Raw genomic sequence first — 245181 nt, 5'->3', positions numbered from 1 at the left:
CTACTGTCGTACTAGCATGGTGTACAGCATTGTACTGGCATTCAATGCAGACAAAAACTCTCGCATGCATTTTACTTTCCTGAATCTTCACCCCTCACAAAATTTGCAAAAGTTTCATGCTCACGAGAATTTCTGGTGTTATAATACTTACACACCACATCAGTATCATTTTGATGTGTCGGTCCCATTAGGGTTAAATTGGTTTTATACGCATTGCAGTGTGCAGATGTAGGAACTTGTTTTCTGCAAAATGTGTGTACCAGTCATTTTCAAAGCAGTGTTGCCATGTGCAGTTATAGGGACTTATTTTCTACAAGATGTGTGTTTACGAGTCATTTTGGGAGCAGTGTAGTTGGCATTATTCCATTGCTCTATTTTGACATTGTCATTTGTGGGGTGGGGGGGGGGGGGTGGCTAAAGGCAGCGGGCTTCATTTTGATGTGGAAGGCAAGCTGACATTCAGTGGTGTGGCAGTGATTGTCCAATTTGCATTTCATTGAAGTTATTCTGTCTAATTCTGACTGCACTAACTACTGGCACAGAGACTGTACCACCGATTGTTGCATCAAAAAAGATATTTTGCAAGCAAAAAACAAAAACAAAGAATACCTTATTGCTATACTAAGTCAGGAGAAAATCAGAATGGAGAAAGGGTACTCTGTGATAGAGTGTAAGTCATAAGTTAGTTTTTTGTTTGTTTTTGTTTTGTTTGTCTGTTTGGGTTTTTTTTTTGTATAGATTTTTTCTTCCAAAAGCATCCTGTTATTTATTCTCATTTGGGATGGACCCAGTGAATGTCTTCAGATTTGGATATACATTGTTAGCATGGTTGTTCTATGTTGGAATTACCTCACAGGAGCTTATCCATAGATCAAATCACTACTAGTCAACACAAGGGGGCTCCATCATGAGTTGGGATGTTTCTCGGCCTTGCCCCATGCTCAGGCCCTGTCGCTTATGCTATTACTGAAAAATCAAAATCAAAACAAGCCTTTAACTGGATGTTGAGAGCATCAAAAGCTCTACAATGTGGCCCAAGGGGAAATTTTTATTTTGCTTCTGACCTTTGACCTTTTAGAAGTGGCAAATTGTGGTTTTCATGGCTTGCGAGAGAGATTTGTAAATGCGTTTGTTTACCTTAATATTTGCTTACTAACTTGCCTTTTGTGAATATGTCGCGGTGGATCTGTTGTAGAATATTGCCGTCAGCTATGTCCCAAAGTCAGAGACACACACTTACTAAATACAGTCAAAATACAGGGAAATGGCTCAATGCTTACACCTCTAAAATGGACTCTGAAGGAAATTTCATTACATTTCATCTTTCTTTTTTTTTTCAAGTAAATGTAGCATGCCGCACATATCTGTAAGATCGAAAACAGACTTTGCAAGCAAAATATGTAAGAATTAACATTTCTGTGCACGACACACTGATTTTTTGTTAATCAGTTGATAATCTTGCTGCACATTGCATGACCTAGGCCTCTGTATCTGAAGTCAATTCTCAAGTTTCAATTTTTGGAAATTGAAAGAGGCTTTGTCTTAATATTAAAGGTCTTTTTTCTTTCCATCGGAGGATTCAGTGTAGCAGATATTCTAAACAATTTGAAATGATGAATTTCCAAGAGATTTCTTGAAGTAACAAGCATTTGGTATTATTTTTAGTATTTTTTTTTTACACTTCACATATTTTTTAGACTTATATAAAGGTGACTTTATATTGCTATAAAGCATTTTTGTTTCCTTTTTGTTAAGATTTAGAAATGTTAAGTATATGTAACAGATAATAAGGTATTTTTTATTTATTCTTATACAGGTACTGCTGGAACAGGATTGTTCAGTTTATCAGCTTATTTATATTTTTTACAACAACCAAACTAAAAAAAGTCACAGCAGAAGCAGCTATTTCTTGGTGTTCATCACCAAGAATCAAAGAGGAGATATCTTGTATGCAGTACTGTAAAAATGGAAATTTTCAAGAGTTGTTGTTATTATTTTTATTTTTATTTTTTGCACTCGGTTGGGTAAGATGAATTTTGCATATTTTTTATTTTCCAGAATCAATGATATTAAGTAATGTGACACATAACAGGCAAAAAAAAAAAAAAAAAATGTTCGTTCATGCTGTTTTCAGGTCACATAGAATGTATGAAAATTTCCATTTTTACAGTAACTTGATACACAGTAAACGACATACAGGGGAAAATGTTGGGTGGAAGGGAAAGGATGGGGGATTAAAAAAGGATAATATGTATCTGCATCCATTGGATGAAGTAGCCAACATCAGAAGTCGAGGCTTCTTTAAAGTCTTAGCTCCTCTTCGGTTTCATGCGAATAATCTTAGTTGACAAATTCTAATGGCATCGGTCAAGATATGTTGCTTTTTGAAACAACAAACACCCAAGCTTTCATATTCCTGCAGTGAGTTTATGTTGATGTTTTCATATCAATTTGAAATTGAGAAATGCACTCACACAATTCTCGAAAGCCACTGAAGCTTCCTGTAGCTAGCAACTGTCGGGGTATTGCTAGGATACAAACTATAGTCCGCCTCATCGAAGTCGACCTTGCATGAGTCAAAAACATGGCTAAGTCAAAGAAAAACTTTACTCTGAGTGGATGTAAGTCAAAATTCATACAAGTGAAAAGATTTTCTCTCGTCCATTTGGGTTCAACTTGGGCGAGTATAACTGTAATTGCTTTTTTTTGTGTGTGCGTATGTGTTCTTTTTTTCCTCTTTTGACAAAGTATATATTTGTATTAAAAAAAAAAAAAGCGCTTAAATGCTGTATTAAGATGCTTGAACAAAGAAGCATTTTTTTCCCCTACATAATTTGCATGCAGCTTCAAGCAAAACTGGTCCCACCATAGCTAGAAAGTGGCAGAAGTTTGGTTGTAAGTCCAACCGAACATTCAGGTTTTGCTGCCAGTTTGGCAATGACAGCCATCATGAAGCAAACTCCTTCCTATCAAAGAGTTGAAATAGTGATGATTTGAAGGAAAAACAAATATATTCCTAAGGTAATGATAGAGTATTTGGTTTTCCTTTTATATCACAGCTGAAGCTTCAATGTTTTAAGGATCGGGGCACCATTTCATGAAAATTGTCAGTGTCTGATTATTAGCATAGTAACAGTGACCAGAGCTTCTTGGCCAGTCAAAACCAAGGATTTTACTGAAATTGTCGCAGGCTGACAACTTGTCAGGGCTGACAACTTTCGTAAAACGGTGGCCCAGCTGATGCAGAGGATGTTGCGACATAAATTTCCGAGATTTTAATTTACAAATGAAAGCACACATTGTCATGCTGTTCACTCTGCCCCATTTGGATGTAGTGGGAGCATCGTGGGCTCTTGGTTGGAATTAAAAGGCACAGTAAATTTTGGAAGCAACCAATTTGCACCAACTTGACAATTTTGGCGACATTTTGAGTTGTCATACTATACAATGGGACTATCGAGTGAATACAATTCTCCTGCAAGTACATTCAACCTTGTGGATTGTTTAGACTGGGTTTAAATGACAGGAATATTGAAATGTGTTTGGCTAGAATCTCATCAGTGTTTTAGAATGAAGAGAGTGAAAAGAATGTGTTTCAGAGTGATGTGTCTGTACAGTTGTGTACATGTACAGAGTTATTGTGTTCACACAGGAGTTTTTGAGAGCATTGTACATTTTGTGTATTTCTGCGTGCAAGAAAGTATCATATACATCACTATAATCTTGATTGTACATTTCTGTACGGCATTAAGAAGACATAGAATGAGTTTTCTCCGGACAGACTGGTTTACTAATGTATTCAAATTGTATGTATACATCTTTTCCCTCAACAACCAGCAAGCTTGCCTAGACTTGCTCAACAGAGCAGTAACTAAGGCATACAAATCTATGTACTGCAATACATCTAGTATGTATTGGTGGATGAAATGGTTGTTACTAGGCCCTTAGGAGGAAAAAAAAATCCATATGTATTTGAAGACATTAGTAAACCCATCTGTTTTGTTTCATTGGCATTTTTGTGTTTGTTTTTGATTTGCACATGTCGGTACCTCTCTATGCAAGAACCATAAATCTATCTTAACTCCCAAAGTTTTGTTCACCAAAAAAACAGGTATCACCATGGTGGTCCTCCTCCAATTCTCAGGTCTTTATCGCAGCATTCTTTCCACCTTGGAAGTCCTTACACTTTCTATGAGACGACAGGAGGAAAGATCCAGGAGGAAAGGGTGGGGAGGGGGGAAGTCTTGCCTCAGAAGCAGTTTAATCAAGATTTTGCTTCTTCTTCCAGAGTAAAGAATGTAATATCCTGTCTGTTGGGTTCTGACGTAACGGCTCACACATTGTGAATTTCTTTGAGTGTGTATGTGTGTGTGTGTGTGTGAGTGAGAGACTGTGTGTGTTGATGCCTTATGGCATTGTGTAGCAACATGGCCACGTGTATAGTCCAATGTTTTTTTTTTTACCTCCTTCCAGTCACACTGACAAGATTCCACTTTTGCACGTAAATCAGAGTTTCGAAACTCCTTACTTTTTAGTGCGTTTGTCATTCTTTTCTCTCTCCGTAGCCGCGGTTAATGGGAGGTGTGTAGGGACCCGCAAACTGTACAGCTCGTGTGACACCCCCTGGATTTCTCGATGGCTTTGCGTGGAGTTTGACATTTCTGTTTGGGATACAATGTGTAGCGTCCTCCCAAGACTTGCTAGTGTCTGTGTGGGATGCTTTTTTAACCTGTTTGAAGGACAATGTCGTGATTCAGGACCATCCACTAAGTGGCATTGAATACCTGGCTGACTTTTAGTTGCTGTTTGGTGAGGATTTTTTCAGGAAAAAAAAAAAAGTTCACAAAACAATTTTTGACCTCGAAGACAAGGCTGTCATAGAAATTGCGAAAATTTGCAGTAGCATCAGTCTGGGGAAAACTTTGGACAAGTCCTGATCAGGATAAAAAGGCCTTACACAGACGGAACTTTATGGAATAAGGCGATTATTTCCTTGGTGTAATTGTACAGGAAGAAGGACAGAACATGGACCTGAAATTTGCTAGAGCTTTATTATCAGAGTGTGCATTGGATGTTGGGAGATAGGGAAAAAGAAGGTGAACATGTGGTGTTGATTTTTTTTTTTTTTTCAAGATGTGTTTTTGTATAGCTAGGAGGAGAGACGTGATATTTCTACATCAGAAATAAATATACATTCTGGGTGTAGATTCAACTGAATGTATTGTTTTGTGTTTACTTTGTGGTGTAAAGGCTTGTTAGAAACATACCATTAGAGAGGGGAAGAGTGATGCGTGGCAGGGGGGCATTTCATGAAGCGTTTTGTCTTATGATTTTACTGACAAACTTGTAAGCTACTGAAATCCTTGCATCTGATTGGCTGAGAGCAATTTCGTGAGAAAAATTATATCCGTCAACATGCTTCATGAAACGCCTCCCTGATCTGAGATTGTGTGCCATGCATTTCCAGCTTACCTCGGACTTAATTCAATTGTTAACCACGACAACAGCTATGTTTTTTAAAAAAGAATATACATGTTTATACAGTATCTGGCTGTTTAGGCCTGAATAGTTGTACTAATCAGTAAAGTGTACATATCCATGTGTGATCTAGAGGTCAGAGGTGACTTGGTTGTGCAAGGGCTGGTATAGGAGAATTTGTACAGTAGAACCTCGTAATAAAGGGGTCGGAAATGAGTGACAAAGCCCTCTTATAACAAGGTTATTTTCCGCAGGTCCAAACTCTCCACATTTCTTTGTTTTTTCAACACGATACACGGTGGAAAAACCAGATGTAACAAAGTAATAACCAGGGGCGGATCCAGGAATTCCATAAAGAGGGGGCGCGTTTACAAAATTAAAGGGGGGGGCGCACGCACCCCTCCCCCATTTTTTTCTTTTTATTTCTTTTGTTTTAACAAAAGATAAAGGGGGGGGGGGGCGTGCGCCGGTTGCGGTCCTCCCTGGATCCACCACTGATAACTGTCGTGGTTTTTAGGTCCTCATGATATGAGGTTCCTGTGTATGTGGTTGTGATGTGTGCAGTAGATATACATAGAGAAGAATGAATGGATGATTGCATGTTGTAAGATTAGTGTGCATGCAACATGCCCTTCACAATTCACTGTGTAGATGGATGATGTGATGATTGTATGAAGAAACTAGCATTTGGGGATTTTCAAAAATCTCCTTGTTATCTAGCTTCGATCGAAAAAAAAAAACAAGAAAAGGGGGAAAGGCTTGCTTTTAGGATGCTGTCTCTCAGACAGTAATGTATTCACTGAAAGAGATATGGTATGAATATGCATATAGAGTGGACTCCCGTTAAAACGAAGTTCTCGGGGCTGGCACTTCTCTTTCGTTATATATGTATTGTATCAAAATTTTGTTACAACCAAACAAATAAACAATAAAACACATAGAGTGGATAATGTTGCAGCCTGAATATTTACTTCATCTTGAAACGGGTTCTTTTATAACGGGAGTTAAAACGAAGTCCTTGGGACTGGCACTTCTCTTTCGTTATATCAAAATTTTGTTCAACCGAACAAATAAACAATAAAATACATAGAGTGGATTATGTTGCAGCCTGAATATTTACTTCATCGTAAACAGGTTCTAATGGGAGTGCACCGTACCATACAATAGATTGTGAATGAACATGTTTAGTATAATTTCGAAGTATACTTTCAAAGGTAGGCTAACAAGGAACTTGAAATGACAAATACGAGTTGGTGGAAACTAAAATTTACAAAACATTTTCCATTTATTTTGCAAGCCATGTAAAGCACAAGTTTAATACAATATATCTGTTCACCGAGGAAATTTTCTTGGTGGTGGAAAAAAAAAGCTCTCAAAAATCTGCTCAGTTATCATCCAACACTGTTACAGAGACAATACGGATTATGATATTGCCCATTGGTTAAAATCAATTACATGGCATGCTGAAAAGTGATAGTCAAATGCATGTACATACATAGTAGCCATGAATATATATATATATATTTTTTTTTTTTGGGGGGGGGGGGCCAACAAAAGTGTAACTTCTTGATCTGGCTCTCCTTCACTCTTATTCCTGTGCTGGCTTCCCATCCATACAAGAAATTTTGTGCAGGAACTTTTTATGAGAACTTGCATTATGGTACGTCCCAACAGAGGGCATTTGCCAGGCATTAATGGCCCATACTAATGAACGCATCTACAAGATACATTTCCACTATTGTGTTGTGCAAAGGGTGGATGGCACAGTGAAGGAAACGGTCATTTCTGAGGCAGGCACAGTATCAACATTAAAGCAAAGCTACAGCTCTCTGCAGCTGTGAACACAGTCGGCCAGTATAGATGTGGAACTATAATGGTCACAGCTGGACTGCACGATGGTTGAAAACAGCGGCCCGCCATTTGCATTCCACAATTGTACATGCAAAATTTAGCTAGGCTTATTTTAGAGACCAACTGTCTGAAAGACAAACTGTCCATTGTCAATGTCAATCGTCAACAATTGTCAACACTCGCACAATGGATTCCTAATTTTCTTTGTTGAAAGTTGTCCAATTGAGGCAGCTACAGTACACATAGATCTGTTTCCCTCGAGAGCATTGTACTGGTACATACATGTAAATGAAACCACCTAAAAGGCCACCTGCCCATGAAGACGGCTTTTTGATTCACACAGGCAGCCATTATCGAGGTTTGACTATTGCCAGTTGAGTATCCTCATGCACGTTTTCAAGCAGTTACATACACTGATCAATGGGCTTCTCAAATTATACCTGTAGCGAAGCATTCTCGTTTTCCACTGTGACATCAGCCAAGGTATTAAAAAAAAAAAGAAAAATGGCCACAGTTCCAGAATATGTTATTGATAAGTACACAGAACCAGGCATAATAATAGGCCTAATTCAGTGAAGCTTCCCTCATATGTAAGCACATGACACAGGGAAACCTCATGAACTCATGTGCAATGATGTAAACCCCCTGTTTGCCACGTTATTCTGAAACACCAACGTAGTCATGCCTTGTGAAATATTCTGTTTTTAAAATCTACGTAACTTTTAATGTTGTGTACAAAGCTGTAGAAATAATGCCAAGCTTTGCCTTAAAGGGACAGTACAGTACTGGTTGAGACGAGGATTCAGCTTGTAACGTTTTGCGAGATATTTAGAAACCACTCTATGAAATGTTAAAGAGCACACAATTCTACGGGGAATTAAAAGTTTATTTGATGAAAACTAGTCTCGAGATATCTAAAAACAATGAAAAACAAAGAGATCCTATTAAAAGTCGTGGCCTGTCAATTTTATTAGGATTGCTTTTTTGGATATCTCAGCCATTTCAAGGCCAATTTTCATCAAATAAACGTTGAATCCTTCTTGAAATTACATGCTCTTTCATATTTCATAAGAGGTTTCTCATTATCTCACTGAAAACTGTTATAAACCTGAATCCTCACCTCAACTAGTACTGTGCAGTCCCTTTAATGTAAGTTGTATGACAAATTTGCAATTCTTTTTCTTTCAAACGACCAGCAGCTACATCACTGTAGAGGCATGACTTTTGCGCACAAAACAGGGACAGAAACTACAATTTACTTGCAAATCCAGTCAGAAACACTGCTTGGGAGTCAATCACCACATAAAATGTAAGCTACATGTGACAGGAAGGTAATCTCGAGAAACGCTTGCATTAAATATTTTGGCATTTGGCGATTTATTGATTGGTTTGGGCAGGTTTCTGCTTTCAGCAGAATATGTGAACTTGGCACACCGTCGTCTGACTCGGGTGTGCGAACATGGCACATTACGAGTTACAATGGGGTCAGCAAGACTGCCAAATTTACCTCAATTTTACCCGTACATTGTAAATGCACTAAAAAAGAGACCAGCTTAAAACAGTACATAGAAAAATCAGGACTGCCCAGTTCACCTCCTCGTGAGTGAGCTCATTGTAGCAGAGTTTCAGGTTGCAGCAAAAGAAACGGCAAAGTCAGACGGCATAGGAGGAACTAGAACAGTTTGAAAGTCTTCATTCAGCAGTGACATGAATACATAATGTGCTGCAATAGCATACTTTGTATCACCAATATAGTCCCATCTTAGGCGGAAGTATATCTCCAAACTTACCACTAGTGATCTTAATCTGTTTCATTTCTTGGATATTTTCTACCATTGTTCTGAAAAGAACAAAAAAAGACAGTTGCTTGAATTCAGATCAATTTGAATGCAACAAAGTCATCAGAATTCTGATCATGGCAAGTTTTTGTCTTGATTTACTAGATAGTCAGGGCATTAACTCACAAGACATCACTGCTTTCTGACATATTTTGATTTGATAACCTATATTCCAGTTTCACTATGATTACTGGTAGTCATGTACTTACTACAAGAAAAAAAAAGGACTGTGTTGAATTTCAGTCAGTCATAGTACTCATGAGTAGGCCTACACATCTTAAAACTTAACGATTCACTTCATTTTCAGTGTATATCAACACTCAGATTATCATGACATCAATAAATCCTGTACCAAGTTGCATTTGATATGTGAAGGTACAGTAACCTCTGTGTAATATGTAGAGATTTCGGCATGACTAGAACAGGTACTGGTACTGCTCTACGGACACTAAGTTATGAATAATTCCCAATGAACATTATACATATATCTATTTCAGTGAAGTGGGTACACTCCCACCTTGCACATGTGGATCATCTCCTGATAACACTTCTTCATATCTCTGATATTTTTTCACAGAAAGAAGAGACAAAACAGGCATGATTACGAATGGTTCCCACAAGATGGATGCCACCTGATACAAGTCCTACCAGCAGAGTATTTACAAAGTTCAATGCCATACATGCGTATTTCATACACCAGCGACAAAAAACAAATAGCAAAACAAAATTAAAAGACCTACGTAACCATGAAGCTTTCTACATTAATCTTTGCATCTCTTGATATATTCTGACCAAACAGAGCACATCCAACATAAAGCTTCTCAGTTTCATTCACCTGAATTTTTCTCCTCTTTGATGCAATCCATCCCTTTCCATCATGGCCTTTTGCCCATGTGTACACTTACAGTCAGCGATGAAAGTCCTTGCATCGATATAAGTTACAGTGGACAACAAACATCTATGTCCTCTTTAAGTTAACATCCATCTCATCTGTGTTTTCCTTTGGTTACATCATCTTCATCATCATCATGTCAACATTATCATCATTATCATCATCATCATCATCATCATATCATCATCGTCATTATCATCACCATCACGTTATCATCATCATCATCAGTATCATCATCGTCATTATTATCATCATCAACATCATCATCATCATATCATCATCGTCATTATCATCACCATCGCATTATCATCATCATCATCAGTATCATCATCGTCATTATTATCATCATCAACATCATCATCATCAACATCATATCACCATCATCATCGTAAATAGAGATGATAGTTGGGAGGAGCATCACCACTTCAAGCAGCCTGGCAAAAATGGCCTCTCTACGCCCCTTGTAATTACCCTACCCCTACTCCCCCCCCCCCCCCCCCCCCCATTGGCACCACATGTGCCTCAGGAAATGACAAAGACAAATCGGCATCATACATATGTAATCAAAGTATCGATTACATACTCTTAATTCAACTTCCAAAGTGACAAAGGTTAATATAAGACAAGGATTAAGTAGCTCTAATGGAATAGCTCAATTGACCTCCATGGAGTTGACAAATGGCTCATCAGAAATCAGGGACATTCCCAAGATTTCCCACAAATTACTCCTTCACCAATAACCAGTCTCTCTTTTTCTTGCTAATTCAAGATCCCTTGATATTGGGAAACGTGATCCCTCATGCAAGTCATGCACAAGTACAGTTGTATAGTGTTCATCAGCCACAATGCTTTCATCAAATATTGCTCCATTCCACACTACCTTTACATTTTGCACACACGTGTTGCATCTCTGATTATTTCTTCAAGAGTCAGTTCTGCCTCTGTGAAATTCGGTTTGACATAGGAGAGCACAGCTACCAAGTGTTTCGTATCACGGTAATGAAATTGACAACAAAAATCAAGCAGCTGCATTAACACACATACGGGTAACCCTGAATAATAACTTTCCACATTTACCCATAGCAGCAAGAAGCTTTGCACATTTAATGTTTCGTTTACAACGTGTTCCCAGCAGCCTCGGCAGCTATGTTTCAGGCCACCGTGGACAAAACGGGATGGACGTGAAAGAACGCGGTGGGACGGGATATAGGCAAACATGACAGGCCGTGATTGCCGTGGATGCCGTGTCAGATCTTTAAACTGTCAAAAAATTTGCCACGTCAGTGCCAGTGCTAATGAGGAATCTCGTATGCCCTGATAAAACGAAATGAACGCAACAAAACAGGATGCCACACAATAGGCCGGAACAAAACATGGAGGCAGTCCGTAGCGGGACGCGACGGAAAATATCGATACAATGTAGTCTAGCCTGACCAGACGCCGTGAGAAAAGCATTTGATAGCTTTATGTTCATCAGGGCGAGGACTGGAATGAAGAAGACTAAAATTATGCGAAGGGGGAAAAACAGAATGTCTCGTCTACAGAGGGCGCACTACGTTTCAGGAAACGTGGCTACCGGAAACATGGTGTAAACGCAGCGTAACGCTGCACTGTTACATAACACTTCCCAGATTCATTGACAGCTACCTTTGGTTATGGCAATCATGAATATGCCAAGCCAAAGGAAAAAAAAAAAAAAAAACTTTCCTGAATCTGGGCAAAGATGTCCTTCCAATAAAATATTAATTTAAGTGAAGCTCTGATCTTTCTAAATCATGTTTTTTATTCAACTTGGGGGTGGGGGGAGGGGTTAAGATAAACACTGGTCATTAAGTCTTTTGCAAATTTTCAAACTTCCAAGGAATTCTGATGGATCACAGTATGTCGCCACATGTCATATCTCATTAACTTTCATTTTTTTTACTCGCACTAAGTACCTCTCATATTTCAGATGAAGCACTTCTACACTGCTAATCAACTAGTACATGATTACATAAAATGCAACCTATATGTGGACCTCAATTTTTTGAGCATCCATGGGGGTAGCTACTTCTTTTTTTTTTTTTTTAAATAATGTTTTTGATAACTGATACACCTAACCATTTTTTTCTGGCAATTCTCTACTAGCAACATAGGAGTGTGATTGGCCTGCACTGGCTGCAGTACTAAAGCCACCCCTCACTAGCTAGGTGTATATATATATATATATATAATTTATTCATTAAAAAGGAAAAACAGCTATTGAATGGTTTTATACATGTACCACACCTTTGGGAGGCACAATCTTAATTCTTTTGCTCTGAACACAGCATCCACTGCTGGCACATATATATGCAAGAATGAAATTGTGTGGGAATCTGATTGGTGTTTCAATAGCAGAAAAAAAGAGATAAATCTGGAAGCCACTGTTACACAAAAAGCATGAAGGTACTGCACAGTTTAAGGAAGGCAAAGTAAAAGACATGCTACATATCACCAGATAAAATAAGATAAAAATTTTGTCTGTCAGATGTAAACCTACACACATTTTTCCACTTGCCGCTACATAGTTGCATTAAGATGCAAAGTCTAGATCAACCCTTAAGTAACATTGATTCTTCTTTCTCATCAGCTTCTATTTTCTTGCTCGCTAAACAAGTAAAAATATAAGTATCTACAGTGTCTTGCACTGGCAGTGAACATGATACATGACAACGATGATGACATCAAAATGTTACAATACTTATAAATGTATCACTTCTGTTTTGTCTTCTCGTAATTCTATCAAGAAATGGAGATTTCCTCGATTATTTTCTCCCTAGGTTTGCAGTTTCATAAGGGGGGCATAAGGGGGGGGGGGGGGGGCTACTAGCTGCTAGCATGACAGATTCAGTTGGGGGTAACATCAACACTTCTCACCAGGACCACAGGGACCATACATGATGAAGCACAAAAGATCCTGGTACTAACAAGAGAAGATGCATCATTCACAAGTAGTTATCATTGTGGTCACAACAAATGCCTTCCTTGGGCTCTTTAAGCGTCAAAGTCACAGTAATGAACCTTTAATGCTCCTCTCTCTCTAGCTCTCTCTCTCTCCTTTTTCCTTTAAAGCCAGGGGGCATTGTTTTGGGTATAGGATGAGCCCCAGTACAAAGAGGGAAAAATACAGAAAAGAAGGACCATTCCTCAACAAGCTTGCAATGTCTCCACTTCCTTACATAACCATTAGAAAGTACTTTTACCGAGTACCAGCTATCTTGATAGTTACATACTGCCATTTGTGGCAAATGTACTTGATCACAAGTAATTGTATGCTACGATGACAAACTTACTATGGCCAAAGAATAAAAAAATAAGTGTCAATTTAAAAAGAGGGGGTGGGAGAAGTCAAGTCATGGGGGAGACAAGCTTGGAATGCGGTCATTCATTATGACACAACGCGAAGCAGGGATCGGCGCCGACTCGGTGGATAGATGCAAGAAGGCGTGGCATGGGGTGGGGGGATGGCGTCTGTTCATCTTGGGTTGGGAATGGGGACAGGAAGAGAGCTGAAATGTTGTGTAGCATTGTGAGCACACTGGAGGCTGATGTTGTACACAGGATGGGTCGGCCTCTGTAGACAGATGTGAGTAAAGATGGCAAACAATGACAACATTCACACAAAGATTTCTGCGCCAGGACAATAGGACGAGAGAAAAAAACTGTCGCAAATTGTAAACATCATCATCACCACCATCACCATCACCATCACTATCATCATCATCATCACCATAACTATCACCAACACCATTAGTATCATCATCACCATCATTAGTATCATCATCACCACCCTCATCATCATTACCATTGTCATGAACCAAGTTACTGTAAAACGAGGAATGTTCGAGTGCATTTTAATTTCGCGGATTTTGCGAGAGCCAAGATTCACGAAATTAAAATGCACGCAAAAGATCTTGTTTACACTATATGCATTGAATGTTAGAGGCAACTCACAAAAATTACATGCCGTGAAAAAGGCCGTTGGCTCCAATTTGCGAAAATTTCATGCCGTGAAAATATCATGTTTTACAGTGGTCATGGGCTGCCAACATTTTCAGGGTAGGTGCATAAGGATCTAGCTCTACCAAGCATGAACTACCCCACAATAGTAGTACAAAAGACACTACAGCATTTGACAGCTCCTTCAACAAAATGAACAACAAAACAACAAGAAGTATGCCAAGTCAAACTTTCTAAGGCTCAGACAAATTATCTTCAGTATGCAACTAGAAATTGATTGACATGGCTCAAGTTGTAGATCAAATGCCCGCAGTTTGGTGACAGAAACAAACTCATTTTTTTCTTTAATGTCCTTTCTCATGCATCACTGGTCAATATCTGGTTTGTATCATTGTCCCTCGTTTGATGCATTGTTAAATGACTTGCGGACTCTTGTATCTGTTTATAAACATGCTTCCTTTTATAAAAATAAATACATTAAGATAACCAAAATGATGATTGAGCACCCCGCAAAGCACCTACTGATGATGTGGGAATAATTATGACTAGTTATCACAGAGAGAATTTTAAAGATAGTAAAATGGGTACCACATTCATTAGGCAGCAAGGATTTTGGGACGCACTCATGAAGTGGCCTATTCATACTTTGGTACTGTAATTCCCGTATCCTCGGAAAGATGTCATGCTGGACATTACCTCAACAATTAATTTTTAACAGGCATCTGAAAGTTTGACCACTTCATTTTCTGCATCCATTCTATATGCTTACCAATTCATTCTTTGGATCCCCTAGGATCTCTTCTTCCCTGAGTTGACCTGCTAGAAAATGCTGAGCTATGGAAAGACCACTTAGACAGTAACAGGTGTGGTAGAAGTCCCTTGCCCTGGAAAGTGAGAATATGGTAGAAGACATGAATAGTGCCAAAATGTTCAAACTCCACCTTCGACAATGTTAAAACAGAAAATCTGTTTAAAGGTGTCGCTGACTGCTTCAGTCAAACAACAAAATGGACTTGAGTTTATGGTATGCAGTAATGAAATTCATGAAAGGCTTAATAAGCAAGGGAAAACTGTCATTAAACAGTAGTCAACCATGCCTAAGTCGACCTCGCATAAGTCAAATAATCGCCAAAGTTGAAGGTCTTTTCAAGTCCTCTTCTCTTTATATTCTATTGGTTTTAATCCCTCATAAGTTAATTTGTCTCCAAGTTGAAGCCATTTCTTCAGTCCAAATAAGTTGACTTAGCCAAGGTTGACTGTACTGTGATATGCAGTTGCATAGGTCGTATTTCTGTTACCTCCTTCATAATCTTTTGAAAAGTACAATGGTCAAATGTCACAGACAAACTTAAAGACCCCCTGACATCAATTCCGGTCCTGCGTCCATGTTGAATTCTGTTGATGTGGTTAGGTCTTCATATCACAAATCCTGGAATTTTGTGGAAAAAAAAAAATATGCATCAAATGTTTTTGATCACTTCTTTTTCCCACACTCACTATGCCCCAACCCCTCAAAAATCTTTCTTGGCTTTTGTGATGTCATCAAGACTAAGAGCTTACTGAAATAAGCATATAAATACTTTACGGTATACACCTTGCCATAACCAGGTGCACTGGCTCACATCAGCCAGGCAAGTTTCATACAATACAATTTCAGGCCTTTTCACGTCATACTCTCGATCCTGGAATACTTTCCACATAGCACTGACCTGCACAATGGAAAGGTTCTGAGGTGCACTTGTTAAAATGTGTTTTAGTCAAGGCAAAGAGCATAATATTGGGCATTGTGATGCTTATTTCAGGTGGCTTTATCACTGATGACATCACAATACACAAGAAAGTTGTTATTTCAGGGGTGGAGCTTAGTGGGTGCATATTAAAAAAAAGAGAGAGAATTAAATGAATCAAAAATCTGCAAAATATTTCGATTTAAAAAAAATATACAATTTGTGATTCGTAGACCTATTGACACCAGCAGAATATAACAGCTGTCAGAGGACCTTTACGCTCATGAAACGGTGCTGTCAATACAAGCCAGCAGCAAAGGGAGTATGTTTAAAGTGATTACAGAGGACACATGAAGCATGTATACTTACTTTCCTGGTTTATCTATAAGTCCACCATGATGGCTCTGGCAACACAGTAGTACATACTCCTGTAAAGCTTCTACAAAGGTGATAAAATCAAAGAAAGAAATTACAGAAGATTACAGAGAAGACACTATACCTCAAAAGCAGAAGATACTGTAAAGGTTACATTTAGGGAGTAGGGAAGTCAAAATCAACTAGAAATGTCGCTTTGGCGACTGGTATGCCTCCGCCATAATGCATGATTTTCCCAATAGGTCTAGATAGTACATGTGGACAATGTGTGATTACATTTTCACAAAATTGGCAAAATATTGAAATGACAAGTTTGTCACAAATGTGTTGAATGTTCACCTTCCTTGACCTAGGTTTAATTGGATGGATAGGAGAGCATGTATCTAGGGATTTAAGGACTTTAACTTGACTTTGACCCATTCATACATTTAGGCATTGAGTAATTTTCAAGGTACAGGTGTGGAGAAAAAGTGAAATTTCTGAATTGAATAGTAAATTGTTACCATTTTCATCTGGCCCTTGACCCTAAAATTCATAAGATAATCAGTTTCAGGTAGAACATGCATAATATGTACTAAGTTTCAAGATAACTTGAGCCACTTCGAGATATGGAGGAAAAAGTTAGTTCAGCACTTTCACTTGATCTTTGACCTTTTGACCTTTGAGGCAAATAAAGAAGAAAAAAAAAAACTTTCCAGAGAATTTCTATTAGGTTACACATGCATACACCAAGTGTAAAAAAATAATAACCCTGCTGGCATTGCATAAATATGAGGGAAATAGTAAAATTTTGAAGTGTTGCACTTGACCTTTGACCCCTGACCTTTGACCCCATGAACCCTACATTCTCTAGATAATCACTTCCAGTCAGTACATGTATATACTATGTTCCATGAAGATACCTTGAACAATTTTCCATGGCACGGAGAAAAAAAAAGGAAGTTTTGATATTTTTACTTGACCTTTTGACCTTTGACCTTTGACCTCATGACCCAAACTTTCACCAGAGAATCTTAATTGGGTAATACATGTATACACTAAGTTTCAAGAAAATATCTTCAGGCATTCAATAGATATGGCAAAAATAGTGAAATTTCATGTATTTGACCCTGACCTTTTGACCTTTGACCTCATGACACAAACTTTCACCAGAGAATCTTAATTTGGTAATACATGTATACACTAAGTTTCGAGAAAATATCTTCAGGCATTCAATAGATATGGTGGAAATAGTGAAATTTTATGTATTTGACCTTGACCTTTTGACCTTTGACCTTGAGCATGTGCACCCAAAAGTTGATAGGCACAACTTCACCCCCTAATACACATACATGCCAAGTTTCATTAGGATACCTCAACAGGTTTTGATAGTTACCGTGTCCACAAAATTCATTACGGACGGACGGAAGGACGGACGGAAGGACGGACGGACGGACGGACGGAAGGACGGACAGAAGGACGGATGGACGGACGGACGGACAACCCGAAAACATAATGCCTCCGGCACCACTTCGTGGCGGAGGCATAAAAACCCTTACCTGTGAAACATTGAGCTAAAAACTGTGTAGGGAAGTTCTTTAATTCATATCTGCCTTGAACATCAGATTAAACCCGAGATCTATTCATCCCTAAATGAATAGTCTTGTTTAAGCCATCATAAATAATAATAATATGGTTCTTTCATCCTATCATATCATATTCTTTCCACTGTTCTTCATTCAATTAATCACTACCAGTATAAACATCCTCATAGAGCTTTAATTGTCTTGATTATGCTATCATGAACTGATGGATCTTTGGTCCATCATGTCATACTGCATTCATTCATTCATTCATTCATTCATTCTGTCCTTCAATCAATCAATCAATCAATACCAGTGTGAAGACCCTCATACAGCTTTGAATAACTGTCTGCCTAATGTATCACAAACAGATGGTTCTTTGGTCCATCACATTATATTGTATTCATTCATTCATTCATTCAATCAAACAATAAATCAATACCAGTACTATCGATATCAGCTGTAATTTCATGAATTTCTGGAGAGACTCCCTCCGGACTTTCGCCTTGAAGCATGATTTTACAAAGAAGAAATTCTGAGTGCTTGAAATTTCACATCTGATTTCACTGCTTTATGAAGGGACAAAAGCATATTCGTCAGGCTCTTGCAAGCCAGCAAAATTGGCGATGGCTTGAACATAAATTTGGTCCGCTGTAAACTGAATGTTAATGTTTTCCCATGTACGTTTCCTTTCTGTGTCAAAACTTCAGACATCCATTGTTGGCACTGCTAAGTTCATAAATTATACATAAACTAGAAATGTCGCTACGGCGACTGGTGTATGCCTCCGCCATAATACATGGTTCTCCTAATAGGTCTATAGTACAATGTCTTGACAATGTGTGATGACAGTTTCACACAATTGGCAAAATATTAAAATGACAGGTTTGCCACAAATGTGCTGAATGTTCACTTTCCTAGAACTAGGTTCAATTGGATGAATGATTAAAACGTCAGAGTGCAGTTTTCACTTGACTTTTGACCCTTTTACAAGTTTATGCATTGAGTAATTTTCAAGGTATTGAGAAAAAGTATAATTTCAGTATCAAATGGTAAAATAGTATTATCGAAACCTGGCCTTTGACCTTTGACCCCACAGTTCCAAAGAGAATCACTGTTAGGTAGAACATGCATAAATATGTAAGTTTCATGACGATACCTTGAGTTATTTTTGAGATATGGAGGAAAAAGTGCAATTTAGCACTTTCACTTGACCTTTGACCTTTTGACCTTTGACCTTTTGGCAAGAAACTTCCCACAGAATATATATTGGGTTATACATGCATACATCAAGTTTTAAAAAAATCCTTCAGGCATTGCATAAATATAAGGAAAATAGTTATATTTTGAAGAGTTGACCTTGACCTTTGACCCCTGACCTTTGACCCATGAACCCCAACTTCCCTAGATAACCACTGCCCATCGGTACAAGCATATATACTAAGTTCCATGAAGATACCTTGAACCATTTGCGAGATATGGAGAAAAACATGAAATTTCAATTTTTTTTTCACAAAATAACCTGTGACCTTTGACCTTTGACCCTGTGACCCTAAAATCCACACAAAGTATCATCCCCCCAAGGATATACCCTCATACCAAGTTTGATGCAAAACCACCACACGGTTCTTGAGATATTGACAAAAACAAAACGGGACGTACGGACGGACGGACGACCCGAAAACATAATGCCTCCGGCCACTTCGTTGGCGGAGGCATAAAAAAGAAACAACATTAATAGCTTAAACTTGGTAGCCATGGAGACAGTGACTCACTCTGGTCAAACATCCAGGCCTCCATGCTGAGAGCTCTCTCATCCTGCTTGCTGAGGATGGAGTGGACGAGGGGGAAGGCGCCGGCCTGCCAGAAGGAGTAGCATCCATCCACCAGCTTGTTGGTCCGCCCCTGGAAGCCCCCCTCGAATCGCATCTGCCGCTGGGACAGCCACCGCTGAGAGCAACAGGGAATCAACATACAAACACGTGAAGTAAACACTGAAAATAAAAATGATTGTATGTGTTATGTATTTTGCTTTTTTGCTATTTCCTTCAAGGTGATAGAGTAGAAGTGAAATGTCTGAATAGTCTGGATGTGTAATCAGTCCTGCTAGCGAAAGTGCCCATTTCCTATATTCTTGTGACAGCAAATAAATGCATGGGATTCTTTTTTACTATATGATGTGTTTTTTTCCTCTTTATAAACTGCATGAGAGACATAGATCCTCCTCAAGCTGCCATCCATGAAAGATTCATCCACACAATTGTCACTACATAATCATTCACAGGTAGCATCCCATCCATAATCTTTAAATATGATTTACGGTGCAGTTTCAGACTATCCTCAGCACTTTCATCTGTGTTTCCTCAAAATTTTCATCCATGACATCACTGTATTTACTATCACAGTCATCATTCTATCAATAAGGGTCTTTAGATTTGCGACGCAGACATTTAGACAACGATTGCACTGGCCGTTCTCCTCTCTCCCCGCGTTGTGTTGCAAAGTCGCTTTAGATTATGCAAAGACGCAACCTATAAAAAGTAAAATGGTGCTACCATATGATCAATGCATCAAGTAGCTCTCTGCATCATGAATTTGAGTGGATGCAAAAATGGCTAAGAACCGACCGTGGAAATTCAGACAACACGAGATTGATTTGAATAAGCAATTTTACACAGAACAGTTTCTTTTTCCTCTGAACAGCCACATCACAAAAATCTAAAGCTCCCTATTACTAGAATCATTGACACCACCATCTGCAGCCATCATCATCTGTATCAAGACTGAAGAAAGTAATAGAAAAGTTGATCTCTTTTGATCAGACAGGTTACATCAAACGGCGTTCGGCTATGCACAATTTACGTTTAGTTCAAGACGTTATTGAATATTGTGATTACTGTGATTTACCTGGTATTTTATTATTCATCGATTTTCAAAAGGCCTTTGATTGTGTTCGTCACGAATTTGTTTTTCATCTATTGCATAAAATGAATTTTAAAGAATATTTCATTGGTTGGATTAAAGCATTGTATTTTGACGTTAAAGGGAGCGTTATAAATAGTGGATGGGTATCAGAGAAATTTGAAATAAAACGGGGAATAAGGCAGGGCTGCCCACTTTCCGCTTTATTATTTATACTTGTAGCTGAAGTAATGGCCTTGAGAATTAAGCAGAACAGTTATATACAGGGTATCACTGTTATTTCCGGCAACACAGCTCAACAAAAAGAATTTAAAATCTCACAACTGGCTGATGATACTGTTATTTTTGTTAATTCGATAGAGTCTGCTAATATAGCACTCGGGGAAGTTAAACGTTTTGGGCAAATTGCTGGACCAGTTTTGAATGTTATGAAAACAAAAGCAATAACAATGAAATTTCAGGAAAATAGTGTAAATGATTTGAATTGGACTAGTGATCCTGTGAAATATTTGGGTGTATTTTTAACAAAGAACAGAAAGGAATCTGAACAATTGAATTGGTTTTCAAAATTAGAAAAGGTCAAAGCTATTTTAAAGCTCTGGAGAATGAGAAATTTAACATTGTATGGTAAAGTGGTAATTGTCAAATCATTGATCATTTCACAATTTGTGTATGTAGCTTTAGTACTACCATTTCCAGAGAAGTTCATTATGGAATTGAATAAATTGATTTATAATTTCCTTTGGAATTCTAGGAGAGAAAAGGTGAAGCGATCTATTTTATTAAATCCGATTGAAAAAGGCGGTTTGAATATGTTTGATTTACATGCTCGATTTCAGTCGTTGTATTTGTCGTGGTTCGCAAATTATCAAAATTGTCATCCAGACTCGTCATGGAAGTTTATGTTCAAATTTTGGGTCGAGAAAATAGGTCCAAGTCCTCTGATAATGAAAACGAACTGTTCATGTAAAGATATGTTAGCACTATGCAAGAAGCATAAACTACCTCGTTTCTACACTCATTGCTTACTTTCGTGGTGTGACTTAAGATATATTGATTTTCTTCATGTGAGCAACATACTAGATGAAGTACTGTGGTATAACAGTAATATATGCTTTAATGGAAAAACTTTGTTTTTTGAAGAATGGTACAAGAAAGGTATCTTGACACTTAATGATGTAGTTGAAAATGGATGTTTTAAATCTCGCGAGTCAATTTGTTGTGCTCTCAATTGTGATAATTTATTAGTGGACTTTAAGTATTCAAAACTTAAAAAGGCAATTCCAAAGATATGGGTGGAACGTATATTAGAAGTAGATCAATGTGAAAACGCGCACAAAGATTACGATATTGATCTATATGCAATAAAGGACAATGAATATATCAGATTATCTAGAACAACGTCGAAACAATTTCATAGTTTTTTATGTGAGAGTAAGAAAAGTGATCTAACTATACTGTTATATTGGAAAGACAGATTTGATTTGAGTGCTGATTTTGATTGGAATTCTGTTTTGAAACAAACATTTCGGAAACTAAGGAACAACAAAGTTAAGCAATGCTACTTCAAGACATTACATCGTATTCTACCTTATAGATATAATCTTTTCAAATGGAAAATTGTAAGTGATAATTTATGTATATTTTGCTCTGAAACAGAAACCTTTAGTCATGTTCTTTTGGAGTGTCCTAAAGTGTCTATGTTTTGGAAAAAGATTACTGATTTTATTCAGTTCGCTTTTAGAGAAACAATCTTATTAAACGAGAAATTATTGATTATTGGAGTGGAATCAAAGAGTCCAAATGTAACGAATATAAATAAGATATTGATATACGCGCAGTATGCAATTTATAAACAATACATGATGCATTTATTTCAAGGGCATTTATACAATAGTTTGACAATATGGATTAGTTTTAGAAATGAAATATTGTTGGATAATGTTTCTGAGATTGTAACAAACATGATGAAATCATTTACTTGATAACCAATGAAGAATCTGTACTTTTTGAGTATGTGCTCATTCATTGTTTAAAAAAAAAAGAAAAAGAAATCGTTTGATGAAAGCTTTGGAAATGAATGAATAAAGTACCTCTGTAGAGGTTAAAAAAAAAAAAAAAATCTGTATCAAGGAATATTTGTCCCTACTCACCATCAGTCATTATCATCCTCATTATCATCTGTAATCACCATCAACACTATCATCATCATGCAATCACAAATACTATCAAAGTGTTTATTGGCATCATTTTCATCAGATGAATCATGACTGTCATCACTAATTATTGTTAATACCATTATCAAATCACAGACATTATAATCAGCATCAGCAATCATGAAGCCATTACCATTGCCATCAAATTAATCATCAACATCGCAGTACCCAAATCATCACATAATACACATCACCTTGAAAATCATCAAATCACAGACCGCACCATTAGCACCAGCAATCACTAAGCCATGACTGTTGCCATCAAATTAATCAACAGCCATCAAAATCATCACTACTCATCGTGACCATCATAAAATCAAAGACACCCTGATCAGCACAAGCAATCATCATCATCATCATCATCATCATTAAAGCATAATCACCACCACTATCATCAACATCACCATCATCTTCTTCTTTGTCGCCATCATCATTACCATCAAAATCCTGCAAAATCACCAACAAGACCCAACACCACCACGCAATCTCTCCCATCTTCCTCCTCTGCTCACCAGTAGTGCCTGTACATCACATAGCCTTTCGTGTCCTAGTAGAACCAGGGCAGCCACACTGCAAAACGTGTATCCCCCGTGAGCCTCCATCCCTGGCTGCCCAGCAAAGCCTCCTTCGTATGTCTGGCAGCTGAGAGTCAAGAAAGAGATCTTCCTGCTTACTTCTCTTCTCGTTCCATGCATTAAAACCTCTGTTCACTTTCTGGTGGCAGTCTTAGCACCATAATCTTTGAATAGCCATTTTGTTCATCGGAATTGACATCCAAATGTTCAACAGTCCTGTAGGCCAGATGACTGATAGATTCAAATCTATCTGAAAACATTTTCCCCTAAAGGCATAATATAGAACTCCTTCATTTATCTATTCTGACTATAAAAACTTTGACCAATGAGATCCAGTTTGCATGCATTAGTTATGGCAGTGAAAACCTTGGGATGAGTTTTAAGGTTTTCAGGTCAAATCTCTGACGTACAACAATGCATAAAGCCTGAATGTACAATCATTTACAGCACAATGACCACTTGCAAATGATTATCCATATCACGAGACTTGTTGGATGACTGCTGAGAAGTACATGTACAGTGAAGTTGGAGACAACTTTTCCTTGAAAGTATTGCTGCAAACATTTTGATATACATTTTTAGTGGGTCTCAAGGTTGACAGGTCTATGCAATAGCTCTCTTGAGACCAATCATATCACAGTCATCATACATATTGTATTTCCTGAAAACCAGTGTGCTGAGAGTAGCTACAGTGTACATGGAAGTGACTGTGTGGAGCACAGCACTATGAGAGTGTTTTTTTTTTTTCTTTCCTCAGTTTAAAATATCATGTTTTAGTGATTTGTGTTCTTTCTGCACTCTCATGCACACTGTCATTATAATTTAGAAATAATGCCCTATGGACATCTAGGAGGGAGATATCTCATCTTCATAGTATTCTTGTCTTGTCATAACTGAGCTTTTCCGATAAGTTACTGAACACTTTCAGATATTTCTTTTTTTAAATTCAAAACCAAGGCTAATGAACACTTTCAGATTTTTCTTTTTTTAAATTCAAAACCAAGGCTACTGAACACTTTCAGATTTTTCTTTTTTTAAATTCAAAACCAAGGCTACTGAACACTTTCAGATTTTTCTTTTTTTAAATTCAAAACCAAGGCTACTGAACACTTTCAGATTTTTCTTTTTTTAAATTCAAAACCAAGGCTACTGAACACTTTCAGATTTTTTTTTTTTTTAAATTCAAAACCAAGGATGGAAGAAGAAAACTGGACTGAAAAATTTCATCACCTACCCGACGATCCACTCTGCAGTCCCGTCAAACATGTCTGGTGTGGCAACGTTTGTCAGAATGGCTGAAACTGCTGCACAGTATGCACCTCTGTAGGAAGTCATATGGGATGACAGATAAACATTACCTCTTCTAAGAATAATTTTCCCTTTAAAGAATGTACCTCTGTAGGAATAAAATGACAGATGATACTACCTCATCTACAAACATTTTCTCCCTTTCAAAAATGCATCTTTGTGGGAAGTATTATAGGATAAAAGATAACATTACCTGCTCCATGAGGTTTCTCCCCTTCAACAAAGAGCAGCAAAAAAAAAAGTCGAAAGAAAAAAAAACATAAACAAGGCATCTGCTTATTTAACTTAGTAATTCCAGCTATTTTCATCAATGCAACAAAATCTAACATTCAATGTGTACCTATACAAATGTGGTTTTGTAACTACAATGTATGTATCATCGCAACTTCACATCACAAAATATGATTTGCTCTTTCCGTAATTTGCATTTATTTTGATACCCACAAAACCTCAAATGTCCCTTTAAACTTATGAAAACTAATTCATGGAATGTGACAGTCAATTCATCACGCTGGATTCCGGTTTTCAAGAATAACATCGCTTTATAGAGCTCTAGATATTATCATTGTGTAAAGCTGCATTATCAATATTTTCTACACGCTATAAAGTTTGATTACGGGTAGGGCAATTGTGTATGACTATGACTGCAGAAGCAAATAATTCAGAATATGTAAAGAAAATGGGGGGGGGTCACCGTCCATCCTGACGAGTAAAATCAGATTTAAAATTGGCAGTTTTTCTCATATTTGCACTGTATATCGCCACTGACGCGGGTGCGGAATTTCAACTTTGACGGGCCCGTATGGAGTCATATTGACTCTGATTGACTTGAAACTTGGTAGAATTATTCCTTGACATTTTAGACATCCGATCCATGTAAAAAAAAAAACAGGAAATTTCTATGGCGTATGAGCTGCGCGGGCATTCTTCCGCGCACCCTTACGTGTCCGTCGATTTTTAATAACATGCTCCAAATGATCTGTAACGTGTGCAAAACAATTTTGAGCTCGATTGGAGCACGTTTAAATTTCAACGCGCACGTACACGCTCCTTTACTATGAACATGATGAAATTTTATGAGATGAATGAATAGAGCTTGGCTTGAGGTATATGATATGTAAATTTCATTGAGAAATTCCATTGATTGTGAAGGTGATTTGAGATAATGACGTCATACTGACGTCATGGTCGACTGATCACAATGATACAATAGATCTGTCGTCCTTAGGACATGATACTTATATGGTATAAGTTTGAAATTGATAGTCAAAGGACTTTTTGAGTTAAACTCTGCACAAGATTTGAAGAGAAAGAAATAAAGAAGAAGAAGATTAAAGAAAGAAAGAATCAGTACAGATACAGAAGGTGATCCGAGAGGATACTCGGATCACCTACTGAGAATATTTATTGGAACATTGTTGATAAGATGATGAGTGATACTGTTCTGGTCAAAATGTACATGTCATTTGTACCAAAAAGATAAAGGTCTTGAAGAAATGAAATCACATCCTTAGGACATGATACATATATGGTATAAGTTTGAAATTGATAGTCGAAGGACTTTTTGAGTTAATCCCTGCACAAGATGCGAGCGATTTTACAAGGTCAGCAGCCATGGGTACTCCGTTACCTATACAACTTCTACTCTGCATACTACCATTCATTGCGAATCCCAATTATGCCGCACTACTAGAGTTTTGCGCTTTTCAACGAATGGGCACACTCTCTCTCATCTTTCTGTTATCCCTACTATTATCATCATGGCAAATTAGCAACAGGTACTAAATAGAAATAAGAGACAGATTTGTCCACTTCTCCAAGGAGGGCATAGATCTCGTCCTAAGCCGCAAAGCAGACAAGATTTTGCCGGATCAGAGCAACTGGGCAAGCCATAGAAAATTTCTGAGTTCAAGCAGCCGACCATGTCAACTTGCTTGCCAGCTGAAAAGCCCTGCTAAGGAGTCACAGTTCAGGGGACTGTAATGGACTGTTCATCTGAATCTCAGTTTACCATTGTTGGGGGGAGGAGAAGAAAAACTGATGAAGAAGCTTTTTGATAGACACACTCTCATGTTAACTACTGTAAAACTGATTAAGGAGTGAAAAATGAAGGGGTAAACCAGCAAATATTCAGTCATTATATCATTTCCTCCACAACAACCTCCTCTATAGAACCCAACTGTTTACTGGTACAATATGGCAAGATGTTGACAGCGCCATGCAAAGAACATTTTACAACTGCTGCAAGATTAAACTGCATAAAATTTGACAGTCTCCCACCTCTTATCGTCCATCCATTAAGCACCATGAAATGTTACAAATAATTTCCGTTGGGCGAGTGCATGCTTCTGGAAGTTTACCTAACCAATGACCGCTATTGGCCACAATACCTAAAGTCTGTGCTCATTCAAGTTCATTGAAACATGCGAAGAGCGTGTGAATGGATATGAAAAAATATTTACAACAACATTGATGCTAGGCAACGTGAGCCGTGAAGCCATTCAATCTGTAAACAACGCCCCATAGATCCTTTTCTGTCTTGGGGTAAAGATACATACAACTGACCCCCCTCCCCCCCACCAAAATTGTGCTTCCCCTCCACCAAGCCCCACCCTACTCCTTCCCACCCCATCCTAATTTTATCACATCATCCTTCAAACCAGACGGGAGAAGCGGAGCAGAACCTGCAAACACTAGGCTTTGTTGTTTTTGTCATTTGTATTCCCCCTTGTCTCCCGATCGTGGGTGCTTTTCAAACTCACTTCCCCGTGGGGAGAAACTTTATATCCATTGTGCCGTTCTATATAAATTCTCAAGCGGGAACTGCCAGTATGGCCAGTTGTGTTTGCACTGGGGCACTGATCCTTGCCGGATTCCCTCTGGCACTAAAGCTCTTCTCTGCACAAAAGACATCAGTGCCAAATCACCTGTCAGAATATAGTACTTCCCTCCTCAGCTCTGCAAAGCAAGAACTATTAACATGTTGAGGATGGACTGATTTTGCTAAAACCATGCATTTCCCATAGACACTTGCCCTAGTAAACTTCGGGACTTGTCCTAAATGGGTTAAGCCATCAAAGAAACAAAAATGACGACAATTGACCTTTTCTACTCTGGCATTGATACTTTAAAAGGATACTTCGAACAATTACCACTCAAAATAATTGCAACTGCTATAAAGCAAATAATAAAACACCCTGACCTGATTCAAGAACCTGACCACTTATTCACTTATCAAGGAGCTGCCCTAAATTATCTCTTCTTTTGTCAGTGCGAACACAGGTGCAAAGAGGCAAACCATTATCAGCCAATGATGGGCATGACAGAGCACCTGTGTGAACACCTCCCATAGTTACCGTAAGTCCCTCGGTGAGCAGGGCATAGACTCGGTTCCAGGCATGGGTGATTAGGGGAGCTATGAATGGGACGGCATTCGTACTGCGGGAGGTCTCGGCCGATCCGTGGGGGAGCACGCTGCTCCATTCACGAGGAGTTCCTCACACAATCAATGATTGTTGTGCAAAACAATCTGGACATACTCCACGCCTGACATGAGATTCAGCATAAATCAACGAGAGAAGAGTTCGACTGCATCATCATCACAAATTCCCATGACTTCCACACATCAGAGCACCAAAGCTACGGGCAAGCCGGCCAGTAAAGTGGCATGTACCATCTGCAGTGGAAATTTGTATCTGTTTGCTTCCGATACTCCTAAGCCAAACAGAAATCATCATCAGTATTCCACCTCTCTTTGGTCGCAGAGTTGCAAACCACCAGTGAGAGGTGCACATAACCTTTCTGCATCAACCCCAAGTTCTAGTGGTGTAGCTTTGGTGAGCTTGTAAGAGACAAAGTTTTGGAATGCTACAGTATCTGATGATGACTGATGCACAGCTAACTTCACTCTGTAGGAAATTGTGAAACGACATGTAGCCCAAAGACTCCCAATCTGTAGAGCTGTGAGAGATAAATCACACAGGTGAGTACCTTTTCCTGATCTCTGAACATTTCCACAGTCTTGGTAAAAATCCCGACAAACAACCTATTAACATTATGAGTGATTATTGCAAAAGGTATTAACAGTGCACTTTCAAGATTAAGACATATGGTGTAACACTGTAAAAGTGGACATTTTTGCGCAACTAATTTTTCGCGCTCGGCCGGTTAAGAAGAGTTTTTCGTTCTTAATTCTGCGGAATCAAGACATCAACAACTGGAACATATGACAAGCAAAAAAAAAATATTCGTGTAGGTTTAATTTCGCACTAGCTTCTGGTGGCGCGAAATGCGCAAAAAATTTCAACACCGTGAAAATTTCCACTTTTACAGTATTATCAAAAGATAACTCTCCTGAAAGTGAATATACAGTATTGTACACATGTATGCCATGTATTTGGCGAGGCTTATTTTTCACCAATCGGGACTTCCTAACAATTTTGTGAGTGGTTAAATTCGCAAAAAAAAAATAAATAATAATAATTTTTAAAAACCTGCCAAATATATGGTGTCGATACTATTTTGATTAAGTTTCTTTCTCATGTAAGCAATGAAATGGGACAAAGAAATCAAATAATAATTTGAGTAAAATTGAATCAATTAGCAACAAAGTAATGGACAACATTACATGCTACGATGATTAGAAACAAGGGAAGCCACGGCCATATGACAGTGATATTTGTTGTGTTGTACTGGATGCGTCACTAAGGATTCTGTGTTCACTTGATAGCCAACTGATCTATAGTTTTGTTGATTTTGCCACTTCAAATCAACAAAGATAGAGGAAGCAAATTTCCTTCATAAATCCCTCCCTAAAAAGAAGAAGAAAAGATCAAAAACAATTCATCAATTCCTATACACACAAAGCAATAATTAACTGCCAGGTGTAGACACGAGAGATTACATTCTCAAAGTGTGATATCTTTACAAACCCATGGGAGGTCACATTATATTATTCAATTTTGATAAATCAACTGGTCAAAGCTTCTCAAGTGCTTTGTCTAATTCTTCTCTGAAATTTCTAATTGATATCTTTTGCTTTTGCATTTATGCCTCTATTCAAGACAACATCCTGCAAGAAGTAACATCTCGTAGCATAATATACTACATCTGAAGTGATTAACCCAATCACATCAAAGGAAAATGAATAAATTCTGATAGTCTCTATTTGAAGTGATTTTATTGGATGTAAATCAAATGACAAAGAGCTATTAAGGTGAGCAATGCTCTTCATATTGACAAAATTCCAAATGTATGCATTCTTTTCTAACAGATTCCACTATGGATACCGCTGCCTGACATTTTGACTGTGACATCCTTCGAGAATGTAAGGGTGCAAAGGAAATTGCGCCCCATGTAACTGCCCATAATACCTTGTGCTGCATTGAGAGGCCTACAAATTTTGTACATGACAGCCAGCAATGAAGGCTTGCAGCTCCCTTCCTCCACTCAATGATAAGGATGGCGCCCTCACGGTCAAGGCCTCCGAGATTAAGAAAATGGCTCATCAATGCTGGAACCACGGAGGAGGAAAGAGGACACATCAGCACTCCCGGGTCCCAGCCTGGGGACTGTCCAGCCAGAGCCAAGCGAGGACCCAATCCCTCCCCATACTGCCCTCTCAGCGATCAACCATTGCTGTCGGCAACCGACACTCAAAAACACACTCACAAAATGGTGAACACTCATTTTTGGGGTGTGGCCCAACGATGACGAGACAGCAGAGGAGGAAGTCAGCCAAGAGAGTGAGACCATTGTTTGTCTGGGATCACATGACTACCAAAGCTCTTCCAAAGCAGCATCCATCAAAGGACTCTCCTACAATTCAGAATCTGCACATGCTAAACAATCAGCCCTTGAGGTTAGGACAAGTGGAGGACACAAATCCAATGAAAGGGACTCAAACTTCACAAAAAGGTAACTTTTCATTTGCTCTGCCTAGCTTAATCTTGATACAATAATGAAGCATCTGCTGAAGCAAAGTCAACATTTCAAGTATGATACATAATTTTGAAATATGAGGTATGAAAGAAATTGTATTTACCCGTGGCATTATTTTTGAAGAAATATACACATGCATTGCTAAAATACTAAAATGATTGAGTATATAAAGTACAATGCTATTCATGAAGGTCCTGAACTAACTTTTTTTTTTGTCAGCACTACCCAATCTTTACAACTCAGTGAAGAAAGACAATAACAGTGAAATGTTCTGTATAAGGATGTTCATGCTCGACAAAATTCAAAATTAGGATTGCCCTTTTAAGAGTCCAAAGCATGATCCATTCACTATAAAGTGGGGTTTTCAATATGCTTCAAATGTAAACAAAGCATTTGTGGGCTTCCTGATGAAAACAAAATGCAAACACTTATACACCATGACATCAACTTCTAGCTATCAATCCACAACTGTGGTCATTTTGATATCCTTTGTGAAGAAATTTAGGACAATTGTGACTAATATACGCAGAAGTCTTTCAATTTTGACATCCTTGATCAAGAATTCAGGGGAACCATGACTGACTCTCATGCATCTCTTCCACAGGGCGAAAGAGACTGAGGCGTAGAGAGAGGGCAAACAGTTTGCTGGGTATGCTGGACAAGCCTCTCATGTTGGACGAACTCTGCAAAACTCCACTGCCACTTATCCTCAAGAACAAGGCCCCTAGAAGTGATCTGCCCGCCAACTTCATTCTTCCACCGATAAGTAGAGGTTTGGATGAGCCAACCCTTCCTCAAGTCCGAACTTCTCCAGCCGGCAAAACGAGCACATCTTTGGCAGGCATAGCCAGGACATCAAAGCAGAAATCAAAGGCGAAAAGACTGCAAAGAAGGAAGAGTCAGCAAGGTCGCAAGGTGGGAGTCAAAAAAGACAAAAACGTCTCCAAACATCTCCAGAAAAGATCTGATGGCGCTGAGGAGGACATCACCAGCAGCATCCAAGATGACGACAGTGAAGATGATAGCAGTGACGCAGACACGGAGGAGGAGGCAGAGCTCAGTACCGATATCTCAGCCAATCAGACTGACGATGACGATGAATCATCAATTGGAATTAGAGATAATATGTCGGTTGCAATGAAGTCTTCTCATTCAACTGGCAGAGGTTCTACAAATTCTCATAGCACTAAAAGCTCCCCTGATATCAAATTTTTCGGAGAGAACAGTGATGATGATGAGGATTTCCATGGTAATGATGGTGATGATGAGAATGATGACCTTGATGATGATAATGACGATGACGAGGATAATGACATTGCTGATGTCCATATCGAAAGTGAGGGTGCTGACAGCATTTCAGGGGAAGACGATGGAGATAATGAAAGTAACAGTGATGATGATGATGCTGATGACAATGATGGTGATGGTGATAGTGATGACGATGATGATGAAATGTTTGTGAGAATTAGTGACTATGGAGAAGAGGATGAAGATGGTAATGATGAAGTTAGTGATGGGGATGATGAAGATTATAATAATCAAAGTGAAGATGATGATAAGAGTACCACTCATGACAATGGCATTGGCAAGGATGATGATGAAGATGATGATGATGATGAAATGTTTGTACGGATAAGTGATTATGGAGAAGACAGTGCCGACGGCCATGAAAGTGATGACGGGGTAAATGAAGTAAACCCAGCACAGGCAAATCTTGGGGTCACAAATGATGAAAAAAATCAAACAAGAACTGCAGAAAGAGAAAGCATGGATGAAGGAAAGGGGCAAAGTGGAAATGATGATGATAATGACAATGCTGATGACAAGACAGAAAACTCCAGCGATGATGATGATGATAATGACAATGCTGATGACAAGACAGAAAAATCCAGCGATGATGATGATGATAATGATAATGATCAAGATGGAGGAGACAACGGCATGGAATGTGACAGTGATGCTGAGGATTGAGACACCAAAGGCACCACCAGCCGTGAAAGTGGTGAAAACAGAACAAATTGTACTACAACATGACTGACTAACATCAAAATCGATCTCTTCAATGCCTGTTAGCTTGTTCCTTTCGAACTTGAAGTACTTGATATTACAATATATTGAAAACATTTATGATCTGCACATAATGATCACTCATGTACTTGATGACAGAAGATTTATCATGGAAAGGAAATTGTTAGAATAAAATCTATACAAATGAGACAATATTTGTACAAAGGAATGAACTGTCTTCACAGATACATGTAGGTAAGGACAGGTAAGACTGCCAATCTTTCAGATCTAAAAACAGAGGCAGAAAAAGCTTTACACAATCAACATCATGATACAATGATTGTTTGTAAGTGGCAATATGAAGTTGCATTGTACGCTCACTGAAATGTAAATGGCCAAACTTATCATATGGTATGTTATCTGATTTGACAGAAGTTTGCACTGATATCTTACTTCACTTCCTTTCCTTTCAGCATGCTACTGTTTGATGGAGAGCCAAATATTGATTGGAAATCGAATATCAGCTTTATCACTAATCACAATCAAATGTTTGCCACTACAGTACCACACAGCTAGTCTGTCTATAATGTGTAACACACTTGTAGATTATACATTGTCACTAACTGGCTGCAATCCTGTCAGCTTTAAAGTAAGGATGAATATGCAAATACTCGTCAGGGCCAACATTCAATTGTACTTTGTGGGTACCATGAGAAGAATGTGGGTATTTTGCTGTTGTTTCTTTCATGGTGAAACTTTGCTCATCCCATATGATTATTTGAAAGAAAAAAAAACAACCAAATGTCAGATATCATGTTAAGAAGTCTTGATGAGGACATGGCTGCAAACCCCATATCTACTTGGAAAAGGTGAACTTCATAAATTATTCCTTCCATGTAAAGGAAAACTTACTGTCCAATTTCATTCTTCCACATTTATGATGGTCACTCTTTCTTTGCACACACAGGTTTCTGTGGCATATTGCCAATGATATTGTCCACACAATCCACATCATGGCAGGAAGTTTTAGGCAACCACTGTATAAAAATTTAGCACTTTTTTCCAACACAATTTCTTTGTCATCAAAACTGCCATTGGACTGTAATGATGTAATCCGCTGTGCCATGCGGAGATAAAATTTCCATTCTGTCCCAAAGTAGCAAATGCATTTATCATAATTACCAATTGTGAAGCACATGCACATAATTTCAAGCAGGTTTCACTCTATGATTCAAAATTCTTTGTTGAGAAAAATCACTGTATTTGAGATAATAATGGTCAATATTTAAAGTACTTTTTCCACAAGGTACAAATCACTTTTAACATGGGATCTAAATCTTAGAGCACATCTTGTGTTTCAGAGTCAAGCCCAAGGTAGGAAAATGCATGGTGTATTTTGCTCATAAAATGTGACTTGACAACAGATTATATCACATTTATAAGGCCTTGTCAGCCAAGGTAAATGATTTATAAATACTCAAATGTTTCCTTCCATTCTAAAATTTCATTCATGAGAGAATCACACATTCAATAACACTTGTATGAAATGTTTTCTAAATGTCTATGAGATACACTTCAACACCTTTGAACACTCCTTCATATGAAGATGCTTTTCAATAGAGTGGGGAAAATCCATCCCAATTTCTTTCTCCAAGAGTCCCAACTTTGTGACCAAAGGCCACAAATGATCAAGCCTTTTCCATGATTGGACACATTTTTGAGAAAGGCATTCAGATAAACACAAAAGAAGTTAAAAGCAGGTCAAATGTGAAATATGCAGTTTATCATGAATGAATCTGTTCAAAGTATGTCAAAGTCTGGCCAAGAAAAAAAAAGAAGAAAAAAATCAAGGTGTCTCAATATAATATAAGGAAATGAACTTTCTTACAGAAAAAGGACAGACGAAATGATGACCAAAAATAAAACATATTGCCATTTTTTTATTTTTTTTTTGGTGACAGACAATCAATTTGATTTCAATTAGTAAATAAAAGTCTTTCATACATGTACACCTTTAAAGGGATTGTGCAGTTATGGTTGAGACCTAATTTCAGGTTTCTAACATTTTTGGTGAGATAGTGAGAAACCTCTTATAAAATGTGAAAGAGCATGTACTTCTATGAGGAATTCAATGTTTATTTGATGAAAATTGGTTTTGAAATGGCTGAGATATCAAAAAAGAGCGATTCTAATAAAGTGTGGGACCCACACTTTATTACGATCGCTTTGTTTTACTTTGTTTTTTGATGTTTCAGTCATTCCAAACCCGATTTTCGTCAAATAAACTTTGAATTCCTCTTAAAATGGTATGTTCTGTACTACATCATAAGTGTTTTCTTGGTATCTCGCAAAAAGTTAAAAACCCAATTTTCATCTCCACCAAAACTGTACTATCCCTTTAACCAAATATTACAGATGAAACCCAATGAATGTGCTTACACATCATACAGTGGGGGACGCACCGGGCGCGCGCCCCCTCTTTATTTTTTTTTAAACAAAAGAAATAAAAAGAAAAAAATGGGGGAGGGCGCGTGCGCCCCCCTTTAATTTTGTAAAGGCGTCTCCCCTTTTACAGAATTCCTGGATCCGCCCCTCATATGATACGACTGAAATATTGTAAATTTTACAAGCATAGAGACAATAAACTACAAAAATCAAATTCTATTGTGTCATTTTGTCTTTGTGTAAAACCGCATTTACAATATTGCTCGATGAAGAAGTTCAGCATAGCAATTCCATTCCATCTTTAAAAATGTACCAATACTCATCTGTGAGAATCATATGTTCAGTATATGGTTTGTTGTATGTGAGACAAAAATCATTATATGCCATCCTGTCAGCTTCATACGCACCTTTCTCTACTTTGATACTATAAATACCAAATCTTGTAGCTATATTGCAAAGCTAGCATAAAGGGTAATTACAGTCTGCTCTGCTTGAGTGTACTGCAGTCACAATGTCCCCTCTGCAGAGTGAAGAGGACACTCAAAACTTTAAGGGACTATGCAACTGATTCAAAATACCCTGATCATCACTTATGTGGCGAAAAGAATAACTAATAAACATGTGCTGTACCTTTTATAATAATTTTCTTAATAACTTTCTTCAGATTACCGGTACTTGGATATGCCCACATAAAAACCTTCCAAACCAAGATTCTGCCTGTGACATCATCCGTCAATCACTGGCAGAGAACAATGTACTACTATGATTAACGAAAAAAAACATTGGAATGCACTTTTCCCTACACTGTGCATAACTTGCATGTTTCCGGGCAAAGTTTTTTGTTAATCATATTAGTAACACGGAAATACGCAATTTATGCTCAGTCTAGGGAGATTTTTTTTTTTTTTTTAAAATGGAGGAAAGGGAAATAGCATTGACAGCTTCACCATAACTCATGCCAGTATGAACTGCAGCTTTCATGACTTCTTACCTTACATCAACTTCCCCAGATGTGTGCATGAGAAAAGCGCCCTCTGGTGTTCTCATCCTCAGCAGGTAGGACTGTAATTTTGGTCTATTGAAGCAGACATGTAATAACAAGGCAAGGTGAATTCACATGCTTAAAGGGATCTTATAGTTTTGGTTGAGACCTATCTTCAGGTTTCCAACATTTTTGGGTGAGATAATGAGAAACCTCTTATGAAATGTGAAAGAGCATGTAATTCCAAGAGGAATTCAACGTTTGATGAAAAATGGTTTTGAAATGGCCGAGATATCCAAAACAGAGCGATCCTAATAAAAAGGTGGGACCGACCTTTTCATGTGATCTCTCTGTTTTACTTCGTTTTTTGATGTCTCAGCCATTCCAAAACCAATTTTCATCGAATAAACTTTGAATTCCTCTTAGAATGGTATGCTCTGTACTATTTCATAAGAGGTTTCTTGGTATCTCCCAAAAAGTTTTAAAAGCCCAATCCTCATCTCTACCAATACTATACCATCCATTTAAACATCAATTGCTTGCTATGTATAAAAACAGCAATGGGAAAATACATCAGTACTTTTTCATATGCCTTGGAAAATGGTAGTCTCAGTTCAAGCATAGCTACAGCATCCTGTCTGTATTCACACTGAGCACAGATCTCCACCAAGCAAATCATTTCCAACCATATACATTAGATGACAATGGCCTTATTTTCCAATGATAGAGAAGAGCCTATCTCATCGAGCTAATAATAGGGAGCTTTAGATTTGCAGCACGGACGTTTGAGACGACGCTTGCGTTGGAACTTCTCCTCTCTCCCTGCGTCGTTCTGAAAAGTAGCTTTAGATTACGCTGAGACGCAACTTATAAAAAATAAAATGGCGCCCCCATATGATCAGTGCAAGAAGTGGCTCTCTACATCGTGAATCGAGCAGACGTAAAAATAGCCCAGAACACGTAGTGAAAAACTCAGACGATGTAAGCTATAGATCGACTTGACGCGTATTATTGCGCATGCTCAGAACATGTTTTTTTCCTCTGAATGTCCCCGGCGCAAAAATCTAAAGCTCCCTATTGAGTGGGTGGTGAGAAAAATCTCTTTATTCCTGGTCTGCCTCAGCTTCCTGCTGTGCCTTGAGCATGTGCTCAGTGCATGTACGCATACCTCAAATACGTGTAGCTTGAACTCTCTCGTTTGTTGGCCATAGAGTCCCTAATTTTTTTTTTTTTTATTACTATCATGGATATAGACAGTTACCCAGACCACTACCAATTCAATCATCTGTTCCTTGTGTTATTGACAACTTTTTCTGTAAGTTTCATCTAAATCCGTTCACAACTTTTTCTGTAAGTTTCATCTAAATCCGTTCACAACTTTTTGAGTTATTTTGCAAACAGACAAACAAACAAATCAATGCAGACAAAAAAATAACCTCCTTGGTGGAGGTTCTTTAAAACAAGCAAACAAGTTGTATGTGTACATATACCCCAAATGTAAATATGCCCAAACGCCCTATTGGAAAGTAACTTATTCAAGCCATCTATTATGCACTAAATGTATATATAAATGAAAACCTCCACAAGTCTTTTCATGTCATCACTTATGCCATCTATTACATTACACAGCATAGGTATGAAAACCATAAAGCACTTGGAAAAAACAAACAAACATCACTTATTCAAGCTATCTGTAATACACAATATATAGATATTAAACAGAATCATTACACAGCCTGGAAAGACATCATTTGAATTTGAGGGCAAGAACTATTGTCAGACAATTTGATCGGAGTGACTCAGGCTTTGGCATCTTGTGAAGTTTTACTTGGTTTGTAGTCTAAAATATACTAGTATGAGGGTTCTTTTGAACTTATTGGCAAAAAAAAATTAAAAAAAATCTCTGAATGTCTTGCCTTAGAAATTGCCTAGTGTTTACTTAAACATCATCAGCATTCTGAAAAGCACTCCTTTGTGCAGAATTGACAAAGTAAACCACAACACACCAGCTCAACATGGCATCAATAAAAAGAATAAGAGTATGATGGGATTTTTATGAGGAATGTGGGGGAGGGGGAGGGGAAACACAGTGTTTTGTCAGGCTGACTGCCAATCACTGACACCCACCTGTCGATAATGTTGAAGGCCTCCTCCGTCCCTAGAGTACTCAGGGCCAGCACTGCAGCGTATGTCGGAGCCAGGTGGGCAATCTGTCCTGGCCCGCCTGCAGCATAAAGATCATAGCAACAATTTAAAAGATCTCGACAAGTACCAGCCATACTCGGCAGTATGAAAAACTAGAGAAGCACTCTGAGGGCGCAGATCTCTGCCAAGCAGCTATTTCCACCACTCATCTTGTTCTTCTATAGAGATCAGGGCTTTCCACCCATATGTACATGCATGTCGTAAATTGCCCGATTTTCCAACATAGAAGCTTTCTGTTACATCATCAATGCAAACCTTTAAAAATGGGCAGCTTGAACTCCCAAGTTCATTGACCCTACCTGCCAAACTATCGAAAATCCTTTATACAATCCATAAAATTCAAAGGATCGTTACCAGAATTTAATCGTGTGTCATTCTCAACATTCCCTGTAAGTTTCATCCACATTCATTCATTATTTTTTTTTATTTAGCACACAAACAAATCAAACGCTGATAAAAACATAACTTCCTCCCTTGGTGGAGGTAACAAATATGTTGGCATGTGATACTTCTTGGGCACTTCAAATTGGTGGTGTATGTCATTAACTTTCAATTCAGTTCCACAATGTTGCTGTCATCAGCAGACACTCACCATTGCTTTCTCATCAACCTTTCCCGGTTGCACGGTGTCAACAGGCTGGCACACGCTGCAGCTTTCATTGCTAGCAGCTCAAGATCATGACGCTGTGTTTCATTTGACAGAATCCCTTGTTCAGACAAATACCTCATGCTCTTCAACCGGGGGACAGTCTAACGTTAGAAAGTTGTCTTAGAGTCAACTACGGGTTGGTTGGCCAAAGTTGTGATGAAAAAAAAAATGATGGTTGCCAGCATTGAAAGAAACTGTTTTGCGCAAAGGGCAGAGTGACAATCACAGTGCAATATACATGTACTCGAGATTCAAAATCAATACTGTATACACTGTTATTTTCACATACAGATATTTTCGCGAATGAGGTCACGGACATTTTCGCGAACTGACACAGAGGTCTTCATAAGTGCACTGTTACCTTAGCACATGGTGATATTTTTGCGTGCCGTCAAATTCGCAATCCAACTGTGATTTTTGAAATTTGCGAAAATAACAGCTTATACAGTGCCTGAAATACATGGGTCCTAAATTTGACTAGAGCAGATAGCAAGAATTCTTTTTGATTTTATGGCCTGACACAAGCAAGGTTCTGATACTTTCAGCATACACAAACTGTTTTTGCATTTACCTGCAAATCCTCCATCTGGACACTGACACTGGCCAAGAAACTGCGCTACACTGGGAAATTCAAAAGAAACAAAAAGATCCAGTATGAATCAGAATGTACTTCACAAATGATGATGCATATCAGGCATTTTATTTACTGTATAACAAGAGAAGTCAAATGTACAGAGCATAACCTTAATTTTCATTGATTTGCTCCTGATGCAATGCAATATGAGGAGCAATTCTTTCTACCTGGCAGTACTCATTCTCTGTGTTCCCTTAGGATTGCCATGGTTTCCACTTCAGGAAGCAAGAACTATTGCCTAAGTGAGGGGAAAATGTCAGCACCCTTCTCTAATCGAATCCCATCCCAATCCTCCACCCATGCATATTGATGTTTTATGCTGGATAGCACTGTCCGGGAAAGACGACCTGCTCGTTGGTCGCCAGTGAGACAATTAAAATCTATCTTTACTGAGTGCCATGAGGGCCTTTGTTAAAGCACCTGGAGTTGAAATATTAGAGTACAGGCACAGATATAATAATATATTTGCCCTCACCACCTTCTTCAGTGAAGGGAACGTCAGTGATTTTGACCCAGCAAATCTGTGCCACTCTTGTACCCATCAAACTGCTTTTAAAGAATACTCTCGTATTCACATATTTTCATGCAAAATGCGATTCCACATCAAAGTATAATTTATTTTCGGGGCTTTAATGTGTAAAATATGCGAGATGAGTCCAATTGCTGTAACAACTCATATTCTTATCAAACATACTGAGAGACTGGTGACAACTCTTCATTGCACTCAGAGTGCGAGCAAGCTCATCGAATTACACGTGACGTAAATTGTGTAGTTTCAGCATTTCACAAAAGCTAAATAAATCAAACTTATACCAACAAATGGCTGGGCAGCTCACAGCAGTTGCCAAACCACTTGATTTTCCCACATTCCCTCTTTCCAAATAACATCCATCGAATGAAGCAGCAGAACTCACTTGGACGACTGCTCAGCAGTGAGTTTTTCCCCTAGGAGCTCAAGACTGTGGAGTATCCAGTAGCACAGCCATGGCCTGCTGGCATCCAAGACCTCATAAGAGTCCGAAAGGTGGCAGAGTCCTTTGTTGAGGTACGCTAGATGTTTGAATCGCTCAAGCACCGGTCTGCACAGTACGATCAAAGAATGAGAATGAAACATTTATAAAATGTTAAAAATTAAAATTGTTTGTTTACATCATTCTGTATGTATCAAAAATCTTAGAAAGAACGAAAAGATTTGAAAACTCTCTCCATCATTTCTTTGCATAAGTCACAGAATGATAGTCTTATTCAAAGTAACAAAGTATCAACTACTTTTCATCACCTCAGTGAAAACCAAGAAAAACCAAACTAACATTTGCTTCACCCCCTCCCACCCCCACCCCCATTCTGGAACAATAGAGATACAATACATCATACAATAAAACAAGCAAAAACCATAACCTACCCATTACAAATCACAGCAATTCATAAGCACAAAGTGGGGTTTCATGGTTGGCTGTGGGATTTTCTGAGATTAGACAGTGAACTATGAAATCAACATTGCACCAGGAAATCAGAATGGTCAGTACTCACCCCTTGTTTTCAGTTGCCAGGCTTTTCACCTTTGCCCGAAACATTGCAAACTTGGCATCCACAAGCTTTTCAACATCTTCCTGAAATGAAAGAGACCATAAAAAACAAAACAAAATCAAAAACAAAACATTTCTAACTTATTGTGTAAACGTTTATATTTTGTTCTTTATATCATGGTTTATAATTCAAGAAATTATCCTCTGGTAAGAGATATCATGCTCTTTTGTTGTGTATCAGTTGATTTATCTTTATTCTGGGCTTCTCAAGAAGGAGCATGTATACAGTGCATTCCCATTATAATGAACAAGGTTATAACAACATTCCGGTTACACTGAAATAATAATCCAGGTCCCAAAATTATTGGCTCTACGTTTTTTGTTTTTGTTTTTTTTTTACTACTGTTTATTTGTTCGGCTATAACAAAATGTTGATATAACGAAAGAAATCTGCCGGTCCTGAGGACTTTGTAACGGTAGTCCACTGTACTCAAGAGCTTGTATTCAAAACAAAAAAGTTATCACAATGACATACAAATGTATCATGCTGATGTATAAATTTCTTTATTCAAAAACATGGGCTCATGCTAAGGAACCATGCACGTACTACAACTGCATAAGTTTTGTAAAGCTCACTGGGATTATGGAGAAGACATTACACTTTCGTGTTCAGCCTGTCACAAAAGTATCATTCAGTGAAGCATGTTTTATGTGGGACGTAAGCCTGCTACAACACGTAACTTTTTGTGTGTCGTCAAATCATCCCTTGTTTGTATCTTTATACAAAATCTTACTATGAAGAGGCCTGGCATGGTAAGGATTCCTCATGTAACTCTGTTAAATATTCTAAAATTCATTTCCTTTGTCAGTTTTGAGGATTGCAACAGTGACCAAAATGTCGGGATGGGTCCGGTTTGCGGCACCCCTATGGGATTTACACACATAGCGCTATTTTACATGTCAAAATGGGTGGAAATTGATGAAATACATGCGATCTTGAAAAACTATGAAATCGTGTAATATCGAGATAATGAATCCAAATAAAGTGTTCTAACAAGCTGAAAACTAGTTGGACCATCAAAAAATATTTGTTTTTTGCAAAATTTTAATGTTTGAAGAAATCAGGGGTCTTTTTTGTGTGGGGTGCTACAAACTGGACCCCCCTGCCACAAACCAGGTCCTCTTGGTGGTTGCAAATTTTCTGCATGAAATTGGTTATTATGACTAACGTTAGGGTAATTGTCCACTATACAAAATTGTGATGCAGTGTCAAGAGGCCTTTGGTACCTCTTCCAATTAAAAAAAAAATAATAATAATAAAATAAAATAAAAAAAAATATTTGATTTCTGTTGCTCGTTTTACCAGAATACTACTAAATACCCTTGAAAAGGCCTTAACCTGCCGCAAACTGGGTCCACTATTCTAACACTGATTGAATATTGCATTCTCATTTCAAATAAGAATGTTGCCCTTTGTCTATGACAGTGACTGTCATACTGGCTGGCGTGATTCTAACCGTTATGTAAAAACTTTATTTCATATTTGCATGTAGACCAACAGTTCAATATTCTAATTCGAATTCTGTCTTCTTGATTCAGGGTTGAGGTAACGTCCGTATGTATGGCTGTGCTGAAGTTAGAAGCCTAAAATAATTCAGCCCCCTAAAAGTAAAAAAAAAAAAAAAACAAAACAAAACAAACAAACCCTGCTGGATTGCCCACCTGGCACTGGTACCATACCTTGCACTACAGAGGTCCCAGTATACGGGACTGCAGAATCTTTATTCATAGCAATGGCTCTGCACTCGACAAAAAAAAAATATCCAGTCCACCAAGTGCAGTCAGAAACGTTACATTTTGGGTTACAAACCTGCTGCTCCGATGAGGTGGTGGCGATCCCATCGTCTAGGAATCGTTGGCCGTCAAGCCATTCCTCTTTTTCGATGCATCTGGTCGTGGCCATCCTGCTGCTGAGTGTTGGTGTCTGCTAGCTAGGCCTACCACTTTACCACGATCTCCTCGGCGCGCTAGATAGATTTCCAACTCTCGCGATCGTATCGCTAGCTGGCGAAAGCTGTGTACGTAGGGATCTTCGGAGGCATGCACAGGCGATCTCATAGGCACAGTCAGAGTGCAGGGCAGCGCAGTATGAACAGGCGTCAAGAAAATTCGAGTAGCTAGCCCCGCTGCCTCGTTTGCTCTTCCGGCGACTCAAGACCCGCAGCATCCGACCATAGCTGGGTTAACTCTTTCTGGTTTCTCAAGCCCCCTATAGCCTAAGAATCCATGGAGTACGGAAATTAACTCACTCAGCACCACAATTTCAGAAATGGCATTACTTGACAACATTTAGTGATGGTGATGACAAAATAATGGGGAGGGGGAGGGAGCCAGGGCTGCATAATTCTGGCATCCAAAGTGTGTATATAGCTGTCGAGTTTACAAAGCTTGTTTGTTTTCAATTTGCACCTCATGATGACCCTTTCCTACTCTTGGTTTCAAGCCCACGTGTGAATTCTGTAAGGGGGATTAGCTCATACAGAAATCTCATCCATATAACCTCTGTACCAGAGAATAAACAGTAATGGACAAAACTCTTGGATTAAGCCCTACTTTGTTTTCAGAGTTGAAAGTTTTTCCAAGCTGTGAATACTCTGTTGCTCTAGGATGTATTTCTCAACATACATAATAATGGGACAAACTCATTATTTTAGTATGTGGTATCTAATAGGGCCTATACTATTACAATATCATAGTTAAGTTATGCTCCCCCACCAAAAAAGAACAAAAAAGAACTGAAAACAAATTGTTTAAAAAGTATATATGCCAAGTATACTTCAAACTTTCAGATGAAAGTTCTTCAGCTTCCCATTACATGGAGAAATGCATGGGTGTAAAAATCTAAGAACATATCTTGCACTTGATCAAATTAATACTTATAACAGGCCCAATACATAACACCACAAGAACCTACCCTTACGTATAATGTACTAGAATGGTATCCAATAGTATATCTGGCAATGAAAGTGAAATATATGCTGTATAATTAATATACTTTTATTACCTGACCTTCAAGCTACTTTCTGGACATGAAGATGTGAAATCCTCATTTGATGTGGAAGAAAGAGAAATGTAAATATAGTAATTTAATCGCTCAATTTGAAACTGTATTTTACTCTCCATATTTCATACATCAACAGCTCATGCTTCATCAGAAGTATTATGGTAGGACTACATATCATATCCAAATGAAAAATTGGGTTCAGAGTTCTGTTGTAATCTGAAAGTGAGCTTTTAAATCAGTCATGAAGAGTGTTAAAATCAATGCTGCTTCATATTCTGATTGGTTGGCAGCAATAATTTTGCATAATCATATAAGTTTTCGATCTAAGCATACATATTTGGCACAAGTTACACTACATTCTAAAAAAAAAGAAATGGTAAATCAGCATTTCAAATGTTGTCTCTCCTCCATCCTTTTGTTAAATGTTAAAACACTCAAAGTAATGTTGAATTTAAAAAAAAAAACTCTATGATATTCACCATTTCAGCAATGGTAAATCCAACATTTTGGGGGTTGAATTTAAATTGAACAAAATGTTGGAGTGACATTTAAAACACCGATTTCATTTTCAAGAGTGTATAGTTCAATCAATACATCTAATCCTCAATTTTGGTCATCCATACAATATGGGAGGCTTTCGGGGTCATTCTCTTATTCACTATAAAAGGAATATAACTTTCTATTTTGCTATATAATCCTGCCTTCTTGCTCTCTCTCAAATATAAATATATTATATATATATATTATGTATATATATATATATATATATATATATATATATATATATATATATATATATATATATATATATATATATATATATAATAAATAGGTACATAATTATATGAGAGGGAAAAATAAACAGATACATATGTACGTATATTGGTCATATACTTTATGAGGTACTTACCCAGAGAACAAGTTGGAGATGCAGCACTAAAAGGAAGTATGTAATATAGAGAATATGAATATGACCCAAAATCTTTACCCTCCTCAGGCAGTCTCCATGGTTACTCATTCAAGGGATGCAGGGTTTGGATGGCTGTGATGTAGTCGACAGGAAGAGACAAATTTCAAGATTTTTTTTTTTCTCTCTCTCACTCTTGAACTTGCCTCGCTCAATTGCATCTCTGGCCAATCTGTCAGTACAGCTTCCTGAATACCTGGCCATGTTAGCCCCACTTTTTCCTCACTCTCCCTCTCTCTCTCTCCACACACACACACACAGACAGACACACAGACACACACACATGCACGCACACACATGCATACTTACACAAAGTGATTTGTAAAGAACAGTATTCTTTTCTCCTACTGTAGTATATACCCAAGAAGTTTTCTCCCACGGTACTTTATATCCCACAACAGGACAGAATACAGGCGATCACTGTACTCTTTTGTTCTCTTCATGGAGACAATCTGATTTTATTACCAACATTATGACCTTTGGAGACATGTCGTTGACAAGGGTACATGAATGACAGAAATAGCAAGACTGTGCTGAAGAAGACTTCTTTTCAGTATATCAGCCATCTTTCCACTTTGGGAAGCCCTTTTTATCTTGATCATTCATCCTTGCAGTCATTGTAAATCTTTTCTCCTTTTTTGTAATCAGGTGCGGCGACAGATATTCAGGCAGATACAAATTGCATATACCAGTACTTATTCCTCTTTTTACTCATGATATATTTGTGCTAAAGCCTTTGCAGTTTAAAAATACTCTCCTGTACGGAACTCCTAACCTGAAGCAGGGATGAGGCTGAAAGGACATGACGCAAAGAAAGAGTAAGTAAAGACAGTGGGCCCATTCACACAGCCACTAATAATCATGATTATCGCAATTTAATTGCGATATAAAAACTTTTTTAATGCATGCTAACACAATAATCATGATAAGTGAGTGCATCAGTAAAGTGTGACATTTCCAAAATAGTCAATTTTTTTTCCAGAACAGTCACAATAATTTGCAGTGCAAAGTGTGCATGAAAGGTGTGTGAAATTGTACCAGTTTTTTATATGCCACGATGCAAGGCACACGTGGGACGGTCAGGTCAAAGTCAAGCCAAACTCCCAAATTCACATATGCAGAGTTTGGTCTTGCTCAACCAGTGTGATTTGGGTCAGAATTTTTCTTTGCAATCCACTGCAATTTTGATGATGATGATTTTTTTTTCCTGCCCATGTATGTGTGAACCACTGAGCACACACACACACACACAAAAGAAATGATTTGAATCATGCTTTTTCATTGTGTGTGAATGGGCCTATTGGGTATGTCCTACGCACGTCAAGGTCCATCAGCCATAAGCAATATGGAGGTGCACATAAACATGACACAAGCTGGACATAACAAGCAGTTTCCTAGGCTATTAATGGTAAAAACTGCCGCATCTGATACACCATAAATAAATTATTGTTCTGAGTGAATCAATACCTTGCTGTCAAAAGATGCAAACACTGAAGCTATACAAGCAGGTGCAAAAGATCCTTCAATGAAGCAGGCAGTTGCGAATATCAATAATAAGCATTGGGATTTTTTATCAATACACAATTTCTGATGCTCATTTCCTTTTGCTAACAATCTTGGCAAGGTTTCAATATCTTTTCCTTTTTTTTTTTGTATTGGTATAAATTTTGCTTCAGCAATTAAAATGTAAGTACCCTTACTGAATATATGAATACAAACCTCAACTGTTTGTTTTTCTCATCACGACAGTCTCTTTGCAGTATGACACTCTTGCATACAATAAACAAGTGATGCTAAGTAAAAAAAAAGAAAAAGATGTTATGAGGTGCACATAGAAACAGAGGACATTAGCATCAAAACAGTACCACAACCGTGAACATCAAAGGTATTACTCATAATACGAGTACTTAATTCGCTGTCAATAACAGCTCAGCCAAGCCTATTTCACCTGTGTTAAACCAACAAACAAATTTCAATACACAGGCCTGGACTATGGCCCCTTTTCTTTCCTTCTTCTGCAAATTAAAAAAAACAGTATCTCTGAATTGTCTAAAAGTACACGGATACAAAACTATGACAGTGAGGTACACATAATATTACGTAAACACAGTATCACATTGCAACCGGGTGAACTGTCCAAGCTGATGCTCTTTTTGCACCATTTTAAGTTTACACTTGGTCTGGGCTTGGTAGACTACGTTCTGTAAGGACCTGGCTTTTAGTGTGGAGATTTATGCAATAGGAAGGCTGGCCTGACTCTAATATACATGCAATTCGAGAATCCCCGTAGCGAATTGTGAACAGCGTTATCACTAATCTCTATGTAAGTACACATACAGTAGAAGACTCTTGACTGGGGTCAAACATTACCGATGAGCATACACTTCGATGCACATATTCGCTGACTGCATTTCTATTCCAGCACAATGTGCTGGTTGTGGTTTTCAAATGTGCCCCACGAGGGCAGCAAATGAAAATCAATTTGATCACACCAACCATCTCTCCCGACGCTACCGGGTCTTTAGGTACTCCGATGGACACCTGTCCATTGAGGCATGGGTTCAGGCTGTACCAAAATGTGAGGAGGATGAGGAGGAGGAGGAGGTTGAGCCTTGGTTCTGTCCAGCTCTGTGTTCACTGCAGCATGAAAACATCCACATTTAGTCTATATACACTCCACTTAGGGCCAGGGCTCTTTGGGGTATTCAGATTTAAACTCACTTGAGAGCACATAGCACGAATACCACTCTGCTAATCACACAGATTTCATGTCTGCTGCACATAACGACCACAGATGTCGTACTTGTGACAAAATAAGGGCAGTATTTTGGAAACACATGAGGTCAAAATTTAATCAACATTTTATCTGAAATATAGGAGCGTAGGAAATAACCTCTCTTAATTAACACAGATTAGTACATGACTCATAATATTTTCATATGTGTCACTGCTTACAGTTTGGTCGTAGTATACTTTGTTTTGCAATCATGCTCAGCAAAAAGCTCATGACAGCAGTCCCTGTGCTCGTGTAAAGCACAGGTCCTTTAAAAGTTTTTTCAAAACAGATACGTTGCATTTAAAATCACTTCAAAATTGAAGTGAAACTTATATTAAAACATATCAAGCCATTTGCATATTCAAAGCCCAGACCAAATGGAAGAATGAAAAGGGTACTCATGGCACCTGCCTCTGTGCTTCATCCAAGTGCAGTGCAGAAAAACAATAAAACATCATAAAAACATCATCTCAAAGAATGAATCACATTGAATACACAATCTACACTGTGCTTTGCAGCAAACTGCAGAATATTGCATCTACCTCTAAACATAAAATATACAAGGTTAAATATACAAGCATCAATAACATATTCAAATCATGTCATACACTTTACACATTTTTAACCTGCTCAAAGGTAATATCCATCTTTCAGGCATTATCACGGGGATCTCTGGATTTAAACTGAAGTTCACAGGGCCTTGGGCCGACAGCTCATTTGGTGCCTCATCTACAGCATTTACTTCAAAGTCAAAAGAAACATGAAGTACACTGTACATAAAAATGAAGATCATTCATTTTAGGAAAATATATGAAGCAAATAAAGAAATACAACATAAAATTGTTTTAAATGAAGGGTTTGTTTGCAAAAACCGATAAGTCCATTTTTGAAGATTTTGAAGTACGATCTCTGTCATAAAGTACAAAATAATACCTTTTAAATGATATATTGGTCACTACATAAAAAGGTATATTTTTTAAGTTATGGTCAAAAGAAGCAAAAATTTTCTTTTTATTCTCTTTATTTTTCTTGACCTTTAATCGCAAATATCTCCATTTGGCAAATATGGACTTATCGGTTTTTGCAAACAAACTCTTCAAATACTGGTACAAAGAAATGGAAAGGAAGCTCTCCATTGCTTCATAAGCATCATTCAGGCAAGAGGGGCTGGTGGTTTCCACTCTTAATCACAAAGTTCATACACGTGTATTAAGAATTTTATGATTGAATACATTAAAAAATCTTACAGAATCGTAATTGATGAGCCATACCGCTCAATCATTTTATGTAAAATGTAGATGTAATGATTTTTTTTTTCCTACTTGTGATATCCATGTGATGTATTACAAAGTACATTTTGGTTGTTGGCAAAATCAAAGCACTATTACATTTCTTCATATCTTTGGTTTTGCCTTGTTTGATCAATATGATGTTCATCCAGATGGTTGTCTTGGGAAGTGAAAGAGGTACTCCTCCATTCCTATATAATTTGATATTTGACACAAATGGCTCAAGTCCCAAAGCAATTATGGAGACACACTGACCATGGGAATTGAAATGGACCTTTGACTCCCTGGACTTTCATCCAATTTCCCCTCCACAAGAGTCTATGAATTGCCAATTACACTTGGCATTTAAAAAAAAACAACCTAAGGCTGCTGTTAGCACTGACAGCAGCGAGCAAAAAAAAAAAATAAAATAAAATAAAAAATAAAGAAAAGAGCCTCAAACAAGCAGGTTAGCAGTGGCAGGGTATACTTGAGATCTGCTCATATGTAATTATTATTCATGGATCAGATGACATTTCTGGTACTTGATATCAAGAAGAACAAGCAAGGTGACAAACAAGAATGGGCGAGTTAACAAATCACAGATAGAAATCAACATATGTAATGCAGGGATCGACACAACTTCGGCTACTAAAATCTTAAAGTCTGAAAATTTGGTGGCCCATGGAAAGGAATGTAGTGGCCTGAAATAAGCAGAAACACGACAATCCATTTCAAATCTTAAAGGGACATTCCGGACGATTTTCATAATTTCACATCATGTAGTACATAAATCAACAACTCCATGTTTAGATTCATGGAATTTGTTGTGGTCCTTGAGCAGAGAAGCCAATAAATTGAAAATCTTAAACAAATTACACTGAACAGTGTTGATGACATCAGAGCCTCATATATTTCAGAAATGTAGCAGTGCAATTCCATTACAAGACCACTTGCTCAAGAAGTTCACCTGTGAAGAATCTATGCATGCCTTCTTGTTTTGTTCTGCTTCCGTGAGCCCCGACTCATGCATTCTTATGGTGAGGCTGCCATGTCATCATCCTTGTTCATTGGACTTTGTCATAAATTTTGAAAACATTCTCATTCCTCATCCCAATCACTATAATTTCTGAAACTCTGTACTCAGTTTAGCTGATTTATAGTTGTTCAAATGTAAAAGTCTGAAAATCACCCAGAGGTCCCCTTTAAATGCCCAATTGGGCCACCAAAATAGAGCCTTTTTTGAAATTTGGTGGCCCGACAATAATGTTTAGTGGCCCTAATATTGAGCCCTACAGAATGCCTTCTGCACTATTCGTGATGAATAGATCACAAACATAAAAGGAAAAAAACCCAACTTAAACAGCTTTGGACAGCATTGCGGCAAGAAAATAAATTTCAGTTCATAGGGAATTCAATTAAATCTCTGAGACACTTTTTACACCAACATTATAAGCTCATCTTCCCATTCACATTGCATGCTATTAGGTTTCATGGGAAAGGGATTTCTTGTCATCTAAACTCTCCAATTGAACACTCAGCTTGAAAACATCATGTTTTCAGTAATCATTATAAACATATAATAACACAACAACAAATATTAACAATTATGTTTGCTTTCATATGATGTGGATTCAAGTGATCATGGTGGCAAATATGAGGAAGGCAGATTGCTAAATACCATTCTTTGGCTGGATGTTAGTACTGTTTAATACTGAACGTACAGTGAGTCATCCTTATTTCATATACGGTACAGTGCATTCCCATTGAAATTCTCGGGACCGGCAGTTTTCTTTCGTTATAACGAAATTTCGTCATAACTGAACAAATACAATATATAATGAAAACAAGGAAACCACACATACATCATATTCTGTTTGCTGAATACTCATCATACCCTGAAAAGCTATGTGAAATGGGATGGTACCTTTTTAATTTCGTATGAATATTACATTTAAAAGAGAGCATAAAGTTGTTTGTATTGTCAAACAATAAGTCATATGAAAATGACGGTTTAGGATTCGGTTACAGTTCGCTATTCCAAAGGTTCGTTTCTTACTAAAGTTCGTTACTGTGAAGGCTCCTTATTCCGAAGGTTTGTTCATTTGAAGCTTCACTCTTCCGAAGATTCGTTATTCTGAAAGTTCATAATTTAGATATAAATATATTGTTCATTTTCCGAAGGTTCTTTGATCGGAAAATGAAATGAGGTTTGTCATTCCGAAGGTTTGTAAATGAAAAAATGAGGAAGGTTCACTATTCCGAAGGTTCATTGTTCCAAAGGTTTGTTAATCAAAAAGAAAAAAAAAAAATGAGAAAGGTTCGTTATTTCGAAGCTTCGCTTACCTCAAAACGATTATAAAGTTTGCATTTCCTAAGTTTTGTAAGTGGATGTCCACCTTTTTCACTTTTGGATTAACTAAACTTTTTTTTTTAATGTTCCAATTAATGAACATTCAGAATTCCTATCATTTCTGGACTAACGAACCGTCGTAATAAGAACCATATTTCATTGTCGGATTAACAAACCTTTGGAATAACACCAAAATGTTCGTAATAACAAACCCTATTTTCATCTCTGAACTAACGGACATTTAGGTGTATAAGAATCTGTGTGTTTTGTAATAAAGAACCTTCAGAACAATAAAACGAACCTTGTTTAATTTCAGATTATTGTATTACAATAACGCAAGTTCACCTCGGAAACTGTGCGGGACACATGGAGCGAACACACGGTGATGTGAAGCATTCGCCCATGCATAGACGCTATAAATGCTTGTTCTGCTACGTATTTTCGGAAGCGATCCGCATTTCATTATAACGGAGCACATTTCTTTTGTTTTCTTTGTCAGTGGCACTCGAAAAAGACTTCATTATAACAAAAACAGTAGTCAGGTACTGGTACTTTTGCTGCTTCTTAACATGAGTAGAGCTATGTCCAAAGCTTCCTGGAATCTCTTGTGTGCTTAATAAATAGTGAATATCAACAAATATATCACATTATTTACAGAAATACTGATATCAATGTAAAACAAGAACCAGTACAGAACCCAGGGCCTTGCATTTTCCCTTCTTTCAGAAAATAACTTCACAATGGAAGTAATAAAGCAGCCAGCATATCACAATAAAAATACCTGCATACTGATCTCAAAGAGGGCTGAGGGTATAGGTGTAGAAAAATGCATAGACTATTATTTAAGTGATTTGGACACGACTTTTTCATTTGTACTTCTAACACAGACTGCCAAAGTGGTTTGAAGAATATCAACATTCAGAGTTTCGGTGATTACTTCAATGCTTTTCAAACAGAAGATTCCTTTTGTTTATTTGTTTGTGTGTTTTTTGTTTGTTCCTTATCTTTCTGTCTGCATTTTTGTTTTCTGTTAAATTACCACCACCATCTAAAAAAAGAAAAGAAATGTGATCTACATTACCTCCCAGTGACAAGCAATTATCAAAGACTTGGGTAAAGACTACTCTGATGTTCTACCGCCATCTTTGGTCGAGGTTCGGTGAATGAAAAATTCACAACTGTCAAAGCTTTTAATGACACGTACAACAAATGATGTGGTATTTGGTATCTTGTTGAACCAAATAAAACTGTCATTTTGTTGTATCATTTATGTTCTTTTGTGCTTTACCCTAGGTTACCAAAAAAATAAAAATAAAATGGACGGACAAAGTTTTTCAGCGCTTTACGCGAGTGGTCTTTGCTGTGTTAGTGATCTTCACACAGCGATAATAAATGAATGCTGATACATTACATAAATCCCATAATTTGATAATTTTTCTCTCTCTCTCTCTGATTGCGTTAACAAATACCTTGGTAAATATGAAGCTAACATCCTGCCACTTTACTGGTGGCATAGGCAGTGCATGCATGTACAGTACAGCAGCAGCACCACCGCCCCTACCACGGCACTATGCATTATCAGTTCACACATGAAAATACGTAACCGAGGGCCGAGTTTGTTGCTTAAAGTAATCTTTTTCTGAATCACTGTCCGAAATCATAATGATATTTTTGCAAAAAACAATACAAATTTTATGATTTTAATGATGAAGAAAATCATTGTTTTAATTACAGTTAACATGTCACACAAGGGATGAATTGGCATTGGGATCATTATGGCTGACAGCTCAAATTTGGCCTCTGTGATAGAGTGGTGTGTAGGTATACAGCTTCCAAACACAAGATGGCGCTATACAATGTCACAGCTCAGGGTTTTGTCACTCCCTGGGTGTCCCTAATCAAATGCTCAAGATTTTATGCCAATAATAGAAGAGAATCAAGAACAAAACTGCTTGATGCTTGTGATGACTGTATGTTCATCATTACTCCAATTTGTAACATAAAGTGAAGGTGATAGCTAGGCAGGAACACATTCTTCACTTCACCAGAGGTGGGAGGGCATACACAGGGTCCCCGCTCAAACTGAATTCAGGGGCCTTCCCATTCCCTGCCCCCCCAATACGCTTCTTGTCCCGCAAGGAGCTGCGAGGCGAAGGGGGCATCCTCCCCCGAGCTGCATCTCTTTCCGGCTTGCCGGGCGTAGCGGTGCTCAGATTGCTATTCGGCAGCTGGGTTCTCTTTGCACTGATCTTTGCGTTGTGTGCGTTCTGTGTGAGGTACTCACTCTGTGCAATGGCTGCAGTCCTCTTCCCAATTCCCAACTCTCTGCCTTTTGCTTTCCCCTCGATCTTCCGCTCTCGCGGCACGGCTACACTCTGATCCTGCTGGTCCTGGCGATGACAATGATCCGGACGATGATAGTGATGACGATGACGATGACACTTTTCGTCCTTCCGCTGGGGGTCGTGTCTCAGCCACTCCCCACCTGGTTGGAGCCCCGCCCCGACTTGGGTTTGCTGATGCTGCTCCACCCTCAGGAGGTAATTGCTGCCACCCTGGGAGCTGTCCCTCTGCACAGCCAGGGAGACCAACTCCCGCTGCCCGTCCCAGTGCTGCTGGCGCCAAGTCTGACGCTTCTGGTCTATGAGGGGCTGCTCAATCTCCTCCCCCTTCGTCCTGTCCCTCAGAGAGGATCGGCTCGCGTGCCTGCGTTCCTCACGCGGGCCCGAGGAGGAGCCACTACTTCTGTGAGAATGCTGACGGTGCTTATTGCTGTGCTGTGTGCCCACTGACCTGGTCTGTGATGGCTCTGATGTATTATCCTTCTGAAAGAGATATATTTACCAATATAAAAAAAAAGAAGAAAAGACATGTGACATTACAGTTTAAAGACATATTACACAGATGGTCATTTAAGATGTATTGTTGGGCATGGAAAGACATGACACAGAGAGATTCATGCTCCTTTGAGAAGGTCAGAACACAAACTTCATGGACCAGAAACCTGTGGTACTGTACTCAAAGCTCATAACAAAGCCTATCAACCAGGATTTCAAAGATTGTTACATCATAAACTTCCAGCTGCGCAATGCGCCTCGCCTTAGCAGAAACTAGAGCACGCACTTTAGTGTGGGCATGTAAACCTCAAATACGTGCAGCCTGAACTCCCAGGTTCATTGACCCTTCCTGTCAAAATATTAAAAATCCTTCATAAATTCCATAAAAATCCCCAGATCACTACCAAAATTTAATCATCTGTTACTTGTGTCATTCTCAACCTTTCCTGTAAGTTTCATCCAAATCCATTAACTACTCTTTGAGTTATTTTGCACACAGACAAACAAACGGCAATGAAAACATAACCTTCTCCCTTGGCGGAGGTAATAATACTCCCACATCTATTGCACACTTTCAATATGACCAGGTATCATCTTTACATAGGTATGTGGTATTCATTTCAAGCTGGATTAAATAATACTATATACTCAACTTCTTTTACAAATCCACAACTGTTCATATCACTGAGGTCTCAATCATCTTAAAGTGCACTAGTACTGTGACCAAATCATAAACTGTCCTTCATATTTGCATCATGTGTCTCTCATTTTTCAAGACACACTTTTTCATGAGAAAGAGCATTTTTAAATAGTATCAAATCACATATGCCGTACTTCTGTGTTTGCACATTTGCACATGTGTGCACACTATGCAAATGTGTGCATGTGTATGTGTTGGCGCTACTTTAAAAACATGATTCCTTCTCATACTCTACCCTAAGAGAGCGCCTGATGTCATCTTGAGTGCATAGGGCCCCACGGGATGTCACTTTTGAGTCTCCCTGGGGTTGACTGGTCTGCAGTTTGCTCCTCTCTGGGGTAGGAGGCATGGGAGGGGGGAGGGGTAGAGGAGGAGATGGAAGCAAATATTGTAAGACTGGAAACTTTTTGCTCATATAATTTTTTTCACCCCGAGCTGATTTCAATGAAATTTACTTCTACATAAATTTGCAGCCAAGAGTATCTTTGTACATAATCTTGAATCTCAAAATATCTTTTATTTCAACACAGTTTATCTCAGTACAAAATCCATGAAATTTCCACAGTACAATATGTTCCATGTTTACAGTACAGCAAGATAGGAAAGACTTTACAAATGTATTGCAGGGTTCTTCATTTCATCTATCGTGCAAACTATGATGAGACTACAATAGTGTTTTTGAACAAACAGGAAAATCAACTTGACAAATTTCTTGCTTTATTTTGAAACATTTTTATACCAGTACCCAGAGGATCATCATTTCCATATCAACACTCTTTTAATTAAAATTCTATTGAAAACTGATCAAAATTGTCAAATTAAACGAGAAAAAAAAAGAATCCTGCATACAAATTCTTCTGATAATGTTTTTCATTCAAATAGTGATTCAATACAGACACATAATTATTAGCCCTTGCATATGTGCAACACAATGAACTGCAGGTCCAAATGAAATTCAAGAAATGAGAATTCAAATTATATGAGGTCTTTCTAAACATCCTTCTCATTCTTTCCAGCAGTTTTGAGACCTAAAGGAGCCTCACATAACAGTATTTCACTTATCATTCTTCCATATTGCCCTTTGCAGAACAAAAATTTTGCAGAATTGTTGAAACACACTAATAAATCCCCAACAAGTGGATATCCAGCGTTACCTGTGATCCTGGAGGTGGACACGCCCTGACATTTTGTCGGTGCGTAGTGTACGTGGGACGGAGCGCTCTGCGGGCACACCTGCCCCATTGGTGATGGGTGACGTCACATACTGCCTGTTACCGTGGCGACCTCATCAATCCTAGAGGGAGTGCTAGGGAATACCTGGTTAGCCTGGCGATGACAGACGAAGTGATCACTTGTCTGAATCAGGGGCAGAGAAGAAGGGGATCAAATTATATTCTATTTATCCCCGCAGGGGAAAAAACACCCACACACAGACATTGCATGAAAAATGAGAGACCCAGGATCATACCTTAATGTAAGGACCAAGTTGTTGCTATTCATCATCAAACAAAGGTTCAAGTTACATTTTCCACAAATCTTTTGAGTTTTCATATACTTTTTCATGTTTCATTTAATGTGTATGAGTCTGTATCTCAACTTTGGTGTCATATGAGGACATTATTCTTATCTAATTTTCTTTGTTGCCAAATGTGACATGTCAATGGCCACTTGACCTTCGAGGAAGAGCACTTCTAGCTGCCACATTGCAAAAGTAATCACTGCTTTGTAGACATTTGGCTCACAAATTGTCTCATAATTATCGAGAATGAGCATAAATGTTTACCTTAAAGTAATTCAATAAAGGAGGTGTTTTTTTGTGATTTTTGGATTTATGGCAGGGTACAGAAAATGATACTGGCATTCAGCGATTCAGACCCATTTTGACGAGGTCAAAGGGCACACTTCATCTCAAATCAAATATCATGGGGAGAATTCATCCCAAGCAAAAGCTGACACCTGAGCCAGGACTAAGTATTCAATGGCTCCTTTGACGGTTGTTGCAGCTCCAATAAATCACACATCTTTTGACTGCTCACAAAAAAGCCGGCAGTGATGAATTACACCCTCACAGGAAGAAAAATACTTGACAACAGAGATTGAAAAAGAGATGTGTCAAAGGTCAAATTCAACAAGTGTCTCATTCCAAGCTCAGTGCACCCTGCCTCCACAGGTATTCATTGCAGGAGAAAAATACATGCAGTCATATCACACACTTTGCGAGTTCTTCACAGCTTTTAAGAACTCACAAGTAAGCAAATTCAAATGTGAGCTGTCTACACATTCACAGGCGCGGTGGAGCACCCCAATTTGCATCTCATTATCGCCCCGTTCTATTTGAATTTCCAACGGGCATCCACGGCTGCCCGAAACTGTGTGCATGAAAAAGTCACATCTTTACCTATTCCTTGTGCCGCTATGAGTGCCGCTAGTAAACTCAAACTTCCCACACTATCTAAGTTTTTAAAAACCTTCCTTTTGATGAAAAATTATGAAATTTGCTGCACTAGAACTTGAGATATTAAAGTGTTTTGAAAATCACCTCTCACAAAACATGCTCTCTGTTTTTTTTCCGACTGGACTATGGCCGGGCTCCAATGTGTCCGAAATTGGCAACATAAGTTCATCAGGCCTCAATCCATATATGGTGGAAGTTTTCACTTGGTTCCACCTGTACTTTTTGAGAAATCAACTTGTTTCTACAGGGTTTGGAATAGAAAATTGTGGTCAGCGAAACAATTGAAAATGACGTCATTTTTTTTCCCGTAATATTGGGCATGCGTGGTACGTGAGATTCAGGATTTCGTGCTCATTGTTGGTTTGCATGTGACGCAGTCAGTTTTGCTGAGTGTCACACGGCGGTGACTGCTGAGCTGCTGCCGCGCACGCTGCATGCAGCAATGCGTTGTGTGTGCTGTGACATGCAACACTATCCAGTGACACGATTATATATACATGGGACCGACCTGTACGCTTTGCGTTCGTGTCATTTTTGACATCACCTTCTGTTTTTTCCGACACAACCATGGCCGGGAATATTACGGTATGAAATTTAAAATGCAAGCAGATAAATGAATTTCGGTGTACTTTGTTTGAATGGCGCTTTGGTTCCACAATCACACTTCGTGAATTTTAGGATGATTTTTGAGGCATATTTTTGGTAAATTTGCTCGCCAGGTTTTCGCTAAAATTTCACATTTTATCATTGTCAAATCCTTTAATATGTTATATGTGCATATTCGGACATGTTTTCAAATTCAAACTAACTCAATTTTAATTCGAAAATAGGTTTCCTTAAATTGTTATTAGCTTTAGAAGTTGTTTACTTTTTCTCAAATACGCGAGTACATGTTGTTTACTTTATGCAAATGAGGCTCGGCTGCCGATGGATTTCTGCGAGATAATTGGGGTGCTCCACCGCGCCTGTTCATACCTAAAAGATTTGAATCATTTTGTGACAAATGGTTTGGTAATGAACAAAACAATTTTCTCCCCCTTGATAATGACCAAAAAAAAAAAAAATAAATAAATAAATACAGTCAAACCTGTCTACAGCGGCCACCCAAGGGAGACGGAAAAAGTGGCCGTTACAGACAGGTGGCCGCTATAGACAGGATATACAATTTACTTTGTGTGCACTGCGTACATGTACATGTATCATCACTGTATCCTTAACAATATGTACATGTATGTGTGTACGTATGCACACACCGTGTGTTTCATGCATTTAACCATAGGTGTAATATGTAATTGTTGCAAAGAAGTATGTGTATTGTCGTGAAGAAAGCTTAACACTGGTGCATTATTATGACTGAATGAGGGATGAATGCAGCTGTGGCGATCAGTGAACGTTGCCCGCACGGCTACAAAGCAGAAAAACACGCTAAATTATCAACTCGGCTACGGCTCCATTGCGTTTTTGGCCGCTATAGACAGGTTAAAATCTACCGCAGGAAACAAAATTTGTGCCCGTTGTCCGCATTAGACAGGTGGCCGCTATACACAGGGTCTTTAACAGTGCTTTTCTCTCAGGGGTATTTTTCAGTGGCCGCTATAGACAGGTGGTCGCTATAGACAGGTGGCCGCTAAGGCAGGTTTGACTGTACACAAGTTTTTCCCTCCCACTATTACCAGATCAATTTAGCAACTGACCACTCTCCAAAAATGACAATTCTTGCTGAATTATGAAATCACATCACAAACACATGTATTCAACAAAATATCTTCAAACTTCTGTTGCATCTCAGCTAGCTGCTCAATTACACATAATTCAAGCTCAAATTTCAGTACATATTAGAGCTTCATCAGAATATTGAGACAGCAGTCACATTATCCTGGTACAGAACCCAATTATATTACGAGTATGAGGTACTTGTAAAAAAAAAATCTGAAACTTATTTTTTTTTAAAGTCTGAAGTGCATTAAACAGTGAACATTTCAATGACTTGAACTGGAAAATAAAAGTCTGAAAAGTGGGTTTTGGGCAGAGTAAAGAAGTCTGAAATCAGATTAAGCTCTGAATTCTCGCATTCCTGTATTGTCCATAGGCAATGTCATAGAAGAAGAAAATTTACTCTATTAAGTGATATAGACAACAACAACAAAAAAAATCATTTTAAACAATTACAAAAACAATGACTCACTGAAATTGCAATACAATGCATTGCATCAAACATGTAATTAAAAAGAAAAAACTGGCTAGATTCGTCCACTGAGTTTGTAACCACTGTCAGCTCCATACACAGATTTTACATGATGGGAAAGTGTGCTTTAAAGTTTATTTACCGACCATGGACTCAGTTGAGTGGTCTGAGAACAGAAAGCTTTGCTTGGCAACACAGCATGACGCATTACCACGGGCCACAGATCATCTCTAGCTCATTTTGTGATGCCTTTACAATCAGCAGTGAGGCAGGAATATGCCACTATACCTCTGATTTCAGACTCTGCCTCATAAGCTGAATAGAACTAAAACAACAACACAAAAATATTGTACGACAAGAAGCTGCATTCAGTTTAAAAAAAAATCATTCTCTTTCATTTTTCTCTCCCCTTTTTTGGTTGTGTGGAAATAAAGGTACCATGGCACTATTAAAATCTGAGTATTTCTATAGGAATTTACGAACACGACTAGCAAATTTTGCTATACACACAAATTATAACAGGCTCTACCAAATAGCTGTTAAGTGCGTAGTAAACTGTAAAGCATGGTTAATAAAGCTGACTTAATAACCTCATCGCAGACGAGACCCTCATTACAGTCGGGGACAGTCAAAGAGCGCAGTCTGGCTAATGCATGAGGCTTCATGTGTGATGTATGTCCAATCGCCATTAACTTCACGGGACATTAAGGGGCTGATTTAACTGCATTTCCTGACTACAAGTACCAAATTTCCATGTTGCATACGAAGCACGACTCAGAAATGTATGGGGCAGACCAGCCCCCAGTCGGGGACCCCTTTTCCAATTGGAGCTGCTTCCAAGGCCTCCCCTGATTATGTATGTACATCCCCGCACCCCAATTACAGGATGAAAGCTTGCCGAGTAGGGGTACAGCATCTGACCAATTCATTAGCATCCTGCCTCCAGGATTCTAGCGAGATGAAGATGCATGCATCCCAAAAGCTTGCCTGTCTGCGGCGCATAAACAGTGTCTCTGCACTCTTACACTATGTGGTCCTGATAACTTCTACTGAGAATCTTTTTCCTCTTCCTTCTCCCATTCCCCCCCCCCCCCACACACCCTCATTTCCACTGTAATTTGTTGGAAGGCAGAAAGCACATAGAAAATTCACAGTAAGTGTAGAATGTCATGCTGAATACTGAGTCCGTGTAATGTGTGTCCTTTTGTAATCTACACTGTATGTGCTTTTTTTTTTTTGGCCAAAATGTCTTTATATACCATAGGTAGCTTTTGTTTTGTTTTTTATATAAAAAATGCATATCACATGGTTCTAATGACTGTTAGAATTCTGTCTATCAATCTAAAGTGAATCTCCTTGTTGAATAGATAAATAAGAGAGAGAGAGAGAGAGTAAAATCCTACAGAACAGTGAACGTTACATTAAAAATAACACACACACACACACACACACACACACACACACACACACAAAAGGTATAATTATACATTCCTCAAGTCTGGCATGTTTCCAGCAAACAGTAATGCTGAGGCGAAGATGCCATAATTGCCTCCCAACTCTCTCAATAGTTTTGAACACAAAACCTCACAACATCCCCATTCCACATAAATTCAAGTCTGAGACATTAGTACTTGTACATCACTTGCAAAACATTTCCCACAGATCTGATGATTTAATGATAACTTCGAAGTGGGAGATAGCTAAGATTGTTACAACTGAGGAAAAGAAAATGTTACATTTTATTTCACTTGCTGAAACAGGAGACTCAATGTGATGCAATCATCACATGAAGGCTACTTTGCATTCATTATGCAATTATGACTGATATTGCTACCGGTATATTGTAAAAATTACATCAACTTCAACAATTCATAACCTTCTCATTTATCATTCACTTTAATGATGAAAATGTAAACAGACACTGTTGCTTTGATCTCGTTTATCTTTCAAGTCAGCTTGGTTGAGAAAAATAATTCGCCGAAAAAAACCCATGTGAATCCTGCCACCAACATCAGGCTGGATGATTGCCTGCATGCACCACCGCCCACTGGCCAGCTTGCATATTCCCTGTGACATGGCTTGCCAGGATTAAACAGGGATTAAATAAGAGGCTTGAGGATTCTGGTGATTGACTGGACTGCAGTACAATGGGTACTTCATGGTTTTCATCCCAGAGGTGCTATTGTTCAAAACACTTTCACCTTTAACACAGGAGAGCAAAAAAGACACCCTTTACACCTTTTTTTATGCCAGCCACAGGGGTAAAAATTGTCTATCCTTTGCTGGCAGGCGCTTTCAGACAAAGTGACTATGTCAATACATGCTTTGCTGTGAAGTAGAAATGGCAACTTTAATTGACATCGAAATCAGCTTCCTTTTGTACCAAGTATTGAGTATGGTTCTCACTAACTCTCTCTCCCCCTATCTATCTGTTGTTCCTATCTTCACCTTCCTCTAAAGGTTCTCTGAGAAGACCAGTAAGTATCCATTTATAGTCAGCCTTTGTAGATAAAGACTGCATTGCTTTTAAAGGCCTAACTGTCCTCTTAAGTGATAGAGGAATAGAGAGTTGGTCTGTTTTGGTCAAAACCAAGCAATCTAAGCACAGGTCCTAATGCAGTGACTTTGAATCAAGACTTCAAGTGGGATAGATAATAAAGTGATACATGTGCTACAGCAGGCTGTCACATGGACAATATGGTTCTTTGTATGAGTAACCCTTACAGTATCTCTTTTTGTTCATCAGTTTTCCTCTCTTTTATTTCTGACTGTGGAGGACGTACAATAAATTACGCACCACCAGAAAATCATGAGTCAATACAAGCTCATAGACATATATGACCAACTGAAGCATTATGAATACATAGAGTTTATGCAACATGTGTATGCACACTACTCTGTACCCAAGAGAAAACTGTATTGCCACTTGACAAAACTGGCTAAACTCTGTCAAACTTTCACAATCAACTTCTGTCTTCTCCCTTCCAAACATACAGTACAAAACTATGTAGTGTAAGTAATCTAGTTCCATGGCATTTGCTCGACTGCAACATTTGCTTCCATGAAATATCTCCATGCTGAGCTAAACATAAATTCTACCCACACACATAACCTTAATCCTCACATCAAACCAAACCTAAAACCTGATCTAAACCCAAACCCTAATCCTAAGTCCTTAAGAAAAGAAGACCAGAGTAATTGTCGCAGGAGCAAATGTCGTGTCACCAACTGTATATATGTATGCCATATATTTCGCAAGTCTAATTTTTCGCGAATCGGGACTTCCCAATGTTTTCACAAGTGGTTAAATTCACGATTGTGAGGTACAGTACTAAACTGAGAAATGAGCACACATCATGTACATATGTCAGGGTATGAACTAATATTTTCTTGTGCTTTTAAATTCACCAACAGAAACCCAACTCGCGAAATTCACAAAAATAAAATCTTCACAAAATATTCAGCATGAAATACACAGTAATCTATTATCTATATCTCAGAGTGGCAAAACACACCCTTAGATGGGGAAGTTTCCCACAAATCCTTCCACAAATGGGGGAGTAAAGAAAGGTAGGTGAAACAACCAGTTTAATTTTGAGGTATAAATGTTTCAAGTTTTAAAGGGGATGGCAAGTAACTGATCAGTGGGAATCAGTGGGAATGCTGGAGGATGATTGTTCCAATCCTTGTGGGATTCATTTAAGAGTACATTATATATCTATTGTTGTGTGAAAATTATTTGCTTCAGAATGGTCTCATATTCAAGTAACGTGCAGTTTAATGTTTCCAGGTTAGCGTGCCTGGTCAGTGACGGGGCATTAATCTACACATTACTTGAATATGAGACGGTTCTGAAGCAAATAATTTTCACACAACAGTAGATATATAATGTACTCTTAAATGAATCCCACAAGGATTGGAACAATCATCCCTCAGCATTCCCACTGATCGGTTACTAGCCATCCCCTTTAATCAATTTCATGTGACTGAGTCTCAGGATGAGAACTCTAGGTGACAAATTGGGACCCACCATAGGAGTACAATATTAGGAAAATAACAAAGCGTTTCACAAAACAACATACTTATTTGTTATTGAAAGAAGAAATGAACTACCTCTTCCAGACAGCATGGACAATAATATTTGCATTAAATGTCAGTAATAAGTCAAGTGAATGTATACTTCCCATAGAAATGTAACACATTATAGCCCTAGGGGGTCTTATTTACCCAGGGTAGCCTCTTCAATGTTGCCACTGCTCTACCAGAAGGCCCTGCCATTATTATTACCCTAGCGTTGCCAGGTACAGTACCCATTTATACACCTGGGTCAAGAGGGACATGGTGGGTAAAAACATCTTGTCCAAGGACATAAGCACTGGGAGGGATTCGAACTCGGGTCCTCCGATCGGGAGTCGGGAGTCTTATCCACTATGCCACAGCGCCCCCAATTACAATTACAGTCAAAGAGATCATTGGGGTACCACAAAACATCTCAGATTCATTTTCCTTCATCCCTCTCTTTTCTCACCCCCTCTCGATGCCTCTCCCACTCTCAGGCCTACGTCCAATGTTAGATCAGGCTCAAAGGAACAATATGGTCAAACCAAAACATCACGAGAACGTTAAAAGTGAGAATCCACAAAGCTCTCATCAGACCAATTTTAGATTTCATGTTCTGAACGGTGGACTGTGACGTGATGATGTCATTTGCAGAAACTGGCATGCTCCAAGTTCCCCAGCATGTCCAATGCCAAAATCGAGAACGCGTCCTCGAAGGTTTCACGGCCACCTCAATTCCAGGATGGGGGTGATGCCCTTGTCTTTGAATTGTGCAATATTGTTTTCATACCCATACCTTTTCTAAGTTTACACATTTTCACGGGCAGAGTAAACATTTGTGAAATTGTTTTTCTGCTATTATTGCTTCATTCATTACCAAAGTTCTGCAACAAAACTCTTACCTAGAGAGGGCAGTACAGTGAATGAACAAAAATTCTGTACATTCTTTACTCTTTTCTGGACTGTCCAGTTTTTCTGCTTAGCTTCCTTTCTGAGTTCTGCCCGGTAAGAAATTTCTATGAGTACTGTTTTATTCTTCTTCTTCTTTTTTTTTTTTGACATTTCTAATATCTGGCACAAAAGCAACAAGGTCAATAACTAGCAGTTTACAGAAATTCATAGATTTCAAACCTGAATTCAGAATTCTGATTTTGTTCGTCACAATGCAAATCACAAGATCACATGTTGCTAGCAGTTCCACACATATTTCCTGAACATTTGCTCAGTCATCCACAAATCAATGATAAAGAGCTTTAGATTTTCGCATTGTCAACGTTCGGAGGAAAAAAAAAAACAATGTTCTGCGCATGCGCAAAATCACTTTGAATATCAACATTGATCTTGCGTCTTCTGAGTTTTCAGTCAGTTCTGGGTCATTTTAGTATCAACTCAAATTCGAGAAGCGGAGAGATACTTGATGGAATAATGGGTGCCATTTTACAGGCGGCGTCCTCACATAATCTAAAGCTCCTTTGCAACACAATGCAGGGAGAGAGAAGAACAGCCGAAGTGTGTTGTTAAAGCGAAACACAAAGAAATGAGATGGTAGGTTGTACAAACTATTTAAGCAAGGCCACTTTAACTCTGTGAAAGCTCCCTTCAAAGTATCAATTCAACTCTACCAAGTCTAAATTTCTTGCACAATGTTGATTTAACTTTATATGTTTAACTCCATTTGGTGCTTCATGGCCTATGCGCAGTTCCATACTCCCCCTCAGGCCTCTGGGCATGGGCATCCTCCCAAGCCCGAGGGTTGGAGCTGGTTTTTCAGTTTGTTGTGGCATTCAAGACCAAGCAAAGACAGGAAACCTTCAGCCACCAAATAATAAATTAATGGAATTCTCTGCCAGAGAATGTGGTCAATACCCCCTCAGTAATCACTTTCAAGACCAGGCTGGACCGAGTATAGGTAAACCAATGTTTCAGTTCCAGGTACACATGTTAACTTAGTAATGCTGCACGCTGAGAGCACAGAAGTGAGCCAGACCAACAGCCAGAAAATAACCCCCCGCCCCCCCCCCCCCCCAAAAAAAAAAAAAAAAAATTGACAGAAATTAAAAAGATGAGAGCAAGAGCAAGAACTAATCATTAGATGTGGAAGCCTTAAACTCAACCGCTGTGACAACACTTGACAGCATTCTTTCAGAGCCTCGGGTACATTATACAGGCAAAGCCACCAAAGGTAAAAAATGAGTAGGGTTGGGGGTACCACGTATCGTCACCCTAAGGATCTGTAGCTTGTTTATTCTAAAAATATAACACAAATCCGCCTAATTCTTACCTCAAATATGCCATAAATACTGCAGTTTTGAATGTCGTGACCGTCTCGTTGATTATGAATCTCCGTTTTAAAATAGCGCAATTTTAGTGCGTGCGTTTCGTTTTCTTCGCGCAGCTAAAAAGGGAACCTTGCAATCGGCACCCCTCCTCTCCATAGGTATACACATGAATTTCACTGCATAGGTAATACATGTGAATTTCACAGGCCATAGGTAATACACGTGAATTTCACAGCCATGCGTCGTTACTGAGCGGATGTGTAATTTTTAGCTTGGTTTGTTTGAGTTTGATTTTCGTTTCTTCGTTTTTATTGTCTTTATAGCTAATGACACCTAATCCCGCGCGTACCTTTTCGTTCTATACGCAAACAGCCATGATAATACGCACCACGCAGGGTGCCGATGGGAAGGTGCCCTGTCGATAGGTGGTGCCCCAACCATACAAAAGTCAAAACTGCATTCTCAGTGCCTCTCCATTTCTGCCCTTACCTACTGGCATGGCTGGCTGTAGTTGTAAAGGGGCGACATCCAACAAGTTAAGGTTTTCCTAGGCCCTTCTCACAACATTCAATGCAAAGACCATAACACCACATCAGCCCGACCAGACGCCATGCTTTGCACGGCGTCCCCATGCGCCGTATGGCCGTCATGACACTTGTGTACAGCAATAGGGCTGTGTATAGTTAACGCCATATCATCTGATACTCTGCCATCATCCATGTACTCTTGTCTTAGTTAGGTTCTTCACTAGACTTTCTACAGCTTATTATTTAGTGAAGCCTATTTAAACTGACACTATCCTGATTATCCCAGCCCCAGGATCATGAGGATTGACATCAATCATCATGATTCATTAATGTAGAAATGCACCCCGCCACTATTTCAATGTTCTTCCGAGGTATAGAAGTATGCACGGTAGCACAAACAACTATTTCTTGCCAAAAATTAAGCTAGTCGAGCTGTGGTGAGTATTTAGAGAGTATTAGTAATTTACATTTTAGTATTACAATTTTAGTTGAGTCTAACGTTCGGAGTAGTAGTCGGGCATCACTCATGCTGTTGCACGTTGCTCCACGCATTCCACGCCGCAGGCGCAGGGGACCGAGTGCTGCGCGCAGGGGACCGAGTGCTGCATGCAGTGCTGAGCCGCAGTGCAGGCGCAGACAGCAAGAGTGATGTCCCACTAGCCATGCTAGCGCAATCGAGTCAGGAGTCTAAAATTTCTGGGGGCGGGGGGAAGAAGTTTATACTAGTTTCAAATTCCCCTAAAAGGATCAGAAACAAGCAAGTAGAATCTTACCGTTCACGAGTCGAAAGAAGAATAGAAACTTATTTAAACGTGCTCGTGTCTCTTGCCAGCACCAGTACTAACGTGTGTTGTGGGAGCTCTCTTCATGATAGAGACACCTATAGGGATATGCGTACGGTACATAATGACCGTGAACATTAGCCAACATTACAGTATCGTTGACGTTGCAACAGTTACACTCCACTTTTGTGTAGCAGCAGGTGCGTGATGCTGTTGTGTTGATGTGTGGGTGCAGAAGCACACCCACCTCTTATACGGCTATCCCTAGGGGAGGGGGAGAAAACCCTGCCAGATTCCAAGAACTCCTACTGGTGCCAATATCATGGCAATAATGAATTGCTGTAGATGAAGTTCAGGGCCGAAGTTCAATATCCTATCTCAACCTAACAACTTTTTTTTTTTTTGGAGGAGATTGTAGTACGCTAGTAATATATGCATCGATCAACTCTGATAAGCATCCATCTCAGTCATATACGCCCCTTGCTGTAGTTGCCGAGATTCAGGATTCTGATCAAGTACTCAGTTCAGTTATTATTGGGACATAAAACAATTACAATAAATTACTCAAGTTCATGCACTTTTGATACAAAACATTACTGAATTACTATGCCAATTACAATGGTGATACTGGGTCTAGGGCAATTACCCCCTGGGCAATTACCCCGGACCCTTCCTCTGGCCCTAATCCTAATCCTAATCCTGAACCTAATCCTAACCCTACCCCAAACTCCTAACCCTAATCTTTCTCTAACCTTACCACTAACAAGTATTTAGCCGGGGGGGGGGGGGGGGGGGGGGGGGGGGGGTAATTGCCCTCTGGGGGTAATTGCCCGGATACGGGTGATACTGTACTTGTATATGACAATGACATGATGACATGACAATGAAATATTCCAGAGTTGTAATGATCGAGAAGAAAGATATATAGTGGGCTAGGTAGTAGGTACTATATTACAGGCATGTCAAAACTTCCTCTCTTCAAGAAAACACTCAACTGTGGCTGAAAACCACATGTGGATTCACCACTGTCAACTTGTTTGTTTGTTTGTTTTTTTTTACTCTTTGTAATGATGTGTCTGATTATCGGCCCTTCGTTCATTCATTTCTGATTCTATCTCTATTTGTTTTTTCATCTGCCAGAATTTTTCAGTCTTAAGCAAACTTTTCTGATCTTAGTTTGATTGCCATATCATGTTCCTATATTCTGTGTCATATGAAATATGAAGTTTTGTATGTTTCGTATATATGTTTGAACAATTCTATTGATATAAACCCAGTGTTTTGCGTAATAATAATATATTTTTGATGAATGTAATATTGATTGTTGTTTTATTTTGTAAGTGTAAATGGTAGTTTCATTGTTATGATGAGAAATATGTGTGATTATGATAATGATAATTTGAATATTGTTGCAGGGAATAAGAAGAGGTTGAAAGAGGGGAAGTGAAGAGGAGGATGGTAAAGTTTGTAAGGAGAGGAAAAAGAAGATGAAGAAGAAGATGATGAGAAGATGAGAAAAGTTGATTTTTTAGTACGTTTATTTGTATAAGCAATAATGATTAGTTATGAAAATGAGAATAGCGGTGTTAAAATTGTTATTGTAATATTTGTTTTTGTTTTGTTAATGGTAAAGGTAAAAGGTAAAACTTAATTGTTCAATAGCTAATGTTTTTTAATGTATTTTGTATATATTTTAATGTATTCATGCTGATTCATGTAAAATGTCGCAATTTAGCCTGCGGGCTGCAAATGGATGTTATCCAATCAATACCCTTCAATTAAAAAAATAAATACCCTTCAATTATTTACAAGTGTTATGCCCAATGAATAGACAGATCATAATTATGACATCTGGGATTATTATCAGCGTATAGTAAAAACATACCATTGATACTCGTGGAACTTTCATAGCTTTCAAATTGTCAGATGTTTAGTGTTCTGTTCATTTCATGGTCCTCTACCAAGTAAAATCAATTTGAACTTTTGATGACATTTCCCTTTACATTTTGCTCGACATGAATGATTTAAAGGCATAGGGGTCCAGAGACCATGGGTGGTATTCTGAAATCCTTCCTAGGAAGAAATTTCTCCCTAAGTCAGGATTTTTTCCTAAGTTATGGTATTCTGAAAATCTTCCTAAGTTTCTTCCTAAGTCTGTTCCTAAGTTTTTTCCTAAACTTAGGAAGAAACTTAGGGAGGGGGTGGGAGTATGCAAATTTCTGACTTAGGAAGAAGTTGTATTCTAGAATGCACTTAGGAAAGAAATTTAGGAAGATATTTAGGAAAGCTCCCCCCCTGTCCTAAGTACATTAAGAATAGCAAACTGCAGACATCGTGATAGGTGCGCTTGTGATTCACTGCGCGCACATGTACTTTGATGCGCGAAATGAGCGTGAGAAAAGGGACATGCCGCGCACACGTGTATGTGACCCTACGTCATAGTAATATGCAATTGTCATTGGTTGGTTCCTTATGTTATGGCATTCCGTATTGGCTTAAGAAAGGATGTGGGCGGGGATAAGGATGGCCTAATTTGCATTAAGAAGTGCCTACGAAGAAATTTCAGAATACCAATTCTGTCTTTCCTAGGCACTTCCTATGTTTCTGACTTAGGAAGAAACTTTGGAAGAAACTTAGGAAGATTTTCAGAATACCACCCCATGTGTAAGAGTTATCCATCAATAACAGTGAAATCCCTCTCCAACATACTCGTACGAGACAGTCCACTCACACGAACACACACATATGATCATCAGGACTCGACTCTTAAACCCATTGAGGACTGACTGATTTTGCTATAACACGAATTTCCCATAGACACCTGCCTGAGTATACTCGGGACTCGTCCTCAACAGGTTATGGTTTTTTTGTTTTTTGTTTTTTTTCTGGTGGCCCATTTGGGCCAGTCAAATGATTGAATTTGAAATGTTGGTGGCCCAAAAGAGAAACGTAGTGGCACTAAATAATTATAAGGAAACATAACAATCTATTTTGAATCTTAGTTGCCTGATCGGACCACCAAAAGATATGCTTTTTAAGTTTGGTGGCCCAACACCAATACATTGTACTGGCTTCAGGCCACCGCCAATAGTCAAGGCCTGATGATTGTCCTCACCTTTTGTCTATTTTTTCTTTGGGGGGTGGGGGTGGGGGACATACACGTATCAGTAACTACAAAGGTACTCTGTTAATTTGGTAAAGAAATACACTGTAGTACAATGGACTGAACATGGAATTCTCATTAAAATCAAATTCAGTCTTCAAAAATGTTTTATTCCATGGCAACCTAATGGTTTTGCTACTCCTTGAAAAAAAAATGCAGTTATATTTTTCTACAATGATGAATTATTTATTCATTCATATATTATTCAAGTGTCAGATCAAGGATCAATCTTTAGTGGCATGAGTTTATGAACACTGAGAAATAAGGCAATCCAAAAATGAAATGCTTGCAATGGATATTTCAGTATAAAATTTGTGATTTCTCAGTAATGGTTTCATTTCTATTCCACAATAGTCACTTTCAATGAATGGGAGTCAAATACACGTAAAGCAATACAGCTACAAGGAACGAGTGACGCTTGCTTACAGACTGAAACAGACAAAATAAAATAAGATATGAACGAATAGGTTAGGTGAGATTTTGATAACACATTGAGAATATACAGCATGTAAAACCATGGTATACATTATACATGTCTACTAGTATTTTGAAGACTGTTCACTGGTACATGTATATCTTTACTCTGTTATGTATTTGGCTCATGTTGCATTACTCTACATCCTGCAAACATAATAATTAATTCACAAACAAAGACATCAGAAACAGAATACACAATCGTACATTATAATACATAATGATGACACAATATTCAAATCATTCCTGTTCATTCTTTCTGCCATTTATTCAAAATTTAACAAAACAATATCCATGCAGTTAATGTATCTGTTAAATCAGAAATCATTGTTCAAGACACCTGATGAGAGACTACATGCCCATAAATATTCTGATGCACAATTTATAATATACAAAACAACAACACACATGGAACATTCCAGTTCTAAACTGCTTATCTTCAGGCAGGCATTGAAATGAACATCAAATGACCATGCAACCCAGAATGCTACAATTCTGATGATTCTTTTTTCAATCAGCAAAACAAGAACTTAAAAATATCCCTCAAAATTTCCAAAACGCAAAGCAGCAGTAAACCCAACTAAAGTAATATAATTTAAAAGACACTTCATTCCTACCTCATTTACTTCTTATCGTTACCAATACATGAGCAAAGGCAAACAGACAATCAGGCTGACTACCTGCTATTGAGGGCAGACAAAGGTCAGAGATCAAAGTTTGATTTTTGTAGCCACAGCAAGTCAGCATGGTCAAAGCCCTTACTTAATCAAGGGCAGCAGAAAAGGGGGCTAGAATCCCCCGCTGCATTTGTGGCTCTTCAATAAAAGAAAAAAAAATGGAAATAAAAACATGTAGAAATCCATGACTTTCTGATTCATGACTTTCTGAATGTTTCGCCAAGCACTACCAATCTACATTCCCCCTCCCCCACACACATTAAAAACGTTCCAAGGCCCTTGTTAATGCATACACACAACATAGAGACACATCTCAAATTTCCTGTCATCTGCTCTACAAGTAAAGACATCCCTATATATCATCCAAAATGGCAGAGAAATCAATGCTAATATTTCTTCTTGCAAACTGAGATTTCTGACTCGAGAAGAAACACAAACAATATTGAGTGATTTGCATAATGACACTTCTGATCATCACAAATGCTTTATAGGCATTATTTACCATTTGCAGATGAAACAAAACTTCAGCTTTAGTGCTTCAAAATACTTCTTGAAGGTGAATTTGGGATAGAAACAAAGCAACAAAAACAACAAAACCACAAAAAAGGTTGTCGGTTCCAATTCTCGAAAAATGTACTGTAGAATAACACAAATATTTGTCCTTAAAATTTCATTCATCGTACACGTATATGGAAGAAATGGGGACTGAAGATGGGTGTCAACTAGGAATACACAAGGTTAGATGTTAAGGTAGACCAAAGTTATCATGTTATCTTGGCAACAAGTTGTTTTACCTGTACTACACGAGAGGAGTGTTTCCAAAACTAGATACATTCTGTAGAAGTGAAAAATGTTTGCTCGGTGAATAATTTTTCACGCTCTACCAGGTAAGATGACCTTAAAGGCATAATTTACCATTTGCAGATGAAACAAAATTCCAGCATTAGTGCTTCAAAATAATCATAAAATGTGGGTTAGGGAAAAAAACAACCAATGTAAAAATATGAGTCAGTATAATCAATGGTAAGTATTGTTAAATATACAAAATGTGAACAATAGTTATAATAAAAATGTTTCCAGACTAAGCCATCTACAGTTATGGTTTATTAATAAAAATAGTCATATGTCCTTATATTTTAGGCTTTATTGCAAAATTTTAATATGGTAGGACGTTTTGTGATAAAATTGACCTACACATACATGTATGCATCATATGTGATATTTCGAACATTTTTAAATCACTGCTTCCAACAGTATCCAGGACCTTTATAGGGTGTGTACAGTTCTCGCTGAGGTGAGGATTTATCTTTTAACATTTTGCGAGATATTCAGAAATCCCTCAATGAGATGTCAAAGAGCATGCAATTCTAAGGGGTATCAAAAGTTTATTTGATAAAAATCAGTTTTGAAATGGCTGAGATATCCAAAAACGAGGTGAAACAAAGAGATCCTAATAAAAGGCGTGGCCTGTCGCCTTTTATTATCACTATTTGGATATCTCAGCCATTTGAAAACCAATTTTCATCAAATAAATGTTGAATCCTTCTTAGAATTACATGCTCTTTCATATTTCGCAAGAGGTTTCTCATTATCTCACTTAGGAATGTTCAAAACTTGAATCCCAACCTCAACCGTACTGTACAGTCCCTTTAACATTTTTAATATCACAGAATGAAAATATAGAATAGTATTACAATGTACAATGTACATTCAATGGGCAATTTCAACTATTCACAAGCTCTAAATGAAATGTGCAAAAATTTCCACTTTTACGGTACGTGTCTCATTTTGCAATAAACCATTATCACCATCCTTCTATACATGTGTATGTCCCCGATCCTATCTGTGGAACAGATCAGTTCACTACCAGCCCTGCAGCTACTTTCTACTACCCTACACTTGTCATATCAGTTTTCAGTGTATACAAACAACCTGTTACAATGTATGAACAGTATACATAAATCATAGCTTAAATATCATACTCTACACCAATAATTTGTCTAGCAATCACAGGAAAGCAAAATGAAAAGGCACAAAAATCATATGAAGTTGGGACTATTTCTAATATACAAACATACAATGATGATGAATGTGAGGTGCGACACAATATACACTTACGATGCTGTGTTTATACAGCAAACATCCAAGGCACACCTTCAACTGAATTATATTTACATACACGCAGATCTCTGATATACGATTTTTAAGCTTTCAACGATGACCCCCCTCCATGCCACAGTGGTACCAAATTGAATCAAGTCATGCCACAATTTCACATTTATGTGCCATAAAGTCTGCATACATCAGAATATGGAAAATATCAGTAACATCCATGACAATATTGGTAAGGGGCGGTTCATCTGTATCCAAATCATCTTCAGAAATCATCCTTCAAAACTTTACAGTTCATATTACAGAAAAACCCCATCATAAGCAGACAGTTAAGATCGCAATAATTTTCTCATTCTAAAGAAATCTTGTTAAAACAGAAAAAAAAAATTAAATACAGAAACCATGAGTTTCACCAGTAAAATCCTCTCATATTTACGAAATTTTGTATCCATGAGTTTTTATAACAGGTTTGAACTGTACAACTAATATTCACAATGACAGACTCATTAAATGTGTTGCCCTTCAATTTCAAAATGATGAAAAAAAGAAAAAGAAAATAATCCAATCTATATACAACTAAAATATAACAGCAATAAGACAGCCAGATCTAAAATGTACAGTTGAATGGGTTAAAGCTAGAGGATATTAAAATTGCTTTTCCAATATCAGAAATGATGACTGATGTGTTTGGCTGCACAGCACAGTAAGATGTACATAAGACATGCCAACTGTTTACAACATACATCCTCCTCTCCCTACTAGAATACTGTAAAACCAGATATTTTCATGCACATGAAATTTTCACGAATTTTGGTAGGAGCCAAAATTGGTGAAAAGTAAAATGCATGTGAAGGTTTTGTCTACTGTAAAAGTGGATATTTTCGCGCGACTAATTTTTCGCGCTTGGCCGGGTCAGAAGAGTTTCGCGTGTTTTTAATTCCGCGGAATCAAGACGTCACGCACAGGAACATATGGCAAGCAAAAATATTTGCGGGCTTTTATTTTTGTGCTAGTTTCTGGTTGCGTGAAATGCGCGAAAATTTCAACACCACGAAAATTTCCACTTTTTCAGTATACAATGCATTGAGTGCCACTGGCAATTCACAAAAGTTTCATGCTGCGAGGAAGACTGTCGGCTCCAAATTCACGGAAGTTTCATGCTGTGAATATTTCTGGTTTTACAATAAATCTCCAGTTTTCAAGCAGAGACATGTCAGACATGTTTGTGATAGTTTGGGACATATGATTGCAGCGATCACAAACATGCTCTAAAAGGGATCTTATCCTATGGGTGACTGCTGAATTCACATCAATCAGCCTTCATGGAATGATCTCATTGGTATCAAGTGAGAGTGGCAAATGTATGGATATATGGGGGGACTCTTGTTGGATGAAGTGAGATGACATGATCTACAGTACACAGTTAGCCTTCAAAGCAAGACCGTTTGCAGGAGTCAGTTATTATTATTATTTTTTTTTTTACTGTTACAACAATGTTTAAAAACAAAGAAACAAACAAAAACCCAGCTCAATCATGCTTTGAATTCAGCTGCATATGTACAAATGTATATCAATTCCCAAACTATGAAGGTGAATTTCTTTTGGGATTTCTGGCTTTTTTCACTTCATGGAAGAGTACCAGTATGGCTGATGTAATCCAAGCTATTTCAGATACTTGTAACCAGTGCAGTCATATCAGTAACTTAAGAGATGGCAAGTAGTACAAATAAAATGTTGGTGCGCTTAGTTACCAATCTCATATCTCATCTAATGAACATGATCAATCGTAATCTCTCATAACCTATATTACCTCTTAAACACAATGGGGTTGGATTATGAATATAAATTAGTATGCAATCACATTCAAGAAATAGAATGTTAAATCTCTCATATCTAAACCTGCTATGGAAATTTTTAATTAAATCAAAAAAGTATCCCCCAGTAATCTGCAAAATACATATACAAAATTTCCCCTGCGAAGACTTATACAAAATACACCATCTTCTCATAACCTCTGGTTTCATCTAGTGCACAGCTTTAGCTTGAGCACTCCAGTTGATGCATTTTCATATCATCCTTGCATTATGTTTCAATTTTTTAGATACAGTACAACTGAAAATGTTTTTTTTAATAAAAACAAAGATATAGAGACCAGAAATATGACATAATGGCATGAAAATGAATGAAACTACATATGCATCACAAGGCTAATCATATGAGAATACACACAGCATGCTTGCAGTTAAAAGCATGATTCAATGTTAACATCACCAAAGTGTATATCTCCACAAAATACAAATTGTGTTCATGATAAAATCATAGAAACCATTAAAACAAGATTGATGAACATCAACATAATATATGGTAACATGCTCATATATATATATACAATTTCTGGCTGTACAATTTTCCTCCTTGTAGAAGAGGGAGCATCTCGCATCTTACAAGAACAAGTGCTGCCATTATCTGTATATTTCCTATACTCTATAATCCACTTAAGTGCAACAAACATATAACTCCGTTTTAATTTCTACAGCTGTTTTCGACACCAGCCTTCATGCCCAGCCTGCCTGGAGAGACTTAATCAAACAGTCCCTCTGGTATTTTGCTTCTCTCTTGGTGACACAAACACCACATGGATGGACAAAGGAGAGCTCTGCTGAAGTTCCAGGTTATGATGAAACCATACTTCCCAATCTGGATGATATTGTGGTGGACGATGTCAGACTGCTGCAGTCTCTCACTGATACTGATTTCCTACTCGTCAACAGCCACCAATTTCTGCCCAAGAAATTCAGTGCTAAATGCCCAATCAACTTCAGTGTTATGTTGGGCAAGTGGCATTTCTGAAAGGGAAAAAAAAATGCACTCTTCCCTTACAGACACACACACACACACACACACACAACAAAAAACACACACACACACACACAAACACACACACACACCAAAAAAAAAAAAAAAAGCGAGAAAAATTCTCCAGATTTTGGACTACACTCTGCTCCACCTGAGCCAGTGCAAGAACCAGCAGAGGACACTGACAAGCAATAGCAGTATTTCTATCCTTTTCTGAGGTTCCATTTTGAGCCAAATCAGCCCTACATGTCTGGTTTGGAGCCCAGTTCTCTTCAATAGAGGAGGAACTGTAGATGACTCTCGGTACAGGAGTGCTGGTGATGTAATGGAAGCTGCTACCTTGGCCGTGGGGGACTTCCATTCCAGATGTCTGATGTGCTAACAGTTCTCTATTCTGATTACTGAACCTCATGACTTGTATAAGTTTCCTCCCTTGCCAACCTTTCAACTCATCAGCTTTGCTTTCAAATTGTGCAGGAAAACCCTAATGCCTCTGGCTTACTATCAAGTGCCAGTTGAAGTTCTTGCTGATGGTTAGGAAGCGATGATTCACCAATCTCAGCTGCAGTGAGATGGCTCTTCAATGGTGTTTGCTTTCCTACTGGATCTAGTCTGTACGTTTGTGTCTTTGCTATTGCTACCAGGGCACCAGTTTTTCTTCTCATGGGTGGGTGTCTCTTTGGCTCAGTGTACAGTGTCTTGTTAGACTTGATGTAAGCTTCTACCTCTGCCAGGGGAAACTCTGTTTGTGATGCTCGATGCGATTGAACTTTCTTTTCCACTTCATGAGCTGTACTTGTGGCCTCCTGACATGTTTCCATCTTGTTTTGATCTTGTTTACTTTCAAGGACATCTACTTTGATATCTCCAAACTGGTAAGTTTGTGTGCTGATATGTCTTCTGAAGCTATCTTCTGAAACACATGTGCCATTCAGTACATAATCAGGCTCAGTGTATAAAATCTTGTTTGATTTGACATAAGCTTCAACTTCCTTCAGTGCACCCAGTGTTTGAGTTGAGCGATCTTCTCTTGCCCTATTCTCCTGCATCTTCCCCTTCGGTGGTTCATGAACCTCTCTGTATGTTTGGGTCTTTGCTATTGCTACCAGGGCACCAGTTTTTCTTCTCATGGGTGGGCGTCTCTTTGGCTCAGTGTACAGTGTCCTGTGAGACTTGATGTAAGCTTCTACCTCTGCCAGGGGAAACTCTGTTTGTGATGATTGCTGCACTTGAATTTTCTTTTCCACTTCACTAGCTGTACTTGTGGCCTCCTGGCTTGACCCGATCTTGTTTTGATCTTGTTTACTTTCAAGGGCATTTACTTTGACATCTCCAAACAAGTAAGTTTGTGTGCTGATATGTCTTCTGAAGCTATCTTCTGAAACACAGATGCCTTTTAGTACATAATCAGGCTCAGTGTATAAAATCTTGTTTGATTTGACATAAGCTTCAACTTCCTTCAGTGCACCCAGTGTTTGAGTTGAGCGATCTTCTCTTGCCCTATTCTCCTGCATCTTTCCCTTCGGTGGTTCATGAACCTCTCTGTATGTTTGGGTCTTTGCTATTGCTACCAGGGCACCAGTTTTTCTTCTCATGGGTGGGCGTCTTTTTGGCTCAGTGTACAGTGTCTTGTGAGACTTGATGTAAGCTTCTACCTCTGCCAGGGGAAACTCTGTTTGTGATGCTTGATGCAATTGAACTTTCTTTTCCACTTCATGAGCTGTACTTGTGGCCTCCTGACATGTTTCCATCTTGTTTTGATCTTGTTTACTTTCAAGGACATCTACTTTGATATCTCCAAACAGGTAAGTTTGTGTGCTGATATGTCGTCTGAAGCTATCTTCTGTGACACAGATGCCATTTAGTACATAATCAGGCTCAGTGTATAAAATCTTGTTTGATTCGACATAAGCTTCAACTTCCTTCAGTGCACCCAGTGTTTGAGTTGAGCGATCTTCTCTTGCCCTATTCTCCTGCATCTTCCCCTTCGGTGGTTCATGAATCTCTCTGTATGTTTGGGTCTTTGCTATTGCTACCAGGGCACCAGTTTTTCTTCTCATGGGTGGGCGTCTCTTTGGCTCAGTGTACAGTGTCCTGTGAGACTTGATGTAAGCTTCTACCTCTGCCAGGGGAAACTCTGTTTGTGATGATTGCTGCACTTGAATTTTCTTTTCCACTTCACTAGCTGTACTTGCGGTCTCCTGACCAATCTTGTTTTGATTTTGTTTGCTTTCAAGGGCATTTACTTTGACATCTTCAAACAGGTAAGTTTGTGTGCTGATATGTCTTCTGAAGCTATCTCCTGAGACATAGATGCCATTCAGTACATTACTAGGCTCAGAATATAACATCTTGTTAGATTGGACATAAGCTTGGACTTCTTTCAAAGCACCCACTGTTTGAGTTGAGCGATGTTTTCTTCCCCTGCTCTCCCACATCTTCCTTTTTGACAGGTGTTCATGCAGTTCATGCCGAGGCGGAGAGAAGTTTCGAGCTTGGGTCTGAAAATGCGCTCTGTTGCCACTGCTGCTTGATTGGGCAGTTGCAGATTTGACGCTCGGTTCGCAGTAATTTTCTTCCTTGGAGTTCACATGGGCGTGAACTTCCACAAAGGCTGAGTTTGTCTGTGAAGAGCTGCAGAATTCTCCAGTGCGGCAATCCAACTTGCCAGGTGATGAAAACGGACCAGCCATCTGATTGTGGTTTTTCATCCCCATCTGTACCCTTTTGGCCGGCCGCGACGGGCTAATATTGTAAGTCTGTGTTTTCATGCACCATTGAACTGCATTAGTGTCTTGAGATGGTTTCATGATCAATATTTCAGTGGGTGCTTCTGTCTGGGAACTGGTAATCTGCAAGTCAGCATATGCACCTGACGCTGTTGTTGATAGGGGTTTGAAACTCAAACCAAGGTCATCATCAGAAGGACAGCTAGAGCAGGTTTCGAGCCTTCTACAAACTTTTGTCTTCCTTTTGTACCAGCTTTCTCTGGATATTCCATTTCCAACCCAATCCAGCTGTCTCAAATTTGACACATCTGCATCCTCGCTCATGATTTGCTGTTGCGATTCTCTCAACCGGTGTAAAACTTCTTCTCCCGACAGACCTAGTGCTGCGATCTTTTGTTTAGCTGGTGGTGACGTCCAAGGCCTTCTCTCATGCGAGACAGTGCTTGCCCTTTTGCGTTTCCTTGCTGACCGAGCTGGCTGTACATGCTCCGAACATGACTTTATCCTGTGCTTCATGGCTGTGACTGACTGAGAATTTGGCTGAGCTGAATCCCACTTCATCTTACTGCAGTTCCTGGTAATCCTGTCATCGGAAGAACACAACATCTCCAAGTCACTCTTTGCCTCCTTCCATGTGAGGTCACGCCTCCAAGACATGAGAGCATTGAGCTTAGAAGTGTATCTCCTGCGTTCACAAGAAGATGGCATACCTTCCCTATTTTCTGCCTCTGTACAATTCACACTTTCTCCTTCCGCAGCAAGTTCATTCACTGAAGCAAGAACATTCTGGCCACTCATCCCTGATATGAAGCTCTCTTGCTTTACCCCATATATTTTTCTAGTACTTCTGGTCAATCTACTCTCAGACTGACACAACATTGCAATTTCGGTCTTGGTCTCTTTCCAGATGTCTTCTCTCTCCCAAGAACGCAGTGATGTCAACTCCCTACCAGGTTTTTCATGATTTACCAATTTACTGCCAGGTGTTTGTTGGAGGTGAACTACTCTTGATTTGTCCTCCCCATCAGAAGACTTGCTGGTGGGTGAGCCATCCCCTCTCTGGGTTGCCATTGCAGAAATAATATCATTCCCTTCTGATATCAGTAGCTCCTCTGTGTCAGCTTGATTTCCAGCTTCGGTTTGCAGCATACTTGAATATGTCTCCCCAAAGTTTGGAAATGATATTTCAGCATCGCAGTCAGTCCTATCAGATGTTTTATTCCCACTAACACAGTGATGACTCTCACTTGCAGAAAGTGATTCAGCTTCCCTCGGCCCATCTGACTTGCCACATGTTTGGCTGGCTTCAACCTCTTGAACTTTTGGAACATGCTTCGGCCATTCTCCTGGCTGTGCAGTTTCATGTGCAGTGAGTGCATTATCTGCATCCACAACCTCGGGAATGTCTGAACATTTGACATCTGAAATGCTTGTCACAGTCTGCTCCTCCTGTGACTCTGCAAAATAATGTTCACTTGGAATGATGGTACATGTGGCATGAATTTTTGATTCAGAGCAGCATGTTTTTTCTTGATTTAGTACAACTCCTTTCCTGCTGTCTCTTTCAGGTTTATCCAACAGTTCAAGGTTAGATTCTACTTCATTACTGCGATAAACCATATGTTTAGGATCCACAGTTCCTAGTCGATATGATGCTCGATTCAGTTTTCGTTTATGAGACAAATGCCTTGACGAGCTCACACGTTCAGCATTTCGCCCACCATCCTTCTGAGACGCACTTCTCATTGTTCTCCCGCATCTGTGAAGAAGGACACTGAGATCTTCCTTGGCTTCCTTCCAGGTACCAACATCTTTCACAGAGCGGATGCGGGACCAGAGTCGGTGGTGTTTTGAGCTTTTTAGTACTGGGGCAGGTATTCTGTCTGCATCTTCCAAAGGTTTCCCCAACACACTCGTGGCAGCCTGGGCACAGGAAGGTTGCCAGCTTTCATGCTGAAACACATCTTGAGAAGAAAGGGCTGTATGATTACCACCATCTGACTTTGCCCCACTGATGACATGACCTGCAACTTCATTTCTCAGTGTTGGTGAACCTTCCTGCCATGTACTATGAGTTGTTCTTTCCCCTGCATGAGGCAGGAAGGCAAGGTCTGCTCTTTGCTTTCTCTGGGGCTTTTCATCTTCATTAGAAATTATGTCACTCAGTGTCTGCTCCTCTTCTTCTTGAATTTGTTTTGGAACTTTCTCCAAGGACATAGTGATTGGAATTGAGGTACACTGTGCTGGCACTACACTTTCTTGTACACTTTTGTGCATAGTACTTGCAGGGTCAGAGTGTAATAAGCTAGCACTTTCCTTTTCCTTCTCCTGCAAAGCATCACTCTGTGGCTGACCAAGACTTTGATCACTCTTCTGCACATTCCTCATAACTGTGCCATCAATTTGACATGCATGTTCAAGGTCACGGTTGGCTTCTTTACAAATGTTGTCTTCTGTAGTGGATGCCGTGGCATTCAAGTCTACAACTTCATTTGGCACATTGACAGATGAGTTTGTCTGCAAGCAAGGGGCTGAGTGCATTGCCTGTTTGGAATAAATGGCTTCTGATACAAACAGGCCATTTGGCCCTTGATGGTTTTTGCCATCATATCCTGAACATGAGTTGTGGCCATGTGCAGTTGATACACCTGTAGATGTCCACTGCTGGCAGTCGGTGCAGCGACTCACAGTAGATGGTGGCGCTTCAGCACTGCCTCTCTTCCTTGATGATGCACCCTCTGGGATTCCAGCAGTTTTGGTTTTGTGACGAACATACAGAGATCTTGACCACTTGTCGTTCAGAGATGTGTGTAGAGGAGATACTTTTTGGGAAGGAAATTGAGCCACTCTATCTCTGGCTTTCCATTTTGCTGCTGAGTCTTCACCTTTCACCTTTGTCAGAGCACTCCTAGTTGCTCTGCCATCAAATTTGAACAGATGAAGGAGATCCTCTTTGGCCTCCTTCCAGCTTTTGTCATCTTTCCACTCGGTGATTTCTGAGATCTCTTGCTTTCCTGAACGCGGCTGCTTTTTCGAGACAACTGACAATATTTGCGCCTTCACATCATTTGCCATTTCTTCTATATCTTTGGAAATTGGAGTGATGGTGGGCAACTCTGCTAGATCAAGACCACAGCCTGAAGTTCTGTCTCTGTCTTCAGACTCCTCGGTGACTCCTTGCAATCGTTTCCCCATGGAAAACCCGCATGAAGAGGAAAGTTTTGTGTATGACTTGCCAGAGGACATCTTTGAACGAACCTTTTGGTGCATTTTACTGCCACAATTCATGCTCTTGGAAGGTGTGCTGGCTGTTTTGGTTAGGGTAAAGGACGATTCGCCAGCTTTTACAGCTGCATCCCTCACTCCAGAAACACCTCTTGCCGGAAATTCAGATGGTCTGGGTTTCGATGGGGAATCACACGTATCTAGATCCAACTTCCTAGCTTTCTTACTCTTCCCTTTGTGCCCCCTGCTACAACTAGATGCTGGCGTCAGGGATGGCATACTCACATCATAGCAGAAATTCTTTGGTGGTGTCTCAAGAGCCACATAGCACTCCAACTTTGGCAGCAGTTCCCTGTACTTACTCGTAAAGGCTTCTCTGGAACTGCCCGGCCGTGATTCATCTGCTCCATATGTCGGAGAGAGCGACACCTTGGGAAACTTCATTGGCCGCTTCGGTGTGGACTTTGGAGAGCTTCTCGATGATGACTGGTTGGTTGTTATAGGAGACAGAGTAGGGCAAACAGATGTGCTGAGACGTTTCTTCTTGAGGGGACGTGGTGTTGTAGGAGGTGGCCGAGGACGCTTGCCCTGGAGTCGAATGGCTGACCTGGCTCTTGCTCCCCCACCCACTGAAGGTGTTTTCTGCTGTGTATCTGAAGTTCTGCCACTCTTCTTGTTAGCTCTTTCCTGCGCAGACTGGTTTTGCTGCATGAAGCCTGTACAAAAACCAGCAAAAATAACACTATTTTGACATTCACATGTCTACCATAAACATTTGCGAGTTGTATCATGATATTGTACACAACTTTTGTGGGAAGTGGCAAGCAGTATGTTATTACATACTGTTGGCAATTTGCATAGACATGACTGAAATAGTTCCATCCATTTTAGCATTGTGAACCTATAACAATCTTATTATCTCTGCTCTAAATAGACCATGAATGGATCATCATCAGAAGCCAATCATTCCATCATATGAAAAGGTTTCACATCAACATTGACATACACATAAGTCTTTGTTGACTCTATTCACTTTATAGCAAAGTGGCCAACACTTATCAACAACTCACCACTAATGCTGCAGGTGTGCACCACAATACAAAGCCCTGATATTACCTTCAAATGATATACATGTTCACTGGAGTGAAATGAATACACTGACAGATTTCTGAAGGATTTTCAGGTGTTACAAGTACATTCATTTCCAAACTCACAAAGACTCAGAAATCAGTAACCATGACTACACTCCAGTCACCTGAAAGAAAGGTGACTCTTAATGTGAATTTGGGTATGATACCCCAAAACAGAAATGCTCGTTTACTGATGTAATCATTTCTTTATTGATGCACACACAGATACAGTGTACACAAGACACACATATTGTGGTGGTCTCTATTCTAAACACACACACACACACACACACACACCTTGCTCTTAAAATTGTGACTACTGACCTTTGGTGAATAGAGATGTGCAGTCCTTGCATGCCCAGTCATCGAGGGCAGTTACTAGACCTCCGCATGCCAAATGACAGCCAGCTGACCCACACAGGTCACAGAGAACAATCTCCCACTTCCTGTAACGTTCAAGAAGCACAGTAAATTTACTACTCATACTAGATACTAGATGAAAGCACTTTGCTGTATCATAAGTAAGTTTCTGGACATATTGAACTCATTTGCAAATACCCCATTTTCAGCATGTCACTCAGAACGTTTCCCACATATTTATGACATCTTGCAATCAGTGTTGCTGTGTCACTACAACCAGTTTAAGTTTCCTTGTGGACAACCGCAAGGTTTTTAACTATCCAAGATGAATGTTGGCAGCAACATGGGGATGGACAAGTCCGAGAAGAGACGAGGGTTCTTCTTACCCCGACTGGGTGCTGTGCTCTCTTCCTTTTGGGCACCTGCACTTGTCCACGTCACACCGGTTGTGTCTCTCATACAGCTCCCTGTAGGCGTCCAGTCCATACTCCCACTCTGCATCCCTGCACACATCAAAGCACAAAAACAAAATCAGCTTCTCCACACAACATGGGCAGCAGGGATGGTGTGCTGCGGGGGTTACAAGCCAGTACCCAGTGTTTGTGATCCATCTACATGGGCACTACTTGTGAGCAAACTTGAATACAGTTTGCTTTTTGCCTTAATGCCTGAATTGCATACGTACAGAAAATAAGCAAGTTTGAGCATTCGACAATGAAACCTGGGATCATCATGAAAGCCTTGTCTGACAGTTTATAGGAAGATTAGATGATTAATCAAAAGCTGCCACAACAGCAATCCTTTAAGTTTGGCAGGGCAGAACACCTCGCATTATAAAAAAGCATGCTCATCTTCAAATCATATAAATTCTGTTGTCTTTGAAACTTGCTTTTTCCTCTTGCATGGGTGTGCGATTTTCTGAGCCTGGTTTTGCATTGTTGATAAATGCAACCTTTCCAATCATTACACATTAAAAGATCTTGATTCTAATGGCTAAAACTTTAACTTACTCATATATTAAGTGTCTGATAGTGTGTGCAAAGTAGTATGTATTATGAACAGATCATGGATAAATATATGCACTTTAACATTATTACTTTTCTGGTATGTGTATGCCAAATTTCCTCATCTCCTCCTGAAATTCATTCTCGTTGTTGCAAATGGCACAGCGAAAGAAGTAGCCAGCACTCAGTGCTTGTTTCTGGAAAAAAAAGAGGTAGAAATGAGATGTCACAAGACAATTTAACACCAATGATTTAGCATAAATTCACAATTATTTTCAATGATATCTGACACAAATTTCAACAATATAGACTCCAGGGAAAACATAAATGACATAATACAACATTTCATAAAACACAATCACAATCAAATAGAGCCTTATATCCCCATGGTAGATAAGAAAAGGGAATGGACAGATAGTTTGAAAGTTAGTACAATACTAAAACCAGCTACTGTATATGCCAAATATTTCACATGGTTATTATTTTTACAAGTTTTTTGTGAGTCAGGTAGTATTTGTGAGTTTAAAACATGAAAATATCAACTTTGATCCTGATGTGAATGTGACATGCACGCATCATATTTCTCTACTCAGTCCTGTACTCCATGATTGCAATTTCAACCACTTGCGAAATTGCTAGAAAGTCCCAATTCAAAAATCTTATACTCGTATGGCATATACACTAACTCATATGACATTATATGTGTGGGCAGAAACAACCAGTACACCAAAGTTACACAGGGGTGTAAGGTCATATATGTGACCGTGCACCTCAAAACGAACATAAAGTCACACACACTGATTTTGTGTGAGGACTGAAAATAAGTGAAATGGGTCAACCTAGCTGAACTTGACTTTTTCATATTTTTTGAAAGAGCGGGTCTTCTTTTACATTATGCTAAAATTTGGTATCATAAAACGGGCAGGAAAGTGTGTTTTTTCAGCAGTTTATCTCGAACATTTTTGGTAGAATAGTGTGATTAGGTGTGTCTTTAGAATCCCTTTTTCATTTCTGAAAAACCTTGCCACACTCTTCACTTTCAACTCTAATAACTTTTGAAAGGATAGTGCTACTGCTTTGAAAGTTGGCATTAATTATGGACAGATTGTGTTAATGAGGCATGCTTAATTTCAGTTTAATCTAATAATCCCTTCATTGTTGTTACTCTGGTGGTTTACTTCCTGTTTTTTTGTCCCATTCATCGCACAGCCAGCACGGTTTGGTAAAGATTAAGCGCTTGAATAGACACTGTACTTCAGAGCCTCTTTTCTCAGTTCACACTTTTCCTGAGTTTGTGCTTTCTTTCCAATATTTAGATAGGTTAGGAGAGTCCATTTGATTTGAATTATACATCATTTCAAAGGTTAAAGTCTGCTCTTTCAGAATATGGTCTTAACTAAAAATTCATGTCTGGCGACTTTTAGTTTGTTTTGAGGTGCAGGGTCACATATACTCATTTCATACTTCATCAGAAAGAAATGTACTGACCAAATTTTATGATAGCAATTCGTTAGATCAATATGTGAATCATAGGGTACTTTCTTGGATCACTCTTGTGTCTGCAAATCAATACTGTTAGCCGTTCGTTTGCTTGTCATATTTAAGATTGTATACATTGATCATGTTTCAGTTACACTAAACTAGAACTCACAGCCTTTTTGACTGAAAAATAGGGTCGAGGACATGGCTCAAAAGTAAAAAAGAGCAGCTCCCATAGAAGTGAGTAGCAACATCATCAAGAAAAATAGGAAATTCCTAGTACTGAAACAACAGCTGGGACTGGTCAAAATTCAGCTTCTTTCCTCCAAAGTCAGAATGGTTGAGAGGTCTGCCAACTGTGCAAAATGAATGTGGCATATTGGCTTATAAAAGAATAAATACAAACATAAATCCACCCATAGTCTCACAAACGTTACATGCTGTCAAACATATCCAGAGCTCCTCACCTGCACACAATCTCGATGGAGCCATGTGCCCTTGCAGCAGGGAGTCTTCAGCACTTTGGTGCCCGGATGGGTCTCCACCGCCTCCATGCAGATGGGGCAGGTGCCCCGACTTGGAGAGCAGGAGGAAGGTAGGACCTTCTGAACCGGCCGATGCTTGACACAGTAGGACCTGGTGGTAAAGGGAGAATATCGCAGAGTCAGGAAGCTGAGCAATCAGCACACAAACATTTGTGATTTCTTCCAGCTCTTATATGAAGCTGCTTCCAGACTTTGATACCTTAAATGAAATTTGCTTGGTGATGGTTCCTGTATCCATGGCCCAGACTGTCACACTACAATCACACGAATGTGATTCTTGCAATGAAGATCAGCAAACAAAGATTACAGAGCAATGCAACTATGGTTGGAGAGCAATGATGAAATCACACTTTAAATTCAACAGAATCATTAAAAAAAAAAAAAAAGAAATGACAATCATACATATCGCACCTACGACAGGACATCATATAATAGCTACACAACCATTTTGATTTCATTGCAAGTACTTAGTCATTTCAGTTTGATAATATCAAGGAAAGGTAGAAATTACGCGGTGCGTAATATATGTCCCAGCCGAAAGTAGCATTTTGTAGCAAAATGTACAATATAGGTCAAAAATCAAGGTCAAAAGTCAAAGAAGTCAAAGGTCAAAATTCTGTGTAGGAGTTTTGAAGCCCTCACCTAGTGCCATCACATAAAGCAAACGGAATCGAAATCGGGTTAGAAATGGCGAAGGAGTAGCATTTTGTAGCCAATGTACAATATAAGTCAAAAATGAAGGTCAAAGGTCAAAGAAGTCACAGGTCAAAATTCTGTGCAGAAGCTTTGAAGCCCTCACCTAGTGCCATCACATTAAGCAAACGGAATCAAAATCGGGTTAGAAATGGCGAAGGAGTAGCATTTTGTAGCAAAATGTACAATACAGGTCAGAAATCAAGGTCAAAGGTCAAAGAAGTCAAAGGTCAAAATTCTGTGTAGAAGTTTTGAAGCCCTCACCTAGTGCCATCACATAAAGCAAACGGAATCGAAATCGGGTTAGAAATGGCGAAGGAGTAGCATTTTGTAGCCAATGTACAATATAGGTCAAAAATCAAGGTCAAAGGTCAAAGAAGTCAAAGGTCAAAATTCTGTGGAGAAGTTTTGAAGCCCTCACCTAGTGTCATCACATAAAGCAAACGGAATCGAAATCGGGTTAGAAATGGCGAAGGAGTAGCATTTTGTAGCAAAATGCACAAAATTGGCTCATAAATGACAGAGAAGTAGCAAATTGAACATTTTGATCACACACGGACGCACACACGGACGGACAGACAGACGCACGGACGCACGGACGCACAGACACACACACGTACGGAGCCCGTTTCATAGTCCCCTGCTCGAACTCGTTCGGCGGGGACAAAAAAAGAACAAGGAAAATACAGACAAATCAGTGAGCAAAGTTCTTTGACAGATTGTTGATAAATATTCTTGTTGCTACAATGTAGGTTTTGTTTTTTGAGGTTGTTGTTGTTGTTGGTTTTTTGGTGTGTGTGTGTGTGTGTGTGTGTGTGAATTCACTGTCTACTGCTCTTATAAATGCTTCCCAGCTCGCACATTTTCTACACAGAACTTAATTACAGTCTTTCTTAAATCCATGAGCAATTAGTGAAATTTATACACACACTTACAAACCAGCATTTTTTAGAACTGAATGTATATAATGGTACATGATCAGGATCTACTTCTTTCTCTTCTTTTTTTTTTTTTTTTTACAGCAACTAGCACTTACATTATTCTAGGGCATCAAGCTGCAGAAGGATATCTAGTCTGAAACAAGACTGCTGGAAATGTAACTTACACAAAACTGTCGTAGAAGAGGAATATGGCGTCCTCGTCCATCCCACAGGCAAAGTGGTAGACCTGTTGACATGCCTTCACAGAGCATCCCACCGAGGCTCCTTTTTTCTTGCAATACTTACATCTCTAGACAATTGATCAAAGATGATTGGAAAGGAGAAAAAGTATGAGAATCAATGTGCAGGTTACAGGTCCAAAGCATTCCTAATGAATGACCAAATTATCAATAAGACAGAAAGAGAATACTGTAAAATAAAAACAAGGAGTATTTGTAGATATATCTGAAGGTTACTTTTACATTTTGTAGGACAAGTAGTAAATGGATATCTCAGTAATTAATAATTGTGGTAAAGTGCATTTTGGAGGGTTAGCGCCAGGAAAACTCTTGGAGCTTAAAGGCTGTACCCATGAAGGTGCTTACACATTGAAAACACATTGAAGACATGGATTCACACATATGTGCTAGTAATGGTCAATATCATCTCTAATAATTGACACTTCAGTGACGGCAGCATTGCTTAAAAATACAGTAGCATCAGCATCAGTAAATATTTTGTTTCCTTAGTTTTAATCACAAGTCTCCACGCTTGCTTTCTCTCATGCAAGATATTCAGATGATATATAATTTTTAAATGTGATACATCATCTGTTATTTGTTACCTTGCTTCCTTTAAAAAGAAAAAAGCAAATTACTCACCAGTCTCTGAGCTCGCTTTCTCTCACTCAAGATATCCTTGATGAGGAATCCCTCCAAACCTTCCTTGGAATCACCCTGCTGGCTGAGTCCACAAGCAAACAGCTATGGGCAAGCAAAGTTCACATGAAATGCAGAGTTCACTTTATTCTCGACAATCAAATATCAATTGAATTCATGTGCATACATGTATACGTTTTAGCAAAGTCATGTTATCAGGTGCAGTTGGCAGGAAAGGTACCATGCTTTCAAATGTACTTCTATTCCTTTCACTACAATCCAGAACATTAAAGGTGCATGGTCCCGGTGTTTTAGTCAAATGTGTACGGCGGGCGCACGGCGCAAGTTTCTTATAGAAACCTACGCTATTGACTTCTCTTTGGCGCTTACGCTTTGGCCCAATTTCCCCCGAGTCCGAAGAAGTCTGATTCACTGTAGTCAGTGGTTCGATCACAGTTCGGCTCATGATTCGGCTGAGGGGGATGACAGCTTTAGCAAACTTCTTTTGTGATGTCATAATAACAAGCACATATGCACGCACCCTGGCATTACTACATACTGCGCGATGCGCAAAGAAGACAACAAAGGCAACGTTACTTAGCAACACCTACGCACTTTACTCTTGATGACAGCTCAACTTCGGTAATCTTCGTTATCAATGCTAACGGTGATCGGCAGTATCATCAACAGCGCCATCTACACTACCGGGACTATGCCCCTTTGATATTACAACAGCACTAACATTACATCCGAGGCAAGACATATTTTCCTCAATACATCCCCTTTAGTGGCAAGTATTAAGTCATAAGAAATACACAATTCAACACATATCTGTCAGTAGAAGAATGCAGGATACTATAAAAGAGAACATGCCCTTGTGTGATGTCATTTCCAAAACAGTTACCAGTCATGGAGACAATGCCTGTTTTATATCATTTTCATGAAACTTCAGAATTAAGAAAATCAACATTTTATGCATAATCTGCTACCATAGATGAAAAGCACACGAAACATGTGCAAAGACACACACACACAAATCAAATAATATTAGTTACCCCTGCTTGTTCACAAAATGCGGGCAAATATCTATGGTTTGGTGCCATATTCAATGAGGCCAGAGGTCGTATGGAACATGGCACCAGACCGTAGATATTTCCCGTATTTCGTAAGAACAGGGGGGTAATGATTTTATCTTTTTAAGTGTAGATCTACATGAATTCTGCAGTGTAATCTCATTGGTAAAGTTACACAGGCAATGTGGGATTTCACTAACCTTCTTCTTGCTGATTTCCTCTCGTGAATGATGTTGAAATCGCCGGCTGTCAGCCATGTTGACTTACGTCTTGCAAGCTGATTATGCGCGCATACGTACATGCGTTGCTAGCTGTGTAATATCATGACGTCATATCACGGAACACGGAAAATATTTAGTGGCGGATTTAGCGCATGCGCACAATATGACCTTATTCACGGAATACGGGAAATATTCAGTGGTTGGTCTGAGTAACACAGGTAATACAGGATTTTATCAATTATGTGATTGACCAATGAGATTACAGAATTCACGATCACTAAAAGATAAACAAACATACACTATATCTGACCATCACTCCACCAAAAGGCTGACTAGTTTGGATAATGTCATTTGTCAGGCTACACAAATGAAACACTTACCATGCAGTAGTAGTGGGCATGAATATCACTCTCTTCATGATGAAGTAGTCGTCCAAAGCGCTCTTCGTTGATCTCTCGACTGTCACAGAAAACGCAGCATCCTGGAAATTGAAAGGATATGAAAAAACATTTTACAACTAATACAAAATACACAAACACACACAAACACACAAGTACTGAGAGAGACATACAGACAGATAGACTGTTAATATCTGCATTTGTAATACAAAAGTCTGCACTGGTTCTTTTTCCTTCAACAAGATAAAAACTCTAAGGGAAGTACATTTTTGCAACTGGTATCCTGCATACTCTTTACAAGAAAAGTACATATTCCAGTCTGGATGCCTTTAAAAAAAAAAAAAAAAAAAAAAAAAAAAATGTGCATTAAATCAAACAAAGACCATACACCAAGCAAAACTTACTGTATACATTGTTTTATTTCACAAGACGACTGATCTATAATTCACAAAATCAGGGTCCTGCAAAAATATTTCCGCTCATAATGCAATTTTTTGTAACTGTCTATAAGGTAGGAAAACATTAACTTTTCTCTTGAAAAGTGTAAACACTACAAATTCTGTTCATGTGGTTCATGATCACATATATTCAACCTATTTGGCTACTGCAAAATTGTTTTGCAATTCCCATTTTTGTAAAATACCATTCACAAAATATATGGTACATGTACTATTGTATATAGAGTAGTCCTTTCTACACACATACTTGTAGACATTACATCATAGGAAATTGAACATGGGTTATCATTATTCATACTGTCACTTTTCTTTGTCAAGATCATAAGGTATGACAGAGCAAAAAATGAAAGAGGAAGAATAAATCCATATGTGTCTATAAAGCTTTGCCTTGTGGTTCATATCGCCACTGTATACAGACCTCCTACCTTTCCGACTGAAAAATACAAATGATTTGACTCAAAAACAGGAAAGAAAGAGCAGTTCCCATAGGAGTGGTAGTAAAATTATCCAGAAAAAAAAAAAAGGAAAGTCCTGTTGAAACAATAACCTGGGAATAGTTAAAATTCATATTCTTTCCTCCAAATTCAGTATGAGTGGGAGGTCTGAAGTATGGCAAAGAGGTAGTCATACCTAAATTCATATTCTTTCCTCCAAATTCAATATGAGTGGGAGGTCTGCAGTATGGCAAAGAGGTAGTCGTACCTTTCTCAAGACCTGCATTTTTAAATGCTTCCTCCATGGTCCTCTTCTCACTACAGTTCATGACATGCTCACTCATTCAGTCTCATCCTACAGACATAGGTCACCTGCATGAGGAAATAAAATGAAATAGACTGTTTGATTTTTTTTTTTTAGTTCACGGTACAGTACAATGTACAACTACAACATTTAATTGATGCCTGCTTGACAATCAATGTGCTTGTGCCACATTGACAGAACCAGATCATACATTATCATAGAGCAGATTGAAGTAAAATCCAGTCATACACAATCAATACATCATGTATTACCATCAATTTGATGATGATAGGTAAATCTATGGCAATCCTGGGGCTTAGGGACGCACATTTTATGTTTAAATATGACTGTATTCTAACATGTTTCAGCTATATTTCAGTCTTGGATACATCATGGCATAGTGTGGGACAAAATGTGGGTGCTGGTGCAGTTTTGCACCAAGTGCCCGAGTTCCAGTTTTATGGCATAAAATTCAATCTGTTGCTTAGATCAATATGTGAAAACCTTTTTCCGTCTCCCTCTGGGCTTGTTGTCGCTTAAAAACCTCAAAATGATGAATTTTCATGTTAATATCAACATTACACGTTCTCACGGCAGCATGCAATACAGTCGATCACTGGATCTGAATGCAGTGATCCCATAGCGATCACAGAAAAATCACAAGAAGAATGTTGTACAAGTAGTAGAAAAAGTACAGCGTTGAACTACCAGACTGATACTGATGATACGTCCACTCCGACTTCTAAGTTATGAAGCAAGACTATTAAAAGCATGAGGGAGAAAGGTTTGTGGTAACACCATGTTGATGTGTATACTACTAGTCCTTATCCGGATCGTTATTTGGCAGAAAAAGAGCCTAGAGAGAGAGGATAATTGAGGAGGGAAGCAACACATGGAGGGTAAAATGGAAGAGTGGGGGACAGTAATGGGCTGGAAGTTGAAGTTGCACTAGTGGAGATGGTAGAAAAGGGAACAGAGAGAGTGGTTCAAAGTAGTGACTAGTTTCAAGGAAGAATAGAGTGAGAATCAAGTAAGATGTTCAGACATCATTGGGAGGAGAAAGATGAAATAGATCGAAGGGAGGGGGAAGAGGGAGGAGTTGAAGGTTGGAAAATCATGGAGATAGAGAGAAGTGAAGATTCATGAAACCAAAGAAAAGAACCAAGTCGGTGAACAATGTGGACTATGGAATGTGGAACCTAACGGAGAAATGATGATTACTTCCGAGGGAAAGGTAAGTCGAGTAGAGATGAGACTATTAACATAGATTGAGAGAAGGGAGAAAAAGGGGAGGGGGCGAAAAAGAAAATCAAAAAGAAAAAAAGAGAGAGAGGAAAACTGACCGCAGTTAAATTCTAAATAGGTTCTTGTGGGAGTAAGAGAAAAAGGAGAGAATATAAAGTGAAAGTGTAGTCCTGAGGAGAGAAGGCAAGAGAAAATAACCTGTAATGAAAACTGTAAATTAATAAGGTGTTCCTGAAAAGGACTATCAGGTTGTAGTGCCTATAGTATATGGAAGCAAGAAATATAAAAGAAGAAGAAAAGAGTAGAAACAGACAATAGTGTAGGAGAGAGGAAAGAGAAGTGAAAATGATGAGTAAAAAGTGTTAGTGAAGAAAGAGCAAGATATCCAGTTATAAGACTAAAGCACTTGAAAATTGCCTTCACTTGTATACACATGGCATATTATTATAGACAACTTCTAGTTGATATGATACGGATTTTTAAGATTGTACATCTAAATGGGATTGACCATAAAGTCTGCCGAGTTTTTTTGAGTTCTCATCTGGAGGAAGGACACATGGTCACAAATTCAAGATATTGAAGAAACATGTAACAATCCATGTTAAAATCTAACGTTACAGTTAGTAAAGTGAGACAGTGCTTCTTCTCTCACAGAGACTCAAGCGTAAAATTAATGAGTTTGTAGTTGACAGCCCATCAGCAGTGATCAGTAAACACCCTAACAAGTTAAACAGTTTCAAGTCTAATTTAGAGAGGTTTTTGGTGTCAAAATAATAACCCCAAAAATATTTTTTTGGCTATGGCTATGCGATACATTTTGTGCACAGCGCCTATTTAGCTAGAGGAGTAGAGCCTATGCCATTACCAATGTCAAGAGTTATTTTAATTTCGATTTCCATGTTACTTATGACAACACCGCCAGAGAGCCCAGAGACAAATCAGTTTTGTTAACTTTCACATGACTTTACGCCCACTTCCAGTGACAAAAAGGTATTTAAGTAACACATCAGGCATATTATTACTGTGTATGCACTTGCTGGCAACCATATCACCAGACCGGACACCAGCATCACTATCAATTCAGTATCTTGAAACTGACATGATCACTGTCAATAGACAATACTAACGACTGAAAGAGTGAGACATAGATCTAGTACTCTGTCTCAGCTCAGTAGGCGAGGCCGAGGCGAGGCGAGGAGCTCAGGCCGGGCGGGCCGGGTAGTACGCAAAGGCAATCCTACAAACCAACAATCAGCTGGGCCTGGGCTGGGTAGTGCAAGTGTGTGTCGTGTGCATTGCATTGTGATTTGAAGAGCAGGGTAGGCGCTGCATTCTACACTGCATTATATGAGACTGAGCCCGAGCTGCCGAGCCGAGTTTCTTTTCAGTGTGACAAACTGACGTTGTAGCTAATAACTGCCCCTTTGAGAACTTCAAGGAGGTGCCTGCTACGTCGAATCATATCTTTAGAAAGTAGGGAAGACGTTATTTGAGTCTTATCACATCATTATCTGCAAATTTCTTACCGTTTAAGTCAAAATCCACGTCCATGCCATCCAAAACAAACTTGCCGCACATTCTAAATTTTGACCTTTGACCGGAGGACGGTTGCGCGCTCTGCTGATGACGTCATCGTAAAAGGTTTCCCTTATCCTTGTTATCAGATTCTGTGGCGGTCTCGATGTAATTCCAGTACGAGTTGGATCAAAATATGAGATGAAAATAAACGAATCGCCAAGTTGTATCGGTGACTTCTTTTTGGGAGTATCTCATGGGCAGTGTATCAACTCATGAGAAGTTTGCATCATTGCCATCTTCTCAAAGCTATTTTATTCATTTCTTCAAAATAGTCATTTCACTCTAACGAATTCCACTTTCGTGTCTGTTCCGTCCTTGCTTTCGTTCTTATCCTTGTCACAGTCCTTTCTGGCTTTCTGTTTATTTCGCCTGACGTCATAATATAAGATTTCCATACATGGAGTCTTTACGGATATTGAGATGCCCTTATTTCCCAGACTAATTCACAAAATCTACAAGCTAAGTTTCTCTTGTGAATTCTTCTTTTCCACCTCTTTTTCCAGAAAATAAATTGTATTTGCTTACTTGTTTATTTATCTAAAAACAAAGTTGCTGTTATCACATATCAATGTTTTGTTGAAAGCTTATGTGATTCAAAGTTCCTTGAAATATTATGTACTCATGTAAGTGTTATGTATATTGCTTTATATTACTTTATATGGAAATAAAATGATTTAAATTTGAATTTGAACGAAAATGATAAGAATCGTGTAAAGTACACGTACGCTTGTTGTAGGGTTTACTAGTAAATTATTTTTTTGTTAATCTGTTTAATACTACATACGTGGAGAAGAAGTACTGGAAAGAGAGAGCCATATTGCAGTTCTCTAGTTCCTCCCAAGCTGCTTATAAGAATTAAAGTATTAAAGTTAGAGTAAACGTTGCATCCTTCAGATCACAGAGGTGAGACGAAATTCCAATGTACATTGCTTTCTGACTTAATATAGTACGGAATCTTATATACCTTTAAACCATTCTACAATCTTACAGAAGGTAATTTCGTTTATGCATCTCCGGTAAGTGCGAACAATATCGTAATCTGAGCTAACATACGTTCTAATCATAAATCATAAATAGTGCAATGTTTATACACGACTTGCTGTGAAATTTGATATCCTTTATTGCATGAAACAATATAAATTGAAATTTATTAAGACTTGTATCGCTTAAAGGGAGAAAGCCATTTAGACGATCGAGGTGATGATGTCAGTCATATCACGACTTTAACTCGGTGGACTGAGAAATAGCGTGCAGACGACAATTTCTTTATATCAATATGTTACCATCTATATGTCAACGAAATCTCCTTTACAAAATCTAGAGTACTCGAAAGTAATTCGTAGGTAGTCACATACTAAAAACTATTACATTCATATTATATTCTGTTGAAATTCGTTATTTTATTGATTTTGGATAAAACATGGAAATGTGGCGAAGATCTGCTGGGGCCCGTTGCATAAAAGTTACAATTTATTATGGTAACTTTGCCATCCAGTGGCAACTTCCATAGAATTCTTTATTTTGATTGACTGTTAAGTATTGTTACCCTGGTAGTTACCATTGGATGGCAAAGTTACCATAATTGTAACTTTTATGCAACGGGCCCCAGGTTGTTAAGTAAAATATGGGACTTGAGGCAGTAACGCCATTGTCTCATCAAATATTTTATACGCGACAGCCACGACTACCGCAATTTCTTTCAAAATAATAAAAAAAAAAGACATTGTGAAATTATTTTGCAAATGATTTTCCCCATCTCTTTGTTTGATCTTTGGCCTAAATATCGAAGTCAATATCAAGAGTAAATATGATTTTATATACGCTGATGTCATGGATTATGTTTCAAATGCAAAGCATTTTCTAATGGAGCTAACAATTTGTCTATATTATTGCAACGGTTCCCGCCCAGGCCCGCAGACTTCATTTTCAGTCATTTGATTTGATTTCATTTTATTTACGGTGATTGAACTTGCTCAGCAGTGACTGTCATTCTGCAAGTCCTTGCATGTGATATAACAGAGAAACATAGCGCAATATAGATTCAGTGTAACTTATGATTTAAAAAATCACATAAAAGTGAGAAAAAAAAATCTTTAATATGCATACAAAACTTGAAGAAAATACAGACATTGACAAGAGACTGACATAAAACAAAACAATAGTTGTATCTTGTATATATACTCATTAATAACATAATATGAAACTTTGTGAAAAAAAATTATCCTCCATATTGATTATATCAGAGTACATATTACTATTAAACTACAACTGTCGCTGTTCTAAATGAAACCTGAAATTATTAAAAACTCATATAGATATTTTCTCGAATTGCATTCCACCTTTCACTCCCCGTGTATTGTATTCTGCGTTTAAAGTAGGTTAAAAAACTTACATGACTCAAGATGTAATGTTAGCATGTTACATCTGACGAAATAAATCGTATGTTTAAATGGAAACAGCTGACAGAGAATTGGTTATAAAGATGAAGAAAAAGATATTGAATTTCTCATGTTCTTTTCCTTTTGTTAAAAGGTCTTTCGAGTACGTAATCTGCTGAGGACGTCTTTGTTGTTGTAGAGAACCCCAAATAGTTTCCCCTTAAAATTGAAACTACTGTATAGTTATGATTTACTCTAATGGCTGTTTGTATATAGTTGCTCTCATGTTTTACTTGATTGTTATGTTCATATTTCTATGATGTCTTGCTGACTTCAGGCAGAAGTTTTACCCTCGACTATAAGGATTTAGAACTTCATGCACTATCGAAAGACTCGAAACTGACTTTATTACTATATACTTCTAGATATCAGACAGAGCATACAAACAAAGTTTGGCTTTTGGGTGGCCAGTTTGCACTGAAAAGTCCTCGATTACCAGTTATTGTGTCTTCGACCATGAGTTTAACAATGAGCATGCACGTGTAATTTGAGTACCTGAAAATCCCTTGATCGAGCGAGGCAGTGTAACAATAAAGAGTTATACAAAGCTGTCATTCTTAATTAAGGTGTATGATGGCCGAAGCTGCGTGCCCAGCTGCAAAAGAGTGTGATCATTGAAAAATAAGCCACTAAGCATGGTGATCAGGCATTAAGTGGTTCTTTTGTTTATGTTATAACCTGTAGACGCGTGAGAGCAATTAACGCGATGTATAGTGCCTGCATATTGGCATTGAGAATGGTCTTGACTTTGAATACACTGGTTAGGTTTGAATAGAATAGCTCCTAACTATAGTCGGGAATGTATACTTGTCATGCGTAAGGGATGCGGGAATGTACACTTTCTATTTGGTATAGGGAATGTTATACTCTGCGATTCTTTGTGATATAATATGTTTCATGAAATATATGCCTACCATTATTTTGACTGTTGTAATATTCATTTATATATATTGTTTGGAAATGACATCTAATAAAAAGGAATGAATTGAACTTGTCATGAGTGGATAGTGTGTTATGTGGCATGACGTCATAATCATGTCTTTGATAATAACGTTTAACATAGCGGATCTCAAGGTCAAGTCACCAGTCGTCAGATATGAATTGTTTATCCAACGATGTACTTCTTGCAGGAACTTTAGATATAATATAAACAACAAATGGTAAAATATACATGTACACCTTGTCATGCGTGATGGTTATAGATATCGTCGCAAGGCGTTAATATGTCACATGTTTTCAATATGTTTAACATTGCGGACCTCAAGGCGATAGCATATCGTATAGCATAGCTTAGCATATGACCTGTTTATTCAACGATGTGCGGCCCTACTTCTGACAGGAACTTATTCGTTCAGACAAAACAATACATGATAAAGTGACATGTTGGTGAAGAATGAGACACGTTCGTTAGAATGTATTTCATTCTCTCATAATCTATAATCCTCGTGTTTGCAATATACTGTCGCTTGCATCCTGGAAATGCAAAAATGAAAATGGCAGTATTGTCAATCAATAAATCTTATTTTCCCATTTTTGTATGAGGTGAAAAACTTCGTCTACAAGAGCTGGCGGTTCACAGGGGTCGCACAGCAGGAAAATTATAAAACATAAATTCCACAATGTGTTCATTCTGTTTCATACAAAAAAAAAAATGATAATGATAATGGCACGTCAAATTGAATGAAAAGAATAAAAGTGAAGGATGTTATTATGCAGGAGATTGATGTCCGTTGTTCCAGGACTTTAGATATTCGCGTCATAAAATGCCTACATCATCATAAAAACAAGCAGTTTCGAAGCTGTTCAGATCACTTCATAATAAAGCACACGCGACATATAGTCAACAAATGCATTTTAACCTATAACTGTCGGAGAGCGATGCTACTCGTCGAAGTTCTTCACTGAATAATGTAATCAAGCAAAGCTGTGATACATGTGGAAGTTTCACAAAGTCGGATATTACGGATTGTATGAAAAGCAAAATACGAGTTTTTATGAAACTCTTTAAAGCGGTTGTGGACACAGTGTGTGTTTGTTAGTTAGTTCGTTCGTTTGTATTTTGTTGATTTCTTTCTCTTTTTTTTTTTTTTTTTTTGGGGGGGGGGTATAATTATAGCCAAAGTATAGCAGCTATCACCGTCACCTTCAAAGGTCATTATTGCTATCACATTACAATAATGATAATTACAATCGTACAATCATTATTAGTTGAAAATAATGACTTATGTTGTTGTTGTTTTTTGTTTGTTTGTTTGTTTGTTTGTTTGTTTGTTTGTTTTTGGTTGGACATTCTTCAACAAACTGTAAATAAGCTACTAATCAGCTAGTTTGATGATTTCAGGAAGTTTGTACAAAGTATGTACACAAGTCATGAACGACAATCATATGAATAATATTTCGTGTCAGCATGTTTATTGTGAAAATATATAACAACGCATCACGTAAGAAGTTTTAACGTCATTGAGTTATGTTGCAATGAAGGATACTTCATACTTGAACAGTGCATGTTATAGTAAACTTATTCACACCATTGTAATAAGAAAAAAAAGATGGAAGACACAAACTTTTCAACTGCTGTTTTGATATGCCTGCGTTAAAGATACGCATCTCATCAGCTGATGGTAGCCGTCAATCATGATTATGATATGCCATACGATATCACACAACCACGCTATATATCATTACAACTATAGTCTTGAGCTGAATTCTGATATCATTAATTCTGTCCTTTTTTTTTCAGAAAGATCACACTTCAGTCTACAGAGAGAAATATCACCAATGTGACACATCGACTAAAACTGATCAAAGGGACTTCTCGTTACTTTCTTCCTATAGAACCTGTGACAATCTATTAAAAAAAAGGTCATTCAATAGTCAGTTGCAGTTTCAGCTTGCTATAGTTTGTGATATGCTGGAGGGTTGAGGCATATCACAACTCCCTGGTTGAAGCATCGAACTGTTGCTCCGCGTGGTTGAAGCATGGACCCTATACCAGGTCCTAATACCATGGTTGAGGTATAAATGGTCATTGTTCATGAGTTATGTAACTTGGCGTCTATCATCGTACGCACGCGAACTCACGGATAAACTATAGCTTCATTTCCAACTATAATGTCGCCTATTGTTGTTAATTTAAGGCTGAATTCACCAGTGCTTATAATTATGGGCGTCAGGTTCCATTCAGCTCGCCTTTGTCAACGCGCGATGGCTAATTACGGATCATTATGGGCGTGGAGTAAATGGGGTTGCGCAAGACATTGTCCATCTGTTGTTCCATTGTCTCAATTCCTCATTTACCCACGCAAGCTGTGAAGATTGCAAAGCGTCGATACCAAAGCTCAGAAATGCAATTCTAGTACGTGTATATACTGTATCTGATCGTCGTCAATCCCATGTTCTTGAACGCTTTTAGAGGAGACGTTTTGACGAAAAGCATGCTATATGTATTTTGAACAATTTGAACGAAGCGGGATGAACGAATGCAATATATATCGATGGAAATAAAGGTTATATGAGAGAAAAAAAAATGTATAATTGGTAACTAGAACATAATTATACTTCAGACAATGACATTTATGTCCTGTATTGGATGGCAATGTTAGATAGCGATCGTTATTGATTGTGACGTCACTTCTGCCAACTTATTTCATTCTTTATTTATTATCATTTTGACTACGTCGAACATCTTTTGGGATTTACTTGCTCAGAATATTTCCAGGACTGTGACATTCTAAGACCTCTGCCAAGACATAAAATTATATTAAAAACAAACAAACAAACAAACTTCCATGAAAAGTAAGACTATTTCTTTTTGCGAAATATGTCGCGTATGAAGAGAGGTTAGGGATTTCAAGAAATATATGGGGACAATTCACAAAGTCAACGGTCGAAGATTTCATACCTTCACTTGAAAATATCACTGTCTTGATTTCTACCGAGCTCAATTCATTCAGTATACAATCTTACAGTACATTTTCTTCTTGATAAGAAATTAAACACACATGCACACACACACACACATATATGTTTGCCAAAAGAAAACGTTTTTAATTCTTCAGAATGTCCTTCTATTATAGAGCCAGTGATCAAACTTTCGTGAATTGGGACGAAAAGTGGTTTTCTAACAGAATAGAATTAGTATGACTTGGGCATGTATTTGATTGCAATTTATGCACTTTTTGTTATCATGTCAGTGTACATTCGTTCACTCGGTCGGAGTGATAAGTTCAATAATATTCCTATTTACAAATATTAAGTTTAGAGGATATCAAAAAAGAAAGCATTGCATAGTTGTCATCTCTGTTACAAATGCCACCGCGGACCGAAAGTTTTGTCTTACACGCCGTGATGCAGTAAAATGCTGGTCATTAAGCATGATAGAATTCTTTTCATCCATTATTTAATTCTTCGTCTCAATTTTCATCTCAATTCCTAAGATTCTACTTCTTGTCATTCTTCTTTTATTTCTGTCTTTGTATAATGTCGTCGCTTGACAGAGAAAGGGATACTATTAACGCTATCAGTATCTCGTTCATATTTACACATTTACTCGTTACACATTATCATGCATGCACGATTATAATCTTGCATATCAAACCGATGTGACTGGCGCTTAACCGATGGGGACTGAAATTCGAGCATTCACGAAAATAATGATTACGTATATAAGACACATCTTGTCTCCATATCCATATAGGCCTAAATAAGTGCATTCAGAGCAGATCAGCTCTATCGCTGCAGCTTATAGACAAAAACAAAATAAAACAAAACAAAACAAACAATCGCGTAAAGGCAAACTCTATACTCAATACTCAATATTGTTGATATACTTCATGGGAAACACTCCTTCAGTGCAATAGAACAGTAAATCTTTGGAATTGATTAAAAGAAATGACAAAATCATAATGTCATACTTGTAATATCAGTCGTGTAATTTAATCATGCATGTCAGATCTTCATTTCTTTTTTTTTTTTTTTTTTTTTGCTTCATTGGTGGGTGCACGAATATGTTATGAAATAACTTTCTTACCCATGCAGCGCTTGACGGCAGGCAACAAATGACTTTATAGCTGTATATGTCACTTTTTGTGTTCTGATGAACACAACCTTGTGATAGTTGTAATGCAGTATTAAGTGCATAATAATAGGCCCTATTTGTAAATCATGTCCTATTTCGGAAACGAATGGTGGCTTGGTCACAATTATGGTATGCATTTTAGTATAGTTTGTTTTTCTTTTATCTCTTAATCATTTAGGCATATTTATCCCGCTTCCCTTATTTAGTACCATAATCACCTGGTCTAAACTTCTATCCGATCTCCGTTTCTCTTTCAGAAACACTGACTATCCGGGGTTTACAACCAAACAAGTTTGCTGTATTGTAAGTCCCATCATATATACTTCTCTTTGCACAACCTCATTTCGATTTTTTTTTCAACCAGTTATCATTTTAAATTGTTTATCATGTATGCATTTTTTTTATTGTTGACAAGGTATATAAAGAACTTGTAGTGTTATTTTTTTATGTGATATTGATAGACGGGAAGTATGAAATAAATTGAAACTGAATTGATTAATCATCATTGATTATGTTCATATATTCATCAGGAAATGCAACACCGTCTATTGATGTGAAATCATTAGTAAAGCTCCAACCAGAAAAAGAATAAGAAAGATGATACTTGAATTAATATATTAGAAAAGGGGAATTCTAAAATGAATATTTGTGTACATGCAAACATCATCAACAACAACAACAAACTTGGGAAGTCATTATATCATCACGTCATGTGCAAGTCTAACCATGGAGCTAGTTTGCAACTCCATGGTCTTTAACTGTGATAAAATGCAACTGTGCTTAAAATCAGACAGGAAAAGCGATTACCGTATAAGTTGCATCGAAATCCGAGAAATCGTGCAAATTATCGACGACCCATGTTACCATAACAACCATCACCTTCACGTCATTTGAGTGGATGGCTTTAGCTTATAGCACTGTTCAGTGAAAACATTGATATTATTACAGTGTATCATCATTTTTTTTTTTTTTTTTTGATGTACATCAGCACTTGCATTAATGTGGTAATGATAATTTACGCAGAGTGGTCTATATTTCAACTCCATTTTCTGTCCGTTTAATATACTTCGTTTAAAATGCGAAGCATTGGAAAGTCAAGGTGATACTATATACCACGGAGGTACTGATCGAGCCTCACCAAGCACCTCCTTAACGATACGCCAACGAGAATAATAGGAACAAAAGGAAAGTAGAGAGAGATGAACTGACAATAATCCCCCTTACGTAGGATAAAAACATGTTCGTTTGGCGACGCACACGCAAATTGGCATCTATTCACACGGGCGCACTCACCCGCGCATTCCGACGGTTGAGCCTACGTGTATTGTGTGATGTGTGCGCGATTATAGAGAGCGCGGACTTGCACCTGCGACAGACACCATTTTGCCCCTCTCACGGGGTTGGCCGAGCCCCCCTCGCTATTGTTTTATTCACCCCCAATCAACAGTTATCGCGTATCCGGGTTCTTCCTGATTGGTTCAGGGATTAGAGAAAGTTGGAATTGGAGTGAAACTGGACTCTATATAAAGCGAAATGACCTGAGAACCTGCTTATATGCCCTGAACAGCCTGCAACGATCAGCTACATATACTACACACAAGCCAGCAGCGAATCTACTCGACAACGGCAACGTTCTGTATTTCTCATCTTTTCGCAACCGTGAACATTACTCTTAACTTCCTGTGGGTTACCATCCTCTGAATACAACAAGTCTCCCTAATTCTCTGCAATTGCCACAAGTTTTGCATTTAGATTATCCTGGTGAGTCACAATTTTTCTTCTGATATGATCTCGTCAAAATGGAAACATAGTAGTATATTGCGCGGTATATGGTATATTATATGCGTGCGGACATACTCGGAAGTACATGTACATGTATACATACTGTAGTACTGTACTACAGCTCCGGCACCGTACGCAATTTTCATGGCGGGCATCTGAGCACGCGCGGCGGCACGCTGTCCTGCTGTCCGTCCTGCCTGTTTTTATACGTGATCGTCGTTCATTCTTATCTCATGATTTACTTGTACATAGAACGACTTCGCTTGAAGAATAATATACTACAAATATGTATGCCTAATGGCCATTGTAACGAAGAAAATGATATATTGAACCAGTGTTCTCATTGCTTCTTTTGCAACAAATTTTTATCTCCGCAGACACACACCATGGCACCTGTCAACGCCTTCAGCAACTCTTCATCGGCTGCCGCCTCGACGAAGGACCCAATGCAGCTGCCAGACGAGGCCCGAGTCTCCGTTCTCACCACCGCTGGAGAGTCCCTCTTCATGTGCAGCAGTAAGGAGGGACATGTCTGCTATCACGCCTGTCGGGGTCACGGCCGTTACCCACTGTGGAGCGACGACCAGTTCATGGAGGACGACGATGTTGTGGAGGAGGAGGACGACGACGATGATGGGGTGGTGAAGCGGAAACGACCTCGCAAGGAGACTTCGGATGATGAGTTTGATATCGACGAGGATGAGGAGTGGCTGTCTCAGTATGAGGATGAGCAGGAGTTCTGGGAGCAGATCCAGGAGTCAGCGCGACGGGAGCGGCAGAGAAGGATGTCGAATCCCCCGATCCACTACGCGGCGGACGAGCTGATCTTCATGGATGAGAGGCAGGAGGACCGGTTCAGGGACGTTTCGGCGAATTCAGTGCTTGCTGAGGACGACGGCCCGATCGTCGGTGTGATCTCGACGAAGCCACCACCCGAGTACGTGTGGCACCTGCTGGCCGAAGGCGATGCCTGGATGCGCGGATCTCTCCCCGAGCGAATCTCCGACCAGCCCGAGAATGGTTTCCACAGATATCGCTACCACGCGTGGGATCGCATCCCGAGCGAGGACATTCCCGACAGTTCTGACGAGGAGGACGACGGATTCGACTGGGAGGCGGCCCGTGCCGCCGGCGAGTCATGGAGTGATCTCGCTGATCGGCAGGAGGAGGAGCAGCAGAGTCAAGTCTCGTGGTAAAGGAGAGGAAAATACGCACATGAACAATGGACAGTCGTGACATTTCGAACTGAAAATTGACTTTATTACTCGTCTGCTATTACCAATGCTTGTAATCGTGATGAACTCGAGTGGAACTTGGTATCCAGGATTGAAACTTCCAACAAAGGACTTCGTATTTTCAATATAATTTTGAATTTAATTCCTCGATTTCAGCATCATCCCTTTGAGTTTCTTTTGCTTAAAAGCATTCACCGTTTTTCAATTACTGACGAAAAATCATGTCCCGAATTGAAAAAAAAAAATGGCATTACAATTGATAAGTTGCTTTGAGTAACGTTAATTTCACAAGAGTTAGTGATAATGCAACTTGGGTACTTGCTTTAAAGCAGTAAACCCTTTCACAATGACATTTTTCACGCTCCAAATTATGATTATCAAATTTGTCCTTTACAAAGAACCGGAATGAATGCCGCAATCAATATTCTTATTACGCCAAGATGCGATTTTTAATTTACTTGTATTTTTATTCAATTCAATTTTTAAATCAAATGCCTTGTGTAATGATTGAATTGATACTTACATAAATGTTTTATGTACAGTATTTCCACTTTATGTAACATAAACAATGAAAGCTGTAACCAATGGAATTTGAAATTGAACTTATGTGACGATGATCAATATTCATTAGACTATTTTTATTTACAATCGATATCTGCTTGCCTGTTCGTCTTATTGAAGTTATTTCTCTCATGACCAGCATGGTGCAACATGTGTGTGTTTGTGTGTTTGTTTGTTTGTGTGTGTGTGTGTGTGTGTGTACAGAGCGATAGAGAGTTGTCGCGTGATACTCAACTGGGCTTATTAAGTGTGCTCTGCCTACATAGTTTTTATCATCACCATTATTCCCCTCGCGCATGATGTAATCTTGCTCTCGGCAAGACCTTTGCAACTTCACACTACACAACAAGACAAGTAACAATGACAAAACGAAATTGATGGAAATACAAACCAATGTACAAGTAGAAAATATAAGAAAGAGTACTCGCATTAATTTACCAAAATGACCAAGAAGAGGTACTTAATAATTTAACAAGCAGTTAGTATGGCTCTCCTATTGCCAATCAAACCACACGTTATGTCGACATAGTAACGTAGTTACGATATCCTTGGGAAAAAAAAAAAAAAAAAAAAAAAAAAAAACCTTGTAAACATCGTGGCCCAGCCAGGGACATGCCGTAAGATAGATTCCAAAATATAAAATCATGAAGCTAAGATTTGCCAACTCAAAGGCCCACTCAGAGTTATTGGCGGGGTTGGGGTGACTTGACCAAGACATGATAAGTTTAAAAGACATTACTGATTAGTCATACCTGAATATAAGAACGACCCAAGTCCAAATTTGGCTATCGCCTTTGGAAACCATTTACGAAGTCATGCAAATACAGATAATCATTCAAGTGACTGTTTTATATTCAAATTTGTATAAATAACATCCCAATAACTGAAAACACTAAAAGCAGAAGGAAGTTATTCATTCATTTCTATTTTCCCAAAATTTTCTCTAATGGACTTGGGTTGTTCTTATATTCAGGTATTTAATTGGATTTTCTTTTTTTTTCACAAAGAGTAGGAAGAGCTATAATGAAACATATTTCAACCAATAAGAATTTACTTGCCTTCAAACACAGATCAATCCCCCGTGCACTTGGTTGCCCTACGCACTTGGTCGTCCCTACGGGGTTATCATTTATTATGCAGTTATGCATCATAATATGAATTTTTTTTTTTCAAAAAGAGCTAAGCGCCAATTTTAAACATTTCAAAGTAAGTTCATAATCAGAGCAAAACAAAACCTCTCCAGTAATACCTCACTTGCAATATAACAAGGAATATTTTAGAAGTTATGTTTGAAAATACCCCGTATTTTTTTTTAGCAGCATTAATCACAAATAATCTTGATTTAACAAGAATTGAGTTAGCTTGTTTTGCGATTGAACTTATAATAGTTCATATTACGTATGAATGTGTGTGTGTGCTATAATCATGTGCGTTTGGAGGAGTGTTACAAGTCTCCAACTGTATTTTCTGTGAAAGTACTGAGTAATGTCGCCCTCTTTTGGTGATGTTCTTATCACCCGACCGTATGATTTACCTCCCTGTTACGACGCAAACTGCATGGAGGAGTAAAGGCAGAAATTCCCCTCACACACTGGTCAGGTCAAATAATTTATTTTTCATTGTTCACTCATCTTCCATTCTACAAATGACGTTCGTAACACAGCTATACACACACACACACACACACACACACACACACACACACACACACACACATACACACACACACACACACACACACATATATATATATATATATATATATATATATATATATATATATATATATACTAGTATTATATATATATATATATATTTTTTTTTTTTTTTTATAAAGATAGTAACAAAAATTTGAAAATCCCGAGGGCACTTTAGTAACACCAGTCTAGAGAATGTCGTAATTTGGAAATTGAAATAATGTATGGAGAAACCTACAGAAAAGCATGTTATGCTAGTGGGGGCAAGTCCCCAGAAAAGAAGAGCACATAGAGCATGGCACAGACACAAATATTCAACTCACGTGATCACACTTTAAAAAAAAAAAATGCGTACACACACCAACACTGTCCCAATATGAGAGAAATAAAAGAGATAGAAGAGAACCGACAAGACAATCATGAAGAAAGCATTAAATGGAAAGTATATGTGCATGCCTGCAGCTGCCATGCGAGAATAAAGAACATGATCAATAAACAAAGAATTTAAAAAGAGACCAAATGCACGTATTTAACAACAGTGCTAAGCAGTAGGCCTATAAATCAATGTTGCTGTATAATAATTTTGAATTATGTTTATCAAAAATGATGCTGTCGCCATGCAGGGAATAATGTTAGATCATAATGAAGCTTAATTTTAGATGCATGAAATCTAAGAGTTTTTCACAATATAGAGTTAGATATTCAATGGATTCCAATATTCAGTTTGCGCCCGATGGTATTAATGAAAATGATTTTAAAGTGAAAGAGGCGGCATTACGATCCTAGGCTAAGGTCATATTTTTTTCTTACACCGAGTTGAAAACACATGACTTGTTCATTACAGATGTATATACAGAAAAACATCGTTCATAATATTATCATAAACAACATCTCACGAAAATGTCTGTGACCTCCCCATTTGCGAAAATATCTGTAGTGTACGGGAAAATAGCAGCTTATACTGAGTAAAAAAAGACCTTAGCCAGAAAAGAAAACCAACTGCAATAGCACTACCGAAGATATACCTGCATTACGCACTTATACCACTGAGTATAATATTGGGGATACGGGATATATACCGTATATCTTTTCTTGTCCAAGGGTCGTATTGATGAGGCGTCCGAAAATTTGGCGTTCTGTGTTACCATTGGTCGAAACTATTTCCCCCTTCATTCAGCACCATTGGATTCCGCGCTCGCGCACCGCACCTTCTCTTCTCGACACAACCTGTGTATATTCAATAGGTGCTCTCATGCCATCCTGCTGAATGCTCGCAGTGATTGGACCACGGAGAGGGTAGCGTTCTGTACACCTGTGCTTTCGTTACGGACTACGTACGGACGCGACTGAGGATATAACCGGATCGACGCTCCCCTGGCCCTGCATGCAACGCTAGGCAGCTAGACCGAGGCATCACCGCAAACCAAAGAGTATACTGTATACTCTTTGCAGCAAACAAATTTACTTTTTTGTCGTACTAGTACTCGTTCTCGAACCAGTGCAGTTGCAGTGGCAGTAAGTGTGCATTAGCAGCAGACGACCATCACACGAAACTTTACTCGCTCGGTGGTCCTGAAAGGTAGAAGACGCTAAAATGAAGTTATTTATCGCGATCTTTGCCTTTGTGGTCACCGTGGTGAACTGCCTGCCGAGGGAAAAATTCTTCGACTTTGGAACAGACGCTGGTGACAAGAAACTGCTCCGAGGCAACAGGCAGCCAGTTTCTCTTACGTTCGCTGAGCCGTTCACCTTTCTTGGCGAGGAGCATAATTCCCTTTACGTAAGTTTTGTAACTAACCATTTAACTAGTTAGTTTTTCATACATTTTTTACGCGACTCTACCACTTGTTTTAGCTTCTTTTTTTTCGACTAGGAAAAAAAAAACTGAGCTCAATGTAAATTAGAATTGTCTGGTATATAGAATTGTAACTTTGTGAAGGAGCGCCCCGGGGTTATCTCGATCAGCTGTGATGTTGTTCGTAATCATTCATGATGTTATCAATTAACGCCTTTACTTTTTTTCTTATTGCTTAGGTAACTTATCTGTCCTTCATCATGGCATGATTTAGTATTGCAACGGTCATTTCTGATGCTTGCCTTTGGTAACAGATTGAGCCTCTAGAGATAGATCAAACATTGTGTAGAGTTGAGTAGAAAGTTCTTGTTGTATTAAATCATTGATAAAGTTTCAAGATTCCACCAGGGAGGTGCACCTCCCTGATTCCACCATACCAAGAAAGCTAAGGAGGGTAGCCACACTATCTGTAACTGTAGGTCTTGTTTCTGTTTTCAAGCCAGTCATCTGACTGACCTTGAGCTTGCAGAACACAAACATCCACATTCACACTAAAAATGTCGAAAGAGTTCTTTAGATCTATGCAAAATCCACCTTTGGTGAGTAGGCCATTGCATAACTGAAAGAGCATTTGAAGAATTTTGTCCTGTATATGAACTCTTCTAGAGTCTGTGCCCAGGTACTTGATTTTTTTTTTTTGAAAAGTAATGAAGACAAAATATGTGATTACGAAGTGCATCATGTAATATCAGGATGATTTTGCATGGTAGGCCTGTAAGATAACATTGGAAAAGTACTAGTTGTACTGAAGTTCAAAGTTACACTATACCAACCTGTACGTCCCTACATGCTACAGGCTGTATAGGCCTGCTCTGCCCTGTGCTCTATTGGGGGAGGGTTCAAGGGTTAGAAGAAATGAGATGTGTCAATTTATTCAATCTTTAAATCCACATGGATTAGGTGCTGCAGAATCATCTTCTTCGTGCAATATGTACTACACGGAAAGGCGCTGTGAAAAGGCTGTAGTGCACAAAACAACTGGCTTGTGTGTAATACTTATGAAACAGGTGTAGAGTATGAGTAACTTGGTAAGATATTTTGCTACAGATATTGATAGCCTTAAGCTCATGCCATGAAGAAAACTGTTAAAGAGCCAATATTGTGAATTTGTGATTATTATCTTTTTAAATGTGCATTTCCTAGACTTGCTTCTGAGAGATACAATGAAAAAAGGCAAATACTATTCTCGGTGCATGCTTTCTGGAGGAGCTGGGTTACATTACTCAGTTTGTACCAATGAGATAAAAATATTGAAGATTTTTAAAAAGCTCTATCATGAGAAGAAAATGATTTTATGGAATGCTCATCTTTCGTCATCAGTTACTATTTTCTGTTAATCAAAGATAAAAATTGAAAATGCAAATAAGGCCAACACTACAGTGAGAAAAGTATTGCAATGTTAACTCAATGTACACTTAAAGGGATCGTATAATTTTGGTTGACACCTAATTTCAGGTTTCTAACATTTTTTGGTGAGATAATGAGAAACCTCTTATGAAATATGAAAGAGCACATAATTCTATGAGGAATTCAATGTTTATTTGATGAAAACTGGTTTTGAAATGGCTGAGATATCCAAAAAATAGCGATTGTAATAAAGTGTGGGACCCACACTTTATTAAGATCGCTTTGTTTTACTTTTTTTTTTGGATATTTCAGTCATTCCAAATCTGATTTTCATCAAATAAACTTTTAATTCCTCTTAAAATGGTATGCTCTATACTATATCATAAGTGTTTTCTTGGTATCTCGCAAAAATTAAAAGCCCAATTCTCATCTCCACCAATACTGTACCATCCCTTTAACTTTGCCTGTCTGGAATTGCCTTGTCTTCCTCTATGGATTAAAATGGTTGCTTTATGTGTGCATTCTCTCTTTAGCATTTCAATGTGAGTAGCACTTCGGAGACTTTCCTGCTATTTTTGTAATGCAGCCAGAAATTGTTCAGTAATGAGGAGACATGTACATGTGTACATCATAAAAACTACAGGACAAACGATAAAATCTATAATTAGTCTTCACCTAAACATTGTGCTATAAAACAAGAGCCTTTTGAGTCAATCCCATTTGTCTTCAATGTGCACAGTGCATACCAATACATTCCCAAGTGAGCAGTGATGTATCCTACATTGGTACATATGAATAGTGCAGCAGGTGCAGAATGACCTGCGTACTTTCCTTGTTTTCTGCAATGACTATCATGTCAGTATGAAGAGTTTTTCACCAAACTTTTTGACATTTTAAAGGATGTTGTCAGGGCTGTTCTTTAGATTAGTGGCCGATGAGGTATACATTGTAAATCTATAAAATAAGTTTCTTCCGGTTACTGGAAAAAAGTGACCTGGGGATTATCTATATGATGAGCTATGATTTTGTAATGAGACTCTCAGTGGTAGGGTATTCAGCAGACTCTCTATGAACTCCTGCCTGTATGATGCACATTAGTCATGGGAGGCCCATATAATAGTGAGCAAGGCCTAGTACTTCTCCTTCGACCTCATCACTCTGAATTACATGAAAATAATTATAAATGATATAAGCAGAGCTTTTTGAATACTTTTGCTTGTTAGTTCCTACATCATTCCCTTTTAACACTTTAATATCAACCAGAAACTGATGCTCATGAGTCTTTGCAGAGACTCTTTAAATCTCAAAAATTGATACTTTTTAAAATTAATTTCTTATACACTGTAGTTTTATCTCAGTCCTTCTTCAACCTGCTCTAGGCTAGAAGTTCTGAATAGGCTGTAACATGACTTGCCTGAACAATAAATATTCAGACTTTATGCCTCTTATTGTATGCAGTGTAATGTAAACTGTAATTGCATGACAAAACCAGATGAATCCCATTAAGTGCTTTAAAATGCTACAACCTCATAGTCGGCATAACTTGCTGAATTCAGCACGCTTGAACTACTACCTACAAGTACAATAGATACAAGTGTACATTTTGTACCTGTTCAAGACTACAGTATTTGCAACGGTGCCAACACTGTCTGTTGTAGGTTATAATATGATTGGTAGATATATCAGTGATCATAACGTTTCCATTAACACTAATATTGATTTGGTGCAAATAAACATACAGCTTATTTTAGTTTAGACCAGAAACGAGATACAATGTGTAGCTTCACTTTATTGTAAAGAAAAATTTCAGGGCCTGTGGGATGTGCTTCTGAAGATACAGGTAGAGCCTACCTAGTGAACAGGTTATGAGCCTCACAATGTATGAAATTGTTTGAAAGTTTAAAAAAAAGTGTTTGTTCATATTGGAATCCTTCATGGTGTAAGGCAAATTTACCAGAACATTATGTATTTGTATGGGAAGAGTACATTGGGGAAGAAAAAAAATAGTACATTGTATTGTCACATAAACAAGGGAAGTTCCATGACACATATTGTTAATCATGAAGTGTGATCATCGCAAATGCGTCCGTCACGCTCAGATTGAAAGTTGGGTTGATGGGAGGAAGTTAGGAATTAAGGTAGGCTAACAGGTGTAACAATGTGTCAGGTTGTGGGGCAGAAGACTACACAGGTCAGTAAACCTGTCGCCAAATGCCTGATCTCTTCGCAGTCTATGGCGTGTCCTTCATAGAACTTGGTAAATCACATTTCATCCTTTTAGAGCCACACTCACTGTGTTTGCTATTTTGCTACCTCGGTACAACAGATTATTATGGGTCATTTGTATTTCTCTACCACTGTAATCCTACTTTGAATCAGTACAAGTGCATCCCATGTACAACTGTACTTACATGTACATATTACCGGTGTTAGTGAAAAAAGGACAACAACAAACTGACTTTATTCCTCTGAACTTTTGACCTTGGAGAGCATCTTCGTGTTATAGAAGTACGTCTAACTACAGTTTCTTCAGATTTGAGATCAGTCACGGTTCAAGTGACTGTTCTTTCATGGTTCACTTCACACATGTGTGACCGAGTTTAAACCACAGGAAGTGCATTGTCTGGCCTCGCACATTTAGTTGTACTGTGTAGATGTAGAGCTATTTTGGATGGATCAGGATTATGATGTGGATGAATGTGGATAATAGAGACTGTGCATTGGTCTAGAAGAGTGAGAGATAAGGGCTTTTGTGAAGTTATTGGTTTTACCTGAGGGGGGAAGAATAGGCAGACACTTATGGAACGCCATTAAGGAAACAATACAAAATTCATTTCACTCCAGCCAATATTCATTTCACTTAACAAATACATTTCACTCACCAATATTTATTTCACTTTTTACAAAAATACATTTCACTTTTAGATAAAAATTCATTTCACTTTTCACAAAAATATGTTTCACTTTTAAACAATAACACATTTCACTTTTGAATAAAAATTCATTTCACTTTTCACAAAAATGCATTTCACTTTTAAATAAAAATACATTTCACTTTTTACAAAAATACATTTCACTTTTAAATAAAAATTCATTTCACTCTTCACAAAATGTATTTCACTTTTTAACCAAATTCATTTGACTTTTCACAAAATTTCATTTCACTTTTCAAAAAAAAAAAATAAATCATTTCTTCTTTCCGTAAAAAAAAAAAAAAAAATCATTCCACTTTGGCGTACCATATCACTCTGACGAAACCATTTCACTGCACTAAAACCATTTCACTCTGATAAAACCATTTCACTCCAATCAAAAAAATACGTTCCTCTCTTTTCCCGGCCAAAAGGTGGCGCCAGTCTGAGAGGAGACGCTGCTATGGCACTTTGTTAGCACCAAAGAGCGTACAACCCTAAAGGGCCGTTCACGCGGTTTTGCGGCAGCGGCAGCGGCAGCGGCAGCGGCAGCGGCGGAGGTTTGCCGCTAAACTCTGCCGCAGCTAGCAGCATGCTGTGCACACTGGAGCGGTTTGCCGCGCGTAATCTGCAAATTAGATTGTTGCCCTTGGGCACCTGCAGTTTACTAGTAATCAGTTACATAATTATCATGCACATGTATACCGTGAATACATTCCCCATGGATCTGAGAATTTACAAAATCACTTTTCCAAAACGAAACAAACAATAAAGGAAATCAAGGGTGCGTAACATGCAAGAAGATTATTGGACAATCAGTACTGGAATCTCAGCTTTTCAACTTTTTGCTTTAAAAAAAAAGAACACTTTCAACACAGACTGTTCAATGAAACTGCAAAATATTCCTTGTGTTACTGATATTGGTATGCACGCAGAAATTATTGCATCGGACCACTGCCATATATACTGAGAAGGCGGTACATGAAATGTGTACATCCAACACCTCAATATCTCAAATATGATCTGCGAATGTCACATTATCCTTGTTCTTGTTTTATTTTTATTTTTTTGGTTTTTTTTTTTTTTTTTTACAAAATTAGTCTGCATCCAAAGTAATGATATCTTATCTTGTTTCATGTTAATGAGAAAATGACTAGTATTTTTTTTTTTTCTGGTGTCGGTAAAGTAGTCAACTGTATGAAAGATGAGCTCTTAAAAAAATAGAAAAACCAGCAACATACTTCTTTACTTGTTATTCCAATCTTTTACCATAGAATAGTATACCGGTATTATGATATAGATATTTTTTTTTAGATCATCATGATTGTGTCATTCATTTTCACGTGCATGTTTGTGTAATGATTTTTGTACTTCATAACTCACTTTTCCTACTGCGCCTTGAGCACGTTAGTCATGTGGAATTGGCACATTAAATGTATACTGTATTATTATTATCATTATTACCGATGAACTCTATATGGATGAAATGTTAATGTTTGATTTAATTTCTGTCACAGTTCATGCTCTTTTTGGAAGTGTAGTTACAAAGGTGAGGGGATGTTTTAGAGAATATGCCTACCATTCACTCTCCTACTCAAACCTACTAGATCTACGTATGTAGAGTATAATGTAATCCACAAACGGCCCATAATAAACTCACCCACATACTGTACTCCCAGCTATGGAAAAACAAGAGTAGCATTTTCACTCTCCACAACATGTGTTTTATATTATGCATGGGGAAGTAATGGCAGTTTTGCATCCTCTTAGAAAAAAACAAACAAAAGCAAAAACTACACAAACAAAAACAAAAACTACACACACACACACACACAATGTCAGTTTGGATTTCAAATTCATACATCTGCATTACACCATCAAATCTACGCTTTCAGAAATCTGGATAGCATTTTAGGGCAAGTCCAAGATATCGCGCACCTTACGTATGGGACATTCAGAGATTTCAAACCTCTGAAAAGTAATGAAGGAGCACTTGGATTTTATTGTTTATCATCAGGAGGACTGGTATCCTTGAGAAGAATATTGTGTTTAAGTTTGGTGTCATTTGACCTTGGGTTGATTATTTTATTAAGAAAAATATGCCAACTTACGTATGGGACCAGAGAAAAACTGGATTTTTCAAAATAAAGTTTGAACTGAAAATTCTCTGAAAGTACCTTACTGATCAAGTTCTGTTTGGAAGTGAAGAAAGGTACAATACTGAAGTATCTTTCAGCAAAGTTTCACTGCAAAAGAATAAAGCATATTTTCATGAAGTTGGTTTAATTAACGAAAGTACACCTTACGTATGGGACATGGCTCAACTTACGTATGGGACATTTGTCTTTAGTGCACAAATGCATTCATGGGAATGACTTTAAATTTCCCCATAGTGTCATATTCAGTTCCACAAATCATGCTACAACATGTAACAAATGAAATAGACTTCTAAGTGGGTACTTTCCCGGTTCAGGTACCCAGCAAAAGCTAAAATAAAACAAATAAAAGTAATTACCAATTTACAATTAAATGTCTTAGTTTGGATTCCGTCATGCATTAACACTGTCCTCATGATGTCTACACATGCAGATATAGTATACTGACACTCTATTTCTAGCCCATTTGTAATTACTCTAGTCAATATTTTTTCATCAAATGAAAAAAAAAATGAGCAAATTCTAGCTTGTGACCTTGATATAGCATACATGTACATGTACAATAACTAATTTGTAGTCTTGATAATTTCAACTTTAGAATCAAATGTCATGTACAATGTATTTGCAGATACAGTTTGAAGTGGGTACTTTCAGTAGCTCTAGGCTTACCTTGCAAGTTGTCTAAGTTTTTATAAAGCTTTATAATTGTTTGAAATGCAGCACAAAACACAACAACAAGAGTACTTCATTTTGCTCTGTAATCATGTTTTGCCATGTGAATTTTAGCTGAACTGCAATATCAATCAAATTTTAATGAAAGTTTTAGATTTTAAGGAGATAGAAGAATGTATGTACCAATGCTGTTTCTGTTTTTTTTTTTTTTTTCAAATTGCTTGGCTTCGTGTCTATGAAACCAAAGACGACAAAATTTGTGCTACTTTGTACATACATACATGCTTGTGTAGTGATACAGGAAAGATTATCATTTGCACATTCAAATCTAGATTTGAAACACTTAAGTAACTCACTGATCTGCAAATTACAATTTTGAATAAATTCTAATAACCTCATTTGATCATACACTACCAGATTGCAGTGTATGTTGATAATTGTGTAGATGTGGGGTACAAAGTAAGTATGAGTTGATGAAGGTGTCTCAGAGCACATCTGTCTCTTCAAACACAAAATAGAAAAGAAAATTGAATTTCCTATTTGTTTGTGTAATTTGTGTTTTTAGCACTCCAACCACAGAACCAGTATTGATATTGTGGTTTATAGCAAATGTAAACTATAGTCTTCATTTTACAGGATTTTCAGAAATCATGTTCATGACCTTGATAAGTCATGACATATTCTGAGGGTGAACAGTTGAAATATTAACAATCATATCAAAATAAAAAGTACAAGTGTACTCTCATAGGGTTTTTCCTTTGCTATCAACTCAAGTAATGACAAAGTTACCTGCTCACACCTTAAGTGATTTTTCTTTTCAGTAAGACCTATAATGTTGTCATTGATGCGCGCCATAAGCACAATTGTTTTGATTTCGCTTTTGAGGCTGTACAACCTGTGGTACATGCTGAACAGTGTACTGCACCTAAAATGACACTCAGAGAATCCCATTCTTGGACAAAGTCATTTTGTAGAGAGGTAAAGTTGAAAATGATAACTGAATTAAGAAAATGTCCAATATCAAAATGTTAACGGGGAATGTTAATTCAAGACCAGCTGCACAGCCTGTAATGAAAATAAGAAATTACAAGTATAAATGAATATTCTTTATTTTCCTTTCTTAATCATAGAATGACTCAATAATGCTGTTCTTACACTCTCCCTGAGGTCATCTGAGTAGGAGAGGCAGATATATAGACATATTCTTCAGAGTAGGTGCAAAGATAACCATTAACCAAACAAATGTAAGGACATATAGCATCCATGTCAAAAGGCGGTTTTCCCATTCACTTTGCATGTAATGTCCCATACGTAAGGCATTTGTCCCATACGTAAGCAAACTTTAATTAGTTATAAGATGAAGGACTAATTAAATTTCCTCATTTAGTTTTGCTAATCTGGAGTTGAAATGAATAAATTAGAACTTCCTAAAGTATGATTGGTCAATGTTACAAATCTTCAGAAAAAACTTAAAAAAACATACTCAAATCCTTACGTATGGGACACTATGTTCTGGGAAAGTGCATAATTTGCATAATTAATGTGCTGACCTTGTCTTACCAATTGCAGATTATACTAACTCATACAGGGGTCATGTCCATAAAGGAACTAGGTCAAGGACAAATTCAACTGATTTTAGATGAATATTTATAATTTGTCCCATACGTAAGGTTTGTTTTTGATTTATGCAAATCAAGGCCATATTTCTTGCATAAATTTGCATAATTCAATATTTTCTTTGCTGGAAACATATGATTTAACTCTTTGGCTACAAGATGATATCAATAACTTTTTGATAAAATCAAGATGAATTTTGAGCATCTGAGGGGACATTATCTTGGACTTGCCCTTTAACAGACAGTCGATTTCCAAGTGAACCACACAACTGTTGGGTAAAGTGATTACCAAAAGCCAACTGAGGTCGGTTTTATATTAAGCAAGTTTTGTGGAATTGCACTAAATCTTTTCTTCGAAATTTAACCACCGAATGAAAACATTAGTTAACAGGAATTTTAATCAACTTATGTCAGTAAATGACAAACATCACTCGAAATACACATCAAACAATGTACATACACTAATACAAACCACACATGTCAAATTTAGCACTTGAGACACTAATTCAGGACAATTGTTCCAACATACAATCTCATTTGATGTGATCTAATTTGGCAGTCTGTTGCACAAAGTACAGTGGTATACTGTTAACATTTGCGAAGGGAAGTAATATAGCACATTCACATGTAAAATGAAAATTCACAAGATCTGACACTGTATGAGCAACTTTGTAAATCTGAATGGATAGACACGAGTTGTCAAAACAATACAGTAATGGTAGTATGGTACTGGATCTATGAATGATTGAAGTACATGTATGATAATTAACACCAATGTAATTTGTATCTTGGACCAATTTTCTATAAGCATATTATTCTCATCTCCTACATCTGAAAAAAAGAAGGATTGATTCAGTGCAAATTCATAGCAGAAATGCATACTTTACAACATGAAACAAATCAGTTGTTTACATTTCACTTTCAAACCTCATAAGGACCAATCTCTCTAAGTAATTAGAAACAAAAAGTACTTGTATTACATGTACATGGGTCTAGGGCAATTACCCCCTGGGCAATTACCCCGGACCCTTCCCCTGGTTCTAATCCTAATCCTGAACCTAATCCTAATCCTAACCCTAACCCAAACTCCTAACCCTTGACCTAATCCTAACCCTAATCTTTACTCTTACCTTACCACTAACCAGTATTTAGCCAGGGGGTAATTGCCCTCTGGGGCAATTGCTCGGATACGCGTGTACATACATGTAGGACAGGAAAAATATAGGAGAGAATAGGATTGAGAGAAAAGAGCAGTACAGAGTTCATCAAATGAAGTGAGCAAGAAAGAGCGGACACATAGGGGTGGATGAGGCTTGAGATTTACAATGATATGGACATGTATTGAAGTTACAAACACAAACACAAGAAAATCAGGATAAGCAAAGGAATATACAACAAAAATGGGCACCTAGGTTCTTACATGGTTCAATTTAGCTAGTCAGATAACAAAATCAAGTAGCAAACAGAATAGCAACATATTACGCATATAATGCAATGACCCGTTATGAGTTATCTGACATCAAATACTAATTTAATGCAAGGAAAGTACAAACTTAGTGTTCAAAATTATACATGTAATGAAAATAATATTCGATGCCATGTCAACTTTATAGATTTGGGTTTCTAAGATAAACTTGAAGCTTTCAAAAATCTGTAGTAACATGCTTCAGGTACACTTTAAAGTGCTTGTTCTACTGCTAATTATTTTACTCATTGCAATGCAGCATAATACAATATTGCATCCATACTCCAAAATCAAATACACACATGTGACAGGTACTATGTAGGTGCATAGTGAAAAGGTGGAATTTCATCACATTTTTGAATATGTAGTATGCTGGCTACTGGCCTACCTGGGAGCAATGCACAGAATTCTTGTGTTGTGGGCCTGTACATGTATATGCTATCACATTTCTCCTGAGTCGAGTTCTAACTGCGAAGTGATACACAATAGCCTGCCTTGTATGATAATCATGAAGAACTTGATCACTTCTTACGAGCATAGATGAAATTGCTTGGGGTACATCTTCACTACTGAAGTGATACATGAAGGATGCCAGTTGAAGACAATTATATCTTGTGTTTTCAAATTACCATTCACATTATAAAGATTGAAAGTAGTTTGATCCACAATATTTTGGTTAAATTTTTCTATAGATTTTTTTTTTCATTACCATGGAAACACATTAATTACATACCACATTACCTGTAATAGTGGCCACATATGCCAAGTTCTAGGTCAACTCCTAAAAAAGCAAGAGAGTTGTTGTAACTTGGGTTGGAACCAGGTGCAAGCATGGTTAGCAACAATAGTGTTGACAGATATTTGGGCCAGGTGAGGTCATTTAGAACTAGTTTCCATGGCGATGTCACAGTTTGGTGCTCTATACATCCCTTGTCAAATTGTACACACTATGTGTGGGCGTGGTGTGTAATAATGGTATTAGCAGCTTTTCACATATTCCATACTTGTCTACATTATCATAAGTAAAACTAACTCCTTGAAAAGTGAATACATGTTTCAAAGAAGCATTGACCACTAATAGTATCAATATAGATGTACCTTATCATTCATACATGGTACAGGTGTATAGTCAAAATACAACAATATCCATCATATGGCAAATGGCTTGTAAAATAACATGGCCACTGTTATGAGGAGACCACAATTAAAGGTCAGTGCCTATTTCCCTATAACATTGTAAGTACTTCTCAAACGAATGCTGTTTATTATGCAGACTTGATACAGGAAGGGTGGAGATGATAAATAAATGGTTGCATTATGGTTGACTCAGCAAATTTAGAAAATAAGGGATGGATGCCAAAGTTTCAAATCCTCCTTGTTTGCACAGGAGTCCCTTTTAAAATGGTCTCACTGCCATGCAATGTGGCCAGCAGTTGCGATTTAGAACGAAGATCAACTTGAAGACAAGATCAGCTGCACCCACAATGCCTTGAGGACTGTGCCCTGTGCTCCACAGCTGCAGATATATGTACCTGAAGAGGGTATAATTTGCTTTCTCCAATAAGGAGGATGAAGGGCTGTGACTGCGGATGTTCTGTGTCGACCACGTATGAGCAGTTAAAACAGTCCTTCCTGGAAGAATGAAAAAGGCAAGCATATATGGAAACAGCGTGTAAACATTTTGAAGACATATTGATGTGCACTATTTTCTTATGCCCTTATACACATGATATTTCCAGTAATTTTGTATCATATAATGTACTAGCAACTCCAGCAAACTAGAAGCAAGAGTGACCAAGATCAGAAGGTCATTCTTCAAAGCTGAAGATCTACTATGCACATACAGGAGTGAGTCAAACATGATATCTGGAAACAGGGGGCAAAATTGTATCAGAAGGGAATGGGGAGGTAGTACAGGCCTGTAAGAAAGCTACAGATCACAACAGAACAATTCACACAATTCTGGCCTTCATGGTGCTATCTGTTTGTTTGTTTGTTTGTTTTTTCCCCATGTCTAGCTTAATCACAAACCAGAACTATCTTTGCAAAGAAGTGTAACTTTGTCTAAAGTCAATTTTTTTGACCAACCCCCCCCCCCAAAAAAAAAAAAAAAAAAAATAAATGAATAAATAAAAGTGACACACAATTCTACATTCAAAGTTACATTTGACTTGCAATTTCATGTCCTCCGAAACTGATTAAATTGGTACCAGTACGGGCCAATTACTAGACCTAGGCACCTATGGTACATTATAATATACACTATTGAAATGATTGATTACTTCCAATAAAAAGAGTTGTTTTTTTTCCTCCCACAGGAGTAAGGTCAAGTTCTGAACAATGGTTATGGTATAAATGTACCTAGAATGTCAATCTTTTGAATAATGCACTTTCAGTAAATCCTGAAAGCTGAAACTCACAGCTTTCCAGTCAACGAGTGAGCTTGCATCAAAGCCTGGTCAGAGATGCAGCCTCCTTTGCATGGTCTTTCCGCATTCGCTGAATAGGAGGGAAGCAGATTCAATAACTGTTTACCTGAAGGTAAATAATATTCATATAAGTGAGGTGTTATACAAATGATGTGTTATACAATGCATTATTACGTTATTTCTTTATATGAATAGGGGGAACTTTTTACTCGGCACAAAGAAAATGTAATATAAATGGGTCTCTTTTAAAAAGCACCTTAGCCCTTCACTCCAATAACCAACACCACATGCAGGAATTGATTGCCTGAACTTTTGGTATCTGATTTTTGCTCTTAAATTGCTCATTTTGCAGTACAGTGTAAGTGCTACTAAAATGCCAAGTGCTTATACAATGAAACTATTCATGAAAATGTACATTTGGTATTGCTACCAACATGAATTAATGCACTGAATTACCTGCAGAACACAATACAGAGGGTCATCTTTCCTACCGAGGAACACAAAGGACTGGCACAGCCTCCTAGAAGAAGTAGTGGCTGCTTCAACCCTTGATACAATATGTCAAGGGTCAGCAATTAACCAACCACTGCATCACTGGGCATTTTTGTGATTGAGGGTACCACCTATCGGCACCCTATGAATTTGCAGCTCGTTTATTCCAAAAGTATAAAACAAATTTGCCTAAGTTTTTCCTCAAATAAGCTGTAAATACTGCAGTTTCAAATCTCGTGACTGTTCTGTTGATTCTGAATCTCCGTTGTAAAATTAAGCAATTTTTCTTCGCGTGGCTGAAAAAGGGTACCTCACGATCTGCACCCCTTCCCTCCATAGGTAATACCTGTGAATTTCATAGTCTGCGTTGCTACTGAGTGGATATGTGATTGAAACATGTTTAGTTTGTTTTGTTGGCTTGATTTTCGCTTCTTTGTTACTGTTTTCATAGCTATAAAATGGCACTTAATCCCACGCGTACCTTTTTGTTCTATACGCAAACAGCCATGATACGCAGGGTGTCGATGTACCCTGCCGATAGCTGGTACCCTTACCACACATTGAAGAAACCGTCCAAGTCTATTGATTGTGGGAAATGTGGGCATCTTTGGAAAGGCAAGACAAGATAATGCACATGCTTACCAGCTACAGTACAGTTACAGTTAAAGTGATTTTAAAACATTACCCTTAAGGCTGAGTGATTTTAAAACATTACCCTCTCAGGCTGAGTCTGACTTGGTCAGACTCAGCCTGAGAGGATTTGATTCACTTTCTAACAAGACAAATCATTCACTCTCGTATACTACAACGTAGGTAGTCGGAGAGCTAGAGGTACCTCTCCGACTACCTACGTTGTAGTATACGAGAGTGAATGCCATTCAAATAACACGCAGATGAGGAGTAAAGCAATAAGGACGTTTACAGACCTGATTTCAGCGACAGATTTCGGTGAGTTTTTGACGTAATTAAACAAAAAATCGCATACCAATTATTGAATGATTATCATAGATTACGATAATTCCTTGTAAATTATTTTAGTTTTCCACGATTAATAAAGATATTCATGAAGGAGTCGCACAACCACACTGAAAAATGACAACGTCTGCGAAGGAATTGAGGTGCAGCCGCTGTCGCTTCGCGACAGCGACTGCATGTAGCTAAACGTCTAGAGTGTTTAGTCTACTAAGAGGCATATTATAAGTATACGTCTACGTAACCTTTTTTTTTTTCTAATGAGGATGTTAGGCCCTACCGCCTGCCTACCGCTATACAATCGACCATATTGTGGTCCATTTATCATATGAAAAGTCCTCCCCATTTATGGACCCATACATTACTGGTCATTAGTAGGTGTGGGACTATTTTTAGTCGGACAGTAGGAGTGCTCCTACTGGACCTAGAAGTTCTAGATCTACTCTAGAGTAGACTTCAAGGCTTCAGCACCACGTTGGCAGAATACTATATCAGACATAGATAGGCGTATATGGGACTGTGAGTGTGATATTGATAGACTGCTTTCTTTCGCTGGCGAGTCTGCGTACGTACGTGCAAGAGAGTGACCGCTGTCAAGGGTCGAAACAAATGGCAAAACCTCGAGAAAACCAAACGAGCAACTTACCATTTAGCCCGATTTCATCACCAATGGTCTCCAATTCGATATTTTCCTCAGGAGTGTTTTTGTGAACATAATTGTACAAAAGTTGTCTTTTCTGGACGTCTTCGTTCCGCACCTTTTGGCCGGGAAAAGAGAGGAACGTATTTTTTTTGATCAGAGTGAAATGGTTTTATCAGAGTGAAATGGTTTTATCAGAGTGAAATGGTTTTAGTGCAGTGAAATGGTTTCGTCAGAGTGATATGGTACGCCAAAGTGGAATTATTATTATTTTTTTTTTTTACGGAAAGAAGAAATTATTTATTTATTTTTTTTTGAAAAGTGAAATGAAATTTTGTGAAAAGTCAAATGAATTTGGTTAAAAAGTGAAATACATTTTGTAAAAAGTGAAATGTATTTTTATTTAAAAGTGAAATGCATTTTTGTGAAAAGTGAAATGAATTTTTATTCAAAAGTGAAATGTGTTATTGTTTAAAAGTGAAACGTATTTTTGTGAAAAGTGAAATGAATTTTTATCTGAAAGTGAAATGTATTTTTGTAAAAAGTGAAATAAATATTGGTGAGTGAAATGTATTTGTTAAAAGTGAAATGAATATTGGCTGGAGTGAAATGAATTTTGTATTGTTTCCCTAATGGCGTTCCATAGACACTGCTTGGATTTCATTCTTTTTCTGGGGTCAGGCTCCAGGCATGGGAGACTATAACTGCCAGGGATCCCACAGAGGGAAGATAAGCTGACATTTATCAGAAATCAATAAGTATTGGCAAGGAAGAAGAGCTTCTGTGTGTGTCTACCTGGCCTGTGTTGTAATACATACTATATTCCTATTCTTAGAGCTTTGTAGGAACTACTGAGTAAATGTCTAAGGGTTTTAATAGGGCTAACAGTGTTTATGGTGGTCATGAATAGCTCCTTTTCATCAGCAAGGAGTTTTGTAGTAGCAATGTTGTGGTACTTAACATTGTGTATGTCCCTCCTACCAGAGAGGGACAGTCTGAAGGCAAATTGATATGTCAGTTCTGCATAAAGAAAACAGAAGTCTTTATTCTTCATTACAAGTGTTGAATGTAAACATAGATACAGCTTTATTCTATTCTGTCATTGTGTGTATAATGTGGGTTTGGAGATTTTTTCCCCCCATCTTCCATGGATATTACTGTCTTGGTATGTGTGGTGTAACTATTTAAGCTTAATGTAAGTACATACAATGTATGTTGTACTTGAAAGATCCCTTGATAGATAGAATTGTATCTAGATACAATGTAGATATTTGGATGTTCAGAAGAATGGTAGTGATGATGAAAACTGAGAAGGAAAACAAAGAGCAAAGAAAAACAAGATGGTGAGGTGAAAAGAGAAGATCAAGATATTGATGATCATGTACCTGGTGTGCTTAAAAACATCTGTTGTGGGTCAGATTGGTACCATGGGATTTTTTTTTTTCTTAACTATTCCCTTTTGTCAAGAGGAGAGTCCCAAAAGGTGAACAAGGTGTAGCAACTCTCCCCCTTTTCAGACACAAGCCAGTTTATACCAAAACTTGATAAAGAAACGACGTATAAAGAATCATCGTATAGCCGATAGACCGTTCAGACGCTAATTTCGACCATTCCGGAAAAACGTCGTATAGATGTGCAGTTTCTCACTGCGCATGTTGTTATGGTCATGAGTGACAGGTACAAGGTCACCTTTCGTGCTCGCTCCCATTAAGCCCCGCCCACTTATACCGTTCTATGGTCGTCATACGTTCAGACGCACAATGCACACAATGGAATGCTGCTTCGTTATCGAGTTCTAGTTTGAAACAATGCTCTGACCGTTCCGCTATACGTCTTTTCGTTATACGTCGTTTCATTAGTCAGTGTTCAGACGTATAAAATTCATCGTATAGCTATACCATTTTGGTATAGCTTTACCATTCTAGTATAAATTTTTTGCATCTGAATGCCCTGTCTTTCATACCCAATGTGCCTGTGGGAACAATTACTCGGCAGGGAGTTGTAACAAGAAAACTTTAGTCGTACCATAAATCATGAAATATAATATGTGTGTCAGGTCCACTTCTGCCAATGGAGGTCTTGAGGGAAAACAGCGGGAGTGCTTGTGGCACAGCAGAAACTACACCACTTACAATGTAGGCATACTGTGGATGGGAAACTGAAATGTGTTTTCAGAATTGTGTCAAAGACCGGATATTTTATTGGGCACTACACTTTATACAGTTAGGGTTAGTTGTGTATGGGTGTAATTGCATGTGAAAATTACTCACAATACCAGCAAGTTTTGATGTAATCTGTGAAAAAATTTGTTCAGCAAATCACTCTCATTGAGATATTTATTCTGGAGTGGACTGGTAGAGCCAGCTCCTGGGGTGCTCTAAAACTTTACCCTGAATGGTGGCAAAGAAATCCCCATCAGTCCTGGTGGTAAAGCACAGACATGGTGGAGCTGTATCATGTCGCTTGCTAACAAAAGAGTGGACAGGAGTATATTGTTGTGGTGTTTCAAACACCTTTTGTGTGTGTGTTTGTGTGTGTGTGTCTGTCTGCAGTGCCCATTCGTTGTTATCGCTTATTTCCTATTCTTCTCTCTTGAAAATGGAGGAACCTTCACAAATTGTGTTGAAAAGGCTGCAGTCCCATTCAAACAATAGCACTCTGTGGAGAAACTTTAAAAAGCACTCGAATGGCTGGGTGGTAGCCAGCCTTAGAAGAAGGCTTCTCTCTAAAATTCAAAGGAAGGGAGTTTCCAGGATTAAAGCAATTCCTAACCACAAAGCTGACACAATGGAAAGTGTTTGTATGGAAGCGGTGTGCTAATGAATTATAAAGACTTCAATCTTCACTGATTGGGACTTGGATTTCATGAATTTCTTAAACACATAATAGGTAGAACTTTGGGTTTTTAATATTGAAGATGCTTTTACTGCTTTCGATACTTTTTAGAAGTGTTATCTGAGGAAGTTTGTAAACACAATGTAAACATGAAGAATGTAATATGATCTCTTTTTGCAAAGCTTATTAAAGCACTACTCTTGTATATCATGACAAAGATAATTGTTACATGGTGTGCATTTTACAGATTTGTATGTTGACTAATTTTCAGTTGCTCAGTCAAAACCAGCTTTGCCTTCCTACTTGTAGAGGCAGCATTGCATTTTCTATGAAATAAATGAAAATGTCTTAATATTAATTGTCTTCATATTTTTGTCTCTGCTTTTCTGTAGCTGGCCAGAGATGGCTATGTCAGCCTTTCACCTAGTACCAGGGACACTAAAATTGCTCCATTTAAAACTAAGCTGAAAATGCCAAGGTAAGTGAAAGCATTTCCATTTACCTGCACTATTCCTTTCTATTTCCAACCTCTGAATAAGATATGAAGGGTTATTTGTTGAAAAACTGTCTCTCATGATTGAATACCATTGATATAATCATAGAATATAGAAACACCAGTACAGCATTACAACTAGTTAAGGCTATGGTGTAGTCTCTATTCCTGTTTAGGGCACATTGTATGACCAAATTTTCATGTCTGTTTGATAATCATAATGGTATGATTTCTTGACAAATCTGATTTTATCAAGCACATACTGTACATAACACTGATACATAATCAAGATTTATCAAACCGTAAGCATTTTTAATGTAATTCTCAAACATCCATTATTTCACAAGATAAAGTGGAAGAGTTCTTCATGGCATATAATTCATCATTTCCATATTTGTAGGATTCATATTCATTTTTTAGAGATTCATGAATAGTAGTAGTACACCTGATCTGTTCTGACAGAGTTAAAGGTCCTGTTTACCTTTTGGAACAGTGATTTTAAAAATGTTCAGGATATCACATTTGATGCACATGTGTAGGTCTGTTGTATCACAAAACACCCTTACCATATACAATTTTCACAATATAGCCTAAAATATAAGAAGATATCAGTATTTCTCTCATTATACCATAACTGTAGACGGTTTAGTCTGAAAACATTTTTATTATACCTATTGTTCACATTTTGTGTATTGACAGTTACTTAACATTGATTACCGGTATATGGATTCAAATATTTACAGTGGTTGTTTCTATCCCAAACTCACATTTTAGAACTAAAGCACTAATGATGGGTTTTTGTTTCATCTGCAAATGGTAAATTATGCCTTTCATGGATGCTTCACAATGAACTAAATACTACGGTCATCTCAGCATCTGGGTCCAATTTCATAAAAAGTTGATATGATAGCAACTCTTGCTGGAATGGCAATTGTCTTGGTAACAACAAGAGTCCACCTTCCTGATTGCCTGTTGCTTTTTGAAGTTGCCATTCCAGGAAGAGTTGCTATCCTAACAGCTTTTTTTTTTTTTTTTTTTTTTTTTTTTTTTTTTTTTTTTAATGAAATGGAGGCCCATGAGTATCACAGTTTGTATGCTGGATGATGATGTTACACTTCTTGACTGTGCTCAAATTCTAATCCTTGTACAAAGGCACCGTCATACACTAAAATTCATGTACTCACTTTCATGTATGACAGATTTCCATGTTGGTTCTGTTGTTAAAAGTGTGTGACAATGTGTGACATTAGAGCCCTTTCCTACCCCCATGGTTTATTTCCAATGAATCTTACACCAAGGAATGTCCATGATTTTACCCTGTCTCTGTAGGAAGACTGCATTTGTCTGGTATAGGACCACAGTATCAGCTGCAGACCATGAGAAAATCATCAACATCATCCAGCGAAACTTCAGAAACCGAGGATCTCTCGATGTCAGTACTTTCAACCCAACCTCTCATGTTGTTGTCACCTGGGACAACATGGCAGTTCGAGACAAATCACACACCGTCATTGGAGTAAGGACAGATTCAATCTTTTAACCATTTTTTCCCACAAGAGTATCATCCCCATAAGTGTGTGCCATCGCATATGTTTGCTCTTTTTACACCCCTGACCATGCATGGCCTATAGGCATAAAGATAAAGTGTTGTTCAGCCATCATCCATCTGTTGTCTAGACATTATGATGTATGACAAATCAAATACACTGTTTACAATCTCCATCATATTTTCACAGAGCACAGGAGATTGGGATAAGTGTGAAAGAGTACGTGATTTACACAGTTCATGGGAAAGTCAAACAAGGGAAAGCTGAACAGAATTTGACCATGTATGAATAACAGAGAAAGTTTGTGAATTTATTTCCTATGAAGACATTTGCACAAGCTCAAAGTCAAACAAGGGAAAGCTGAGCAGAATTGGGTAGGTATGAATAATGGAGAGTGTGTGTGACTTAATATCATATACATGTAAAGATATTGCACAAGCAGACCATTACCATTTACTTGATTTGATGGTTTTCTTGTTTTTATTTGAAGCAAAGTGTGGTCAATGTGATGCAATTTCTAATGTCATAGTTTGAATGTACAATATGTGCAGCAACCCTTGAGATACAACATCAATTCACCAAGTACTAATTTGGGCAAGAAATTCTTATGATCAGTGTGACAAACATTTGGTTTGACTATGTACAGTGATGTATGCAGAGACAATCAATGGGTATGGCACTGCCAGTGACAGATATGATTCAGTATCACTGTCTCATCAATTGCTTTGTCAGTGCCAATGATAAAGTAGAATCTAACCCACCTATCATAGGAAATAAATGCATCAGACAGTCAGCTTTTGTTGATTATTGTTCATATACTCAAATGATGAAGACAACAAAAGTTTTTTTTTCTTTTGTACTACATCTTTGTAGCATCTTATGTAGGCTTACACTATACAACCTAGCTGTAGATATCTCAACCATATGTTGCTGTCTCCTGATACTTAAAGGACAAGTTCACCTTCATAGACATGTGGGTTTTGTGAATGCAGCAATATTAGTAGAACACATTAGTGAGAGTTTGAGGAAAATCTGACAATTCGTTCAAAAGTTATGACTTTTTGAAGTTTTTGCTCAGTCACGACTGGATGAGAAGACTACTATAGCTTGTGATGTCACATGAGTACAACGACATAAAGAAAGTATAAAGAAAATTCAACATATTTTTACTTTTCTCGCGTAACAAAAGAACACTCAACTTCTCTCTTTCAGAAGGCAAGGGGAATAATATTACCCTTAACATACGTCAGTAGCAAGTCAAAGAAATGTGCACTTTATTCAAAAAGTAAAGTTTTGTGAAATTCTCTTTTTATTTTCCTTACATCGTTGTACGCATGTGACATCATACACTGTGGTAGTCTTCTCATCCAGCAGTGACTGCACAGATACTTAAAAAATTCATAACTTTTGAACGGATTGTCTGATTTTCCCCAAGCTTTCACCGATGTGTTCTACTAATATTGCTGCATTCACAAAACCCCACATGTCTATGAAGGTGAACTTGTCCTTTAAATTCTGTCAAGTAAGATATGTCAGTTGCTCTTCTGTGGGCTACTCCAGGCTGAGAAATGAAATATGATTGTGACCCCAAATTTTATAGTCATTTTTTCCCCCCATAGCAGCATGATAATAACCTGGGGTTTCAAAACTGATGCGCACCAGCAGGGTAGACTGTAAATCTAGTTTCCTTGCAGCTGCACCTTGACATTCCTACTGGATGATGCATCTGCTATTCTGATACCATATTTCTGCTGCACAATATGCATTTGGTGTCCATGCACGTATTTTGCTTGTGGCGATGACGTTCAGTCTAGAAATAAGTAGTAACAAAATATATTCTTATTGCGTTTATACTTATCAGATTGCAATCATGTCACACAAGTGGTATTCTTCATTCATGTACTGGTATATCTACTAATAGTCAAAATGATACTCAAATGTTGCCACTTGTTAACTTTTCTGTTTGTGTTCTTTATTGTCATTTATACACAACGTTTGTGTTAAAGAACTTGAATTTAGGTATACTGATAATATTTCCCTATGCTGTAGCTATCAAGATTAAAGTTATTTGATAGTGTCTTGATAAAGCTTTATTTCATTTTTTTAAAAAGTATGCATCATGAGCAAGAAATACACGTATTGTTGTTTTATGAACTTGCATGAACTGCAGTTTTATTGCTCATTTCAAAATTTGTAATGCTGTCAAAGTGAAACAAGAAGACCGATGGTACAACTCTTGAAATCAGTTCTGAAAGTTGATCTAGAGTATAGTAATAAGAAAGCACAGCAAGTACATCTTTAAATGTATATTGTGTGACAAAAATTTGAGACAGCTTTGTTTCAGGAGTTAAAAACTTGATTGTGCATTTGTATTGCCAGTGGACTTTTAGTTTCTTAAATGTTGATAAGAATTTTGTTGCAGACAGACGACATACAATTTCTGCAAATCGTTATGACTACAGTCCATACAAAGCATATACACCTACTGTGCTTGTAATGCAGCAAATTCTAAATAACACACAAACACATTCATACAGTACAGGCATGGCACACACAAAAAAAAAAAAGGCAGAAAAAGCCTAAGAGTCATCTTCAGAAATCAAACTTAGCATACTGAACAGAGGTGCAGCGTACTGAACAGAGGTGTAGCGGTGGGTCTCTCCTCTGGTATGCGAGATCATTAGGTGGAATGATTACCAGATGTGGGAGTGTCAAGTGTTAGATTGAAATAACACTCCCAAATACATGTTTGTGACCATTACCAGGGAGGTGAGACGAACTGCCATTACACAGTACCTCATAGCAAAACTCTATTAAGTGCATCTTGTGGCTGACTTCCATGTTATTGTAAGGTGTAAGAGACATACTGAATCCTTGTAAATTATGTGTCCCTGTATGATGTGTATTACCAACTGTGTGACTGCATCATGACATTTTTTTTTTTAAATGTGGTATCTTACAATGAAGGATCTAGACAACAGTGATTGAGTAATTTGCAAGAGAAAACAAATTATTGGGTGGGAGTTAATTAGTGAAGGAAGCATAGACCTACCTATGAAATTTAAGTTGATAAACTTACCATTCAAATGATAATTGCTATCATATCAAGAATAGTATACTGTAGAAGTGTAGTATACGTACAAATTATAGTAGTAGTAGTAGTAGCAGCAGCAAAAGTAGTAATACTTTATTACTAGTAGTGTGCTAGTACTTGAAATAGTGTTGCCATTATCACCTTTGATATAATTTCCAATAATACCAAGGTAAGTTATTATTAATGCATTAGTAGCTGTAGTGATAGTGGTAAAGTTTATATCAATGACAAGAGGAATTGAGGGATAATTAAATTATAAATTACAAAGTTTTTGCTGTGAGGTAAAGTCCACATGTTCATTTTCAGTTCCATCATGATTCTATTAACACTTCCATTGTCATATAGGGGCCTATCATGTATTAAGAATCATAGGTTGCTATGTGCATGGAACTTTTCAAATGATGTCACAAGTTCAATTGTTATCACATCATCAAACTATTGAATACATGTACTTGAAATAAATGAATGAATGAATGAATGAATGAATGAAACAGAAGATGTGCACTAGCTGCAGAATCACAATTTTGCTCAAATGTTACATTGTGATCTCAAAACTACTGTTTGAACAATTTGTGAAACATCTCTTGATTCAGTAAGCAGCAAGTGCAATGGTTCTGTCAATCATGTCATGATCTGTTACACTTCTACTCATGTGCAGAAGTGTGTGCGGTTTTATGACATTACACCTTGTGTACGTGTAACTTGATATTGGATCAAGCAGGTGAATATGATAAAGTGACATCATCCAGTGAAATCATCCAGTGGAGTTTATGGCTGGTAGCTTTAAAAAAAAATCAAATCAATATTATAAGCTCTTGTCTTGGCATTGTTATTTTCAGTATATTGATGTGATGATTAAAGGGACTGTACAGTACTGGTTGAGGTGAGGATTCAGGTTTATAACATTCTTAAGAGAGAAAATGAGAAATCTCTTATGAAATATGAAAGAGCTTGTAATTTTAAGAAGGATTCAACATTTATTTGATGAAAATTGGTTTTCAAATGGCTGAGATATCAAAAAAAGTGATAATAGTAAAAGGCGACAGGCCACGCCTTTTATTAAGATCTCTTTGTTTCACCTTGTTTTTGGATATCTCGGCCATTTCAAAACCGATTTTCATCAAATAAACTTTTGATACCCCTTAGAATTGCATGCCCTTTGACATCTCATAGAGTGGTTTCTGAATATCTTGCAAAACGTTAAAAGCTAAATCCTCACCTCAACCAGAACTGTACACACTCTTCAAAGTTCACAAATGATGGCTTGCCCTGACTTATAACCTCAGGTAGGCCTACATGTACCTGTAAGTCTGCATGCATTGTCAACTCTATGCAATGCTGCTAATTAGTAAGGGTATGATTTTGTCTAGCAAATTTTTACATTGAGGTGGTACAGCACAACATAATAGAATTCTCACAACAGTCACAGGCTATTTCAGACAGATGTGAGAAATGATTTAGGACAGGTTCACTCAAAATCAGAAGGTCTGAAATATGTTGGAAGTGAAATTGAGAAGTGATGTTCATGCCCTTATCCTTTCTTTGATACTGTTATGTAATTACCGTGAAAGGAAATAATATTCTTTTCATAAACTGCCCACAGACAGTGACATTCCAGCTCATCCTTGTGGCAGATGCCACCCACTCATTTGCCTTCTTCCTCTACGATGACGAGAACCGTTATCCCAAGCCCAGCGCCATCGAGGGTTTCATCGACGCCGGTTTCACTTCAGGCAGAGATCCCTCCCAGTGGGAGTTTGAGATGGTATACAGTGAGGGGTCCAAAGCTGCTGCCCTGTTTGAAGCCATGAGGTAAGAGTTTTTGCTAACTGTTCAGTGAGTAGAGTTTTACAGATTAATTGTACTTTAAGTGTTTGTTTTTTTCTTTTTCATCTGGAGATTATGAGTATTAATTAATTCATTGAAGTGTTGCATGATGATTATATTTTGTCATCTGTTGCCACAGCCACCCAAGAGAATTGCCAATTTAAATGTCCAGTTAAAAAAAAAAAAAAAAAACAGGTCAGACTGTTTTTCTGTGTTTACCAGTGCATTAGACTATTTCAAAGCTACAGCACCTCAGGGCAAATACCTAAGTATTTATCATACGTTATGAGCTGTGTGCTCTGTATATTACTGACAAAGGTTGTAACAGATCCTCTTACATGATTGTGTTCCTGATTCTCCTGTGTTAGGATTGTAGTGTGTGCCTGAAGTTATACATTCCAGTCTGTAACTGTTGGCATTCAAATGGTTATCAACTTTATAGGGAAGCATTGATGAGACTATAAAATGGCTCAGTAACTTTCTGATTATGAAGACTGTGTATGGTTCATAAAGCCATGAAGAGATGTACATACAGGTCTGTAGTTAACTGGTTTCTGGTGTTGGGAATTGACATTCCAAGGAGATGAATTGCAGAAGTTGTTATTAATCAATTTGATGGTATATGACCTTGGCCATTAGCCATCTTTGCCATCTACAGAACAGAATGATAGCAGTATTGATTGTTAATTCAATTTGATAGTAATGCATCATCTGGGCTCTGCAGACATGAAATCGTCTAGTCAACAGACAAATTGAAATTCCATTGCAGGCAAGACGGTTAGATTTATTGTATACACGGGTAACAGCTTCTAAACAGCCACTATGTAGTTTGGTGTCACACAGAGAAGATCATGTTGGACTTATATGTACCTGAGACAGGAAGGACTATCAATCAGCCTTGCATTTGTTATGTATGAGGCTTCCTGTATGTTGAATGCATGAGGTCACAATGCATTGTGAGTCAAGCTTGCCTGACCTATAAATGTTCAGTTGAGGCTGCTGGCCACTCCATGCTTTCTCACAGATGGCACCCTTTAAAGCTTCGGCGACTCGCTTGTCAATTTGAGGCCAACTTCTTGATTGCAGAGATATGTGCAGTGCAATGCCAGTGATGGATCCTAATGATAATTCAGCCTGTCGCACATCAACACTCACCCTTGGGTTGTTGCTTTGCATGCCTTACCATTTAGTCCTCATATCTGTTACCAGAGGTTGTCCTGTATCCCAACACATGTTGAAAAAGTCAGCAAAACATTTACCACTGCCTAGCAGGAAAGATGACAGAAGACTTTGGCATGCCTGACAGTAGGCAGGTTCTGTGCTTGCTGTGGGCATGGCAAATATAGTTTGATAAATTAAAAGCTAGGTAATTAAAACTAACTTAATATAAATAATATAAATTTTGTTATGGCAAAATTCTGATAATTGCTAAACACTGTTGTGCAATGAGAAAGAATAAAAACTGTGGTGCATTGTACCATCCCCGTACAGGAATCCAAGAATATGACAATTGTCAAATTTAAAGCTTCCAGCCATCTCAAAAGAACTGTGTGACACCAATGTTACAAAAACAAACCTCATTTTTCATTTGTATGTATATTTATTTCTAATCTTTGAATTTTGCTTTCCGCATCCAAAACCATTTGATGTGAATAAATCAAGATGTATGGCTCTCCACCATCTCGATACATTTTCTGCTTGAGGGCAACATGGGTATACTTGAAGAAAGAGGTTAAGCCACATTTATTGACTTTTACAGGGATATAGAGTTTATGTTGTAAAGTTATGAGACCAGTGCTTAATAAAAATCTTGGCCTGCATCCCCACTGAGTTTGTGTGCTATTTCAGTAATAGAATGGAGTTTCTATTTTGAAAATTGTACAGTACTGGGTTCTGGAGGTCCATTACTACTACAGTGTATCAACTGCATATCATACAGCATGATAGGAAGATCACTGTGGGGATAAATTTTGGCAACATTCATACCACTGAAATAAGATTAATTAAAATGAGGAACCTCTTTTCTAAAAGTTGACACGAATCCAGACTTGGGTCCCTTCCTTTCGATCACATAAAAAAGAAAAGAAAAAAAGAATAAAACACACACACAAAAGCAGGAAGAAAAAAATCTGTTGAAATTTACTTTTGTGTTAGTATATAGATCCAACATGGAGTAAAACCAAAGAAAAGATAGCATCTCCCAATAAAGTCTTTAAATCAAGGATAATTTAGCCATTGGAAATATGCTGCAAAGTGGCCATCTTCTGAAGTTCACAAAAGCTGATGGTGTGTCCCTATTGCGTCATGTTGTCATAACTTGTGGGGCAAAAAGTGGCCCCCTAAGTGCTGAACTTTTCCTACTTGCTGTTGCAACATGGAGTGGTCTGCCAACAAACGTTGCCAAGTCCGCCCATTCAATTTTGCCATTTAGGGACCCGTGTCACGAAAGTTTTACTGGCATTCCCCATGGATTTCATTATACCCCCGCCAAACGAAGTTTGAAGGGGGTATATAGGAATCATTTGTTTAAGTGTGATGCATGCAGTAGAGCCTGTTAGTTCTTGCAACTGAATTCTAAAGAAAACCGGCATAGTGGGACAACCAGCATTATATGAATGGCAGTTCCACCTTTCTACTGATTATTTAGTATTTAACTTGCCCAGATACATATCTTTCTAGAAAGCAAAAGCATTGAGCACTACCCAAGGTCATTAACTAAATGTGTGTACTGGAAGGGGGAGATCAGCCCAAGTAAAACCTGAATGAAAAAATATTGACCAGACTTTGTAAGATGATGATGGGATTAGAAGTCACGAAATGCAAGCTTTCTGCACAAATCTTCTCATTTGCAGTCAGAGTGCTTTGGCAAATTGACACAGCAACTCTCGACACAGGACTTTGTTTACCCACTTCTTACTTATTGTCCGGTGACTGCAGGCATCTTGATGATGGCTTTAAGATGAGCTAAGCAGGCAAGCAAAGAATGTCCATTACCCTGATATACAGGGAGAGAGGATAGCTTGTCCTTATGCTGACTCTATGACAGAGGTGACATAACTGAGATGCAACAGAGCAATGTCTGTTTCATAGCAGCAACGGGGATGTGTGCACATATCTCTACTGTAATTGCTGTCTCTTGGTCCAATGGAAGTCGTTGCGTAGGTTTTTCATTGCCAGATTCCATTTCAAAGCGAATGGAAGGCAAATTTTCATCTCTCTGGTTCCAGTCTTGATTCTGAGTTGTTGTTGTTGTTGTGTTAGTCTCATACAATGTTCAATAAGAAACAAGGTTTCGAGGAGGTTTTTTAATTGTTTATAAAGAAATGGAGGTGTGTTGCATAGAATGATCAGCGTCTATGTTCAGGGAAGGAATGACTGATGTCTGTCTGATGATGGGTGGATTGAAAGAGGGAGGGGAGATAAGATGCAAGTATGCAAGGTTTTAGTTGGAGATAGTAGTAAAGGTATATATTGTTTGGAAAAACAGTTAGGAAGAATTACTTGAGTAATTGGTTGTTTGTTCTAGATACAGTATACTTCATTTTTTATATTGGTGATTTTGCAATATCATTTTCATTATATATCCTTGTGATGACAAGTATTCTTTATTAGAAATTTGAAGGAAGTTTTCTTTTATGAAATAAACAGCAGGTTTTTCAAGGCAATTAATGATTTTTGTTAGTGTCTAGAATCAAAGTCCCCAGTCACTTTTGTTGAAAATATGAAAACTTGTGTAGATCAGCTAGGTAGGAAAGGGGCTACTGTAATCACTAAGGAAAGGGGTGTCAAACTCAATGTTTGCCATGCAATTCTGCTGTGTTTACTTTACTTATAGCGTAGGTGTATTTGACAAATAAAAGTAATACTGATTCAGAATTGCTGTTTAGTAACATTTTTAGTTGAGAAATCTACTGAACTGGATGACAAGTTTTAAAAAAGAAAGCTGGTTTTCCTTTGTGATATGATTGTGGGTCAGGTTCTATCCCATGCATTCTGTCGAATTATTGACAGTCAGTTTATATTATAACTTACTCTAAAGTTTGATATAAGGAGAGTCCCCGTGCCGTTCTGTGTGCAAGTTGTGCCCGAGGGACACAACTCTGAAATTAGGGAATATTTGGGTTGGTTTTCATGGTGATATCCACTTTCATTTAAAGTATCATCTTTCTCCATACTCTCTTGGTGAACTATTTTCTCGGGTTTGAGAGCGCAAGGGTTGGGAGGTGGGTAGCCCTTAGTAGGGCGATACAGTTGAACTGCATCTGTGGCTGCTCATAAGTTTTTGGGTAGCATGCTCCCCCTTAGTAGGATCCCTTCAGACAAGTTTTCATTGCAATGTAGAGACTTTTCAGCTTTGGCTCTGGCTGCAAGAGGATATCAGTGATGATTGATGAAAGGTACCAGTAGGGTCACAACAAGGGAGACGATGATAGAGCTAGAACAATCAAAGACAGTGAAGGTTTAATACTAGCCTGACTTTCAGACTGTTGGCGCTTAAATTGCACCCCAGTGGCAATTTTTATGCACCCCAGCTGGTTCATTTATTCATTAATGCCTTTTCTTGTCAGTCCTGAGTTGAAAGGAAAACATTATATCATTGATACTGGTCTAGTCAAGGTAAAGCTGTTGTGAATATTGCAGGAAATGCACACATATTAGGAGTTATATACTCCTGTTTAAATTCTGGCAGTCTTGTGATTTACAGGGCATCACATAAGCTTCACAAGAACAATCTGTCTGATGGTGTTGTGAGGTTGCCAATGTAGAATCTGAATTCAATGTGTTTGAAACAAATATAATGTCATTTCATCATAGATTTCAACTCAACTTCTGTGGCAGTCTGTGTAAAAGTATCATCTACGATGTTTGTGTAAACATTGTTAGACTTTGATGGAAAAAAAAGCAAAGGAGAAATTGTTCACATATTATGTGCAACACAGTCACAAGTGAAAAAGACCAATCTTTCAAGGGACAAGTGGAATGGCATGTTAACTGAGATTTTGAGTATAATCGCAAATTATAAATCTCCTTTATAGAGAGATTTCCCCCTTTAAGACCGTAACCCTTTGGCTCTCATAGCAACAAGGGGTGGTACTTGTCAAGAGTAATACACTGTCTTTTGGTAAATGAAACTTCCCATGTGAGTGCTGAAGTTCTGACGATGACAAATTAAAGCTGTGATGTGGATGTGCAGACTCACTGTTCAAAGCTCAAGTTGGAAATAAGAACCCTACAACAAGGAGCTTCTTGCTTACAGTAACTTTGGATGGACTGTCAATTCTATGAACCCTGTTAAGTGTTCTACAGGCAGTGTCAGTCTGCTTTGGTTTCTTTTGGGTGAAGAGTGAAAAACCGTCAATAATTGACAATGTTCAGATGAAATTCTAACTTCATGTACCATCTTATTTTCATGGCGAAGTGGCATTGGTGTACATGGGTTTTGATGCTAAACTTGTTTTGAAATAATCATGGATGCAAAAAGGAGAAACCTATGACTGACCTTCACCTTCATTCATGAACTGTTCTTCATTCAGTAAGTCGATCCAGGTTGATGGTTGCTGCCAAGTATTATGTACAAACAGGTTCCTTGTAGGATGTGAACAATTATTCGCCAGTTTGTCAAGCCGAATGCCATCAGCTGATAGGCATGAAATGCTACCACGAGGAGTAATATTTGTATCTATATGCAATGCAAGGGATGCACTAATATTGAATCCAAAGACTGAGAGTGGTTTTACCTGTGTTAAGTGGAGAGTTTCTTTGTTCATTCAGCTTACATGAAATATTGCAAGACTTTTTGGGATTGAAGGAGCCAGATAGAAGAAAAAGATGACTTACAGAAGAAAGAGGAGGAGGAGAAGGAGAATGAAAGATAAGAAGACCTTGTACACGGGGGTCTGTAGCTGAATAGTCAAGCATTGAGTAGATGTAGGGAAGTTGCAGTTTTTCTTGTAGCAACTAAATATGCTTTATTTCTCATTCCATGTCAAGATTGCATGTCTCTTTCATCTGTTACTGGTGGTAGTATGGATTTGTAAGATTCTCAATCATTGGCTATCTCATTTTCATATAAATCCAGGCCTGTTGCTCACAGAGTAGAATGGAAGCAGCACAAATGTTTTTGAAGTATCACGCTCGTGAGAACCAAATTGTTTTTCAAATTTCTTCCCTTACTCTCTATTGTTTTTTGGGAGGAAACGGTAATGTGTCTAGACTATTTCCCCCATTACAAGTTAAAGCTCACCTACATCTCTGGCCACAACTTAGTGGTTGGTATATGTACATATCCTGTCTGCGGACACAAATAGGTACAAATCAAACATACTCACAAACTTTTTCCCAGGAGACACCCTGTGATCATGGAGTTCCTCTGTTTGATACATTACATAATTAAATTGCAGAAAACATGTTGTGACTATAATTCAAAAGGCCTGCTCTTACATAGAAATAATGTTTTTTTTTTTTTCTGGAATTGAGGTATTCCAAAAGAGATCCCGAATACCAATATCTAGCTATAGATGAATAATCTCTGTGAAGGGCAGCCCATCATACACAGGTCATATACTAGCTATTGTGTGTGTGTGTGTGCTTGATTGGTTCAAATGCCAAGAAATATGCAGGTCATGTTTTATAGGGCCTCAGTGTATCTTGGCAAAGTACTTGCCTTCAAACAAGCTTTGAATGGGGGACAAATAGATTGCCCCTCATAAACTTATTTCGTTTTGGTGCGTTGAGTTTTATATTTGCTGAATTTCTAACCCTACTACCGACAATTCAATTATTGAAGGTCAGGTTTGAGAGTTATGTATACATATATTGGGTCCCATTATCAGGTGCTTTTTTTTAAAGAACACTTGGGATTTTGTGCCAGTTAATCTTTCCAGAAACTATTCTGAGGGTGTGACTATTACAAAGAAGGGCCTCTATGTACAATATACTGTATATTTCCTGTTTTGCAGTGTGACATAACAAAATATAGGTCATCCAGTTTCTCGTACGCATTCTAAGTGTGTCACACATATTCTGGGAGTTGGTATTGGATTGGTATGTGTGAATCATGCTTGTATGTGTGTGTGCGTGTGTGTTGTGTGTGTTACGCTGTTCAGCATGTGTGTCCCTCTATGTGTTGTGAACTTCATGGTTGACAGACCAATGGGTAAAAAAAAACCCCAGGGTTCAAGTAAACATACAGGTGATCGTGTTTGCATTGATCAGACTGTGTACATACATACAAAAAAGAGGAAGAATAGAATACATACCTCATAATTATGTTCTGTACTTGATGTCACCTATCCAAGGAACTCACTTGTAACAATTCAAGGGCACATGAAAAAAGATAAATAATACCTTTCATCTTGTCTGCACAGATCACATCAAAAATTTAAAATGATATCTTTGATCATGTTTGCGCAGATCACATCAAAAAGTTGAAATGTTTATATGACATCCCCCTCAAGAAAAAAAAAAAGAAAGGAGAAAAAGATAGAAGATTGATAGATAAGAAAATCCTCCTTCTACCAACAGTGAAAAGAAACTACATACTGGAAGTTTTTGATTAGATAGTGATGCAGTCACTTTTCAAAGACAGATAAGCAAAATAATCATAAGCAAAATAATCATCAGCAAAATAATCATACATAGTACTATAAGAAAGACCTTCATAGTAACAAAGATGTGATGCAAAATTAAGTCATCAACAACTGGAAGAAAGAGCCAAAGACAGCATGATATCTTTGTTTGTCTCATTTTCCTACACAATTATCTGTTTATTTTGGAGACAACATGAGTACCTATACTATTTAGACCCTTTATGGTAAGCATGCACAGAAATTGTCAACAATAAAAGTATGCAACCAAAAATCCTTCAGTGCTTTTCAGAAATCACAAGCGGTGGAAAGTAGGTACAAATGTAAGCCATGGATTTCAAATGCATGCAGCAACTCAAACCATATCCCAAAGTAAGAAATGAACCAGGTGACAATGATTCACTGTGCTGCCAGTCTCTGTGGACCTGTCATCAAGGGTAGTCAAAAAAAAAAAGAAGAACTAAAATCACCTCAAAAATCAACCATCCACAACAAAAGTGGTGGTCATCTTTACCGATGCATGCAGATAAGCTTTTCAGAGTAGACTTCAATTCGTTGGCAGATGCATTCTAAATTCTGTCATTAACAAAGCCCTCTAGCCTTGCCTGTTTTTAGCACCAAACATCCAATGACATCAGCATTCAGCCTAGAAGGTATATGATCCAACATATCAATTCAGAGGCATTTTATGAAAGATGCAGTGTTCCATATGCTCCACAATGTAGATCTTTCTTTTCTGGTGTATCCATAGGGGATGTGAGACATCTTGCCTCCCTGTTTCCATGTAATCAAGAATGTAATTATGCAATATCTTTTGAAAGTATGTGAAGAGTTTTATACAGCATCATCAGCTGTGAAATTGTGTCCTGGTAATGTTGGAGGATCTGTCAGTGATCATGAGAAGCATTGATTTCATACTTCGTATTTCACATGATGCATGTAAAGTTATGTAATACTGTACCTTGGCAAGTTTAAAAGCCAGTTGGAATATGCTGTGATTGTGAAGCTCAGAGAATGTTGTGTGTCTGTTTCTAATGAAGTGAATTGGTTACTTACAGTGTACAAATCACTGTTGATTTGCTGCAAGTCCAGTTTTGCTGATGAGTCACCAAACCAATATGTATTTGCGGTGTTTTTGTGTGTTTATTTATTTATTTTGACCACAGAGACTCCAATGTGGGCCGAAATGGGATGTGGGCCTACCAGATTGATGGACGCCTGGACGGAAACATCTACCCTGCTGTGCCCATGGTTCAGCCAGTGCAAGAGGAGCGCCCGCAGGCTGATTCACCACCTGAAGCAGGATTTGATCTGCAGCTGGATGCGGCTAACAGTTGAGTGGCCTGTCCATTGATTGAAGGCCTTGCCTGACTTTTGTCCTTGCACGTCATGGCAAGGTTATTTGTTTGTTCTAGTGGTTTTGTATTTCTGTCACCTTTTTTTTTTTTCTAAGGGATTGTACTTTTTTTCTTTATGAGCATATATTGAACATTGCGCAGCATATATCATGCCCGTGACTTATAGAAAAAAGACAGAAAGAAGAAATTATGAATTAAGGAAATGTGTAGCATTTGATATTCTAGTATGAGAAATACATATCTATAGGCCTAATAGTCCATTTGCTCACTAATGCACCCTGTTTTCAAATGGTACAATTCATATTTTATTAGTTGTGTTTATATCTGTGATGTATTGTTGTTATTCAGACTTATGAACGCATTGACATTGTAGTTTACCTGTTTGTTGAAATACCTAATACAAGCCGTGTCCCACCACAAACCTTTCTTGTAATACCTTTTATTTGGTCATTTTATGATGTCACCATGATGTCATGCTTGGACAGCCATGCATACTCAATATGTAGTACCGATCATGAATAGAGATCTACTGGCAACTCTTTGAAAACTTGAATGACTTTAATTGCAGACAGAAGACGTATATAGCTATGGATTAAAGCGTTTTTCTGGATTTGGCTTGAAGGTATAACTACTTTTGCCCCAGTGCTGAAAGCAACAAAGTAAGAAAAAAAAATCATTCTCACTTGCTGCCAAATGTGAAGAGTTATCTTATGGTGTCTTCTTTAGATTATTTGCTGCATTAGACACCAGGCAACAGTCCAAGATTTTTTAAGGTATATAACTACTTTGGCCCCAGTGCTGAAAGCAACAAAGAAAGAAAAAAAAAAAATCATTCCCACTTGCTGCCAAATGTGAAGATTTATCTTATGGTGTCTTCTTTAGATTATTTGCTGCATTAGACACCAGGCAACAGTCCAAGATTTTTAATTCATTTTGAAAAAAATTACATTATGGGGATCCCAAATCGGGGCTTCATTCTTGAAAATCTCTTCAAGTTCTTAGGGATTGTAATCATAGTTGAAGACCAGCTAGATTGATATGCAGCCAAAAATGTATTGCCTTTGATTAAGTTGGTATTCTATTTGTTAGGCATGATGTACAGGTTGTATTGATATAAGCTGTGAGTACATCATTCAATATCACCGTCTGAATATAAGGGACATGGGGGGGGGGGGATAATTGTTCAAGCAAGTTGAAGCTTTGTCATAAGAGTATGATTTCATTACTTCAGCACCTCTGTTTGTTTGTTTGTTTGGTGTTTGTTTTTTGTTTTTTTTTTGGGGGGTTTATATGAAGAAAAAAAGTGATGCCGTACCAAGCATTGCATCTTTTTTTTTTTAGAATGTTCATGTATGTGTTTGTTGTTTTCTACTTTCTTTCATTGTTGTTTCTTCTTTTTTTTTTCTGTTTTTGCTTCGTAGCATTTGATGTTGAAGTTCTGGCCTTTGAAGATCAGTGTACCAAGTATACATGCAGTGTCAATGCCAGGTGTGTGACGTACCCGACCGGCCACTGCTGTTCGTGTAACGAGGGCTTCATTGGAAATGGCCTCTACTGTGACCCTGTCAGTAAGTAGATTCCTCTAAGAAAGTTCATGGCAAGATTTCACCAATAATTTGTCATCAATTGTCAGTGGAAAGTCTGAAACCAAGAAAACCAGATGCAACTTAGCTGTACATCACCCAATCAGCATGATTACTTTGAAATATGTGGCTTTTAGTTTTCTTCCATTGATGATAAAATGGGTCCTAGTCTGGAATTTAGGAAATGAAAAAAAAAAAAAATGGCAACCATGAGTCATTCTTCCCCTAGAGTATAGCTGCTGTGGCTGTGTTTTTGTGTACATATGTGTGAGTGAGTGTGTGGGTGTTTGTTTGTGTGGGTGGAGAAGTTGTGACTGGCTGCTGTCAAAACCACACATGGTGTGCTCCTTTCCCATGGTGGGTAGAGAGAAAATGGAAACTCCTGAGGCAGGCAGTACGCAGTCACCCCCCCCCCCCCTTTTTGTTTTCTCATGTCTGCGTCTGTGTCTACTTCTGTGTTCATAACTCTCAATAGATTTCTTCCCCTCCCTTATCTACCCACTTTTGGGCACATAGTATCAACACCCCTGAAAACTTTCAGTGTGAGTTCAAAGTTCAAAGGTCATATTAAAGTGAAACTTCATTCCTTGTTCAACAGGGTTTTTTTTTTTTTTTTTTTTAACACAAAGATTTAAAGTCATATTGACAGGATGACAGTTTCAGTAAAATAAGAAAATTTTTTTAAAGTGAAATTGTAGAAACTCTTTTTTTGAATAAGTTGTGATGCATAGATGGTGAAAGCAAAGGTACAGGAAGGTAGTTCCAGTGAAATAGGACAAGATATGACAGGTGTAAAATTTTATGTTTCAAACACTTTCATGAAGCAGTCATAATCACAAATCTGCAAATGTGATAGGGCCCTGATTTTTTTGTCACATCACAAATCTCCTTTGAACCTGAACACACATTCTTTTTTTAATATCCTTCTGTTTGAAATATAATTGAAACAATAAATTTTATCATGCATGTGAATGAATGAGAGGCAAAATGATTAGACCACAAGGTAAGAACCTGATGTTGGTGTAAGTTTCATATGACAAATATGCTTATGACATATATTAAAGTATATTGCATGTCGGGGTGGGGGGGATGTTCATCAAATCATACTACAAGCCTTTTACTGTAACCATTCATGTCTCATACATGCTGAAACACACACACACACTCTCTCCCACTCACACACGCGTGCACACTAAGATCTAAGATATGAATGCTCAAGCACATTGTCTGTACTGCTGAGGGCACAAGTAGTGTAGTCATATATTTTATGGATATTGTTTCTCTTTAGTCAGAAAGTTGTTTATTTAAAGAAAAAAATTGGAAAAGCAAACAAGAAAGGTGTCTCCCAACATACATAATTGAGTCATTTATCTGTCTCCTCTACCAATTGCAGTGTCATTTGCCATACAATGTATACTTGATGTTACAACAGATGTTTCTTTTCCGTATTACATAGTAATGTCGCATTGGTATTATCTTGCATAATGTACACGTAGGACTTCATACCACACCAGTGTGGATTTCCGTCTACCTATCAAAGAGGATTTGACAATGATGACACACACTCTCTGTAAACCCAAACTCAATTATACTCCTAACTCTGAAGGGATTAACTGCAAGAGATCCTCCATTTAAGTTGTGATGAGCGGAGGATTATGCAGCCTACCAAGTGTTTGAGGTGTTTTGAATGGGTATTGTGATGACTCATCGGAACACTGTGAATAACCACACTGCCAGAACAACAACAAAAATAAAAGAAAGAGAAAGAAAAAAACTTTGCCGTCTGTGCTTGTCCTGTGATTTACAGTATCATGTCTTTCAGATGTATGTGCTGGAACCTTTAACATGAACACATTGAATGCTGTCCAGGGGGATCATGTCTTGAATAACCTGTTACGGGTTGCTGGCAAGAGGTGGGGCGGGGGGAGATGGGGAGTTGACATTTGGTAAGCTGAGATCATTATATTCTCTCAAGTTTTTCATCAGTTGAAGAAATTATTTTTGAGCTCTACCCTAAGAGCAACAAAGATATTTTGATTTGCTGAGGACACTGTTAAATGTCCATAAAAGAACAACTATTTTTATCACAACTCATTGCCAAGCCTTCATTGATATAGGTAAGCATCAATTATTAAGTTTTTTAAAACGCTGAATGATCTGTGGGTTGTTGTTGTTGTTGTTTTTTGTGTGTGTGGATGAACGGCAATTTGTTATTAAAACATTGAATAGTCAGTGCTAATTTATGTTGATAAAGGACAATTTGGCAAGTGATTGCATAAAAACAACTTGGCAAAAGAATTCATTAATTTGAATAACTACTCGGTATTTTGTTTGTCTGTTTAGATGAAAATCGCAGGTTGAATGCACGCGTCAACGGAACTGTCAATGGCATCAACCTGGGCAATGACTTGTACCTGCACACCTTTGTCATGGCCGAGGGTGGGCGCACATTCACCGCCATCAGCCCCTTGCCCCAGGCTGTGGCCTACTCCATGCAGCTGCTCCTGCCCATTGGAGAGCTGATGGGTTGGCTCTTTGCTGAGCCTGCCTCCAAAGGCATCAACGGCTTCATGCAGACTGGTGAGTGAACCTAAGATGTTATTGCTTAGGGTTAAGGCTGGCCAGTGAGAGTCAAAAGCTCAGCCGTTGTTAGTTTTGTATCTGAAATTATCAAAATGATATCAGTAGAGCTGATGATTATGATGATAAATATTTTAATGGTGATGATAAAATTATAATATTATCATGAGTTTTGCCATTGTTGTAGTTTCTTTTATCAATATCAGTAGCAGCATTCATAGAATTCTGCTCATCTGAGCAGTTATAACAGTCTATAGAAAAATTGTGGGCATTTTGTAATGGCTTGATTTTGTTGTACAGTCAAACCTGTCTGTAGCAACCACCGTCTATAACTACCACCTGCCGTATGCAACCACTAAGCACATTTCCCCCCACGAGAAAAGCCATGTTGTCTATAGCAGCCACATGTCTACAATGGCCACTTTTCGTCTCCCTTGGGGTGGCTGCTATAGACAGGTTTGACTGTATTTGACTTTGTTGGCTTATTGGATGGTATATACATGACAGTTTTATCATTCTTTCTTTACGTGATACTTTTGAAAGTCTTCCTTCGGTGATAAATACAGACTTCCCGAGTAAGCTTCTTTTTTTTTTATTGTATCGATGGATGGGAAGCTACTGCAACTTCCAAAATTTCTCATCGTAATGTTTGCAAGAACAGAGAAAATAAACTGAACAATAAATTATACTGCAGTGTCAGTCCCCCCCTTGGTCTCCTCACAGTGACCATGTCTGAGAGAGATATGAGGGTTTTTTGACAATTGACTACCCCTGAAAGCTTGCGTCTTCTCCAACAGGTGCCAATCTGGAGTACTCCGCCAACGTGGTGTTCCGCAGCGGAGAGAGAGTGAGCATCAGGCAGATCCTGAGGGGACTGGACAACGAGGGAGAGAACCTGGGCTTGGTCACCATCGAGGGGACCCTTCCACTCATCCAGCAGGGACTCACAATCACTGTGGAGAGTCAGTCTGTTGTCTACACCAAGAACAGGCCAGGTAAGTTTAGTTATGTCCTCTTTCTCCCAGGACACCTACACTAATTTTTTTTTTTTGTTGTTGTCTGGTAGCCTGTTCAGGCTAATGGTATCTTTGAATTTCAAATTTTGGTGGCCTGAAAAGAAAATGTGTTGGCTCAAAATATATAGAAACATGACATTTCAATTTGAAATCTAGTTGACCGATCGGGCCACCAAAAGATAACCTTCTTGGAAGTCTGGTGGCCCGACATTAATTTATGGTGGCCCCGGGTCACCAAGCCACTGCTACTGTTGAGCTGTGCTTCTCCTGTCCACAATACTTCCAAAGAGTCATCTTTGATCATTCACAATTTTAAGAACAGATCACAGTGCTGCATACACATGTATGAGTATGTTATTTGTTTGCATACTGCCACAGTTTAGCGTTGTTGTTGGAATCACGAAGAATATGAAAATAATCGTCCAACACAATACATGGAGATGCAGTTGATGAAATTCAATCAAAGTTGGTAGGAGTTGCTATGTCAGGCCAGATAATCATCATGATGTTGCAGTTAGTCTGGCAGTTGTGAATGTGAAGAGTCAACATCCTGGTGTGAAATCAACTGTTTGATGATACAAGAACAAGAACGTCGTATGATAAAAGAGTGCGTTTTGCAGTGTTGATTGGCCAGACTTGTCAATGTTCAGGAATAGAGGAGATCACACAAAAGATATATTTGATGAAAGTGTATGTATGGCATTTAGGGGAAAGTTGTGATAGTTACGCCTAATGATATTAGTTGATGGGTACCTCGAAGTTCCTGGGACCAAAGTCGAGCTGAATCAATAAAACATTTCTTGCTCACTTGCCACCGCCAGCTAAGTGAATGATATTCACTAAAGTGGCTTGGGATAAACATGTGGAGGCATATGAAACGTGGTATATAGATACTGAATATTCCAAAGGGTTTGATTATGCTATTGAGTGAAAAATATCTTCTCTCAACTAGCTTTTCAAGCTCAAAGACAAAACAGGCTGTATGTTTCTGACAGCAAAAAGCTGTATATTATATGGAATAATCAAAGTACTTTGCAAACATAGCTAGGAAATACTCTTTGCCCACTGTTCACCATGCAGGATACGTGTACTCCGAAGAGCGACGTATGCTCCAGGCCGGCAGCGACTCGGTGGAATTCACCGTGGAGCAGACCATCACCTTCCAGGAGTGTGAGGCCGACGACATCAACACGGATGCGTCGCTGACGGCGATGAGGATGAACACCAGCTACGCCTACTCCATGTTCGAAACTGAAGAAGAGATCCTACGGTATGCCATGATCACCGCTGTTGGCCCCGATGCAGGTACTTATACCCTCTCGATAAGTAGATGTAATAGAGTGCCATCAGATTTGCCTAATAATTTACAAGAACTGACTTAATCTGGACTCAACTGAACTTGGAGTTTTTTTATGGGGGAGGTGGGACTCTAAACTTTGAAATCTTACCAGAAAAAGATAAAAACTACCACACAACATGTGGTAGTAATCTATACCGTTCAGTTATCTCTAAGGGATGCTTTGACAGCATGGATAAATGTGTTCAGAGATGTATGGTCATGTTCTGGCTGGATTTTTTTTTTCAATGTTTTTGATAAAAAAGGAAAACTCAAGACATTTCTCGATGCATTTAAACCTTTAATCCTGTGAGATCAGGTAGTATGTGTACGACATATGCTATTATTCTACATATTTTGCGGTTGTAAAGTTTGGAGATGCCAGTTTATTGTGCAAAATTGTTTGATAAATGAAATAGGCCTGCCTCTGAATTCCTACATTTGATTTGCTGTGATGAATATGATGCTGGTCTGCACTTTTATTTGTGTAAACATTTCTGTGTTGCATCAGTTGATGTTTTAATCACATGATCAGTCCATTGATACTATCAAGAACATGCAGTTTGTTTGTGTTTTTTTTTCCTTTTGTGTGTGTGTGTGTGTGTGTGTGTGTGTTTGTCTTTTTTAAGAAGAAGAAGGTATCGTTTTGCGAGAAAGGTGGATTGAAGACTTGTGTCTTCACTGATGTAATATGATCATGAATGGCTAGCGAGTTCCACATCATGGAATATCTATAAGCTCTGTTCTCCCATTGATTGAAGTGATAGTCTTTTTGTACCTTTCTGATGTGAGGAGTATCAGCTATCGACTGGCAAATGAAGCCATCCATTACTAGTACATGCAAGTCAGTGGTTCTGGTCATTAGGGTCAATCGACACGAAGGACATAATGCAGGGGTATTGATAAAGGGATTAGAGTGTGAGTGGTGTGACTAATCGCACTGCAACAGTCACAATGCGACCACTGAGTTCAACAGACTGAATCATCCTGCTTCACTTCTTCTTTGACTAGATATGACTCTTAAGCTTGTTAAAAGGGTCATCACTGAGGCCATTTTTTACATAAGCAATAAAAAAAAAAAACCACAAAAAAACCCACACAAAACAAAAGACATAACAATGAAACAAATATAGATCACCCGACAATGGCGACAGTGGATTTATGATTGTAACTCGAATTTGAAAGCTCAGACAGGCTCAAACATCAGAGAAAAGAGCAGTTTGTGTGTGTTTACAAGGCCTTAAAATTCTTTTATTGTTTCCTTTGATAGAGGGGATGGATTATTTTGCAGTGGACACAGTTTTGCGCATGATTTCTCTTGCATTAACTGAGTGGCAATTTGATACCATATTAGAGGTCCATCTTTGTGTATTCTTTTTCTCCTTCAGAGAGAGACCTAAATTTCTCAGAGATGCCATCTCTGCTTGCTTAATGTCTATCCACACAAACCGGCACCCCTCCTATTCACTGTTTCCATTCTATTCTCTTTGTGGCTCAGGAGTTCCTACCAATCCTTGTCAGAACAACAATTGTGATGTTAACGCCAGATGCCTGGCCCAGGGAACCAGCTTCGAATGTCGGTGTAATCCGGGATACACTGGAGATGGATTCTTGTGTGCCGGTGAGATGACACAGCTCTCTTTCTCTTGTTTTTCCCTTTTCTCTTTCATAAGAACATTTTGTCTGACACATCAATCCACCCCCTCCCATTGCTCTTTCTCTTTTTTCCCCTCCAGTTTTCCTTCTAAAACAAATTTTGTTTGACCGATCAGTTATCTGACCGACTAGTTGGTATAAGATGTAGACCAAACTTGGTCACATCATTGAGAAGTTTGTGTGTCTTTTTGCAAATCTGTCGCATTTGCTACTAATGGAAGGTTCATAAATTTCATCCGAATACCAATATTGTGTCATGAGCCATCTGCAGATTAATGTTTACAATACATGTATATATGTAAAATAAAATGGGGATCTTGCTAACATATGCTTGTACCTCTGTCAGGAGGAAAAAAAAAAATCAAAACACCTTCTCAATGGGAACCATGTATTGCATTCTGTACATACAGCAGTGTATGTGGTAATTTTGCATATATGCCTTTCACAAGAATCACTTCAGTTGAGCTCCACTGTTGTTTTTGCACACAATAGAGCAACAGGCCAATCCTTGCGAGAACCACAACTGTGACGCCAACGCCGACTGTTACCCAACCTCGAATGATGGTTACACTTGCCAGTGTCGTCCAGACTTCACTGGAGACGGATTTTCCTGTCGGCGAGGTAGTTCATTGAAATCATTGAAAATTACAGCTTGGCTGATATCAAATTGCACTGCCATGCTGTTTCAATACTTTCTTCTTGCTTTTTAGGACATCATCAGTTGGTATAATAAAACAATAATAATAAAATTGGTATAATAAACCAAAACACATGCACACCAACACACAAATAAATGTACTGGTATATATTCTGTCAATTCATGTGTAGATATATATCTATTGATTGATGGATCGATCAATCGATCAATATATAGATAGATGGATAGATGGATAGATAGATAGATAGATAGATAGATAGATGGATAAATAGATAGATAAATAGATTCATGTACTTACATATAGATACAGTATATGCACAATGGTGTACTTTGATAAGAACAAAAGCTGCCTTAATATAGCTATCATTACTGTCATTTGTTGACATACTTGTCTTCCTATCGGTAGGTAAAACTTTCCATCTCATCACATTTCATTCCTGTAATGTGGGCTCATTTCTTGTCTTCTCTCCTTTTTTTTTATATGATAAAAAAACGACACCAACACAGATACTATCAACAATGGAGGAAACCCATGTGACACCAATGATTGTCACCGGTATGCCTACTGCTACCCCGTCCAAGACAGCTTCTACTGCGAGTGTGCTCCAGGCTTCAGTGGGGATGGGCGCATCTGCGAGAGAGGTAGAAGTGACAGGACTGTTTTGCTTCATTTGCTAGGTCGTCATCGTTGTACAGTCCGACATGCGTTTACTCTCTGACCATGTCGGGACTGATGCCCATCCTGATAAGCAATTCAGCCAGATATGGGAGAAACAATACGTTTGAAATCACTTTTTTTTTTTCTTCACTGCTTGGAGGCAATAGAATAATAAAAAAGTCCGGATAAGAGAGGGCCATAGGAACGAGGTCAGAATTTATGTGATTGTCGTGTAGTTTGTGCTTGTCCTCATGATTTTAACAATTTTGTGTGTGCAATCATTTGATGTGTTTCAAAGGTGATAAATTGGCATTATTTCCTTGCACGAGGGAAGAAATGAAGGCTGAGCCTTTTCATGAAATGTGTAATGTCAACATTGTAATGTAATATGTAAGTATATAATCAGTCTTTTAAACTGTGCCACATTCAATGAAACTTTTCAGGATTAGGAAGAAAAAAATCATACTAGAAATCTCCTTTTTTAAAGAAAAAAAAAGTCATATCTTTTATTTCATTTCCTAAGAGCGCATTTGCAAATCTCTTACAGTTATGCATAGCATTAGATTGTAGGTAGGCTCAGTGTAAGGAAATGAACACTTGGAGTGGAAAGGATGCATGGCATTTCATCTATGCAGAATGCACGATTGCTACCACTTACAGTCATCAGTAGGATATTTATCAGTGAAGGAAGAATACCTGCTGTAAGTTCCTCTTCATGTGTTTCTGTAATGGCAGACGAGCCAGTAGACCCATGCGAGAACAACCGATGTGATCCAAATGCACAGTGTCGCCCGGTTGAGGGGGGCTACACTTGCTCCTGCAACCCAGGCTACCAAGGAGACGGCTACAGGTGTAACCTACCAGGTAAGCTTTGACTTCCGCACAGTCTTGTTGCCAAACTGCCTGGATGATGGACATAATAATTTTGTTGTTGTTGTTATATTCCCGCAATATGTTCAAGCACTTTAAAAAATACAAGTGTAAATTTTGGTGTGTTTACTTTTTTGTACTTGGTACTTTGATTTAAATTTTTATTTCATTCCTGCTATTTGAAGATAGGCATAAACATATACAGTACATGGTTTCGTACATGATTTGAAATAAAATATGAAATGTACGGCAACTAATAAGCATGTACCAGCATACATCAATTAATTTTGGGAGCATGTGTAATCCTGTTGCATTTTTCAGAAGACTACAAAATGTGTCAAATTGACTATCTAAAGCGTTTACTAATAGCTGATTCAGATATCTTGAAATCATTATTTGTATCTTGCATCGTATTACTTTACAAAGCCTATGAAGTGATGTGATTGAAATGCAATAAACAAAAGCGGCTATCATATGTTAATAGAAGTGATATAGAATAAAAATAGTATACATTGTCATCACAAAGAAAAAGAAAAAGGTACTGTGTTCAATTTGTTCTTACCAATGGGTGCACATCGAATTTCCAATACGCGAAGTGCACACTTATGCTCATAAATATCGCAAGGGGCCCCTTTGTGAAACAACATAACAGTTGGAAGGGTTACCCTGCCAAACTAAACTTGAAAATATACAACTTTCTTGCAGCAGGTAACTGCATTAGACAGCACTGTCTTCTTCAGGGAGTTTAAAAATATACTATACCCACATCTCTCTCTAGATCAACTGGTCTCCCTGTGCTCCGACTGCAGCACCGAGGCCGATTGCCTGCCAGAAGGTCGTGGGTACAGGTGCCTCTGTCGTGCCGGATTTCAAGGGAATGGCATCACTTGTGAAGGTGAGGAGTGACCCACGCGATTTTTGTGATGGCACTGGCGGAAGAAACTCTTCACAAATTCAGGGATTTAGACTATCATTGCAGTGCTGCAGGGAAATGTACATTTTGATCCTCTCTGAGGAAAGAAGAATGTTTATATAACCTTGTCTAGGCCTACCTGTTTTTACAAATATCTGTTCATAATGAAATATGGGATACCAGGGGGGTGTTTCATCAACGTTTGTCAGCGCTGACAAGTTGTCAGCGCTGACAATTTCAGCAAAATCCTTGGTTTTGATTGGATGAGATGCTCTGGTCACTGACTGTTACTATGGTGACTGTCAGCACTGACAACTTGTCAGCGCTGACAAACGTTGATGAAACCCCCCCCCCAGTATGTTAATTTTTTTTTTTTTTTTTGCCTTCTTTTTTTTTTGGGGGGGGGGGAGTGGAAATTTCCTCCAATTTGTTTCTATTTTTTTTAATTTCTGGGTTGTTAAATATGCAAGCGTCATATTTCAGTAGCATTGTCATAATAGACATAATATTAAGAATAATAGATTCAGGGAAGTGGTAATAGCACTAGAAGAAATAATAGTAGTGGTAGCAGTATTAGTGGTATGAGAAGTAGCAGTATAGTTACAGTCTCAAATCAACTAAACAAGGCTAAAGAGCCAATGAGAATCACATGTTTTGAGATATATACTCATGTTGCATTTTAGCATTGACTAGTAATCTTGTGTTATTTAGAAAATTCAGTGTTCTAATGTTGAACGGTATTAAGAATAGCAAACTGATGATGGTGATGGTGATGATGATGATAATGATAATAATAATGATGATGATGGAAGGCAATGATGGTGATGTTGATGGTTTTGTTGATGACGAGGAAAGTAATGATGGTAATGATCGTACTAGTAATGATAAAAGTGATAATGTCATCAACAACAATTATATTAGTGGTAGAAATAATCATAAAGTAGCAAACATTCATAGTTATGGTACCTGTACGATAGTAACATTGATATAATCATTGCCATGACATTTTCATTATTTTGATATCTAGACATAAACGAGTGTGTTGAGGGGGTGGAAATTGCCTGCGATCCCAACGCCCAGTGCTACAACACACGTGGTTCCTACACCTGCTACTGTAGGAGTGGCTTTAGAGGAAATGGATTCACTTGTGAAGGTAATTAAAAAAAAATAAATTTTAGCTATTTTGATGTTCAACTGATAATGATTTAAAAAAAAAAAAAAAAATATATATATATATATATATATATAATATAGATGTAAATCAGATTTATAGAATACACCACATACTGACCTACCTAGAACAGTTTTCTATCATCAGTAAGAAAGGATTAACATTTTTGCTCAAAGAGTATACAATTGTGAATTTTCTGTTTTCAGTCAAATATACAGAATTTTTGCCAAGTGCTGCAGTTGTTGTAACTAGGCATCATATCACACAGATTCATGCACAGGCGACTCCTGTTGTAAGGAACTCCTCGGGACCGGCAGTTTTTTCTTATGTTATATTGAAATTTCTTAATAGGCGAACATATAAGGTATATAAAGATGTATGTATATATATAATTTGGGGACCTCAATTTTTACTCAGTTATAACCAAATTTCATTATCATCGAGTTTGTTATTATGGGAGGGCACTGTATATCATTTGTTTGCTGTTGGGTGAGATATTGTTTATATTTTAATAAATGTTTGTTTATTGCTATCAATTTGGATGATTAGAAATACCACAGTGCACTCCCATTATAACGAACATGGTTATAATGAAATTCTGTTTATAATGCAGTAAAAATTTAGCCGGCAATGTTATCCACTCTGTGTATTTTTAATTGTTTATATGTTCGGTTATATGAAATTTTGATATAACGAAAGAAAACTGCTGGTCCCGAGGACTACGTTATAATGGGAGTCCACTGTACTTCATTTTACTCTCTCTCTTTGCCCTCTCCTCTTATCCGCATATTCCTCTTTCTATTTACACATACACTCACACGCAAACACTCACACAAACGCACATATATACACACTAACTCCTTATTCCCTCTGCCTCACTTTGCCTACCTACTTCTCTACTTTTTTGGGTTTTTTTTTTTTCTCTCTCTCTTCTGTCTCGTTCTATGTCTCAGGTCTGCCCCAGGCGGAGGGTGCCCTCGTCTACGGCCAGGGAATGTCGGTGATGTACAGGCCCCTGGACGGCCAGAGCGGCAACAAGGTCTTCATGCGCACCCGCCAGACGGTGGTGGGCGTGGCCTACGACTGCCAGGAGGAGAAGGTGTACTGGAGCGACATCTCTGGCCGCACCATCATGAGGTCATCCATGGATGGCAGGGATGCCAGCGTTGTTGTCAACACAAGTATGTTCACTCTCATTCATTATTACCAAGATATATCTTTTACTAGTGAAATCCTCTTCAGTGATTGGTCTACACAGCATCATGTGACCAAACATAATTTTTCTGTGTCGTCGATGATGTTGAAGACTAAATGCTAATAGAGAAAAATGCGCTGTATCGTGATGTGATAATCATGGTATAGTGCATTGTACCATTAATGTAACATCATACGAAATCAATCTATGTTTTTCATCGATAGCATGTATAAAGTGCTATTTGGTATCAGCCTCATAGACCATAGGGTAAATCGCGTCCACTGCACGGCAGTACACTGATTGTTTGCACTGGACTATGTAAAGCTTTTTATTTTAACAATTTTATTATCTTTTGATTTATTGGAGGGATATAAAACAAATATATTTTGCGCTCTTTTGAGCCACCAGTGAAATTATTGATTCCTCAGTGATAAAGACTGCATTATTCTCTGTGGATCTCTGCCCCTCACAAGAAAACAGTGCTATTTCATGCCACATCAGAATCTATCATTTCAACTGGAGCCTCTCAGTACATTGCATGTTTATTCATTATGATATATTTTCTAGCGAATGCAGCACTGTTCATACCTTCCTCAGATATCAAAGAGGAGCTATAGTCACTCATTGGATAAGACCAGGGCATACAGATGATTGTAACTATTGCAAGTACAATAGATGTAATTAAAAAGCAGTCAAGAGAGGGAAAACAAAGTTCAGCTCTGAGTAATCTAGGGTGTTTTTTTCCGTAGTAACTGAAGTCAGTTATTCCAGACATCCTTGTAAAAAAAACTGGCCCCGGGAACAGTAAAATCAAGATATGTAAATTTTGACGTACCACTTCAACATATCACAGGTCTCAGCAGTCCGGAGGGTATTGCCATTGATCACCTCAGCCGAAACATATACTGGACCGACTCTGGCAACGACCGCATCGAGGTTGCCAACTTGGATGGCAGGAATAGACACGTTCTCTTTGACACAGACCTAGAGAACCCCAGAGCCATCGTGGTCGATCCTGTCGGAGGGTAAGATATGGATGTGCCTCAACCTCTTTCCTTTTTCTTTTCTTTTTTTTTCCAACCAAATGTGCATAGCTCCTCTCTAGTTTTTCTATTGTTCTCTTTCATTAATTCCATGAGCCTAGCTGATATTACATTACAAATAATTGAAAGCTTTTATGTAGAAATGGTGAATGGAGTGTAAACATTTCTGTGCTTGTCACTTTTGTGGGATATAGTTCTGCATTGTCATTTAAAAAAATTATATATGTAACGTCTCTCACACCCGAGTTACAAAGTAGCACTGCTGTAGAATCACCACTGCTGTAGAATCACCACTTACAGCTTTTATACACTGTATAAATGTATAACGCTGTGGTGGCTTGACAATGAAAATAATTTATCCTCATTGACGTAGCTGTGAAATGATTTCCAGGTGGACATATAGTATAGAACTGTACTTCTCAACTAGCGGGCCGCGAAGTTCTCACAGATGGGCCGCAATGTCTTCCCAAAATGAAGATCAAAAAGATTTGTATTCAATGTACACATGTAACTGGGCCTGAAAAAGTTAGCAGAAGCCAAAATTGGCCTCAGGTTGACAAATATTGAAAAGCACGGGCATGGAATTAGAGTGCAGAAGTATAGATACATAAGAAGGCAAATAAGTACAGCAGTTTGAAACTTCGCCATCTGGATACCTATGAAAGAATGTCACCATACTAGGTACTTGTAAACCGTTACAGAAGCGATCTATCGTAACAGAAATTTCAGTGGGAAAATTGATGTTGGTGAATCGCATCATGCACTAATTTTCTTTCTTTTTTTACCATGTGATAATTATCAGTCAAGTGCAGTTTCTTCAAAGCTTCATTGATTCAATATCAGAACCACTAGGTAGCTTGTAGGACCTTGCAATACGCATTTTCTTTATCTGAATATATTGTCAGAAGATGCCTGTGATGGAATTACTCAACTCTTACCTGCCGCTTGTACAGGTACCTTTACTGGGCAGATTGGGGCCGCAGATATCCGAAGATCGAGAGGTCCTTCATGGATGGGACCAACCGAGAGGTCATGGTGGACTCCAACCTTGTGATGCCCAACGGTCTCACCATAGATACCGTCTCCCAGCTCCTCTGCTGGGCTGATGCAGGCAAGTGGTCTCAGTTTGGAAGATGGCGGAGGGGTGAGGGTTGGGGAGAAAGAGTGGTGAGAGGAAGGGGTGGCATTGGAAGATAAACTTTGCTTGGCCTGGAATGTTGACCTTAATGGGAAAGGGTGTTTACAAAGGTCAACATTCCAGGCCAAGCAAAGTTTGTCATTTTTTCTTATCTCTAAAATAAGATGTTAGACAAAAGTTGGTCATATTGAATGCAGGCACAAAATGTGACTGAAAAAAAAAGAAGAAATTGAATTGATTCTAAGATGGATATATCCATAAAATTATACCTGAACTCAAGGTCAAAACTTAAAAATTTCATTTCTTTTATTTTCTTTCTTTTTTTTTAGCACTGCCAGTAACATTTGAGATTATGTGATCTGCCCCCATCAAGTAGGGCAGCTGTAGTGTCATCGTGTGCAGCAGTTTGATAGATATTTCAGTGCCCATGAACAGTGCTTCCCAAGTACTAAGAAGTTAAAATGCAAAGATGTAATCCTAAGAATGAGGTTGCAGATATAGGCCCTACACATAATATGTTAAATTGTTGCAGTATTCCAAGTAGACACCTACATAATTTAGAATATTTTAAATGTAAAGAGGGTTGATATGTTTTCTGCAAGTTTTGTTGCTCATAGATATGTGCATACATTCAAAAGATGTTTACATCGTAAGATTCACTACATCTCTTCATGTTAATTGTTCCCACTACAGTTCCTTCTATTTTTGATAACAGAAGCTCACTGTCTAAATTTTTATACCAGGTACCTCGAAGGTGGAGTGCATGAACTTGAACGGTGACCCACAAAGCAGGTACACTGTCTACAACAATGCACAGTATCCATTCGCAATGACCTCAATGGGTTACAACCTCTACTGGACTGCCTGGCAAATGTGAGTTATGAGATAAATCTCATTAAAATTTTCAAAAATCCTCTCAAAGCAGATTGTGGCGAAAAAGTTTGACATTGATGGACATGTTGTGTTAAATACCACTCTTTCAATGGATATGTGATTGTGTGATGTTCATACCAGAGTTTGTTTGATTTTTGTTGTGATTTTCACAGTCTGAATCCAACCTTGATGGCAAAATGAATAAAAGTCTAGTCATAAAGATGGTATTATGATAATGCTGTGATAAATTATAAGATCTTAGTGGTGGCATCATTTCAATATAACTCAGCAAAGCTATCTGATTCTCAGGTTTACTCCTCATAAACTGAATCATGACAACTCTTTCAGTAATGGATGATATTCAAATGTTCGTGATATTTTATAAAATGACTGGTTTAAACTATCTTCTTTCTCATAAATCCCTTTTTTAGAAGTCCAAAGCTACCTTTAGCATGGTTGTGAAACAACATTTTCATCCACTCTGTCTGATTCATCTTTCAAATTGTAGCATTAAATGGATTAAAGATAGTAAGGTGCACCATCTTTAGCTGTGTCTGATCTAGTCATGGCAGTTGATAAGTGTCTGACCAGAAAAGTCATTGATGGCATTTGAAGCAGAGTTCATGATTTATTTCATGAAAGAGAAAATGCAACAATCTGTTGTATTTTATATCTAAATGATTACTCAATTTCTTTGTAAAATTAGATTTTTCATATTCTACCAAAATCTCTAAGTTGTTTTTGTATTTTTGGTTGTGCATTGCATTTTTGAAAAATAAGTCGCAGAAATAGCTTAAATTGAATTACGTTGAAAAACATTTGCTCATACGACTCGTGTGTGATTGATCGATCACCTTTCCCCGTGTGCTTGTCCTCAGAAACAAGATCGAGTCCATCAACAAGAATGGTGGCCAGGAGGCAGAGACCTACTCCTTGCCAAGGGGAGGCAATGGCAAGGTCTACGGCCTTGCTGCTGTCACTGCCTGTCCTGCAGGTAAAAATCATCTCTCATTTTCTTTTTAATTGGACAGACCTTCAGTATATATCGTCGCTGGGGTGACAAGACCTTGTATCTCAAATTCTGGTGAAAATGACATTTTTGGATTAATGGTCAGATGATCAGTTAAGTGATGCCCTGTCCGAATCCTAGCTGTCTTACCACAAAAATAAAGCCATCACGGCATGTCAAAGGAAAGGATATCCAAATCGATATCGTGCTATGGTTGCCATGTTTTTGGGGGTTTTTTTTGCTCTCCTGAACATTTGACGTTTTGTAGATACGAGGTCTTGTCGCCCCAGCAATGTAATGTTCTTACCAAATGAAAAAAAAAGTTACTAATTTGTGAATCATGCTTGGACGAATTTGTATTGTATTTGATGCTTTTTCCCTCTGAATGTGTTCTGTAACATTTGTTATAACCTTTATGGAATACATGTACTTTGATTAAGGCCTAAGAAAAATAAGAGTAATATTACAAAGAAGTTTGATACGAATGAATGGCAGCAATGAATCGAAAAACAGAAAGGACAACTTCATGATTTGATTCGAGTAAATACAGATGTGGAATATGAATGTCAACTAGAATTGAATTCATCTGTCTAAAAAGAAAAAAAGCCCAACAACAACAAAACAAATGTGGAGATTTCCAACGTGTTAATTCAAAAATTTTAAAGTGATGATGTTGTTGATTTTCCTTTCTCAGGTAACAACCGCTGCGCTGCACAGAATGGTGGGTGTAGGAACCTGTGCCTGCCGACGCCGGAGACGGGATTCACATGTACCTGTCCGAACGCTCTCACATCAAATGAAATTCCCTGCAACTAATGAGTGAGTATTGCATCTTTGATTTCTCTGTCTGGATGGCCAGTTGAACTGACCAGACATTATAAATTATGATTTTTCTTAAGTAGGATAATATGCACACCAAAGCCAGGCAGACAAAGACCATTCACTGTAGCTTTTCAGTTGATAAAAGAAGTCTCTTTTCATGTTGTTGTTGTTTTTTTTTTTGTGTGTGTTTTTTTTTGAGGGGGGGGGGGAGGCTGGAAAGGGGAAAAATACAGAGGATAAGGAGTGAGCAATCCCTATTTAATGAATTAATCAAGCAAGCAAGGAAAGAAAACCGAATGAAATTCACCAACCAGATGTTCATGAATTGTTCACAATGCCATTAAAGGGACATTCCAGACGATTTTCATAATTTCACATCATGTTGTACATAAATCAACAACTCCATGTATAGATTTGTGGAATTTACTGTGGTTCTTGAGCAGAGAAACAATACTTTGAAAAACCTTAAACAAATTACACTGAACAAGGATGATGACATAGGAGGTTCACATATTTCAGAAATGTAGCAGTGTAATTCCATTACAATACCGCTTGCTTGCGAGTTCACCTGTGTATAATCTATGCATGCCTTCTTCTTTTGTTCTGCTTCCTTGAGCCCCAACTCATGCATTCTTATGGTGACTCTGCCATGTCATCATCCTTGTTCATTGCAATTTATTCTAAATTTTGAAAATATTCTTATTCTTCATCCCAATCATTACAAATTCTGAAACTCTGTCCTCAGTATAACTAATTTATAGTTGTACAAATATAAAAATCTGAAAATCATCCGGAGGTCTCCTTTAACATCACAGAAATATATCTTCATTTTGAATATTCTTGATCAGCTGCTTGAAAACCCCATCGTGGATTTTCACCAAACTTGGCAGGTAGCATCCCTAGGGGTATAGGATCTCAATTTGTTCAAATGGCACCATGCTCCCCTGGGGGGACCCCCCACCTTCCCCCCCCCCCCCAAAAAAAAAGAAGGTATCTAAAAAAATCTCTTGAACCAGAAGTGGTAAATTAATTCTGTGAGTAAGTACATTGATGACCATAGTTATCAAGTTTGTTCATGGCAGATCCACAGGTGACCCCCCCCCCCCCCCCTTGGAGCCCTAAAAGGGGGGGGGGGGGAGGGTCCAAAATGGGCCTTAATTGTACATTTTCATTTTCTTGAGATTGTATTGTCAAATTTTCAACAAACTTGGCAGGTATTGTCACTTGGGTGATAGAATATAAATATTTGTACAAATGGGCAAGTTTCCCCAGCGGGGGGTAATAAAGAATATGGTTTATGTTTTTAGTCAAAAGTATCTCATTTTCACTCTCACCAGGCTCACATAGGGTAACCACTACTGGATGACAAAAGCAAAAATTGAAAGCTTGACCAGTCTGCTTAGGTGGCATGAAGTCACTGAGACAGTTTGTACCTTTATCTTAAAGAAGTGCCAATTTAGGCATTGATGTAGTTTATTTTGAGTAAGCCTCATTATGAATAAGTGCATATAGTGAGTCAGTGTGCTTGTTTACCGTTTCAATAAAAAAAAAACAACAACAATAACGAAAAGCCAGTGGTTAAATATTCAAGGAGAGCTTCTTCCATATAAGGTTAGAGAACCCCAGTGTGTGCATTGTCATGCAGATTCCCATTCATTTGAATACCTGTCTGACTGACACTACAGGGGTCAAAGTCCCTATTGACTTGCGCACAATGGAAGTGTACCAGCAGTGGCAGAACTTTGCATATGATAGATACACGAAGGTCACTGAGGGATAGACGGGCCACGCCTACGCGCGGAGAAACCCAGTCATGTGGCCTTTTAGGTGACCATTGCAGTGGCCTTGTTTGCATTTCAAAACCACCCTTGCTCCACCCCACCCCCACCCTCCCACACACAAAATACCAACAACAGACATGGTGCATTTGGGATCTGGACATTCTCCTGAAAACTTTTCATTTGTGTCTCAGGTAAAGTAATGTTACAGAAAACGTCAGCTTTGAAACTACTTCTTACAGCATTGAAGACATCTGTTGGAAAGCCATTGCATGTGAGCTTGATGAGAGTGAAAATGAGATATCCCAGGCTTAAAACATCAAGAATATTCTTTATTTGCTTGCTTACTTGCTTAATTCGAGTGGTGTTCTCGATCCACAATGGCACTCCAAGTTTGTCTGTCCAGCATTGCGGTTTATATCTCGTTGGTGTCTAGACCAACTTTCTTTATTTGAAAAAGCAAAAACGAAACAAAGCACTAGCCTTTTCATAGATGTAAATAAAAGAATGATTTATTGTTCCCTTTAAGGTACTTTGTGTCACATTTTTAAAAATGTTCATCTTTATCTGGCCTTCAGTGAAGTTTGAGAGGCAAATTTGTATTAAATTCTCCTCAAGTCATAATATTAATGATGATCAGCAACGGGTATTTGCTCATATTTACAAAGGAAGGAAAAGCATTAATAATTGTGCTCTTGACTTACTGATTTTTTGGAATACATATGTATTCTCTCTTCTATGTTGTGATGTGTCAGAATGTCTAAAATCACAATCCTGTGTGCAGAGAGAATGTGCTTAAAGGGATGGTACAGTATTGGTGGAGCTGAGGATTTGGCTTTCAACTTTTTGTGAGATACCAAGAAACCACTTATGAAATGGTACAGAGCATACCATTCTAAGAGGAATTCAAAGATTATTTGATGAAAATCGGTTTTGGAATGGCTGCGACATCCAAAAACAAAGTAAAACAAAGCGATCATAATAAAGTGTGGGTCCCACATTTATTAGTACTGCACTTTTTTTGGTATCTCAGCCATTTCATAACCAATTTTCATCACATAAATGTTGAATTCCTCTTTGAATTACATGCTCTTTCATATTTCATAAGAGGTTTCTCATTATCTCACACAAAAATGTTAAAAACCTGAAGTCGAGTCTCAACCAAAACTATACGAGCCTTTGAATATACATGGCTCAGCATCAAAACAGAAATATCATGGAATTATTTTTAATAATATGTCAGCAGTTTATTTCATCACTAGTTAAACACTGTGTAATCCTGACAACATTTGTTAAATTGTTCCGATTCAATGTGTTCAGCTTGTTATTTATGTCTGTTAATTGTGTGCTCTCAATTAAATAATTAATCATAGTTAATTCATATCATTGGCATTTGATGTGTGTTGGATTCACTCTTAATGTCCAAGATATTTTCATACAATTGTAAGCAGGAACTGTTTCAGTTTCATTGTGATTTTAATTTCTGCATTTTTTCATGAAAATCATACATAATGGTACAGTGCTGATCGCGTTAAACTTACCTACGCGTAGAACCGCGCATCGGTAACGCGTACGCAAACACGTTTCAACGCGAACGCACCGACCGGCGGATCTCCTCCGGTTAAATTGTCTAGCGCCATCTACGGCGCCTAAGTGAAAGTATCGCGCGTAACTGCAATGCGATTTTGCGCCGCGCAAAATGTCGCATTGAAACACAATATTAATTTTGCAGTGGAACAGAAGAGAGTGATTCACTTAGTTCTTTACACTCGTAATGTTAAGATCTTTGTGAATAATTGGTGCCTTTTCTTTTCGCTCGCTTTTCAGCCTCTGAGGACGGAATTCACGGCAACAGAAAATAAGTGTCTGGTAATATAGATTGTCCGGGCTCTCAGTTACATAAATGACCTGTTGATTCGTTGTTGTTCTACATCGATTTACAGACGTTTTGCACTTGTTAATTAGCCATTCACTTTGTATATTGCTGTTCCAAACGGTCTACCGAATTTATCCTTCATTATTGATTCTCAAAGTTATGAAAACGAGGTGTCAGAACTGTTTTTATTATGTCCGTCAAGTAAATCGTTACACATCTGTATTTTTTTTTTCTAAAACGCAAACAGAAGGAAACTGACCATAGAAATGAATATATTTTACCAGTGGTAAATGAGCAAAGAAAATCGGACACATTCACGATAGAATCCCATTTTCTTTGCTCATTTTTCCGCTAATACATGTTTCCTCAAACGTTGAAACTAAATTGCGGCACCTCCTTTTCATACAAAAAAAAAAAAAGTCTGAAGGAAATAAAGCTGATCTTCTGTATCACGAAGCGAGGTAATCGCGACAAAATGATTTTTTTTTAATTTTTTTTTAACCTCGCTTCGTGAGACAGGAGATCAGCTTTATTTCCTTCAGTTTCTACCACGATGATGAACATCTTCCCGACTAAAAAAAAAAAGTCAACAATGAAAAAAAAAATAAGGCTGGTCGTAAAATGTTCTCCAAGTGAAATGATCTATCTCTTGGCTATAACTTCTTAGTTTATTAACTTAACATGACGTTGGAATTCGTTGTATTTTTGTTTTGAACGCGTTGAGTTGAAATTTATCTCGTTTTCTATTTAACAAAATGGTGTTGACGTTTATCTGATTTTTATCGTGTTACGATAATTATGCGATCAATCATTTTTTTTTATTATTATTATCTCATTGTTCTCTGTTTCCGGGTGATGTTAATTTCGAAAGGTTTATTATTCCGAGGGTTCGTTATTCCGAAACACGCAAATTGCGAATACCGATAGTTATATTCCTCAGGTCGAAAGTGGAAAAGGCTTGCTTCATTCGAACACAATTTTAGTATGTGATGGCGTTTGTTATTCCGAAGGTCGATTGTCGTTTCGTTAGTCGTTTCGTTGGAGTTTCGTTATTCTAGATTAACAAACCTTCCCTTATTTTCCGGCTAATAAATAGCCGGAATAAGCGAACCTTTGAGATAACAAGCATTCGGAAAACCTTTGAAATAACGAACATTCGGAATAACGAACTGAAAGCGAAAAAAACAATACCCGGAGAAAGCGCTGGAAGCTAACGCCTTCGAACTTCTGATGCCGGGGCAACAGCTATCCAGGAGTGCACGTTCAAACGTTTTACGCCTTCGTCTCACCTTTGTCTGGCAAAGTAGTGTTTATTTTTTTTCGTGTTTACCTCGCTTGGTGAGACAGAAGATCCGCTTTATTTCCTTCAGTTTCTACCACGATGATGAACATCTTCCCGACTAAAAAAAAAAAAAGTCAACAATGAAAAAAAAAAATAAGGCTGGTCGTAAAATGTTCTCCAAGTGAAATGATCTATCTCTTGGCTATAACTTCTTAGTTTATTAACTTAACATGACGTTGGAATTCGTTGTATTTTTGTTTTGAACGCGTTGAGTTGAAATTTATCTCGTTTTCTATTTAACAAAATGGTGTTGACGTTTATCTGATTTTTATCGTGTTACGATAATTATGCGATCAATCATTTTTTTTTATTATTATTATCTCATTGTTCTCTGTTTCCGGGTGATGTTAATTTCGAAAGGTTTATTATTCCGAGGGTTCGTTATTCCGAAACACGCAAATTGCGAATACCGATAGTTATATTCCTCAGGTCGAAAGTGGAAAAGGCTTGCTTCATTCGAACACAATTTTAGTATGTGATGGCGTTTGTTATTCCGAAGGTCGATTGTCGTTTCGTTAGTCGTTTCGTTGGAGTTTCGTTATTCTAGATTAACAAACCTTCCCTTATTTTCCGGCTAATGAATAGCCGGAATAAGCGAACCTTTGAGATAACAAGCATTCGGAAAACCTTTGAAATAACGAACATTCGGAATAACGAACTGAAAGCGAAAAAAACAATACCCGGAGAAAGCGCTGGAAGCTAACGCCTTCGAACTTCTGATGCCGGGGCAACAGCTATCCAGGAGTGCACGTTCAAACGTTTTACGCCTTCGTCTCACCTTTGTCTGGCAAAGTAGTGTTTATTTTTTTTTCGTGTTTACCTCGCTTGGTGAGACAGAAGATCCGCTTTATTTCCTTCAGTTTCTACCACGATGATGAACATCTTCCCGACTAAAAAAAAAAAGTCAACAATGAAAAAAAAAATAAGGCTGGTCGTAAAAATATTAGCCAAGTGAAATGATTTATCACTTCGCTATAACTACGTAGTTTATTAACATAATATGGCGGTGAAATTCGTTGTATTTTTGTTTTGAACACGTTGAGTTGAAATTTACATCTCGTTTTCTTTTTTCAACAAATGGTGTTGACATTTATCTGATTTTTATCGTGTTACGATAATTATGCGATCAATCATTCTTTTTTTTTTTATTATCTCATTGATCTCTGTTTCCGGATGATGTTAATTTCGAAAGATTTATTATTCCGAGGGTTCGCTATTCCGAAACACGCAAATTGCGAATACCGACAGTTACATTCCTTAGGTCGAAAGTGGAAAAGGCTTGCTTCATTCGAACACAATTTTTGTATGTGGCGTTTGTTATTCCGAAGGTCGATTGTCGTTTCGTTAGTCGTTTCGTTGGAGTTTCGTTTGTATATTAACAAACCTTCCCGTATTTTACGAACATTCGGAATAACGAACTGAAAGCGAAAAAACAATACCCGGAGAAACCGCTGAAAGCGAACGCCTTCGAACTTCTGACGCCGGGGCAGCAGCTATCCAGGAGTGCACGTTCAAATGTTTGTGGCTTTTTCTTCTTCTTCTTTTTTTTTCGTTCGTCAGATTATTTTATAAAATCTTGTTTTATTTTGTTTGGTTTGGTTTTTGTTTTGCTATTAATTTGTGATGCCATGAACAGTTGCTGTCACTGTTCCTGTTACGGCCGAACTTGTACCTGTTATTTACTGTAGCACGTAAGTTTTTTTTTACATTGTTTTTACTGTTCGAAATTTATTATTCAAATAGTAATTCTCTGTTGGTTCTGAATTCTATATTTTACTGAAACTTCATCAATTTGTGTTTGTGTTACTTGGGATACTTACTTTTTTAGTGTCATGTAGATATTTGAAATTGCACATTTCGTATATTCTGATATTTTTTCCGCCTTGATATGAAAACGCTGTTTCATTTGGGTTGCGCCCAGTCCAGCAACTGATGATTAGTTAGTGTAAACTGTAGTACTCTGTAATTATCTATTCAAATCCATTTCAAATACAGTTAAGCATAGATGTCTTTGTTATTTTGTTTTGTTTTTTCTTGTTCTAATTATGTTAACCTCCCTAAAATCAGATATGAAGAAATGCAGAACTTTTGTAGTGCTGTGAATTTTATGAATGGGAATTTATACATTCTTTACATTCAACCGTTTGATATGACTACAACGAAATTTAATTGTTTTTAACGTAATGTTCGTTTAGATATTATTCAGCTGTCAATAGAAATGTAGACATAAACTATTATTGTAATAAATTTTTATATCTCTGTTCACTGTAGCTAATTTTATGGACATTTGCGATTATTAATGTACATCTAAAAGAATTGAAATATTTCCGATTCAATTTACTTTAATAGAAAAAAAAAGTGGATTTACGTCATCATTAGCTTACTGAGTCCTCATTTGCAGAATACAAATCAAAGTTTCCAAATATTATAGAGATTAAAAGTCCATGACTTTTCTTTCAAGTGTAATTAATTTTTTACTATTTTGCTTGGTCAGGTTAGATTTATCAAAATCGGGTTGATCCCAGAGTCGAGTACTCGTGCAGCAAGCCCAAAGTGGCAGTTTATTTTCGTTATTACTTTGCGTTATTAGGAAAAAAAAACGTTCATATTCTCACCGTTTCTCTTTCATTTATCTTCCAGGCTTTGGTGTCCACGTTCGAGACCCTCACTCGATATACTTACTGACACTGGCACAACCGTCTGCTACACTTTATGGCATGCGCAACAACAAGAATTCCACGCTTGTTTTTTTATGGAGTTTTCAAAACAGAGAGGGGAACGTTCCGGCCAGCGGGTCTGTGAACAACGGAAACCAATAGAGCATACACACCCAATCTCATACAAATACTTTCAATTGTCGACACCTTTTGTTCAAAGCTATTTTGTGTAAATGATGTCATGAAAACAAGGACATGGGTGCAGCAGTTTTACAACTTTTATCGGAGTATTCTATTGGGTTTAGTATTATCATTATTACTATTCACTTGTTCTCAAACCCTGTGTCGCTGAAAGTCCCCGTCCTGGTTCAGAAAACCAAATTACCTTGGTGTCTTTCTGGGTTTTTTTTTTTTTTTTTTTTTTTTTTTTTTTTTGGACAGACTGTATTTTTTTTTGTGTGCATATTTTCTTCTGGTGAATGTCTGTTAATGTATGCACAGTATGTCTAAGTGGTCATTTTTAGAAGAAAACCAACTGTCCATTCTGGTAGTGGTGATGTATTATTTTTCTCCTCTAAGCTGAAAATGTGTGATAAACAACTTTTACCTATTTCTATTGACCACAATACAATTGTATCTATGTTTCCTGTCAGAGTCCTACATTTTCCGAGATGAAATAGTGAATATTTAGTTTCTATTATGTGTTTCGATTGTTTTGTCCCTAGTCAAGTAAGTCCTTTTCGAATTTGTAACCTTTCCACATTTTGCTAAGCCTATACATTAGAAATTCAAGAACAATTAGAATGGCTATACGAATCCTCATGCAGCTGAAAAAGCGTTGATAATATACCGCTTGAATCACTGAATACTCTTCGTATTGTTTTAGCTTTTTTGATATTCAATTGCTCTATGAAATTTTATTTAAAAAATCATGGCTAAAGTATTCATGTATACATCTCGTATGACAGCCTGCCGTACGCGTTTATTATTAAGTTCCATGCAATCCTTTGCGTTGTTAGATATGCTTATTGCAACTAGGCGTTTATCATCAGCAGACGGGTGAACATGAAATTACGGTCATGACTATATTCTCATATATTGCATTTTATACGTACCGGTAAAGGTATATGTTACAACTGTAGCCCTATATAAAACGGAGACTACGTACTCTGGGATACCAAGTATTTTTCTTTAAGCTGATCATAAAGTTATGCACAACTTCCGAATGACAGAATTTGAAGTGGTTAATGTTTGAGGTTCTTCCCGACGTTTTGACAAAGTGAATGAGGCATAATCCTATGACTGCGTTATGAATGATTTTGTTTCAATGCTTATTTGTCACTCCTTCCATTTAACTGGTTTCTTTAGACAGTACTGATTTCAACTGACATCTGCATATTTCCAGCTTCCATGATATGATTAAGAGTGATTGAGAAATCATTATCGGTGTAACATGATAGATACATGTATTCGTAAAATCATATCTTTCTCTTTTCTAACAAGAGTAGGTCTTATACGGTCATGTACATCGACATTGTCGGTTAAGAGAAGAAAAAGAAGTATGTCGTTTTTATAATTTGATATTATTACACAGTGTAACCATGATATCATGTAATGTGTATGATGATAATAAATGGTTACAGAGTGAACATTTTCAGTACGATGATAATAGAATGTGCACTTATAATTAGTTTTCTCTGTTATTGTGATATGCATAACACTTCTTTCATAACATAAATTACAATCAGATTGTACTTACATGTATGATCATATTCAAATCCTTTTTTTTTTTAAATTTGGATGAAAGTGTCCATATTTAAACTGAAACATAAGTCAACATAAAGTGATAATAAAATAATGTACCTCGTATACATAATGATATTTTAAGCATTTCATTTAATGGCGCTGTGTATTCTACGTCACATTAGTACCAATATGATGTTTTGACGAGTCCATCCCCAGGTACTGATAATAATATCTAAGGATTCCTGGAAAGTCCAAAGCAGGGTAGCGACGTGAAAATAAATCATGGATGGTAGTGTTTATTATTATGTTGACAATTTTAGATTGGTCTAAACGTAACATTAGATATCACCTACGAATCTTGTATTGGTTCTTTATGCATTTCAGACGCATGCATTCTCGCTGTAATCATCAAAACGAAGTGAATTAATGCGTATATTTGGATTACAACCAAGACAAAGTGTGCATAAACATGAACAAACATGCTTCATTATAGTGCAAGACGGATTCGGCCTATCTGTGCCTTGCGTGATTTCTAAGTTCCTAAGTTCCATTATGATTCTATCGGCCTATGTATGTTTTTTCCCCACTATTGTATATAACGATCGTGAAAAAATATATCGTATGACGTTAAATAAAAAAACCAAAAACGTCTGCATTGAATAAACGTCCACTTGTGTTTAGATATGTGCGTGAAGTCCGTATATTCGCATCATAACCAGAAAAGGTAATAAAGAATGCATATATTTCCGTTGTAACCACCACAGTTTGAATGGATAATGTGAATAAATGCTCAACTGAGTGTGAAACACCTACGATGTCTAAAGTGTTCATGAACTCCATCACGATTATGTAGGCAAATATTACTATTAAGACGATCATGAAAGTTCTATTGTTTGCACGTTTTATAGGTTACAAACTGTATTCTGTTCGTCGAAGAACCACCCACTTTTGTTAGAACGTACGTAAAACGCATACATTCGCATTGTAACCATCAAAGGTATCGAATGAACGCGTATAAAATGCGTGATAAACACCAAAACGTGTGGATACACATGCTCAATAGAACTGACATCGCAGTTATAGTAACAGGGATGGGAAGTGTCTCTGATTCAGTAATAAATGAGTGAGGGATAATTGCCAGCTATTTGAGTAGATTTGTAAACACTATAAAGCATTAGTTGCTAACCTTAATATAACACTATACATGTACCAATGAAAATGGCTCTTATACGCACTGTATAGAAGGAAAAAAAAAGCAGCTCGCCATCGTTATGTAGTGGGAGATTTTGAAGCATTTTAAAGGCTCACATAATCCTAATAATCTTGTAAACATTAATGTGACCCTTTATACTCTCTACAGAATCATGAAAGATCTGTAGTACGCGTAATTGATTATCTGCAAATCGAATAACCGCCCTCTTCTGTTTAGATGTACGCAGAACGCGTACATTCGCATTATTTCCAGTAAAGGTATCGAATGCACCAATATGCTTATTAACCACCAAAACGTGTGAATTAACATACATTGTACTCGCCAGAAATTACATCGCAGTAGTACAGAAATGGGAAGTATCCCTAATATAGTAGTAAACGTGATTGAAAGATTATTGCCATCTATACAATGAGTGAATTTGTCAACAATATAACGCATTATTTGCTAACTTCTATCAAAGGCCACAACATCTCCCTCCCTTCCTTAACACACACAAGAACGTTCCGGTCCCTAAATAAGCTACCTCTGGAATAATTTTTGCTGAGCGAAATATGATTGTGTGAAGATTGATGCTCAGAATAGGCCACTGAAAGACATTAATGATGCAATAATTTCTTGATAACATCTGTTTTTCTACCACTTTGAATGGAAACTGCCGGTGCAGAATCCTTTCGTAATGGAATATACACTTCAAAAAGCGGACATACGGCTTACAGCAGCAGAAGATATTGAATATAATCATATTTATGTCTCTTATAACCACTAGAAAGCCTGCTTGTGTTCTGATAAATATACATATACCAATGTGAATAAACCTGGTCAGCAGTGAATAATAGACCTAGTAGACCTCCCTGTACCTGGCTTGATGTCTTAAATGTTTACACTATCCATTGCGATATCATGAGCTTTTGTAGTGTCTAAAAATCGTGAAAGATCTATAGTACGCACGATAGATTATTATTAAATTTTTGTGCATCGAATAACCACCCTCTTGTGTTTAATGTATAGAACGCGTATGTTTGCAATATTGCAAGTAACGGTATCGAATGAACGCATGAATATGCGTAATAATCATCAAAACGTGTAGATACACATGCTCGATAGAAATGACATCGCCGAAGTAACAGGAATTTAAAGTGTCCCTGATCCAGTAATAAATGATTGAAATATATCTATTAGAGTGCATTATTGTCAACACTATAAAGCATTTTTGGTAACTAAAAACATATAGGCCACATACATCCCCCGCCCCCTCTCCCGCCCCAACCTTAACACGGACAAGAGCGTTTCGGTCCCTATGTAGAATAAAATACACGTGCTTCTGGAATATTTTTTTGCTGAGCGAATTATGATTTTATGGAGATTGATGCTAAGAATGGGCCATCCAGAAAAATGTGGCAATACTTCCTTGATGACATCTGTTTTTGTACCACTTTGAATTGGAAACTGCCGGCCAGAAACTTTTCGTAATGGAATACTCGTATATTCATTTCAAAAGGCAGACATTCGGTTTACAACAGCAAAAGACAATGAATAAAAAATGCGTTATGCTTCTCTTATAAAACCGCTAGAAAGCCTGTTTGTGTTCGAATGTATATACTGATGTAAATAAACCTGGTCAACAGGGAATGATAGACCTACTGAACCTATCTGTATCTGGCTTGATATCTTAAATGTTTACATGATTCATTAGGATAATGTGAGCTTTTATAGTCTCTAGAAAATCGCGAAAGATTGTGCATCATAGATGATTGTGCATCAAAAAATAATGATAATAATAACCGCCCTCTTGTGTCTAAATACATGTAAACACAGAACGTGTCGATTCGCATTATTGCAAGTAAAGGTATCAAATGAATGCATAAATATGCGTACAAGTAGTTACAACCACAACGTGTAGATACACATGATCAATAGAAATGACATCGCCGAATTTACAGGAATGGAAAATGTCCCTGGATCATTAATAAATGATTGAAATATAATTGCCATCTATTAGAGTGAATTTGTCAACACTAAAAACCATAATTTGGTAACTTGACTCATATAGGCCATAATTTTATTATATTTTGCTGGTGTAAAGGATTAGGGTTAGGGCTAGGGCTAGGGTTAGGATTAGAAAGATTAATGTGGTAAATCCCTTTTGTAATGGAATACTTGCATATTCATTTCAAAAGGCAGACATTCGGTGTGCAACAGCAAAAGACAATGAATAAATGCGTATATGCTTCTCTTATAAAACCGCTAGAAAGCCTGTTTGTGTTCGGATGTAAAAACCTTGTCAACAGGGAATGATAGACCTGATCTGTATCTGGCTTGACATCTTAAATGTTTACATGATTCATTAGCATAATGTGAGCTTTTGTAGTCTCTAAAAAATCGCGAAACATCTATAGTACGCACGATAGATGATTAATTTTGTGCATAAAAAAAAATAACCGCCCTCTTGTGTCTATACAATATGTAAACACAGAACGCGTCGATTCGCATTATCGCAAGTTAGTAAAGGTATGAACGCATTAATATGCGTAGCTACAATCACAACGTGTAGATACACATGATCAATAGAAATGACATCGCCGAAGTTACAGAAATGGAAAATGTCCCTGGATCAGTAATAAATGACTGAAATATAATTGCCATCTATTAAAGTGAATTTGTCACCACTAAAAAGCATTTTATTTTGTTGTTGTAAAGGATTAGGGTTAGGGCTAGGGTTAGGGTTAGGGTTAGGGTTAGAAAGATATTAATGTGGCTAATCCCTTTCTAATGGAATACTTGCATATTCATTTCAAAAGGCAGACATTCGGTGTGCAACAGCAAAAGACAATGAATAAATGCGTATATGCTTCTCTTATAAAACCGCTAGAAAGCCTGTTTGTGTTCGGATGTATATACCGATGTAAATAAACCTGGTCAACAGGGAATGATAGACCTACTGGACCTATCTGTATCTGGCTTGATGTCTTAAATGTTTACATGATTCATTAGGATAATGTTAGCTTTTATAGTCTAAAAAAATCGTAAAAGACCTTAGTACGCACAATAGATTATTTTGTGCACCAAAAAAAAAAAAAAAAAAAAAAAAACTAAAAAAAAACCGCCCTCCTGAGTTTAAATACATGTATACGTAATACTATAGAACGCGTAGATTCGCATTATTGCAAGTAAAAGTATCGAATGAACGCATATTTTATGCGTAATAACCACCAAACGTGTAGGTACACATGCTCAATAGAAATGACATCGCCGAAGTAACAGGAATGGGAAGTGTCCCTGGGCGAGGCGGCGGGGGGGGGGGGGGGGGAGGGGGGGGGGGTTATGTGGCCTATATAGTTACCAAAAATGCTTTATAGTGTTGACTGTAACTCACTCTAAAGCATATGCGCATTTATTATCTTTTGCTGTTGAAAATGGTTAGGGTTAAGGGTTAGGGTTAGGGTTAGAAAGAAATTAATGTGGCAGATCCCTTTTGTAATGGAATACTTGCATATTCATTTCAAAACGCAGACATTCGATGTACAACAGCAAAAGACAATGGATAAATGCATGTATGCTTCTCTTATAAAACCGCTAGAAAGCCTGTTTGTGTTCGGATGTATATACTGATGTAAATCTGGTCAACAGGGAATGATAGACCTACTGGACCTATCTGTATCTGGCTTGACATCTTAAATGTTTATATGATTCATTAGGATAATGTGAGCTTTTGTAGTCTCTAAAAAATCGCGAAACATCTATAGTACGCACGATAGATGATTAATTTTGTGCATAAAAAAAAAATAACCGCCCTCTTGTGTCTATACAAAACACAGAACGCGTCGATTCGCATTATCGCAAGTTAGTAAAGGTATGAACGCATTAATATGCGTAGCTACAATCACAACGTGTAGATACACATGATCAATAGAAATGACATCGCCGAAGTTACAGAAATGGAAAATGTCCCTGGATCAGTAATAAATGACTGAAATATAATTGCCATCTATTAAAGTGAATTTGTCAACACTAAAAAGCATTTTATTTTGCTGTTGTAAAGGATTAGGGTTAGGGTTAGGGTTAGGGTTAGGGTTAGAAAGAAATTAATGTGGCAGATCCCTTTTGTAATGGAATACTTGCATATTCATTTCAAAACGCAGACATTCGATGTACAACAGCAAAAGACAATGGATAAATGCGTGTATGCTTCTCTTATAAAACCGCTAGAAAGCCTGTTTGTGTTCGGATGTATATACTGATGTAAATCTGGTCAACAGGGAATGATAGACCTATCCTGGACCTATCTGTATCTGGCTTGACATCTTAAATGTGTACATGATTCATTAGCATAATGTGAGCTTTTGTAGTCTCTAAAAAATCGCGAAACATCTATAGTACGCACGATAGATGATTAATTTTGTGCATAAAAAAAATAACCGCCCTCTTGTGTCTATACAATATGTAAACACAGAACGCGTCGATTCGCATTATCGCAAGTTAGTAAAGGTATGAACGCATTAATATGCGTAGCTACAATCACAACGTGTAGATACACATGATCAATAGAAATGACATCGCCGAAGTTACAGAAATGGAAAATGTCCCTGGATCAGTAATAAATGACTGAAATATAATTGCCATCTATTAAAGTGAATTTGTCAACACTAAAAAGCATTTTATTTTGCTGTTGTAAAGGATTAGGGTTAGGGCTAGGGTTAGGGTTAGAAAGATATTAATGTGGCTAATCCCTTTTCTAATGGAATACTTGCATATTCATTTCAAAAGGCAGACATTCGGTGTGCAACAGCAAAAGACAATGAATAAATGCGTATATGCTTCTCTTATAAAACCGCTAGAAAGCCTGTTTGTGTTCGGATGTATATACCGATGTAAATAAACCTGGTCAACAGGGAATGATAGACCTACTGCACCTATCTGTATCTGGCTTGATGTCTTAAATGTTTACATGATTCATTAGGATAATGTTAGCTTTTATAGTCTCAAAAAATCGTAAAAGACCTTAGTACGCACAATAGATTATTTTGTGCACCAAAAAAAAAAAAAAACTAGAAATGTCGCTTTGGCGACTGGTATGCCTCCGCCATAATGCATGATTTTCCCAATAGGTCTAGATAGTACATGTGGACACTGTGATTACATTTTCACAAAATTGGCAAAATATTGGAATGACAAGTTTGTCACAAATGTGTTGAATGTTCACCTTCCTTGACGTAGGTTTAATTGGATGAATAGGAGAGCACGTATCTAGGGATTTAAGGACTTTAACTTGACTTTGAATCATTCATACATTTAGGCATTGAGTAATTTTCAAGGTACAGGTGTGGAGAAAAAGTGCAATTTCTGAATTGAATAGTAAATTGTTACCATTTTCATCTGGCCCTTGACCTTAAAATTCATGAGATAATTACTTTCAGGTAGAACATGCATAATATGTACTAAGTTTCAAGGTAACTTGAGCCACTTCCGAGATATGGAGGAAAAAGTTAGTTCAGCACTTTCAATTGATCTTTGACCTTTTGACCTTTGAGGCAAAAAGAGAAAAAAAAAAAAACTTTCCAGAGAATTTCTATGAGGTTACACACGCATACACCAAGTGTAAAAAAATAACCCTGCTGGCATTGCATAAATATGAGGGTAATAGTAAAATTTTGAAGTCTTGCACTTGACCTTTGACCCCTGACCTTTGACCCCATGAACCCTACATTCTCTAGATAATCACTTCCAGTCAGTACATGTATATACTATGTTCCATGAAGATACCTTGAACAATTTTCCAAGGTACAGAGAAAAAAAAGAAGTTTTAATATTTCTACTTGACCTTTTGACCTTTGACCTTTGACCTCATGACCCAAACTTTCACCAGAGAATCTTAATTGGGTAATACATGTATACACTAAGTTTCAAGAAAATATCTTCAGGCATTCAATAGATATGGTGGAAATAGTGAAATTTTATGTATTTGACCCTGACCTTTTGACCTTCGACCTTTGACCTCATGACCCAAACTTTCACCAGAGAATCTTAATTGGGTAATACATGTATACACTAAGTTTCAAGAAAATATCTTCAGGCATTCAATAGATATGGTGGAAATAGTGAAATTTTATGTATTTGACCTTGACCTTTTGACCTTTGACCTTGAGCATGTGCACCCAAAAGTTGATAGGCACAACTTCACCCCCTAATACACATACATGCCAAGTTTCATTAGGATACCTCAACAGGTTTCGATAGTTACCTTGCCCACAAAATTCATTACGGACGGACGGAAGGACGGACGGACGGACGGACGGACGGAAGGACGGACGGACGGACGGACGGACGGACAACCCGAAAACATAATGCCTCCGGCACCACTTCGTGGCGGAGGCATAAAAAAAAAAAACGCCCTCCTGATACGTAATACTATATAGAACGCGTAGATTCGCATTATTGCAAGTAAAAGTATCGAATGAACGCATATTTATGCGTAATAACCACCAAACGTGTAGGTACACATGCTCAATAGAAATGACATCGCCGAAGTAACAGGAATGGGAAGTGTCCCTGGGCGAGGCGGCGGGGGGGGGGGGGGGTTATGTGGCCTATATAGTTACCAAAAATGCTTTATAGTGTTGACTGTAACTCACTCTAAAGCATATACGCATTTATTATCTTTTGCTGTTGAAAAGGGTTAGGGTTAAGGGTTAGGGTTAGGGTTAGGGTTAGAAAGAAATTAATGTGGCAGATCCCTTTTGTAATGGAATACTGGCATAATCATTTCAAAACGCAGACATTCGGTGTACAACAGCAAAAGACAATGGATAAATGCGTGTATATGCTTCTCTTATAAAAACCGCTAGAAAGCCTGTTTGTGTTCGGATGTATATACTGATGTAAATCTGGTCAACAGGGAATGATAGACCTACTGGACCTATCTGTATCTGGCTTGACATCTTAAATTTTTACATGATTCATTAGCATAATGTGAGCTTTTGTAGTCTCTAAAAAATCGCGAAACATCTATAGTACGCACGATAGATGATTAATTTTGTGCATAAAAAAATAACCGCCCTCTTGTGTCAAAATACATGTAAACACAGAACGCGTCGATTCGCATTATCGCAAATTAGTAAAGGTATGAACGCATTAATATGCGTAGCTACGATCACAACGTGTAGATACACATGATCAATAGAAATGACATCGCCGAAGTTACAGAAATGGAAAATGTCCCTGGATTAGTAATAAATGACTGAAATATAATTGCCATCTATTAAAGTGAATTTGTCAACACTAAAAAGCATTTTATTTTGCTGTTGTAAAGGATTAGGGTTAGGGCTATAGGGTTAGGGTTAGGGTTAGAAAGATATTAATGTGGCTAATCCCTTTTCTAATGGAATACTTGCATATTCATTTCAAAAGGCAGACATTCGGTGTGCAACAGCAAAAGACAATGAATAAATGCGTATATGCTTCTCTTATAAAACCGCTAGAAAGCCTGTTTGTATTCGGATGTATATACCGATTTAATAAACCTGGTCAACAGGTGTAAATAAACCTGATCAACAGGGAATGATAGACCTACTGGACCTATCTGTATCTGGCTTGATGTCTTAAATGTTTACATGATTCATTAGGATAATGTTAGCTTTTATAGTCTCAAAAAATCGTAAAAGACCTTAGTACGCACAATAGATTATTTTGTGCACCCCCCCCCCCCAAAAAAAAAACCCGCCCTCCTGAGTTTAAATACATGTACATACGTAATACTATATAGAACGCGTAGATTCGCATTATTGCAAGTAAAAGTATCGAATGAACGCATACGTAATAACTAGCAAACGTGTAGGTACACATGCTCAATAGAAATGACATCGCCGAAGTAACAGGAATGGGAAGTGTCCCTGGGCGAGGCGGCGGCGGGGGGGGGGGGGGGGTTATGTGGCCTATATAGTTACCAAAAATGCTTTATAGTGTTGACTATAATTCACTCTAAAGCATACGCATTTATTATCTTTTGCTGTTGAAAAGTGTTAGGGTTAGGGCTAGGGTTAGGGTTAGAAAGAAATTAATGTGGCAGATCCCTTTTGTAATGGAAAACTTGCATAACAATTATTCATTTCAAAAGGCAGACATTCGGTGTGCAACAGCAAAAGGCAATGAATAAATGCGTGTATGCTTCTCTTATAAAACCGCTAGAAAGCCTGTTTGTGTTCGGATGTATATATACCGATGTAAATAAACCTGGTCAACAGGAAATGATAGACCTACTGGACCTATCTGTATCTGGCTTGATGTCTTAAATGTTTACATGATTCATTAGGATAATGTGAGCTTTTATAGTCTCTAAAAATCGTGAAAGACCTTATACGCACGATAGATTATTTGTGCATCAAAAAACCGCCCTATTGTGTTTAAATACATGTATACGTATAGAACGCGTAGATTCGCATTATTGCAAGTAAAGGTATCGAATGAACGCATATATTTTTATGCGTAATAACCACGAAACGACCAGTGTATATACACATGCTCAATAGAAATGACATCGCCGAAGTAACAGGAACGGAAGTGTCCCTGATCATCAGTAAATGATTGAAAGATAATTGCCAACTATTAGAGTGAATTTGTCAACATATATAATAAAGAATTATGTGGTAACTTATATAGGCCACAACCACTTCCCCCAACCAGAAGGGTAAAAGAGGGAGAAATGAAATAAAAGTAAAAGAAGGACACGGTACGCTCAGCATTCACACCAGCATCATTATCATCACCATCACTCAGATCATGTTGTCCTTTTCCTATCAACATTAAGAAACACGACCACCATCATCACTCGAGATAAACGCCTTAGCAAAATCACGAAGTATCAACAATTTTCCCCAAACCAACGACAACACAAACATTACAAAAGATAACATACAGCACATCGAAGCGGTTGGGATCAGCTTCCTACGAAATACTGCAGTGAAGCGGAGAAATTGCCGCTCCGAAAGTGCATGTACTGTGCGAGGCACTTGAAAGAAAATATAGAGGGAATGAACTAAGTAATATCAGACCGAAGTAATCGTAACAAACAAGGTCAGAAACGACAGAAATGAAAATAGAAATATAAGTAGGCCCTATAGCCGTAGTTCGCAGCACCGAACACTCCGCGAAAATACATGTAATGTACGGTGGAAACTCGGTACGTCGAGTCAACTGTCAATAAACGATCAAAGCAAAGAAGGAAGAGGAAATGAATTCATTGGGAACGGAAAAAAAATATTTTGATGTAAGTACTGTATTCCTTGTATGTGAGATCTCCTTTAGTAGGCCTAGATCTATCGAGTTTCCACGATACACGGGAAGGAATTTCGAACGCTTTTCAACTGCAGTGCACATCAACACATGAACAGAAACTCACCTCTCACTTGCAGAGAAATATGATGCAATAACATTGTCAATGTCACACAACACTATTTTCTTACAGTGGAGGCAAGGGAAAAGAGGGATGAAAAAACAGTTTCGTATGCATGCAATAGGGAGCTTCCTATTCGTATAAATGTAGGGTAGGAAAAGATAGGGAAGAAAGTTGAGAAAGTGATATTATGTTCAATCATGAGAGTATCTCTTTGTTCTTTCTTGAATCTCTGGTGGCTCTAAAAAGAGCCGTTGTTTCAGGGGCCCAGCCTCGGCCTTGCCTGCACCCCGCCTGATGGTATAGAGCAAGACGCGTCTACTAGTATATCAAGATGGTAGTCTGTGGCAAGTTGAATGTCCCGATCAGAGCTGTCGTTGAAAGGACCTCACAGGTTGTAGATAATGGTACGGAAGTCTTCGAGCTTCGAGGGCGGGGATTAATCTTCTTCACTCCTGTGGAGCCCGTTGACTCGTACTGCTTCAGGAATTAAAACAGATATCGCTTGCCGGCTCCCAGTGATACCTCCTCCGCTATTTTTTTCTTGTATAGAAGACTGCATGATGACTCTCTGGCTCGCGTGGCGGGAGGTGCTAGGCATGCGCCCCGTCCTTCTTCTCATATCGGCTTGCAATGTAATTGCAGTGTAAAGCAAATTGTGAATCATGTATTATCATGAAAGAGAACTACGCGAAATGTAACAATAACAACTAAAGTAAGTAAACAGAGGAACTTTAAGTCCCCAGTACTGGAAAAGGAAAAATTCGAAAGCATGATTTGCAGTTCTGTCCCCATTGAATTTTGATTAGGTGTTTACACAGAATGTGGTAGTTATAACCGCTCAAATTTCAAGTAACGAATTTCCTTTCTTAAATTTCCTTTTCCAGTTTCGGTCCCTTATAGGGTTATTTGAGACCAATTTGTGTCCGGGACCTTCTGTGAAATTGATTGGGAAAATTATTGAATAAAACATCTGTAAACAAAATGTTCCCTTCAAGTTCACAGAAAAGCTTTACGCTGCTCTCTTCAGCTGGGAAACACAAACTGCGTTGTCTCAACAAAACTGTAAAAACCTGGTAGTGATTAGTACGAACAACAATGTAAAGCAAACTGGGAACCATCCATTATGAAAGAATTGAAGTATACGCGAAGACAACTTTGTAAGAACTAAAAGAAAAGCTCCGAAAAAATGTATCAAAGTTACAGCTATGATAAACAAATCAATGACATTTTGCAAAACAGTCAGATACTGTAAAAGTGGATATTTTCGCGCGACTAATTTTTCGCGCTAGGCACGCACAGGAACGTATGGCAAGCAAAAATATTCGCGTGTTTTTATTTTCGCGCTAGTTTCTGGTTGCGCGAAATGCGCGAAAATTTCAACACCGCGATCCACTTTTACAGTAGTAACATCGGAGTATGAACTATTGTCTTTTTAATCTTTTACTAATTACTCTAAAAAGTGACTAACATGCATATCTGACAGGCAATTTTCACGTAATTTAGAAAGATACAAATTCTAAGTATATCTTTGTAATGTCAACAGCTTAGAATATGTTGAAGAAAATTAACTCTGAACCAGACACCTTAAGGCAGTATAGGCCCTACAGTCTGTATTGTTATTGATTTTTTTGGGATCTATTTATAGCTTGATAATTGTCGTAGTGGGGTGTCGGTTACAATGCAGTCTTGGACACCTACGTACTACAGTCAAACTCGGATACCTCGAATTCGTCGGGACTGAAGAAAATGGTTCGACGTACGCGAATTTCGAGGTACGCGTACGTCGAATTTTCTTCGACTTATCCGATGTTTATCGATGTTCGACGTTTATCGATGTTCAACATGTCTGTTATAGTGCCTACTGATTGTTTGCATGCTTGTCAATTTGAATTGAATCAACTTTTATATGAATGAATTGAGTGAAAATCGGAAATGAAATCAAAATTTCAGAAATAAAGATTTTGGTGGCCCGATCGCGCCACCAAAAAAAAAAAATCAAAAAAAAAATCAAAAAAAAAAAATCGGATGTTTGCCTTTACTTTTGAAAATGAACAGCGGTAACAATCGGCTACGTAAGATGCTAAAATAAATGTCAGGGGTTTGCGTTTAATTGTGGAAATGAATGACGGTAATATTCGACTCGGTATGATACTAAAATAGATGTCGGATGTTTGCTCATACTTTTGGAAATGAATAACGATAAGACTCAGCTCCGTATGGTGCTAAAACTAATGTTAGATATTTGATTTTGCGTTCGGAAATGAATAAGGATAACATTCGGCTCCGGAAGACGCTGAAATAAATGTCGAATTTTTGCTATGACGTTCGGAAATGAAAAACAATAACATTCAACTCCGTACGATGGTTAAATAAATGTCGGATGTTTCCTTATACTTTCGGAAGTAAATAGCAATAAGCATTCGGCTCCGGAAGATGCTAAAATAGATGTCAGATGATCGTTTTTATGTTCGGAAGAAATTAGCAGTAATATTCTGCTCCATCATGTCCATATGATGCTAGAATAACTGTCTGATGTTTGCTTTTAAATTTCGAAATGAATAACAGTAACATTCAGCTGCGTTTAATGGTAAAATTAATGTTTGATGTTTGCTTTGACGTTCGGAAAAGAGTAAACAATAATATTCAACTCCTGACAATGATGAAATAAATGCTGGATGTTTGCTTTTACGTTCGAAAGTAAATTGCAATAACATTTAGCTCCGGAAGATGCTAAAATAAATGTCGAATGTTTGCTTTGATGTTCTGAAGTGAATAACAATAATATTCAACTCCGTATCGTACGCTGATAACTTATGCCGGATGTGTGCTTTTACGTTCGAAAGTAAATGTCAATAGCATTCAGCTCCGGAAGATGCTAAAAATACATGTCGAATGATTGCTTTTACGTTTGGCATGTTTGGAAGTGAACAGCAGTAACATTCTGCCCCATACGATGATAAAAAAATATTGGATATTTGCTACGGTACATTTCGAAATTATAAATATCAGTAACATTCAGCTATACGTTTCATGGTCCAAAATGTCTGATGTCTGCCTTGACGTTCAAAGATGAAAAACGGTAACATTCGGCTCCGTGCGATGATAAAATAATTGTCAGATGATTCATTTCACTTTCGGAAGTGGACAGCAGTAACATTCGGCTCCGTTCGATAATGAAATAAATGTCGGATGTTTGAAATGAATAACGGTAATATTCTGCTCCGTACGATGCAAAAATAAATAACAGATTGTTGCTTTAACATTTGGAAATGATTAATGGTATTAATCCGCTCAGTTAGATGCTAAAACAAATAGCGAATGTTTGCTTTCACGTTTGGAAATGGATTAGGATAGTATTCAGCTCCGTAAGATTCTAAAATGAATGTCGGTTGTTTGTTCTTACATTTAAAAATGAATAACGGTAACTTTCGGCTTTTTACAATGCTAAAACAAATGTCGGATGCTAACAAATGTCAGAAAATGCTCCCATTTTCTCATTTCAAACGTAAGTTTTGACCTCCTCAATATAATGGGCATCAACTTTTTAAATAATCTCTACGCCTATTTGTCAAATCTTTAAACACAGAGTAAGATGATTGAATTTTCTATTCATTTGTTTTAGACATGGGCATCTGTATCACTTCAATAATGCTTAATATTAATTTGTCTATGTTTAGTAGGACCGATTTAGTTTTTCTTATGTTTTTCCTGATTTTTTTTTTTTTTTTTTTTTTTTTTTTGTCACCAGATTTTACCTTCGACCACCAGAAAATAAAAATCAATGATATTGGTGGCCCGATAAAACTTGCGGAGCCCTGTGTATTCTATTCTTCATTGTGATCGGCCTATACTTCCAGATTTTCATAATCGCATTGCTGGAAAAAAAAAGTTTCAGTGCTTGCGTTCTCGGGGAAGTAAACTTCGTGAAAGGCAAAAAAAAAATAGTTTAAAAAAAGGCACTACGAGGGAGATTGATGTTTTCACAGTGGAGCGTGATTACTGGCAAAGATATAACTGTCAACGTAAGCAGGTGCGCCTCGACGGCTGAGAAATCTACGCGCACGGTATGACTGTCTCCATCAAAAATCAAAACACAGTGGTTAAAGAAAAGCAAATGATGGGGCAGCGCGTAGTGCTATCGTAAAGCACTCCATTGGCACGGGTGCTATGTGCATACCATGTACGTGTGTTCGGTAGGTGTTGGGGATTTTCCTTGTCAGCTGTGTATCGGGTATTTCTTCTTGGGCGCGCGATTGTTCTGGTCTCAGAATATTTACAATCGAGTGTGAAAACATTTGCATGTCTTCGCTGTTCACGCGCGCTTAATCGGAGATGCTGAGTGATGTTTGCAATTTCGATTCGAGCAACATGCTGGGAAAAACAATAAGTTAATTAAGATCGGGACATTAGATTTCCCTTCGAGGTAACCGAACTTCGAGTTATTTTTTTCGAGCTACGCGAATTTTAATACACGGAAACTCCATCGGAACAATCGGGACTTTCATTTTGCCCCCGAGGTAAGTGATATTCGGCTTATCCGAGTTCGAGGTATCCGAGTTTGACTGTATTACTAGTGGTACTAGTATACTGCCACACAGTACCGTACCGCGAGCTGCCCGTGTTTAGCAGCTGTTTTCATGCAGCATGCAGCTACAGCATGCTCATCTCATCGTGTGTGTGGGGGGGGGGGGGGGGGGGAGCCAGTGTGTGTGTACCATTGGTGTGTACATACACCGTATGTACGGTAGGCGTGATAGGTAGCGCGCACACCTTCAAGGTACCACAACAGAGTCTCCTACCATTACCATGTACACATACCCTTGTTATATCAAAGAGGCAAAATGCCCAGTGTGCTGCATGCCGAATGAACGCAGTGTGTGTGTGTGTGTGTGTGTGTCTGTGAGATACACAGTACAGTAGAGATTTGGTGCGTAAAGTCTGCGGCTCATCTGTGCTCATCCAGCTAGCTTAGAGGTCAACGCAAAGCGATGTCACGCACGTCAATGATCCACGTGTTATAAGTTCACTACATATATGTTGGAGAATTGTCTAACGTTAGATAGAGTCTATAGACCATACATGTATAATCATAGCTAGACAGTAGGTTTGTATCAGGTCCAGTCTGCTGTAATGCGTACTTACAGTTTCTATTTAGATCTAGATCTCGATCCGATGGAGTCCCCCAAATTATTTGCTTATTTTTCCACTAATGACCTATTCAGAACTTTACCGAATTTCTAATACGTACTACGTTCACTATTTGTGTCATATCGATGAAAAAAAAAAAAAGCCTGCTGAGCAGGTGTTTCATTCTATCCTTTTTCATTTCCTTCCTGTCGGTTTCTTCTTTGACCCTGGATGGAAAAAAAAAAAAGCCACATCTTGCCATGGAAAGACAACCACCAGGGCTGCCAACATTGGAAACTAGTTGAGAGTGAGACTCCCATAGGCCAGTGCTATAATTTAGGAGTCAAAATGAGTGAGATCAGTAGAAATGCATGCAAATGAAATAAAGTTTTAGAGTGAGAAAGGACCAAAATGAGTGAGAGTTGGCAGCCCTACACATGCCATCGTGAAATAAGTTAATATTACAACATGAAATTAAGAAAAAATAGGTGAACAATGAAAATTCGTTTGTAAAATCATAAATCAAAGGTGAATTCTTATGAAGCAACTAAGATGTACAACAGCTTTGATAATGAAGCAAGTGAAATCTGAAAACTATTATGTCAACAATTGATATTTGATAAGGAATTCTGACAAAAACTTACTCATTTCATATGTTCGTATTTGCCTTTTTTTTTTATGGGTAAGAGTATAAAATCATAAACGCCACCGATAAAATGACAGCCAGAATTACAGTCTAATAGGGGCTGAAGGTAGTAGGCCTACAACTCCGTAACAGCTGATTACTTAAATGCATCTTATCCATGGGTAACTGCAAGAAGGCGCATGGAATTTAGACTTGAATCAAGAACTGTACATATTATTTTTTTTTTATTTCAAACAAGTTTTCTTAGACTGAAAAAAATTATTTTGTATTACGCTTTAAAATATATAGTAAATATATGAAGTAGTTTTATTTGTTATCTTATATAGAATAAGAATTATTGTACAAATTCAAAATACCAGAAGGGCTTTAATAAAGGCAAATTTCGCCCCAAGAATCTGCAGCACACCGTAGGCTTATCAGGGCCCCATTTCATAAAAAGTTTATATGATAACAACTCTTGCTGGAATGTCAATTGTCATGGTAACAACAAGAATGCAGCTTCCTGATTGGCTGTTGCTATGGGAAGTTGCCATTCCAGCAAGAGTTGACATCCTAACATCTTCTATGAAACGGGGCCCTGGTTGAAAGTTTGAAAGTTTGAAAGTTTATTTGGTGCATTCCTAACGTTGCCAAAATCAAGTGCGTACTCGCGTAAAAGTTCAGAAGTTCACGTAATACGCGCTGTAGAAAATGTATAGGGTTGGACCTACTACTAATCGACCGCCTAATGTTCATTTGCTTGATAAGAATATTTAACACTGAAATTCACGTAAAAAACTTGACCTACGTGATTGAGAAAATCCAGCTCTATCAAATGCCGTTGTTCCCTTTTCGATTCGAAGTTTCAGTGCAAAAATATCGCCGACGAACTTGCGTGGCCTCGTTTCAGCTCCCCACGGTAAATCGCGTTTTTAGGATCGACCGCTGATTTTGCATTGACAATGCACGTAAACCGAGTTGTATTGAACACCGTGTTGTACGAAGCTTTTTAGAAGCCTTTTAGAAACTTCCATAGACATTACATTGTGCTGTCATTACGATTCGGTGAAAATATTCATTCGAAATTTTGTCCTTGATTAAAACCATTAATGAACAGTGAATTATCGCGTTTTCCCACACCATCCTAATCTACATTCAAAGCCAATCCATTTTTATGTGCTTTGCGCGCAGAGAAGTGCGTACTCAGTGTTCAGTGCGCGAATTATACGCGGTCGGTTTCAAGAAGGGTGGTCGATATGTAGTGGGGCTACCATACTTAGTAGGCAAAGTCCGCCATTACTAAGTGGTACAATGGCGGGCTCGCGTTTTTGTTTTTGTTTTTGTTTTTTTTTTAGACGGCACAGATTGGGGCATGGCGCGTATTAAACCTATGGGAAACACGTTGGATTAGGGTTAGGGTTTTAGGGTTAGGGTTAGGGTTAGGTTTAGGGTTAGGGTCCCCAATCTGTGCCGTCTAAAAGAAGACATGAAATCACTGACTCCATTGTCCGCCCATTAGTGGTGGGGAGGAGAAAAATCTCTTTGATAGCTACACAAGCTAGCAGCTGCGTGTTAGCTGCTCGCGCGCTCCACTGTTCTTCAGTACACACTACTGTTGTATGGGTACAGGTAGCTAGTTCACCGATCACATTCCTTTTCTCGTGCGAGGAAGAATGAAAGTATAGAATTTCTTCTCAAAACTCGGGCAAACATGAACTTGGAATATACTCATTACATTAAAGCGTCAATACCATTTCAGTGGAGTTTGATTTCGCCATTGTTTGTTTTAGCTCTTGAATGTACGACTTCGTACAACGTATGTCCAATTTGTTTGTGCCTTGGTACCAAGTCACGTGCTGCGCCGCGCGGTGCGTGGTCTATGTTTCGTCGACGATCTGACGACCGCCGCCCGCATCGACCCGGCCGGCCGGCCCACGCCCCCGCCGAAGAACCGTACAGTACAGTACACACACACACCATCGCGATCGAAGTTTTAGTGATAGCGAAAACACGCGCGGAGCAGACATGCGGATTACAGTACAGGGTGAATGAGCAGTTAAACGTGCCTGTACCAAATGTATCACGATTGAATGTCAAATCTTTTTCTATGTCTAGCTGCAAATTCGACCTAGGTTATCTAAGCATATGAGATTATGATGCATCATAAAATAGATTAGCCGTAGCATGAACTTGCTTATATGACAGTTAGTTGACAACGTTGCAAAATAAAAACCCCATTGAATGGAATGTCCCAGAGCCCATTTCGGGCAAGGGCCTAGGGCTAGAGGTGCGCTGGAGAACGATGTGGACGCTTCGATTTGCGTGTGGTTAAGATATGTAAACAAATGGATTGGAATAAAAAGGATGTAAGCCTGTGAATAACATTTTTGTTTCACTGCTGCGCAAGCGTTGCATGCCAATATACAGTTCATAAAACAACAATCACAGCTTTAGTCTCCTGCATTTGTCGAAAGGTTCGATGATGAAACTGGCTGTGGTGAAGAAGAACGCACTCTACCGCGATTTACCGTATCCAAATTATTTTATTTTTTTATTTTACGCGGTTGTATGCTTTCGGAACGATAAGAATTTAAACAAAATACATGTAGGTCACCTTACACAAACAACAAAAAGAATTACCAACCCCCATGGAATGAAAGGAACATCAACATGAAGAACAAGTATATGTATGCCATAAAAATGAAATTCAAGCTAAAGAAATTCAGCACCAACAGGCAGAAATGAGCAAGTCAGCGCCGTGAAAACGTGTTTATTCATTACGTTTTTGTGATTTAACGCGGTTGTATGCGTTCGGAACGTTACGAATTAAAACAAAATAGGTCACCTCACACAAAAACAAACAAACAAACAAACAAACAAACACCAACCCCCAAGGAATGAAAGAGACATCAACATGAAGAACAAGCATGCCATAAAAATGAAACTCAAGCTAAGAAATTCAGCACCGACAGGCAAAAGAAGGGCAAGTCAGCGCCGTGAAAACGTGTTTGTTCGTTACGTTTTTGTGATTTAACGCGGTAGTATGCGTTCGGAACGACAGGAATTAAAACAAAATGGGTAACCTCAAACGGAAAAAAAAAATCGCCAACTCCCAAAAAATGAAAGAGACATCAACATGAAGAGCAAGTATGCCATAAAAATGAAACTCAAGCTAAGAAATTCAGCACCGACAGGCAAAAGAAGGGCAAGTCAGCGCCGTGAAAACGTATTTGTTCGTAATACGTTTTTTGTGACTTAACGCGCTTGTATGCGTTCGGAACGATAACAAAATAGGTCACCTCACACGAAAAAAAAAAACAAAAACCAACAACAACAACAACCACCAACGCCCAAGGAATGAAAGAGACATCAACATGAAGAACAAGCATGCCATAAAAATGAAACTAAAGCTGAAGAAATTCAGCACCGACAGGCAAAAATGACTCTGAGCAAGGCAGCGCCGTTTAAACGTGTTTATTCATTACGTTTTTGTGATTTAACGCGGTTGTATGCGTTCGGAACGAGAAGAATTAAAACAAAATGGGTCACCTCAAACGGAAAAAAAAAAAAATCGCCAACCCCCAAGGAATGAAAGAGACATCAACATGAAGAACAAGTATGCCATAAAAATGAGACTAAAGCTGAAGAAATTCAGCACCGACAGGCAAAAGAAGGGCAAGTCAGCGCCGTGAAAACGTGTTTGTTCGTTACGATTTTTTTTTTTTTTTTTGTGATTTAACGCGGTTGTATGCATTCGGAACGATAAGAATTAAAACAAAATAGGCCACCTCACACACAAAAAACAACAACAAACACCAACCCCCAAGGAATGAAAGAGACATCAACATGAAGAACAAGCATGCCATAAAAATGAAACTAAAGCTGAAGAAATTCAGCACCGACAGGCAAAAATGACTCTGAGCAAGGCAGCGCCGTGAAAACATGTTTATTCATTACGTTTTTGTGATTTAACGCGGTTGTATGCGTTCGGAACGATAAAAATTGAAACACAATGGGTCACCTCACACGGAAAAAAAAAGAAAAAAAAAAGAAAAAAAAATCGCCAACCCCCAAGGAATGAAAGAGACATCAACATGAAGAACAAGCATGCCATAAAAATGAAACTAAAGCTGAAGAAATTCAGCACCGACAGGCAAAAATGACTCTGAGCAAGGCAGCGCCGTGAAAACATGTTTATTCATTACGTTTTTGTGATTTAACGCGGTTGTATGCGTTCGGAACGATAAAAATTGAAACACAATGGGTCACCTCACACGGAAAAAAAAAGAAAAAAAAAAGAAAAAAAAATCGCCAACCCCCAAGGAATGAAAGAGACATCAACATGAAGAACAAGTATGCCATAAAAATGAAACTCAAGCTAAAGAAATTCAGCACCGACAGGCAAAAGAAGGGCAAGTCAGCGCCGTGAAAACGTGTTTGTTCGTTACGTTTTTTGTGACTTAACGCGGTTGTATGCGTTCGTAACGATAAGAATTAAAACAAAATAGGTCACCTCACACGAAAAAAACAAAAACAAAAACACCAACCCCCAAGGAATGAAAGAGACATCAACATGAAGAACAAGCATGCCATAAAAATGAAACTAAAGCTGAAGAAATTCAGCACCGACAGGCAAAAATGACTCTGAGCAAGGCAGCGCCGTGAAAACATGTTTATTCATTACGTTTTTGTGATTTAACGCGGTTGTATGCGTTCGGAACGATAAAAATTGAAACACAATGGGTCACCTCACACGGAAAAAAAAAGAAAAAAAAAAGAAAAAAAAATCGCCAACCCCCAAGGAATGAAAGAGACATCAACATGAAGAACAAATATGCCATAAAAATGAAACTCAAGCTAAAGAAATTCTGCACCGACAGGCAAAAGAAGGGCAAGTCAGCGCCGTGAAAACGTGTTTGTTCGTTACGTTTTTTGTGACTTAACGCGGTTGTATGCGTTCGGAACGATAAGAATTAAAACAAAATAGGTCACCTCACACGGAAAAAAAAAACACCAACCCCCAAGGAATGAAAGAGACATCAACATGAAGAACAAGTATACCACAGAAATGAAACTCAAGCTAAAGAAATTCAGCACCGACAGGCAAAAGAAGGGCAAGTCAGCGCCGTGAAAACGTGTTTGTTCGTTACGTTTTTTGTGACTTAACGCGGTTGTATGCGTTCGGAACGATAAGAATTAAAACAAAATAGGTCACCTCACACGGAAAAAAAAAACACCAACCCCCAAGGAATGAAAGAGACATCAACATGAAGAACAAGTATACCACAGAAATGAAACTCAAGCTAAAGAAATTCAGCACCGACAGGCAAAAGAAGGGCAAGTCAGCGCCGTGAAAACGTGTTTGTTCGTTACGTTTTTTGTGACTTAACGCGGTTGTATGCGTTCGTAACGATAAGAATTAAAACAAAATAGGTCACCTCACACGGAAAAAAAAAGAAAAAAAAAAGAAAAAAAAATCGCCAACCCCCAAGGAATGAAAGAGACATCAACATGAAGAACAAGCATGCCATAAAAATGAAACTAAAGCTGAAGAAATTCAGCACCGAAAGGCAAAAATGACTCTGAGCAAGGCAGCGCCGTGAAAACGTGTTTATTCATTACGTTTTTGTGATTTAACGCGGTTGTATGCGTTCGGAACGATAAGAATTAAAACAAAATAGGTCACCTCACACGGAAAAAAAAACACCAACCCCCAAGGAATGAAAGAGACATCAACATGAAGAACAAGTATGCCATAAAAATGAGACTAAAGCTGAAGAAATTCAGCACCGACAGGCAAAAATGAGCAAGCCAGTGCCGAAAATACGTGTTTATTCATTACGTTTTTGTGATTTAACGCGGTTGTATGCGTTCAGAACGATATTAATTACTGTACGAGCTGAAATTTTCGCGTACAGATATTTTTGCAAATCTAGAGCTACTTGGGGGACGTTTTCGCGTGTTGTTTATTTCGCGGTTGCGAGGGTCTAAGTAAACGAACCTTAGTTATTCGCGTGTTGTTATTTTCGCGGTTCAAAGACGATTCGCGAAATTCGCGAAAATTTCAGCTCGTACACTAAATCAAAATAGGTCACCTCACACGAAAAAAAAAAAAAAACCAACAACACCAACCACCAAGGACTGAAAGAAACATCAACATGAAGAACAAGTATAATATAATGCCATAAAAATGAAACTCAAGCTAAAGCAATATTCAGCACCGACAGGTAAAAATGAGCAAGTCAACGCCGAAAATACGTGTTTATTCATTTTTGAATACATCACCCCTTCTCAGTGACACCTTAAAACTATAAAAGCACACGTGTTTTCTTCTTTTTCTTCAATTAACAGTCAGTTATAAAGCTCTTTCACTTTGAGTCAATATCATGGCGCGGCCCGATGTGGATCGCATTGCAGTGTGAGCGCGGGCGCGAACATACAGATAATGAAATGTTGCCCGCAAGATGGCGCTATTCCACAATAGTGAAAGGGAGGGGAATATTTTGCTGTACAATGTGTACGCGTTGCGAACGCGTATGGCAAAACGCAACGCGGAAAGTACACGTACCTACGCGTTTTTGGGGTAACGCGTAGGTAAGTTTAACGTGATCAGCACTGTACAAGTACAGTGTATTTTCAACAAAAACTAACATATAATATATTTACAGTAGAATAATTACAATCATGATTAAAATATGTTAACATATTCAGTGAAATCAAAGTAATAAACTGGTTTATGCTGTTCATATTTGATAAAAGAAATTATATAGTTTGTTGTGAGTGTGAATGTAAGCTACAAGAGAGTTTTTCCCCATGAATGAATTGGGGTGGAGACGTATTGAGTGTATTGTAACGTCTCTGAAATTCTGTGTTTTCTCATTTCCAGGTGCACCATCCCCACGAAGACAGCAGAAGAAATCAGCCTTGTTTAGTGACCTCACCCTTCTCAGACTCATCCCAAGAGCTGTTTTTCTCAAACAGTGTGGACATATGTCTCTCTGTCACTTTTCCTATCCCCTCCCCTAATAGTTCATTGACCCCATTCGGGTAGCCTCTTACACAAGACAGGAGATTTCTCTTACTTTCTCTTGGACTTGTATGTGTAAATTGTATCATTTCCTAGTTATGATACAGTGTATTGATTAGCTCTCGTATTCATACTGACAAGTGTATCCACTTCTATTGAGAAGTACAAGTTTTTATTTTTATCCAGCTGGATTTAGGTCTTCATGTTGTACAGGAGTTTTTAGGTTATTTTTATCATTATTATTTTTTTTTTTTGGTCCCCTGTAGACTTGTTAAATAAGTGACTTTTCAAACGCTGCATGAGATGAAGCATCCAAAAGCTGAATATAACCCACACACGCCATATGCATTGCATTCTTTGTGTCAGGTACTTAACGCTTTTGCTCGCGGTATTAGGTCATGAAGTAGGTGTGAACTGATGTTCCACCCTCAGGATGAGTTTTATTGTCTTCCACAATGTGTTTCATCATACAGATGGTGCTTCTTCCAGTACTTTCAAAGCAGAAAGTCTATGCAAGTCATCTTCATTTTTCTACCATAATCATAACGGTGCAGACTTTTCTACTTCTGCTGTCCCCTGAAGTACGATATTTTGCATCTGCAAAGTGCCTTTCATTATCTTCAACAGAATTTCTTTTGCAAGGAAATCAAGATGTGTCAATTGCATGAAGGTTTATTTCCGTTCAGGGCATGATGGAATGTCTTGCTGCATCACCATTATTAGCACTTTGTCAATAAAATATCAGGTTGATAATATCAATTAGCTTTTGTATAACTGTTGTGAAATGTTTGTAATATGTATATATTTAGGACTATTTTAGAACAAGGCCTGTAGGGTATATATTTTTCCACACCAAGTTCTATGAAATCAGGTAACTCCATTCACATGCATACCACATGTAAATACAAGACCTGAAAATGGGCAGATTTTTGGACAATCTAGAAACATATTACCTGGATCGCCCTTCAGGGCAGAGGCATAAAAATTACAAATTAAAATCCAAGACATTCACTGTCTTAGATTTTCTCCAACAGGCATTCAGTCGAAATTTAAACTGACGACATTTGATCAAATTAGTTTTAGTAACTAGGTAGCTAGCTGTCAATAATTTGCTGCCACTTGAGTGTGGATTATTCAGAATGTTTGTTAAGATATACTGCATGAGGAATAGAAAGGTTTTGAGCAAAATGTGCAAGTGTGAACACATTCATTACCTTGTACTTTAAACCTTCACTCGCTTTGAAGACTTTTCAGTCAGTGTAACAAAGTTTCCGACCAGTTCCAAGCTCTGTGGTTCTATCTAGTCATCCACAGTGAAATACAACTTTGGGTTTGTCTAATTCTGATTCAAAAGGCTGCCTATGTTTTATTGAGTGTGGCAAGGGCAGTGTGTGAAATTTTACCAATGGTTAACAACATTGCAAAATCCCCAGTCTTTCTGTCCACGAAATCTATTTTGAATGTAATTGGATGTCTTTCACCGTTTTATGATTACCATATTTATGACAGACCATTTCTAGGAGGACAGAAAAAAGGAAGAAGGTCTTAATTCTTGCTTTTTTTAACATTACAGATTGTTCATGAGGCGATGTAAGTGTATGTTGAGGAGCATGCTGACTTGCTCTGATAGCCTGCTACAGTAATCAAATCACTATGCATTTATATTAGCCATTAGATTGATAATTGTGTTGTCTTATTTGTTTGCTTTTTAGCTTGAAGAGTCTACCCTTATTATCTTGTTGAAAGTCACAGCGACTGTAACCTTTATAGCGGATACTCTGTGAACATATTTATGCAAAACTTTCTTACTTTAGTTACCCATTCTTTTTCTCTTCCTTTTTACACCTGACTCTAAGCACATCTTTGGGTTTGTGTTAGTCGTGTAAATAGGAGGCAGAGTGAACGTAGTAGCTCTCTAGTATGCCTGCTTTTTATTATTGTGTATGTGAAAAATTAGAAAGTAACTTATTCCAGCAGAACATTGAAGAGTTTGAAACATGCATAGATTAATTTTGTGCTATCATGGTGTTTTTATATATATATATATCACATTACAGATGCAATCAGGACATTTGTCTGAACCTGACGGAAATCATTTGCCAGAAAAAGCGAAAGAAGTATTACAGGAGCAAACAGCTAATTCATCATGTCTTGTTGAGAAAACACAAATTATTCCTGAATCGTGTAAATGCTGATATTCTCAATAAAAGAATTCAACTAGGTGCTATTTCAAATACCCACTGATGTTTTAGTCATTTGTGCATTTTTGTTTGTTTGTTTGTTTGTTTGTGTTTTTAGTACATCAGAGAGAAATAGAGGGAGAGAGAGGTTCAAAGTGTTGTTTAATTTGTATGTAGCAAGGTATTTGATGTGTTGCAAGAGATTTAGTCGCTTATTCTTATTGTGAATAAGACCATTTGAAATAGCCTGTATTTGTTTATATACCTTTTGGAAAGTTGATCATCTTGTGAAATTTTTTTATGACGTTAAAAAAAAAAATTGTTTTTAGAAATCTTTCTACATGCTTCAATTAATCATCCAATCATAGATAAATAAATGAATATATATATACATATATATACATATAATCATATATAATCATTTATAATCATATATATATATATATATATATATATATATATATATATATATATACATACACATACATGTAAATAAGTCCAAACGTGTTGAGATTTCACGTATTGGCTCCACAAAGAAATGAAGAAACAAACTGGTAATGGTTTCTTCATTTGTTATACATGCATATATGTATGTATATATATATATATATTAATATAATATGTCTGTATCAGAGCTCAACATAGCATTGATCGGTGGCTTGATTGCCCAGGGCCCTGTTTTATGAATAGTTATAACTGATTATATAGTTGATTTCTATGGTAAATCTATGGCAGCCTGTGTAGTAAGGAAATTTATAATCAATTATATCTTTTGATAAAATGAGGCCCAGGACCTCTGAAAATTTATATCAGGCCACCAAATAAAAAAAACAAAAAACAAACAAAAAGAAACAAAAAAGGTTACCTTTTGGCAAATCGACATCACATTTCAGTTAATACACAGCATGACATAATTTTGAACTGTTCGAGATAATAAGGACAGTGATGATGATAGTGATTGTGATGATGATGATGATGATAATAATAATAATAATATTATTATTATTATTATTATCATTATTATCATTATTATTATCATCATCATCATTGTATAATAGTGGTAAAAATAATGATGAAAATAATTAACAGCGCTTTATGGAGCTGAACAGCGTGTTAATATGCAACAATAGGTTATAGTATATATACAAAGTAGGCTGTATAATAATGATGGCTCGGTCACAGTAAGTTCATATTAATGTATAGTTTGTTTGTTTTCTTCTTCTTTTTCTTCTTCTTTTTTATTACATAAAATTTGGCAACCTACATCATCATTCTGGTCTTATCTTCTATCCGTTCTCCGTTTCTTTTTCACAAACACTGATTACTCGGGGCTTACAGCCAAACAAGCTAGCTTTCATGTAGATCCCGTCATACTTCTCTTTGATCAACCCCATTTCGATTTCGATTTTGACCAGTTATCATTACATGTAATTACTGTGTTATCACCTTGTATATTGTTTGTTTTCTGCACATTGTTCACAAGGTAAAAGAACTTGTCTGGTTTCTGTTGTAATGTTCATAAATGAGAAGTATGAAAATAAAATGAATTGAATTGAATTGAATTGAATAATATTAAAATACTCTATCCTTTCAAGAAAAGGAATGACTAATACAGTGCACTCCCTTTATAACTAAAACGGTTGTAACGAAATTTCGGTACAACGAAGTAAAAATTCAGGCCGCAACATTATCGGCTCTTTGTTTTGATTATTGTGTATTTGTTCGGTTATAACGAAATTTCGATATAACGAAAGAAAACTGCCGGTCCCGAGGACTTCGTTGTAACGGGAGTCCACTGTACAATATACAATCGCAGCAGTGCCGAGTTCCATGTTTGAGATATTGACCGTATTATTATGCCAATATCATGACTCCAATTTCTTATAGAGCACAGGAACATCGTTTGTTTAAAAGGACTTCTAACTTTTATTGATTTTATTAAACAATAAATAAATATACAAAATCATCAAAGTTATCATTAACAAAATGTTCCTGTTGCCTCTATTAGACTAAATTTTAATGTAATTTCATATAATTTTCATCTATCTATTTTCTCCCCGCCAGTATATCTTTTCTTTCTCTGTACAAGGCTACTACCTTATTGGTAATAGTAGTATTGGGTGTCTAATACGAGTAATGAATTGACACACACACACACACACACACACACACACACACACACACACACACACACATATATATATATATATATATATATATATATATATATATATATATATATATACGTGTATGTATGTATATACAACGTATGTATCAATTTATAGCTTTATTTCTATCCATCCGTTCAATCCATCTAGATTGAGTCTGCATGGATTATTTTTATCTACGATCACTATAGCAACAATATCAGCTGTCTAAATTCTCTTGTTTAGAGTTCCATTAAAGGGTGTGTACAGTTCTGGTCGAGGTGTAGATTTAGCTTTTAACATTTTGCGAGATATTCAGAAACCACTCTATGAGATGTCAAAGAGCATTCAGTTCTAAGGGGTATCAAAAGATTATTCGACGAAAATCGGTTTTGAAATGACTGAGATATCCAATAACAAGGTGAAACAAAGAGATCCTAATAAAGTTGGGGCATGTCGCCTTTTATTATTAGCACTTTTTTGGATATCTCAGCCATTTGAAAACCAATTTTCATCAAATAAACGTTGAATCCTTCTTAAAATTACATGCTCTTTCATATTTCATAAGAGGCTTTTCATTATCTCACTTAGGAATGTTCAAAACATGAATCCCTACCTCAACCAGTACTGTACAGTCCCTTTAAGTAATTGGACGTAATGGTATATAATACTCTTCAAGCGCTATTTGTGTATAGGAACGAACCATGCATCGGTTATGATAAGGCGTATTAGACTACAGATCAAGGGGGAGCGAAGGAAGGGAAGGTACAATGAGTGTGGCACCTGGTAGTCAAATTCATCGTCTGTTTGGAGTAGCTTAAGTGTTCACTCTATACGTGTTTATTCACTCAGGCAGAGTAGCAGCATCAGAAAAACAAAATCAGTTCTCTGTATTAGGCGGTCCAGAATTTAAGCGGCGAGTCAAGACCTTGCCATTTATGGTAAATGATATTTCCGCTCCCCTGTTTGTTTTGTCAGCGATAGATATTACCCGCGGTGGGCGTGGTTAATCGGTATTAATATTGATATCGAGTCCAGCCGAGGTTTGATATTGTGTCGTACCGTGACTGTGTACTTGACGAATTATTGTACAGCTACCGTATACCAAACTACACGAAGCATTGTGTCTCCGGCACAAATAATTTTCTATCTGTTGAATTTGCGTTCGAAGTCAGAGCCAGATAAAGGGTTCACGCTATTCACAACGAGTTTGGCAAAACTCATACAAACGGAGAGAGAACAAGCACCACCATGTACGCAACATTAGGCGTCATCGCTGCATGCATAGTACTATACTTCTTGTGAGTATATATACATAGTGATATTAGATACAAGCTGGGCACCATATACATTAGTCTGTATATTAATGGCCCTACAATTATATAGTGGTACAATATTGTCTGCTAATTCCATGTGAATATGCCATATCATGTCGATAGTCAACTGAAGACGAGCCGTAAGTGGTGCTGTTTTATATTGTATTGTTCCGTGAATCTGGGCCATATTTATTGAGCATGAAAGCGATGTATAGGCTTTGATTTAGTCCCCTAAATGTATGCGTGCTGATTATATATCTCAATACGTGTGTTGTGTGCCATACAACAGGGCGAAGGTTGTACTATGTACATACAACGCGACTGCAACATATTGTATGCATAAGACTAGGCAGATCGTCAAAGGGTCGTCTTTGAGTAGTCGTTGAGTGCATAGTATGAATATCGATCTTTTTCCATTCAACGCGTTTTTAGTGTAACCAGCTATATAGCTAAAATGTCTTTCACCCATGCATATTTTAACAATTTTGTGAGCGTAGACTAAATTCCAGTGAACAAATTACATATTTCAGTGGCAGTCGCCATGAACAATGAGTAACTACAGATACGAAGTACCAAAGTTCAAATATGCCTCTAGTCTAGACATTTATCTTATTGGAATATTACAGGTGACTCTTATCTCATAATATGTACAGTCATCTCAGACTCAGATCAAGTATACTCATGAACGATTTCATGTTCTTAGACACAAGGATTATGATTATTGATACCAAAAAAAAAATCATTGTCATATCTGTGTATGCATGTATGGGGCATACATAGAGCGAGGTGCGCCTGTATATAAAAAATGTCTGGATTTAAAACTAACTACAATCAATGACCTGTCATTTCCTTAATTTATTACTTTAAGGAACATTTATTCTATAAAAAGAGGGATTGCCCTACACTCTAAGAAAAATATAGGTTCAACTTTGCACCTTTACAAGACAGTGTCACACCAGGAGCACCTTAATTACGGGTGCAACTTTGTACAATAAATCAGACAAATCAGACCTTTACCACAATACCCTTTTGGTCTGAAAGGTGCAAAGTTGTACCCGCAAAGGTGCTCCCAGTGTGACACTGTTCAAGGTGCAAAGTTGAACCTATTTTTCTCAGAGTGTATTCCTGGAAGAACAGTCTTTGCTATCAAGGAATTGCCCATGTTTTCCTGGTCACTTCTCCACCAGGTATGACAAATGGTGCAGGACGTACTTCTGGAGGCGCGGCATTCCGAGCCCCCCGTCTATCCCGGTGTTCGGCAACTTCACCGAGTGGTTTGTGGTGAGCCTCTTACTCCTGTGACAATATCTATAAAGAAGATGGATCTGGGCCCCATTTCATTAAAAAAACAAGGCTGACATGAAAGCAAGTCTTACTGCAATGGCGAGTGTTATGGTCGTGACAAGAATCCCGCTTCCTGATTGGCTGTTGCTATACAAGAAGCTGCCATTTTTATTTTCAGCAAGAATTGCTACCCTAACATCTTGTACAAAATTGGGCCCAGATTGAAGGGGGGGGGGGGGGGCGATAGAAGAGGAGATCAAGAAAAGATAAATCATATAGAAGAAAATGGTATGGAATATATCCACCTGTATCAAGAGTCTAATGCAACTGATGCATATCGTGTTTCCAGATGTTACGATTTTTTTTTATTCCAAAAGATTATTACATACTGTTTTTCTTCGTTTCGTTTATTACATTTTTAACAACGAGTGACAATATACAAACATAGCACGAGAAAATGACAGATAATTAAAAAATAAAAATGCATTTAAATTCTCAATACGTCGAAATATCGTAATAAATAAACGCCGTGAATTGAGGGAGAAATAAATAAACGTATACATGCTATTTTACTGCATGATATTGAAAATGGAGGGGAAGATAAAAAGGAGAGCTTGTAATATGCTTTCCCTTTGCTTTTATACCTACAGGTGTTCCATGATGTTTTTGCAGGGTATTTCAAGAAATATGGCAAAGTTGTCGGGTAAGTGATGTGATACGATGTATTGATAAAAAAGGGAAATTTCCGTACAATATGATCTATTCGTGAAAATGAAGCGAATTGCATTTGAAATTATTTCAGACAAGGATATCGTGATCCACGGATTCTTTGGGATTTAAACATTGGCGCATTGTGTTTTCCCAATCGAATAAGAAGATCAAGTAAAAACCCAGCCATTTGACATGATAGTCACCATTTCATGTGACTGACTCTCAGCCCATAGTCACACAATGTATTGCAACTATTTGGCACTTGACGAATCATCTGTGAATATCTATAGAGATACTGACCTCAGGAAAACTCGTTTATTGCTTTCTAGCATATTCATAATTCATACCCTGCATGGAGATTGTTAGAGGAAGTGAAATTTCAAGAATCAACCAGATTTCATTAATTTGAATTAACTTGAGGAGAAAAGAGATTGAGGTAAAACTATAGCTACAGAATTATGTAGAGTATAATTATAATTGACTTCCATTTCGTGTTCCACTGGCTGTCTTGATGGCTGGCAGGGTGTACAGTTTTCGGAAGCCTATGCTCCTTGTAGCCGATGTTGACATCGCCAGGAAGATCCTCGTAAAGGATTTCGACTGCTTCGTGAACAGAGAGGTGAGAATTTGATCGGATGGCTTCACTTGTGACATCAGGTATTATGGCCGTATCTACTTTGCTATACGAATAGTAGTTTTGATGGAACTTGGACATTATCATTATTTTTTTTTTTGGTTATTTTGTTTTACGTGTATAGGAAGCAATATTCATAAGCAAGCAAGAACTGGTGCACATCAATTTTGTCGTACAACTTCCATTTACAAGTCGCGGCAAGGCCCTTCTCAAATTTCCCGCCTTCTTCAGATCTCGTCTGCATCATGTTCACACGACTGTTTTTTCAAACTAGCTGCATATCCGCTCTCCTTTCAACTTCTCTCTTTTATCACTTTCGCTTCATCATGTTTTATTTGTTTTTCTTTTAACTAAACATGCATATCGCCTGACCTCCTCTCTTGTAGTAACCACCCCTCAATTTCATAGTTTTTGTCCAAAGTGTATGATTATTACGTTCAAAAGACACTACTGTAGAAACATCACTATTTCGCTCTTGATATCTATTAAATTCTCCATCTCTAATAATACTCGCATGGTCTATCTCCTTCTACCAGCGGAACCGGCTGAATATGGGCATCATACGATCGAGCTTAGTGGGGGCCAGGGATGACAGGTGGCGAAGAACGCGGAATCTTCTCTCCCCAACGTTTGCTAACATCAAGCTGAAAAAGGTTGGCGTTTAACTCTCTTGTATTATAAAATAGACATCTCACATAGTGCAGTTGGCCAGTGGTAATGACGGCGTTAACTGGGAAACGTTTCCAGTCGTACCCATATTCGCATTATGAGGCGTTAGAAAGCGAAACACACCACAAAATATTATGGGAAAATTATAAATGCACTACTTATGCATTCGCGCTTTAGAGTTTACGTCTTCAACCAGTGATACCAGTTTCATTCAAACCAAAAATAAACTGATCATTCAGGTCTCCTAGAGAGTGTTTCAGAATATTCTCTGGTGTAAACACGTCATTAAGAAGGCAATCTTAACAAACCGTCTCTTATCAAGCGTTATGCTGCGCTTACACCTATGTTCCCGGCGGCCACGGCAGCCCTGTTGCGCGCCCCGTTTGCCTGAAACGTAATGCGTCCTGAGTAGATGAGACATTCTCATGTTTTCCCTTCTTCTTATTTTGGTCTTGTTCGTTCCAGTCCTCGCTCCGGTGAACATAGAGTTATCAGACGCTGTTCTCATGGCGTCTGGTCAGGCTAGACTATCAATATTTTCCGGCGCGTCCCGCTAGGGACCGCCTCCAAGTTATGTTACGGCCTATTACGTGCCGTCGTGTTTTGTTGCGTTCACCCCGTTTTATTACGGCATACAATGTTTCTCATTAGCACCGGGACTGCCGTGGCTGTTTTTTTAATTTTTTGTTTTGTTTTGACAATTCAAAAACCTGACACGGCAATCACGGCAATCATGTATTGCCGTGCACGTTTGCCTATCCCGTCTCACCACGTTGTCTCACGTCCATCCCGTTTTGTCCACGGTGGCCTGAAACGTGACTGCCGAGGCCGCCAGGAACATAGTGTAAACACAGCACGACGTATCGAACGCCCATATTATTAATCCCTCGATCATGACATTCCTGTATCACAGATGGTCCCACTGATGCGGGACTGCGGCGAGGTACTGGTCAGCGTCTTCTCGGAACGGGAAGCTGCGGGAAAGCCCATAGAATGCAAAGAGTAAGTATACATGAGACCATGGCTAGCTGAAGTTTGATGGGTTGTTAGATCCTCCTCCTCCTCCTCCTCCTCCTCCTCCTGATCACCACTACCACCACCACCACCACCACTACCATCATCATCATCATCATCATCCTTCTTTATTCTTCTTTGCATCCTCGTCCTCTTCCGTTCCTTTCTCTTCTTCTTTTTCTGAGATTCAAGTTGCAAGATCATAGTATAATTATAATACATGTCTACGAGTATACCTTTGTAACCACTTTGGCCCGTTGAATGACTGTGTGTCTTTTATTGTCAAATCTAATGTGCTTTGTTCCAGTTTGTATGGCGGCTTTGCCATGGATGTTGTGGGATCGTGTGCCTTCGGTATGAGAGTCAATTCACTAGTCAACAAGGATGATCCGTTCATCACCCATGCCAAGAAGGCCTTTTCGTTCAGCATCACCAGCCCAATCATTCTTTTATCCAGTGAGTATACAGCAAACGGCAGAATTTTGAACTTAAGATTATTTATATCGTAAGAAGAAGAAATATATATATATGTTCATTTATCTATCTATTTATTTATCTATTTCTTTGTTTGTTTGTTTGTTCGTTTTTTATTTATTTATTTATTTATTTATCTATCTCCAAAAATGTGGCAATTCTTGATAGACTGTCGAAAGATAGTTGAAAAACCAGTAAGACCCTTGAGCGCTCATTGAGAGATCGCTGACACACTGTTGAAAGACAATTGAAGGACCATTTTCACGAAAGACTGAAAAATAATGCTTCGAATCATTTCACTTTTTATTCTTTATTTTTCTTTATACCATGGAGACCACGAGATTAACTGAAAGTTAACTTGATTGTAATATTCTTAAACCAAACTGTGAGGTGTATTTATCATCACGAGTCAAGTAGCTCCAAACCTCTTTCGATGTCTCTCATTCCTTCTCTCAAAACTCTCAGTGCTCTTCCCGTGGTCGACTCTCGTAATCAATTTCTTCTACAAGCGGGGCGTCTTTCCGGAAGACGTGGAGAATTTTTTCATGGGAGTTTTCGAGAAGACGATTGCTGAGAGAAAAGCAGATGAAACATCAGAGGTTCGTCAAACTTGTGTTAATCCAAAATGTTTTAAAGATCTAAATGCGTGTGGACAATTATAAACCTGAATATATCTGTTGGTCGAGGGTACATCAGTTGAAAGAGGTTATCGCGGAGTCTGTTCACTAAGTGCTTAAATTAATCCTAAGTTCAATTCAACTGATTTTAGATGCAATTGTGGGATCTATCAGTTCTTAGAAGTTAGGAACTTTTCACTAAGGCATGACGACGGCTTGCTTAACAAGTTCACTTGTGTAGAATTTATGCATGCTTTCTGCTTTTGTTCTGCTTCCTTGTGCCCCAACTCATGCATTCGTATGGCGAGGCTACCATGTCATCATCCTTGCTCATTGTGATTTGAAAACATTCATATTCCTCATCCCGATCACTGTAAATCCTAAAACTCTGTACCCAGTATAACCAATTTATAGTTATTCTTTAATGTAAACGCCTGAAAATCATCCGGAGGTCCCCTTTTAAACTTCGTGTCGAAGTGCTAATCTGTGGTTAGCCAAACTGCATCAAAGCGTCTCCCTTGCGTTCATTCGTTTTTATGACACATACTGTATAGTATAATTTTTTTCCTTACTTCCTATAGATTGTGCAAGATTTTGACGTCACATCATCACCGCTAATCACTTGTAACATGGTCTGCCTCAAAAATATCGTTTTGAGCAGGTGCAGTTTCAGTTCCACTAGACGATATCCCCCTTTCTTTCATTTTCTTTTGTCACGTGCATCCTCCCTTCAGTAAAACTTCAAGGGCTGTAATGAAACTCCATTGCAATATACGCTGTCCATTTCACTCTCACGCAGAATTCAGACTTCTTGCGGCTGATGTTGAATGCCCACAAAGAGAAGGATGATGCCGGGCACGCTACGGAGGTCGAGGACGGTATCAGTGATCTAGCCCAGGAGACCGGGTGGAAACCAGCCCAGAAGACGGCACTCGACATGAAGGAAATTTTGGGCAATGTGAGACTTCGTGCTGAAATCTGTTCGGGTTTTTTTTTTTTTTTTTTTCAGTTCATTCGTCTGTGTCTGATATTCCAAATTTTCCAGGTCGGTAGGCATGTATACCGGCATTGAAATCATGAAGCACTGTAGTAAGACATGCAGATAAAAACAACAACAACAACAACAACAACAACAACAACAACAACAACAACAACAACAACAGCAACAACAACAGCAACAACAACGACAACAACAACACAAACAACGACAACAACAACAACACAGCATTGACCAGCACGGCCAACGACGATATGGCATTGAGTTCATCATCACCAATCATAAATTTGCTGCTTTCACATGTTTCAAATAGTAAATGTGTGAGAATGCGAAGTGAAAAAAAAAAACTACCTTTGAAATTGGTTTCCACGTTTATAATCGTTTATAACGTTTATATTGTAAACAGGGCTTGGCGTCGTGGTGAAAATCTGCCAATTCAGCTGGTACAGCAACAAGAATAATCATACTTCTGTGTCATTTTCTGTTTCGTACATCTATACAGATGTCTGCTTCCTCCTGCTGTCTCTATTATGTTTATTGATTCTACCCTCCTTCTCTCATTTTGGACTCATTCGTGTCCTTTCCCTTCTCTTCTTTACTCTTCTTCTCTTGGGGTGTTTGCTTGAGAAGGAATGGGGGCCGCCGGGTGGTGCCCATTGAGCAATGCCTTCAAGACGTATGATTATAAGAACACTACTATATAATATCTGTTCCTAATCCAACGATGTAGCGTCGGTTGGGAATGATAAGGGCGTTAATGGTTTCGAAAAAAAAAAACCCCACAAAAAACCAAGTAAACCACAAAAGTTCGTGCACACACACACACACACACACACACGCATTCTTTTTTCAGTGGCACGTAGTGTTTCCTTTCAAATAATGCAAAGGCAATATTCTAAACTGGGCAACGCTGTACAAAGTAACATATTTGCAAAATGTGGACCCAAGTATATATAAACAAAGGTTATAATATCATTCCTATTGTATCAAAATAATATGTACTTCTTCTTTTTTTTTCACGAACATAGAAATTAAAACTTGAAACACGTAATACATGTAAAACTTGATACATTTGATACATGTATAAACACACACATAAAACGGTAGTCACTGATAGTATTGTGTATCATTTTCCTTGTTCAGTCTGTAGGATTTTTCCTTGCTGGCTTCGAGACAACCAGTACGGCTCTTGGCTTCCTTTCCTACCTCCTGGCTACCAACGAATCTGTCCAGGACCGACTGATCGCCGAGGTGGCTCGCATGGCGCCAACTCTGGATGACGTCACCTTTGAGACCATCGCCAAGATGGAATACCTCAACATGGTTGTTATGGAAACACTTCGCTTTTACCCACCAGGAGAAGTGTAAGACGGCTCATAATCGTAATTTGTGAATTTGCATGAGGTTATTCGATGCGAAGTTCACTTCATTCAATTTCCCACTTTTGCTATGATTTCACGCACATAATGAAACGTGATGGGGGTAAGTTATTTACCGGGGATGTTTGCGTAATTTGATATAGAACAAGAGATGACAAGACCCTTTTCCAAAAATTTCATTAGCGAACCGAAGTGGCATCCAAGTGCAGGCTGGTTGAGCTACCATGCATAACACATGAACTTGCCTGATAATAATCATGACTCTTGTTGACTCATCCATGTTGTAACCTGAATTATCGTTTTGAAATATCGTTTTAATGCTGATTTCCTTTTCTTTCAAGCGTGGAGAGGGAGTGTAACAAGGATGTGACGTACAACGGGATGACAATCAAGAAAGGACAGTACATCTTTATCCCTACCTGGAACATCAACCACGACCCCGATTTGTGGCCAAACCCAGACACCTTTGACCCCGAGAGGTAATGAAAATTATATTTTGTGATAGCACATGCAAAGTTAACCCTTCCAGATACATAGACATACGTGCACATAATAATACACATAACACGAGAGCACTTAATTGGTCCTGACAAGTCCGAGAGAAAAGATTCTTACAAAAGCGCGTGGTTCAAAGCTTGTTGACTCCATGGAGTTAGCATGTTACATTAATAGTTATTTAATGCTATTGCTCGTACATTGCGTCACGAGTTCTGGCTAAATGATTTCAACATCAGTGATATGACGCTAATTCTCAATAAACCGCCGCTTGCCTTAATGACTAAAGGTCGCGTTCTGAAAATCATCTTTCGATTACCTTAATTAAGGATACTATTTTGTTATACTTTTTTTTTTCACCATTCGACTCACAGAAAATCGCTCTGTTTATCCGTCTAAATTTCAAGGGACATGACTACCGCTGTCCTGATCTATTCACGTCAATATAGGAGACTGCTGGCAGACAATAATCGAATGCTTAATTTGATAAGTGAATTACGACAAGGTAATGTAATACTTCCGAAGCGAACAACCAATATCAGACTGCAATCTCGTCATTACTGTCCATGGCCGAACTTCCCCCATTCCCCCTGCCCCCCCCCCCAAAAAAAAAATACAACAACAACAGCAACAACAACAATAATAATAACAACAACAACAACAATTAAAAATCAAAACCAAAACAAATGAATGTCAAAGAGCAGCGAGGCAAGAGATAGTAATGAAATACACAAATGCTACTCTGTTCATATTTGTGTTTGTGTTTGTGTCTGACATTAAGGTTCAGCAAGGAGAGGCGGGCTAACAACCACCCATCGGGATGGGTTCCCTTCGGGCTCGGTCCCCGCAGCTGTATCGGTGTAAGGTTTGCCATTCTCGAGATAAAGGTGGCAACGGTGTGTATCTTGCAGAAGTACCGCTTCGAACCAGGCCCGGAGACTGAGGTATTTTTGATTGGTTATTGTAGCTCTTCTATCAACCTTACATACATTACATTAAAAATTACTTCTCTTTTCCTTCATCGTAATACTATGATGTGATAAGACCAGTTCAGTTCTCATCTGCATCTATCTATCTATCTATCTATCTATCTATCTGTCTATCTATCTATTTGTCTGATTGTATAATTGCATTTTGATACATTGACTACAATAGCCTACAAACGTGCTTATTGGACTTCTGTAAAAATGTTGTTATATCAAACATCTATAATTATGATTACTTATGTATACGTGTGATATAAGAATTAAAAAAAAAATGCCAATATAACGATAGTTATAGTGCCTCCAATCTTTAAACAGTGAATGATCACGAGTCCCGTGGTACGGGAGACTTCAACCATATACAATCATGATGAAAGATGACATCCGCATGATATATTCAATGGGACGAAGCAGAATTGAGTAGAGCGTCTTATCTTAAATCACTAAATGCGAAATCTTGTTCCGCTGCACGAATAAAGATCCTTCACTATTGGTTTCAGATTTTCGGCTCGTGCGAAGGGCTGTATACATAGTTTGTGATGCCATCATCCGAAAATGTTATCTATGTACGCTTGTTAGCAAAGCGCGTGATGGTACTTTTCAGTATAAGACATGACATAAGCAGTCGACTAATCTGGCAGCGAAATATAATTTTCTTTAAGGGTGTTAAATATAATATATCTATATTTCTGTTTGTATTTCAGATTCCTCCCAAACTTGGCAATCTTGGTTTCCTGACTCCGCCGAACGGAATAAACCTCCGCGTTAGACCCATTCATTAGAAAAAATCAAGGGACAAGGAAAGGGATATAACAGGGAAGTCTATAATAGGATCACCAGAAATAACTATTACGAAACAGTAATGTTAGAGATTTGCAACCTGTTAATATGATTTCTTTTCTAGTGTGTAGTTGAGTTATAAAGGACAATAGCTGCGTTACTTGAATGGTGTGGTTTGCGAAAACTTGTTATGGAAAAAAAGTGTATTCAATTAGCATAAGCGCTCCATGACACACTTAGCTGTAATGCCTGTTGGTTAAGGTTAATTAGCGTAAGAAATTGTCAGCTGATGAATGTTTCATATGAAGTCCACACTATTTTGATGTTGCTGTTGTTTTTTAAAGATGTGTAGTAACGTCAACCACATTCATGTCAGCAGTAAAACAGTGAATTTACGTGTTGATCGCTGACAGTGTAAAAACAAACACAAAATGGAAATAACCAAAACAAACACAGGACGGCTAATAGCTACTGGTTTGTGACTTTAAGACTTTCATGCACATGTCATCAGAGGTACTAGTACAAATGTGTATAACGAAAGAGAAAGAGAATAAGAGTGTAGATGAGAGCGAAATGTAGAAGAAAGAGCTTGGGGTATGTACACGTATTAAACACTTGGATATATCATTATATTCGGGGTCTTATATTTCGTGCACTTAGAAGCGTACTGAAAACTACCAAAGATGTATTGATCAATGAAAGATGTTGCACATAATCCGTTTTGTAATGACTTTGTCTTTCTATCATAGTGTAAAACTGAAAAATTATTTTGTTTTGGTCTTTTGTCTTTCATTTACGTATAGTATCAACGTTTTTACCAGAGCATTCCTAACTATAGGATAATTGCATTACCTGCACGTATGTATTATACTGTGTTCCGAAGTGTGTCATGTCTGAATTCAGGCATAATTATGAAGAAACAATGTTTCATGTAAATCCATTTCTAAATGAGGATTCCTTTTACTTACACTGCATTGTCTTAGTGTATCTCACGTGCTGTTCTGTAATTGTTAGTTCTTGTATTTTTTTTTCGGGATGGGGTCGTTAAGGATGTCTTTTCTTATCATCCGATCGCTTTACTTTATTGATTATGACCAAGCTGTTGGAAACGAACAAACAAGCCTGCTTTCCCTCAAGTGGGTTAGGCACGCACCCATTGACACGTAAGATAAAAAATACAATTTTCTCTTGTTTGGCACAACTTTGTTTCTGTAACTCTTGTTCCTGTCAAAAATGTAACAATTTGATGTAATATTCGCTGTGAATGTTAGGAAAATAAGCTCAAATTCAATCGCATTGTTATGTTGGATCCATTGAACAGATGCTAACTCCACTAAGATGTCCTGTATATTACACGGCAATATGATTTAGGGCAGTGGTTCTTCTAAAGGTTTGCATGTCACAGTATGATTCCAATTCATGTGATGTCACAATGCTTTTGGGGAAGTGTACAAAGCGACTAATATTTTGTATGAAATATTTGGCATTTTATATAAAGTAGCATGATGACTTAGTTCATACAATGTCACAGTAAATTGATAAGATATATATACAAAGCGATGAAAGTTGTGTATTCGTGTGTCAAACAGAGTTATGAAAATACAATGAGCTGTAACAGCTATGATCATAATAATGTATACGTTGATCATGTATTCTGTGAAGAGTGTATCCTCTCCCTTTATTATTGGACCAATCACGTTAATATTTGTCATAAAATAACAATTCAAACTTCACTTTTTGTTATGGTTACAAGTACTCTGTGTTGGTCCTTCACCCAATTATATTAAAGAAAACCCAATTTCACCCAAATTGGAAGAGAAAAACACGCAATATCCGACTGACATGGCTGTCACTTTCCGTTTGGCAACCAGTGATGCCGGACATTGCTAAGTTATATTTACAACAAAATTTCTAGGTAAAGTCACCAATTTGGTTGGGGAGTGGCAAACAAAATGTACATAAAAAAGATGTCACCACTTTGTCCCCCCCCCCCACTTTTTTTTTTCCCCACGTTAGCTCATGGAACCCGGAAGTGCCCCCCCCCCCCCCCATTTTTGAAAACGTGGCGCCGGCGGGGCACAGTGCCCCCGGGCTTTATAGGATTTAACACTATTCGACCAGGGAGGTGGGAAGAGATCTCTTCCCACCTCCCTGATTCGATGCGTCATATCAGCTGTGCTTGACTAAGAATGTTTTCACCTTTTCCTGTCGCCACCTGAATTTACCTTTTCACTCCTTCTGACTTTGTTTTTTCCTCTCAATGAATGTCCATGGAAGTACAAAATGTCTTGTCTACAACATGTACTTGTATAAGGAGAGCACAACAGAGGACCAGGCAGATATTATGGGGGGGGGGGGGGGGAATGGAGATTACAGCGAGCTCCGTCGTTCTTCTATACCGATATATGATCGATAATAGTCTACACCAAAGCGTGCGCTTCTATACTCTTTGGTCTACACTAACTTACTTTAACTCAACCCTGTGATACCAAGGAGGTTTAAAGGGATGGTACAGTATTGGTGGAGATGAGAATTTGGCTTTTAACTTTTTGCGAGATACCAAGAAAACACTTATGAAATAGTACAGAGCTAACCATTTTAAGAGGAATTCAAAGTTTATTTGATGAAAATCGGTTTTGGAAGGACTGAAACATCCAAAAACAAAGTAAAACAAAGCGATCGTAATAAAGTGTGGGTCCCACACTTATTAGAAACGCTCTATTTTGGATATCTCAGCTATTTCAAAACCAATTTTCATCAAATAAACATTGAATTCCTCATGGAATTACATGCTCTTTCATATTTCATAAGAGGTTTCTCATTATCTCACCAAAAAAATGTTAGAAACCTGAAATTAGGTCTCAACCAGAACTATACAATCCCTTTAAGAGTTGGAGTTCCAACTGGCTGTAATTACTCAAACAGTTGTCAGATTTCTATTGATGTACAAAAGAATTCCACAGGTGCACTTGTGCCTTTGATGATCGATGTTCGACGCCGCCGTCTTGCTGAGCAATCTGAAGATTCATTTTGAACGTTATTAGAATGTTGGCCATATTTCACTTATTTATCTATTAAATGAAATGAAATTTCACTTAATGATATAAAAGCATGTAAAACAAAAGTCAATCCCGTCCAGAAAGTTGTGCATAAGTGTAAATCAGAGCTGTATCATGTGAAAATGTTTAAAACTGTACCATCCTTGAAAGCTGGTTTTATCACTTTTCCCCTTAATTTCCACAAATGAAACTAATATGGAACAATCTTCAAGTATAATTCTTTATTGATAGACAATGTCATGTCAGATTAGTGCCCGGGTATGCCCAGTCGAGTAATTTAAATCTTTATTTCAGTATTTTTTGCCCAATTTCTATTCGCGCGTCCTCGTGTCAGTACAACCTACCTTTTATACGACGGGATAGCGAAAAGTAATTACCATCATAAAGAAATATCTTCTTAGAAAGTGACTGGTGATTGAATTATGTAATGAGACACGAGTCTATTGTCTTCCTATCTGCGTGGCAGATCCTGTTTGGCACATGCTTCAAATATTTTTGAGTGGCGGCATCGAACATCTAGCAAAGGAAATGAGACAGTTGTGACTCCATTCTCTTGAACCTCCTTGGTGATACCAAGTCTGCTACTTCATTAATGCAACTCCTTGTACGTCAGACAGGGTGAACTGTTGTTACAGGCACCAATTAACATCAACCTTCCTTATAAGACCTACTTTTTACCAAATAAAAATAATATACCATCTTTAAAAAAAAAATAGCAAAAATGATAGTATCATTATACTAGAACGCCCCCCCCCCCCCTCCGCGAAAACGTCAAGTGGTTTCGTGTTACAAACAGTATAACAATAGTAACCTCTTCACAGAGAATTTTCTATCATAATAAAAAAGCAATTTATGAAACGACACGAGACAGTTTGTATGTTATTACTTCCTACTTTTAAAGCTTTTTAAGCCACATAAAGCATTATCAAAATACACATTGCAGTTTGATCATAAATTCTTCTTTGTAAGGAAGAGATAGATCATGTTAAAACATCTTTTATGCATCATGTTAACGAACAATCATATTGTTATTCAATCAATCATTGTGATAATTTTATGTTCGAATGAATAATTATATCTATCAATCTATCTATCCATCTATTAATCTTTATCGTGTGTGTGTGTGTGTGTGTGTGTGCGTGTGTTTACAGTGTATGAGTAAAATGACACTGACAGCGCTATGAAGACATTATAGGCTTATATCGTGCATGTATCCTTGTACAAAGTTAACGAGTTCGACGCTTGAATGTAAGATACCTGCACCAGGAACAGACCGACAGACGGATCAAACCAGCAACACTACACAATCCAAAAGCACGGCAGCCAATTTAAACAACCAATTAAACAAAACATAACGAAATAGTACCACCACAGCTTTATCGTAAGATTAAAAAGGAGGGAAAACACTAAACGTAAAACGAAGATGTATCGGGATTTATCTGCATTTATTAGGCCTACTCTAAGAGAGGACAGGAAGCTGTTCATATGCCAGCAAAACAGACAATCCTGAAATAGAATTATATAAAGTGTGGGTACCGGTACTGATTTGAATAGGGCCTTATAGGTCTGGGCTTTGGACAATGCCAAGGTGGTGGTACCATCACCATCTCCTGTGACTAAGTATGACCTATATATAGATTACAGTGTTAGGAACGGGCTAAAAGAAGAACATGACAAATTGAAGGTTATGTGGTTATGAGATCCTAAGATGATAATATCTGTGGCTAATATAGTAGATGCTCACATCCACCTCACTCCACTGCAATTCTCAGAACATCCAACCAAGACACCAATATGTTGACACCGAGTCGACGTTTACTTCCATCAGCATGCAACTCGCAGGCTGCCAAGTGACAATTGAAGGTTCTTCAACCTTGATTTAATGACAGAAAAACAAAAACTCAATGAGTATCATGAACAGTGAATAACTGTGCTTTTGCACTGCTAATATACAGTAATCATCATAGCTATCTGGATACATTCAAATACCCACTGTGTTCAAATTAATCTGATGTATACCTTTACTATGTTATTATGCATATGCATGCCCCCTATAGAGACCTATTACACATCAGCAGTCACTGTCTCTCATGACTTGAGCTACACCTGTATGTGAATAAATTACTAAACCTGTTACTGTGTAACACTGATAATTGTACTCTTTATTGTGTTTGTCTATGAAATTGAACTGTAGACCCTGACCTACTTTCTTGCACGACTCTGTTCTGCATAGATCTAATCATAAGTTTCGTGAAAATGCCCATATCTGGATCTTGGTTTTCTAACTTTAATGCTGTTTTGATCAGTTATTATATGCCTAAATCTTTTAGTAGATATTGTTCTAAATGTTTAATTCTAATTATTTTCTTTTTAGCGTTACGGACACATTGCAACTTAGTCCACTTTTAAAATCCCGATGCATTTGTATTTATATTTCAGCACAGTTCCTATAACGTAAATGAGACAGGGCTAATATTAGTGGGGTTTTGTTTTGTTCATTCTTAACCATAAAATACTTTGAAATTAATTCTGAAGTGTTAAAGAATATGGAATAATGAGAGTTGAAATTGCGTGTTTTACCCCCCCCCCCAAAAAAAAAGAAAAAAAAAAAGAAAAAAAAGATGAAAAATAGGCTTAGTGCCCCAAAATGTTTTTCCCCAAATTATTGCAGATTTAAGATTATAGACCTACGATGTTTTCAAACTAGGTTGTCATCTGCATAATTATTAAAATCGCTTGAAATCAACTTCACATTTCATTATTGTGCGTGTCATGTGTGTCCATGTATAGTTCCGTGTGGTGCACCATGACATGATGTGTGTGCCACTGAACTTTCTTAGAAGAGTTCGCAGTACATGTACTAAGTATGTGTGCACGCAAACACCGCGACCGATCCGGTTCAAAGAGTACCTCTTTGATCCGGTTACAGTATCCGTATCCGCGATCACACACAACCACAAAAACACACCAAAAAAGATCGTTCACTTGCTGTCGGCAGTTAAGTTGCTGAAGTTGAAGAGAACTGGATACTGACTGGATGGGTGAAGCTGGAAAGGACGTCCTGCATGTTTTGTAAGTTATCTTGAGTTACTTTCAATATTTCTGTGATTTTTTTACATCACTTAGAATTAAAAACATGATGCAACCCAATTATCAAATTTACCGTACAATTTTTCGCAGAAAAACATAAATATATAATAGTTATCGAAGTTAATGTGTACATCGTAGTCCCACACGTTATAATAATTGTTTGCAGATATCACACATCATTTATGCAGCAGCAGTTTAATATGAATGATGAATTGCGCCTGACGCAGACAATAGATTTCTAATAAATTTAGTTCTCGATGTTTCATGGTGAAATTATTTTACGTCGGAGTTATGATCATAACGCTTGTAATCACTTGTTTTCAGTGGTATTCTACTACTGCGTGTAACATTAGAGTCTACTAGATCTAGATTTGAATAACATTTAGAAACCAGACTCCCTGCAGATAGATCATGCTCCAACACTGCAACAGTGCCAACTCAACTGTTGATAAATTTACAAGTAACTAGGTAGAGAGGTTTTACTATAACTAGGTTCTAACAGAAGTCTCCTAGTTTAAATTGTAGAAGTTAAACAGTAGCAGCTAGCAAGAAAGACTTTAATAGCTGTGTACGTGTTTAGTCTAGATAAATTTAATGTTTACAATACTGAATAGTTTAACGTAAGAATAGATATTGTCCATAATTTCAACTATGCGTGTGAAGTTGTGGAAATGTATGTAAATACATACAGTAGCTGTCAACCAAGGCTTGGTAAGTGTTCACCTAACCGCAGCAGCGACCCCAACACGTACCGTGTTACTGGTTATGCACTTGTCAATGTAATGACGCACCCCACTACCCCCGGACATGGGTGCGTCATGGTCATTTTTTGACTGACCACACGGGGTTTTTGACGGACACCACAGTCACTTTTTTGACGGACAAAACGCTGCAAGTGACGAACACCACAGTCACTTTTTTGACGGACAACATGTTGAAAGTGACGAACACCACAGTCACTTTTTTGACGGACAACCTCGGTACATTTGACGCACCCCCGAAAATACTGAAACGATTTTTGCATACGTTTTATTCAAGCAATTTCATTTTCTTTTGGTTCGTAAACATAATTTGTCAAAGTTTCGGCAAGTTTCCCTTACCCTGGCCCTGTAAGCACCGTACCGTCATTCACCGTACATCACGCTGCTGCATGCTACGATACTAAGTGGGTATTCCGTACATTTGTAGTGTGTATTCTGTGCATGCAATCCATACATGACAATCACATGTTTGCAGATGTGCTGTGTGTGCGCGGCCATTGCTAGTCCGGTGGATGCATACTGCAGCACAGTGTCGCGCATCTCGTCGGGCTAATCCCGCGAGCAGAAAATGGCATGCGGCAGGCAGTTTCTTCTGCTGCCGCTTCTTTTACTGTCAAAAATTTGCCTTTGTCACCACAGAACATTATTTAGAAAATGTGAGGAGAAAAGGTGGCTTTTAAATTATTTGTTTGCCAGATTCTGGCAAGCATTTTCCCCTCTTATTCCAAAACGCTTCCCGACTTTCACTTGCCGCGGGAAAACGCTCACTGTAATTGCACTCGCGGTACGTGCATACGGTACTGGTAGCGTGCAAAAATGCGTGCAGTTTTCCATAGCAAGTGACGCACCCCTCGGTTCAGAATAATGCGTGTTATTTTCCATAGCCAAGTGACGTACCATGACGCACCCCTCGGTCAAAAATTTGACCGACAATGATGGGGTTTTGACGCACCCCTCGGTCAAAAATTTGACGGACAAAGCTGGTAAAATGACGAACACCTGGGTCACAAATTTGACGGACCAAACGAGGAAATGACGCACCCATATCCGGGGGTAGTGGGGTGAGTCATTACATTGACAAGTGCATTACAGCGCTGGGGTTAGTGTTCACCATGCTTTAGTTTCGCACTACAGGTATACGTCTACACGTACCTCAATTGCATACAGTATGAGAATCCTCTGGCTCTGATTGGTGGGGGTACTACTTCATATATGAGTATGTGATTATGCTCTATATGTATCTACTTATGCACTAGTTATTACACTATTCAGAAGGGATTAAATAAAAACAAATGGAGTATTTTTTTTGTCAAAAGAAATCCTTTGATCTGTATCAGAAAAGGACTTTTTGAAGTTACATTCAGTTACATTCAGTTGAAAGTGAAGAGAATTCATGTATTCTTTTGTGAATTTGACTAGTTAATTCTTGCACAATGTATCACTCTTGTTTTGTATCAGCATGGTGATGTATTCTAATTTTTAGTGTGCAGTTTTGTAAGAAGTGTATGTATTGGGAACAATCCCATTCATGCTGCTTATAAAATATCCTGAGCCTCGATCATCTACACGTATGTTGCCGAATTCAAGAATTCTAATATACAGTATGAACGATGTATATTTTGTCACAATTTCTGTACTAATGTTATGATTAAAGAACACTGTCGATGATTCATGCAGACATGATAGGTAGCATGCATCTCAGCAGCACGCAGATGAATTGTCTGCCCCACACTGTACAGACCATTGTAAAAGAGAATAGTTTAACCCTACATGTAGTGAATTATCTCAGTTTTGTTACTTAAGGAGTCACTACATACAGATGTCACTATGAGATGTGTCACCAGCAGAATTATAAAATATAGGTAGACATTCCAGGATAGCAGGACAGTATGGACAGAACTTTTTGTTGTTATTAGAGAATGTACTGTTACATGTCAATTAATAATGTAAATTTTGCATGTGATTTAATGATGTAGACAATCATTAAATTTGCATTTGTATGCTTGTGCGTGAGTGTGTGTGTGTTTGTTTTAAGGTGTGATTCTTAAAGCTGGGGTATGGAGAGATATGAAGATTACTGTAAGAAGGATACAGATATGTGAAAGCAATGATAGTGAAGAAATAGATCATAATGAAATAGGTTTTTTTTTTCTTTGTTCCCCAGTGTCAGCAGGCCAGAGAACTATTTGGTGAGTGATGTCTGAATATCAGGTCTCTGAGCTGCAAGACATGATGGATGTGTTTCAAGTGAAGGCGGAGATTCCCGACGAGGACAATGGGGAGGAGAGAAAAGCCGAGCCGTCCCAGGAAGCCGACACGGCTGCACATCAAGTCAACCACGATGATGATCACAAGGATGATTCATTGATTCCAGTAGATGAAACTGGCTTCATTATGGTCGCTGAGGATGAAAGCGGAGATGGAAGTAGGTTTTCAAAGAACCATAGATGTAAATGATAACTTTGTGAAAATTAAGCCTTGTCTGGTGTAATAGCCACTGTAGTGTGGCTGGTCTACAATTTGTTTTTGAAAACTAGCTATGATTTGATGACATTGACTGACATTTAGAAATGTAAAAGAAATTGCATGCATGATCCTTTGGAGATGTTTTCAGGAAATTCTGTGCCGCACCCTCGAGAATGCTACTCTATGGAGTAACCAGAGTCCATATTGTGAAGTGGAAAATTTATTTGTTACTTTGCATTGTTTTACATAGATTGATGATTATTAGAAGGCCACACTGTTCTGATTACTCAAAAACTTTTACTTGTTCAAACATCAGAAGTTTTTCCCACAGCTGGAAAATGAGAGTTGGCATTGCATGGGGGTTTTGTTTAGTTTTTGTTTTGTAATAATTACTGTCAACATGTGTTCATTCTCTCTGTCTTGAAGTTATTCTTTCCAAGATGATTTTCAAGATTGTGCAAATAGACTGGAACTTCCTATTCTGCCAACTTGCATCGTGCCTGCATATTTTAAAAATATTTGAGAAAATTCAGGGGCCCCCTCATATTTTTTTCTTCATAGGTGAAATTCATACAATAGAAGAAGATGACAACCAAATACTGCCCAGTGATGCAGCAGAGATCCAGGCAGCTTTAGACGGTGATCCACAGGATATGTCGAATTTCAGCCCGACGATGGAGGAGGCCACCGACGGAGATTCTGTGACCAGTTCTTCGGTCCTCTTCAGTGTGCTCTCTCAGGGCGCCTCCCCGACGAGAGCACAGATGGACGCTGGAGGCCTGAAGAAGCGATTTGACTGCAGGTGGTGCAGGGCGTCTTTCACCAAGAAGACCAGCCTCCGGCGACACATGAACCTTCACAGCGGCAGCCGCCCCTTCAAGTGTCCTTTCTGTGAATACAACGCGACTCGCAGAGACCAGCTCAAGACGCACATCAAGACGCGCCACACGAAAGACAGCTCAAAGCACTACACCTTCAAGTGTCCTCTTTGCAGCAACGTGTTCCAAAGTCAGAAGCGCATGACCCTTCATATGCGGTCACACCAGTGGGACAATTTTACTTGTGACCTGTGCCACATCAAGTTTAAGTCTGCCAATGAGTTGGTGCTCCACTTGAAGCGCAGGCATCCAAATCCAGCCAGTGACCCCGGTCGCAGCCCTTATGTCTGTAGCGTGTGCAACCATTGGTGTCAAACCATAGAGGAGTATGTGGATCATATCGAGACTCACCCACCCCGACCTAGTGATGCGAGACAGTCACCAGGCTCTGTGTATGGCGATGGCCTTGACGCTTTTGATCACTCCATGGTAACAGCTGCTGCCACCAGTTCATCGCGATCCATCAAAGTGAGCATCCTAGAGCAGGAGCTCTCCAAGGGAAAGATGGCACAGTCCAGGAGCCGATATCCCAGTGGGAGTAGCAGTAGCTCTCAGTCGCACCACAGAGCAGGCCAGAGGAGACCTGCAACAATGGTGTCAGTTCAGAGTCCTTCATCTGGCTATCACCCAGGCCCATCTACTCCAAAGTTACCCACTCAATCCCAGCATTCTTCTGTGCTCTCCTCATTGCTCCATGGCAATAACGCACATTCTAGTGGTGCAGGGATCAGTAGTAGTAATGGTCCATATATTGTGAAAACAGTGTCACTACAAGACGGTAGAGACGTCCTCAGATGTCCTCAGTACCCCATGAGGAACCACAGCCCCATGTCCAATTCGTCTTCCTCGCGCATGCCCTCCAACGTGGTCTCGCCAACAATTAGCCGGGACTCGCATGAGAGTCTGGACGCGCAGTCACCACAGCTGTCGTCCAACAGTACAATGAGCAGATCCTCCTCCACGAGAGTGGCAGACATGGCGACACAAGATGAGGTCATGCGATGCGAACACTGCCGCATCATCTTTGCTGACAGCATCATGTACGCCATCCACATGGGATGCCACGACTGGCAAGAGCCATTCCGTTGCAACATTTGCGCCTTTCAGTGTGCAGATAGGTATGAGTTCATGTCCCATATCACAAGGGGCTTGCACCAGAAGAGGTGATGCATATTTACAGAATTTTTCATCCGTGTGCACTTGGCAGTGTGGACATGTCCTATTGTGAGGAGTATACTGTGTTACCAAAAATTTTCACGTGCATGAAACTTTCCCAAATTTCCCAACGAGCCAAAATTTATGAAGGTAAGATGCACACAAAAGGTTTTGTCTCCGTAGTGCATTGAATGCCCTTGACAATTTGCGAAAGTTTCATGCCTCAAACAAGGCCGTTGGCTCCAATTTACAAATGTTTCTGGTTTACAGTACTTAATGGTGCTGTTGGCAAATCAACATTGCTGTCAAGAAAAGAATCTATCATACTTTTAAAATCATATTCACTTGTGACTCATATTGATGATAAACGCAAGTCTCAATATGCAACAAGAACAAATCAACTAACTTGTATCAGAGCCAGTGCTTTTGTCATTTATGGTGATTAAATCATCCATTGTTTTAAAGGACAAGTCCACCTTCATATACATAAGGATTGAGAGAATGCAGCAATATTAGTAGAACACATCAGTGAAAGTTTGAGGAAAATTGGACAATCTATTCAAAATTTATGATTTTTTTAAGTATCTGCCCAATCACTGCTGGATGAGAAGACTACTTCAGTGTATGATGTCACGTGCATACAACAATGTAAGGAAAATAAAAAGAGAATTTCACGAAACTTTACTTTTTGAATAAAGTGCACATTCCTTCGACTTGTTACTATCGTATGTTAAGGGTAAAATTATTCCCCCTGCTTTCTGAAAGAGAGAAGTCGAGTGCTCTTTTGTTATGCAAGAAAATGGAAATATTTTGAATTTCCTTTATTCTTTCTTTACATTGTTGTACACATGTGACATCACAAGCTATAGCAGTCTTTTCATCCAGCCATAACTGAGCAGAAACTTCAAAAATTCATAACTTTTGAACGGATTGTCCAATTTTCCTCAAACTCTCCCTGATGTGTTCTACTAATATTGCTGCATTCACTCAACCCACATGTTTATGAAGGTGAATTTGTCCTTTAATGGTTTGGACGATGGTTCCAATGGAAGAAATGAGGAATATGAATCTTGATAGATACAGGTGTGGATCATATTTTTTGCTGTTATATGTCAGAAAATTATTAGTTTTCACTTTTGATGCACTCCATCATTAGTTGTAGCTGATAAATTTCAGAACATGTGGAGAAAAAAAAACACACAAAAAAGCACATCTTGATACTACTGAATTCAGACTCCCTTTGCAAGTGGTATTTGATTTTTTCTTTGGAGATCCTCACAGCTGTGGTAGGAAATGATGAACTTGTAGTAAATGTACAAAACAAAAAGAGAAACCCGTTTTAGTTTGCCGTTTTCAACCACTGCAGTGTAGTAAATATATCTTGAGATGATCCTGATCACGATAAATTCTGTTTTCCATGAATACCATGTACATTGTATGTTCTGGGGGCATTAAGTGAAGCATTTTGTTCTGTCCAACAAATTTTAGGACAAATTTACTCTCAGCCAATCAGATGCAAGGATTTCATTAGCTTATAACAGCTTGCCCCAGGACTTTCTTTATTGCTCCTTTTTTTCTTGGACTTTCTAGTTAATCCAGTGGCGACCACTCTGCCCCCACCATATTCAAGGAAGTTGCAAGGTCATATTTATTGTTATCCCTGTTTCCAAGATGTGTGTCATCATACCTGGTGTTCAGAGTTTTTTTATTTGTCTTTATCTCAATCCAAACACATGGTTTCTAATTTTTTGTCTTGTGCTTTAAAATGCAAGTATGGTGCTATTGTCCTCGTAATTTTTACTTGTAGCTTCAGCTTTTGTTATAAGGTGTAAATTGCAGCACAATTGCACTTCCACATTTACAATTAAAAATGTGGATATTCACATTAATATTTGTGCAAACTTATACTCTGATATTGACAGCTTTAATCTAAGTGTGACTGTCAAAAGAAAAATGGCTCTTTTAAAGAGTATTCTGTTGAATGAAAGTAATACAGTATTCATCGCATAATCGGGACAGGTTGGGAGTAGCAAACACGGCCCCTTCCCGATTTCACGATGAGCACTCACCATACACTAACGGCATACGACATGCACTGATGTAGTGCACACACACATGTATACTGACGTACTGTACATGTACATGAATACACAACCACGCTACCCCTCGGCGCGACCCTCTAGCTCTCCCTGCACATGGCTTTGCTTATATGTAGGGGAGAAGAATGTTCGCAAAAGCATGTGTTTCGCAATGGCATGGATACTTATACTCAGCGCTTTCGTGGCTATGCATGTACGTGTACTGGATGGACGGAGGTCAAAACACACCAGTCCGAAGCTTGCTTTGTAAGTTCGATGTAAACGACAACTGATAGGGAATCTTTGAAATATTGTTGTGGTATTTTGGTAGATTTTTTGTGTAAAATATCAACAAAATCAAAGATCGCTTGAAGAAAAATTGTCCCGTTTATCCAGTGAAAATAACATGCATTGGAAATGTTTCTGGGAAGCGTATGTCATTTAAGCGAGGTTCCCGATTATCAGATGCCCGATTATGCGATGAATACTGTATAAAGAAAATTACAAACAAAATTAAAGATCAATGAAATAGTACAGAATTTTTTTTGGGGGGTGGGGTGGCAGAAACACATTTTCATGATATTCATTGGCATTGATTTGTTCTTTCATTATGTTTTCCTCAATTATAGTGATGCTCATTTGCCAAATTCATATTCCCAAATTGATTCGAATGATGTTATAGCAATAGTTGAGACCATAGTGCATGTACTAGAATTTGCCAGGAAAACATATTTAAGCAGATACAGGAGCAATGACAAATAAACAAGCAAATGACCAAACATGCCTAAATTTAATACAAAGAAAAAGAGGCTAAAATCATATCAAATAGCTTGTTTGGTTTAAGCCCATGTGTGCATGAACATTTGCTATTGGTAGAATATTACACAGTAGAGATCCAATTTTGAAAACTGAAATCAAAAGTGTTAACTCTTTATGTGCCACGTTCGCACGTTTGGCTCAGTCGACGGCGTGCCAACTTCGCATATTCTGCTCATCAAACAAAGCCGCCAAAACCGATCGATAAATCGCTAATCACTGCTAATCCCGTGGCACAATGAAAGCGTTTTTCGTGCTTTTGTTCCTCTCATATACGGCTTGCATTGTATGTAGTGATTGACTATCAAGTGGTGTTCCCAACTAGTTTCTGTCACGGTTTTATGTGCAAAAGTCATGCCTTTACAGTAATGTAGCAACTGGTCATTCGAAAGAGAAATGGAAAAATAAATTCGTCATACAATTTATATCGAAACAAAGTTTGGCATTCCTCTTTAACTTTGCCTACTATTATGCCCATCTTAACAGAAATTTGTAGAGGTCATACAAATTGGAAAAACATGATTCTTTCTCAAAGCATGACTATATTCGTGTCTCGGAATAACGTGGCACACAGGGGGTTTCCACCATGGCACATAAAGAGTTAATAGATATTTTCCTCCTTTTATATATATATATTTTTATTTTTCTTTTGTTGTTGTTGTTGGTTGAAATTAAATATTCTTGCATAACTCAGCATGATATTCCTCATGAAGGATAGTAGGTTACTTGGCAAAGTACAAAGCTATGGTGTATTTTGTTTTGCAACTTGCAAATACTTTTGTTGGCAAGGGCAGGGGAATGTACTAGTATTCAAAGTCTCATTTCTAAACTTAATCTAAAGAAAACCATCAAAGAATATACAGTATTATGTCATCACAAAGTTTATTCTGCTTTTAGAAGATCTGTGATAAGTGATGAGATATGTTTTTTGTTTTAACATTCCATGTTCAGATGTATGCAAGCCACGTGGCCAGGACCATCACTTCAGAACATAAGAGTGTGGTACCAATGTATGCCCTCTATGAGGCACTCTGAGTTGGCAAGTCTAATTTCTGTAGACTTGTTTGAACGATATAACTCCCAAGTCATGATGTGTTCAAGGAAAAGTCATTCAATCATCTTGAGCAGACTCAATAGAAAATGCATAAAAATGTTTCTAATTAGAAAAAAAAAAGCTTTCAAAATGCAGAACGAGTGCAGAGTAATAGTTCCTCAATGTCTTTATGCAATCTCTGATGAGTATTGTACTAAACTCTAGAATTCTTCTTGAGTCTTGATCACTGCAATCCAATCGAGGTATTTTTTTTCTTATGGCAAAATGCCATACTTTATAGAATATATTTATTATGTTATCATTGCTATTTCCTGTCAAAGTTTTTATTTGTTTGCTTTTTGTTCTTTCTTTCTTGTAACGATGCTGGTTTTTCTACTGTAGCCTTCACATTCTGTTGCGTTGTCATATTGTATGTATGCAACATTTGGTGTCAACTTTGGACAATAATCTTGACCATGTATGGAGGGCTCCATGATGTAGCAGTTTGCAATTGTTGTAAGTTGTAACTGAATACATGCAATCACAGTTTTTATTTCATTAGTCTGGCAACAACCTAGAAGCTGTGAGCATTTCAGCTGTTGCCATTGTGAATGCAGATACATGTAATAAGCAACATGAGAAAAGCAATTGTCCTTTCAAAATGGGCACCAAAATGTCTAGTTTCCCCACACTGGGATGATTTTCATAAACACATACAAATTAACATGTAAGTATATGTAGATCTAGCAAGCTAGATTGGAAAGATTTGTTCCAAATGTTAACAAAAGAGATACATCTGTCTACATTTGCCTCAACTTGCCTCAGTTCATCCTAGATTTCTTTTCAACCTTGCATTGCCTAGTGTCTGCTTAAAAGAGGACTTTATAAAGTTTCTAATTATATCTTTGTTTATTTAAATGCATTTTATGAGAATAATTTTTTTTTTTACAGTGCATGTATCATGATCATGCACTCTCAAAGTGAGTAGGAGGATTTCCACACAGAATCAAGCCAATTATGAAAAAGTGCCTTATCATTGATTATTGAAGACTCAAAATGGGCCGTTTCACATATACTAAGTAGATCTGCGTGATTCATTGATGATAAAAGTTAGCTAGGTTGCTAATCTAGGTCTTGCAAGAAAAGGATTACCTGTGCAATAACATGAAAATTTAAGGCCCATCTCAGTCAAATCAACATCAATTCTCAATACAGTATTGTGGAGTGTTGTTTCTGCTAATGATAATTTAAGGACATAGTTTCCTGTATGTAGATTGCATGGACCCCTGGTTTTGCTACTTTTGACTAAAAGACATTGTGAAAGACATTGTAATGAATATTTCACATAAGAGTAGTCTTTCTAGTTGATGTTATGCATGTGATATAAGTATAGTGTGATGACAATTTCAGATAGGATATCTGATTGTTTACAGAGGACAGAATTACTTGACTTTGTTGTAATATACAGATATGCAGAGTTAGAGTCAACAGAACAGTGTGCTTCACTGTCTCATTTGACACAATATGAGATACCAAATCAGTCACAGAAATAATGAATTAAAAAAAAATAAATCATATGGCAGTATACCTGTCCTCTGAATGGATTTGCTCAGTCTGCAAGTCATGTGTTTGTGCTTATTTGTGAAAGAAGAATTTTGTGTTTCAGTTTTCGACTGGTCACTACTCTATCGAGAGTCTTCGCTGAATGTGTTGTTGTTGTTGTTGTTTTAAAGAACGAAAGGAGAGAGAGAAAATGGGGCCCTATACAAATAATTTGCCCCAGACAGCACTTAACATAAAACAAACATTATAAATCTTATAGAGATATAAACAAGAATATTAAATATATACCAAGTCTCCACGAGGGAGCTCATATTGTCTCCACGAGGGAGCTCATATTATCTCCACAAAGGAGCTCATTACGTCTCCACGAGGGAGCTCATATGATATTGATGAATACCTCATATTCTTCAAACAAACTCAAATAACTACAGAATACACGCGCGCATGTACCGCACACTAACTCATCCACATGCACACACTCAAACACACACACATACACCTCCAACCACGCACACACATACCAATATCATGATTCAACCCAATGTAATATACGGTATTTAGATAGAGCACACACACAATGATATGTTTTACAAAATAGATAAGATTACTATGGCTGTATCATTATTTCGAGAAAAAAATACAGTGTTTATATCAAGGAGCTCTGAGCTGAATGTGTGTAGTATGTGTCTTTGTCTGCTGATGCTACCTGCCATGTTTTCCGTATAAATGTGTTCCTTTTTATTTATGTTTCATGTACTAATATGCCTACCTGCAGGAATGATGTACCCCAGCGCCACATTATACATACACATACTGTATGAGTTGTGTATTTGGTATGTTTTTATTTTTCATGCATTTTGTATAAAGTCAACAAGCTGATATACACATGTTTTGTCTCCCATGGCACAAATGCACTCTATGTTGTTCATATACAAAATCCAGAGTGGAAAATTCAGTGGAAAATCATTCTCCTGAAAAGGATACTACATGATTTCTTTTTCTGTCTCTGTGGTTGATTACCAATTGTGAATTCAATCATCAGCATAATTATGTTGTACATTTACAAGTCTTGATTTGCAAAATATTATACTCGAAACTTTACGGCACATATAGGGCCTACAGTTACATGCTACAGATTACACTTATAAGCATTGCTGTTCAGGTGAAACTACAGAAAGATCATGACGAAAAAGGTGGTCAAAGAGAGAAAGAGGGAAAAACTAGATATATCGCTACGGCGACTGATATGCCTCCGCCATAATGCATGGTTCTCCTAATAGGTCTATAGTACAATGTCTTGACAATGTGTGATGACAGTTTCAAACAATTGGCAAAATATTAAAATGACAGGTTTGACACAAATGTGCTGAATGTTCACTTTCCTAGAAATAGGTTCAATTGGATGAATGATTAAAATGTCAGAGTGCAGGTATTTGGGGAACTGATGATTTTTACTTGACTTTTGACCCTTTTATAAGTTTATGCATTGAGTAATTTTTCAAGGTATTGAGAAAAAGTATAATTTCAGTATCAAATGGGAAAATAGCATTATCTAAACCTGGCCTTTGACCTTTGACCTCACAGTTCCAAAGAGAATCACTGTTAGGTTGAACATGCATAAATATGTAAGTCTCATGATGATACCTTGAGTTACTTTTGAGATATGGAGGAAAAAGTGCAATTCAGCACTTTCACTTGACCTTTGACCTTTTGACCTTTGACCTTTTGGCAAGAAACCTCCCACAGAATATATATTGGGTAATACATGTATACATCAAGTTAAAAAAAAACAAACCTTCATTCATTGCATAAATATAAGGAAAGTAGTGATGTTTTGAGAAGTTGACCTTGATCTTTGACCCCCCTGACCTTTGAACCATGACCCCAAACTTCTCTAGATAATCACTGCCCATCGGTACAAGCATATATCCTAAGTTCCATGAAGATACCTTGAACCATTTGCGAGATATGGAGAAAAACGTGAAATTTCAAATTTTTTTTCACAAAATAAGCTGTGACCTTTGATCTGTGACCCTAAAATCCACACAAAGTATTATCCCCCAAGGATATACCCTCATACCAAGTTTGATGTAAAACCACCACACGGTTCTTGAGATATCGACAAAAACAAAACGGGACGGACGGACGGACGGACGGAGGACCCGAAAACATAATGCGTCCGGCCACTTCGTTGCGGAGGCATAAAAAGTAAAGTGAGATACATATTGGGACATTAAAGTTAATTTTTCAGTACCAAATTTTCAGGAAGTAAGTGATTTGTACATTGGATATGCATATCTATCAATATCAACACAAAATTTTTAGGCACTGGACAAAACTTATGAGACAAAATGTGCTACATTTACATCACTCTATAAGGAATAGAATAAATATACTGTTCGACATTATATGTCACAATCACAATCTTTCATAATTTGCTTGGCCTCCCTCCATGATACAGTGTAATACGATACAGATAATTGTTTTCTTTTGTGTGAAAGATGTATCGCAACGTTTCTTCGTCTATTTTTTTTTTTTTTTTTTTGTGCTTCCTTCCATTTGTTTTTGTGTAACCTTTTTTTTTATGCCTCCGCCACGAAGTGGTGCAGGAGGCATTATGTTTTCGGGTTGTCCGTCCTTAACACGTCCGTCGGTCCGGAATGAATTTTGTGGACAGCGTAACTACAATACTGTTTAAGATATCCTAATGAGACTTGATATGTATATGCATGAGTGGATGAAGTTGTGCCTATCAACTTTTGGGTGCACATGTTCAAGGTCAAAGGTCAAAGTTCAAGGTCAAATGCTCAAAATTTCACTATTTCCCCCATATCTATAATGCAATGACTGAAGGTATTTTTTTTTTTGAAACATAATGTATACATGTACTCAGAAATAATTCAAGGTATCTTCACGGAACATACTACATATGCATGTAATGACTGACAGTGATAATCTAGGGAATTGGGGTCATGGGGGTCAAAGGTCAGGGGTAAAAGGTCAAGGTCAACTCTTCAAAATTTCATCTTTTCCCTCATATTTATGCAATGCCTGTAGGATTTTTTTGAAACTTGGTGTAGGCCTATGCATGTACAACCTAATAGAGATTCTCTGGGAAGTTTTTTTGCTAAAAAGTCAAAGGTCAAAAGGTCAAAGATCAAGTGACAGTGCTGAATTTCACTTTTCCTCCATATCTTGGAAGTGGCTTAATTAAGGTATCGTGAAACTTAGTACCTGGTACGGGTACATATTTATGCATGTTCTGCCTGACGGTGATTCTTTTTGGAATTTTAGGTCATTATAGGGTCAAAGGTCAAGGGTCAAAGGCCAGGTTAAAATGCTAACAATTTACTATTTAAAAAAGAAATCATACTTTCTCCCCATACCCTTGACAGTTACTCAATGCATAAACTTATAAAAGGGTCATAACTCAAGTAAAAGTCCTCAAATCCCCAAATACATGCTCTCTTTGAAAATATTATAGCCATTCATCCAATTAAACCTGGTTCAAGGATAGCTAGTGAACATTCAACATTGTTGTGACAAACATTATGTCATTTTGATATTTTGCCAACTTGTGTGAAACTGTCGAATCACACATTGTCAAGATGTACAGACCTACTAGGAGAATCATGCTTTATGGCGGAGGCATACCAGTCACCATAGTGACATTTCTAGTTTTGCTCTAACTTAACCATTTTATAAGTTTATCAAAAAAGCCAAATGGTGTAAGGTATATTTCTCACTTGTAGTATTTATTTTGCTTTTGTTTTGTGTTGTCTTGTGTTTTGTTCTGTTTTGTTGTAATTGTTCCATGGTACACAGAAATATATACGCAATCTGGCCATCCTGACGATACAAAATCATTGTAGATAATTAAATATTGTCTATGTTTTTCGCTTCATCTATTCTAGCTAATAATTTGCATATTGAAATGCGATAAAAGGAAAATCATTCCTTGACCTTGAAGTTTATATTTTTGCTACCATATGCCACTAATCTTCCAGATGATGAAAAGTCAACAAGTACCGTATATAGGGTATAGGCCTAGTATAGGCCGGCCTACCACTGAGGAGGTGCGTGGTATAATGGTCCTTTCATCATCACTTTTTTTTTGGGGGGGGGGGGGGGCCGCGCATGCGCATAGTTACGAGTGATCTTGCATAAAAATGGCAGCGCCCATGGGCACGAAAGGAGGAGGGTTGCTGCAAAGACTGCGGCGGAATACGTTCTTTAAATACGGTTTACCAATGTTGGTGAGTGTTTTTTCCCATGATATGTAAGAATACACATCATTTTCGCGTCATGTTGCTCTGTTGTAATTTCAACAAACCAGTCATTTGGATTGGCTCAGAGCTACTTGTCGAGAGTCAATTTGTACATAGTCCCATACGTGTTATTCGGCGTTGTCTATGATAATGAAACAGATCTTTATACGGCGCAAACTTCTTCTATAATCTTCAAAGGGCTATTAAAATGCAGCCTATCACGAAGATGAATACAACTTATGTGCACGATGAGAGGAGGGGTGTGGGCTTAATCACAAGGTGTGATTTTAAGGTGGGTCATTTAGAGCTCCTTGAACTGATCTAAACTTAGCCCGACCAGACACTGTTACGCTATGCGAAAACAGCGTCTGACGCGCACGGCATGCAGCCTCGAAGTGAGGAACCTCAACACAACTACAAAACTTAGGAACATGTATACTTTTCTCCTTTAAACAAAATACTTTACTCACGTTAAATGCATGTTTCTATTACAGAAGAATAGTTCGCCACACTGGGTCCATGGAGACCACTTGCGATAAGTCCGTGGAACAAATAAATGACACTTTCTAGCGCAATTCCTGACCGTCGGGCTTCGTCGTTGCAGGATTCAAAATGGCGCCTTGACTTATGCGCATGCGTGACCGGATGTGCTCCAGAGCGAGCGCGTGTGCGTTGAAAGTGTCGAACAAACCAGTACAGTTTATAGCTGTATACTAGTAACCGTGCGTACGCTGCTTGAAAGGGCATTCACATCACGTGACCACCCGATATCTAAGCTTGGCCTGGCGTGAAAGATTGTGTACGGTGTGGACATGCTGGATATGATGATCAATTTCGGTAAGTTTCATTACGTACATTTGAATATAGCATCAGATGTAGAGTAAATATTGAAGAGTATACTCGATGAGTTTGAGGTGACAAAAATGATCGTAAGTATCAAAAGTCAAAGCTATCGTGATACGATTACGTCGCTCTCCTAGTGATTGGTGGTCGCGCGCGTACAGCCCTGTCGCGACGTACCATGTACAGCGACTGGGCTGTGTATAGTTAATCTAAACTTAACTAATCTAGACGTTCTAGTGAGTGTAATTTACCTGGTACTTTCGCACCTCCTCGTCTAGGGCTTCGCCTACTAATAAATTACTAACGTTAGACCCTACTACTAGGTATTCCTAGTATTCCAAGTAATCATTTAATTCGAAATGTATGATAACTAGCCTTCATGTACATGTATGGTTTCATTTCAGTGAGCTATTCATTCTGTCAGTAAACAAGTAAATTAAATCATAAATCAAATAGTGGTCAGCGTCACTTCTGTTTTCAGTTTATACACGGCAATTCACTTCTTCAGCTGCACTCGCCAACTCTTTCTTTATAGAACAAATTCTAGATAGAACGGCAAGATTGGATTTTGAAATGCACACGACAGTCAAGTAATCTACCTCGGTAAAACAGTTCCAAAATTCTGATATATTCAATCAAAGATACTCTCCAGCACAACCACATAGGCACAGCGTCACCTCCATTTTGATTGAAATATAATGAATGTACCACTGAAGATTAACAGATCATATTATGAATCATCTAGATAACCATAAGCAATTATCAGGGGCGGATCCAGGAATTCTCTAAAGGGGAGGTGCCTTCACAAAATTAAAGGGGGCTCACGTACCCCCCTCCCCATTTTTTCTTTTGTTTTAACAAACTACGAGTGGGCACGCGCCTGGTGCACCTCTCTCTGGATCTGCCACTGATTATTACCTCTACCAAGGAAGGAGGATCTGTTTTCATCGACATTGGTTTGTTTGTTTGTCTGTCTGTGTGCAAAAACTCAAAAAGTTTTGGATCGATTTGGATGAAACTTGCAGGAAAAGTTGATAATGACACAAGGAACAGGTGATTTCATTTTTGTAGTGATCCATGAATGTGATGGATTTTTGAAGGATTTTTTTTTCTTTTTTTAATGCCCTTGCAGGTAGGGTCAATGAAATTGGGAGTTCAAGCTGAGCATATATGAGGTTTGCATATAATGCGCTCTAAAGTGTATGCTCTGCTTGGGCAAGAAGCCGCGTGACTGGAAGAAGCTGATGATGTAAACAAAAGGATTCCATATTAGAAAATTGGACAATTTTCACCTTGTGTGGATGGAGGTCTGCACTCTCAGAATGCTTTTCTAATAGCATTGTGATATTGGCTGGGCCTAATGGGGGAGGGAGGGATAGCAACTCAGAGTTTGTAGTAGTGACAATATCTTGTGATGTGAGCACACTATATGTTGGCACTAAATGGACGTTTATTGGTGTATGGGATATATTATGCCACATTCCTAGTATGCGATCAAACTTTACATTCTATGAACAAATTGTAAACTCCCTCTTATCATTTCTGGCTGATAAGTGCCACGTGTGTTTTCACAGAATGTTCCACTGGCTAGACTGGCTCCATACTTCGTACATAATGGACATTATATATACAAATTAAGGGGTATGTGGAGCTCAGCAGAACTTGTTGGTGGAACACCCTTGAAAACTCAGGCCAGAAGTTTTCTGACTACCTGCTCATGCCCGGTAACCCTGTGTGTTTATCATGATTTGTTGATCCGTAGCCAGAATATGTCATACTTATTGATTTAAAAAACAAACAAACAAACAAACAAACAAACAATTGCTCTGTGCTTTGTTACTGATGTAGAATATGATTGAATCTTACAGTTTCACAGCGTACCATGTATTCCTGATACGTAAGTCATTTGTGGATATTATATTTCATCTTTCTTCTCAGGTTTTGATTGTTGGAGGAGCATATGGACTGAAGGAATTTAGGACTCTGAGATATGAAATTATTGACAAGAGAAAGACAGTAAGTTAAGGAATAATTTATATTATGTATATATCTCGGCGATGTGTTTATTTTCATATTTGATCATGATGCATTTAGTTCCTCTCTCGAGTGTGAAAATCTGGTTTTTGGGAAATAGATAGAAGAAGTGAGACTAAAGTTATACTCGTGAAGCAATATGTGATTAAAAGCTAGATGGACAGAAATAATCATGAGTGTCAAAATGACAATTTTTGTGGACTTTGGAGACTGTTTGATTAAAGATCATTATATACAACTTGAAATTCCTTTTGTGCTTACTACTTACCTTTTAAGTGTAAAAAAAAATGTAAATGAAACTTACAACAAATTGTATACATTTCTGGTGAGTTTCTCTTTGTTTCCATTTATCATTACCTCCAAGTCAGTGCACAAGCAAGACATTTCTGCATTAAAGGTCAATAATTAAAAGGTGATTTGGCCATGTGGCAGAATTTTTAGATGATTATTGTGATAAGACCACTCACTTTCCAACTTAAAATCCAGATGAAAATGTAATACATATTGTATTTATGGTTTTCATTTCACCAGTATTTTCAGAAGGTGCCCAGCTTGTACAGACCTCTGTATTCTTAATTTTTCATGCAAGGTTGATCCTGAAACTGAAGAAAGGATGAAGCAGAGACAGAAAGCGAAAAAAGCATCGTTGGCTGAGGAATTTGAGGTATGAATCTCATTTAGGAAAAAATGTGTCTAATGCATAGTTTTTTATTTTATTATTTTTTTTTGTATTGTATGTATTTTTTTTTTTTTGCCAAGGAGCAATTAACATTCTTATATGTGTGCAATATGCGTACTGTCATCCTTTTCACAAAAATATTACTGTTATTGTGTTAAAGATATTTAATATTATCCAATTTACAGCACTTGTCATTAATTCCAGCAAATTGTTAAGTCAGCTTGAACAGCCACATGTAAGAAGTATTCTGTGAGAAGTTAAATGTACTGTAATATAAAAGTGCGTAGCATTTTACTTACCAGGTAGTCAGTAAATCAAAATCTTAACTTTTATTGCCAGTAGCAGTTCCATGTATAGAGCCATTCAAACAGGATTTCAAGTTTTCAAGCATTCCACCACCTTTTTTTATTTCTCACTTTGAAATGTGTGTACCTGGTAGTTCACTCCACTCAGCTGTTCTGCTGAAATCCAATCTAATGACAAACTAGCATGACATGTATTGAAACATATCATTATATGTCATGTTATAAGAGATGAAATTTCATTTATTCGTGTACTAGTGTCCTTCATGAAATGCTTACTTTACAGTAGATGACACATTCTAGTATTAACGAGTGCTTTGGGACCAAATAGATGCACATAGTGGCACCAGGGAATCCTTAATGATTTGCATATCACGCTTCATACCCTGAAGGGAATTCCTTTTTGTACTTAATTTTGGTTCATTGCTTTTTATAGCAAAATTACTCTCACACAGTTCAATCTTTCATGTTATTCTCTTCATGTTTCAGAATTTATCAATGTTTGTGAAAAATTCTTATTCCCACTGAGCAAACCAGTCATGCTGAGTATCACAAGTTTCATTGTGGATTAATCTTTCATGGTAGACCACCAATCATTCATTCATTGAAACAATGCAACGATCCCGCACCTTTCTGTTCCTGTATGAACCGTAAGTGAGATGAAGGATGTAAACCAAGTCTTTCATAGATTATATCCTATTTACTTGTCTTCAGAGATTGCAACAGCAGGATCTTGACACATGGCACAACATTCGTGGGCCCCGCCCTTGGGAGGATTCCAAGGAATTCCAGACGATGCAGAGGCAGAACATGGAGAGGAGCAAACATGTGGAGCTGACCAGATAGCATAGTGTATTGGAAAACAAATGTAACAATGCAAATTTTTTGTTGTTCATTATGTGATCATGGGTGATTTCCATGTCAGTTTTCAATTTTCGGTATCACCAATACCTAGCTGCCGTGCACAGAGCAGTGTTTTAGATGCATTGTGGGATAGCTCAGGGGACAAACTTTCCCTGGTTTCGGCTGCCTGTGCACTCAGGCCACGTGCTGTCTTTTATCCAGGAATATTTTTTGTTGAATATTTCTTCGCTTTTTATCATGCGACCAGCGCATTGAAGCCTTGCAGCAGTGAATCATGACTCTAGTGACTGCAAATCAGTAAAATTTAGAAACTTTCAACTTTTTGAAAACTGAATTATAGCCAAGAAAAAAATAGGAATAAAAAAAGGAAAAGCAGACAAATAACTCTATTGATTTGTATCGGAACTGCCATGCATGCGAGACAACCGGAGGTGGCAATGGCACCAAGGAATCCCACAGTGCATCTGTGACAGGGCTCTTCAGCGTGCGCAGAAGTTTTCTGCGCATTGGCCATACTGGGAATTCTTGGCCCATGTCGACAAAGATTTATCAGCTCCTTTGATGTGTTGTGCCTCAAGAGTAACAACTATGAAATTAAAGTATGTAGTTGGTCTTGAAATCATTGATAACATTATCATTCATTCCCATTCAAAGACTGCAAAAAGTCTATAAAGATGAGTGAAGTACAGTCAACCTTGTTTTAGTCGACCTCACGTAAGTCAAATAATTGTGTAAGTCGAAGGTCTTTTCGAGACCTCGACTCTTTATATTCTTTTGATATCAATCCCTTATAAGTTGAATTTTCTCTAAGTCAAAGCCATTTCTTCAGTCCGAATAGATTCAACTTGGGAAAGTTTGATTGTTTAGAGGTGGAGCTTGGTCACTACAAGACCTTCAACTTGGGAGCAATCACAATACCAAAAGAGCACTTCTCGACCCGTTGTGTGTTGAACGTGTTTGCACCATCTCGCCACGCCATCAAATGAACATGTTGAGCATGTTGAGCAATGTAGTTCTTTTTCTTCAAAGTTCTGCAAATGCATATCGTGTACAGAGTAGATTTTTGATATTCACTCTTTCAAGTAAAGGTTTTTCTTTTATGATGGTGTGTTGCATTTGCTTACTGTACAGCTGGCTTTGTGGCTGACAGAAATGCCACACAACTCCAGTCATTACAAATATTTTGTTCTGCGGGAATCGGCATCAACATGTCATCTTTGCTGAAAGCCACCCACTTGGTCATAGTGTCTGCTGACTGTGCCTTACACAAGTTTTTGAGGAGCCAAACCCCAATATTGAATGAAATTATACAGTATATGATACAGGATGAGTGAGGATGTTTAAAAACAGGACTTGCATAAGTACATTCTGACTCATACAACATATTAGGAATCTTTTATAGACGAGATTATCAGAGAGGTGAAACACAGATTTGCTGATGCCATTGACAATTCTTTTTTTTGTTTGTTCTGTTTTTCTATTGACTGGTGACAGGACTTATAGTACCACATAATCAACGTTTACAAGAATCATGTTTTTCTTCCAGTCTTTTGGTAGCAGTAAGACTACAAATATTCTTTACAACTTGAATGCATTTTTCTCTAATCATATGAAGGTGCAGAATGCTAGTAATTATGTTTTTAAAAATTGGTGTGAATGCTGTTCCTGATTTCACAGATGTAGAGGAATTTGTAAGACATTTTCCCCATCATAATGATATAATGCATGCCAGTGATGGACGTAATTACAGCTGTATATGTATTATTTAGTGGGAGCAATGTGGCATAATTGATAAGACTACCGACTTTAGATAGGAGGACCCGAGTTCGATTCCCGCCCAGTGCTTACATCCTTGGACAAGATATTTTTACCCAGTATGTCCCTCTCGACCCAGGTGTATAAATTGGTACCTGGCAACGCTAGGTTAATAATAGTAGCAGGGCCCTCTGGTAGAGCAGTGGCAAACACTGAAGAGGCTATCCTGGCTAAATAAGACTTTATTGTTATTATCATTATTATTATTATTGTTAATACATGTATTATTATTATTATTATCATCATCATTAGTATTATAATTATTTTTTTTTCTTTTTACTTCTTACCAGATTGCTGTAACTTTGTTGTGACTGATGAGGTCAATGTAGAGTGTAGCTAAAGATGCATTTTCCTTATTCATGCAAATTTGACATTTCACATTGGCATCAAACCAATAAAATTTTAGATCAAGATTATCTCAAATATATCTTGTAAAGGTAGAAGTGCCAGACTTTGCTTGTAAATTTTCATATTCCTGGAGTGTGACAAGATAATGCTACATTTTTCGTTTGAGCTGGCAATTCATCCACAACATTATACAGAATGATGCAAGTACACATACATACATTTGGATAGCTTTCAAATCGATCATGGTTTGCTGTTACTTTTCCCCGTTAACAGCTCCCTCAGTGTTGACAAAAACACTATTGCCATGGGTAGTGACAGTCCTACACAATTGACTTTGTGTATGTACACTTTTGCCAGTGTCTGTTTGTGGGTGTGCCTGTGTATGTGGAATGGGGGGGGGGGGGGGGGGGGGGAGAGAAATGAGGAAATGAGGAAATTTTAAAAGTATATGGTGTACTGTAATTTATTAGTCACCGTTCATGATTATTGTCTTTTTTTATGTTTACTAAGATACATAAGTGATTAAACAATGTGACAATTACATTCAGTTCCATTACAAAGTTTACCTACTTTGGGCCCAAAAAAGAAGAAATCAGATTTCTTGTCACATGGAAATCAATGCAGCTAAAAAGAAAGTAATATAATGGAACACATCCAGTCCGTGGTAAACAAACACAAGAAACACACTTATACCAGTATGAATCATATTGCAATGACATAATGTAATATTTCTCGATGTCGAGGTAGACGTGAACCACTTCATGAGCAATTTACATGGAATCGTCATGAGAGTGCCACTGACATTGTAATTTGAGTTCATATAAGTCCATTTTACAATGAATGAGCATTGAGAATCCCACTGAAAGCATCCACATCCCAGTTTCGCTGCAGCCGTCTGCGTTCAATTCTAGCTGCTACGTGGCGCCCCTGACCGAAGCGTATCCTGGAAGAACGCTGCATCATCGCCAGCAAGTCTTCGTCCGTCTTCTTCGCCTCGGGCACGTTCGCGCGATGGATGCTGTAGTACGTCAAGAACTGATTGTGGAAAGCATGCGGTCTGTCGTCGTCGGCGTTGCCGTTTTCGGCAGTCAGATACAGAGAACGACCTACCGAGTCCGGCGCCGTGATCAGCTTGGATGATTGGCTATCGTCCTTAGCTCCTTGATTTTTTCTGCTGTCGGGAATGTTATCACTGCATGAAGCTGCAGTTTCCGCGGGATCATCATGCGTTTGTTCGTTATCACTGTCATCCTTTTCATCCTGCTGGGAATACACCAAGTTCATGACCGACTGTCGTTCCCGGAAGCTCAACCACGCGATGCTGTGCACCATGGAGAGCTGGCTCGCCGTGGCACCATGTGTTCGAAACGTCCCGTTCGAGCGGAAATCGTCTGGGCGCCGTCGATGGTCGTAACGTTGCAAATGTTTCGGCAAGGCGGGCAGGGACTGGTCCGAATTGTGTTGGCTCGTTGCTCCAGGTTCACGTTGCTCATTAAAAGTGCTATTCCTGCGATCACGCGTTTTGGTCAAAGCAAGATCGTCACTCGTAGCCACCTTTTTAATCTGTCTCGGTCCCTCGGAATTGTTCACAGACTTTTGCGCTTGTTCTTCTTGGCACCTTTTTCGAGTAGAAACTGGTAGCTGCGGGAATGAAATGTTGTCCCGGGGATGATTACCTTCTCCGCCAGACTGCACCCATGTGGACGATTTCCCAAAATCGTGGCGGAGCGAGTCCTCAGAGCGGAAATGGTGATTTTGAATACCCTTGGAGCTCTTTCCGAGACCCAACTCCCGTTTGATCTCGTTGAAACCCTTGATGTCCTGTTTCAATTGCAGGACTTCAATGTCGTAGTTGCGCAGTTTTCGTAAATGATCCTTGGTCATTAGGAGGATTCTTGAATCCGACACTCGTCTTTCGCAGTCATTGTTTCGGATAACTCGCTGCGAGTGCTCCGAAATTTGTTTGCGCAACGATCCATGGTACATGTTAATGTCCTTGGGTTTGCTACTCGTAACATATCGCGAAGAAAACATTTTGTTTTGGCTCTCCCAAATGTCGCCGAAGAACTGAATGCTCCGCTCATGCAGACAGATGCTGTCAAACATCAGCAATTTTTCTTCATACGATGCGTTTTAGTAGTAAAGCGTTCCAGAAACAAAATTGCTCCCTACAGATAGAAACATCTGCGGTGAACATTGAGTGAGGTGTACATTGTGGCTTTACCGACGTGTACTCATCAATTGCATCTAGTGATTATCTGGTTGCATGGATAAAGAATGTAATGATATTTGCGTTGTGGTGATATCTCGAGGAACTTTACCCACGTGTTACGTAACACGGCATAAAATAATGCGACTGCGTCGCCACTGGTCATTCGGCACAATGACGGCCAATCCGAAATATCGTCAAAACACCTAGAGATAATAATTGTTGCAATGAACTCTGAATATATACGTGAAAGTGCAGTGTAGGGACGTGGATGAAACTCTTGACTATTAGCTCTTCCAAGACGCTGGCTGGGGTTCGAATCCCGCCCGGCGCGTCCATCCGCATCTTAGAGAAAAATCATATACAGGTCCAAAAGATAAGTAAATTATGCAGTTCCATACGTAAATGTGTAATACATCGTGATGCAAACTGCATAATTATTATAAACAACAAAACAAAACAATATAAAATACTAAACATGCCGGACTCGACATTTGCGGTGGCCCGGTGGCCCATTGCTACCAGAAATAGAAGTGGGCCACCACTTCTTAAAGGGAAGGTACAGTATTGGTGGAGATGAGAATGGGCTTCTACCTTTTGCGAGATACCAAGAAAACACTTCTGATTTAGTACATTGCATACATTCAAAGTTTATTTAATGAAAATCGGGTTTGGAATGACTGAAACATCCAAAAACAAAGTAAAACAAATGATCGTAATAAAGTGTGGGTCCCACACTTAATAGAATCGCTCTTTTTTTTTTTTTTTTGGATATCTCTGCCATTTCAAAACCAATTTTCATCAAATAAACGTTGAATTCCTCATAGAATTACATTGTCTTTCATATTTCATAAGAGGTTTCTCATTATCTCACCCAAAAAAAGTTAGAAACCTGAAATTAGGTCTGGACCAAAACTATACGATCCATGTTTGGTGCCCCCATCCCCCTACACACACACACACACACACACACAAAAAAAAAAATATATATATATACATATATATATATATATATATATATATATATATATATATATATATATACATATATATATATATACATACATATATATATACTATATATATATATATATATATATATATATATATATATATATACATACATATATATATATATATATATATATACATACATATATATATATACTATATATATATATATATATATATATATATATATACATACATACTACATACATAATTATAATATATATATATATATATAGATAGATAGATACATACATACATATATTTATATATATTATGGGGTGGCATAGTGTCAGGTCTCATCACAACTCATAACGCAACTGCATAACTGTAACTGCTATGAATGATCGTACGTGCCTGAGGTATTTTTTGAGGTTTTCTGATCTCCATGTAACAGGCATATGCCAAAAACATACTCTGTGGGGACCTCGTCGAGATCTAAGTCTACTCAACACATCACATAAATCAAGTGTAATCCCCTCCCCCCCCCCCCACCCCTTCGTCTATGTAGAAAGCAGACGGCAAATCAAATTTTATGTGACTCACATACACAGATGAATACAAGATAATTATAGCCTCCATCTTCGATTTACAAGCACACACGAAGATGAACACAAACACACAATGAAGCACACACACACGCCCAACTCAAAGAACACTAGCCCGATCTGCACAGAATTTTACAGTGCGCTTTCAAAAATATTCTTAAATACGTTTATTGGTAGAGACTAGAGATCACAGCGTGAATTTAAATAAATCAGGAAAACATGACATTTATTCTTCAACTTGATTTTGCAGTTACAAAGAAAAATAACAAAGATTGGTAAGTTGCATCTTATACTGTATTTATGGGGTATACATGTTTTACACTATAGCGATATAGACATAATTTTGCGTGAATAGTTATACAAGGAGAGTACAGCCACCCTGGTGTAAATTCAAAAATGAGGAAAGTTGTATGACTATCATTTAAAATTTTCGCTCTAAAGAATGAGGTAATCATTCCAGCGCCAATGTGATAAATTTCGACATGAGACATCGAAATCGCATCCACTTAAAATAGAATGATCTACTCCGAGTCCTATTCGTGGTTATGGGGACATCCTCGCACCCTATACTCAGTATCCTAGTACATATGTACATTGTATTACTGTCTAAGGCGCATTTGCAACCGTTTCGTTTAACTACAAAGTGTATCTTTGTACGTGCAACATAACACTAGCTTGTATACCAACTGAAAACAAGCCCAAGTCGAATTAATCCAAAGGGATTGGAAAGACTCCCTCGAATTACGTGAATTGCGACTTCTCATTACTCAATACAATGATCCGAGAGGATGCTCGGATCATCTAATTAGAACGTGTTCATATCCATCTGCGGGTAAAATTTTTCTTCAACTTAGCCAATGTTTCGACTAGTGCGAGGTTGCATAGCTGCACCTGCATCTAATCGAAAGAAAGCACCACACTGTTCACATAATCATGTCTTTTCATTGGTAGACACCGTTGACTCTGCCGAAATTAACTAGTTAACTGTCTGAACACTTTTTGTAATACATGTACTCTGAAAACCTACTAGTTAATAATATGTGAAGCTCTGAGCAAAGACTATGATTACCATGTGATTTCAGTTGAAAGAGTTACTTTTTAGGATAACTTAATACAATCTTCTCTTCTTCTTTTTTTCAAATTAAATCATACTAGCCTAGAACGTTCCTCCCTTTTATTTCTTGTTCCCTTTGAGAACAGCATTTGCAAGTAGTCTTGGTGGTCAAATTCAAGATTTATAGTCGTCACTATTTCTGTGCAGTCTGGAAAAAGAAGTGAGCGTCATGGACATAACTCGGTGTCAGGGAAAGTGAGGGAATAACAACGCCGTCAAGCGTGTGCGGTAACCATGGAAATAGATGCCAGGATAACGGCATAGACACGGAGAACTATCGAACGGTACCCTCGACCCGCACTCTTCGATCTATATGTCCCGACATAGTCACGATACAAGACAGATAATCATGCATGGAAATGGTACAAATCGCATTCGACTCGTGCTTGAAGGAAGCATTAGCGGTCATGTCCGTGCATCCATTAAGGAGTATACCAGTACAGTGTGTATAGGTGTCCGACTGATCAGAAAGATGAAGGATGGGCTGTGCTATATGAGCTTTATTTACTCTTCATACGCAATAGACCGACGGATCACTGGCTAGGTGGCGTTTATATACCGCAACATGACCTCGTCAGTTCCGTATGTCACGTTTCATCGTATCGAAGATTATATATTAAAAATATATATAATATATATATATATATATATATTTTTGCAGTGTACACTCTTCGCCTGTATTTGGCAATTTGTTCATCCAACAAGGATGAGTACCCCCCCCCCCCCCAACACCACCGCGAGCGTGCGGCAGCATATAGATTTCACAAACGCCGCTTTTCCAGTCTGCGTTTCTGAAGTTTGTTCATTTCAAATTATATGTAAGTTATACACAGATTCGAGAAAAAGGATTGAATGTCTATACGCTGTGATCAAGTTGCTACACATTCAACGCTCAAGAATATTCGAATCAACATGACGTCAGCGTTGATATGCCTTTAATTTAGCTGTGCTAGTATTCAAAAGGTACGCCCTCGACTTCTGGCTTTCCCGGACATTAAAAGTTTACGCATCACTGCACGACAGATGTTACATAATTGTATTGTTTTCTGTTGCTACTATGTTCTTTTATTGTTTGGTATTGTTTTCGAAGCGCTGACGTCCATCAGAGTTAGAGCTCCGACAGGATTAGGAAAGGTTGAGGAATTCCAGCAAATTATGTCGGAATTCTTTAGGCGTCGGACGCGGGAAGGGTGCGATTGTAGTTACATTACTACGAATCTCTGGGTATCAATTGACTGCAGACTAAGATCCTATACCTGCAGCTGATAGTGTCATGAATCAGTCGGAAAGTGCGCGACATGCTGCGATAAATGCTGATCGTATCACCACAGCGCGGAGCGGACACATCAATAGGATCACACAAGGAGTAAAATCATGGACTACATGTTTAATAGGACTCGATTGGTCTTGATCAGAATTCGGACGCAGAAATTTAGCCCTTTCCCTGAGCCCGGCCCAAGAAGGTGCGGGAACGTCCGGAGATGATAAGGAATGACAAAAACAGTGAACGGAATCTTTCAAGAACGTGCGGAGAGGTTGCCAAATAAATGCGCATTTACTATAGATTTGTGTTCCGCGTATACATGTCCGCGCCCTAGTGGATGTCGGGTTCATAATTGGGGTTTGTTTTAAACCTAACACACTCGCACTTAATCGGAAACAGGCATCAAAAATACTTTGGTGTTGACAAAATGAAGTACAATGTATGCTGAATAACAATCAGACCGTTTCTTCATAACAATTTCTCCCACTATCTTTCAAATAAGGGGCAAATGTTACAGAGTTCTATAAAGTAACATGGTCGCAGAGAAGTCAAAGTACAAGTATTGCATCAAAATTTTCCGATATATTATTCGCATTTTA

General features: G+C 38.1%; 8 protein-coding genes across 8 annotated transcripts; 5 read left to right on the top strand and 3 right to left on the bottom strand.

Moving 5' to 3' along the window:
* Positions 1 to 12914: 12914 nt before the first annotated feature.
* Positions 12915 to 43097, bottom strand: LOC140228826 (protein farnesyltransferase subunit beta-like). Its single transcript, XM_072309102.1, has 12 exons — positions 42984 to 43097; positions 41118 to 41197; positions 40502 to 40666; positions 39525 to 39574; positions 38227 to 38323; positions 36109 to 36192; positions 24652 to 24738; positions 23355 to 23484; positions 19480 to 19654; positions 16137 to 16206; positions 14810 to 14924; positions 12915 to 13654 (listed from the first exon to the last, which is right to left on the bottom strand). The coding sequence occupies exons 1-12, from the start codon at positions 43074 to 43076 to the stop codon at positions 13556 to 13558; spliced, it is 1245 nt and encodes a 414-aa protein (XP_072165203.1). The 5' UTR covers positions 43077 to 43097; the 3' UTR covers positions 12915 to 13555.
* Positions 43098 to 53437: 10340 nt separating this feature from the next.
* On the bottom strand, positions 53438 to 56320 carry LOC140227794 (uncharacterized). The gene is made up of 3 exons (XM_072308221.1): positions 56233 to 56320; positions 55314 to 55411; positions 53438 to 54366 (listed from the first exon to the last, which is right to left on the bottom strand). The coding sequence occupies exons 1-3, from the start codon at positions 56318 to 56320 to the stop codon at positions 53578 to 53580; spliced, it is 975 nt and encodes a 324-aa protein (XP_072164322.1). The 3' UTR covers positions 53438 to 53577.
* A 20634-nt stretch (positions 56321 to 76954) lies between these two features.
* On the bottom strand, positions 76955 to 92567 carry LOC140227695 (uncharacterized). Its single transcript, XM_072308133.1, has 9 exons — positions 92463 to 92567; positions 91285 to 91385; positions 89614 to 89715; positions 88918 to 89042; positions 87042 to 87210; positions 85189 to 85292; positions 84478 to 84594; positions 84056 to 84177; positions 76955 to 83317 (listed from the first exon to the last, which is right to left on the bottom strand). Exons 1-9 carry the CDS (start codon positions 92536 to 92538, stop codon positions 77112 to 77114), a joined length of 7122 nt encoding a protein of 2373 aa, XP_072164234.1. The 5' UTR covers positions 92539 to 92567; the 3' UTR covers positions 76955 to 77111.
* Positions 92568 to 104197: 11630 nt separating this feature from the next.
* Positions 104198 to 106505, top strand: LOC140228815 (uncharacterized). The gene is made up of 2 exons (XM_072309091.1): positions 104198 to 104597; positions 104996 to 106505. Exon 2 carries the CDS (start codon positions 105005 to 105007, stop codon positions 105812 to 105814), a length of 810 nt encoding a protein of 269 aa, XP_072165192.1. The 5' UTR covers positions 104198 to 104597; positions 104996 to 105004; the 3' UTR covers positions 105815 to 106505.
* Positions 106506 to 109603: 3098 nt separating this feature from the next.
* Positions 109604 to 196940, top strand: LOC140228806 (nidogen-1-like). Its single transcript, XM_072309083.1, has 22 exons — positions 109604 to 109891; positions 127895 to 127980; positions 129325 to 129511; positions 134240 to 134448; positions 143216 to 143382; positions 144829 to 144975; positions 147334 to 147570; positions 148368 to 148565; positions 149667 to 149891; positions 151421 to 151543; positions 152071 to 152199; positions 152744 to 152878; positions 153630 to 153758; positions 154543 to 154659; positions 155705 to 155830; positions 156802 to 157029; positions 157897 to 158068; positions 159040 to 159197; positions 159968 to 160097; positions 160976 to 161091; positions 161801 to 161925; positions 194567 to 196940. Exons 1-21 carry the CDS (start codon positions 109706 to 109708, stop codon positions 161920 to 161922), a joined length of 3327 nt encoding a protein of 1108 aa, XP_072165184.1. The 5' UTR covers positions 109604 to 109705; the 3' UTR covers positions 161923 to 161925; positions 194567 to 196940.
* Positions 196941 to 200254: 3314 nt separating this feature from the next.
* LOC140228795 (cytochrome P450 3A6-like) lies at positions 200255 to 210444 on the top strand. The gene is made up of 13 exons (XM_072309072.1): positions 200255 to 200335; positions 201538 to 201631; positions 202285 to 202337; positions 202868 to 202964; positions 203516 to 203632; positions 204562 to 204650; positions 204970 to 205118; positions 205602 to 205735; positions 206553 to 206711; positions 207894 to 208114; positions 208471 to 208608; positions 209406 to 209568; positions 210312 to 210444. Exons 1-13 carry the CDS (start codon positions 200286 to 200288, stop codon positions 210387 to 210389), a joined length of 1542 nt encoding a protein of 513 aa, XP_072165173.1. The 5' UTR covers positions 200255 to 200285; the 3' UTR covers positions 210390 to 210444.
* Positions 210445 to 219467: 9023 nt separating this feature from the next.
* LOC140228788 (uncharacterized) lies at positions 219468 to 222088 on the top strand. Its single transcript, XM_072309064.1, has 2 exons — positions 219468 to 219722; positions 220325 to 222088. The coding sequence occupies exons 1-2, from the start codon at positions 219494 to 219496 to the stop codon at positions 221806 to 221808; spliced, it is 1713 nt and encodes a 570-aa protein (XP_072165165.1). The 5' UTR covers positions 219468 to 219493; the 3' UTR covers positions 221809 to 222088.
* Positions 222089 to 231455: 9367 nt separating this feature from the next.
* Positions 231456 to 238514, top strand: LOC140228777 (cytochrome c oxidase assembly protein COX16 homolog, mitochondrial-like). The gene is made up of 4 exons (XM_072309056.1): positions 231456 to 231542; positions 234336 to 234413; positions 235021 to 235095; positions 236127 to 238514. Exons 1-4 carry the CDS (start codon positions 231456 to 231458, stop codon positions 236256 to 236258), a joined length of 372 nt encoding a protein of 123 aa, XP_072165157.1. The 3' UTR covers positions 236259 to 238514.
* Positions 238515 to 245181: the final 6667 nt, after the last annotated feature.

Source organism: Diadema setosum, chromosome 1 (genome assembly GCF_964275005.1).
Source record: "Diadema setosum chromosome 1, eeDiaSeto1, whole genome shotgun sequence".
Taxonomy (NCBI): domain Eukaryota; kingdom Metazoa; phylum Echinodermata; class Echinoidea; order Diadematoida; family Diadematidae; genus Diadema; species Diadema setosum.
The sequence above is the reverse complement of the archived record's forward strand: the minus strand, read 5'-3'. Positions and strand labels throughout refer to the sequence as shown.

Excerpts from the sequence above, each read along its gene's own strand:
- LOC140228806 (XM_072309083.1), top strand. The coding sequence starts at position 109,706 with ATGAAGTTATTTATCGCGATCTTTGCCTTTGTGGTCACCGTGGTGAAC. Across the intron at positions 144,976-147,333 it reads CCTCTACTGTGACCCTGTCA|ATGAAAATCGCAGGTTGAAT; the intron begins GTAAGTAGATTC and ends TTGTCTGTTTAG. Across the intron at positions 148,566-149,666 it reads CTACACCAAGAACAGGCCAG|GATACGTGTACTCCGAAGAG; the intron begins GTAAGTTTAGTT and ends TTCACCATGCAG.
- LOC140228815 (XM_072309091.1), top strand. The coding sequence starts at position 105,005 with ATGGCACCTGTCAACGCCTTCAGCAACTCTTCATCGGCTGCCGCCTCG.
- LOC140228826 (XM_072309102.1), bottom strand. The coding sequence starts at position 43,076 with ATGGCCACGACCAGATGCATCGAAAAAGAGGAATGGCTTGACGGCCAA. Across the intron at positions 38,324-39,524 it reads TCCAGATGGAGGATTTGCAG|GCGGGCCAGGACAGATTGCC; the intron begins GTAAATGCAAAA and ends TTTATGCTGCAG. Across the intron at positions 16,207-19,479 it reads GGCCTGGATGTTTGACCAGA|AAGCTTTACAGGAGTATGTA; the intron begins GTGAGTCACTGT and ends TCACCTTTGTAG.
- LOC140228777 (XM_072309056.1), top strand. The coding sequence starts at position 231,456 with ATGGCAGCGCCCATGGGCACGAAAGGAGGAGGGTTGCTGCAAAGACTG. Across the intron at positions 231,543-234,335 it reads AATACGGTTTACCAATGTTG|GTTTTGATTGTTGGAGGAGC; the intron begins GTGAGTGTTTTT and ends CTTTCTTCTCAG. Across the intron at positions 234,414-235,020 it reads TTATTGACAAGAGAAAGACA|GTTGATCCTGAAACTGAAGA; the intron begins GTAAGTTAAGGA and ends TTTTCATGCAAG.
- LOC140228788 (XM_072309064.1), top strand. The coding sequence starts at position 219,494 with ATGTCTGAATATCAGGTCTCTGAGCTGCAAGACATGATGGATGTGTTT. Across the intron at positions 219,723-220,324 it reads GGATGAAAGCGGAGATGGAA|GTGAAATTCATACAATAGAA; the intron begins GTAGGTTTTCAA and ends TTTTCTTCATAG.
- LOC140228795 (XM_072309072.1), top strand. The coding sequence starts at position 200,286 with ATGTACGCAACATTAGGCGTCATCGCTGCATGCATAGTACTATACTTC. Across the intron at positions 200,336-201,537 it reads TGCATAGTACTATACTTCTT|GTATGACAAATGGTGCAGGA; the intron begins GTGAGTATATAT and ends CTTCTCCACCAG. Across the intron at positions 201,632-202,284 it reads ACTTCACCGAGTGGTTTGTG|GTGTTCCATGATGTTTTTGC; the intron begins GTGAGCCTCTTA and ends TTATACCTACAG.
- LOC140227695 (XM_072308133.1), bottom strand. The coding sequence starts at position 92,538 with ATGAGTGAGCATGTCATGAACTGTAGTGAGAAGAGGACCATGGAGGAA. Across the intron at positions 89,716-91,284 it reads ATGCCCACTACTACTGCATG|CTGTTTGCTTGTGGACTCAG; the intron begins GTAAGTGTTTCA and ends GCTTGCCCATAG. Across the intron at positions 84,178-84,477 it reads GAGCACAGCACCCAGTCGGG|GAAGTGGGAGATTGTTCTCT; the intron begins GTAAGAAGAACC and ends TGAACGTTACAG.
- LOC140227794 (XM_072308221.1), bottom strand. The coding sequence starts at position 56,320 with ATGGGGCAGGTGTGCCCGCAGAGCGCTCCGTCCCACGTACACTACGCA. Across the intron at positions 55,412-56,232 it reads GTCCACCTCCAGGATCACAG|AGAGGAGCAAACTGCAGACC; the intron begins GTAACGCTGGAT and ends CTCCTACCCCAG. Across the intron at positions 54,367-55,313 it reads ACATCAGGCGCTCTCTTAGG|AAGGATAATACATCAGAGCC; the intron begins GTAGAGTATGAG and ends TATCTCTTTCAG.